The sequence below is a fragment of the Ranitomeya imitator genome, chromosome 1 (assembly GCF_032444005.1).
Source record: "Ranitomeya imitator isolate aRanImi1 chromosome 1, aRanImi1.pri, whole genome shotgun sequence".
Lineage (NCBI taxonomy): Eukaryota > Metazoa > Chordata > Amphibia > Anura > Dendrobatidae > Ranitomeya > Ranitomeya imitator.
Genome location: NC_091282.1, coordinates 527,743,241 through 528,031,598, shown reverse-complemented (window position 1 = coordinate 528,031,598; position 288,358 = coordinate 527,743,241). Strand labels below are relative to the sequence as shown.

The window sequence follows — 288,358 nt, the reverse complement described above, 5'->3', positions numbered from 1 at the left end:
TTAATGACTCTCTCTGAGAGACCTTTGGCCTTTAGAATCAAGAATTCAGAAGCCAGGCTGCTAGATGTAAGTTCTTGATGTCTGGATGGCGAATGGGCCCTTGGTGTAGGAGATCCCTGACTGGTGGAAAGATTAGAGGACCGTCCACACACAGGCTAGTTATGGTGCTGAACCATCTCCTTTTCCGCCAGAGGGGTGCTACCAGAATGACTCTGGTCTGCTCAAACCTTATTTTCTGCAGTGTTTTTGGCAAAACTGGAATTGGACGAAAGGCGTAAGCTAGATTGAACCTCCATTTATGAGGGAAGGCATCTATGCCTATACAGGCGTCGTCTGGGTTAAGTGAGAAATAGCTGGTCAGTTACCTTTGCATTCTGGTGTCCTGCGAAAAGGTCGACCTCTAGATAGCTCCAATTTTTGGTTAACATTTGGAACACCTCTGGATTGAGACTCCATTCTGCTGGGTGAATATTCCTTCTGCTTAGTGTTATGATCTGGTGGCCTTGGAGCAGCATGAGAAGTACTCTGGAGAAGGTGGCACCTGTACTGACCGCAAACCCTGAACTTAGCAGCGCAACTAGAAGTAGCCGTGGGGGGTACCTAACACTCCCTAGACCCCTCGACACAGCCTAAGAACTAACTACCCCTAAAGACAGAAACAGGAAACCTATCTTGCCTCAGAGAAAATCCCCAAAGGATAGACAGCCCCCCACAAATATTGACTGTGAGAGGGGAGGGAAAAAACATACGCAGACATGAAATCAGGATTTAGCATAGGAGGCCATACTAGCTAAATAGAAAGAATAGAACAGAGTACTATGCGGTCAGTATTAAAACACTAGAAAATATCCACCACAGAAAATACAAAACACCACATCTGACTAAAGACATGGAGGGTATATCTGCATCTCCAGAGACACAGCCAGGCTGCAAAAAATCCTTCACAGACAAAGCTGGACAAGACAAAACATGAAAGTGCACAGAACTATAAGGTCCACAGCAGGTGGACAGCAAAAACAAAGCCAGGACTTATCTTTGAAGAAAAGCACAGCGAACAGGAGAGACCAGAAGGGATGTGAATCCTCCAAAAACAATGGACAACTGGCAGGGACTATATACCCCAGTCAGTTTTGCAATTAGTAGATACACCTGTCCAATCCTGCAGTCCAGGCACAACTGCATTACCCTCTACAACCACCGAAGGGAGCCCAAAAGCTGAATTCACAACAGTACCCCCCCCCCCCTTGAGGAGGGGTCACCGTACCCTCACCAGAGCCCCCAGGCCGATCAGGATGAGCCAGATGAAAGGTACAAACCAAATCAGCGGCATGGACATCAGAGGCAGAAACCCAAGAATTATCCTCCTGGCCATAACCCTTCCATTTGACAAGGTACTGAAGCTTCCGCCTCGAAAAACGAGAATCCAAAATCTTCTCAACAACATATTCCAACTCCCCATCGACCAACACAGGGGCCGGAGGATTAACAGAGGGAATAACGGGCTCCACATATTTCCGCAACAAAGATCTATGGAAGACATTATGAATAGCAAAAGAGGCCGGAAGCGCCAGGCGAAAGGACACCGGATTAATAATCTCAGAAATCCTATAAGGACCAATAAATCGAGGCTTAAACTTAGGGGAAGAAACCTTCATAGGAACATGACGGGAGGATAACCAAACCAGATCCCCAACCCGAAGCCGGGAACTAACACACCGACGACGGTTAGCAAAATGTTGAGCCTCCTCCTGAGACAGCACCAAATTGACCACCACATGAGCCCAAATCTGCTGCAACCTGTCGACCACAGAATCCACACCAGGAAGGTCAGAAGGCTCAACCTGCCCAGAAGAAAAACGAGGATGAAAACCAAAATTACAAAAAAAAAGGCGAAACCAAAGTAGCCGAACTAGCCCGATTATTAAGGGCAAACTCGGCCAATGGCAAAAAAGCCACCCAATCATCCTGATCAGCAGACACAAAGCATCTCAAATAGGTCTCCAAGGTCTGATTAGTTCGCTCAGTCTGGCCATTTGTATGAGGATGAAATGCAGAAGAAAAAGACAAATCAATGCCCAGCTTGGCACAAAAGGTCCGCCAAAACCTAGAAACAAATTGGGAACCTCTGTCGGACACAATATTCTCCGGAATACCATGCAAACGCACCACATGCTGAAAAAACAACGGAACCAAATCAAAAGAAGAAGGCAATTTAGGCAAAGGCACCAAATGAACCATCTTAGAAAATCGGTCACAGACAACCCAGATAACCAACATTCTTTGGGAAACAGGAAGATCGGAAATAAAATCCATAGAAATATGTGTCCAGGGCCTCTCGGGGACCGGTAATGGCAAAAGCAACCCACTAGCGCGGGAACAGCAAGGCTTAGCCCGCGCACAAATCCCACAGGACTGCACAAAAGAACGCACATCCTGCGACAAAGAAGGCCACCAAAAGGACCTACCAACCAAATCTCTGGTACCAAATATCCCAGGATGGCCAGCCAACACAGAACAATGAACCTCAGAAATCACTTTACTAGTCCATCTATCAGGAACAAACAGTTTCCCCACTGGACAGCGGTCAGGTTTATTAGCCTGAAATTCCTGAAGAACCCGTCGTAAATCAGGGAAAATGGCAGAAAGGACCACCCCTTCCTTCAGAATGCCGACCGGCTCAAGAACCCCAGGGGACTCAGGAAAAAAACTCCTAGAGAGGGCATCCGCCTTAACATTCTTAGTACCAGGAATGTACGAGACCACAAACAGGGCCGGTTTTAGGCAAAGTGGGGCCCTAGGCAAATATTTAAAATGGGGCCCCAAATGCTAACATATTGCACCATCAAACAGAAACATTTTGGTTGTAGCTACATGCGATGATTTCAGGCCACTAAACGAGTGTGATTAACAATATTGAAGTCATTCGCCGCTTGTTTCCAGCCTCTTTACACTGGCTGAGGAATAATGATGGGGACAGAATGATCACTAGTAAATCAATCTGTCCCCATACAGTATCATCTTAGCAGCATATCTGAAGTTTTAACTGGGTGATGTGCTGATGAGAACAATGATTTTTGTTCCGGCATATACTGTACATACATACACCGTACATACACACAGATACACATACCGTACATACATACACAGACATATACCTTACATGCACACATACAGTTATATACACATATAGTATACACATATCGTACATTCATACACCGTACATACACACAGATACACATACCGTACATACATACACTGAGATATACCTTACATGCATACACACATACAGTTATATACACATATAGTATACACATACCGTACATACATACACCGTACATACACACAGATACACATACCGTACATACATACACAGACATATACCTTACATGCACACATACAGTTATATACACATATAGTATACACATACCGTACATACATACACCGTACATACACACAGATACACATACCGTACATACATACACTGAGATATACCTTACATGCATACACACATACAGTTATATACACATATAGTATACACATACCGTACATACATACACCGTACATACACACAGATATACATACAAATACAGTATATGCAAACACATACATGTACCTTACATGCACACAGATACACATACATATACCGTCATACATACACATACCGTACATACACACATGCATATACCGTACATTCACACAAATACCGTACATACATATACCATACATACACACAGATACACATACATATACCGTACAGACATACACATACCTTACATGCATACACACACATATACCGTACATACACAGATAGTTATATACACATATAGTACACACATACCGTACATACATATACCATACATACACCCAAATACACATACCGTACATATATACATATACCGAACATACAGATACACATACATGTACCATACATACACACATACAGTATATACACATAGTATACCCATACCGTACACACATATACATACACATATACTGTATGTACATGCACATAAACATACATATATACCATATATCCAAAGAAATTTATTGCACATACACAGATACACACAGATACTGTACATACATACACACATAGACATACACATACTGTACATGCATACACACAGCCATACAAATATACCATACATACACACATATGCCGTACATACATACACAGATATACACACAGATGCACACACACATACATACATACAAGCACATATATACACACATACTAATCTTGTATAGGTGATCAGATGAGCCCTGGATGAGGTCAGATAGTTCAGTTGCAGAGGGCTGCAGACCCCACTGTGGGGGATGGGGCACAGAGCAGACAGCACTGATATCAGCCCCCTGGTTCTACCTGCTGTCCCGTGCAGTGAGCTCCTCCCCCATCTCTTCACAGTGAGGAGACGCTGCAGCCTGCCGGGGACAGAACAGTGGAGGGAGCAGAAGACCCCCTAAGGCTCTCTTCCTCCACTGCTGTCTCTATGTGCTGTGCGGTGTAGGGGTGAGTACTCACGATTGGGACGCGCCATGCAGGAAGACAGCAACCAGTGAGCGCTCTCCTCAGTCTGGTCATGGTGAGGTAAGGAAAGCGTTCATTGGCAAACGTCTCTCCCTGCATGACACGCCACCTTTTTGATCTCCTGCACTTCGCGCCAGCTCTCTCCCTCGCACTGGGTGTTCCATCATTATAGGAGGGAGTGAGAGGGGCCCGATCCTGCATAATACCGGGCCTGCCTGCAGGGGCCCCCCTCCACCGCTGGGCCCTGGAGCAGTGCCATCAGCAGTGTGTCCGCCCCTGGCTGGGGGCCCCTAGGGCAGCGGGGGCCCTAGGCAGCTGCCTAGTCTGCCTGCCCCTAACGCCGGCCCTGACCACAAAATCAAAACGGGAGAAAAACAGGGACCATCGAGCCTGTCTAGGATTCAGCCGTTTGGCAGACTCGAGGTAAATCAGATTCTTATGATCGGTCAGGACCACAATACGGTGCTTGGCCCCCTCAAGCCAATGTCGCCACTCCTCAAATGCCCACTTCATAGCCAACAACTCCCGATTGCCGACATCATAATTGCGTTCCGCAGGCGAAAACTTCCGAGAAAAGAAGGCACACGGTTTCATCAAGGAACCATCAGAATTCCTCTGAGACAAAACGGCCCCTGCCCCAATCTCAGACGCGTCAACCTCAACCTGAAATGGAAGAGAAACATCTGGCTGACGCAACACAGGGGCAGAAGTAAATCGGCGTTTAAGCTCCTGAAAGGCAGAAACAGCCGCGGAGGACCAATTCGTCACATCAGCGCCTTTCTTTGTCAAATCGGTCAGAGGTTTAACCACACTGGAGAAGTTGGCAATGAAACGACGATAAAAATTAGCAAAGCCCAAGAATTTCTGAAGGCTCTTCACAGATGTGGGCTGAATCCAATCATGAATGGCCTGAACCTTAACCGGATCCATTTCTATAGATGAGGGAGAAAAAATGAAGCCCAAAAAAGAAACCTTCTGCACTCCAAAGAGGCACTTCGACCCCTTCACAAATAAAGCATTACTACGGAGGATCTGAAATACCATCCTGACCTGTTTCACATGAGACTCCCAATCATCGGAAAAAATCAAAATATCATCCAAATATACAACCATGAATTTATCAAGATAACTCCGAAAGATATCATGCATGAAGGATTGGAACACAGATGGGGCATTAGAGAGTCCGAATGGCATCACAAGGTATTCAAAATGGCCTTCAGGCGTATTAAATGCAGTTTTCCATTCGTCACCCTGCTTAACACGAATAAGATTATATGCCCCTCGAATGTCTATCTTGGTAAACCAGCTAGCCCCCTTAATCCTAGCAAACAAATCAGTAAGCAAAGGCAAAGGGTATTGAAATTTGACCGTGATCTTATTCAAGAGGCGATAATCAATACAGGGTCTCAAGGAGCCATCCTTCTTGGCAACAAAAAAAAACCTGCTCCCAATGGTGAAGAAGATGGCCGAATATGCCCCTTCTCCAAAGACTCCTTAATATAGCTCCGCATGGCGGCATGTTCAGGCACAGACAGGTTGAAAAGTCGGCCCTTAGGGAACTTACAACCTGGAATCAAGTCAATAGCACAATCACAGTCCCTATGCGGTGGAAGGGAACTGGATTTGGGCTCATCGAATACATCCTGGAAATCTGACAAAAACTCAGGAATTTCAGAAGAGGGGGAAGAGGAAATTGACATCAAAGGAACGTGACCATGAACCCCCTGACAACCCCAACTAGTCACAGACATAGATCTCCAATCTAACACCGGATTATGTACCTGTAACCATGGGTAACCCAGCACAATATCATCATATGCAAATTATGCAACACCAGAAAACGACAATCTTCCTGATGGGCTGGCGCCATGCGCATGGTCAGCTGTGTCCAAAACTGAGGTTTATTTTTAGCCAACGGTGTAGCATCAATGCCCCTTAAAGGAATAGGGTTCTGCAAAGGCTGCAAGGGGAAACCACAACGTCTGGCAAATTCTAAGTCCATTAAGTTCAGAGCGGCGCCTGAATCCACAAATGCCATGACAGAAAATGACGATAATGAGCAGATCAAGGTCACAGATAACAGAAATTTAGGTTGTACAGTACTGATAGTAACAGAACTAGCGATTCTCTTTGTACGCTTAGGGCAATCAGAAATAACATGAGCAGAATTGCCGCAGTAAAAACACAACCTATTCTGGCGCCTGAATCTTAGACGTTCAGCTCTAGACAAAATCCTATCACACTGCATAGGCTCCGGGCTCCGCTCGGAGGACAATGCCACAGTGTGCCCAACTCTGCGCTCGCGCAAGTGCCGATCATTCTGAATGGCCAGAGACATAGAATCATTCAGACCAGCAGGCGTGGGGAACCCCACCATAACATCTTTAACGGATTCAGAAAGACCCTTTCTGAAAATTGCCGCCAAGGCATCCTCATTCCATTTAGTCAGTACAGACCATTTTCTAAATTTCTGGCAATACGATTCTGCCGCTTCTTGACCCTGACACAGGGCCAACAAGATCTTCTCAGCTTGATCCACAGAATTAGTGGTATAGAAAATGTAAAACACAGCCTAGGAGGGAGGTGCACAGTCAATAGGTGCCCAAACCTTGATATATAGATAACAAGTGACTAGCACACTCCAAGAGATTGTGATGCAAATAAAGGGGGTTTTATTACATACAAAGATCACAAACGTTTCGGTCTACTCTTGACCTTCATCAGTGTGCTAAATACACTTGTATGCTTGAATGCGCCCCAATAAAGGATAGTATATTATTGCATCAGTATAATAGATCTGGTGGACCTGGAACCAGATAAGGTTACAGAAGGCTGTCCAAAACAAAGCTAAAGCCAAAAGAGTCTACGGCTGTACAACATAAACAGTCAATCAGCGCTTAGGAGATGATATGGGTCTACGCGGTATCCACCGCAAGAAAGTGTTTGTTTTGGACAGCCTTCTGTAACCTTATCTGGTTCCAGGTCCACCAGATCTATTATACTGATCCACAGAATTAGGCTCATCATACAATAACCCCAATGCTTGAAAGAAAGAATCAACATTAAGCAAAGCAGGATTGCCAGTTTCCAGGAAAAATGCCCAATCCTGTGGATCACCACGCAGCAGAGATATGATAATTTTAACCTGCTGAATGGGATCACCAGAAGACCGGGGTCTCAATGCAAAAAAACAGTTTACAGTTATTTTTGAAACTCAAAAATTTGGATCTGTCACCAAAGAATAAATCAGGAGTGGGAATCCTAGGTTCTAAGGCAGGAGTCTGAACAATATAATCTGAAATACCCTGTACCCTAGCAGCAAGCTGATCCACACGAGAAACTAACTCCTGAACACTCATGTTATTACTAGGTTCCGCAGCCACCCAGAGATTAAGAGGGAGGAACAGGCTAAGGAAAAAAAATGGCTCAAAACCTTTCCTCCCTTCTTCTGAGATTCAATTAACTCATTGTTGGCCAGTTGTACTGTTATGATCTGGTGGCCTTGGAGCAGCATGAGACGTACTCTGGAGAAGGTGGCACCTGTACTGACCGCAAACCCTGAACTTAGCAGCGCAACTAGAAGTAGCCGTGGGGGGTACCTAACACTCCCTAGACCCCTTGACACAGCCACAGAAAATACAAAACACCACATCTGACTAAAGACATGGAGGGTATATCTGCATCTCCAGAGACACAGCCAGGCTGCAAAAAATCCTTCACAGACAAAGCTGGACAAGACAAAACATGAAAGTGCACAGAACTATAAGGTCCACAGCAGGTGGACAGCAAAAACAAAGCCAGGACTTATCTTTGAAGAAAAGCACAGCGAACAGGAGAGACCAGAAGGGATGTGAATCCTCCAAAACAATGGACAACTGGCAGGGACTAAAGAGTCCTGCAAAGCTATATACCCCAGTCAGTTTTGCAATTAGTAGATACACCTGTCCAATCCTGCAGTCCAGGCACAACTGCATTACCCTCTACAACCACCGGAGGGAGCCCAAAAGCTGAATTCACAACAGCTTAGGAAGTCGGCTTGCTTGTTGCCTGTTCTGCTTATATGGAGGGCTGATACGGATAGAAGATTCTCTTCAGCCTAAGAAAATATTCTTGCTGAGATGCCTTTCAGGTCTTCGTGCTTCGAGCTTACGTGGTGATGGAGGTGTGCGACTGTAGTCACATTGTCCAAATAGATCTTTTCGTGGGTACATTGAATCAATTATGTTGCTGCCCTGAGGATCTCTTCCACCGCCTTCAATGCCCAGAAATTTGAGGACTGTCTGCTAGCATCCACTTCTATGATGATCATTGGGATCTGGATCCAAGGAACTTCCATGTTCAGCTTCCTTGGGTTGTTCCATCAAGATAATGATGTCCTTATAATAATAATAATTTAAATAATAATTTTATTTATATAGCGCCAACATATTCCGCAGCGCTTTACAAATTATAGAGGGGACTTGTACAGACAATAGACATTACAGCATAACAGAAATCACAGTTCAAAATAGATACCAAGAGGAATGAGGGCCCTGCTCGCAAGCTTACAAACTATGAGGAAAAGGGGAGACACGAGAGGTGGCCCTTATCCAGGCAGGTATCGAAATCTTCTTGTTCAGTTACTCGGGGATCCATCCCATTCTGCCAGAATATAGGTCTGAAGGTCTCTGGTGTGTGCCTGGGCCCAGGCTACTGTCGGGATGCAGGATGTCATCAATCCGAGGACCGACATGGCAAATCTCAGACACTGATTTTCTGCTGTGCAGGATGTGTACCTTTGACCTGAGCTGGATCTGCTTCTGTTTGGGCAAATATGATGCTTGCTCCTGAGAATTTAGAAGAACTTCTAAGAATGTCTTTTTTTGTGGAAGGAACCATATCTGACTTCTGTTGGTTTACCAGCCTCCCCAGAGATGTCAGGATCTGGGTCATTGTCTGTATATGCTCCTGTAATGATAGTATTGAAGGAGCTACTAGCAGGAAGTTGTCGAGATATGGAATAATGCAGATTTGTTGACTTCTCATGTGAGCCATGACATCCTCCATAATTTTTGTGAATAATTTTGCTCCGGAAGATATTCTGAATGGGAGTACATTGAATTGATAATGAGTTAACTGCTTCCCCTGGGCAACTACGAATCTCAGAAATGTCCAATAGTTGGGATGAATTGAGACATGATAGTACGCGTCTTGCAGGTTGATTGCAGCCATGGCAAAGTCCTTCCCTATCAAAGGAACTGTCAATTTGATGTACTCCATCTTGAATCTCCTGCATCTGATATTTTGGTTGTGGTTTCAAATTTATTATGATCCTGTAGGATCCACTCATTTTGCTTTATTAAGAACAGATGAGACTAATGACCCCTGTTCTTCTCCATCTCCAGGACTAGTGAAACCGCTCCTGAGGCCTGGAGGTTCTTTAGACCAGAATTTAGAGTGTTTTATAGTGTCTGTGCAGAGAGTTGTGTTATTCTTACTCTCTGTAGAGCATAAGAGATAAACTCTATCTTTACTCCTTCTTGGATGGATTTTAGGACCTACGGGTTGGTGCACACCTCCTGCTATTGTGGAAGATAATGTGAGATGCGACATTCTACTTTCCTTTGGGCTTCATGGTTTGTTTTGATGCTGGCCCTGGAAGAGAAATAAATTCCTGCCCTGGCAGCCTTTGAGATAGCTCCACCTCTCTGTTTTCCCTTTACCCCTGTGCTGGAGAGGTTGCCCTGAGGTGGCCGAAAGGACCTCTTCCTGGAACTTCTTGGTTTGGGCAGGGATTTTTTCTTATCCGAAGCCTTCTCTAACAAGTCATCTATGGCTGGTCCAAAAATGTATTTTCCCCTGAAGGGAGTAAAACATAGCTTCATTTTAGATGCTAAATCACCAGCTCATGACTTCAACCTAAGAGCCCATCTCACTGAGTTGTATAGGGCTGATTACCTTGCAGCTTCCCTGAGAGACTCTGCTGAGGCATGTGCTAAGAATGCTGTAGCAATCTGGAGGAGTAGTGAGGCAAGGATTTCTTCTCTGATAGTACCTGCCCCCAGGTGTTCTTCTAACTGCACCAGCTAGTGAGACATTGATCTGGCTATGGATGTAGAAATCGCATTTGTGTTTAGTAGTGCTGCTGACGTTTCCCAGGATTTCCTTTGGAGGCCCTCCATCTTGTGCTCTAGGGGATCCTTTAACTGGGAGGAATCCTCAAATGGCAAGGTAGTCTGCAAAGCAACACGTGCAACTTGAGTGTCTACCTTAGGTACCTCAGACCAGCATTCCGCAGTCTCCTCATCTTCTGGAAATCTGTCCTTTAACTCTGAGGGGGTGCTTAGCCTCTTCTCTGGAGAATCTCATTCTTCCAGAACCAACTCATGGATGTTTTTATGTATCGGGAATACCAGCTTTCTCCTTAACCGGAGACCTCTGAACATTTCCTCCTGAGCTGTTCGTGTAGTTCTTTCCTCTTCCACCTCCATAGTTCTCCTCACAGCCATGAGGAGTTCCTTCATATTTTCCAAGGAAAAATAGTACTTTCTATTCTGTATATCAGGACCGGGGTTCAGTTCACCCTCCTCCAGAAATTCTTCTGGCATGGACTCCTGGGAATCCAAATCTTCCTCTTGATAGATTTACCTTTTCTTGGCTGCTGAAGGGGCACTGGGAGCTTATATTGCTTGTGAGAAGCCAGGGAGTATTGTATTTCTAGGTGGATTACACAGATCTTCAAAAAATACATAGTTGTGGTCTACCTATGATGTCAATTACAGGCCTCTCTCATCTTTTTAAGTGAGAGAACTTGCACAATTGGTGGCTGACTAAATTCTTGTTTTCCCCACTGCATTTAAAATACATTCATAAATTCATGACAACAATTTATGACAACAACACCACAGGTATACTGTCATTGTGGAGTGAAAAAAGTTCCTTTCATGGGAAAAAAAAGCACATCATACCGTGTGTTGAGTAGTTAGGTAAAAAAAAGGGTAGGGATAAGTGAATATTCTTGGTGATACTCGAATTTCACGTCCCTATGACAACAACACCACAGGTATAATAATAATAATCTTTATTTTTATATAGCGCTAACATATTCCGCAGCGCTTTACAGTTTGCACGCATTATCATCGCTGTCCCCGACGGGGCTCACAATCTAAATTCCCTATCAGTATGTCTTTGGAATGTGGGAGGAAACCGGAGTACCCGGAGGAAACCCATGCAAACACAGAGAGAACATACAAACTCTTTGCAGATGTTGTCCTTGGTGGGGTTTGAACCTGTCATAGCTGTTTTTCATTCTGACCCAAATGTCAGCTTACAGATCACCAGTAAGACCAAATCGTGGAGTTACGCCTGTCATTTTACAGGTGCGCTTGGAGACAAAAAGACACCTCACACATATCCTGTGAGCAAGTCACTTTTATCTGAAGTAATAGAGCAAGAGGCAATATTATATACCATTTACAACAACTGTAACTCTCAATGTAATTCATGTAGCCCCCACCATCACCCAGGGTCATACTGACCTTTATTCTCTAACGTACCCAGAACATGTTGTGACTGACTATTGGGAACATACATGATAAGAAGTATGGTCTCCTTGAAGTGGAGACACTAAAACTACTGCATCAACAGATTTTAGCAATTGTAGCAATTAAAGGCAAAAGGCACTTAAAGGCAAACTATTAACCCTTCTATATCAATTTCCCCCTTTTGTAAATGGTATAACCTCTGCTACGGGGTCAGCTAATGTCCACAAAGGAGCTCCTGTCTCATGGGTCTAGTACCCACAAGGGGACTTCCTACCTGCTTCACCCATCCACCCTCAGTGTGGACACTCACCTCCCCCGTCAACAGTGGCCATACGGGGCCTATGATATACTACAGAAGGTTCAGCCTTAGGGTTTTTTTCTACACATACATTATTCCATAGCTTAGGTAATACATATATTAGCGCTTTTACGGCTACATAAAAGAATAAGTAAAGCAACAAAATTTGCATACAAGTCTGTAAAACACCAAAAATAATCCATCCCGCTAGGCCGCTAAGCCAATTGGCTGGATTTAAAAAGGAGTCTCTATATCGTATTAGTCTCATTAAGAGCCTTAAGGAACCACGAAAATCTGAGTCCAAGTCTCACTTGTGCATGCAGTGTGGTGTTAATACCTTCCTTGGGTCCGGGGGTAAGGCTAAGTACAGCATAGTCCTTGCAGATACTGGGCTGTGTGCACAGATCCAACAGTCCAGCAGTTTTTGTCCTTCCGCGTCTTTTACAAGAAAAGCAAGATGTTGAACAAGTTTGCTTATCCAGTGTCTCTGTAAGATGCAAATATCCTACCACAGCCAGCAAGGTGATTAGGACAACATTCATTCTGCTGGTGAAAAGATCTTTTGCAGTGACTGGCAAGGATCCAGGTGGGCTTTCCCTCAAGTTTCCCTGAGGTGAATGTGGTCAGCTGGACTTTAAAACAGGCCGTCAAACCGTGGATCTAGGCTCCTTCTCACGTGTCTGTGTATGACCACCAATCACCTGGATTCAGCTGATATACGTCTGCACTGGCATTAGGATCTGGAATGGATGAAAACACATGTTTATGCACCACATTAAGTCTTTTCTGTAAGGCCTGGACATGGGCTGTCATAGCACCGTGTTGCTTTTGTAGCACCTGTGGGAAGTACAGACCAGCCTCTGGCAACCTACTAAACAGGACTTCAAAAGGACACAAGCCTGTCTTTCTATTTGGAGTGTGTGTGACTGAAAAGAGTGCAAGAGACAAACACTGTACCCCGCTCTTTCCTTTGTCTGCCATGGCCTTTGATTTTCCAGTTTAAGTGTCCCGTTTAGTCTCATCACTTTCCCACTACTTTGTGGTCTACATGGTGCATGATATGCTTGCTGTACTCCCAGGACCTGCATGACTTCCCTCATTATTTCTCCCGTGAAGTGTGTGTGTCCCTATCGCTGTCTATGGTTTCTAGGACACCATACCTGCAGATCAGTTTTTTTCATCAGTTTGTCTGCAGTCGCTTTAGTATTTGCACATTTTACCAGATAGGCTTCCAGCCAACCAGAGAAGAGATCTACACATACTAGGATATTTTTCACACACTCCTACCTTGGGTAGCTGTATGTAGCCAGTCTGCAGTCTCTGAAACGGGTAGAGAGGCCTGGGTGTCGCTTTCTTAGGGATTTTTACTGTTTTACCTGGGTTGTGCTGTGCACAGATGAGGCATGACCGTACGAGCTTTGCGGCTGCGTAACTGAAACCAGGAGCGATCCTGAAGGCATCTTGTGTTGCTTGCGCCATGATTGGGAGCAGGGATCTTGGTATATACGATTTATCCTGATTCTCCCATACTCTTTCTGAGTTCAGCTCAGCTCCCATTCTCCCAGTGTTCCTTCTCTGTTTGGGCAGCTGGAGGGATTTCAGGACATCTAGGCTCAGTGTGGCTGGAATACGCTGACTCCCCGCCACCGTCCACTGCTCCCTAGGCCGCCTTGCTGCTACTTTAGCAGCCTCGTCTGTCCTCCTGTTGCCCTTTTCCTCCACAGAGTCACCGTCCGTGTGTGCTTTTACCTTGACGATGCCAACCTGGACTGATAACGTCAATGCCTCCACTAATTGTTTCACCAGCTCTACGTTTTTAATGGGCTTACCGGCTGATGTAAGAAACCCTCTGCTTCTCCAGATAGGGCAATATTTATGGGATATTCCCCATGCACAATTTGAAACTGTGTAACTGTTAGCGACTTTACCTGCAGCAACTCTACACGCCTCAGTGAGTGCCTTCAACTCTGCCTCCTGCACCGACATGTGAGGAGCGAGTGGTTCAGCTCGGATTACCTCATGTGAGGATACTACTGCATATCCAATGTAGAGTCGCTCATTCTGGTGGTATCTGGAGCCATCTACAAAAATAAAAAACCTCAAAATATGCATTAGGAACAGGTTTTTTTTTTCTTCCCACGAACATATGTAAAACCCACTGTCTCCTGACTCATCAGTTCCTATGCAGTCATGTTCGTGCGTCATGTCAACGTCATGTCATGTTCTCTTTCCCACCTGCCAATGCTGTCACCAATTCCCCCTTTTCTGAATCCACAGGCAGATGAGTGGCTGGATTCAGAACATTATGTCTTTTGAGGGTGACATATTCAGGGATTAGTATTAGAGCACATTCAAGTCTGATCTGTCTGATCTTAGACAGGTGTTTTGGTTGAACTTGTACGAGTCTGGCATTAATGTCACGTGGGGAACAAAATGTCAAAAAGAAAAAGTCAGTGTGATCTCACATGTCTTTCAGTAATACAGCAGCTCTTACAGCATGTACACATGTAGAAGACCCTCTAATCACGGGGTCTAATTGTGCTAAGTAGTAAGCTATCGGTCTCTGTTTCTTTCCATGTTGTAGTGTCAGTACTGCGGTAGCATGTCCACCCTGCTCTGTGCAAAATAAGAAAAATGGCTGATCATAGTTTGGAATGTCTGACACAATGAGCAGCTTGAGAGAGTGGAAGGAGTCAATTGCTTCTTGAGTGAGATTGTAGGAGTCTGATGGCAAACAGTCATAGAGTGGGTGCATCATTTGTGAAGCAGACCTTATCCAAGGCCTACAGTAGGTCACCAAACCTAGAAAAGTGCGTAGATGCTGGTGTGACCTGGGTAAAGGGAGATTGCCTGTTTTCTGTCTTCAGTCAGGTGTCTTGTACCTTCAGCAATACAATGTCCTAAAAATGTCACCTTTTGTTTGCAATCACGTGAGACTCTGCAACCCTTTTCTGCCAAAAACACAGCAAGGAAACTGTAGACATCTGGTCTGGGCAGCAGAGCAAGAGGTCATCCACGTACTGTAATAGTACAATCTGTGGATGAGGTGGTTGCCACTGCTCAAGAATCTCTGCCATCGCTGTTGAATAGATGGTTGGGGAGTTCTTTCCCCCTTTGTGGGAGTACCGTCCAAAAAAAAAAAATACTGACAGTCAGAGTGCAGTGGTACAGAGAAGAATGCATTTGCCAAATCAATAACTGTGAAACATTTTGACGTCGCTGGAATCTGTGACAGTAAGGTGTGTGGGTTAGGGACAATTAAGGTCATACTCTCTGTAACCTCATTAATAGCCCTTAAGTCATGAACTATTCTGTAAGTGTCAGGGGAACCCTTGGGTCCTTTTTTTTTCTCTTAATGAGATACAAAGGGGTGTTGCAGGGGGAATATCTCTGCACTAGAATCCCTGCCTTAACATACTCTTTAATATTCCTGCTCAGGGCCATTGATTTGACTAGACTTAAGGGGTATTGCCTTACCAAAGAGGAGTGATTACTTCTCTTGATTTATCATGACAGGGGGAATGGGCAGCCGACCCATAGCAGATTTTCCACTTGCCAAAATGGTGTCTGGTACCTGACTCTTTTCCCTGTCCTCAGACATTCTGGTGTCAGGTGATACTTTCACTACTCTTGCCATATACACCATTTCTGCAATATTACACAAAATGTTACCAAAAGAAAATTATATATATGAATATATATATATAATTACGAAAGATACTGAGTCATAAAACGGGGGAGCACAATGCCATAGGCCACAGCAAAGCACAAGCTTATTCTAAGAAAGTAGCAGCCCTATATAAATCCATAACTAACAGTTCCGAATACAAAAAGAAGGGATTTGAAAAATGCCAAATATCAATGCCAGTTGCTTGCGATAAGGTATAAGGACTGGAAAAGACAAATAAACAGTGACTATGGTTTGAGCCAATATAATGAATGGCTAAAAAACTATATATCATATGAAGACAACCTAGAAATACACAGTAACTATACCATCTTTGTGCAAGGAAACTACTAAAACTGGCAAATGAATGGAATTAAGTGTAACTACAATAGGGCATGATTTACCTGTGGTATAATGTGCACGTGGAAGACCCTGGCGTCCCTCTGCCACAAGTGTTTATATGAAAAGGGGACTTGTGACTGTAATACCCTCAGGAGAGTACTGTATAGTGCCTAGACAGCACTCAACTCTGCTCCCAGCAAATTCATAGGGGTATTGTCACTAACAATAAGTTTGTAAGCACCTCTTGGCTGTCTCGTGACTCTAGTATTTCATTGTTTAGTCATAGGGGCTTCAGTCGCTTGTCTCCCTACCCTCACGTATTCCACAGTCTCGTCAGTAATCATGTCTGGCAATATCAAGTCTTTGTGTACTAGTCCCAGCTGCCCCAGTGTCGGTCAAGAATTCTGTCTATTTCCCTCCCAGCATTGGAATGGTGGTCATCAAGGCAGGACCAGGTCCGGAGGGGACAAGAGCAGGGCACACATTTGTCACTGGGTTGTCAGTTTCCTAGTCTGAAGGTGAAGGAGGTGGAAGATTGGTCTGAGTGTCCATTTTCTCCACAATTCCAGCACTTCACTGTTTATAAGTCCTTAGGTCCCTTACTACGTCTCTACTGTTTTCCTCGTTTTCCAGCATACATGACACGTCGTCTTATTGTCCTAGTTTCTTCAATTCCTTTAGCAACCTTTAGGAGGTCTTTGGATCTACATTTCTCCATTTAGGTCTGGCTGTCTGTACTGCGTCTTGTAAGCCTTTTGTCATACCGTCAATGAATGTATTTACAAATATTTTAACATTGAGTGGGTTTACTGGACTGTACCCCATGTCTGCCCATTTCAGCTGTAACCGTCCAGAGTACATCCCTACTCTCTCTCCTTTAGTCACATCTGTAAAAGTCTTAATTTGCATCCTAGTGCGTCACCTGCTTTGGTGCTCACCAACTCTCTAGGTCTGCTCAGGTGCACTTATACATCCATCATATTGTCTTTGTCTGTAAAATGGGAAAGGTTTGTTCTCAGGGTCAGCCAATTATTTTAGCGTAGCTAGCTAGTCAGAGGGCTTCCAGGGATAATACTCCTGTATCTGTCTTACACTACCTGATGTGGTTGGTGCTCTGGTTATACAAAGGTATGACCGTAGCCGTAGTGTGTCGGTCATAGTCGGACTTTTGAGCATCAAAACATTCATAATACACCTTACTTCCGTCCTGCTGCACTCTCTCAGACGCCATTTATTCACATGCTATTTTCCTCATTTGTCTGTGCCTTTTTGAACATCCAAACATCCATCCACTCACTGGCACTTTGCCTGTTTCAATATTGGTCTCACATCTTTCACTGCTTCCTTTTTCCAATCTGTACAGCGGTTTTTGGATCCCATTGGGGGCCCTGACTGCACACAGAATAAGTTGCCCATGGCTTCAACTTATCCGCTCAAACACACCGAGCAGGTTCCCTACCTACCACTCAGTGGCACCGAGCAGGTGCACTACCTACCACTCGGTGGACTTAAAGGATTTTACCGAGCAGGTTCACTACCTACCACTCGGTAAATCAGCTGGCTAGCACAGCTCCATGGACGGCAAGGTTACACCACCTAATGCCGTAGACTGACTGTAGCAGGTTACTCCGTACATTACATCAGCCGTGCAGTTGGCTACCTCCTCTGTTTATCCTCAATTCGCTATATCAATCACTCAACTTGAAGCAGGAGAATCTTTTACCAATCTTTTCAATCACTTACAAGTGTCCTCTAAAATAGGCACAATTCTTTCACTTTCAAATTCCAACTTGAACTGTTCAACATTCCCTTTTTCTTCAATACCTACAGTACTTATTGCTTTAAACACAAATCTCTCAGCGTGTACTAAACCAAAGACAGAGAAACTTTAGAATGCAGCTATGTGGCCCCCCTTCCTCTGGCCCACAGCACAAAAGGGAGAAATGCCAAGAAAGTCGCGCAGGGGCTCAGCTTACCCCTCCCATCAGCTATTTCGCGCTGATAAGAGCTTGGTGAGTCTTACACACACAGAAACAGAATGCGGCAGTTTTCAGACTTAATTTCTACAAAACATTCATTCTCTCGGAATTAAAAACAGTTTCTCTATACAGGCAGATCACTGCATAACTTGAATAAGCTGATTCTGACCGCGTCCGGCCAAAACACATATAGAAACCTATCCAATGTCAAACCACACATAACACGGGTTTCACTGTATCTCAGAAGTAAATTAAATGTACATTAAATATATCCACAACTCATTCATCCTGGACAATTAACAACAGTTAGATAAGTAATTATACTTATGTGATCACTCATACATACATGCTCATTCAGGGATTGTTGTTTCTTTTCCTTTCACTTTCAGTTGATTTTTACAAGAAGAAAATCCCTTATCTCAATCACTCCACCTAATTCAGCTCAAACTGCGCTGAATAATGTCTTCTGTCACATACAGAGGACCACACCTAACGGAACCCCTAATCAATCAAGGATTTATGTTTATTCCTTATACTCATTTACTCACCTGTCATCTTATTCAGAGTTTCTCATAGAGATACATACATACAAGGCTCACACAGCCTGCCTATTTTGCACTTTGGAATTAACACAACTCTATATAACAAAAACTGCAGCAGTGTCCACTGATACTCTGAAAGCACTTTAAGGCCAAACAACAAAAACCACGGCCTTATACAAAATACAGGACTCCAGCGCTGCAAGGCTGCTGTGCTAACCACTGAGCCACCGTGCTGCCCTCGGTATACAGGTATACTGTCCGCAGGGAAGAGCGCTCCCGCTGCCAGAAGGATTAAAATCCTGTTTTAAACCTGATTTTCGGGATTTCCTACTGTGCACAGGTTGGCCCATAGTCTGGAGGACACAGCGGTGCTGAGCGGCGATACCGGCACCGGCGACGATGACCAGGAGGCGGCAGAAAGACGCGGGAGCTGGCGAAGCAGGAGCCAGCCAAGATGGCGCCGATGTCAGAGAAGACGCCGACAGGGAGAACGCCGCATGTCAGCGGCATATGGAGGTGGCGGCGAAGCTGCAGCAATATGCCAGAGTGGAAGCTGTGAAGGAGGCAGAGCAAGGATCCGGAGCTGGAGCTGACAAGGAGGAGGAGGAGGATACAAGCATGGCGGAGAAGCATGAGGTACAGAAGGAGAAGGAAGGAGGCAGCATGGCGGGTGCTAGTGGGGGACCTGAGGGCTCACAGCTGGCAGAAGAGCTGACTCTTAGAGATGTTATTGCGCTGATCTCCTCGTGCCAGCAATCCCTAAATTTCCTGGCCCTGCAAATGCAGGAGGTTAAAGGGGACACGGCACAGATTAATGCAGCCCTGCAAAAGATGGACAAACGTATGGGAGCGGTGGAGGAGAGGGTGAGCACGGCAGAAGATCACATAGTTAAATTACAAAAAGCGGAGAAGAAATTCGCCCAAGCAATAGCCGAGCTTGCTGCTAAAAATGAGGATCTGGAAAATGGATCCAGAAGGAATAACATATGTATAGTGGGGCTGCCTGAAAAGACGGAGGGGAGAAACCCCACAGAGTTTGTTGAAAGCTGGCTGCTCTGACGGCTGGAGGTCAAAAAATCGCCATTTACCCGGATTATTCCTCTGCGGTTCAGAAGCAGCGGATGAAGTTTACTGGGGTCAAGCGATGGCTGAGGGAGCTGGGAGTGCAGTACTCTGTGATGTTCCCCGCAAAGTTGAGACCCACTTTTTTCTGACACCAGAGGACGTTACCCAATGGATTGATACTAACGAGAAAAAACTTAAGGGAGAGGGTGACTGACATTTCAGCGAGATCCAGATGGGAATTGTTTTCTCTGTCGCTGGAAGAGGGATTTGTGCTTGTTAGCATTGATTAAAGAATTGAGCTGCTACTGACGGTTTTGCTGGGCCATACTGAGTGACTGGCCGGAGGAGACAGTACTGTCTCGTAAATATGGGGGAGGAGGGTTATGCTGGATACTGTAAATTGGTTTGATAATTTTCATAAATGTTTATATAAGTTGGAATGTTAGGATAAAACGAAAGTTGTGGGAAATTCTGACTGTTATGGCGGCGGGAGGCAAATGGAGAGGGCTAAGTAAGGGAGAGTGTTCGCAGTGGGCGGTGGAGCCCCACTCTGGATGAGAGGAAGAATGCGTTACATGGGGGGGGTTAGGGGGGTAAGTTGGGAGGGGGCAGGGAGGGTGGGTGGGATTGGACAGCTCATACTTGGGAAACTGGATACTATGAGGGATGATGAGCCACATGATGGATGATCGCATTAAAATATTGAGTTGGAATGTGAGAGGTCTGGCGGATAAAACCCGGCGGGCGGAAAGTCTGCAGTATGTTCGAGAACAGAGGGTCTCAATGATATGTCTGCTGGAGACACATTTGGTGCGGAAAAGGTGGATGTATTGAATAGGCGCTGGATACAGAGGGCGTATCATTCTACTTTTTCTGCGTACTCTACGGGTGTGTCAGTGCTGTTACCTGTGGGGGTGCAGTATGAAGAGGTAACGGTACAGGAGGATGTGGATAGTGAGTATGTGGTGGTGAAGTGTAAAATAAATGGAGTGTTGATGTGTATAGCGGCAATGTATATTCTGCCCCCATACTCAAGCAAGAAAATTAGAGAGGTGCTGGAGAGAGTGGAGCGATGGGGTCCGTTACCGTTTCTAATTATCGGGGATCTTAATAATATATGTGATGACTTTTGGGAAAAAAATTCTCAAAATAGGACAGTGGGACACATTACTACGTTTGGGACTTATGTTCGAGAAGTAGGTATGATTGAACTATGGAGAGTTAGACACGTTGGGGAAAGGGGGTATTCATGCTACTCACCGGCTCATGCTACTTTGTCCAGGATTGATCTGGCACTGGGTAATCGTTTGTTGGATACGATGGTGGGGGGTGTGAGATATTTACCTAGGGCTCTTTCGGACCATAGTCCAGTTGAAGTGGAGTTTCGACTGATGGGGACACGGACCGGGTGTAGGAGGGAGTGGAAGATTCACCCTAATTGGTTGCACAGTGTAGATTTGGAAAAGATAAAACAGGAGTTGGCGGAATTTTTTGAGATAAATGAGGGAAGTGCGGATGCTCTTACCGTGTGGGAAGCCATGAAGGCATACTTAAGAGGGCTGCTGTTTAGGGATATTAGCAGATTTAAGCGGAAATCGAGAGAGGCAGAGAGGTTAGCGATTGATGGGTTGAGAATAGCTGAATACGAGATGGTAATACTGGGTACTCTGGAAGCTGGGAGGAGGTTGAAGGCTGCTCAGAGTCAACTGGAAGAAGTTTTATTGGGTAAGGCTGAAAGGAAGAGGGAATTTATGAATCTGGCCTATTATCAGGAGGGTGAATCTGTGGGTCATATGTTATCGCTGGTGGCTTCTGCTCAGAGAAATTCTTCTTTTGTTCATTCTTTGATGTCCGGGAGTGGTGTGAGTGTTTCCGAGACTCCAGAGATTTTAGAGGTCTTTGCGGATTTTTACGCAGACCTATATTCCTCTCGGGTGGACGGATCAGTGGGAAACGCGGTGGCGTACCTTGAGGGATTGGAGCTCCCGAGGCTGAGTGACACAGATAGAGAGGACGGTCTTGGAGGAGGCTAGGAATGGAGGGAGTCTGCCGGCATCCATGCGAGAGGCTGTAATAGTAATGATTCCTAAGGAGGGGAAAGACCTGAAACAGCCAGATTCATACCGGCCAATCTCCTTACTCACTATAGATGTCAAACTCCTGGCTAAGGTGTTGGCGATGAGGTTGACGAGTGTCATCTCTGGCCTGGTGCACCCAGACCAATCTGGCTTTATGCCTGATAGGTCCACTGCAATTAATCTACGGAGGTTATTTATGAGTCTGCAGCTCAAATCCGACAACCGTGGCCAGAGAGTTATTGCATCCTTAGATGCCCATAAGGCGTTCGATAGTGTGGAGTGGGGATATCTCTGGCTGGTGTTGCGGAGTATGGGGTTTGGCCCGCAGTTCGTGTCTTGGATTCGGTTGATGTACTCAAAGCTGATGGCCAGGGTTAGGGTGAACGGGAAGTTATCACGGACCATACACTTAGCTAGAGGGACGAGGCAGGGATGTCCGCTCTCTCCTCTTTTGTTTGCTCTGACTGTGGAGCCACTAGCTGCTAAGCTTAGACGGTCTGATGAGATGTCTGGATTTAAATATGGGATGATTGAAGAAAGGGTGGCGTTGTATGTGGATGACATTCTGCTATTTCTAGCTGACCCGGCTACTTCCTTGGAGGGAGCCATTGCGATTATCAAACGATTTGGCTCAGTGTCAGGACTAACGATAAACTGGAGTAAGTCTATCTTGTTTAAAGTAGATGATGCTGGGGAGGAAGGGAGTGAGCCGATGAAGGAGGGGCGATTGAAGGTAGTGAGTGTTGTGAATTCTGTGGCAGAGCTCCCTCCTGTGGTCACAAGTGGTACTTCGGCTGATTCTCTCTATGAGCTTCCGTTGGTGGAGGAAAGTGGTACTGCGGCTTCTGAGTTTCCTTCCTCAGGTGATGTGGTGAAGTCGTTAGGTGCTGCTCTATTTAACTCCACCTAGTGCTTTGATCCTGGCTTCCAGTCAATGTTCTAGTATTGGACTTGCTTCCTCCTGGATCGTTCCTGTGGCCTGCTGCTCTGCATAGCTAAGTTCCGCTTTTGTTATTTTTGTTTGCTGTTTTTTCTGTCCAGCTTGCTTATTTGTTTTTTTCTTGCTTGCTGGAAGCTCTGGGACGCAGAGGGTGTACCTCCGTACCGTTAGTCGGTATGGAGGGTCTTTTTGCCCCCTTTGCGTGGTTGTTTGTAGGGTTTTGTGTTGACCGCAAAGTTACCTTTCCTATCCTCGCTCTGTTCAGAAAGTCGGGCCTCACTTTGCTAAATCTATTTCATCTCTGCGTTTGTCTTTTCATCTTACTCACAGTCATTATATGTGGGGGGGCTGCCTTTTCCTTTGGGGTATTTCTCTGAGGCAAGGTAGGCTTATTTTCTATCTTCAGGCTAGCTAGTTTCTCAGGCCGTGCCGAGTTGCATAGGGAGCGTTAGGCGCAATCCACGGCTGCCTTTAGTGTGGTTGGAGAGGATTAGGGATTGCGGTCAGCAGAGTTCCCACGTCTCAGAGCTCGTTCTATGTTTTTGGATTATTGTCAGGTCACTGTATGTGCTCTGACTTCTATGTCCATTGTGGTACTGAATTACCTAATCATAACAGTACTGGAAGCCATAAGTACTAATGATTCTCAATAGAGGGAAAAAAGAAGTTCTGAGACCATTTTTTTTTCTCTGCACTGTGTTTTGCCTTTTTTTTCCCCTAGACATTTGGGTGGTTCAGGACACAGGTGTAGCGATGGACATTAAAGGTATGTCTTCATGTGTGGATCAGCTCACGGCAAGAGTACAAAATATTCAAGACTTTGTGGTTCAGAATTCTATGTTGGAACCAATAATTCCTATTCCTGATTTGTTTTTTGGAGATAGAACTAAATTTCTGAGTTTCAAAAATAATTGTAAACTATTTCTGGCTTTGAAACCTCGCTCCTCTGGTGACCCAGTTCAACAAGTTAGGATCATAATTTCTTTATTACGTGGCGACCCTCAGGACTGGGCATTTTCTCTTGCGCCAGGAGATCCTACATTGTGTAATACTGATGCGTTTTTCCTGGCGCTCGGATTGCTGTACGATGAACCTAATTCAGTGGATCAGGCAGAGAATAATTTGCTGGCTCTGTGTCAGGGTCAGGATGAGATAGAGGTATATTGTCAGAAATTTAGAAAGTGGTCCGTACTCACTCAATGGAATGAAGGTGCGCTCGCAGCTATTTTCAGAAAGGGTCTCTCTGAAGCCCTTAAGGATGTCATGGTGGGATTTCCTATGCCTGCTGGTCTGAATGAGTCTATGTCTTTGGTCATTCAGATCGGTCGACGCTTGCGTGAGCGTAAATCTGTGCACCATTTGGCGGTATTATCTGAGCATAAACCTGAGCCTATGCAGTGCGATAGGACTTTGACCAGAGTTGAACGGCAAGAACACAGACGTCAGAATGGGCTGTGTTTCTACTGTGGTGATTCCACTCATGCTATCTCTGATTGTCCTAAGCGCACTAAGCGGTTCGCTAGGTCTGCCACCATTGGTACGGTACAGTCAAAATTTCTTTTGTCCATTACCTTGATCTGCTCTTTGTTATCTTATTCTGTCATGGCATTTGTGGATTCAGGCGCTGCCCTGAATTTGATGGACTTGGAGTATGCTAGGCGATGTGAGTTTTTCTTGGAGCCCTTGCAGTGTCCTATTCCATTGAGAGGAATTGATGCTGCGCCTTTGGCCAAGAATAAGCCTCAGTACTGGACCCAGCTGACCATGTGCATGGCTCCTGCACATCAGGAGGTTATTCGCTTTCTGGTGTTGCATAATCTGCATGATGTGGTCTTGTTGGGGTTGCCATGGCTACAAGTCCATAATCCAGTATTAGATTGGAAATCCATGTCTGTGTCCAGCTGGGGTTGTGAGGGGGTACATGCTGATGTCCCATTTCTGTCTATTTCGTCATCCACCCCTTCTGAGGTCCCAGAGTTATTGTCTGATTACCGGGATGTATTTGATGATCCCAAGTCCGATACCCTACCTCCGCATAGGGATTGTGATTGTGCTATCGATTTGATTCCTGGTAGTAAATTCCCAAAAGGTCGACTGTTTAATTTATCTGTGCCTGAGCACGCCGCTATGCGGAGTTACGTGAAGGAGTCCTTGGAGAAGGGGCACATTCGCCCGTCATCATCGCCATTAGGAGCAGGGTTCTTTTTTGTGGCCAAGAAGGATGGTTCGCTGAGACCTTGTATAGATTACTGCCTTATAAATAAGATCACGGTTAAATTTCAGTACCCCTTGCTGCTGTTATCTGATTTGTTTGCTCGGATTAAGGGGGCTAGTTGGTTCACCAAGATAGATCTTCGTGGTGCATATAATCTTGTGCGTATTAAGCGAGGCGATGAATGGAAAACTGCATTTAATGCGCCCGAGGGCCATTTTGAGTACCTAGTAATGCCATTCGGACTTGCCAATGCTCCATCAGTGTTTCAGTCCTTTATGCATGACATCTTCCGAGAGTACCTGGATAAATTCCTGATTGTGTACTTGGATGATATTTTGGTCTTCTCGGATGATTGGGAATCTCATGTGAAGCAGGTCAGAACGGTGTTTCAGGTCCTGCGTGCTAATTCTTTGTTTGTGAAGGGATCAAAGTGTCTCTTTGGTGTTCAGAAGATTTCATTTTTGGGGTTCATTTTTTCCCCTTCTACTATCGAGATGGACCCTGTTAAGGTCCAAGCCATCCATGATTGGACTCAGCCGACATCTCTGAAAAGTCTGCAAAAGTTCCTGGGCTTTGCTAATTATTATCGTCGCTTCATCTGCAATTTTTCTAGTATTGCTAAACCATTGACCGATTTGACCAAGAAGGGTGCTGATGTGGTCAATTGGTCTTCTGCTGCTGTGGAAGCTTTTCAAGAGTTGAAGCGTCGTTTTTCTTCTGCCCCTGTGTTGTGTCAACCAGATGTTTCGCTTCCATTCCAGGTCGAGGTTGATGCTTCTGAGATTGGAGCGGGGGCTGTTTTGTTGCAGAGAAGTTCTGATTGCTCGGTGATGAAACCATGCGCCTTCTTTTCCAGGAAGTTTTCGCCTGCTGAGCGAAATTATGATGTCGGCAATCGAGAGTTGCTGGCCATGAAGTGGGCATTCGAGGAGTGGCGTCATTGGCTTGAAGGAGCTAAGCATCGCGTGGTGGTCTTGACTGATCATAAGAACTTGACTTATCTCGAGTCTGCCAAGCGGTTGAATCCTAGACAGGCTCGTTGGTCGCTGTTTTTTGCCCGTTTTGACTTTGTGGTTTCGTACCTTCCGGGCTCTAAAAATGTGAAGGCGGATGCCCTGTCTAGGAGTTTTGTGCCCGACTCTCCGGGTTTATCTGAGCCGGCGGGTATTCTCAAAGAGGGAGTAATTGTGTCTGCCATCTCCCCTGATTTGCGGCGGGTGCTGCAAAAATTTCAGGCTAATAAACCTGATCGTTGCCCAGCGGAGAAACTGTTTGTCCCTGATAGATGGACAAATAAAGTTATCTCTGAGGTTCATTGTTCGGTGTTGGCTGGTCATCCTGGAATCTTTGGTACCAGAGAGTTAGTGGCTAGATCCTTTTGGTGGCCATCTCTGTCGCGGGATGTGCGTTCTTTTGTGCAGTCCTGTGGGATTTGTGCTCGGGCTAAGCCCTGCTGTTCTCGTGACAGTGGGTTGCTTTTGCCCTTGCCGGTCCCGAAGAGGCCTTGGACACATATCTCTATGGATTTTATTTCAGATCTTCCCGTCTCTCAAAAAATGTCAGTCATTTGGGTGGTTTGTGATCGCTTCTCTAAGATGGTCCATTTGGTACCCTTGTCTAAATTACCTTCCTCCTCTGATTTGGTGCCATTGTTCTTCCAGCATGTGGTTCGTTTACATGGCATTCCAGAGAATATCGTTTCTGACAGAGGTTCCCAGTTTGTTTCGAGGTTTTGGCGAGCTTTTTGTGCTAGGATGGGCATTGACTTGTCTTTTTCCTCGGCTTTCCATCCTCAGACCAATGGCCAGACCGAACGAACCAATCAGACCTTGGAAACATATCTGAGATGCTTTGTTTCTGCTGATCAGGATGACTGGGTGTCCTTTTTGCCTTTGGCTGAGTTCGCCCTTAATAATCGGGCAGCTCGGCTACCTTGGTTTCGCCGTTTTTCTGCAACTCTGGGTTCCATCCTCGTTTCTCTTCAGGGCAGGTTGAGTCTTCGGACTGTCCTGGTGTGGATACTGTGGTGGACAGGTTGCAGCAGATTTGGACTCATGTAGTGGACAATTTGACCTTGTCCCAGGAGAAGGCTCAACGTTTCGCTAATCGCAGACGCTGTGTGGGTCCCCGACTTCGTGTTGGGGATTTGGTTTGGTTGTCTTCTCGTCATATTCCTATGAAGGTTTCCTCTCCTAAGTTTAAACCTTGTTTCATTGGTCCGTATAGGATTTCTGAGGTTCTTAATCCTGTGTCTTTTCGTTTGACCCTTCCAGATTCTTTTTCCGTCCATAACGTATTCCATAGGTCATTGTTGCGGAGATACGTGGCACCTATGGTTCCATCTGTTGATCCTCCTGCTCCGGTTTTGGTGGAGGGGGAGTTGGAGTATATTGTGGAGAAGATTTTGGATTCTCGTGTTTCAAGACGGAAACTCCAGTATCTGGTTAAGTGGAAGGGATATGATCAGGAAGATAATTCCTGGGTCTTTGCCTCTGATGTCCATGCTCCCGATCTTGTTCGTGCCTTTCATATGGCTCATCCTGGTCGTCCTGGGGGCTCTGGTGAGGGTTCGGTGACCCCTCCTCAAGGGGGGGGTACTGTTATGAATTCTGTGGCAGAGTTCCCTCCTGTGGTCACAAGTGGTACTTCGGCTGATTCTCTCTATGAGCTTCCGTTGGTGGAGGAAAGTGGTACTGCGGCTTCTGAGTTTCCTTCCTCAGGTGATGTGGTGAAGTCGTTAGGTGCTGCTCTATTTAACTCCACCTAGTGCTTTGATCCTGGCTTCCAGTCAATGTTCTAGTATTGGACTTGCTTCCTCCTGGATCGTTCCTGTGGCCTGCTGCTCTGCATAGCTAAGTTCCGCTTTTGTTATTTTTGTTTGCTGTTTTTCTGTCCAGCTTGCTTATTTGGTTTTTTCTTGCTTGCTGGAAGCTCTGGGACGCAGAGGGTGTACCTCCGTACCGTTAGTCGGTATGGAGGGTCTTTTTGCCCCCTTTGCGTGGTTGTTTGTAGGGTTTTGTGTTGACCGCAAAGTTACCTTTCCTATCCTCGCTCTGTTCAGAAAGTCGGGCCTCACTTTGCTAAATCTATTTCATCTCTGCGTTTGTCTTTTCATCTTACTCACAGTCATTATATGTGGGGGGGCTGCCTTTTCCTTTGGGGTATTTCTCTGAGGCAAGGTAGGCTTATTTTCTATCTTCAGGCTAGCTAGTTTCTCAGGCCGTGCCGAGTTGCATAGGGAGCGTTAGGCGCAATCCACGGCTGCCTTTAGTGTGGTTGGAGAGGATTAGGGATTGCGGTCAGCAGAGTTTCCACGTCTCAGAGCTCGTTCTATGTTTTTGGGTTATTGTCAGGTCACTGTATGTGCTCTGACTTCTATGTCCATTGTGGTACTGAATTATCTAATCATAACAGGTGAGCTAATTTAAATATCTTGGGATATGGGTGTCTATTGTTATGACCTGGTGGTCAGGACAATAATGGACCTGGTGGTTAAGAGCACACGGAATGACCTGATAGTTACTGATAATAAGGACGAGCTCTGGGACGTGGGAACTCTGCTGACCGCAATCCCTAAACCTATCAAACACACTAGAAATAGCCGTGGATTGTGCCTAACGCTCCCTATGCAACTCGGCACAGCCTAAGAAACTAGCTAGCCCTGAAGATAGAAAAATAAGCCTACCTTGCCTCAGAGAAATTCCCAAAAGGAAAAGGCAGCCCCCCACATATAATGACTGTGAGTAAAGATGAAAATACAAACACAGAGATGAAATAGATTTAGCAAAGTGAGGCCCGACTTACTGAACAAACCGAGGATAGGAAAGGTTACTTTGCGGTCAGCACAAAAACCTACAAAAAGACCACGCAGAGGGCGCAAAAAGACCCTCCGCACCGACTCACGGTGCGGAGGCGCTCCCTCTGCGTCCCAGAGTTTCCAGCAAGCAAGACAACAAATTAAATAGCAAGCTGGACAGAAAAATAGCAAACCAAAGAAACACAAGCTGGCACTTAGCTTCTGATAGGAAGACAGGTCACAAGAACGATCCAGGAGTGAACTAGACCAATACTGGAACATTGACAGGTGGCATGGAGCAAAGATCTAAGTGGAGTTAAATAGAGCAGCAGCTAACGAATTAACCTCGTCACCTGTGAAACTCAGAAACACCCACCAGAGGAAGTCCATGGACAGAACCAGCCGAAGTACCATTCATGACCACAGGAGGGAGCCCGACAACAGAATTCACAACAGTACCCCCCCTTGAGGAGGGGTCACCGAACCCTCACCAGAGCCCCCAGGCCGACCAGGATGAGCCAAATGAAAGGCACGAACCAGATCGGCAGCATGAACATCAGAGGCAAAGACCCAGGAATTATCTTCCTGACCATAACCCTTCCACTTGACCAGGTACTGGAGTTTCCGTCTCGAAACACGAGAATCCAAAATCTTCTCCACCACATACTCCAACTCCCCCTCAACTAACACCGGGGCAGGAAGATCAACGGATGGAACCACAGGCGCCACGTATCTCCGCAATAACGACCTATGGAACACATTATGGATGGCAAAAGAAGCAGGAAGGGCCAAACGAAATGACACAGGATTGATAACCTCCGAAATCTTATACGGACCAATGAAACGAGGCTTAAACTTAGGAGAGGAAACCTTCATAGAAACATAACGAGACGACAACCAAACCAAATCCCCAACACGAAGTCGGGGACCCACACAGCGCGGGCGGTTAGCGAAACGTTGAGCCTTCTCCTGGGACAATGTCAAATTGTCCACCACATGAGTCCAAATCTGCTGCAACCTATCCACCACAGTATCTACACCAGGACAGTCTGAAGACTCAACCTGCCCTGAAGAGAAACGAGGATGGAAACCAGAATTGCAGAAAAACGGCGAAACCAAAGTAGCCGAGCTGGCCCGATTATTAAGGGCGAACTCAGCCAAAGGCAAAAAGGACACCCAATCATCCTGATCAGCAGAAACAAAGCATCTCAGATATGTTTCCAAAGTTTGATTAGTTCGTTCGGTTTGGCCATTTGTCTGAGGATGGAAAGCCGAGGAAAAAGACAAATCAATGCCCATCCTAGCACAAAAGGATCGCCTTGAAAACCTTGAAACAAACTGGGAACCTCTGTCAGAAACGATGTTCTCCGGGATACCATGTAAACGAACCACATGCTGGAAAAATAATGGCACCAAATCAGAGGAGGAAGGCAATTTAGACAAAGGTACCAAATGGACCATCTTAGAAAAGCGATCACAAACCACCCAAATGACCGACATATTTTGAGAGACGGGGAGATCCGAAATAAAATCCATAGAAATATGCGTCCAGGGCCTCTTCGGGACCGGCAAGGGCAAAAGCAACCCACTGGCACGAGAACAGCAGGGCTTAGCCCGAGCACAAGTCCCACAGGACTGCACAAAAGAACGCACATCCCGCGACAAAGACGGCCACCAGAAGGATCTAGCCACCAAATCTCTGGTACCAAAGATTCCAGGATGCCCAGCCAATACTGAACAATGAATCTCAGAGATAACTCTACTAGTCCATCTATCATGGACAAACAGTTTCTCCGCTGGGCAATGGTCAGGTCTATCAGCCTGAAATTTTTGCAGCACCCGCCGCAAATCAGGGGAGATGGCAGACAAAATTACCCCCTCTTTGAGAATACCCGCCGGCTTAGGAACACCCGGAGAGTCAGGCACAAAACTCCTTGACAGGGCATCAGCCTTCACATTCTTAGAGCCCGGAAGGTTCGAAACCACAAAATCAAAACGGGAGAAAAATAACGACCATCGAGCCTGTCTCGGATTCAGCCGTTTGGCAGACTCAAGATAAGTCAAATTCTTGTGATCTGTCAAGACCACCACGCGATGCTTGGCTCCTTCCAGCCAATGACGCCACTCCTCGAATGCCCACTTCATGGCCAACAATTCACGATTACCAACATCATAGTTACGCTCAGCAGGCGAAAACTTTCTAGAAAAGAAAGCACATGGCTTCATCACCGAGCCATCAGAACTTCTCTGCGACAAAACAGCCCCTGCTCCAATCTCAGAAGCATCAACCTCAACCTGAAACGGAAGCGAAACATCTGGCTGGCACAACACAGGGGCAGAAGAAAAACAACGCTTCAACTCCTGAAAAGCCTCAACAGCCGCAGAAGACCAATTGACCACATCAGCACCCTTCTTGGTCAAATCAGTCAACGGTTTAGCAACAGTAGAAAAATCAGCGATGAAGCGCCGATAAAAATTAGCAAAGCCCAGGAACTTTTGCAGGCTCTTCACAGATGTCGGCTGAGTCCAATCGTAAATGGCCTGGACTTTAACAGGGTCCATCTCGATAGTAGAAGGGGAAAAAATGAACCCCAAAAATGAAACCTTCTGAACTCCAAAGAGACACTTTGACCCCTTCACAAACAAGGAATTCACACGAAGGACCTGGGACACCATTCTGACCTGCTTCACATGAGACTCCCAATCATCCGAAAAGACCAAAATATCATCCAAATACACAATCAGGAATTTATCCAGGTACTCTCGGAAGATGTCATGCATAAAGGACTGAAATACTGATGGAGCATTGGAAAGCCCGAATGGCATAACCAGGTACTCAAAATGGCCCTCGGGCGTATTAAATGCTGTTTTCCATTCATCGCCTTGTTTAATACGCACAAGATTATACGCCCCTCGAAGGTCTATCTTGGTGAACCAACTAGCCCCTTTAATACGAGCAAACAAATCAGACAGCAACGGCAAAGGATACTAAAATTTGACTGTAATTTAATTAAGAAGGTGGTAATCAATACAAGGTCTCAAAGAACCATCCTTCTTGGCCACAAAAAAGAACCCTGCTCCTAACGGTGATGACGACGGGCGAATATGGCCTTTCTCCAAGGATTCCTTTATATAACTCCACATAGCGGCGTGTTCTGGCACAGATAAATTGAACAATCGGCCCTTAGGAAACTTACTACCAGGAATCAAATTAATTGCACAATCGCAATCCCTATGACGAGGTAGGGCGCTGGCTTTGGGCTCATCAAATACATCCCGATAATCCGACAAAAACTCTGGAACTTCAGAAGCAGTGGAAGACGAAATAGACAAAAATGGAACATCACCATGTACCCCCTGGCAACCCCAGCTGGACACAGACATAGATTTCCTGTCCAATACTGGATTATGAACCTGTAGCCATGGCAACCCCAAAACGACCACATCATGCAGATTATGCAACACCAGAAAGCGGATATCCTCCTGATGTGCAGGAGCCATGCACATGGTCAATTGGGTCCAATACTGAGGCTTATTCTTGGCCAAAGGCGTAGCATCAATTCCTCTCAATGGAATAGAATACTGCAAGGGCTCCAAGAAAAAACCACAGCGCCTAGCATACTCCAAGTCCATCAAATTCAGGGCAGCGCCTGAATCCACAAATGCCATAACAGAATAGGATGACAAAGAGCAAATCAGAGTAACAGACAATAGAAATTTACACTGTACCGTACCAATGGTGGCAGACCTAGCGAACCGCTTAGTGCGTTTAGGACAATCGGAGATAGCATGAGTGGAATCACCACAGTAAAAACATAGCCCATTCCGACGTCTGTGTTCTTGCCGTTCAGCTCTGGTCAAAGTCCTATCACATTGCATAGGCTCAGGCCCATGCTCAGATAGTACCGCCAAATGGTGCACAGCTTTACGCTCACGCAAGCGTCGATCGATCTGAATGGCCAAGGACATAGACTCATTCAGACCAGCAGGCATGGGAAACCCCACCATGACATCCTTAAGGGCTTCAGAGAGACCCTTTCTGAAGATTGCTGCCAGGGCACATTCATTCCACTGAGTGAGCACAGACCACTTTCTAAACTTCTGACAATATATCTCCGCTTCATCCTGACCCTGACACAGAGCCAGCAAGATTTTCTCTGCCTGATCCACTGAATTAGGTTCGTCATAAAGCAATCCAAGCGCCAGGAAAAACGCATCAACATCACACAATGCCGGATCTCCTGGCGCAAGGGAAAATGCCCAGTCTTGAGGGTCACCACGTAACAAAGAAATAATGATCTTTACTTGTTGAACAGGGTCACCTGAGGAGCGAGGTTTCAAGGCAAGAAACAATTTACAATTATTTTTGAAATTCAAGAACTTAGATCTATCACCAAAAAACAAATCAGGAATTGGAATCCTAGGCTCTGACTTCGGATTCTGAACCACAAAATCTTGAATGTTTTGTATCCTTGTAGTGAGATTATCCATCCAAGAGGACAGACCTTGAATGTCCATGTTTACACCAGTGTCCTGAACCACCCAGAGGTAAAGGGGAAAATAGAGACAAAACACACTGCAAAGAAAAAAAAATGGTCTCAGAACTTCTCTTATCCCTCTATTGAGATGCATTAGTACTTTGGGCCACCTGTACTGTTATGACCTGGTGGTCAGGACAATAATGGACCTGGTGGTTAAGAGCACACGGAATGACCTGATAGTTACTGATAATAAGGACGAACTCAGGGACGTGGGAACTCTGCTGACCGCAATCCCTAAACCTATCAAACACACTAGAAATAGCCGTGGATTGCGCCTAACGCTCCCTATGCAACTCGGCACAGCCTAAGAAACTAGCTAGCCCTGAAGATAGAAAAATAAGCCTACCTTGCCTCAGAGAAATTCCCAAAAGGAAAAGGCAGCCCCCCACATATAATGACTGTGAGTAAAGATGAAAATACAAACACAGAGATGAAATAGATTTAGCAAAGTGAGGCCCGACTTACTGAACAGACCGAGGATAGGAAAGGTTACTTTGCGGTCAGCACAAAAACCTACAAAAAGACCACGCAGAGGGCGCAAAAAGACCCTCCGCACCGACTCACGGTGAGGAGGCGATCCCTCTGCGTCCCAGAGCTTCCAGCAAGCAAGACAACAAATTAAATAGCAAGCTGGACAGAAAAATAGCAAACCAAAGAAATACAAGCTGGCACTTAGCTTCTGATAGGAAGACAGGTCACAAGAACGATCCAGGAGTGAACTAGACCAATACTGGAACATTGACAGGTGGCATGGAGCAAAGATCTAAGTGGAGTTAAATAGAGCAGCAGCTAACGAATTAACCTCGTCACCTGTGAAACTCAGAAACACCCACCAGAGGAAGTCCATGGACAGAACCAGCCGAAGTACCATTCATGACCACAGGAGGGAGCCCGACAACAGAATTCACAACAGTACCCCCCCTTGAGGAGGGGTCACCGAACCCTCACCAGAGCCCCCAGGCCGACCAGGATGAGCCAAATGAAAGGCACGAACCAGATCGGCAGCATGAACATCAGAGGCAAAGACCCAGGAATTATCTTCCTGACCATAACCCTTCCACTTGACCAGGTACTGGAGTTTCCGTCTCGAAACACGAGAATCCAAAATCTTCTCCACCACATACTCCAACTCCCCCTCAACTAACACTGGGGCAGGAAGATCAACGGATGGAACCACAGGCGCCACGTATCTCCGCAATAACGACCTATGGAACACATTATGGATGGCAAAAGAAGCAGGAAGGGCCAAACGAAATGACACAGGATTGATAACCTCCGAAATCTTATACGGACCAATGAAACGAGGCTTAAACTTAGGAGAGGAAACCTTCATAGAAACATAACGAGACGACAACCAAACCAAATCCCCAACACGAAGTCGGGGACCCACACAGCGCGGGCGGTTAGCGAAACGTTGAGCCTTCTCCTGGGACAATGTCAAATTGTCCACCACATGAGTCCAAATCTGCTGCAACCTATCCACCACAGTATCTACACCAGGACAGTCTGAAGACTCAACCTGCCCTGAAGAGAAACGAGGATGGAAACCAGAATTGCAGAAAAACGGCGAAACCAAAGTAGCCGAGCTGGCCCGATTATTAAGGGCGAACTCAGCCAAAGGCAAAAAGGACACCCAATCATCCTGATCAGCAGAAACAAAGCATCTCAGATATGTTTCCAAAGTTTGATTAGTTCGTTCGGTTTGGCCATTTGTCTGAGGATGGAAAGCCGAGGAAAAAGACAAATCAATGCCCATCCTAGCACAAAAGGATCGCCTTGAAAACCTTGAAACAAACTGGGAACCTCTGTCAGAAACGATGTTCTCCGGGATACCATGTAAACGAACCACATGCTGGAAAAATAATGGCACCAAATCAGAGGAGGAAGGCAATTTAGACAAAGGTACCAAATGGACCATCTTAGAAAAGCGATCACAAACCACCCAAATGACCGACATATTTTGAGAGACGGGGAGATCCGAAATAAAATCCATAGAAATATGCGTCCAGGGCCTCTTCGGGACCGGCAAGGGCAAAAGCAACCCACTGGCACGAGAACAGCAGGGCTTAGCCCGAGCACAAGTCCCACAGGACTGCACAAAAGAACGCACATCCCGCGACAAAGACGGCCACCAGAAGGATCTAGCCACCAAATCTCTGGTACCAAAGATTCCAGGATGCCCAGCCAATACTGAACAATGAATCTCAGAGATAACTCTACTAGTCCATCTATCAGGGACAAACAGTTTCTCCGCTGGGCAACGGTCAGGTCTATCAGCCTGAAATTTTTGCAGCACCCGCCGCAAATCAAGGGAGATGGCAGACAAAATTACCCCCTCTTTGAGAATACCCGCCGGCTTAGGAACACCCGGAGAGTCAGGCACAAAACTCCTTGACAGGGCATCAGCCTTCACATTCTTAGAGCCCGGAAGGTTCGAAACCACAAAATCAAAACGGGAGAAAAATAACGACCATCGAGCCTGTCTCGGATTCAGCCGTTTGGCAGACTCAAGATAAGTCAAATTCTTGTGATCTGTCAAGACCACCACGCGATGCTTGGCTCCTTCCAGCCAATGACGCCACTCCTCGAATGCCCACTTCATGGCCAACAATTCACGATTACCAACATCATAGTTACGCTCAGCAGGCGAAAACTTTCTAGAAAAGAAAGCACATGGCTTCATCACCGAGCCATCAGAACTTCTCTGCGACAAAACAGCCCCTGCTCCAATCTCAGAAGCATCAACCTCAACCTGAAACGGAAGCGAAACATCTGGCTGGCACAACACAGGGGCAGAAGAAAAACAACGCTTCAACTCCTGAAAAGCCTCTACAGCCGCAGAAGACCAATTGACCACATCAGCACCCTTCTTGGTCAAATCAGTCAACGGTTTAGCAACAGTAGAAAAATTAGCGATGAAGCGCCGATAAAAATTAGCAAAGCCCAGGAACTTTTGCAGGCTCTTCACAGATGTCGGCTGAGTCCAATCGTAAATGGCCTGGACTTTAACAGGGTCCATCTCGATAGTAGAAGGGGAAAAAATGAACCCCAAAAATGAAACCTTCTGAACTCCAAAGAGACACTTTGACCCCTTCACAAACAAGGAATTCACACGAAGGACCTGGGACACCATTCTGACCTGCTTCACATGAGACTCCCAATCATCCGAAAAGACCAAAATATCATCCAAATACACAATCAGGAATTTATCCAGGTACTCTCGGAAGATGTCATGCATAAAGGACTGAAATACTGATGGAGCATTGGAAAGCCCGAATGGCATAACCAGGTACTCAAAATGGCCCTCGGGCGTATTAAATGCTGTTTTCCATTCATCGCCTTGTTTAATACGCACAAGATTATACGCCCCTCGAAGGTCTATCTTGGTGAACCAACTAGCCCCTTTAATACAAGCAAACAAATCAGACAGCAACGGCAAAGGATACTAAAATTTGACTGTAATTTAATTAAGAAGGCGGTAATCAATACAAGGTCTCAAAGAACCATCCTTCTTGGCCACAAAAAAGAACCCTGCTCCTAACGGTGATGACGACGGGCGAATATGGCCTTTCTCCAAGGATTCCTTTATATAACTCCACATAGCGGCGTGTTCTGGCACAGATAAATTGAACAATCGGCCCTTAGGAAACTTACTACCAGGAATCAAATTAATTGCACAATCGCAATCCCTATGACGAGGTAGGGCGCTGGCTTTGGGCTCATCAAATACATCCCGATAATCCGACAAAAACTCTGGAACTTCAGAAGCAGTGGAAGACGAAATAGACAAAAATGGAACATCACCATGTACCCCCTGGCAACCCCAGCTGGACACAGACATAGATTTCCTGTCCAATACTGGATTATGAACCTGTAGCCATGGCAACCCCAAAACGACCACATCATGCAGATTATGCAACACCAGAAAGCGGATATCCTCCTGATGTGCAGGAGCCATGCACATGGTCAATTGGGTCCAATACTGAGGCTTATTCTTGGCCAAAGGCGTAGCATCAATTCCTCTCAATGGAATAGAATACTGCAAGGGCTCCAAGAAAAAACCACAGCGCCTAGCATACTCCAAGTCCATCAAATTCAGGGCAGCGCCTGAATCCACAAATGCCATAACAGAATAGGATGACAAAGAGCAAATCAGAGTAACAGACAATAGAAATTTACACTGTACCGTACCAATGGTGGCAGACCTAGCGAACCGCTTAGTGCGTTTAGGACAATCGGAGATAGCATGAGTGGAATCACCACAGTAAAAACATAGCCCATTCCGACGTCTGTGTTCTTGCCGTTCAGCTCTGGTCAAAGTCCTATCACATTGCATAGGCTCAGGCCCATGCTCAGATAGTACCGCCAAATGGTGCACAGCTTTACGCTCACGCAAGCGTCGATCGATCTGAATGGCCAAGGACATAGACTCATTCAGACCAGCAGGCATGGGAAACCCCACCATGACATCCTTAAGGGCTTCAGAGAGACCCTTTCTGAAGATTGCTGCCAGGGCACATTCATTCCACTGAGTGAGCACAGACCACTTTCTAAACTTCTGACAATATATCTCCGCTTCATCCTGACCCTGACACAGAGCCAGCAAGATTTTCTCTGCCTGATCCACTGAATTAGGTTCGTCATAAAGCAATCCAAGCGCCAGGAAAAACGCATCAACATCACACAATGCCGGATCTCCTGGCGCAAGGGAAAATGCCCAGTCTTGAGGGTCACCACGTAACAAAGAAATAATGATCTTTACTTGTTGAACAGGGTCACCTGAGGAGCGAGGTTTCAAGGCAAGAAACAATTTACAATTATTTTTGAAATTCAAGAACTTAGATCTATCACCAAAAAACAAATCAGGAATTGGAATCCTAGGCTCTGACTTCGGATTCTGAACCACAAAATCTTGAATGTTTTGTATCCTTGTAGTGAGATTATCCATCCAAGAGGACAGACCTTGAATGTCCATGTTTACACCAGTGTCCTGAACCACCCAGAGGTAAAGGGGAAAATAGAGACAAAACACACTGCAAAGAAAAAAAAATGGTCTCAGAACTTCTCTTATCCCTCTATTGAGATGCATTAGTACTTTGGGCCACCTGTACTGTTATGACCTGGTGGTCAGGACAATAATGGACCTGGTGGTTAAGAGCACACGGAATGACCTGATAGTTACTGATAATAAGGACGAACTCAGGGACGTGGGAACTCTGCTGACCGCAATCCCTAAACCTATCAAACACACTAGAAATAGCCGTGGATTGCGCCTAACGCTCCCTATGCAACTCGGCACAGCCTAAGAAACTAGCTAGCCCTGAAGATAGAAAAATAAGCCTACCTTGCCTCAGAGAAATTCCCAAAAGGAAAAGGCAGCCCCCCACATATAATGACTGTGAGTAAAGATGAAAATACAAACACAGAGATGAAATAGATTTAGCAAAGTGAGGCCCGACTTACTGAACAGACCGAGGATAGGAAAGGTTACTTTGCGGTCAGCACAAAAACCTACAAAAAGACCACGCAGAGGGCGCAAAAAGACCCTCCGCACCGACTCACGGTGAGGAGGCGATCCCTCTGCGTCCCAGAGCTTCCAGCAAGCAAGACAACAAATTAAATAGCAAGCTGGACAGAAAAATAGCAAACCAAAGAAATACAAGCTGGCACTTAGCTTCTGATAGGAAGACAGGTCACAAGAACGATCCAGGAGTGAACTAGACCAATACTGGAACATTGACAGGTGGCATGGAGCAAAGATCTAAGTGGAGTTAAATAGAGCAGCAGCTAACGAATTAACCTCGTCACCTGTGAAACTCAGAAACACCCACCAGAGGAAGTCCATGGACAGAACCAGCCGAAGTACCATTCATGACCACAGGAGGGAGCCCGACAACAGAATTCACAACAGTACCCCCCCTTGAGGAGGGGTCACCGAACCCTCACCAGAGCCCCCAGGCCGACCAGGATGAGCCAAATGAAAGGCACGAACCAGATCGGCAGCATGAACATCAGAGGCAAAGACCCAGGAATTATCTTCCTGACCATAACCCTTCCACTTGACCAGGTACTGGAGTTTCCGTCTCGAAACACGAGAATCCAAAATCTTCTCCACCACATACTCCAACTCCCCCTCAACTAACACTGGGGCAGGAAGATCAACGGATGGAACCACAGGCGCCACGTATCTCCGCAATAACGACCTATGGAACACATTATGGATGGCAAAAGAAGCAGGAAGGGCCAAACGAAATGACACAGGATTGATAACCTCCGAAATCTTATACGGACCAATGAAACGAGGCTTAAACTTAGGAGAGGAAACCTTCATAGAAACATAACGAGACGACAACCAAACCAAATCCCCAACACGAAGTCGGGGACCCACACAGCGCGGGCGGTTAGCGAAACGTTGAGCCTTCTCCTGGGACAATGTCAAATTGTCCACCACATGAGTCCAAATCTGCTGCAACCTATCCACCACAGTATCTACACCAGGACAGTCTGAAGACTCAACCTGCCCTGAAGAGAAACGAGGATGGAAACCAGAATTGCAGAAAAACGGCGAAACCAAAGTAGCCGAGCTGGCCCGATTATTAAGGGCGAACTCAGCCAAAGGCAAAAAGGACACCCAATCATCCTGATCAGCAGAAACAAAGCATCTCAGATATGTTTCCAAAGTTTGATTAGTTCGTTCGGTTTGGCCATTTGTCTGAGGATGGAAAGCCGAGGAAAAAGACAAATCAATGCCCATCCTAGCACAAAAGGATCGCCTTGAAAACCTTGAAACAAACTGGGAACCTCTGTCAGAAACGATGTTCTCCGGGATACCATGTAAACGAACCACATGCTGGAAAAATAATGGCACCAAATCAGAGGAGGAAGGCAATTTAGACAAAGGTACCAAATGGACCATCTTAGAAAAGCGATCACAAACCACCCAAATGACCGACATATTTTGAGAGACGGGGAGATCCGAAATAAAATCCATAGAAATATGCGTCCAGGGCCTCTTCGGGACCGGCAAGGGCAAAAGCAACCCACTGGCACGAGAACAGCAGGGCTTAGCCCGAGCACAAGTCCCACAGGACTGCACAAAAGAACGCACATCCCGCGACAAAGACGGCCACCAGAAGGATCTAGCCACCAAATCTCTGGTACCAAAGATTCCAGGATGCCCAGCCAATACTGAACAATGAATCTCAGAGATAACTCTACTAGTCCATCTATCAGGGACAAACAGTTTCTCCGCTGGGCAACGGTCAGGTCTATCAGCCTGAAATTTTTGCAGCACCCGCCGCAAATCAAGGGAGATGGCAGACAAAATTACCCCCTCTTTGAGAATACCCGCCGGCTTAGGAACACCCGGAGAGTCAGGCACAAAACTCCTTGACAGGGCATCAGCCTTCACATTCTTAGAGCCCGGAAGGTTCGAAACCACAAAATCAAAACGGGAGAAAAATAACGACCATCGAGCCTGTCTCGGATTCAGCCGTTTGGCAGACTCAAGATAAGTCAAATTCTTGTGATCTGTCAAGACCACCACGCGATGCTTGGCTCCTTCCAGCCAATGACGCCACTCCTCGAATGCCCACTTCATGGCCAACAATTCACGATTACCAACATCATAGTTACGCTCAGCAGGCGAAAACTTTCTAGAAAAGAAAGCACATGGCTTCATCACCGAGCCATCAGAACTTCTCTGCGACAAAACAGCCCCTGCTCCAATCTCAGAAGCATCAACCTCAACCTGAAACGGAAGCGAAACATCTGGCTGGCACAACACAGGGGCAGAAGAAAAACAACGCTTCAACTCCTGAAAAGCCTCTACAGCCGCAGAAGACCAATTGACCACATCAGCACCCTTCTTGGTCAAATCAGTCAACGGTTTAGCAACAGTAGAAAAATTAGCGATGAAGCGCCGATAAAAATTAGCAAAGCCCAGGAACTTTTGCAGGCTCTTCACAGATGTCGGCTGAGTCCAATCGTAAATGGCCTGGACTTTAACAGGGTCCATCTCGATAGTAGAAGGGGAAAAAATGAACCCCAAAAATGAAACCTTCTGAACTCCAAAGAGACACTTTGACCCCTTCACAAACAAGGAATTCACACGAAGGACCTGGGACACCATTCTGACCTGCTTCACATGAGACTCCCAATCATCCGAAAAGACCAAAATATCATCCAAATACACAATCAGGAATTTATCCAGGTACTCTCGGAAGATGTCATGCATAAAGGACTGAAATACTGATGGAGCATTGGAAAGCCCGAATGGCATAACCAGGTACTCAAAATGGCCCTCGGGCGTATTAAATGCTGTTTTCCATTCATCGCCTTGTTTAATACGCACAAGATTATACGCCCCTCGAAGGTCTATCTTGGTGAACCAACTAGCCCCTTTAATACAAGCAAACAAATCAGACAGCAACGGCAAAGGATACTAAAATTTGACTGTAATTTAATTAAGAAGGCGGTAATCAATACAAGGTCTCAAAGAACCATCCTTCTTGGCCACAAAAAAGAACCCTGCTCCTAACGGTGATGACGACGGGCGAATATGGCCTTTCTCCAAGGATTCCTTTATATAACTCCACATAGCGGCGTGTTCTGGCACAGATAAATTGAACAATCGGCCCTTAGGAAACTTACTACCAGGAATCAAATTAATTGCACAATCGCAATCCCTATGACGAGGTAGGGCGCTGGCTTTGGGCTCATCAAATACATCCCGATAATCCGACAAAAACTCTGGAACTTCAGAAGCAGTGGAAGACGAAATAGACAAAAATGGAACATCACCATGTACCCCCTGGCAACCCCAGCTGGACACAGACATAGATTTCCTGTCCAATACTGGATTATGAACCTGTAGCCATGGCAACCCCAAAACGACCACATCATGCAGATTATGCAACACCAGAAAGCGGATATCCTCCTGATGTGCAGGAGCCATGCACATGGTCAATTGGGTCCAATACTGAGGCTTATTCTTGGCCAAAGGCGTAGCATCAATTCCTCTCAATGGAATAGAATACTGCAAGGGCTCCAAGAAAAAACCACAGCGCCTAGCATACTCCAAGTCCATCAAATTCAGGGCAGCGCCTGAATCCACAAATGCCATAACAGAATAGGATGACAAAGAGCAAATCAGAGTAACAGACAATAGAAATTTACACTGTACCGTACCAATGGTGGCAGACCTAGCGAACCGCTTAGTGCGTTTAGGACAATCGGAGATAGCATGAGTGGAATCACCACAGTAAAAACATAGCCCATTCCGACGTCTGTGTTCTTGCCGTTCAGCTCTGGTCAAAGTCCTATCACATTGCATAGGCTCAGGCCCATGCTCAGATAGTACCGCCAAATGGTGCACAGCTTTACGCTCACGCAAGCGTCGATCGATCTGAATGGCCAAGGACATAGACTCATTCAGACCAGCAGGCATGGGAAACCCCACCATGACATCCTTAAGGGCTTCAGAGAGACCCTTTCTGAAGATTGCTGCCAGGGCACATTCATTCCACTGAGTGAGCACAGACCACTTTCTAAACTTCTGACAATATATCTCCGCTTCATCCTGACCCTGACACAGAGCCAGCAAGATTTTCTCTGCCTGATCCACTGAATTAGGTTCGTCATAAAGCAATCCAAGCGCCAGGAAAAACGCATCAACATCACACAATGCCGGATCTCCTGGCGCAAGGGAAAATGCCCAGTCTTGAGGGTCACCACGTAACAAAGAAATAATGATCTTTACTTGTTGAACAGGGTCACCTGAGGAGCGAGGTTTCAAGGCAAGAAACAATTTACAATTATTTTTGAAATTCAAGAACTTAGATCTATCACCAAAAAACAAATCAGGAATTGGAATCCTAGGCTCTGACTTCGGATTCTGAACCACAAAATCTTGAATGTTTTGTATCCTTGTAGTGAGATTATCCATCCAAGAGGACAGACCTTGAATGTCCATGTTTACACCAGTGTCCTGAACCACCCAGAGGTAAAGGGGAAAATAGAGACAAAACACACTGCAAAGAAAAAAAAATGGTCTCAGAACTTCTCTTATCCCTCTATTGAGATGCATTAGTACTTTGGGCCACCTGTACTGTTATGACCTGGTGGTCAGGACAATAATGGACCTGGTGGTTAAGAGCACACGGAATGACCTGATAGTTACTGATAATAAGGACGAACTCAGGGACGTGGGAACTCTGCTGACCGCAATCCCTAAACCTATCAAACACACTAGAAATAGCCGTGGATTGCGCCTAACGCTCCCTATGCAACTCGGCACAGCCTAAGAAACTAGCTAGCCCTGAAGATAGAAAAATAAGCCTACCTTGCCTCAGAGAAATTCCCAAAAGGAAAAGGCAGCCCCCCACATATAATGACTGTGAGTAAAGATGAAAATACAAACACAGAGATGAAATAGATTTAGCAAAGTGAGGCCCGACTTACTGAACAGACCGAGGATAGGAAAGGTTACTTTGCGGTCAGCACAAAAACCTACAAAAAGACCACGCAGAGGGCGCAAAAAGACCCTCCGCACCGACTCACGGTGAGGAGGCGATCCCTCTGCGTCCCAGAGCTTCCAGCAAGCAAGACAACAAATTAAATAGCAAGCTGGACAGAAAAATAGCAAACCAAAGAAATACAAGCTGGCACTTAGCTTCTGATAGGAAGACAGGTCACAAGAACGATCCAGGAGTGAACTAGACCAATACTGGAACATTGACAGGTGGCATGGAGCAAAGATCTAAGTGGAGTTAAATAGAGCAGCAGCTAACGAATTAACCTCGTCACCTGTGAAACTCAGAAACACCCACCAGAGGAAGTCCATGGACAGAACCAGCCGAAGTACCATTCATGACCACAGGAGGGAGCCCGACAACAGAATTCACAACAGTACCCCCCCTTGAGGAGGGGTCACCGAACCCTCACCAGAGCCCCCAGGCCGACCAGGATGAGCCAAATGAAAGGCACGAACCAGATCGGCAGCATGAACATCAGAGGCAAAGACCCAGGAATTATCTTCCTGACCATAACCCTTCCACTTGACCAGGTACTGGAGTTTCCGTCTCGAAACACGAGAATCCAAAATCTTCTCCACCACATACTCCAACTCCCCCTCAACTAACACTGGGGCAGGAAGATCAACGGATGGAACCACAGGCGCCACGTATCTCCGCAATAACGACCTATGGAACACATTATGGATGGCAAAAGAAGCAGGAAGGGCCAAACGAAATGACACAGGATTGATAACCTCCGAAATCTTATACGGACCAATGAAACGAGGCTTAAACTTAGGAGAGGAAACCTTCATAGAAACATAACGAGACGACAACCAAACCAAATCCCCAACACGAAGTCGGGGACCCACACAGCGCGGGCGGTTAGCGAAACGTTGAGCCTTCTCCTGGGACAATGTCAAATTGTCCACCACATGAGTCCAAATCTGCTGCAACCTATCCACCACAGTATCTACACCAGGACAGTCTGAAGACTCAACCTGCCCTGAAGAGAAACGAGGATGGAAAACAGAATTGCAGAAAAACGGCGAAACCAAAGTAGCCGAGCTGGCCCGATTATTAAGGGCGAACTCAGCCAAAGGCAAAAAGGACACCCAATCATCCTGATCAGCAGAAACAAAGCATCTCAGATATGTTTCCAAAGTTTGATTAGTTCGTTCGGTTTGGCCATTTGTCTGAGGATGGAAAGCCGAGGAAAAAGACAAATCAATGCCCATCCTAGCACAAAAGGATCGCCTTGAAAACCTTGAAACAAACTGGGAACCTCTGTCAGAAACGATGTTCTCCGGGATACCATGTAAACGAACCACATGCTGGAAAAATAATGGCACCAAATCAGAGGAGGAAGGCAATTTAGACAAAGGTACCAAATGGACCATCTTAGAAAAGCGATCACAAACCACCCAAATGACCGACATATTTTGAGAGACGGGGAGATCCGAAATAAAATCCATAGAAATATGCGTCCAGGGCCTCTTCGGGACCGGCAAGGGCAAAAGCAACCCACTGGCACGAGAACAGCAGGGCTTAGCCCGAGCACAAGTCCCACAGGACTGCACAAAAGAACGCACATCCCGCGACAAAGACGGCCACCAGAAGGATCTAGCCACCAAATCTCTGGTACCAAAGATTCCAGGATGCCCAGCCAATACTGAACAATGAATCTCAGAGATAACTCTACTAGTCCATCTATCAGGGACAAACAGTTTCTCTGCTGGGCAACGGTCAGGTCTATCAGCCTGAAATTTTTGCAGCACCCGCCGCAAATCAAGGGAGATGGCAGACAAAATTACCCCCTCTTTGAGAATACCCGCCGGCTTAGGAACACCCGGAGAGTCAGGCACAAAACTCCTTGACAGGGCATCAGCCTTCACATTCTTAGAGCCCGGAAGGTTCGAAACCACAAAATCAAAACGGGAGAAAAATAACGACCATCGAGCCTGTCTCGGATTCAGCCGTTTGGCAGACTCAAGATAAGTCAAATTCTTGTGATCTGTCAAGACCACCACGCGATGCTTGGCTCCTTCCAGCCAATGACGCCACTCCTCGAATGCCCACTTCATGGCCAACAATTCACGATTACCAACATCATAGTTACGCTCAGCAGGCGAAAACTTTCTAGAAAAGAAAGCACATGGCTTCATCACCGAGCCATCAGAACTTCTCTGCGACAAAACAGCCCCTGCTCCAATCTCAGAAGCATCAACCTCAACCTGAAACGGAAGCGAAACATCTGGCTGGCACAACACAGGGGCAGAAGAAAAACAACGCTTCAACTCCTGAAAAGCCTCTACAGCCGCAGAAGACCAATTGACCACATCAGCACCCTTCTTGGTCAAATCAGTCAACGGTTTAGCAACAGTAGAAAAATTAGCGATGAAGCGCCGATAAAAATTAGCAAAGCCCAGGAACTTTTGCAGGCTCTTCACAGATGTCGGCTGAGTCCAATCGTAAATGGCCTGGACTTTAACAGGGTCCATCTCGATAGTAGAAGGGGAAAAAATGAACCCCAAAAATGAAACCTTCTGAACTCCAAAGAGACACTTTGACCCCTTCACAAACAAGGAATTCACACGAAGGACCTGGGACACCATTCTGACCTGCTTCACATGAGACTCCCAATCATCCGAAAAGACCAAAATATCATCCAAATACACAATCAGGAATTTATCCAGGTACTCTCGGAAGATGTCATGCATAAAGGACTGAAATACTGATGGAGCATTGGAAAGCCCGAATGGCATAACCAGGTACTCAAAATGGCCCTCGGGCGTATTAAATGCTGTTTTCCATTCATCGCCTTGTTTAATACGCACAAGATTATACGCCCCTCGAAGGTCTATCTTGGTGAACCAACTAGCCCCTTTAATACAAGCAAACAAATCAGACAGCAACGGCAAAGGATACTAAAATTTGACTGTAATTTAATTAAGAAGGCGGTAATCAATACAAGGTCTCAAAGAACCATCCTTCTTGGCCACAAAAAAGAACCCTGCTCCTAACGGTGATGACGACGGGCGAATATGGCCTTTCTCCAAGGATTCCTTTATATAACTCCACATAGCGGCGTGTTCTGGCACAGATAAATTGAACAATCGGCCCTTAGGAAACTTACTACCAGGAATCAAATTAATTGCACAATCGCAATCCCTATGACGAGGTAGGGCGCTGGCTTTGGGCTCATCAAATACATCCCGATAATCCGACAAAAACTCTGGAACTTCAGAAGCAGTGGAAGACGAAATAGACAAAAATGGAACATCACCATGTACCCCCTGGCAACCCCAGCTGGACACAGACATAGATTTCCTGTCCAATACTGGATTATGAACCTGTAGCCATGGCAACCCCAAAACGACCACATCATGCAGATTATGCAACACCAGAAAGCGGATATCCTCCTGATGTGCAGGAGCCATGCACATGGTCAATTGGGTCCAATACTGAGGCTTATTCTTGGCCAAAGGCGTAGCATCAATTCCTCTCAATGGAATAGAATACTGCAAGGGCTCCAAGAAAAAACCACAGCGCCTAGCATACTCCAAGTCCATCAAATTCAGGGCAGCGCCTGAATCCACAAATGCCATAACAGAATAGGATGACAAAGAGCAAATCAGAGTAACAGACAATAGAAATTTACACTGTACCGTACCAATGGTGGCAGACCTAGCGAACCGCTTAGTGCGTTTAGGACAATCGGAGATAGCATGAGTGGAATCACCACAGTAAAAACATAGCCCATTCCGACGTCTGTGTTCTTGCCGTTCAGCTCTGGTCAAAGTCCTATCACATTGCATAGGCTCAGGCCCATGCTCAGATAGTACCGCCAAATGGTGCACAGCTTTACGCTCACGCAAGCGTCGATCGATCTGAATGGCCAAGGACATAGACTCATTCAGACCAGCAGGCATGGGAAACCCCACCATGACATCCTTAAGGGCTTCAGAGAGACCCTTTCTGAAGATTGCTGCCAGGGCACATTCATTCCACTGAGTGAGCACAGACCACTTTCTAAACTTCTGACAATATATCTCCGCTTCATCCTGACCCTGACACAGAGCCAGCAAGATTTTCTCTGCCTGATCCACTGAATTAGGTTCGTCATAAAGCAATCCAAGCGCCAGGAAAAACGCATCAACATCACACAATGCCGGATCTCCTGGCGCAAGGGAAAATGCCCAGTCTTGAGGGTCACCACGTAACAAAGAAATAATGATCTTTACTTGTTGAACAGGGTCACCTGAGGAGCGAGGTTTCAAGGCAAGAAACAATTTACAATTATTTTTGAAATTCAAGAACTTAGATCTATCACCAAAAAACAAATCAGGAATTGGAATCCTAGGCTCTGACTTCGGATTCTGAACCACAAAATCTTGAATGTTTTGTATCCTTGTAGTGAGATTATCCATCCAAGAGGACAGACCTTGAATGTCCATGTTTACACCAGTGTCCTGAACCACCCAGAGGTAAAGGGGAAAATAGAGACAAAACACACTGCAAAGAAAAAAAAATGGTCTCAGAACTTCTCTTATCCCTCTATTGAGATGCATTAGTACTTTGGGCCACCTGTACTGTTATGACCTGGTGGTCAGGACAATAATGGACCTGGTGGTTAAGAGCACACGGAATGACCTGATAGTTACTGATAATAAGGACGAACTCAGGGACGTGGGAACTCTGCTGACCGCAATCCCTAAACCTATCAAACACACTAGAAATAGCCGTGGATTGCGCCTAACGCTCCCTATGCAACTCGGCACAGCCTAAGAAACTAGCTAGCCCTGAAGATAGAAAAATAAGCCTACCTTGCCTCAGAGAAATTCCCAAAAGGAAAAGGCAGCCCCCCACATATAATGACTGTGAGTAAAGATGAAAATACAAACACAGAGATGAAATAGATTTAGCAAAGTGAGGCCCGACTTACTGAACAGACCGAGGATAGGAAAGGTTACTTTGCGGTCAGCACAAAAACCTACAAAAAGACCACGCAGAGGGCGCAAAAAGACCCTCCGCACCGACTCACGGTGAGGAGGCGATCCCTCTGCGTCCCAGAGCTTCCAGCAAGCAAGACAACAAATTAAATAGCAAGCTGGACAGAAAAATAGCAAACCAAAGAAATACAAGCTGGCACTTAGCTTCTGATAGGAAGACAGGTCACAAGAACGATCCAGGAGTGAACTAGACCAATACTGGAACATTGACAGGTGGCATGGAGCAAAGATCTAAGTGGAGTTAAATAGAGCAGCAGCTAACGAATTAACCTCGTCACCTGTGAAACTCAGAAACACCCACCAGAGGAAGTCCATGGACAGAACCAGCCGAAGTACCATTCATGACCACAGGAGGGAGCCCGACAACAGAATTCACAACAGTACCCCCCCTTGAGGAGGGGTCACCGAACCCTCACCAGAGCCCCCAGGCCGACCAGGATGAGCCAAATGAAAGGCACGAACCAGATCGGCAGCATGAACATCAGAGGCAAAGACCCAGGAATTATCTTCCTGACCATAACCCTTCCACTTGACCAGGTACTGGAGTTTCCGTCTCGAAACACGAGAATCCAAAATCTTCTCCACCACATACTCCAACTCCCCCTCAACTAACACTGGGGCAGGAAGATCAACGGATGGAACCACAGGCGCCACGTATCTCCGCAATAACGACCTATGGAACACATTATGGATGGCAAAAGAAGCAGGAAGGGCCAAACGAAATGACACAGGATTGATAACCTCCGAAATCTTATACGGACCAATGAAACGAGGCTTAAACTTAGGAGAGGAAACCTTCATAGAAACATAACGAGACGACAACCAAACCAAATCCCCAACACGAAGTCGGGGACCCACACAGCGCGGGCGGTTAGCGAAACGTTGAGCCTTCTCCTGGGACAATGTCAAATTGTCCACCACATGAGTCCAAATCTGCTGCAACCTATCCACCACAGTATCTACACCAGGACAGTCTGAAGACTCAACCTGCCCTGAAGAGAAACGAGGATGGAAAACAGAATTGCAGAAAAACGGCGAAACCAAAGTAGCCGAGCTGGCCCGATTATTAAGGGCGAACTCAGCCAAAGGCAAAAAGGACACCCAATCATCCTGATCAGCAGAAACAAAGCATCTCAGATATGTTTCCAAAGTTTGATTAGTTCGTTCGGTTTGGCCATTTGTCTGAGGATGGAAAGCCGAGGAAAAAGACAAATCAATGCCCATCCTAGCACAAAAGGATCGCCTTGAAAACCTTGAAACAAACTGGGAACCTCTGTCAGAAACGATGTTCTCCGGGATACCATGTAAACGAACCACATGCTGGAAAAATAATGGCACCAAATCAGAGGAGGAAGGCAATTTAGACAAAGGTACCAAATGGACCATCTTAGAAAAGCGATCACAAACCACCCAAATGACCGACATATTTTGAGAGACGGGGAGATCCGAAATAAAATCCATAGAAATATGCGTCCAGGGCCTCTTCGGGACCGGCAAGGGCAAAAGCAACCCACTGGCACGAGAACAGCAGGGCTTAGCCCGAGCACAAGTCCCACAGGACTGCACAAAAGAACGCACATCCCGCGACAAAGACGGCCACCAGAAGGATCTAGCCACCAAATCTCTGGTACCAAAGATTCCAGGATGCCCAGCCAATACTGAACAATGAATCTCAGAGATAACTCTACTAGTCCATCTATCAGGGACAAACAGTTTCTCTGCTGGGCAACGGTCAGGTCTATCAGCCTGAAATTTTTGCAGCACCCGCCGCAAATCAAGGGAGATGGCAGACAAAATTACCCCCTCTTTGAGAATACCCGCCGGCTTAGGAACACCCGGAGAGTCAGGCACAAAACTCCTTGACAGGGCATCAGCCTTCACATTCTTAGAGCCCGGAAGGTTCGAAACCACAAAATCAAAACGGGAGAAAAATAACGACCATCGAGCCTGTCTCGGATTCAGCCGTTTGGCAGACTCAAGATAAGTCAAATTCTTGTGATCTGTCAAGACCACCACGCGATGCTTGGCTCCTTCCAGCCAATGACGCCACTCCTCGAATGCCCACTTCATGGCCAACAATTCACGATTACCAACATCATAGTTACGCTCAGCAGGCGAAAACTTTCTAGAAAAGAAAGCACATGGCTTCATCACCGAGCCATCAGAACTTCTCTGCGACAAAACAGCCCCTGCTCCAATCTCAGAAGCATCAACCTCAACCTGAAACGGAAGCGAAACATCTGGCTGGCACAACACAGGGGCAGAAGAAAAACAACGCTTCAACTCCTGAAAAGCCTCTACAGCCGCAGAAGACCAATTGACCACATCAGCACCCTTCTTGGTCAAATCAGTCAACGGTTTAGCAACAGTAGAAAAATTAGCGATGAAGCGCCGATAAAAATTAGCAAAGCCCAGGAACTTTTGCAGGCTCTTCACAGATGTCGGCTGAGTCCAATCGTAAATGGCCTGGACTTTAACAGGGTCCATCTCGATAGTAGAAGGGGAAAAAATGAACCCCAAAAATGAAACCTTCTGAACTCCAAAGAGACACTTTGACCCCTTCACAAACAAGGAATTCACACGAAGGACCTGGGACACCATTCTGACCTGCTTCACATGAGACTCCCAATCATCCGAAAAGACCAAAATATCATCCAAATACACAATCAGGAATTTATCCAGGTACTCTCGGAAGATGTCATGCATAAAGGACTGAAATACTGATGGAGCATTGGAAAGCCCGAATGGCATAACCAGGTACTCAAAATGGCCCTCGGGCGTATTAAATGCTGTTTTCCATTCATCGCCTTGTTTAATACGCACAAGATTATACGCCCCTCGAAGGTCTATCTTGGTGAACCAACTAGCCCCTTTAATACAAGCAAACAAATCAGACAGCAACGGCAAAGGATACTAAAATTTGACTGTAATTTAATTAAGAAGGCGGTAATCAATACAAGGTCTCAAAGAACCATCCTTCTTGGCCACAAAAAAGAACCCTGCTCCTAACGGTGATGACGACGGGCGAATATGGCCTTTCTCCAAGGATTCCTTTATATAACTCCACATAGCGGCGTGTTCTGGCACAGATAAATTGAACAATCGGCCCTTAGGAAACTTACTACCAGGAATCAAATTAATTGCACAATCGCAATCCCTATGACGAGGTAGGGCGCTGGCTTTGGGCTCATCAAATACATCCCGATAATCCGACAAAAACTCTGGAACTTCAGAAGCAGTGGAAGACGAAATAGACAAAAATGGAACATCACCATGTACCCCCTGGCAACCCCAGCTGGACACAGACATAGATTTCCTGTCCAATACTGGATTATGAACCTGTAGCCATGGCAACCCCAAAACGACCACATCATGCAGATTATGCAACACCAGAAAGCGGATATCCTCCTGATGTGCAGGAGCCATGCACATGGTCAATTGGGTCCAATACTGAGGCTTATTCTTGGCCAAAGGCGTAGCATCAATTCCTCTCAATGGAATAGAATACTGCAAGGGCTCCAAGAAAAAACCACAGCGCCTAGCATACTCCAAGTCCATCAAATTCAGGGCAGCGCCTGAATCCACAAATGCCATAACAGAATAGGATGACAAAGAGCAAATCAGAGTAACAGACAATAGAAATTTACACTGTACCGTACCAATGGTGGCAGACCTAGCGAACCGCTTAGTGCGTTTAGGACAATCGGAGATAGCATGAGTGGAATCACCACAGTAAAAACATAGCCCATTCCGACGTCTGTGTTCTTGCCGTTCAGCTCTGGTCAAAGTCCTATCACATTGCATAGGCTCAGGCCCATGCTCAGATAGTACCGCCAAATGGTGCACAGCTTTACGCTCACGCAAGCGTCGATCGATCTGAATGGCCAAGGACATAGACTCATTCAGACCAGCAGGCATGGGAAACCCCACCATGACATCCTTAAGGGCTTCAGAGAGACCCTTTCTGAAGATTGCTGCCAGGGCACATTCATTCCACTGAGTGAGCACAGACCACTTTCTAAACTTCTGACAATATATCTCCGCTTCATCCTGACCCTGACACAGAGCCAGCAAGATTTTCTCTGCCTGATCCACTGAATTAGGTTCGTCATAAAGCAATCCAAGCGCCAGGAAAAACGCATCAACATCACACAATGCCGGATCTCCTGGCGCAAGGGAAAATGCCCAGTCTTGAGGGTCACCACGTAACAAAGAAATAATGATCTTTACTTGTTGAACAGGGTCACCTGAGGAGCGAGGTTTCAAGGCAAGAAACAATTTACAATTATTTTTGAAATTCAAGAACTTAGATCTATCACCAAAAAACAAATCAGGAATTGGAATCCTAGGCTCTGACTTCGGATTCTGAACCACAAAATCTTGAATGTTTTGTATCCTTGTAGTGAGATTATCCATCCAAGAGGACAGACCTTGAATGTCCATGTTTACACCAGTGTCCTGAACCACCCAGAGGTAAAGGGGAAAATAGAGACAAAACACACTGCAAAGAAAAAAAAATGGTCTCAGAACTTCTCTTATCCCTCTATTGAGATGCATTAGTACTTTGGGCCACCTGTACTGTTATGACCTGGTGGTCAGGACAATAATGGACCTGGTGGTTAAGAGCACACGGAATGACCTGATAGTTACTGATAATAAGGACGAACTCAGGGACGTGGGAACTCTGCTGACCGCAATCCCTAAACCTATCAAACACACTAGAAATAGCCGTGGATTGCGCCTAACGCTCCCTATGCAACTCGGCACAGCCTAAGAAACTAGCTAGCCCTGAAGATAGAAAAATAAGCCTACCTTGCCTCAGAGAAATTCCCAAAAGGAAAAGGCAGCCCCCCACATATAATGACTGTGAGTAAAGATGAAAATACAAACACAGAGATGAAATAGATTTAGCAAAGTGAGGCCCGACTTACTGAACAGACCGAGGATAGGAAAGGTTACTTTGCGGTCAGCACAAAAACCTACAAAAAGACCACGCAGAGGGCGCAAAAAGACCCTCCGCACCGACTCACGGTGCGGAGGCGCTCCCTCTGCGTCCCAGAGCTTCCAGCAAGCAAGACAACAAATTAAATAGCAAGCTGGACAGAAAAATAGCAAACCAAAGAAATACAAGCTGGCACTTAGCTTCTGATAGGAAGACAGGTCACAAGAACGATCCAGGAGTGAACTAGACCAATACTGGAACATTGACAGGTGGCATGGAGCAAAGATCTAAGTGGAGTTAAATAGAGCAGCAGCTAACGAATTAACCTCGTCACCTGTGAAACTCAGAAACACCCACCAGAGGAAGTCCATGGACAGAACCAGCCGAAGTACCATTCATGACCACAGGAGGGAGCCCGACAACAGAATTCACAACAGTCTATGCCTGTTATGGATTACATACATAGAAATCTGACCCCGGTCTTGGGTATACTTAAAGCAAAAGTAGATGCGTGGCTTAAGCTGCATTTATCTGTGGTAGGTAGGGTTAATCTTATTAAAATGGGTTTGATGCCGAAAATATTATACATTCTTCATAATGCGGCAGTTTGGATACCGCGCGGGAAGTTTAGACAGATTAACTCTTTGTTTAGGAATTTGATATGGGGGAGACAACATCCACGTATCAAACTGGAGACACTTCAGCGTCCAAAGGAAGATGGGGGCTTGGCACTGTCTAACCCAGAAATATATTTTCTTGCAGCCCAAAGTCAACATCTAAAGGGCTGGGCGCATGAAGGGTCATCTGGGGCGGTACAGACTTTAATGGAAATGGTGACAGAGAGAAGGCCGGTAGTACAATGTCTGGAGGATGGGTCTCTGGGGGCTCTGGGGAGGTTGTACCCGACTGTGTTGTTGATATGCAAGTTGTGGGGGAGGTTGAAACATATATGTGGAATTATGGGCTTGACTAGATTCTCCCCGCTATGGCATAACAATAATTTACAGGAGTTTGAGGCGTTGGGGGTACTAACAGAATGGCAAGGTAAAGGGATTCAGTATGTGTATCAGATAATTGTACGGGATGAGTTGAAATCCTTTTCCCAATTGCAGGCGGAGTTTGATCTCGGGCCGGTGGGAGAGTACCAGTATTTGCGGATAAGGCATGCTTTTGGAGCTCAGAATAGACTCGGAGGTATTAGAGTTCATAGGGATATAGTGCTAGAATATGTGTGTAATGAAGAGACTACTGGGGGGGGGGGGGTATTTCTACTCTGTATAGAGATCTGTTGCATACTTTCCTCTTAGGGTACCCAATAATGGTGAGAGATAAGTGGGAGAGGGATCTGGGCCCAATGGAGAACGAGACTTGGGAGTCGGTGCTAGAATGGGTCCCATGTCTGTCGCTGAGCAAACCGTATAGGCTGTCACAGCTTTATGTGATACACAGGGTTTATAGATCTCTGAAAGTGTTATATAAGGCAGGCTTGCGGGATGACTCTGAATGCCCGAGGTATAGGTCAGCAGATGCTGATATTTTTCATATGATGTGGACTTGTCCAAGATTGGCTGCTTTTTGGTTGGTAGTTTTGAGTCGTATGGAAAGTGCGTATGGTTGCACGGTGCCAAGAGATCCTATAGTGTGCCTACTGGGGTGTGTGGATGAAATTGGAGTGGATAACAACCTGAAGATAGCTATTGCCAGATTGCTGTACATGTCCAGAAAAGTAATAGCACGAAATTGGATCAGGGAGGAACCGCCTTCAAGAAGAGAATTCCTTCAGTATGTGAAGCAAGGCCTGGTACTGGAAAAGGGGTTTTATAAGAAAAAAGGGAAAACTGAAACGTTCAATAAATTGTGGTCTCCATGGATTGCTATGGGATAGGGGTATCATAGGCATTGAATGAATTGAAGTTCCAAATTGATGAAAATGTGACATGTGGTTTATAGTCTTAACTGAGGGAATAATCACTCTATAGCTTTAATGATAGAGGTGTTATGCATGATGAGCTGTCTTGTTGGGAGGGGGAGGGGGAAGTTGGGACTGAGGGGGGTTGTTTAAAGGGGGAAAATTTTGTATTGGAAACAAGAAAAGAAAAAGGAATGTAATATGTCAATTCCAATGTTATTCTTAATAAAAATGTATTTGAATAAAAAAATACAGGTGTACTGGGATTCAAGCTTCAGGAGGCTAATTTGCATATTCCAGGTGCCTTCTGGGAGAAGCGAAGTCTCCCTAAGCTAGAAGATCGTTGGGTACAGCCGGGACCAGCTGCTTCGAAAGCATCACCAAACCAGGGATTCAAGCTTCAGGAGGCTAATTTGCATATTCCAGGTGCCTTCTGGGAGAAGCGAAGTCTCCCTAAGCTAGAAGATCGTTGGGTACAGCCGGGACCAGCTGCTTCGAAAGCATCACCAAACCAGGGATTCAAGCTTCAGGAGGCTAATTTGCATATTCCAGGTGCCTTCTGGGAGAAGCGAAGTCTCCCTAAGCTAGAAGATCGTTGGGTACAGCCGGGACCAGCTGCTTCGAAAGCATCACCAAACCAGGGATTCAAGCTTCAGGAGGCTAATTTGCATATTCCAGGTGCCTTCTGGGAGAAGCGAAGTCTCCCTAAGCTAGAAGATCGTTGGGTACAGCCGGGACCAGCTGCTTCGAAAGCATCACCAAACCGCGCGCCTTACGGCGCGCGAATTTTTGCCTGTAGGACATTATTGCAAGAGAGCTTGGCTGAGTAGATTACACAAGAAGGAAAACACACAGCAAGTCAGCAGGATCTAGGAGCAACATGGCAGATGTGACAACCTACATGGTGAGCTGCAGCATGTGCTACATGTTCACAGATCGACCAGAAGAAGAATCCAATTTCACCTGTCAGAAGTGTAGACTAGTGGCCCTTTTAGAAGAAAAGGTGCGGGGTCTGGAAGAAAGAATAGCAACTTTGAAACTCATCAAAGAGAATGAAGACTTTCTAGACAGAACAGAAGCATCTCTACTGGTCACAGAAGGTGCAAAAAGTGTCAGAGAACCTCCAAAAGCAGATGAGTGGAAGCATGTGACCAAAAGAAGCAAGAAGACCATGGAGAAATCACCAACCACACAACTGAAGAACCGATATCAAATCTTTGTAGAGGATGAAGATGGCACACCTAAGAATGAAGCAATACCAGCAAGCAAAAAAGAAAAGGGCACACAGCAACAAGTGACAGCAAAAAGTACAGCCAAGAAGCAACGAAGAGTGGTGGTGGTGGGAGACTCACTACTGAGAGGCACCGAAGCAGCCATCTGCAGACCGGACATAACTGCAAGAGAAGTATGCTGCCTTCCAGGTGCGATGATCAAGGATGTGACCGATAGGATACCAAAGCTCTTCAGCTCTAAGGACGTCCACCCATTTCTTCTGATACATGTTGGCACCAATGACACGGCAAGGAAGGACCTACCGACAATCTGCAAGGACTTTGAAGAGTTGGGGAAGAAAGTAAAGGAACTGGATGCACAGGTAGTTTTTTCTTCTATCCTTCCAGTAGACGGGCATGGCACCAGGAGATGGAACAGGATCCTTGATGCAAACAACTGGCTAAGACGATGGTGCAGACAACAAGGATTTGGATTCCTGGACCACGGTGTGAATTACTGGTATGATGGACTCCTCGCCAGAGACGGACTACACCTCAACAAACCTGGGAAACACACATTCGCCAGAAGACTCGCTACACTCATCAGGAGGGCGTTAAACTAGAAGAAGAGGGGACGGGAAGAAAAACATTAGACTCGAACAAAAACGACCCAGGAAAACATACTCAGAAGGGAGGTAAGAACATTTCTAAAACAATCCACAGTGAGGAGATTGGAACAAAACAAAATCCTCTAAACTGCATGCTCGCAAATGCCAGAAGCCTGACAAACAAGATGGAAGAACTAGAAGCAGAAATATCTACAGGTAACTTTGACATAGTGGGAATAACCGAGACATGGTTAGATGAAAGCTATGACTGGGCAGTTAACTTACAGGGTTACAGTCTGTTTAGAAAGGATCGTAAAAATCGGAGAGGAGGAGGGGTTTGTCTCTATGTAAAATCTTGTCTAAAGTCCACTTTAAGGGAGGATATTAGCGAAGGGAATGAGGATGTCGAGTCCATATGGGTTGAAATTCATGGAGGGAAAAATGGTAACAAAATTCTCATTGGGGTCTGTTACAAACCCCCAAATATAACAGAAAGCATGGAAAGTCTACTTCTAAAGCAGATAGATGAAGCTGCAACCCATAATGAGGTCCTGGTTATGGGGGACTTTAACTACCCGGATATTAACTGGGAAACAGAAACCTGTGAAACCCATAAAGGCAACAGGTTTCTGCTAATAACCAAGAAAAATTATCTTTCACAATTGGTGCAGAATCCAACCAGAGGAGCAGCACTTTTAGACCTAATACTATCTAATAGACCTGACAGAATAACAAATCTGCAGGTGGTTGGGCATTTAGGAAATAGCGACCACAATATTGTGCAGTTTCACCTGTCTTTCACTAGGGGGACTTGTCAGGGAGTCACAAAAACATTGAACTTTAGGAAGGCAAAGTTTGAACAGCTTAGAGATGCCCTTAATCTGGTAGACTGGGACAATATCCTCAGAAATGAGAATACAGATAATAAATGGGAAATGTTTAAGAACATCCTAAATAGGCAGTGTAAGCGGTTTATACCTTGTGGGAATAAAAGGACTAGAAATAGGAAAAACCCAATGTGGCTAAACAAAGAAGTAAGACAGGCAATTAACAGTAAAAAGAAAGCATTTGCACTACTAAAGCAGGATGGCACCATTGAAGCTCTAAAAAACTATAGGGAGAAAAATACTTTATCTAAAAAACTAATTAAAGCTGCCAAAAAGGAAACAGAGAAGCACATTGCTAAGGAGAGTAAAACTAATCCCAAACTGTTCTTCAACTATATCAATAGTAAAAGAATAAAAACTGAAAATGTAGGCCCCTTAAAAAATAGTGAGGAAAGAATGGTTGTAGATGACGAGGAAAAAGCTAACATATTAAACACCTTCTTCTCCACGGTATTCACGGTGGAAAATGAAATGCTAGGTGAAATCCCAAGAAACAATGAAAACCCTATATTAAGGGTCACCAATCTAACCCAAGAAGAGGTGCGAAACCGGCTAAATAAGATTAAAATAGATAAATCTCCGGGTCCGGATGGCATACACCCACGAGTACTAAGAGAACTAAGTAATGTAATAGATAAACCATTATTTCTTATTTTTAGTGACTCTATAGCGACAGGGTCTGTTCCGCAGGACTGGCGCATAGCAAATGTGGTGCCAATATTCAAAAAGGGCTCTAAAAGTGAACCTGGAAATTATAGGCCAGTAAGTCTAACCTCTATTGTTGGTAAAATATTTGAAGGGTTTCTGAGGGATGTTATTCTGGATTATCTCAATGAGAATAACTGTTTAACTCCATATCAGCATGGGTTTATGAGAAATCGCTCCTGTCAAACCAATCTAATCAGTTTTTATGAAGAGGTAAGCTATAGACTGGACCACGGTGAGTCATTGGACGTGGTATATCTCGATTTTTCCAAAGCGTTTGATACCGTGCCGCACAAGAGGTTGGTACACAAAATGAGAATGCTTGGTCTGGGGGAAAATGTGTGTAAATGGGTTAGTAACTGGCTTAGTGATAGAAAGCAGAGGGTGGTTATAAATGGTATAGTCTCTAACTGGGTCGCTGTGACCAGTGGGGTACCGCAGGGGTCAGTATTGGGACCTGTTCTCTTCAACATATTCATTAATGATCTGGTAGAAGGTTTACACAGTAAAATATCGATATTTGCAGATGATACAAAACTATGTAAAGCAGTTAATACAATAGAAGATAGTATTCTGCTACAGATGGATCTGGATAAGTTGGAAACTTGGGCTGAAAGGTGGCAGATGAGGTTTAACAATGATAAATGTAAGGTTATACACATGGGAAGAAGGAATCAATGTCACCATTACACACTGAATGGGAAACCACTGGGTAAATCTGACAGGGAGAAGGACTTGGGGATCCTAGTTAATGATAAACTTACCTGGAGCAGCCAGTGCCAGGCAGCAGCTGCCAAGGCAAACAGGATCATGGGGTGCATTAAAAGAGGTCTGGATACACATGATGAGAGCATTATACTGCCTCTGTACAAATCCCTAGTTAGACCGCACATGGAGTACTGTGTCCAGTTTTGGGCACCGGTGCTCAGGAAGGATATAATGGAACTAGAGAGAGTACAAAGGAGGGCAACAAAATTAATAAAGGGGATGGGAGAACTACAATACCCAGATAGATTAGCGAAATTAGGATTATTTAGTCTAGAAAAAAGACGACTGAGGGGCGATCTAATAACCATGTATAAGTATATAAGGGGACAATACAAATATCTCGCTGAGGATCTGTTTATACCAAGGAAGGTGACGGGCACAAGGGGGCATTTTTTGCGTCTGGAGGAGAGAAGGTTTTTCCACCAACATAGAAGAGGATTCTTTACTGTTAGGGCAGTGAGAATCTGGAATTGCTTGCCTGAGGAGGTGGTGATGGCGAACTCAGTCGAGGGGTTCAAGAGAGGCCTGGATGTCTTCCTGGAGCAGAACAATATTGTATCATACAATTATTAGGTTCTGTAGAAGGACGTAGATCTGGGGATTTATTATGATGGAATATAGGCTGAACTGGATGGACAAATGTCTTTTTTCGGCCTTACTAACTATGTTACTATGTTACTATGTTACTGTCATTGTGGCGTGAAAAAGGTTCCTTTAATGGGAAAAAAGCACATCATACCATGTGTTGAGTAGTTAGGTAAAAAAAGGGTAGGGATAAGTGAACATTCTTGGTGATACTCGAATTTCACTCGAGTATGTGGGTGCTCCGATATGCTTAGCACTCAACTGAGCATTGACTAGTGCTCGGATTTGAAGCTTGAATCCCCGTCCTGCATTGCTTGACTCCTGTTGCACAACCAATAACCATGCAGAGATTGTCTGACAGTCACTGTAATGCCATAGGCATCTTGGTAGTGACATTATTGTGATTTGCTGGCCGCATTACCTCATCAGAGGCTCTCTTACACCATTAGGCCGTTTTCACATGTCAGTGGCTCCGGTACGTGAGGTGACAGTTTCCTCACGTACCGGAGACACTGACTCACGTAGACACATTGAAATCAATGTGTCTCTGCACATGTCAGCGTGTTTTCACGGACCGTGTGTCCGTGTGCAAAACACGGAGACATGTCAGTGTTCGTGGGAGCGCCCGGATTACACGGACCCATTAAAGTCCGGAACCGGAATTATCTGGACGTGTGAGACTGGCCTGACACAGCTCAGGGACAGTTTTGATTGGGGGGAGAGAGCAGTTATCCAGTCCTGTGTGTGAACAGTTTAACTAATCAGAGTCCTCTAGTGTTGATACTGGTGCTAATGCTGAACCATCATATTAACAGTCCTTTTAAGGGCTAATCCTGTGCTTTGCTGTTTTTACGAGATACATTCTGCATTTGGCTTAAGGACAGTTGCAGGAGTAGGGAGAGTTATAAAATACAGCCATTAGGCAGGGCCTAGCAGTCCATTGCTAAATACATAGCTGCTGCATGTGACCACATTCTCTTCTTTTTGAATAAAAAAAAAATCTCTATATTGTCATCCATCCAGGATAAAATGCTTAGTGTTACATTACGGTGGTATATAAAACTCCCAAAAAAGTTTAACCCCTTTCTGACATGTGGCGTAATAGTATGCCCATGTCAGACTCCCTCTGTTTGATGTGGGCTCTGGAGCTGGGCCAGCACCTTTCCGGGCACATTACAGCTGATCTATACAACTGACATGTGCCTGCAACAACCGCGGGTGGAATCATGATCCACCAGCTGTTGACAACTACAGTAATTAAATGCTGCTGACAGCAGCATTTAATTCGCACTTACAGGAAGAGCGTCTCTAATCCCGCCCATCGGTGACCACTTCACATGATTGCAGGTCACCGATGGGTCAGCATGACAACCAGAAGTCTGCAGCAGACCTCTATACCATGAAGACTATTGAAGCATGCAAATAGAAAAAAAAATTAAAAATACTAAAAGAATAAAAAAATAAAAATCACCCCCTTTTGCCCCATTCAAAAAAAAAATAAAAAATCAAATATACACATATTTGGTATCACCGCATTCAGAATCGCCCGATCTATCTATATAAAAAAAGAATTAACCCAATCGCTAAGGGTAATGAGAAAAAATTCAAAATGCCAGAATTACGTTGTTTTGGTCACCGCCACATTGCAATAAAATACAAATCAAAAGATCATATCTACACCAAAATGGTATAAAAAAAAACGCCAGCTCGGTGCACAAAAAATAAGCCCTCACCCAGCCCCAGATCATGAAAAATGGAGATTTTTTTTTTTTACCACTTAAATAAAAAGGAACCTAGACATGTTTGGTGTCTGTGAACTCATAATGACCTGGAGAATCATAATGGCAGGTAAGTTTTAGCATTTAATGAACATGGTTAAAAAAAACAACTGTGGAATTGCACCACTTTTTTTGCAATTTCACCGCACTTGGAATATTTTTCCCATTTTCCAGTACCCGATATGTAAAAAACAATGGTGTCTTTCAAAAGTACAACTTATTCTGCAAAAAAACAAGCCCTAACATGGCTATATTGACAGGAAAATAAAAAATTTTGGCTCTTGGAAGATGGGGGAAAAAATGGAAATTAAAAAACTGAAATACCCCTGGTCATTAACCGCTTTACCCCAAGGGTGGTTTGCACGTTAATGACCAGGCCAATTTTTACAATTCTGACCACTGTCCCTTTATGAGGTTATAACTCTAGAACGCTTCAACGGATCCCAGTGATTCTGACAATGTTTTCTCGTGACATATTGTACGTCATGATAGTGGTGAAATTTCTTTGATATTACCTGCGTTTATTTGTGAAAAAAACGGAAATTTGGCGAAAATTTTGAAAATTTAGCAATTTTCCAAATTTGAATTTTTATGCAATTAAATCACAGAGATATGTCACACAAAATACTTAATAAGTAACATTTCCCACATGTCTACTTTACATCAGCACAATTTTGGAACCAAAAATTTTTTTTGTTAGGGAGTTATAAGGGTTAAAAGTTGACCAGCAATTTCTCATTTTTACAACACCATTTTTTATTAGGGACCAAATCTCATTTGAAGTCATTTTGAGGGGTCTATATGATAGAGTATACCCAAGTGTGACACCATTCTAATAACTGCTCCTCTCAAGATGCTCAAAACCACATTCAAGAAGTTTATTAACCCTTCAGGTGCTTCACAGGAATTTTTGGAATGTTTAAATAAAAATGAACATTTAACTTTTTTTCACAAAAAATTTACTTCAGCTCCAATCTGTTTTATTTTACCAAGGGTAACAGGAGAAAATGGACCCCAAAAGTTGTTGTACAATTTGTCGTTAGTGCGCCGATACCCCATATGTGGGCGTAAACCACTGTTTGGGCGCATGACAGAGCTCGGAAGCGAAGGAGCGCCATTTGACTTTTCAATGCAAAATTGACAGGAATTGAGATGGGACACCATGTTGCGTTTGGAGAGCCACTGATGTGCCTAAACATTGAAACCCCCCACAAGTGACACTATTTTGGAAAGTAGACCCCCTAAGGAACTTATCTAGGGGTGTGGTGAGCACTTTGACCCACCAAGTGCTTCACAGAAGTTTATAATGTAGAACCGTAAAAATAAAAAATCATTTTTTTTCACAAAAATTATCTTTTCGCCCCCAATTTTTTATTTTCCCAAGGGTAAGAGAAGAAATTGGACCCCAAAAGTTGTTGTACAATTTGTCCTGAGTATGCTGATACCCCATATGTGGGGGTAAACCACTGTTTGGGCGCATGGGAGAGCTTGGAAGGGAAGGAGCGCCGTTTGAGTTTTCAATGCAAAATTGACAGGAATTGAGATGGGACGCCATGTTGCATTTGGAGAGCAACTGATGTGCCTAAACATTGAAACCCCCCACAATTGACACCATTTTGGAAAGAAGACACCCTAAGGAACTTATCTAGATGTGTGGTGAGCACTTTGACCCACCAAGGGCTTCACAGAAGTTTATAATGCAGAGCCGTAAAAATAAAACAAATTTTTTTTCCCACAAATATTATTTTTTAGCCCCCAGTTTTGTATTTTCCCAAGGGTAACAGGAGAAATTGGACCCCAAAAGTTGTTGTCAAATTTGTCCTGAGTGCGCTGATACCCCATATGTGGGGGGGAAACTCCGTTTGGGTGCATGGGAGGGCTCGGAAGGGAAGGAGCGCCATTTGGAATGCAGACTTAGATGGAATGGTCTGCAGGCGTCACATTGCGTTTGCAGAGCCCCTAATGTACCTAAACAGTAGAAACCCCCCACAAGTGACCCATTATTGGAAACTAGACCCCCCACGGAACTTATCTAGATGTGTAGTGAGAACTTTGAGCGCCCAAGTGTTTTACTACAGTTTATAACGCAGAGCCGTGAAAATAAAAAAAAAATTTCCCCAAAAAATTATGTTTTAGCTCCCAGTTTTGTATTTTCCCGAGGGTAACAGGAGAAATTGGACCCCAAAAGTTGTTGTCCAATTTGTTCTGAGTACGCTGATACCCCATATGTGTGGGGAAGCACCGTTTGGGCGCATGGGAGGGCTCGGAAGGGAAGGAGCGCCATTTGGAATGCAGACTTAGATGGAATGGTCTGCAGGTGTCACATTGCGTTTGCAGAGCCCCTAATGTACCTAAACAGTAGAAACCCCCCACAAGTGACCCATTATTGGAAACTAGACCCCCCAAGGAACTTATCTAGATGTGTTGTGAGAACTTTGAGCCCCCAAGTGTTTCACTACAGTTTATAACACAGAGCCGTGAAAATAAAAATCTTTTTTCCCACAAAAATTATTTTTTATCCCCCAGTTTTGTATTTTCCCAAGGGTAACAGGAGAAATTGGACCCCAAAAGTTGTTGTCCAATTTGTCCTGAGTACGCTGATACCCCATATGTTGGGGTAAACCCCTGTTTGGGGACACGGGGGAGCTCAGAAGTGAAGGAGCACTGTTTTACTTTTTCAACGCAGAATTGGCTGGAATTGAGATCAGACGCCATGTCGCGTTTGGAGAGCCCCTGATGTGCCTAAACAGTGGAAACCCCCCAATTATAACTGAAACCCTAATCCAAACACACCCCTAACCCTAATCCCAACGGTAACCCTAACCACACCTCTAACCCAGACACACCGCTAACCCTAATCCCAACCCTATTCCCAACCGTAAATGTAATCCAAACCCTAACTTTAGCCCCAACCCTAACTTTAGCCCCAACCCTAACTGTAGCATTAACCCTAGCCCCAACCCTAACCCTAGCCCTAACCCTAGCCCTAACCCTAACCCTAACCCTAATGGGAAAATGGAAATAAATAAATTTTTTTAAATTTTTAAATTTTTCCCTAACTAAGGGGGTGATGAAGGGGGATTTGATTTACTTTTATAGCGGGTTTTTAGCGGATTTTTATGATTGGCAGCTGTCACACACTGAAAGACGCTTTTTATTGCAAAAAATATTTTTTGCGTTACCACATTTTGAGAGCTATAATTTTTTCCATATTTGAGTCCACAGAGTCATGTGAGGTCTTGTTTTTTGCAGGACGAGTTGACGTTTTTATTGGTAACATTTTCGGGCACGTGACTTTTTTTATCGCTTTTTTTTCCGATTTTTGTGAGGCAGAATTACCAAAAACCAGCTATTCATGAATTTCTTTTGGGGGAGGCGTTTATACCGTTCCGCATTTGGTAAAATTGATAAAGCAGTTTTATTCTTCGGGTCAGTACGTTTACAGCGATACCTCATTTATATCATTTTTTATGTTTTGCCGCTTTTATACGATAAAAACTATTTTATAGAAAAAATAATTATTTTTGCATCACTTTATTCTGAGGACTATAACTTTTTTATTTTTTTGCTGATGATGCTGTGTGGCGGCTTGTTTTTTGCAGGACAAGATGACATTTTCAGCGGTACCATGTTTATTTACATCTGCCTTTTTGATCGCGTGTTATTCCACTTTTTGTTCGGCGGTATGATAATAAAGCGGTGTTTTTTGCCTCTTTTTTTTTTTCTTACGGTGTTTACTGTAGGGGTTAACTAGTGGGATAGTTTTATAGGTTGGGTCATTACGGACGCGGCGATACTAAATATGTGTACTTTTATTGTTTGTTTTTTCATTTAGATAAAGAAATGTATTTATGGGAATAATATATATATTTTTTTCATTATTTAGGAATTTTTTTTTTTTTTTTACACATGTGGATTTTTTTAAAAAACTTTTTTACTTTGTCCCAGGGGGGGGGACATCACAGATCGCTGATCTGACAGTTTGCACAGCTCTCATCAGCGATCTGACTTACAGGGCTGTAGGCTTACCAAGCGCCTGCTCTGAGCAGGCACTTGGTAAGCCACCTCCCTCCCTGCAGGACCCGGATGCCGCGGCCATTTTGGATCCGACCTGCTGCAGGGATGGTAGGTAAGAGACCCTCGCAGCAATGCGATCACATCGCGTTGCTGCGGGGGTCTCAGGGAAGCCCGCAGGAAGCCCCCTCCCTGCGCGATGCTTCCCTGTACCGCCGGCACACCGCGGTCATGTTTGATCGCGGTGTGCCGGGGGTTAATGTGCCGGATGTCAGCTGCGATAGGCTGGACGTACTATTCCGTCCGTGGGAATTAAGGCCCACCCCACATGGACGGAATAGTACATCCAATGACAGAAAGGTGTTAAAGAGCAGACCAATATTAATTTTATATTTAATCACTGAAAGGCGCACTAGAAATATACAGGTATATATTTACAAAAGCAGATATACAGGTATATAGACAAGAGTGTAGTACAACTGTAGGGTTACAGATAGATTGCAATTACCGTGTTATGTAGCATGTAACCACAGGGAGGTGCTGATGGATCACAGGTCCAAATTTTTGGTACGTGAGTCTCTGGCCACGTCAGCTAATGGGATTCCTGCTAGTAGAAAAAACTAAGTCCAAAATGAGGAGCTGCCTATTATCCCCTAGGCTGCTCCCTCCCACACGCTGTGCCAACCCCCTGGGCTGTGCAGCCTCTCTCCTCCCATATCTGAGTGCCTGGTTTTCCGGCCAGAATTGTGGATGTCCATAACTTTCTACCCGAAGCTCTAAATGGACTGCCAATGGGTTCAGCTGGATTTTATTTGGGCAGGTTGACCAAATACGGCTACCATATTTAATTCCTGGTAGCTATGGTTTATAACTCAATAATGCAGGGTTCTAGACACGGCTGTATGGGATGGGATTGTGGTGAAAGGATTGCAGATTCCGATTATGTGCTCGGCTAGGCTTAGAGATATTGCATTCTGTTATTATAGGTCATTTTCTAGATTCAATATCTCAGAGCTTGTGCTGGGATCTGTGGTGCCACAATGTGTCTGAGCCGAACAAAGGAAGCCAGTTCGGCAAAAGAGTTCAAACCATGGCGACAATTGCTGGGGGCACAGTGTCTATGCCTTTCGGGCATCCCTGGAGAGAGCTTCAAAGGCGAGTTTGCTTGGGCTAATTAAAGAAAACATTGATCTTGAGGAATTCCAAGGGTGGGGCTGAGTTTGGGAGCAAGTATTTTGGGCCAAAATGTATCTGACAGGGAATTTTATCAGAGAGCAAAATTATATCATTTTCCCATATCTCACACAGATTATAATGCAGTCCCATAATAGAATATAATGTAGCCCCCTCATAAGGTATAATGCAGCTCCCCCATAGAATGTAATGTAGCACCCCTCATATAGTATAATGCAGACCCCCATAGAATATAATGCAGCCCCTTCATATAGTATAATGCAACCCCCAAATAATATAATGTAGCATCCTCATAGAGCACGATGCAGACCCCAATAGAATATAATGTAGCCCCCTCCTTGAGTGTGGTGAAGCCCCCCTCATAGAATGTAATAAAGCCCTACAGTCCAGTACTCACTCACTGATATATTTAAAAAAAAAAACACAATCCTCGCCTTCTCCTCGTTCCCTGCTCTGCTCCAGGCTCCGCCCCGGTCTCTGCAGCTGCACTGCCCGCCACACTGTGGATACGTTATGAAACTACATCATTGTGCACCCGCAGTGTCAGAGGCAGAGGGGAATGATGGGAGAGGGAGCGTCACATGACACTCTCTCCTCCATCATTGCTTTCAACTGTATCGGCGTCTGTGATGCCGATATAGTTGAATGCGGCACATGGGGGGACGCACGGGCTGGCACCAGGTGGGACCTCCTGACTCACTTGCCCCATATCGGCCATGTGGTGTGCCACAATTAGCGGCATGCCACTGGCTGGGGGCCCCTGGGGAAGTGGGAGCCCTAGGCAGCTGCCTAGTCTGCCTGCTGCTAACGCCGGCCCTGCGGACACCAGAGAATCCTTACAGTGTGCACTATGGGGAATCAGAAGCCTGAAGTTACATAGACTTTAATATCAACTCATTTCACGATCAGTAGGGTGGTATTATTAACACTAAATGCTGGTAATATTTGGTTATGGTTTGTTGGTATTTGTCTGTAATATAGAAATATTATTATTTTGAAATTATAATTATTTAATCCTACATAGCAAACGTATTGGTATTATTAGAAATATTGGTCTTGTAATAAATCTTGCGTTCCTCCAGGGCTGAAATTCAGTCCCACTTCGTCCCTGAAGGAGACAGATTATGCACAGTCTTGTAAATCATTGTTAGGCCGGCGTCACACACAGCGTAAAACAATACGGTCCGTATATTACGGCCGTAATACGCTGAAAAGTCCCGAAAAAAGTGGTCCGTAGCTCCTCCGTAGGCAGGGTGTGTCAGCGTTTTTTGCGCATGGCATCCTCCGTATGTAATCCGTATGGCATCCGTACTGCGTGGTTTTCTCGCAGGCTAGCAAAACCAACATACCGCTATAGAAGTGATCCATGTGTCCCAAAAAGAAAAGAAAATATATATATACTGTCTATATATATATATATATATATATATATATATGTACATATATATATATATATATATATATGTGTCAGTAGACACATATATTAGAGAGAAAAGCCGGTAATTCAGTGCGGTGTACAGTAAAATCACACTGACAGCTTACAGTAGAATAGGTAGAATAAATGTGTACACATAGAATAGGTATATATATATATATATGTCAGTGAGACACATATATGTATATATATTAATATTTATTCCAGCGCTATACAGCTTGAAAGCCGGTAATTCAATTACCGGCTTTTTCCTTCTCCTTCCTAAAACCCGACATGATTTGAGACATGGTTTACATACAGTAAACCATGTCTTCTCTCCATTTTTTTTGCAGATTCCACACTACTAATGTCAGTAGTGTGTATCTGCAAAATTTGGCCGTTCTAGCTCTTAAAATAAAGGGTTAAATGGCGGAAAAAATTGGCGTGGGCTCCCGCGCAATTTTCTCCGCCAGAGTAGTAAAGCCAGTGACTGAGGGCAGATATTAATAGCCTGGAGAGGGTCCACGGTTATTGGCCCCCCCCTGGCTAAAAATATCTGCCCCCAGCCACCCCAGAACAGGCACATCTGGAAGATGCGCCTATTCTGGCACTTGGCCACTCTCTTCCCATTCCCGTGTAGCGGTGGGATATGGGGTAATGAAGGGTTAATGCCACCTTGCTATTGTAAGGTGACATTAAGCCTAATTAATAATGGAGAGGCGTCAATTATGACACCTATCCATTATTAATCCAATACTAGTAAAGGGTTAAATAAAACACAAACACATTTTTTAAAATTATTTTAATGAAATAAAAACAATGGTTGTTGCAGTATTTTATTCAACGCCCAATCCAGTCACTGAAGACCCTCGTTCTGTGAGTAAAAAAACATAATAAACCAACAATATACTTACCCTCCGCAGATCTGTAACGTCCAACGATGTAAATCCTTCTGAAGGGGTTAAAACATTTTGCAGCAAGGAGCTGTGCTAATGCAGGCTGCTCCTCGCTGCAAAACCCCAGGGAATGAGGCTAAAAATAGATCAATGATCTATATTTAGCTTCATTTGCGGTGAGGCGCCCTCTGCTGGCTGTTCATAGATCGTGGGAAATTACCTAGAAAGCTCCCTGGCTTTCTAGGTAATTTCCCACGATCTATGAACAGCCAGCAGAGGGCGCCTCACCGCAAATGAAGCTAAATATAGATCATTGATCTATTTTTAGCCTCATTCCCTGGGGTTTTGCAGCGAGGAGCAGCCTGCATTAGCACAGCTCCTTGCTGCAAAATGTTTTAACCCCTTCAGAAGGATTTACATCGTTGGACGTTACAGATCTGCGGAGGGTAAGTATATTGTTGGTTTATTATGTTTTTTTACTCACAGAACGAGGGTCTTCAGTGACTGGATTGGGCGTTGAATAAAATACTGCAACAACCATTGTTTTTATTTCATTAAAATAATTTTAAAAAATGTGTTTGTGTTTTATTTAACCCTTTACTAGTATTGGATTAATAATGGATAGGTGTCATAATTGACGCCTCTCCATTATTAATTAGGCTTAATGTCACCTTACAATAGCAAGGTGGCATTAACCCTTCATTACCCCATATCCCACCGCTACACGGGAATGGGAAGAGAGTGGCCAAGTGCCAGAATAGGCGCATCTTCCAGATGTGCCTTTTCTGGGGTGGCTGGGGGCAGATATTTTTAGCCAGGGGGGGGCCAATAACCGTGGACCCTCTCCAGGCTATTAATATCTGCCCTCAGTCACTGGCTTTACTACTCTGGCGGAGAAAATTGCGCGGGAGCCCACGCCAATTTTTTCCGCCATTTAACCCTTTATTTTAAGAGCTAGAACGGCCAAATTTTGCAGATACACACTACTGACATTAGTAGTGTGGAATCTGCAAAAAAAATGGAGAGAAGACATGGTTTACTGTATGTAAACCATGTCTCAAATCATGTCGGGTTTTAGGAAGGAGAAGGAAAAAGCCGGTAATTGAATTACCGGCTTTCAAGCTGTATAGCGCTGGAATAAATATTAATATATATACATATATGTGTCTCACTGACATATATATATATATATATATACCTATTCTATGTGTACACATTTATTCTACCTATTCTACTGTAAGCTGTCAGTGTGATTTTACTGTACACCGCACTGAATTACCGGCTTTTCTCTCTAACAGCGCTGCGTATTTCTCGCAAGTCACACTGCTTGTCCGTGTGTAATCCGTATTTTTCACGCTTCCATAGACTTTCATTGGCGTATTTCTTGCGCAGTACGGTGACAAACGCAGCATGCTGCGATTTTGTACGGCCGTAGAAAGCCGTATAATACTGATCAGTAAAATACGGCAGATAGGAGCAGGGGCATAGAGAATAATTGTGCCGTATTTTTTGCGAGTTTTACGGACGTAGATTCTGTGCTCTTACGTCCGTAAAACTCGCATGTGTGACGGCGGCCTTAGTAGTTTAAATTAGATTCTTATGGAACTGGAAGCCAGTGAATGGATTGGAAGATGGCATAGGCTGAGGAAAAGCGCAGGAAGAGGTGGATTAATCAGACAGTGAATGTAAGGGCAAGCTGGAAGACTGTTAGCCAGGAGGCACAAATGAGGATATTGCAAAAGTCTAGGTGGGAGATGATAAGAGGGTGTGTTAACATTTTAGTAGATTCAGGGTTGAGGAAAGGATGAGTTCTGGAAATATTTCTGTGTTGGAGGTGGTAGAAAATGGTAAATGCTTGGATATGCATTTTAAAGCTAAGGTGTCATCCAAAAAAGTATTGGTTTATTTTTTATTTAAAAATCATCATTTGTGTTTAATGGAGTAAAATTTTAAAAAATAATTTTAAAAGTTTTGATATTTTCCACTTTTAAACACTAGAGGGAGCAACTGCTAAAATTTGCCATGTAAACCTAGTGTACAGCTCGCTCACATTACAACTGCAGTAAATATGGGCTGAATCTGCTCACATGTGTGTGATGTCACTCCTCTCCTTCCCTTTTGGGTGTTTGCAAAAGGATAAGGGAGGATGAAATTTAGGATCATAGTGCAGAACCATTTTATTGGAGACTGCAAAGTGTTACTGATATGTGTCACCGAGGCTGGCTGGCAGAGCTGAATCTATTAGTTGGTGCTGCTCATTATATAATGCGCAGTGGTTACAAACACAGAGTGTATCCTGAGATGCAATTAGATACGCAGATTGTTACACAGACTGGGATTAGAAACAGGGCTCAGTGTAGTGTATCATATGATGGGATTGGATATAGGGCTCAACGGACTGTATCACACAGGATGGAGTTAAATATGCACTATATATAAAGTATGGAATGTGTAATACTGCTTCATCCACTTCTATGTCATGTGTGTTACAAACCATCCACTACCATGGGAGCAGCGGTGTAATGTGTGACAGCACTCCATCCTCTTTTATGGGAACAGTAGTGTAATTTCATGGCCACTAGATACACAGCTCTGTGTTTATCACATTTGAACAGCATGATATACACTCTATGAGGTATACCACACATAATGGCATTAGAGACACTCTGGGGTGTATCACGCATAATGGCATTAGATACACATCTCTGGGGCCCCTCATCATTATCATCACCCCTTTTCTCTGCACAGCCCCTCATCATAATCATCACCCTTTTCTTTGCACAGCCCTTCATCATTACATATTCACCCCTTTCTCCCCTGAGTCCCGATCATCATCACCCTTTCTCCTCACAGCCGCACATCATCATCACCCCCTTCACTGCACAGCCCCTCATCATCAGTATCATCACCAACTTCTCCGAGCAGCCCCTCATCATCACCCCCTTCTCTCCACAGCCTCTCATCATCAGCCCCCCATACGCATCCCCATACCAGTAGCAGCACCTATTTCACTGTGCAACAGTCCAACATGCAACCCCGTATAGTAACATCATCATTAATATTTTGCCCCAAAATACATCCTCAGACCACTCACACTTAGTTTATATACACTGCTCAAAAAAAGTAAAGGGAACACTAAAATCCCACATCCTAGATATTCACTGAATGAAATATTCCAGTTGTACAGTAAATCTTTATTCGTTACATAGTGGAATGTGTTGAGAACAATAAAACCTATAAATTATCAATGTAAATCACATCTAATATCCCACGGAGGTCTGGAGTTGGAATGATTCTCAAAATCAAAGTGGAAAATGAAGTTACAGGCCGATCCAACTTCAGTGGAAATGCCTCAAGACAAGGAAATGATGCTCAGCAGTGTGTGTGGCCTCCATGTGCCTGTATGATCTCCCTACAATACCTGGGCATGCTCCTGATGAGGCAGCGGGTGGTCTCTTGAGGGATCTCCTTCCAGACCTGGACTAAAGCATCCGCCAACTCCTGGACAGTCTGTGGTGCAATGTGACGTTGGTATATGGTGCGAGACATGATGTCCCAAATGTGTTCAATCTGATTCAGGTCTGGGGAACGGACGGACCAGTCTATAGCTTCAATGCCTTTATCTTGCAGGAACTGCTGACACACTCCAGCCACATGAGGTCTGGCATTGTTCTGCATTAGGAGGAACCCAGGGCCAACCGCACCAGCATATGGTCTCACAAGGGGTCTGAGAATCTCATCTCGGTACCTAATGGCAGTCAGGCTACCTCTGGCGAGCACATGGAGGGCTGTGCCGCCCTCCAAAGAAATGCCACCCCACACCATTACTGACCCACTGCCAAACCGGTCATGCTGAAGGATGTTGCAGGCAGATCGCTCTCCACGGCGTCTCCAGACTCTGTCACGTCTGTCACATGTGCTCAGTGTAAACCTGCTTTCATCTGTGAAGAGCACAGGGCGCCAGCGGCGAATTTGCCAGTCCTGGTGTTCTGTGGCAAATGCCAAGCGTCCTGCACGGTGTTGGACTGTGAGCACAACCCTAATCTCTGTGGATGTCGGGCACTCAGACCATCCTCATGGAGTCGGTTTCTACCCGTTTGTGCAGACATTTGCACATTTGTGGCCTGCTGGAGGCCATTTTGCAGGGCTCAGGCAGTGCTTCTCCTGTTCTTCCTTGTACAAAGGCTGAGTTAGTGGTTCTGCTGCTGGGTTGTTGCCCTCCTATGGCTCCCTCCATGTCTCCTGGTGTACTGGCCTGTCTCCTGGTAGCACCTCCAGCCTCTGGACACTACGCTGATAGACACAGCAAACCTTCTTGCCACAGCTCGCATTGATGTGCCATCTTGGATGAGCTGCACTACCTGAGCTACTTGTGTGGGTTGTAGAGTCCGTCTCATGTTACCACGAGTGTGAAAGCAGAACCAATATTCAAAAGTGACCAAAACATCAGCCAGAAAGCATTGGTACTGAGATGTGGTCTATGGTCCCCACCTGCAGAACCACTCCTTTATTGTGTCTTGATAATTGCCAATAATAACCGTCTGTTGTCTATTCCATTTGCACAACAGCATGTGAAATTGATTGTCAAACAGTGTTGCTTCCTAAGTGGACAGTTTGATTTCATAGAAGTTTGATTTACTTGGAGTTATATTCTGTTCCCTTTATTTTTTTGAGCAGTGTATATAAAAACGCATTCCCAACGCCATACAGCTCCTTTGTAAAGCCCTCAGTCCTCTCATGATCTCTTCCACACAAGAATTTTCTCCACTCCAGCAGTCTCAGTACAAGGCTGCTTCGTGTTATTGGGTCTGCACTGAGCTGAGGCTCACATTAAGTTATGGTGAACAGAAAGATGAGAATAGAACTGTCTGAGCACTTGAAACCCCAAATTGTTGAATAATATCAACAAGCTCATGGTTACAAGTCCATCTCCAGATAATAAATAAGTTTTCAACTCATGATTCTGTAGCTAATCTCCCTGGATGTGTAGAACAGAGAAAAATTGATGAAAGGTTTTATTGTGGACAGTCCAGATGTTGGATAAGCAGCCCCAATCATGTTCCAAAGAAATTCAATCTGTCCTTCAGGCTCAGGGTGCATCAGTGTCAGGGTGAACTATCTGTCGACATTTGAATGAAATAAAATGCTATGGGAGAACACCCAGGAGGACCCCAGTGTTGACAAAGACATACAAAGTTAGACTACAGTTTCCTAAAATGTATATGAGTAAGCCAAAACTCTTCTGGGAAAGTGTCATGTGGACAGTTGAGAGCAAGATACAGCTTTATGGTAAAGCACAACATCGTATTGTTTACGGTATGAGGTCTCAAAAGAAAAGAGGAAAGTACCTTCAGTCAAATATGGAGGAGGTTCAAAGCTGTTTTGGAGTTGTTTTGGTGCCTATGGCACTGGGTGCCTTGACTGCAAGGCATCATGAAATCTGAAGATTACCAAAGGATTTTGGATCGCAATATAGTGCCTAGTGTTTAGAAAGCTGGGTTTGCTTCTAGCAGGACAATTACCCCAAAAATACTTTAAGAAGCAACCAGAAATGGATAGAAACAAAGCACTGGAGAGTTCAGAAGTGGCCAGCAATGATTCTGGGTCTAAATCCCAATGAACACCTGTGGAGAGATCTTAACATTGCTGTTGAGACAAGGCAACCTTCAAATATGAGAGATGTGGAGCAGTTTGCAAGAGAAGAGTGGTCCAAAATTCCAGTTAAGAGGTGTAAGAAGCTTGTTGATGGTTATACGAAGCGATTGATTGCAGTAATTTATTCGAAAAGGTGTGCAACCAAATATTATGTTGAAGTTGCCAACAATTTTGTCCGGTCCGTTTTGGGGGTTTTGTGTGAACTTATCCGTAATTTGTCTTGTTCCCTGTTTTCTTTTGTGTTCTTGCTATACACACAAAGGATATAGTAACATACTAACATACGAGTAGTTAGGAAGAAAAACCAACAACAAAAAAAGACATTTGTCCATCCAGTTCAGCCTATATTCCGTCAGAATAAATCCCCAGATCTATGTTCTTCTATAGAACCTAATACTTGTAAGATACAATACTGTTATGCTCCAGGAAGGCAAATAAAAATGTGTAAAACAAAACATGTGTAATTGCAATAATTTTCTAGGAGAAATATTTTAATTTCTAGAATTATTTCAAGGGTGCCAACACTTTCAGCCAAGACTGCAGCTGCAGGCTAAAATAAAATAGCGCGTTCTCCTCCCACAGCTGTGACCTGGATAGCCCAAGTCAGAGTTAGGCTATGTTCACACATTGCGGTTTTTACCGCGGAACCGCGGCGATTTTGCAGCTGCGGGTCCGCAGCAGTTTCCATAGCGTTTACAGTAACATGTAAACCCTATGGAAACCGCAAACCGCTGTGCACATGCTGCAGGAAAAACCGCGCGGGAAGGCAGTGGTTTACAACCCGCAGCATGTCACTTCTTTGTGCAGAATCGCAGCGATTCTGCACCCATAGAAATGCATTGATCCGCTTACTTCCCGCATGGGGCTATGCCCACCATGCGGGAAGTAAGCGGATAATGTGCGGGTGGTACCCGGGGTGGAGGAGGGGAGACTCTCCTCCAGGCCCCGGGAACCATATTTGAGTAAAAAAAAGAAAAATTAAAATAAAAAATCATGATATACTCACCTCTGAAGTCTCAGCGCTGCACGCGGCCGTACGGTCTCAGGTTTGCTATGCGACCAGGACCTGCGGTGATGTCGCGGTCACATGACCGTGACGTCACGAAGGTCCTTCTCGCACAGCATCTTTGGAACCGGACCGCCGCCTACAGCGCCGAGGAGATCGGGACGTCAGAGGGTGAGTATATCATGATTTTATTATTTTTAACATTACTATTGATGCTGCATATTGCTGCATATGCAGCATCAATAGTAGGGGTAAAATCCCGCAGCGAAACCCGCAGGACAAACCGCGATAAATCTGCAGGGCTAACCGCAGCGGGTTTGCCCTGCAGATTTATCAAATCTGCTGCGGGAGAACCCGCAGGGACAGGACGCTATGTGTGAACATAGCCTTAGGCTGCCGTCACGCTAGCAGTATTTGGTCAGTATTTTACATCAGTATTTGTAAGCCAAAACCAGGAGTGGAACAATTAGAGGAAAAGTATAATCGAAACATATGCACCACTTCTGTATTTATCAACCACTCCTGGTTTTGGCTTACAGATACTGATGTAAAATACTGACCAAATACTGCTAGTGTGACAGCAGCCTTAAGGTACCTTCACACTGAGCAACTTAACAATGAGAACGATAGCGATCTGTGACGTTGCAGCGTCCTGGATAGCGATCTCGTTGTGTTTATCAAGCAGCAGCGATCAGGATCCTGCTGTGACATCGCTGGTCGGAGCTAGAAGGCCAGAACTTTATTTAGTCGCTGAATCACCCGCTGTCATCGTTGTTTTTTTTTTACATTTACAATGGTAACCAGGTAAATATCGGGTTACTAAGCGCGGCCCTGCGCTTAGTAACCCGATGTTTACCCTGGTTACCCGGGGACTTCGGCATAGTTGGTCCCTGGAGAGATGTCTGTGTGACAGCTCTCCAGCGACCACACAACGACTTACCAACGATCACGGCCAGGTCGTATCGCTGGTCGTGATCGTTGGTAAATCGTTTAGTGTAACGGTACCTTTAGAGACAGACACAGTGTAGGAGATGTGGTCGGAGAGCAACTGCAGTCTCCTTTGTACAGGGGCTGTCATATTTCAGTTGTGTAAGTGCCGTGCTCAGACACTTACACACCAGCAAATGAAAATGGCAGCCTCCAGTGGCTGAAAAATAGATTAATAAATAAAAAAACATTTAAAGCAATGCAATTTTGTATTAAAACAATTGATTATGTAATTATTAACCCCTTTCTGACATTTGGCATAATAATACGACCCTGCGCCCTGAGCCTTATTGATGAGGGATAGATTATTATGCCATCGCGATCACTCGGCACTAAGTGTGAGGAGCATTGTCAGGGCAAGTGTCAGTGCCCCGCTCCCGGCACTTTAACCCCCTAAATACTGCAATCACAGCATTCCAGGAGCTGGCAAAGGAAGCATCCACTCTGCCCTTGGATTGGAGACCCCGCAGCGTGACGCGGGGTCCTAATCGTTGCCATGGTAACCTGATGTCATCATGACGACATCCGTGTCACCAGAGCTAGAAAAGTTGCTTGATCATGCGCAGTGCATAGTCCGCAACTTTCTCTTTCAATGCAGAGCTGACAGTTTGGAAAGCATGGGGATGTTATGAGCATGCACTGATACACCACCTTCCCTGAAGGACCCCACAGCCATTTTGCAGCCAGGGGTCACCATGGAGACCATCAGCACAATGCAATCGCATCTCATTGGGCTGGTGGAAGCACACAGGAAGCCCACTCCCTGCGCTATGCTCCTCTATGTCACTGTCACTACTGACAGAGGCATCAAAGCGGTTAAACGCCCGCGATCGGTGCTAGTGTTGATCGTGGGCATTACTGCAGGGTGTCAGTTCTCACATAGAGCTGACACCCGCACCCGATAGTTGCGGCGCTCAGCGTGTGCCCGTGAAATAAATTCGCCTTATGTATACTTCTCTTTCCTCAGCTCTCACAGAGCAGTATATGTACGGCGTATGTCGGGAAGGGGGGGGGGGGTTGGTAAAGGACTGAGTAAAGTGTTATACCAAAGCAGTGAACTTATGTTACAGAGAAAATACAATAGATATGGTAACGGTTGAGTGAGATGGAGGAAACAATACAAATTCAGTTCTGTAAATATTGAGTTTTAGAAACCGAGATGAGAATAAGGAGAATATGGGTGATAGTCACTCTGGGATTCTGGACAGCAGAGAGGTGACATCTTAGCCAGTGAAAAACATTTGAGTGTCATTATCATGTAGGTGGTACTGAAAGACATGAGGCTTTATGAGTTGTCCTAGGCCATAGGTACAGATGAAGAGCAGGGGCCCCAAGACAGTGCTTTGACTGACACCAACAAAGAGAGGGCAGGATGAGGAGGTGGTCTAGGAATGGGGGACTCTACATGTGTGCTCAGAAAGCTATGAGGAGATCCATGAGATTGCAAGATATTTGACACCAAGGAAAGAGAGGATCTGTAGTAGGATGGAGTGGTCGACTGTGTTGAAAGCAGAGGAAAGGTCAAGAAGGAGGAGTATAGGGAATTGTCTGCTAAGTTTGGCTGTAAGTTGTTAGTAATATTGGTTGGGCGGTGTCAGTGGAGTAGTTGAGACCGAAGCCAGATTGTAGGTTGTTGAAGAGTGAGTTTTATGACAGGTGGAAGGTAAGTTCAGTGTGGACATGCTGTTCGAGGAGTTTGGAGGTGGATGGGAGCAGCGATATTGGATGAAAGCTGGAAGTAGAGGTTGGGTCAATGGATGGTTTCCTCAGGATAGGACTGATTGCTCCATATTTGATAGCAAAAGGGAAGGTACCAGAATATGAATATAGATGATGCATATTCGTAAATGTTTTGGTAGCGGTCAAGTCACAGAAATGCAATATCTCCTTGAATTATGGATACAGTGGGGAACAAAGGATTTAGTCAGCCACCAATTGTGCAAGTTCTCCCACTTATAAAGATGAGAGAGGCCTGCAATTGACATCATAGGAAGACCACAACTATGAGAGTCAAAATGAGAAAACAAATCCAGGAAATCACCTTGTCTGATTTGGCAAAATTTATTTTGGAAATTATGGTGGAAAAGAAGTATTTGGTCATTAACAAAAGTTCATCTCAATATTTTGTTATATATCCTTTTTTTGGTAATGACAGAGGTCAAACGTTTTCTGCAAGTCTTCACAAGGTTGGCACATGCTGTTGGTAGTATGTTGTCCCATTCCTCCATGCAGATCTCCTCTAGAGCAGTGATGTTTTGGGTCTGTCGCTGGGCATCACGGACTTTCAAATCCCGATAAAGGTTTTCTATGGGGTTGAGATCTGGAGACTGGCTAGGACACTCCAGGACCTTCATATGCTTCTTATGAAGCCACTCCTTCGTTGCCCTGGCGGTGTGCTTGGGATCATTAGCATGCTGAAAGACCCATCCATGTTCCATCTTCAATGCCCTTGCTGATGGAAGGTTTGCACTCAAAATCTCACGATACATGGCCCCATTTATTCTTTTATGTACACAGATCAGTCGTCCTGGTCCCTTTGCAGGGAAACAGCCCCAAAGCATGATGTTGCCACCCCATGCTTCACAGTAGGTATGGTGCTCTTTGGATCCAACTCAGCATTGTCTCCTTCAAACACGAGTTTTGTTTCTACCAAATAGTTATACTTTGGTTTCATCAGACCATATGACATTCTCCCAATACTCTTCTGGATATTCCAAATGCTCTCTAGCAATCTTCAGACAGGCCTGGACATGTACTGGATTAAGCAGGGGGACACGTCTGGCACTGCAGGAGCTGAGTCACTGGCGGCGTAGTGTTACTGATGGTAGCCTTTGTTACGGTGGTCCCAGCTCTATGCAGGTCGTTCACTAGGTCCCCCCGTGTGGTTCTGGGATTTTTGCTCACCGTTCTTGTGATAATTTTGACCCCACTGGGTGAGATCTTGCGTGGAGCACAAGATCGAGGGAAATTATCAGTGGTCTTGTATGTTTTCCATTTTCTTATTATTGCTCCCACAGTTGATTTCATCACACCAAGCTGCTTGCCTATTGCAAATTCAGTCTTTCCAGCCTGGTGCAGGGCTACAGTTTTTTTTTCTGGTGTCCTTCGACAGCTCTTTGGTCTTTACTATAGTGGAATTTGGAGTGTGACTGTTTTTATTTTAGGTTGTGGACAGGTGTCTTTTATACTGATAGCAAGTTCAAACAGGTGCCATTACTACAGGTAATGAGTGGAGGACAGAGGACCCTCTTAAAGAAGAAGTTACAGGTCTGTGAGAGCCAGAAATCTTGCATGTTTTTACGTGACCAAATACTTATTTTCCACCATAATTTGCAAAATAAATCTTGCCAAATCAGACAAGGTGATTTTCTGGATTTGTTTTCTCATTTTGACTCTCATACAGGTCCTTCTCAAAAAATTAGCATATAGTGTTAAATTTCATTATTTACCATAATGTAATGATAACAATTAAACTTTCATATATTATAGATTCATTATCCACCAACTGAAATTTGTCAGGTCTTTTATTGTTTTAATACTGATGATTTTGGCATACAACTCCTGATAGCCCAAAAAACCTGTCTCAATAAATTAGCATATCAAGAAAAGGTTCTCTAAACGACCTATTACCCTAATCTTCTGAATCAACTAATTAACTCTAAACACATGCAAAAGATACCTGAGGCTTTTATAAACTCCCTGCCTGGTTCATTACTCAAAACCCCCATCATGGGTAAGACTAGCGACCTGACAGATGTCAAGAAGGCCATCATTGACACCCTCAAGCAAGAGGGTAAGACCCAGAAAGAAATTTCTCAACAAAAAGGCTGTTCCCAGAGTGCTGTATCAAGGCACCTCAATGGTAAGTCTGTTGGAAGGAAACAATGTGGCAGAAAACGCTGTACAACGAGAAGAGGAGACCGGACCCTGAGGAAGATTGTGGAGAAGGACCGATTCCAGACCTTGGGGAACCTGAGGAAGCAGTGGACTGAGTCTGGTGTGGAAACATCCAGAGCCACCGTGCACAGGCGTGTGCAGGAAATGGGCTACAGGTGCCGCATTCCCCAGGTAAAGCCACTTTTTAGCTACAGAGAAGCAGCACTGGACTGTTGCTAAGTGGTCCCAAGTACTTTTTTCTGATGAAAGCAAATTTTGCATGTCATTCGGAAATCAAGGTGCCAGAGTCTGGAGGAAGACTGGGGAGAAAGAAATGCCAAAATGCCTGAAGTCCAGTGTCAAGTACCCACAGTCAGTGATGGTGTGGGGTGCCATGTCAGCTGCTGGTGTTGGTCCACTGTGTTTCATCAAGGGCAGGGTCAATGCAGCTAGCTATCAGGAGATTTTGGAGCACTTCATGCTTCCATCGGCTGAAATGCTTTATGGAGATGAAGATTTCATTTTTCAGCACGACCTGGCACCTGCTCACAGTGCCAAAACCACTGGTAAATGGTTTACTGACCATGGTATTACTGTGCTCAATTGGCCTGCCAACTCTCCTGACCTGAACCCCATAGAGAATCTGTGGGATATTGTAAAGAGAAAGTTGAGAGACGCAAGACCCAACACTCTGGATGAGCTTAAGGCCGCTATTGAAGCATCCTGGGCCTCCATAACATCTCAGCAGTGTCACAGGCTGATTGCCTCCATGCCACGCCGCATTGAAGCAGTCATTTCTGCCAAAGGATTCCCGACCAAGTATTGAGTGCATAACTGAACATTATTATTTGATGGTTTTTTTGTTTGTTATTAAAAAACACTTTTATTTGATTGGATGGGTGAAATATGCTAATTTATTGAGACAGGTTTTTTGGGTTATCAGGAGTTGTATGCCAAAATCATCAGTATTAAAACAATAAAAGACATGACAAATTTCAGTTGGTGGATAATGAATCTATAATATATGAAAGTTTAATTGTAATCATTACATTATGGTAAATAATGAAATTTAACACTATATGCTAATTTTTTGAGAAGGACCTGTAGTTGTGGTCTACCTATGATGCCAATTACAGGCATCTCTCATCTTTTTTAAGTGGGAGAACTTACACAATTGGTGGCTGACTAAATACTTTGTTCCGCACTATATATCATATGTGTTATGTATAGAATGCTTGAAGGATTTTTGGTAAGAGGAATATTGTTTTTCTAAGAGGTTTGTGAGGAAAATATGATTAACAATGGAAAAATGGCTTAAACCTGGATTAAAATCGAATCAAACATGCCATTCCCCTCTTATCTCAGCTGAGGGAGGGGTGAAGGGTCTGGCAGACCCCTTTATATCTTATTTACTGCATATCAGGGTCAGACCCCAGAAGAAGCAGCAAGCATTGCAGATCTGTTCACCTCTCACGGATCCAATTCGCAAAAAGTATATCTGTATTTTATCCTCTTTATTTTATAGTGTTGTTGTCTGTATGTATATCTTTATATTAGCGAGATGGCGTGTGTGCTAGTGTGTGACGTTGGCTTAACCAAACGGCGATTGGTGGCAGGGAAAAGCGTGATGTGGATGTGAGAACTGACTGGGATGCGCTTAGCTTATTGCAATAGTTGAGTGGAAGAGTGGATGTGGGAACCGGAGTTCACCTTTACTGTAGCATCCAAGGAATGTGTGTCGTGAATAAGGAACCCCTGACGAAGCTGCTGGCAGCAGTGACACGTATTTGGTCCTGTCAAAGCAGGCATCTCTTATTTTCCCTGGTAAATATGTCTATTTAAAATTGTGATGCATGCTATATATTCACTAGTTATTATACCGTATGTGTGGCTGCAAATTTATATATATGTATTGTTATGTGATATACTCATTTATTCCACTTTTATCACACACAGTGGTAGCTAGATCTTTCTGTATCAGGGTTTCTTCACCAATTTCCTGAAAGTTTTGCCTGTGGAAGAGGCTTTATTTGGATTATTGTATTCAAGCCAACGTATTTGTATTTTAAATGCTTTTAAATCTTTAGGTCTTTGTTGTTTTTTCTGTCTATATTGGGTGTGCACAAGCTTTTCTGCCTTGCTTTTTTTTTCTCTTTCCTAATTGCATGATTCATTTTTTGCAGGGCTGTTGCAGCACCCTCTTAGTATAATCTGCTTATACATACTTTAGGAACAAGTAATGCTATAGAAACAATTCAGGATGGCTCTGTTCTTAACAGCGCTGAACCCAGCACTACTGTAAAAAGATCTAATATAACTCTGATTTGCAACCAAGTGAAACCTAGTAAAGTAGTAACATTGGGTGATACTGATGACATTCGTTGTAATAGATTGGTACCCAATAATATTATAGTTATGTCATGACAATTACCCTCTCAACCTCGCTGAACCAGGCACTACTGCAGAAATGGCTGACGGTGACACGTATTAGTCTGGGACTCATCATACCCCAGATAGGTGTCTTGATAATGCTAATCCTCAGGGTTACTTTTTTTCCCATCAGTGTGTTCATTTTTAGCATCAGTGTGGCATCAGTGTTTTTCCAGGATGGATAAAGAAATAAATTACAAAGTTACATACCTATTCAATGTTAAACACGTACAAGCACACAGAAGCCTTCCATGTGCTGTATGTTATGTGACCTATGTTATGCACATCTTTTCAGAGAGATTTATGTGCTACGAATCAATTTTTTTTAATAAAAACAATTCCCAAAACCTGGTGAATTTATTTGAATTTCAAAAGATTTGATCATCTCTAATGACTACTATCATTACTATGATAGGGATGTCTTCCAACACCAACATTAGGCCTCCGTCACAAGTTCTGGAGAATTTGGTACTGGAAAAACCAGTACTGGTGAGATCCAAGTCCATGTATACGTATGTGACATCTGTGTGATATCTGCTTGCTGTCAATGTGTCACGCATGGAATGAAATGCAGCATAGAAATGAAAGAGTGCTTTGCTGGGTACAGATGCCGAGAAGGCGTTCGACAGGGTGGACTTTCATGCAGGAGACGCAGGGACGCTTCGGCTTTCCACCGAGCCTAATAAAAGCTATCTTTCAAATGTATAATTCACCCACTGCAAAAGTGAGAGTAAATGGTGACCTTTCTGCCCCCTTTGAAATTAAGAATGGCACGCGACAGGGTTGTCCCTTGTCTCCTACACTGTTTGTCCTATCGATTGAAACTCTAATCCAAAATATTAGACAGCACCCAGACATTGTGGGAGTTCGAGTGGAGGGATCAACCCACACAGTAGTGGCTTTTGCCGATGACTTATTATTAACTTTAACCAACCATGATAGGGAGATACCAGCAGTGTTAGATTTATTCGAGAAGTTTGGGACCCTCTCAAATTTTAAAATAAATTTAGACAAATCGGAAGCAATGAGCATTAACCCCTTTACCCCCAAGGGTGGTTTGCACGTCAATGACCAGGCCAATATTTACAATTCTGACCACTGTCCTTTATGAGGTTATAACTCTGGAACGCTTCAACAGATCCTGGTGATTCTGACATTGTTTTCTCGTGACATATTGTCCTTCATGATAGTGGTAAAATTTCTTTGATAGTACCTGCGTTTATTTGTGAAAAAAATGGAAATTTGGCGAAAATTTTGAAAATTTCGCAATTTTCAAACTTTGAATTTTTATGCAATTAAATCACAGAGATATGTCACACAAAATACTTAATAAGTAACATTTCCCACATGTCTACTTTACATCAGCAGAATTTTGGAACCAAAATTTTTTTTTGTTAGGGAGTTATAAGGGTTAAAAGTTGACCAGCAATTTCTCATTTTTACAACACCATTTTTTTTAGGGACCACATCTCATTTGAAGTCATTTTGAGGGGTCTATATGATAGAAAATACCCAAGTGTGACACCATTCTAAAAACTGCACCCCTCAAGGTGCTCAAAACCACATTCAAGAAGTTTATTAACCCTTTAGGTGTTTCATAGGAATTTTTGGAATGTTTAAATAAAAATGAACATTTAACTTTTTTTCACAAAAAATTTACTTCAGCTCCAATTTGTTTTATTTTACCAAAGGTAACAGGAGAAAATGGACCCCAAAAGTTGTTGTACAATTTGTCCTGAGTACGCCGATACCCCATATGTAGGGGTAAACCACTGTTTGGGCGCATGACAGAGCTTGGAAGCGAAGGAGGGCAATTTGACTTTTCAATGCAAAATTGACAGGAATTGAGATGGGACGCCATGTTGCGTTTGGAGAGCCACTGATGTGCCTAAACATTGAAACCCCCCACAAGTGACACCATTTTGGAAAGTAGACCCCCTAAGGAACTTATCTAGAGGTGTGGTGAGCACTTTGACCCACCAAGTGCTTCACAGAAGTTTATAATGCAGAACCGTAAAAATAAAAAATCATATTTTTTCACAAAAATTATCTTTTCGCCCCCAATTTTTTATTTTCCGAAGGGTAAGAGAAGAAATTGGACCCCATAAGTTGTTGTCCAATTTGTCCTGAGTACGCTGATACCCCATATGTGGCGGTAAACCACTGTTTGGGCGCATGGGAGAGCTCGGAAGGGAAGGAGCGCCGTTTGACTTTTCAATGCAAAATTGACAGGAATTGAGATGGGACGCCATGTTGCATTTGGAGAGCCACTGATGTGCCTAAACATTGAAACCCCCCACAAGTGACACCATTTTGGAAAGTAGACCCCCTAAGGAACTTATCTGGATGTGTGGTGAGCACTTTGACCCACCAAGGGCTTCACAGAACTTTATAATGCAGAGCCATAAAAATAAAACAAAATTTTTTTCCCACAAAAATTATTTTTTAGTTCCCAGTTTTGTATTTTCCCTAGGGTAACAGGAGAAATTGGACCCCAAAAGTTGTTGTCCAATTTGTCCTGAGTAACGCTGATACCCGATATGTGGGGGGGAACCACCGTTTGGGTGCATGGGAGGGCTCGGAAGGGAAGGAGCATCACTTGGAATGCAGACTTAGATGGATTGGTCTGCAGGTGTCACATTGCGTTTGCAGAGCCCCTAATGTACCTAAACAGTAGAAACCCCCCACAAGTGACCCCATATTGGAAACTAGACCCCTCAATGAACTTATCTAGATGTGTTGTGAGAACTTTGAACCCCCAAGTGTTTCACTACAGTTTATAATGCAGAGCCGTGAAAATAAAAAATCTTTTTGTTTTCCCACAAAAATTATTTTTTAGCCCCCAGTTTTGTATTTTCCCAAGGGTAACAGGAGAAATTGGACCCCAAAAGTTGTTGTCCTATTTGTCCTGAGTACGCTGATACCCCATATGTTGGGGTAAACCCCTGTTTGGGCACACGGGAGAGCTCGGAAGGGAAGGAGCACTGTTTTACTTTTTCAACGCAGAATTGGCTGGAATTGAGATCGGACGCCATGTCGTGTTTGGAGAGCCCCTGATGTGCCTAAACAGTGGAAACCCCCCAATTATAACTGAAACCCTAATCCAAACACACCCCTAACCCTAATTCCAACGGTAACCCTAACCACACCTCTAACCCTGACACACCCCTAACCCTAATCCCAACCCTATTCCCAACTGTAAATGTAATCTAAACCCTAACCCTAACTTTAGCCCCAACCCTAGCCCTAACCCTAATCCTAGCCCTAACTCTAGCCCTAGCCCTAACCCCAGCCCTAACCCTAGCCCTAACCCTAATGGGAAAATGGAAATAAATATTTTTTTTTTATTTTTCCCTAACTAAGGGGGAGATGAAGGGGGGTTTGATTTACTTTTATATCGGGTTTTTATGATTGGCAGCCGTCACACACTGAAAGACGCTTTTTATTGCAAAAAATATTTTTTGCGTTACCACATTTTGAGAGCTATAATTTTTCCATATTTTGGTCCACAGAGTCATGTGAGGTCTTGTTTTTTGCGGGACGAGTTGACGTTTTTATTGGTAACATTTTCGGGCATGTGACATTTTTTGATCGCTTTTTATTCCGATTTTTGTGAGGAAGAATGACCAAAAACCAGCTATTCATGAATTTATTTTGGGGGAGGCGTTTATACTGTTCCGCGTTTGGTAAAATTGATAAAGCAGTTTTATTCTTCGGTTCAGTACGATTACAGCGACACCTCATTTATATCATTTTTTTATGTTTTGGCGCTTTTATACGATAAAAACTATTTTACAGAAAAAATTATTATTTTTGCATCGCTTTATTCTCAGGACTATAACTTTTTTATTTTTTTGCTGATGATGCTGTATGGCGGTTTGTTTTTTGCGGGACAAGATGACGTTTTCAGCGGTACCATGGTTATTTATATCTGTCTTTTTGATCGCGTGTTATTCCACTTTTTGTTCGGCGGTATGATAATAAAGCGTTGTTTTTTGCCTCGTTTTTTTTTTTTTTCTTACGGTGTTTACTGAAGGGGTTAACTAGTGGGCCAGTTTTATAGGTCGGGTTGTTACGGACGCGGCGATACTAAATATGTGCACTTTTATTGGTTTTTTTTTATTTAGATGAAGAAATGTATTTATGGGAATAATATATATATATTTTTTCATTATTTAGGAATATTTTTTTTTTTACACATTTGGAAATTTTTTTTTTAACTTTTTTACTTTGTCCCAGGGGGGGACATCACAGATCAGTGATCTGACAGTTTGCCCAGCACTCTGTCAGATCACCGATCTGTCTCAGAGCACTGCAGGCTTCACAGTGCCTGCTCTGAGCAGGCTCTGTGAAGCCACCTCCCTCCCTGCAGGACCCGGATCCGTGGCCATCTTGGATCCGGGCCTGGAGCAAGCATGGAGGGAGGTAAGACCCTCGCAGCAACGTGATCACATCGCGTTGCTGCGGGGGGCTCAGGGAAGCCCGCACGGAGCCCCCTCCCTGCGCGATGCTTCCCTGTACCGCCGGCACAGCGCGATCATCTTTGATCGCGGTGTGCCGGGGGTTAATGTGCCGGGGGAGGTCCGTGACTGCTCCTGGCACATAGTGCCGGATGTCAGCTGCGATAAGCAGCTGACACCCGGCCGCGATCAGCGGCGCTCCCCCCGTGAGCGCTGCCGATCGCTATGACGTACTATCCCGTCCAGGGTCAGATAGGGCCAGGGCACCTCGACGGGATAGTACGTCTAAGGTCACAGAGGGGTTAATGTAGATCAAAAAACTATCCAAGGCATCATAACTAAACTTCCAATAAAATGGAACTCGAAATTTATCAAATACTTAGCAATTAAATTAAGTACGCATTGGCATTTACTTTTCTCACTTAACTACACCCCACTACTTAATAATACCATTGAATTGATGAAGTCGTGGAGAGCCCCTTATGTCTCATGGATAGGAAGGAAAAATCTGTTGAAGGGCTTTATACTTCCTAAGTTCAGTTACATTTCCAGAATGCTACCAATAACTGTTCTAACGCATTCTTTTCAAGGGTGCGTTCGATGTTTGGGAAGTATATTTGGAAAGACTCTAGGCCTAGAATCAACTATGCGACATTATCACTTCCCAAATCTAGGGGGGGGCATGGGAGCCCCAGACCCTCAAAGGTACCACACTGCAGCAACGTTGGGAAAAAGATCTAGGTATTGAATTACAGGATTGGGAGGTGGACCAAATATATAAAAATTCACATGGTCCATCAAGTTGCATTAGGGTACAAGAAAATTCATATAAAGTCATCACTAGGTGGTATAAATCCACATTGGTGGAGATGCTCTAAAGATACTGGGACTTTCCTGCATATGTGGTGGTCTTGTGAAAAAATATAAACCTTTTGGAAAGAAGTGTTGAAATACACAACTAACATTTGCAAATTACTACATCCTCCGTCTCTGACACTCATTTTCCTGAATTGGAAGGGAAACAAATCAAAATTTAAAAATAAATCTCTACTGGCATTTCTTCTGTCGGCGGCTAAGCTTCTAATCCCAGCTCATTGGATGACTAAAAGCTGCCCGACCCTCTCAGATTGGGTTAATAAGGTGGATCAGTTATACTATATAGGGGAAATCTCTGCATACACCTATTTCTCACAAGACAGATTCTACAAAACATGGGCTCCCTGGAAATCTTTTAGAACTAGTGATGAATACCTAGCTATCATTAACAATTAGTGATCTTCTGGATTCTTAGATCCCACTCTAACTTAAAAGCTAACACTCTGATGTCCTATATTAACTCACCCATCTTTACCTCAAGACAAGCTGGCTGTTCTCCCCATTGTAGGGGTAAACCTCAAACCTTGCACCCCTCATCCTTTTCTTTCCCTCTTTATATTTTATTTTATTTATTGTTAATAGATGTTATAACGGTGAACTACTAATTTTAATTCCAAGGGTAGTCTCCAGTTTGCTACACTCTGCAGAAAATCCGACCTTACTATATTTTTTATCCTGTTGTAACTGTATGCATAACCAATCGGTTCACCAATGATATTGCTCTATTAGGATGAATAGACTACTTCAATTACTGTGAAGGATACCACATTGTTATATCTTCATTGTTACTATTTGGTTGGTTTATGTGTTAAAATTAATAAAAAGATGTTTAAAACAAACAGAAATGAGAGTGCTATGTATTAAAGATGGTCAAAGATAGATAATCCATCTCTGCTTCACATGGATACATTGTTGAATGGTGGTTTGAGTGTGACAGTTCAGCCTGGCATCCAGGAAACGCTGCGGTTCCCAATGGGCAGCTTATTGTGAGCAGCCCGATGAACTGCAGTGACCTGAATGACATCAGCACCGTGTGAAATTTCTCCTGGTGCTAGCGGTGATGTAATGAAGGTTACCGCACGTCATCGGCCGGCTCACAGTGAACTGAGCATAGGAACAGCTGGCAGTGACCGGCGGTAACCTCAATGACATCACCGCAGATTACTGAAGCTGGGCTCTGACCCACTGCTCACTGCCTCCTGGATGCCAGGCTGAAACGTGGCTTCATGCCACCATTCAGCAATGCATCCAGATGAAACAGAGATGGATTACGGTGTTGGACAAATGGATTATCTTTGGACAGGTGAAAAACATTTTATATTTTTACAGCAATAAATGTGAAAATGAGGGTGGGATGTGTTTTTTTCAATTAAATGCCTTTATTTGTGCGGTGTCTTTTTTTTTTTTTACAATAGGACTATGGTGTTAGTAATGGGGGTGTCTTACAGACGCCTCTCCATTACTAACCTCTGGGGTTGATGTCAGCTGACAATACAAAGGTGACAACAACCCCAACCCTATTACCACACTTGCCACTGCACCAGGGCAATTAAATTAATTAAACTTGGGGATGAAAACAGTTCACATTTTCATGAGTGCATTTGCATTTACTGGTTAAGATGTATTTTAGCTCTATAGATCTAACAAAAATGCCGTCATTACCTGTCTAGTCATATGAACTTAGAATGATTAAGTCCAGAGCACAGAGACAGCACAAATTTTATTATCTCGAACATTGTATTTTTTTTTTTGTAACCTTCAGCAGTGCGTGCAGATCCAGTGTACAATGCATGGAAAACAGATTCTCCTCCAGACAACAGACAAATAACAGTTCACATAATAATTTATCAGGGTATTTACACAAAACTGAGGCACTTCTTTTCAACCTTTCATTCTCATTTATATTCCCTCAGAATTTCCAGTAAAGCTATAATGTCTACAAATAGAAGACGTTCATATCTTTATTTCAATATATCACAGTGAATCACAAAAAAAAAATCAGTTTTCTGAAAAAAGGAGGAAAATGTCATAGTTAGAGGTAAATGCCGCTATGCCATGTATCTAATGTATACTACGCAGCCTGATTTTTCTTGTTCTACAAGGGATATTTTGTGCTTCTACATTTATAGTAATATGACATTTAATATTCAAGTACAAACCTAATTCCTGCAAATGTGATTCTAAAGAACAGATATACTACTTTTATGTGTTCAACAACCATAGACAGGACAAGAGTATGAGTTATGCACACGTGGCAGATTGCTGCAGACATTTTTCGATATATTGGATAGTCATACAACAAATCTTTCCCATTTATACTTCCTTACCAGTGTTACACCTCTAGTTTCTTCGGGTATCCAAACAATAATGTTTCAAATTCAATATTACTTAGCTGATGAATACATTCATATGACCTTTTAAAATGTGTAAAATAATATGAATGTATTCATCAGCTAAGTAATATTGAATTTGAAACACTATTGTTTGGATACCCGAAGAAAGTTTACACACAAAAATTTGCAATATTATAGCTTTTAAATAAGCCACTACATTTGCTGATTTGCTGCTATTTCCCTCTCTTTGCAGTTCACCTGTCAGCCTTGCATACAAAGGATAAGTGTAATCATTTGATTATAGAATGTATGATTTAATGACAGCTCTATGGTTTTAGTCTACACCTAGATCAGGGGTCCCCAACCTGTAGCTCGCGAGCCACATGTGGCTCGCCAACGGTCACAGAAAAAAAGTCCCCAGGGAGCCGCCCCACTGCCTGTAATACCCACCCAGGGCCAGCGTCAGCACCCGGGCAAGTGCCGGGGCCACTCGCCACCGGGGATACTGGCATGCTATGGTGCCGGCCTCCGCTTACTCCGGGCCTTGGCACTTGAATACTTACCTCTCCCAATTCCAGCGCTGCAGCGTCTTCCATCCTGTGACGTTCAGGTCAGAGGGCGCGATGACGTCACCAGTGTGCGCCCTCTGCCTGAGCAGTCACAGCACAGAGAGCAGGAAGTCACTGAGCAGTCCAGAGCAAAGCAGCGACAAGCAACGAGAGGTATTTCATTTTTTTTAATATTTGGAGCAATATATGGGGACCATCAGAAGGGGCCCATATATGGAGCATTATATCGGGCTAATTCTATATGGAGCATCTTATGGGGCCAATTTAATATGGAGCATCTTATGGGGCCAATTCTATATGGAGCTTCTTATGGGGCCAATTCTATATGGAGCTTCTTAATGGGGCCAATTTAATATGGAGCATCTCATGGGGCCAATTCTATATGGGGCTTCCTAATAGGGCCAATTCTATATGGAGCTTCCTAATGGGGCCAATTCTATATGGAGCATCTTAATGGGGCCAATTCTATATGGAGCTTCTTAATGGTGCCAATTCTATATGGAGCGTCTTAATGGGGCCAATTCTATATGGAGCGTCTTAATGGGGCCAATTCTATATGGAGCGTCTTAATGGGGCCAATTCTATAGGGAGCATCTTAATGGGGCCAATTCTATAAGGAGCTTCTTAATGGGGCCAATTCTATATGGAACTTCTTATGGGGCCAAGTCTATATGGAGCATCTTATGGGGCCAATTCAATATGGAGCAGTATATGTGGCCAATTACATATGGAGCAGTATATGGGGACAATTACATATGGAGCAGTATATGGGGACAATAATATATGAAGCATCTTATGGGACTGTTAAAGGGTATTGACTTTTAAGATTGCTACTTCCAATAGGTGGCACTAGAGTTCAAGTCCTCTTTGACTAAGCAATTTACATAGCAATAATGTAGAATACATAAGGATAGAGGGAAAGTGAAAATCTGCATGTCTATTTGTGCCTTCTCTACGTTTTTCTATGACTTCATCTGCATTGTTGCTCTCGACCAACTTTCAAAGCGGAATGTGGCTCTCAAGGTAAGAAAGGTTGGGGACCCCTGACCTAGATAGTAAGTTCTACTTCAGTACATCCTCAACAGTAAAAGGGCTTTCTGACATAATGAAAAATTGGACAAAGGCAGGAAATGGTATAAAATAAGAACGTATATCCAATTTCCTGCTTTTATCCACCTTTAACCATTTTATTAGTTGTGGACTAAGTAACGTCTGTCAATTATCCGCCAAATATTACACAACAAATATTAATTCTAGATCAGAAATAACTTTGAAAAGTTGTGCTATTGTGATAAATCTTCCATTTCCTTACATTATGCTTTTTTTTGTAGTTGCTAAAAGGCACACAGAATACAAAAAAACTGCAAAATCAACAACTTGCATGATAAAGTGTAGTCAGGCTCCATGTCAATGGCAGCAATGTGAGACTCTTTAGGAATTCCTGCTGGTCAGAATTGTGCAAGTCATTAATTTAGTGTTTTATGAAAATGCTAATAGTTGTTCACGGGACCAAACTTTCTAAATGTCTGTGTGAAGGAAACGAAAGTGTAATTGTCACATTGCTCTAACTTCACACGTTTTGCCAATTTAGGGACAACACCACGTAGCGATCGAAGACCCATTCTCTGTTCCTCGTACCAGACTTTTTCCATTCCACTGACCTCTTTCCTTGCAGTCAGATAAAATGGTGAGGTTGCTTCTATCTGAGATGGTGGGCGATGCGTGTACATGTACTTATACAGAAGACAATAGGGACACCTTCTGTTTCCTTTTGAATGTTCGTGGTAAATCTGGCCGTAGCACATCTTATTAGGGTTTGCTTGTTTGTCTCTCTTAACACTGTCTGTTCTAGCAAAGAAAGACTGATTATTTCCATCCTTCAACAATTCTATATCTCCATACATTAGATCGGCATGTTCCTGTAAGGTCCTCATATTTAGAAATTGGCTATTGTATTTTACCACTGAAGACAACAGTGGCACAGGTCCGTCATCACCTAGACAGCCGATTCTCCACATCTCCTCTTCATCTGCGAGAGTGAAGTAGACAATATTACGTGACCGGGAGCCTGACATTCCAGCTTTGTTGAGCAGTCTCAGTTTTTCTTTGAGTTTCTGTGAAGATGAATTGAAGACACTGCCGGTAATCGAGAAGCCAGCTCCGGCGTTTTTAAGAATGCGGTCTAGGCCTCTGCGTATTGCATGGAGAGATGTAGCTAAAAAATCTGATCCATCTGTTTTTTTCACAGTCACGTAAAAATCTTCCAAAAGCTCATTTAGCCTTACTGCAGGGACCTTAAAGACAAAGGAAGAACAAATGCTGTAGGTATCAAAGATGAAGAATGTTTAATAATAAAAAAAATAACGTTGCTGGCTACTATCATATTAAAGGGAATCTGTCAGCATGTTATTGCTATATAATCTGAAAGTAGTATAATATAGGGCAAGTGAGGCTGATTCCAACGATGTGTCACTTAAGGTACCGTCACACTAGACGATATCGCTAGCGATCTGTGACGTTGCAGCGTCCTCGCTAGCGATATCGTCCAGTGTGACAGGCAGCAGCGATCAGGCCCCTGCTGTGCTGTCGCTGGTCGGGGAAGAAAGTCCAGAACTTTATTTCGTCGCTGGACTCCCCGCAGACATCGCTGAATCGGCGTGTGTGACACCGATTCAGCGATGTCTTCGCTGGTAACCAGGGTAAACATCGGGTAACTAAGCGCAGGGCCGCGCTTAGTAACCCGATGTTTACCCTGGTTACCATCCTAAAAGTAAAAAAACAACCGCTACATACTTACCTACCACTGTCTGTCCCCGGCGCTCTGCTTCTCTGGTCTGGCTGTGAGCACAGCGGCCGGAAAGCAGAGCGGTGACGTCACCGCTCTGCTTTCCGGCTGCCCGGCGCTCACAGCCAGACCAGAGAAGCAGAGCGCCGAGGACAGACAGCGTTAGGTAAGTATGTAGCGTTTGTTTTTTTACTTTTAGGATGGTACAAGGGTAAACATCGGGTTACTAAGCGCGGCCCTGCGCTTAGTTACCCGATGTTTACCCTGGTTACCGGGGCCTCGGGATCGTTGGTCGCTGGAGAGCTGTCTGTGTGACAGCTCTCCAGCGACCAAACAGCGACGCTGCAGCGATCCGGATCGTTGTCGGTATCGCTGTAGCGTCGCTTAGTGTGACGGTACCTTTAGTTTACTGAGTGCAGCAGTTGTGACACAAAGTTTTTAGATGTAGCATGAAGCAGAGCTCAGAAAACTAACCCCACCTACATCACAGTTTTCTATGTACATTGCCTATTGAGAGTCATTTGCTTATCACAAGTGGGGCGTGGTCAGTCTAGCAGTCCTGTGAGCTGCAGTCTGATCAGTGATAATTTCCTCGTGATAAAATCTTCATTGTAAGAAAACAACACACAGCCAAAAAAATTAACACTGATGAAATCTTTGTTTCAGCCCCTATCTCCTGCTGTATTCAGATTATATAGCACAAACCTGCTGAAAGATTCTCTTTAAGACTGAAACATAATATCAAGGCAGGCAACCTAATTGGATGTGGATTTATGGACAATCAGGTTGGACAAAAGGCAATGAATCAATCAAGGGCATAGAAAGATAAAAACTATCTGGCAAGAATTGACAGCACAAAACAAATTTGTTGAGAGTAAAAAGGTACAAATTTGTTTAGTAGATTACAATCAAACAATACATTTGAATTCTGAAACATATTTGTACATTCTAAGGCCAGGGTCGCACTTGCGTATTGCATCCGATGCGAGATCATCGGATGCGATATGCTAAGGACACTCAGCTCCTGCTCGCAGCAGCCGAGTGTCATGTGTCTGTGCTCCGAGCCTCTCGCACAGGGAAGATCGGAGCACAGCTGCGGAGGAGGCGGAGAAACGAATTTCTCCATCTCCTCCATTGCTGGGGTCCGCTTATAGCGCACATCACTTGGATGATATCCGAGTGGTGTGTGCTGTCTCACTCGCACCCATAGGCTTATATGGGTGCGAGTGAGACAAGTCTCGGCCGAGTGTCGGTGACAATCTCAGCATGCTGCGATTTCACTCGCACACTGAAAATGGCCGAGGAAAAAATTGGGGATGTGAGCTGCCCCATAGCAGAATACTGGTCCGAGTGCAATGCGATTTTCTATCGCATAGCACTCGGACCAGTATTACGGTCTAGTGTTACTCCAGCCTAATAAAACATAGTAAATACTGCAAATTTTTCTTCAAGTGTAGCAATATAACCCTAATCTTTCTTGACACTACCTTCCCTTTAATAATTTGGCTATGAGCCAGCAAACCCTTGCCCCAGGTTCAGCCATCTTTTATGTGTTCAGTTGGTAAATCGCCTTGCTAAGCTTTTTCAAAATCAAGTTTTGTTGGTGGTGCAAACTGTCGATGGATAGACTCACCTTGGTAAAGTCCATGCAGTCTTTCAGCCCCCGTGTCATACACCAGTATCTCCAGACATTTAAAGCATACAGAGTAGCTTTGGTTGTGTTTGAGCTGACAGCACTGATACAGAGATCTTTCAGGTCATCATGGAAATGAAAGATGGGGAACCTGTTGAGTTTGGTCGAGTATGCTGAAAAAGATAGACAAGCACCACTGTATCATACAGGTAGAGCAAGTGTTAATAAATACATGTTTTATCAGCATGAGAACATAATTGGTAAAATATCACCACTGAGATCTACAAAGTGAGTAGTACCTATTAGGCTGCCGTCACACTAGCAGTATGTGGTCAGTATTTTACCTCAGTATTTGTAAGCCAAAACCAGGAGTGGAACAAACAGAGGGGAAAGCTATAATAGAAACACGTCACCAAGTCTGTATTTTTGACCCACTCCTGGTTTTGGCTTACAAATACTGATGTAAAATACTGACCAAATACTGATAGCATGACCTTGGCCTTAGAATAGGTGCACTATATGGCAACATTCATGCTTCTGTCAGTCTATGGAAAAAACTTTACATAAAGGGTTATTCCGATGTCAGACATTTATAGATAAACCACAGGCTATACCATAAAATGTCTGGTATATGTTGTACGTGGATCACATCTCTGGGACTTGCAGCAATCTCAGAAAGGGATTCATATCTTGGAAATGGAGAGAAAGCTATTTTCTGACCTCCCATAGAAAGATTGTAGATAGCTGTACATGCAGTGACCTCTCAATTCACATTGGTGCAAGATAGAGCCCTGTTCTCAAGGTGGATGTGTCATCCATTTTGCAGATGGAAATGCTGTCTCAGGGCTCATTCACACATCAGTATTTGGTCAGTATTTTGCATCACTGTTTGTAGGCCAAAACCAGGAGTGGAACTCAGAGAAAAACTGTAATTGAAAGATTGACAACTATTCTGTGTTTTGGAGACACTCCTGATTTTGGCCTACAAATACGGATCAAACATAACAATATGTGAATCAACTCTTAGGCCATGTTCACACAGTGCGTTTTTTACTGCGGAACCGCAGCGGTATTGCCGCTGCGGTTCCGCAGCAGTTTTCCATGCAGGGTACATAACAATGTAACCCTATGGAAAACAGTCACTGCTGTGCACATGGTCCGTAATTTCGTTTAAAAAGCCGCGCAGAATAGCTGCGGCAAAAAAGAAGGAGCATGTCACTTCTTTTTCCTGAACCGCAGCGGTTCTGCACCCATAGACCTCCATTGTGAGGTCAAAATCGCAGTAAAACCCGCAGATCAAAAATATATCTGCGGGTTTTACTGCGATTTGATGTGCAGAACCGCTGCAGCAGGAAGTGCGGGGGAGCGGGCGGAAGTGCGTGGGCGGAGTGTGGCTGCCCCCCCGTGCTCCGATCCCGCCCCCCCGTGCTCCGATGCCCCCCCCCCCGTGCTCCGATGCCCCCCCCCCCAGTGCTCCGATGCCCCCCCCCCCGTGCCCTAATCTCCCCCCCTTATACTTACCCGGCGTCCCGGTGTCCGTCCGGCCGTCTTCTCCCTGGGCGCCGCCATCTTGCAAAATGGCGGGCGCATGCGCAGTGCGCCCGCCGAATCTGCCGGCCGGCAGATTCGCTCCAAAGTGCATTTTGATCACTGAGATATAACCTATCTCAGTGATCAAAATAAAAAAATAGTAAATGACACCCCCCCCACTTTGTCACCCCCATTGGTAGGGACAATAAAAAAAATTAAGAATTTTTTTTTTTTTTTTCACTAAGGTTAGAATAGGGGTAGGGGTAGGGTTAGGGGTAGGGTTAGGGGTAGGGTTAGGGGTAGGGTTAGGGTATTTTCAGCCATTTTAGCCCTAAAAACTTCCTAGGAAACACACAGTCTCTGCATAGAAAACTGCATAAAAAAAGGATAAAAAAACGCATCAAAAAACGCATCAAAAAACGCATCAAAAAAAGACAAAAAAAGGACCAAAAAAAGGACCTGCGTTTTCTGCCAAGAGCTGCAGTTTTTTAAAAAAACTGTCCTGAAAAAAAAAGGATGGAAATCCTGAACGTGTGAACATACCCTTAGGCCCCGTGCACACATTCAGTATTTGGTCAGTATTTCTCCTCAGTATCTGTAAGCCAAAACCAGGAGTGGGTGATAAATACAGAAGTGGTGATGTGTTTCTATTAGACTTTTCCTCTATTTGTTCGTCTCCTAGTTTGATTTGCAGATACTGAGGAAAAATACTGACCAAATACCACGTGAGCGCTCATACAGGACAAGCAGCGACACTGAAAAGATGTAAGCGCCGAGAGAGCTGGGTAAGTATTTTAATGCCAGCGGGGGGGGGGGGGGGGGGGGGGGGGGTGGGGGGGGGGGGGGCTCACAGGGGGTGGGAGAGGGCAGATTACCGGCAACTTTATTTTAAAAACAAAAATAAATTAAAAAAAAAGATTATTCATTCCTTCTTTCCAGTGAACGCTGCTGGGAAGAAGGGATGAATACCGGCTTCAGCACCGCACGCAGGGGACAGCGCTTAACTCTAGCGCTGTCTCCTGCACGGTCCGTGTGGTCCTCAGTCGGCACACGGCTGCCGCACGTGTGCCACACTGATGTTCAACGTAAGCACACGGACACGGATAATTCCGGTACCGATTTTTCCGGTACCGGAATTATCTGGACGTGTGAGACTGGCCGAAGACACAGCACTAAACAAAACCCTGCAGACTCTTCTTTCTCAGGATATGCCATCACTTTAACCCCTTCACACCACAGTACTTTTTCGTTTTTGCATTTCTATTTTTCGCTCCATTTCTTCCCAGAGCCATAACTTTTTCATTTCTCTGTCAATATGGCCATGTGAGAGCTTGTTTTTTGCAGGACAAGTTGTACTTTTGAACAACACCATTGGTTTTACCATATTGTGCACTGGAAAAAGAAAAAAAATTCCAAGTGCGGTAAAATTGCAAAACAAAAGTGCAACTCCACAACTTTTTTATGGATTTTTTTTTACAATGTTCACCAAATGCAAAAACTGACCTACCATTATGATTCTCCAGGTCATTATGAGTTCATAGACACCCAACCTGTATAGACTGAATTTTTTTCACCATTTAAATAAAAAACAAAGTTTGTAAAAAAAGATTAAAAAAATTTGCGTCATTATCCGAGACCCGTAGCGTCTCCATTTTTTATGATCTGGGGCTAGAGTTGAGCGACTTTTACTCTTTTAGGATCGAGTCGGGTTTCGCGAAACCCGACTTTGTCAAAAGTCGGGTCGGGTGAAATCAGCCGACCGAAACACGAAACCCACTGCAAGTCAATGGGGAATCAAAGTCGGCAGTGAGTGGAGAACAGGAAAACACCTACAGTGCCCATTTTAATGCCAAAAACATCAATTCTTATTTCTTAAGCTTGTCAATCTTAATTTACTTTATAATAATAGTTAGGCATTGAAAACAGGTGGTCATTTGGCTAAAGTTGTGGGTGGGTAGGGCTGGCTCAAGATTTTCGTGGGCCCAGAAAACGCGGAATACGTCACGGCGGTGGAGCAGGGAGAGGTATGTATTTCATCTTTGCAAGTGCTGTGATCCTGAGCAAGCAGGGGGGGCCCACTCGTTGGCACTTGGCACAGGGCCCCTCATAGTACGGCGGTGTGTTTGACGGCGGGTGGCGCCTCCCACTGCCAGAGACACTTTTGCGTACTATGAAGGGTGTTGTGATAGGCAATTCAGTATCACAATGGACATAGCGGTCAGAGCACATACAGTGATCTGACAATAACCCAAAATAATAGAACGAGCTCTGAGACGTGGGAACTCTGCAGACCGCAATCCCTAATCCTCTCCAAACAACACTAGAGGCAGCCGTGGATTGCGCCTAACTCTGCCTATGCAACTCGGCACAGCCTGAGAAACTAACTAGCCTGAAGATAGAAAAATAAGCCTACCTTGCCTCAGAGAAATACCCCAAAGGAAAAGGCAGCCCCCCACATATAATGACTGTGAGTAAGATGAAAAGACAAACGTAGGGATGAAATAGATTCAGCAAAGTGAGGCCCGACTTTCTTAACAGAGCGAGGATAGGAAAGATAACTTTGCGGTCTACACAAAACCCTAAAGAAAACCACGCAAAGGGGGCAAAAAGACCCTCCGTACCGAACTAACGGCACGGAGGTACACCCTTTGCGTCCCAGAGCTTCCAACAAAACAATTAGACAAGCTGGACAGAAAAAATAGCAAACAAATAGCAAAGAAGCACTTAGCTATGCAGAGCAGCAGGCCACAGGAATGATCCAGGGAAAAACAAGTCCAACACTGGAACATTGACAGGAAGCCAGGATCAAAGCATTAGGTGGAGTTAAGTAGAGAAGCACCTAACGACCTCACCAGATCACCTGAGGGAGGAAACTCAGAAGCCGCAGTACGACTTTCCTCCACAAACGGAAGCTCCCAGAGAGAATCAGCCGAAGTACCACTTGTGACCACAGGAGGGAGCTCTGCCACAGAATTCACAACAGAAGGGCCCTGTGCCAGTGACGTCACCAACGAGTATGCCCCCCCCCCACCTGATGAAGGAACCTGCACTTTCATCTGCACCTTCCTCTTTTTCCCTGTGTAAGGTGGTATAGTATGCGGGAAGGGGAATCTGACTTTCAGCAGGGTCAGATTCTGGCTGTGTAGAGTGCAAGGGGAATGTAGTGGTCTGGGTCAATGAACCAGCAGACTCATCTAGCAGTGGCTGGGCAATGGGCAGGATGAGGAGGAAACACAGATATAGGCCCAAAATAAAAAAGTGGGCTAAAAGCAGTTCAAAATTGGTAACAGGACTAAACAGGCGGCATTGCTTTGTTCAGTGGAGGACAATTGTAATGAGTGGCGCAGACACAGTTAGTAGGCCCAAAATACAAAAGTTAGCTAAATGCAGTTCAAAATTGGTAACAGGACTAAACAGGCGGCATAGCTTTGTTCTGTGGAGGACAATTGTAATGAGTGGCGCAGACACAGGTAGTAGGCCCAAAATACAAAAGTAGGCTAAATGCAGTTCAAAATTGGTAACAGGACTAAACAGGCGGCATAACTTTGTTAAGTGGAGGACAATTGTAATGAGTGGCGCAGACACAGGTAGTAAGCCCAAAATACAAAAGTAGGCTAAAAGCAGTTCTAAATTGGTAACAGGACTAAACAGGCGGCATAGCTAGGTACAGGGGTGGGCTCCTCTGCTGAGTAGCAGACAGTGGTAGTAGGCGCAAAGTATTAACTGGTCTAAATGGAGGCCAGGGCCCCTGCATATTTTAACTATTATTTCAACAAATTTGTATTGGCAGTGCCATTGAAGAATTTAACAGCACAGACTACACAGTGGTGGAGCAGGGAGAGGTAAGTATTGCAAGTGGTCGAGCACTGTTCGAGCTCGGGGGGAACACTCACTCGTGGGCAGCGGTAGTGGCACAGGGCCCCTCATATTACAACGGTGTGTCTGACGTTGGTTGTGCACCACCACCGTCAGACACTTCATTGTACTATGAGGGATCCTGTGCCAGTGCTGTCGCCCAAGAGTGGGCGCACCCACCTGCCCAGGCAAACGGCACTCGCACGGGTGCTTGCGCCAGGTGGTGACCACGGCCCTGTGGGGGGAGTCAGCCCATTTAGGGAGGTATAAAAATGGCCTATGGTGGACATTCAGCAGCTGCAAATGGCGGAATTGGAGAAGTCAGTAAGAGGAGGCCAAAAGTAAGACATTTTTCAGGCAAGCTACGTGTCAGCAGGAGAAGGTGGGACAAAATAATTTGAAATCCATGATTGGTTCTTTTTAATGAAGGCTAGATCATCAACATTCTGGGTAGCCAGACGTGTCCTTTTTTCGGTCAGTATTGAACCAGCAGCACTGAAGACTCTTTCTGATAGCACACTAGAAGCAGGGCAAGCAAGCTCCTGTAATGCATATTCTGCCAATTCAGGCCAGGTGTCTATTTTAGATGCCCAGTAATCAAAGGGGAATGACCTGGTCATAAAACCCCTCTGTCCAATGCCTCATTGGATTGGTGCACCTCAAACACCTCTGCCATGTTGCCCCCTACGGCTCGTGTGAGAACCATCACTGCCGCTGTGTGCTGGGAATGCCTGACCCAAACGGTCTACAGGAGTTGCTTGTTTGGTAGCCAATATTTGCTCAAGGTTCTCAAGTGGCATGATATTTTGTAATTTTCCTTTATATCGTGGATCCAGGAGGCAGTCCAACCAGTAATCGTCATCGGTCATCATTTTGATAATGTGGGGGTCCCTTTTTAGGATACGCAAGGCATACTCAGCCATGTAAACCAATGTTCCAGGTGTCAATTCACTGCTGGTGCTGGGTTGAGGAGCACTTTCATGCAAATCAACATCACTTGTGTCCCGCAAAAACCCTGTACCTGACAATGCCACCAGTTTCTATTGCTCCCTGTGAAGCATCCTCCTCCCATAAATATTCATCCCCATCTCCTCCCATAAATATTCATCCCCATCATCCTCCTCCTCCTCTTCGTCCACCACCTCGTCCAGAGTTCCCTGAGCAGACAATGGCTGTCATCAAGGCTTCCCTCCTCCTCGGCTGCAGACGCCAACTCCTTAATGTGCGTCAAACTTTGCATCAGCAGACGCATTAATGGGATGCTTATGCTTATGATGGCGTCGTCTGCACTTACCAGCTGTGTGCATTCCTCAAAACACTGAAGGACTTGACAGAGGTCTTGGAGCTTCAACCACTGCACACCGGACAACTCCATGTCTGCCATCCAACTGCCTGCCCGTGTATGTGTATCCTCCCACAAATTAATCACAGCACGCCTCTGTTCGCACAGCCTCTGAACCATGTGCAGTGTGGAGTTCCACCTTGTTGCAACATCGATTATTAGGCGGTGCTGGGGAAAATTCAGCGATCGCTGATGGTTCAGCATACGGCTTGAGTGTACGGGCGACAGGCGGATGTGCGAGCAAAGTCTCCGCACCTTCAGGAGCAGGGCTGGTAACTCCGGATAACTTTTGAGGAAGCACTGCACCACCAGGTTCAAGGTGTGAGCCAGGCAAGGTATGTGTTTAAGTTCTGAAAGGGCTATGGCAGGCATAAAATTCCTTCCGTTATCACTGACTACCTTGCCTGCCTCAAGATGTACACTGCCCAGCCATGACTGAGTTTGTTGCTGCAAGTACTCGGCCAGTACTTCCGCGGTGTGTCTGTTGTCGCCCAAACACTTCCTTTCTAACACAGCCTGCTGACGCTTACCACTAGTTGTTCGATAATGGGACACCTCGTGTGCAACACTGGCAGCTGCGGATGAAGTGGTCGTGCGACTGTGCTCTGTGGACGAGCTTTCGCTTCTGGAGGAGGAGGAGGAGGAGGGGTGGCGAACGCCTACAGCCAACTGTTTCCTAGACTGTGGGCTAGGCAGAACTGTCCCACTATGGCTGTCCTCTGTGGACCCTGCATCCACCACATTAACCCAGTGTGCTGTGATGGACACGTAACGTCCCTGACCATGCCTACTGGTCCATGCATCTGTTGTGAGGTGCACCTTTCTACTGACTGATTGCCTCAGTGCATGGACAATGCGGTCTTTGACATACTGGTGGAGGGCTGGGATGGCTTTTCTCGCCAAGAAGTGTCGACTGGGTAGGTCATAGCATGGTACTGCGTAGGCCATCAGGGCTTTGAAAGCTTTGCTTTCAACCAACCGGTAGGGCATCATCTCTAACGAGATTAGTCTAGCAATGTGGGGGTTCAAACCCTGCGTACGCGGATGAGAGGATGAATACTTTATTTTCCTAACGAGAGTCTCTTGTAGGGTGAGCTGGACTGGAGAGGTGCATATGGTGGAACAAGCGGTGGTGGTGGTGGACATGGCGGATTGAGAGAGGGTTGGTGATGGTATTCTCGATGTTGGCCTACATACAGTGTTTCCCACCAATAACCTTGTGATTCCCTGACTGCTTTGGCCTTGCGACGATACCTCCACATTTGCTGCCGGTGGTGTCCTAACCGGTGGGCTTACAGTGAGGGAAGCAATGTAGCGTTGCTGACTACCTTCATTCTGAGCAGGTGCACCAATGGTACGGGACATTTGGTAGTTAGTCCAGGCTTGCAAGTGCATGCTGGTTAAATGTCTAAGCATGCACGTTGTATTTAAATTCTGAAGATTCTTCCCTCTGCTAAAGGTCTTTGAGCATTTCTTACAGATAACTTTTGACTGATCATTCGAATCTTGGTTAAAAAATTCCCACACTGTACTCTTCCTACTATGGAATACCTTTTCAGGCATTGCACGCTGTGCTACTTTCACCGGATGGCCACGCTGTCCTAAAACTGTTTTTTTTTTTACAAACGTTTTTGGCCTGATATGGGCCTGCCAGATGACAGCTGTTGCGATGTAGATGGCTGCTGCGGATCATCCTCCTCCGCTTCTGAGCTACTGGCAGCGGCACCCTCTTCCCCCAATGGCTGCCAATCTGGGTCAACAACTGGATCATCTATCACCTCCTCTTCAATGTCATGTGCACCTTCCCCTGTGTCACCGTGTAAGGTGCTATAGCGTTCGGGACAGGGCACAATAGTCTCATCAGGATCAGATTCTGGCTCAGTACACTGCGAGGGCAATGTAGTGATCTGAGTCAATGGAACAGCATTATAATTTAGCTGTGGCTGTGCATCAGTGCACTCTATGTCCGATTCATCTTGTAATGGGCAGTTAACAATTTCCCGTTCTAACCCAGGCACGGTATGTGTAAAGAGCTACATGCAGTAACCTGTAGTGTCGCCTGACGCATCCTTCACTTTTGGTTTGGGTGAAGGACACAAGGAAACGTTTTGTTCCTGACCGGGAGCATCCACTGACGACTCGCTGCTTTTATATTTGGAATTTTCTTAAGAGGAGGCGAAAGAGCTAGAGGCTGAGTTAGCAATGAAAGCTAAAACTTTTTCCTGCTGCTCCGGCTTTAAAAGCCATTTTCCTACTCCCAGAAAAGGGAGCCTTCGAGGCCTTGTGTAGCCAGACGATGATGCTGGCTCATCACCTCCAGCCTTAGGTGCTATTGTGCTTTTGCCACTACCACCAGATGCACCACCACCACCACCACCATCAGTACCAGCTGGCAACCACCGCCCATGGCCTCTTCCACAAGACTTCCTCATTTTTTGGAAAATCTAACCAAAATAACAACCGTTATATGGTACTGTAAAACAAGGTAGAAGGTGTATATAAACTTGTTGAGAATTTGAATCTCCCTTTTTTGGGGGAGTCTGACCCAAAACTCAGGCCCAGTGTATATAACAACGCAATCTAAGTGGCAGAAAGTGGCTGGCTGACATACACCAAACTAACAGGACTGCAGTAGATCCACTTTGTGAGAATTTGAAACTCCCTTTTTTTGGGGGAGACTGACCCAAAACTCAGGCCCAGTGTATTTAACAACGCAATCTAAGTGGCAGAAAATGGCTGGCTGACATACACCAAACTAACAGGACTGCAGTAGATCCACTTTGTGGGAATTTGAAACTCCCCTTTTTTGGGGGGAGACTGACCCAAAACTCAGGCCCAATGTATAAAACAATGCAATCTAAGTGGCAGAAAGTGGCTGGAAGATATATGAAAAAATACAAGGACTGTAGTACAATTTCAATCTCCCTACAATGATCTCAGGAAAAGTATGGCAGCAATAAAAAGGACTGCTGCACACAAAAGTGTGGACAAATAAACAAGTTAACTGTACAGAAAGGAGCAACAGGATTTTTGCTTTTAAAAAAGCAGTTGGTTTGCACAGCGGCGTGCAACCAGCAATGCAGCTAACAGGGAGCCTTATAAGGCAGCCTAATAAGCTACAGAGCTGATGCACAAAAATATAGTCTCCACTGTCCCTGCAAACAAATGGTGGTGTTGGACAGTGGAAATCGCTACAGCACAAGGAGTTTCAGGGCTTAATCTTCCCTCCCTAACTATATCCCTTCTTCTGATGCAGCTGCGGCAACCTCTCCCTATGCTACGATTGGCAGAAGTAAGATGGCGGTCGGCGTGCACGCCCCTTTATAGCCCCTGTGACGCCACAGAAAGCAAGCCAATCACTGTCGTGCCCTTCTCTAAGACCTATGTCATCTGTTATGGCTGGCAATCAGGCAACACAGCGTGCAGTAATCAGCGCACATACAGAGATCTGGCAATAACCAAAAACAATAGGACGAGCTCTGAGACGTGGAATCTCTGTAGACTGCAGTACCTGATCTATCCTCACACAACTATAAGCAGCAGTGGATTGCGCCTATCACTACCTATGCAACTCGGCACTGCCTGAGGAGCTGACTAGCCTGAAGATAGAAATACAAGCCTGACTTACCTCAGAGAAATACCCCAAAGGAATAGGCAGCCCCCCACATATAATGACTGTTAGCAAGATGAAAAGACAAACGTAGGAATGAAATAGATTCAGCAAAGTGAGGCCCGATATTCTAGACAGAGCGAGGATAGCAAAGAGAACTATGCAGTCTACAAAAAACCCTAAAACGAAAACCACGCAAAGGGGCAAAAAGACCCACCGTGCCGAACTAACAGCACGGCGGTGCACCCCTTTGCTTCTCAGAGCTTCCAGCAAAAGTTAATAGCAAGCTGGACAGAAAAAACAGAAAACAAACTAGAAGCACTTATCTAGCAGAGCAGCAGGCCCAAGGAAAGATGCAGTAGCTCAGATCCAACACTGGAACATTGACAAGGAGCAAGGAAGACAGACTCAGGTGGAGCTAAATAGCAAGGCAGCCAACGAGCTCACCAAAACACCTGAGGGAGGAAGCCCAGAGACTGCAATACCACTTGTGACCACAGAAGTGAATTCAGCCACAGAATTCACAACAGTCATCACTCTGCGTCCTCCTTCATTGGCTGAAAGTGTCATACGAAACGCGACTTTGGCGCGAAGATCGGCGACCTCATTACCGATCCCACACTAGGATCGAGTCGGGTTTCATGAAACCTGACTTTGCCGAAAGTCGGCGATTTTTGAATTTGTCCGATCCGTTTCGCTCAACCCTATCTGGGGCTGGGTGAGGGCTTATTTTTTGTGTGCCGAGTAGTGATGAGCGAGTGTACTCATTGCTCGGGTTTTCCATAGCACGCTCGGGTGGTCTCTGAGTATTTGTCAGTGCTCAGAGATTAAGTTTTCATCGCCTCAGCTAAATGATCTACAGCTACTTTCCAGCCTGAGTACATGTGGGCGTTGCCTGGTTGCTAGGGAATCCCCACATGTACCCAACCTGTCTAGTAGCTGTAAATCATTCAACTGCTGCGATGAAAACTTAATCTCCAAACACTAAGGCTACTTTCACAGTTCTGTCTTTTTAGATCCGTCACAATGCGTCGTTTTAGGAAAAAAACGCATCCTGCATGTGCCCGCAGGATGCGTTTTTTCCCAAAGACTTGTATTGCCGACTGATCGTGACGTATGGCCAAACTTCGCGTCCGTCGTGCACAGGATGTGTCGTGTTTTGGCGGACCGTTGTCACGAAAAAACGTTCAAGGGAAGGTTTTTTCGTAAGTCGCATCCTGCACTTTGGAGTGCGCATGCCCGGGCGGAGATCTCTAGCTCCTTTCCGGGACTTTAGAATGGGCAGCGGATGCGTTGAAAAACTGCATCAGCTGCCCACGTTGTGCCGAATTTTAAAAACGTCCGTCGGTACGTCGCGAGCAGAAGCCGAGTGTCATTAGCATATTGCATCCGATGATCTCGCATCGGATGCAATTAGCCAGTGTGACGCCGGCCTAATTGTTCCACTCCTGGCTTACAAATACTGATGTAAAATACTGACCAAATACTGCTAGTGTGACGGCAGCCTTATAGTTTTGCTCCCATTTGCTTTAATGGAATGGTCACTACACAGTGTATGGAGTGCTGGATTTGGAAAAAAATTTCACAATACATACTGTATATACATACTCAACCTATGTACCCACCCACAACAACAGCACATTGGCCAAAACGGTACAACATAAAGGGAGGGCGCTATGTCCCCCAATGAAGGCTCCAAGAAAGAGATTTTACAGTAAAAAACAAAAATCCCTCTTTCTCGCTTCATTGGGGGACACAGGTAACCATGGGACATCCAAAAGCAGTCCCACGGGTGGGGAAAATATTCAGAGAGAATGAGACTTAGGTCGGCTGGTGGGAAACCGCCGCCTGCAGTATCTTCCTACCCAGGCCTGCGTCCGCAGAAGCCTAAGTATGCACCTTGTAAAACCTTACAAAGGTGTGAACGGACGACCAGGTTGCGGCCTTGCAAATCTGCAAAGCCGAAGCTTGGTGACGAACGGCCCATGAAGCTCCCACAGCCCAGGTAGAGTGAGCCCTCACTCCCGGAGGAGGCTGTCTGTTTTAGACACGGTATGCCTCCAGAACCGCCAAACGAATCCAATGAGCAATTGTGGATTTAGAGGCAGGGTGCCCCTTCGGATGACCTTCAGAGACGACAAACAGAGGATCGGACAGGCGAAAAGAAGCAATTCTGGAAAGATAGACTCGAATAACCCTGACCAAATCTAGTTTGTGTAGAGATTTCTCCAAGGGATGTACAAGAGAAGGGCACAAGGAAAGAAGGACGATGTCCTCGTTGATGTGAAAAGCCAAACCCACTTTTGGTAGAAAGGAAGGAACGGGCCAAAGGACCACTTTATCCTGGTGTAGAATCAGGAAGGGAGAACGGCAGGACAATGCCGCCAACTCAGAGAATCTCCTAATCGAGGTGATGGCGACCAGGAAAGCCACTTTCCACAAAAGAAGGGAAAAGGAAATGTCCTGAATTGGTAAAAAAGGCGCGCGCTGGAGGGTGCCAAGGACAAGGTTGAGATCCCATGGCTCAACTGGAGGATGGTAAGGAGGCGCTATGTGAGCAACACCCTGAAAGAAGGTCTTTACCTGGGGAAGGGAAGCCAGGTCTCTCTGGAAGAGGATGGACAGAGCGGAAACCTGACCCTTTAGAGTACTCAGAGAAAGGCCCGAATCGAGACCCGTTTGAAGGAAACCGAGGACTGAAGGAAGGGAAAAGACCATAGAGAACAAACTGTTGTCATCGCACCATCGGAAAAAGGCCTTCCAACATCTATGATAGAATGATAAATACGTGAAGATGCTGGTTCCCTAGCTTTTATCATGGTCTGTATGACGCTGTGGGAAAAACCTGCGTCCTTTAAGACCGCGGCTTCAGAGGGGAGGGGCCCTTGCGATAGAAGATCCAGACAGTCTGGGAGCCTCTAGGGGACGTCCGATAGCATGTTCACTAGCTCCGCATACCAGGCCCCCGAGGCCAATCTGGAGCTACTAAGAGAACGGGAACTCCCTCTGCCTTTACCTTTTTTATGACCCTTGGAATCAACAGAGGAGGCGGAAACAGATAAGGCATCTGGAACCGGGCCTACGAGATCACAAGAGTGTCACAGCCGACGGCCATCGGGTCCCGAGACCTGGATACATACTGGGGAACCATGTGGTTTGTTCGGGAAGCCATGAGGTTGACATCCGGAACACCCCACCTCTGACACATTTGGTTGAAGACGGCGGGGTGAAGAGCCCACTCGCATGACACGAGCCCCTGACGGCTGAGAAAGTCGGCTTCCCAATTGTCCACTCCTGGAATGTGGACGACTGATATGGAGGGAACATGGTTCTCTGCCCACCGTAGGATCTTTGCCACCTTCCTCATGACCTGCTTGCTGCGAGTACCTCCTTGGTGGTTTATGTAAGCCACGGCCGTGGCGTTGTCCGATTGAATGCGGACTGGTTTTCCCGTGAGGAGGGACTGCCAGCGGAGGGCCAGGAGGATTGCCCTGATTGCCAAGAGATTGATCGGGAGAAGGGTCTCTTGAACATTCCAGCGGCCGTGCGCTGTGAGATGGAGAAAGACTGCACCCCTCCCCTGAAGACTGGCGTCGGTGGTGATGACCTGCCAGCGGAGGGGGAGAAATGACCTCCCACGCAGAATGGAGGTGATAGCGTCCACCAAGTGAGAGACTGTCTCACATTGAGAGGTAGGTGAACTGGGCGATCTAGGGAAAGTGGGCTCCTGTCCCAGGCAGACATGAGGGCCAGCTGGAGAGGGCGAGAGTGAGAACCGAGCATAAGGTACTGCTTCCATGGAAGCGACCATTTTCCCTAGTACTCTCATACCAAGCGGTAGAGGCAGAGGGGCAGGGTGCTTTAGGGCTTTGATGCCCTGCTGAAGAGAATAAAACTTCTCCTTTGGGAAGAAGACCTGGGCTTGAATGGTGTCGAATTCCATGCCCAGGAATTTGAGACGTTGGGTCGGAATTAAGATGGACTTCTCTTTGTTGATTATCCAACTGAGATGGATTTGCGTGTCCAGAGTGATCTGGAGACTCTGGCTGCAATCCCGGTGAGACGGACCCTTGACCTGGAGGTCGTCGAGACAGGGGATTATGAGGATCCCCTTTGATCGAAGGATGGTCATGACCGCTGCCATTACCTTCGTGAAGACCCTGGGAGCGGAAGCAAGGCCGAACAGGAGAGCTGCGAACTAGTAATGTTGCTCCTGGATCACGAAATGAAGGAACCTCTGATGCTGTACACAAACTGGAATGTAGGTACGCATCCTGAATGTCCACAGAGCACAGATATTCTCCCGGTTCCATGGAAGCGATCACCGAGCGCAGTGACTCCATTTTGAAGTGTCGAACCCGAAGTTGGCGGTTCAACCACTTGAGATCCAAAATCGGGTGAAGAAAGCCATCTTTTTTCGCAACTACGAACAGATTTGAGTAAAAACCCGAAAACTGCTCGCGGTAAGGAACTGGGATGATTACCCGAGGCGAGGAGGGAAGCGACGGCCTGGAGAAGCCCTGGGACATGGGAGGACTGCTTGGGTGGACGAGAGAGGAAGAAACGTCTTCCTGGGGGCGAAGAAAATTCTATTTTGTAGCTCGATGTAATGATCTCCCTGACCCAGGCGTCGACGACCACCGATAACCAAGCCTCCGTGAACAGAAGAAGCCTGCCTCCCACCCTGGAAAGATTTCCAGGTGGGGGTGACCCGTCATTTTGAAGAAAATCTGTGGCCGCGAGATCTGGAAGGTTTAGAGGAGCGGCTCTTAGCCCTCCAGTGAGGGATAGGCCTGAAGGAAGGTTTTCTTTGTTCCCCTTGGGCGGAAGAACGGTCTTGTTGAGAGGAACCACCTGAGGAGGTGAAAGACCGAAAGGATTGGCGACCCTTTCTATTGAAGGGGCACCTAGGTTTAGATTGAGGTAGAGAAATGCTCTTACCTCCAGTGGCGTCCTAGATAATCTGGTCCAGCTTTGTGCCAAAGAGCCTGGAGCCCTGGAAAGTCAGACCAGTGAGGGATTTTTTAGAAGCGGTGTCTGTGTTCCACGCTTTCGGCCAAAGGACTCGGTGAATGGCAATGATGTTGCTGTTTGCCCTTGCGGAGCAAGCAGCCGCATCCAGGGAGGCATTTAAGAGGTATTTCCCTGCGTGGGCAATCTGGTCCGCTAGATCTGCTAGCTCCTCAGAAGGAGCCGAAGCTACAATGCCCCTGCGAAGGATCTTGGCCCAGGTCGATACAGCTTTCGCCACCCAAGAGGAGGCGAAATTGGGGCAGAGAGGCGCCGGACGCTTCAAACGCTGATTTGGTTAAAGCCTCAATTTGCCTGTCCGTAGCATTCTAGGGGAATGATGTAGGGGAAGTCATTATTATGGGGGACTTCAACTACCCTGAAATGTATTGGGGAACGGAAATCTGCAGTTCCAGCAAACGTAATCGGTTTTTGACAACTATGAGAGACAATTACCTTTCACAACTGGTTCAGGACCCAACAAGAAGGGGGGCACTGCTAGACCTAATATTAACCAACAGGCCAGACCGCATATCAAATATAAGGGTTGGGGGTCGCTTGGGGAATAGTGATCACAAAATAATAAGTTTTCATGTGTCCTTTAATAAGATGTGTAGTAGAGGGGTTACAAGGACACTAAACTTCAGCAGGGCAAATTGCCAATGGATGATAGAGGATCTTGGTGCAATTAACTGGGACGCTATCCTGAGACATAAAAATACACAAAGAAAATGGGAGACGTTTATTAGCATCCTGGATAGGACCTGTGCACAGTATATACCGTATGGGAATAAACATACTAGGAATAGGCGGAAACCAATATGGCTAAATAGAGCTGTAAGGGGCGCAATAAGGGACAAAAAGAAAGCATTTAGAGAATTAAAGGAAGTAGGTAGTGAGGAGGCATTAAATAAATACAGAAAATGAAGTCTGTAAAAAGCAAATCAAGGCAGCAAAGATTGAGACAGAGAGACTCATTGCCACAGAGAGTAAAAATAATCCCAAAATATTCTTTAACTACGTAAATAGTAAGAAACTAAAAAATGATAGTGTTGGCCCCCTTAAAAATAGTCTGGGTGAAATGGTGGATGAGGATGAGGAAAAAGCCAATATGCTAAATGACTTTTTTTCATCAGTATTTACACAAGAAAATCCCATGGCAGACAAAATGACTAGTGATAGAAACTTCCCATTAAATGTCACCTGCTTAACCCAGTAGGAAGTACGTCGGCGTCTAAAAATCAATAAAATTGACAAATCTCCGGGCCGGATGGGATACACCCCCGAGTACTGCAGGAACTAAGTACAGTCATTGACAGACCATTATTTTTAATCTTTAAACACTCCATAATAACAGGGTCTGTACCACAGAACTGGCGTATAGCAAATGTGGTGCCAATATTCAAAAAGGAGACAAAAACTGAACTCCGTAATTATAGGTCAGTAAGCTTAACCTCTACTGTGGGTAAAATCCTGGAGGGAATTCTAAGGGATGATATACTGGAGTATCTGAAGAGGAATAACCTCATGACCCAGTATCAGCACGGGTTTACTAGGGACCGTTCATGTCAGACTAATCTGATCAGCTTCTATGAAGAGATAAGTTCCGGACTGGACCAAGGGAACCCAGTGGATGTAGTGTATATGGACTTTTCAAAAGCTTTTGATATGGTGCCACACAAAAGGTTGATACATAAAATGAGAATAATGGGGATAGGGGAAAATATGTGTAAGTGGGTTAAGAGCTGGCACAGGGATAGGAAACAAAGGGTGGTTATTAATGGAGTACACTCGGACTGGGTCGCGGTTAGCAGTGGGGTACCACAGAGGTCAGTATTGGGCCCTCTTCTTTTTAACATATTTTTAACATATTTATTAATGACCTTGTAGAGGGCATTCAGAGCAGAATTTCAATATTTGCAGATGACACTAAACTCTGCAGGGTAATCAATACAGAGGAGGACAATTTTATATTACAGGATGATTTATGTAAACTAGAAGCTTGGGCTGATAAATGGCAAATGAGCTTTAATGGGGATAAATGTAAGGTCATGCACTTGGGGAGAAGTAATAAGATGTATAATTATGCACTTAATTCTAAAACTCTGGGCAAAACCGTCAATGAAAAAGACCTGGGTGTATGGGTGGATGACAGTGGCCAGTGTCAGGCAGCTGCTAAAAGGCAAATAAAATATTGGGATGCATTAAAGAGCATAGATGCTCATGAGGAGAACATAATTTTACCTCTGTACAAGTCACTAGTTCGACCACACTTAGAATAGTGTCCACAGTTCTGGTCTACGGTGTATAAGAAAGACATAGCTGAACTAGAGCGGGTGCAGAGAAGAGCGACCAAGGTTATTAGAGGACTGGGGGGTCTGCAATACCAAGATAGGTTATTACACTTGGGGCTATTTAGTTTGGAAAAACGAAGACTAAGGGGTGATCTTATTTTAATGTATAAATATATGAGGGGACAGTACAAATACCTTTTTGATGATCTTTTTAATCATAAACCTGAGACAGGGACAAGGGGGCATCCTCTACGTCTGGAGGAAAGAAGGTTTAGGCATAATAACAGACTTGGGTTCTTTACTGTAAGAGCAGTGAGACTATGGAACTCTCTGCCGTATGATGTTGTAATGAGTGATTCATTACTTAAATTTAAGAGGGTATTGGATACCTTTCTTGAAAAGTATAATGTTGCAGGGTATATATACTAGATTCCTTGATAGGGCGTTGATCCAGGGAACTAGTCTGATTGCCGTATGTGGAGTTGGGAAGGAATTTTTTTCCCCAAAGTGGAGCTTACTATTTGCCACATGTTTTTTTTTTTGGGTTCCTCTGGATCAACATGTTAGGGCATGTTAGGTTAGGTGGACCCGTAGAAGCGCCGGTTTGGCGTGAAACGGCCGTCGTCTTTTCCCCGCTCACCTCCTTTGCCTCCTTACTCCCCCGTGCCGTGAAGATGGTTTTATATGCATTCCAATAAAGACAAGACTTGATCACAGGTCCGGTGAGTGTTGCCGCGTTCTTTCTACTATTGTTGCATGGCATGTTAGGTTAGGCTATGGGTTGAACTAGATGGACTTAAAGTCTTCCTTCAACCTTAATAACTATGTTACTATGTAAAGAAAATAAAGCGGATCTGGTGGTTAGATCCAGGTCCGCCTCCTACAGACACTAAGCAAAAACTGAGTTGACTTGTGCCTGTTGGAGGGTGTATACTGCCGGGGAGGAGTTATTTTTTCCTTATTTGCATAGTGTTAGCCTCCTAGCGACAGCAGCATATACCCATGGTTACCCGTGAAGCGAGAAAGAAATATGACACTAATAGTGTTGTACACAATATAGCGGACAGTTTAGCACTACTTTTTATGGGGTACTATTGCTTTCAGTGGCACAATATTTTGAGGGTTGTTTTGAAAACCACATTAGTACCGAAGTACAGAATTTGGTGGACTCTGCCACAAAACATCAAAGGGGAAAAAGAGACCAACATACAGAATTGGTGGTAGCAGAAGGACATGGAGGTTGCATAGGACGGGAATAGGTAAGGATGGTGCCGCAGATGTGAGAGGTCACATGTGTGTTCCAAACTCTGCAGACAAGTTGTGGCTGGAAGAAGTTGTTATGGTGAGGCTGATGTGAGGCTGTGTGCACACATTCAGGATTTTTCGCTATAAAAACGCGATAAAACTGCGAAAAAAACCGCATACATTAAGCATCCTATTATTAGAATGCAATCCGCAATTTTTGTGCACATGTTGCGTTTTTTTCCGCGGCGGAATCGTATTCCGGAAAAAAACGCAGCATGTTCATTCTTTGTGCTGAATTGCGGGGATTTCGCACACATAGTAATGGATTGATCCGCTTACTTCCTGCATGGGGCAATGCCCACCATGCGGCAAGTAAGCCGATCATGTGCGGTTGGTACCCAGGGTGGAGGAGAGGAGACTTTTTTTGGTCGCTGATCACCCGCTGTCATCGCTGGATCCAGTGTGACGCCGATCCAGCGATGTGTTCACTTGTAACCAGGGTAAATATCGGGTTACTAAGCGCAGGGCCGCGCTTAGTAACCCGATATTTACCCTGGTTACCATTGTAAAAGTTAAAATACAGGAGAATTAAAATAATAAATCGTGATATTCTCACCTTCCAGTGTCCCTCGCAGCGTTGCCACTCCTCGCGATGCTTCCGTTCCCAGGGATGCTTTGCGGCAATGACCTGTGATGACGTAGCAGTCTCGCGAGACCGCTACGTCATCTGGGGTCATTGCCGCTAGGCATTATTGGGAACGGGAGCATCGCGAGGAGCGGTAATGCTGCGGGGTCGCCGGAAGGTGAGAATATGACGATTTATTTTTTTAAAATTATTTTTAACATTAGATCTTTTTACTATTGATGCTGCATAGGCAGCATCAATAGTAAAAAGTCGGTCACACTTGTCAAACACTATGTTTGTGATGCTACAGATCGCTTGGAAAAAGCTAGCATTCTGCAAGCTAATTACACTTGTAAAATTCTAGTGTTTAGCGGGAATATGCATGCCAATTCCGCATGCGTTTTACCCGTGGCACAGTTGCGGAATTGCCGCCGAAACTTCCGCGGCAATTCCGGACATGTTTCTGGACAGAAAAAGTGAACGCCTCCAATCAGAAAAGATGTCAGATGTGAGTCACTGTTCCAAAATCTTGTATATGAACTATGGAACTGGTTTCTACCACAACTGTTCATTGTGTGATGGCAATTAGTGATGAGTAGGGTTGAGCGACCTTGACTTTTTTAGGGTCGAGCCGGGTTTCGCGAAACCCGACCATCTCAAAAGTCGAGTCGAGTGAAATCGGCCGATTATGGCGAAAAGTCGAGGATCGACCGAAACACGAAACCCAATGGGATTTTTTTTTTTTTTCCTCTCTCTCTCTCTCACTCTCTCTCTCTCTTCCTCCGTCCGTCCGTCCGTCCCTGAACTGAAAAGCTGGTGTTACACACTGCAAATCGCTACATCGCACAAGCGACAACATGGCGATAGGTCTTAGGGGCGTGGACGCCTATGTCATCACTCTGCCCACGCCCCTTCATTGGCTGAAAAAAATGGCGCCAAGCGCGTCATACGAAACGCGACTTTGGCGCGAAAGTCGCGTACCGCATGGCCGACCCCACACAGGGATCGGGTCGGGTTTCATGAAACCCAACTTTGCTAAAAGTCGGTGACTTTTGAAAATGAACGATCCGTTTCGCTCAACCCTAGTGATGAGTGAATGTGCTTGGATGCTATACAAGTGTCTTGGGCGTGCTCAAAAAATAAGATCGAGTCCTCGCGGCTACATGGCAATCTCTGCATATGTTGCGGCTGTCTAACAAATTGGTCGCTCATCACTCGTGTTAATATTAATTTTAATCTTTAATGATTTTTATTTTTGTCAGTTAATTGTCGCCTGCTGAGTTGCCCACTATGTCACTTACCACTCTCCCACGACTTCTGTGATCCCCTTGCCATCAGACTGGTTCTATTGCTCAACACCTCCAAACGTTTGCTATGTGAAGAGCTCAGACTTTATTTAAAAGAGAGTTTTCCATCTATTCCACTTATGGCATATCATTTGGATGTTCCAGATGGAACAACCCCTTTAAGGAGCTAAGCCAGCTGGCTCCTAATTAGGTAAATAAGTCATCAAAAGATATGGAATGTCTGGAGTGGGGGGCCCCTTTCTAATCTCCCTAAACAAGGGCATTTATTAGATTTTAAATCAAATCAATTTTTTTCTTCTGCTCACTTTTTGTGACACAAACGTGCCACTTTACTAGCTGCCCTACTGCAACATAATCTAAAACAATACCAATAAATATTACCAGCACATTGTTTATGGATCTCGTGTATCTACCATCAATAAATGCTTTCCGGTCCAGTTATCTATATGATCAATTCTTCACAGCACTAGCCTGGGACAAGCAACTTACTACAAATAAATGTTTTTTCTTGGTGTGTTTTTGTAGCGTTTCCTTTAGGCCTTTACATTGTGCACCTCTAAATTAAAAAAAAAAATGCTAAAGTAAAAAAGTTTGTAAAAAAAAAAATGTGGGGCACAAAACATGTCAAAGAAGCCTGAATGAAGATAAAAATCAATCATAAGCATTAAAGGTATATTATCATCACAAGCATTTATGTCATCAAAACATATTTTTTGTTAATATGAGAGGGTTCCATTATTTGGACTCTCAAGAACATGGGAGTTAGATGGAAATTCACCTTTAAGCCTCCCTCTGACACAAAACCCTAACACAAATCTATATGAATTCTACTGTGGTGTTAGAAATCATTTGCAACTGTACCTTAGCTAAGGAATTATGAGCACTAGTGATTCGTGAGCATGCTCGTGTCCTAACCGAGTGTCTTCGGCATGCTCGAAGAAAATGCTCGAGTCCCCGTGGATGCATGTATCGAGGCTGTTTGTCAGCACAACACACGCGGGAATCTCCTATTTGTTAGGCAATCCCTGCATGTATTGCGGCTGTCAAACAGCCCAGAGACATGCAGCCGCAACGACTCGAGCATTTTTTTCGAGCATGCCGAAGACACTTGGTTAGAACACAAGCGTGTCCAGATAACACCTTATCCAGGCACGCTCGCTCATCACTAATGAGCACTATATTTCATTTGTGGTTACATTAAAAGGGTTAACGCCAAAATACAGCCAACTCTGTTCATTCTAAAACAAAAACAAACTACACTTTACCCACCCTCGCTGAGCCCAGTACTGTCTCCAGTCTAAATTGAGTAAGCTACATCCAAACAAAACAGACATAGCGCTGAACACAGGTAGGGTAAGTAGAGTGCTTTTTTTTTTCCAACAAACTGAGCTGTCAAACAAAAATGTTATGATAAGGAACAATTCCTTTAAGAAATCAAACGAAATTAAAAGTGCAAACATTAAAAAAAAAATAAAAAAGGAGAAACAGTGGTGGATTTCAATATGAGTGTTTTAGGCAGCCACCAAGGGTTCAATATTCAAAAATGCCCCCATTATTGGTGTTGAACAGTACCAATGGGTCCAGACAGCAAATCATTTTGTACTCTGTGTGGGCGATTTCTAAATCCTCATCACTGTGTATATAAGAGAAGTGGGATGCACAAAATGATGTCTTGTCTGGAGCTTGCAAGGTCTAATTTATATTGCACTGTAGGCCTTATCTTCCAGTAACCGTTCTGCAAGTCACTCTTGACTCATCACTAATACTAGCTGGATAGTCAGGGCTTGTCCACACACAGCATTTTTTAAATCTAGTGTACACGCTTTTTTTTTTTGTATCTATTTGTTTATTACAGCAGCGGCCCTCACATAGCCTCAATATATACAGCCTGATTTCCCACATAGCACCCTATATACAGTATGAGCCATCACATAGCCCCCTACATACAGTGTGAGAAATCACATATCTCTCTATATATAGTAACAAATCACATACACACATTAACCCCTTACCGGCATCGGACGTACTATACCGTCCGATGCCGGCTCCCCTGCTTTGATGCAGGGCTCCGCGGTGAGCCCGCACCAAAGCCGGGACATGTCAGCTGTTTTGAACAGCTGACATGTGCCCGTAATAGGCGCGGGCAGAATCGCGATCTGCCTGCACCTATTAACTAGTTAAATGCCGCTGTCAAACGCAGACAGCGGCACTTAACTACCGCTTCCGGCCGGGCGGCCGGAAATGACGTCATCGCCGACCCCCGTCACATGATCGGGGGTCGGCGATGCTTGTGAATGGTAACCATAGAGGTCCTTGAGACCTCTATGGTTACTGATTGCCCGTCGCTGTGAGCGCCACCCTGTGGTCGGCGCTCACAGCACACGTGCAATTCTGCTACATAGCAGCGATCAGCAGATCGCTGCTATGTAGCAGAGCCGATCGTGCTATGCCTGCTTCTAGCCTCTCATGGAGGCTATTGAAGCATGGCAAAAGTTAAAAAAAAAAGTTTAAAAAAATGTGAAAAAAATAAAAAAAACATAAAAGTTTAAATCACCCCCCTTTCGCCCCAATCAAAATAAATCAATAAAAAAAATATCAAATCTACGCATATTTGGTATCGCCGCACTCAGAATCGCCCGATCTATCAATTAAAAAAAGTATTAACCTGATCGCTAAACAGCGTAGCGGGAAAAAAATTCGAAACGCCAGAATTACGTTTTTTTGGTCGCCGCGACATTGCATTAAAATGCAATAATGGGCGATCAAAAGAACGTATCTGCACCGAAATGCTATCATTAAAAACGTCATCTCGGCACGCAAAAAATAAGCCCTCAACCGACCCCAGATGATGAAAAATGGAGACGCTACGAGTATCGGAAAATGGCGCAATTTTTTTTTTTTTTAGCAAAGTTTGGAAATTTTTTTCACCACTTAGATAAAAAATAACCTAGTCATGTTTGGTGTCTATGAACTCGTAATGACCTGGAGAATCATAATGGCAGGTCATTTTTAGCATTTAGTGAAGCTAGCAAAAAAGCCAAACAAAAAACCAATGTAGGATTGCACTTTTTTTGCAATTTCACCGCACTTGGAATTTTTTTTCCCGTTTTCTAGTACACGACATGCTAAAACCAATGATGTCGTTCAAAAGTACAACTCGTCCCGCAAAAAATAAGCCCTCACATGGCCAAATTGACAGAAAAATAAAAAAGTTATGGCTCTGGGAAGGAGGGGAGCGAAAAACGAACACGGGAAAACGAAAAAATCCCCCGGTCATGAAGGGGTTAAAAAAAAAAAAAAAAAAACACTCGCCTCGCTCCCTCGACGCTCTGCTTAGATCTTTGCGGTGTGCACTGACTCGCCACACAGCGGAAGTGATGTAGTGACGTCATCACATCTGCTGCATCAGTCATACACGCTGTGACAGGTGGAAGGAGTCGGTGGTTCTGTCCTCCATTATATTCACCGCTATGTGCATCCTGAAGATGCAGATCGCGGTAAAATCTGGACACCGGTTGGCCGTATGGTGTAGTCTGCATTTGGCTATCTCAGATAGCCCGGTTTGATTGCTTCACTTTGCCCAGGTCTGTTATATATGAGCTGTATACTGATCTGTGCACTGGGTGTAATGTACTATACTATGTGCACATATGCAGTGTTATATGCTCTGAGAACTGACCAGGCTGCAGGACCTCATATTATAATGTGTATCTGATATATAATGCAGGACGTCCTGAAGCCAGGCGCAAGGTCAGACAGTGCTGTCACTCTGAGGATCACTGTGAGTAAGGCTATATGCACACGTTCAGGAATTCATGCAGAAAATTCCTGTGGAAATCCGGACATTTCTGCCAGATTTCCGCATGAAATCCGCATGCGTTTTTGACGCGGTTTTTGCGCGTTTTTTCCCAGACACTTCCCAATGCATTAGACAGTGGGAAAACCGCGAAAAAAACGCAAAATTAATGAGCAGGTTCATTATTTTTCCGCAATGCGTTTTTCATGCGGAAAAACGCACATCATGTGCACAGAAATTGTGGATTTCATTAAAAATTATAGGATGCTTAATGTATGCAGATTATTTGCGGTTTTATAGCGTTTTTATAGCGCAAAAATGCTAAAAAAAACCGCAAATAATCTGCAACGTGTGCACATAGCCTAAGGGTATGTGCACACGTCAGGATTTCTTGCAGAAATTTTCCTGACAAAAACCGGACATTTCTGCCGGAAATCCGCATGCGTTTTTTACCGTGATTTTACTGCGTTTTCCGTGCGTTTTTTTCCCAAATGAATAGAATTGCGGGAAAAACGCAGAAAATCCGCAAAAATAATGAACATGCTCATTTTTTTACCGCGATGCGTTTTTTTCACGGAAAAAAACGCATCCATGTGCACAAAACATGCAGAATGCATTTTAAATGATAGAATGCATAATGTATACGTTTTTAATGAGTTTTGATAGCGTTTAAAAAAAACGCGAAAAAACCTGAATGTGTGCACATAGCCTTATTGCTGCAGCTTGAGTTTACATACAGATCGGGTGACACTGGAGCAAGGACCCCACTGACAGAGCGACCTGATCTGTGTGCAATTTTAAGATGGTGCAATAAATCTCACAGTGCCTCAGATAGATCCTCCGCAGAAACTAGACAAGACAGCAGGAATCAGATCAAGCCTTGTCACATACCTCCTGCCCCAGCCCCCTGGCTCTCAGCTGACCTCATCTCTTGTCTCTGGCATGGCAGAGTAAAGCAGGAGTGCAGGTGACGCAAGATCAGCAGACACACAGCCCGCAGTGTCTGTAATACTGGGTTATCGGCTGGCACTTGTACACATCTAATACAGTGCTGGCACCGGTCTACTGAAGCAGCAGAAAGCCGTGCCCCTGCCTGCAAGGGCCCCCCTCCATCTATAGACCCCGATGCAGCTGCACCGGCTGAACTGGCAGTAGGTCCACCCCTGGATTTGAGATCGTGTTGGATCACTGTTACATATTTTAAAGTAACATAAGGTAATGTAATTGCCTCTTCAGTGAAGAAGAGGACTTGAACTCTACGGCCACCTATTGGAAGTAGCAATTTTAAAAGTCACTATCGACCCTTTATCCTAAAGGTACCTTCACACATAACGATTTCGTTAACGATATCGTTGCAACCTCACACTTTTTGTGACGTAGCAACGATCCCGCTAACGATCTCGTTATGTGTGACAGCGACCAACGATCAGGCCCCTGCTGGGAGATCGTTGGTCGCTGGGGAATGATCAGGACCTTTTTTTGGTCGCTGATCACCCGCTGTCATCGCTGGATCCAGTGTGACGCCGATCCAGCGATGTGTTCACTTGTAACCAGGGTAAATATCGGGTTACTAAGCGCAGGGCCGCGCTTAGTAACCCGATATTTACCCTGGTTACCATTGTAAAAGTTAAAATACAGTATGTCTTACATAGGGACATCAAGTGCCCTGCTATAAAGCACACAATGAAAAGTGCGGGAAGCTGACGGCGGGGGACGTGACAGACATCGGAATGTGAGTATGTACTGTTTTTTTGTTTTAACTTTTACAATGGTAACCAGGGTAAATATCGGGTTACTAAGCGCGGCCCTGCACTTAGTAACCCAATGTTTACCCTGGTTACCCGGGGACTTCGGCATCGTTGAAGACAGTTTCAATGATGCCGAAGTCTTTCCCCTGATCGTTGGTCGCTGGAGAGAGCTGTCTGTGTGACAGCTCCCCAGCGAACACACAACGACTTACCAACGATCACGGCCAGGTTGTATCGCTGGTCGTGATCGTTGGTAAGTCGTTTAGTGTAACGGTACCTTAAGTCATATAGCACAGCTCATTAAATGGTCGATAGTGACTTTTAGGATTGATACTTCCAATAAATGGCCCTAGAGAACCAGTCCTCGTCCCCTCTGAAAAGGCAATTAACACTAAAGTAACATATTGCATAAACAACCGCTAAAAAGTGGAAAACGAACGCTGAAAAAAGTTATCCACCATCAAACCTTTGATGCATAATGTAGCAATGGTGTACCTGTTGGTGTTACCTGTTCCGCAGATTCCTCAGCAAGATGATTCAGTATCAAAATGGCATCATTAGGCCATATTCACACTGTCACTATTTTACATCAGTAACCAGGAGTGGAAAAACCAGAGGAAAAGTATAATAGAAACGAGTCACCACTTCTGTATTTATCACCCACTCATGGTTTTGGCTTACAGATACTGAGGTGAAATACTGACCAAATAGTGATAGTGTGAAAGCGGCATAAGGGCCAGATTCACTATTGTATTTGTGTTTGTTTTATGTCAAATTTTTTGTATTTTCTAGTTTTTTAATGTTTATACCAAATTCATCTTTCCATTTCTGCCTTTTGAAGTCTATTCTATGAGTTTGCCACTTTTTTTCCCCTGTTTTTAACCGGATTCCTCATATACAACTTTTTGAAAAGTTGCATATTTTACTTTGTGCAAATTCATAAATCGCATGCTCCATGTTGAAGAATTTGTCGCAAAAATGGCAACAAATATAAGACGTTAAGAAAAAAAAAAGTGACTGAAACCCCCCCTACAAATGAGGATTTGGAGTCTAAAAAGTTTAACAAAGCCAAGTCTGATGAAAGTGGGAAAATGCAACTTAGGAAAAAGTCATGTGTATAATTAAAGTACAGATAAAAGAAGAGTGAAAAGACAGCGAGATATTCTTAGATGTTATCGGTCACCGGACGGAAAAAAATAAAGCTTTAAAGCTGAGCTGCAACTTCTGTTACAAGCTAAAGTTACTGAGAGCACAATTATTTATGCAAGTGTTTTCCAAGCTTGTGAGCTACATGTCTGACATATCAGTTTCCTAGCAATTCATACAATGTAACCTACATGAAATCAATTAATGCGCACAACCTGCCTTTCCATATCAAAATGTGTGTGCCAAGATTGTTAAATAACAGATGGAAAATATTTTAAGTAAACGTAGATTTGTCAAATCTCCTATGTTGTCCTGAAGGTAGCAATAGGAAAGAGGCAGCAAGTATGGTGAGATATACAGCAGTTTTCTAGGATATGATACCTTTAGTTTATACCAAGCTCTGTATATGGCATCCATATACCTGGTTGGGGCTGCCGGCACAAGTGGCATAAGGCCTCACTCAGACGTCCGTGTTGTATCCATGTTTTTCACAGATACAACACTTACCTATTATAATCTATGGAGCTGTTCATATGTCTGTTTTTTTTTCCCGGCAGCACGGATGAAAAGGGCTAATACACGTCTAGGGGTCCATGAAAAACAAGTACAGCACATGGATGACATAAATGTGCCATCTGTGTTTAACACTGCAACAAATAGGAGAAGTTTTACCATTTATTTCTTTATCCACCCATGAAAACCACTAATGGTAAAAATGGACACACGGATCATACACTGATGCACAACACTGGTGACACCAGTACCATTTTTTTCATCAATGTATTTAAAAATGAAAGTGTCGACATCTATATATCTCAAAATGTAGAAAGTTTCCTATTTTGTACCATTTTCAGACATATTTGTTTAACCCCTTCAAGATAGAACCCTTTTTCGCTTTTGCGTTTGTTTTTCGCTCCCCTCCTTCCCTGAGCCATAACTTTTTTATTTTTCTGTCAATATGGCCATGTGAGGGCTTGTTTTTTGCAGGACAAGTTGTACTTTTGAACTACACCATTGGTTTTACCATGTCATGTACTAGAAAACGGGGGGAAAAATTCCAAGTGCAGAAAAATTGCAAAAGAAGTGCAATTCCACATTTTTTGGAGGTTTTTTTTTTTTACCATGTTCACCAAATGCTAAAGCTGACCTGCCCTTATGATTCTACAGGTCATTACAAGTTTATAGACACCAAATGTGTCTAAGTTCTTTTTCATTTAAGTGTTAAAAAAAATACAAAGTTTGATTAAAAAAAAAAAAAGAAAAAGCGCCTGTTTCCGAGACCTGTAGCTTTTTTTTTTTTTTTTTTCATGATCTCGGGTTGGGTGAGAGCTTATTTTTTATGTGCCGAGCTGACATTATTAAATATACTATTTTGGTGCAGATACAATCTTTTGATCGCCTGTTATTGCATTTTAATGCAATGTTGTGGCGACCAAAAAAAATGTAATTCTGGCATTTTGACTTTTTCTCGTTTAGTCGTTTAATGATTGGGTTGATTCTTGTTTTATATTGATAGATTGGGCGAATCTGAACGAGGCGATACCAAATATGTGTAGGTTTATTTTTTTCTCAGTGAATATTCATTCCTTTTAATAAATTTAATAAAAACGAAAAATTGAAATATGACATGGTCATAAGTATTCAGACCTTTGCTCAGACACTCATATTTAAGTCACATGCTGTCCATTTCCTTGTGATCCTCTTTGAGATGGTTCTACTTCATCATTGGAGTCCAGCTGTGTTTATTTAAACTGATAGGACTTGATTTGGAAAGGCACACACCTGTCTATATAAGACCTCACAGCTCACAGTGCATGTCAGACCAATGAGAATCATGAGGTCAAAGGAACTGGCCAAGGAGATCAGAGAGAGAATTGTGGCAAGGCACACACCAAGCCAAGGTTACAACAGAATTTCTGCAGTACTCAAGGTTCCCAAGAGTACAGTGGCCTCCATAATCCTCAAATGGAAGTTTGGGACCACAAGAAGTCTTCCTAGACCTGGCCATCCAGCTAAACTGAGCAATCGTGGGAGAAGAGCCTTGGTGAGAGAGGTAAAGAAAAACCCCAAGATCACTGTGGCTGAGCTCCAGAGATGCAGTAAGGAGATGGGAGAAAGTTCCACAAAGTCAACTATGACTGCAGCCCTCCACCATTCGGGCCTTTATGGCAGAGTGGCCCGACAGACGCCTCTCCTCAGTGCAAGACATATGAAAGCCCGCATAGAGTTTGCTAAAAAAAAAAAAAAAAAAAACACACGAAGTACTCCCAGACTATGATAAATTAGATTCTCAGGTCTGAGGAGATAAAGATAGACCTTTTTAATTCTAAGCGGTATGTATGGAGAAAACCAGGCACTGCTCATCACCTGCCCAATACAATCCCAACAGTGAAACATGGTGGTGGCAGCATCATGCTATGGAGGTGTTTTCCAGCTGTAGGGACAGGACAGGAAAAATGAATGCGGCCAAGTACAGAGATATCCTGGATGAAAACCTCTTCCAGAGTGCTCTGGACCTCAGACTTGGCCGAAGGTTCACCTTCCAACAAGACAATGACCCTAAGCACACAGCTAAAATAACAAAGGAGTTTCTTCAGAACAACTCTGTGACCATTCTTGATTTGCCCAGCCAGAGCCCTGACCTAAACCCAATTGAGCATCTCTGGACAGACCTGAAAATGTCTGTCCACCAACGTTCACCATCCAACCTGATGGAACTGGAGAGGATCTGCAAGGAAGAATGGCAGAGGATCCCCAAATCCAGGTGTGAAAAACTTGTTGCATCATTCCCAAGAAGACTCATGGCTGTACTAGCTCAAAAGGGTGCTTCTACCCAATAACAAAGGATCTGAATACTTATGACCATGTGATATTTCAGTTTTTCTTTTTTAATACATTTGCAAAAATTACTACATTTCTGTTTTTTCAGTCAAGATGGGGTTTAGAGTGTACATTAATGAGAAAGATATGACCTTTTTTGAATTTACCAAATTGCTGCAATGGAACAAAGTGAAAAATTTAAAAGGGTATGAATACTTTTGGTATCCACTGTATATACACCAGGATAGGGGATATTAGTACAGAAAGAATTGACCACATTTTTTGCTTCAATTTTTTTATTCTAATTTCCGCCTCTAAATATCTAGGTGTGTCTTATGGTCCGATGCATCTTATAGTCCGAAAAATACGGCACATTCGGCGGTTAATTGTGTAAGAAAGAGGGGATATTTTACATAGATGATACTTGTGATTTTTTTTTATTAAAAAAAATTTGCAATATATTTTAGGAGTTTACACCCCAGATTAAGTACTATTCATTTCTACTGGGTCACCGCTTGTTCAGTAGACCACTAGGAAATGTGAATTGATCGCTGATCTTCATTACAAAAGGGGCACAAAGTTTGAAATATAGAAGCAACTAAACCACGAGAGAGCGAGAAAAAAAAAAAAGACTAAAATCGGGAAGTGCTACACATGATCTTCAATATTAATAGTACATTTATTTACATACTAGCTGTTTCCAGCCAGCTAACGCTCGGCACGCTCATTGCTATCTAATTAACGCTGCTGGTGATTAAACTAAAGTAAATAATGACAACATTCAATAGCCTTGTGTGGTAATGTGTGAGGACGGAGCCTCGTGTGGTAATGTGTGTGGACGCAGCCTCGTGTGGTAATGTGTTAGGACGGAGCCTCGTGTGGTAATGTGTGGGGACGGAGCCTCGTGTGGTAATGTGTGGGGACGGAGCCTCGTATGGTAATGTGGGGGACGGAGCCTCGTGTGGTAATGTGTGGGGACAGCGCCTCGTGTTGTAACGGAGCCTCGTGTGGCAATGTGTGAGGACGGAGCCTCGTGTGGTAATGTGGGGGAACGGAGCCTCGTGTGGTAATGTGTGGGGACCGAGCCTCGTGTGGTAATGTGCGGGGACGGAGCCTCGTGTGGTAATGTGGGGGACGGAGCCTCATGTGGTAATGAGTGGGGACGGAGCCTCGTGTGGTAATGTGGGGGACGGAGCCTCGTGTGGTAATGTGGGGGACGGAGCCTCATGTGGTAATGAGTGGGGACGGAGCCTCGTGTGGTAATGTGTGGGGAAGGAGCCTCGTGTGGTAATGTGTGGGGAAGGAGCCTCGTGTGGTAATGTGTGAGGATGGAGCCTCGTGTGGTAATGTGGGGGTGGGATTATGTGTGGTAATGTGGTGGGGGCGCGGGATTATGTGTGGTGATATGGTAGGATTATGTGTGGTGATGTGTTGGGGGGCGGAATTATGTGTGGTGATGTGGTGTGCGGGCGGGATTATGTGTGGTGATGTGGTGGGGGGGCGAGATTGTGTGTGGTGATGTGGTGGGGGCGGGATTATGTGTGGTGATGTTTTGGGGGGCGGGATTATGTGTGGTGATGTGTTGGGGGGCGGGATTGTGTGGTGATGTGTTGGGGGGGCGGGATTATGTGTGGTGATGTGTTGGGGGGCGGAATTGTGTGTGGTGATGTGGTGGGCGGGCGGGATTATGTGTGGTGATGTGGTGGGGGGGCGGGATTGTGTGTGGTGATGTGGTGGTGGCGGAGCTACTGTGCAGGGGGCGGGTTTAGCGAGTAATCACGATGCCTCTTATATATATAGATTTGTTAGTAGGAAACATACAAAAGGGCACATATGTTCAATTTACCCACTTCCACCTTTTAACTTATTTTAGCAAGAGTCAAGTCTTTTCAGGATACTAGAACATTTTTGTTCAATTTGTTTATGCTACAGTATATTAGATTTATTCACAACAAACAACTGAACTCTGAAAATGAACGTGGATTGAAATTTCCTGTGCTTAAACATTCTGACGTCAAGCAGAGTGGAAAACAAAATACCTATATTCAAAATATTGTTAAAGGGAACCTGTCACCCCGTTTTTTCAGTAGGAGATAAAAATACCGTTAAATAGGGCCTCAGCTGTGCTTTACAATAGGGTATTTTTTGTCCCCTGATTCCCTACCTATGCTGCCGAAATACCTTACAAAAGTGGCCTTTTTCGCCTGTCAATCGGCTGGTTAGGTCGGATGGGCGTGGTCACAGCGCTGTTTCTCCCCCACATCTTGCTTATGTTCCCGTTGGTGGCGTAGTGCTTCTCGCATGCGCAAGTGCCGAATGCACTGCGCAGCTGTAGAAAAAGAGCGCGCTCGCCGCTATTCAGCGGTTTCTCGGTGGGCGCGGCCATCTTCCTGAGGCCGCGCGTGCACAGAGAGTCTCCTGCTTCCCGGGGCTTCAGGAAAATGGCCGCGGGATGCCGCGCGTGCGCACATGGACATCGCGGCGGCCATTTTCCTGAAGCCGAGTTCGAATCTCGGCTTCAGGAAAATGGCCGCCGCGATGTCCATCTGCGCACGTGCGGCATCCCGCGGCCATTTTCCTGAAGCCCCGGGAAGCAGGAGACTCCATCTGTGCATGCGCGGCCTCAGGAAGATGGCCGCGCCCACCGAGAAACCGCTGAATAACGGCGAGCACGCTCTTTTTCTACAGCTGCGCAGTGCATTCGGCACTTGCGCATGCGAGAAGCACTACGCCACCAACGGGAACATAAGATGTGGGGGAGAAACAGCGCTGTGACCACGCCCATCCGACCTGACCAGCCTGATTGACAGGCGAAAAAGGCCACTTTTGTAAGGTATTTCGGCAGCATAGGTAGGGAATCAGGGGACAAAAAATACCCTATTGTAAAGCACAGCTCAGGCCCTATTTAACGGTATTTTTATCTCCTACTGAAAAAACGGGGTGACAGGTTCCCTTTAATTAATAACTAGCAGAGTCGTCATAAATGGTACGTTCTCTAAATGGGATATAGTCAGCAGTGGGGTCCCACAGGGATCTGTGCTAGGACCGATTCTATTTAACTTCTTTATTAATGACCTTGTGGATGGGATTGATAGTAATGTGTCAGTCTTTGCTGATGACACCAAGCTATGTAGGATATTAAAATCTGATCTTGACATTACAAAATTGCCAATCAATCTGGATAAGGTGACTGAATGGGCAAACACTTGGTTTTCACGTAGATAAATGTAGAGTAATGCACCTAGGGTGGAGTAATGCTATTGCTGCATATACATTAAATGGCAGCATACTTGGGACTACAGAACAGGAGAAGGACTTGGATATTCTAGTTACAAGTAAGCTGAGCAGTAGTACTCAATGTCAAGCAGCAGCTGCAAAAGCAAACCAGATTTTAGGATATATAAAAAGAGAGATAAAATCCTGTGATCCCAACGTATCATTACCCCTTTATAAATTACTGGTAACCACATCTAGAATATAGGATCCAGTTTTGGGCTCCACATTTTAAAAAGGATATACAAAAATTAAGAGTCAGTTCAAAGGCGGGCAACTAGATTATTACAAGGGATGGAAGGCGTCATATGAGGAGAGGTTGGAAAACTTGGCCTTGTTTAGCTTAGAAAAAAGACGCCTCAGAGAGGATCTCATTTACATGTATAAATATATGTGTGGTCAGTACAAATGCCTGGCACATGACTTATACCTTCCAAAGACCGTACTAAGGACCAGAAAGGCAATTCCGACAGCTAAACAGGAAAGGGTTCTTTACAGTTAGAGCAGTCAGACTGTGGAATGCCGACCACAAGAGGTAGTAATGGCCGACACAATAATGGCTTTTAAAAAGGGGCTGGATGATCTCCTAGAAACACATAACATTGTGGGTATAGTTAAATTAGTGACAAATATACAATTGGTGGAGAAAGGTTGAACTTGATGGACCTAGGTCTTTTTTCAACCTATGTAACGTGAATATATATTTTTTTTATAAAGCTCTATTCATCAGGCAGTAATTTGGTCAGTGGTTTGCATATGTACTGGGCATAATCTAAAACTAGATTAAACATTTTAACTCCTAATTTTAAACTACAATAACTGTAAAATGTAAAACACTGATCATTATTGCCATGTGCAATGGGCCTAAGACTACATCAATATATCATATATAAAAGTATCCTTTAGGTTAATGATCACAAAAAGTACTTGTCCAACCTATTGTGACTAGCTTAAATGTTAAAGAAAATCTGTGGGATGACCTTCCAGGGAAATAATGAATTCATTATGTGGGCATCACTAGTAACTAGGTTGTCTTTCCAAAAAGTTATTGTTTATGCCAAAAACATTTAAATATCTAAAAAAAAAAATACCTTTTAGAATACAGAATCAAATTGAAAGAAAAGGTTCAGACTTAGGAAGCCCTAGCAGCCAGCTGTGATAACATTTGTGTCAGAGATTTAAATGGGGTACAAAAAAAATTGCCTGGACTACCCCTTTCATTGTCATGCAGGGTCATGATAGCTGGTGATGTCATGAAGAGATGTAAGCAATACTACACTATACTCCAGGACCTCTACACCACAGGAGTCTTGGAGTTCAGATAAGAAAATTAGAGGGGAAATAGATATTTGGGAAAGGTTTAGAAGTGACAGAACTTTCCAGCTGTGGATTTTGAATTCGAAAATCTTCAGCATGCCCTAAAATCTGTTTTTTTCCCATCTTTGTGTGAACGAGTTTTTGTAAAACTTAATTTGCTTGCCCTGTACCGTTGGTGCAGAAGTTGCACTACAAATCCACAACAAATCTACATCTTTAAAAAAAAAAAAAAGTGCCAAAGCATGTAGACAAAGCAATGAGTACCATTGTATAGCTTGCTATAGGTCAGGATTTTAAGAAAAAGAAGCATCTAAACAAAAGAGCGGAGTCTGATATTGTACCTTTTTTTAATAAATTATAATTTTCCCATTTTGTTGCATCAGGATTGTAAATACTGCAGTCATTTTAATAAGTTAAAATTAAACTTCAAAACAAAACAGTTGAACAGTGATCACTTTTCACAGAGGAGACTGGATATTACACAAAATATGATGCTTTTCATTTTCGAGGTTAAAAACATAACATTTCAGTAGTTTCCCATGCCGTGGTGATTGCAGTTTTATGAACAACATACATATATGTGGCTGTGGCCCAGCTCTGGCTCACAACAGTGCAGATGAATTGAGGAACAGTCTTCACGCCATAAACACCATTGCATATTGCTATAAATGATATCTTGCCTTGATGCTACAGTTGTACAAACCTTACATTTAAAGTCCTAACTTTGTCCAAAAAAATAAAAATATAATTAAAAAAGTTTAATTGCAACTATCTCAATGTTTTCAGTCTGTGAAAGGCAACATACAGAGTTAAGGTTGCTTCATTTCATCAAGTGCAGAAGACAAAAAGGCCGCTATACAAACTTCTAGGTCAGAACTGTCTCATTGTTTCAGGTCAGTATAGAAAGATAGGAGCCAAAAAAGCACAAATAGGGTCTTATCCTCAGGATTGTTTCCAATCAATTATGAGAGAACTGCTCACCTGGTGGTACACTGTAAAAGCGTGTAGTTGTCAGCTGCTGCAGATCCACAGGTCGGCGCTGCGACCTCTCAGAACCGTTATAATAGATGAATGTGGATAAAATGCTGCGACAAATGATGGATCCAGATATAGTTATAGGATGCTCGCTTATATACATTCAGAATTCAAATATCGGTGCCAAGCAGTCTTCTGACATATGACAAATGGCTTTCTTGAACTTTGACACTGTTTGTCACATGTCGGAAGACTGCTTGGCGCCGTTATTTGAATTCTGAATGTATATAAGCGAGGCAATAGTACCATGTGTCATATCTTTCTGTGGAAACTTCCTGAAGAAGCCATGAGCTTCGAAACGCGTTGAATAAACCACCCAAACATCCTATAACTATATCTGGATCCATCATTTGTCGCAGCAGCGCGGATTTTATCCACATTCATCTAGTATAACGATTGTTTCAGGTCAAGCAGGCATTAATGAAGTAGGAGGCTGGCTGCAGCACGAGCCTACTTCTGGCATTTCTTTGAGAATTTTCCATGAAATGTTTAGCACCCTTTCTTGACAATGTAGCCTGTTGCTGTGCTCGTCAGTCAAGGCCTATGTATTAATATTTTTTAAAAGTACCCTTTCAACAGTATTTTTTTTTTCAGGCTAAGCATGCATTTTGGTTGACCACTACAGTATATTTTCGTAGGTGCAATACAAAAACTAGATCTATTACAGACTTGTAAAGAGAAAAAACCCCAAAATATATTACAGTATTTAATTCTTTGTTTCTAAGGTGTCTTAACATTAGAAGTGGGCCGGACTCAAACATTCAATCACAGTTTAATTTTTAGTGCTAGTCTAATATTCTAAGAGAGCCCTGTTGAGATTTTTTTTACATAGATCCGCTAAATCGTGTCAGAAGAAGAGTCATAAGAGGCAGAAACGATAAAGTTTCCAGGCCCCGAGTGAGTTGCCATAGACTGGGCAGCTTGTTGGCTCAGATTGTTACAGATCAGGACTAGCTGATTACTTTGGGCTTCCGATAGAGTGCTACAGCTTTGATATACACTAAAGTTGGTTTTTCTTCCAGGTATGTTACCCTTCTCACACATTGTTTTCACCATTTTGGCCAGTTTGTTTTTACCAAGAGCCTGACAATTGTACCAGTGAAGTGCAGCTAGGTTAACAACAGGCTTGATGGACAGGTAGAAAGGAGCATCTTCATAGCGCATTGCTGGAGGTCGTCGCTGTGCATATTCTTTGTAGTCTTGCACAGGACAAGTTTGTGGAGAGTGCGGTGTGGCATATACTCTACATTCTGTCCCTGCTCTTTTGATCTTTGAGTCAGGACTTTCCTGACCCATCCACTCAAGAAATTCCAATCCAGTCTCTAATATTCGAAGCCTTACATCCCCCCATTTTAGTGTGGATCCATGAAAACCTGTACAGTGTCCAAAAGCTTTGGTGTTGTTCAACCAGACAAGATTTAGCAGACCTTCAGGATTGTAGCGACTTAGAAGACCTCTCTTGCGAAGAATAAGTTCATCAGCAAAGGTCAGCTTCATAGATTTATGGGGTTTGTTTCCTTTTCCTTTACATCGCAATTCAATTTGTTTTTGTTTTAAAGCGTCTTGTGATCTTTTAAATTCCTTGTCTCTGGTTATGCTATAACCATACCTGTGCTCCTTCAGATATCGTTCCAGGCCACACTGATAATTGGCGAGACTGTTTGGCTCATAGTCAGATCCATCTTTTTGCCTGGCATCTACGAAGAAAGAAGCCAGGAAGTCATCTAGTTCTTTGCAAGGAATCATGTAGATTTCTCTTGTCTCCATGGGGTATTTTGAGATGATAAAGTCTCTAAAGTTTCGGAGAGCTGTTTGTGTGCTACGAATGGTTTTCTCATTCTGTTCTCGGTTCAACTCAGCTGCGATATCATCTTCATCTAAACAGACTACAAAAGGGGTAAAAGGAAGAAGAGCAAAAGGAAAAAAAAGGAATGGAGAAAATATGGATATAAAGGAACAAAAAAAAAAGAAGAAAACATGCAGATGGTATAAAAATGAAAGGTATAATGTAATTGAAAAGGTAAGAAGGGAAAAAGGGGAAGGAAAGAAAAGAAAACATGGTTGTGAATTCTACTATATCTGTTTGATTTGCAAGAAAAAGAAAAATTGCATTTTAGAACATTATTACATACCTGTTTGGACAGCCAACTTCAGTAGTTTCACAAATGATGTAGTAGAGCATAGCAAAAAAGAATTCAGTAATAGTTCTTCGTGTCACTGGGCACTGATAGTGCATGTACATTGGCAGGAAAAAATAATGTGATATTGGAGATAATCCACATTTTGAGAAAAAAAAGTGAGATAAAAGCTTTTACGTTTACTCTTTATCCCACTGCTTTGTGTGTGTCAAATGAACTACTAAGCCCATTTGTATGTGCTCCATTTGTGAAACCAGAGGTTGTACTGGTTCCATTTCATTAATTTCAGCTTTCAAAATTTGTCACGTTCATAACGATTAATAAGCAAAATGTTAAAGCCAAAGATTACAGTAAAACAGCAGTATGAAATCTAAAGACATAGTAAAGCAAATATGTGTTTGTATATTAATCCAGGAGAAGTAAAGGGCTGTGACTATAAACACTTGTGCATGCAGAAAGTGAAGGGGATGGGCACGTCAATCAAACATATCAATGCTATCATTAACTATACTGCTCAGTATAGTAGAAGTCATATTTGAGGTTAAGTTTTTGTCACAGTTTTCATTGACTCTAATGAATTTCCTAATATTTTGTAGTGTAATTTATTGTAGTATTATACCCAATTTGTACCTATCATCAATCTGGGGTTGGTCTTTTCATGCAATAAAATAGTGGTCAGGCAGTTTGGTGACTTGCCTAAATATAATCTAGTAATAAAACCTCTCACATAATGTCCCTCAAAAGGGCCTGAATATTTACCAAAATCTGGTTTCAATGTTTCGTTTGTGCAATACCGGCTTTTAGAGTGGCATCCTACAACCCTCTGCAGCCTCGCTTTTTCCACTAACCCAGCTTTGCCGCACATTTTATTCAGCGGTTACAAAATAGTAACCATTATTATGTTACTGTAGTTAAAGAAGCACACCCATAAAAGTTTTTATCCTACTATATTGCAATCTTCATATTATAATGGCACTGTACTTATAATTGCTCATTTTGCCCTTCTACTCAGCTAATTTTTGTTTTCACTGCTCCATGTAGAAACCGGAATACTCTTGTCCATGCATTTATCATTCCCCTCTTCAACTCCTGACCCAGATGCTCCCCCCTTCACCAGGGAATTTTGCAGTGACTGATGAGTCATACAGAGAAAATTGACCTCCTGTTTCTATTCAGAGCTTAGAAGGATTCAGCTAGTCAGTTTTTAATTATGTTGGGTCATAGATCCAATGTATAACAGAATAATTAGCTGTGTAGAAAAGCAAAATGAGCAATTGTAAGTACACAGTGCTATATAATATGAGGACTGCAATATATTAAGAGGATAAACATTTTGATGGAGGTGCAGCTTTAATCAAGTACACAACTGCACTTGGTTTAAATAAAGGGAGAGATCCTGCGTTTTCACTGTGAAATGGCAGATTGTAGGATCTTCTCTGAATGCTGGGATCCCACAACCTGAAGTTCGGGCTCCACTATACGAGAAAGTTAGGTCCTTTCAGGGGACAATAGGGTTACCTCTGAAGGGTTTTTGTTCCTAGATTATATTTCCACAAATTACCAATCTGGGGCTGAACACTTGTATTAAATAAAAAGGGCAGACACTTACAGGTACTCTTTAAGAGCATATATGTTTCAATGTTTATACTAAACTCAACAACAGGATAAAAATAATGTGCAGGATATCATTATGAGCAGGGCATATATCACTTCATTTGTAGGCATGTTTGCCATTTGGAAGACAAATAAGGTATATCGAACAGTATCATTAGTATATCATTTATAGTTGTCCATACGATGGATCAAAAGGTGAAATACAAACTAAAGATTATTGTACTTCCACAGAGATGTTCTGTGGTATCCACCCAATTGGTTGAAGGGAAAATTTGCATCTTTATCACCATCCTTTTCTTTCCTGATGGTGGCCAGGCAAAAAACGCAAACAAAAGTTTATCCACTCAGTTGGTTGAAGGGAAAAGTGATATAATTATTTCTGGATAAATAGCTGTGGAAGGAGGTGCACAGAGGAAAACGTTTCCACAATCAGCAAGGTAGCACCACCAGGAGGAGGTACTCAGTTTAAACAAAAAAGTCCAGTGAAAGGTCCTTTTGTAGAAACCTCATCCAAAACGGAAAACTGATTTTGGTCAGATGTTCCAAACCGAGCACAAGGCACAAATGGGAAACCACTTACTGCACAGTAATAATATTATATTTAAATAAGATCCCATAGGAGGTTACTTTTGTCCGATCCTCCTGTGCTTTGTGAATTCTTTTGTGGCACAAAAAATATTTAGAATTGAGAGTCCTCAGTGGTTGATACCTTTTAATGGCTAACTGAAAAGATGGTAACAAATTGCAAGCTTTCCAGACTACTTGGGTCTCTTCACCTGTGAACTATGGCTGAATCTAATCTTAATCCAGATATGGGTGAACTGGATGGTGCCAGCAGCATTTTTTCCTATACAGATGATGATGCCGCACGGATCATTAGTGCTGCGCAGACAGATGTGACCTTCTTGAGTGTACCTTCGGGCGACATGTTAAAAAGGAAATACGAGAATGAGAAACGGAGATTGATCTCGTTGGAACTACATGTCTCAACTTTGACCGAGTATTATAAGGTACATAGAATACCACGTGGGTTACGTCCACATCTTCGACCCACACTTATGGCAGATAATGCGGTGTTTTGCTCGAGATTTGAATCTATAACGAACAAGTACTGTTTTGATTTGATGCTGTTGAATATTGAGTTCTTAAGCAAAGAAATAGAGACTCTCAAAAGAAATATCATTGAATATGAACAGCTCCTTAAAACTCATCTAACTGCTACAGATATGAGTACTTATATGACACGGTTGAATACTAATCTGGCCAAATTTCGTGCAGATAATGAAAGCACAAAAAGGTCTAAATGGTTCCGTGATAATGAGGATTATAAAGCTGGATGAGTTTTTCCATGGCATATGGGTAAACAGACATCCTCGTATAGGAACAACCGAACCTTTCAGACACGTCGACGAAGGAAAGCTCCGGAGGGCAAACAACAATTTGGTTTCACCACTGGGGAGTCTGACTCCACTGATGACTCAAACGTGGGAACTTCGGTGTCCACGCATTTTTTGGAGAAAGAGCCTCCGATGGATACCATCCCGGGAGGAAATATCGGAGGGGTGGCAGGAAACATAAGAGGAACAAAGCAAGGACCGAGAATGACACGGAACACCACAATGAGACAGAGGAACGAAGAGGAGAAACGGAGGTTCAACCATTGAATAATAGAACTCTTGTGGTGAATATTTCCTCTGTGACTTTATCTACTACTGAATTGAGTGTCTTGGAAAAGGGTCTATCGTTTTGCCCCACAAATTTACCAGACTGGTTTGAACTTGAGACTGACCTATTTGCTTTTTTTAGGAGGTGTCGTTTAACATCTTTCTTTGCAGATAGAGGACAGAACACAATAAGTCCAGTGGATGGGGCTGCCAATGATATGTTTACCTTACAGGGTGTGGGTTTGTATAACAAGAGTGTGTTTCAGCCACCTACTAAAACCCATGTAGTTGAGGCTTTTATCCAGTTGGTTGAAAGAGAGTTTGAGACACTGAGGAGGTCACATAAAAATCGTGGTCGGCATAATCTTACCAGGGAAGAAAAGAGAGCCCTGGACACCCTTTCTATGAATACATCCATTACAATCAAGGCCGCCGATAAAGGTGGGGCGGTGGTTGTGATGGATTCTGATAAATATAAAGCAGAGATTCTACGCCAATTAGCCGACACTGATGTTTACTGTAAGTTGTTGGGGGATCCTACACTACGTTTCCAGAAGGAACTGCAGCTTATGGTCAATGAGGCCTTGACCAATGGCCTGATTGACCCTAAGCTGTCTGAATATTTAATTATGGATAGTCCGGTTAGGCCTTTGATATACGTTCTGCCCAAAATCCATAAGGATTACTTTAATCCTCCGGGCCGGCCGATTGTTTCAGGCCGTGGTTCCATTTTTAATAAAGTGTCAATCTTTCTTGATAAAGTGTTGTCGAAATTTGCCTCAGGGGCGAGGTCGTATATTCGTGAAACGGATGATTTTCTGAATAAAATTGAGGACTTGAGTGTAACATCTGAAACGTATTTGGTCTCGTTCGATGTGGTCTCATTGTACACCTCTATAGATCATGATAGAGGGTTGGCAGCCGTTGATGTGGCGCTATCGGGCTCGGACGTGGGGCCGGGGCGTACACGTCTGGTCCTCCAGCTGCTTGAGTTCGTCCTCAGAAGGAATTATTTCCTGTTTGGTGATGATTACTACCTGCAGCTGAGGGGTACCGCCATGGGGTCCAATGTGGCCCCCACTTATGCTAATATCTATATGGCGGTACTCGAGGACCAGTACGTGTATGTCTCCCAGTTTTGGCCCCGGGTCCGGGCCTGGTGGCGTTACATCGATGATGTATTTGCAATATGGGAGGGGCCTCTCAGTGAACTCTTGGAGTTTCATCATGAGTTAAACAATATTTTTCCGGAACTCAGCTTTACAATTACATACTCTCAGGAGCAAGTTCAATTTTTGGATACAGTAGTATATAAGATTGGGACATCTTTGAGGACTGATTTATATGTGAAAAGCACAGACAAAAACAGCATGCTACAATTTAACAGTCATCATCCAAGGACGATGATTGAATCATTACCTTGGAGTCAGATGCTAAGAGTTAGAAAGATTGTGGCGGATGATACGCGCCTCGACTCTAGACTAGATGAAATGTGCAGTAAATTTTTAAATCGGGGTTATCCTGAAGTTGGAGTTAGGAAGTATGTTGAGAGGGCCAAGGGGACATCTAGAGCAGTTCTAAGGGAGAAGAAGATCAGGGTTAGAGACAAGCGGATCCCCTTTGTGACTACTTATAACACAGCCAGTGGGCATGTGAAAAATATGATCTTAAAACATTGGCATATTTTACATCAAGGTTTACCTGATATTGAGGAATTTACCCTACCACCGATCTTGTCGTATAAAAGAGGGCGCAACTTGAAGGACAGATTAGTTAAATCTGATATTGGCACAACGGTAGTCAGTCTGCAGAGGACTTTGGCTCCCCCGAAGTTTGGCAATTTTCCCTGCTTAGGATGTGCGTGCTGTAGTAATATGATCAAAGGAGATTTTTTTAATCATCCTCGCACGGGCCAGAGGTTCTCCATCAAGGGGAGATACACTTGTACCTCGAGCTTTGTTATCTATCTTATTGTTTGCCCGTGTGGACTTACATATGTAGGGGAGACCACCATGGAAATAAAAGCGCGTATTAGCAAGCATAAAAGTACCATCAGAACCAAGATGATTGATCTACCGATACCCAAACACTTTGAGAGTGGCCACTCGGTTAGCCAACTACGTTTTAGAGTGATTGATGGGGTGCCTCCTCTGCGCAGGGGTGGTGATAGGGTTAAATTATTAAAGAAAAAAGAACTTAGATGGATATCTGTTTTGGGCACTCGTCAGCCTGGAGGGTTGAATGTGGACTACAATCTTCTGTTATGCGTTTCTTAATCGGGCATTGTATGGTCTGTGGGTTTTCGCATCTGTATAGTGTTGTTTTTAGATGGTGATTGGTTATGCAGTTTACTTCACCCCCTGATGTCGTTTAGGGCTTTGTGGAGCAGTATAGGATGGTCCCTTATCCATTTGTTTGAGGGGCTTCTTAATATTTCTGTGCGCTTCCATTTATAATTATCTAATGTACTGCCAGGGATATGGCGATACATTATATGAGATGGTCTATGTTACCGACCCTTGTTTAAAATTGTTATCTCTTATCAGAGGTGACTTTGCTATTCTTAGCCCATTTATGATTTGGGGTATAGTTATGGGGTTAATTTGTGGTAGCTGTCCTCTCTTGTATGTTTATAGGGAGCCTAGTTGTATGCTAAATTGGCCCTTGACATGCGCGTTTGCATTTTGGTGCGATAAGGGTGGATTAGGTACTGGGGTTGCCTTTGGTGACAGTGCATATGTCATTGAGTGATGTGCGTTCCTCATTGTCATAGTCTGACGTACGCTGTTGGGGGTGGGGCTTGCAGCCGGGGGGTGGGCCTTTCGGCTGTCATGTGGCGGCACTGCGCATTATGTATGTGTCGCCTGTGAGCTGGTGGGCGTGCGCACTTGGTCTGGAGCTCCTTCCCTCAGCAGCGCGTCAGACAGGCTGTGGACGCCGGTATTGGTCGGTCAGGTGATAGGCATGGGGGCGTTGTTCTTGATGTGGACTGTGAGCCTGGATTGGTTCTCATACATGGGGCGGGTGTCTTTGCCGGTGGGCGTGTCACTCGGCGGTCCGGGGTGTAGCGGCATGTGATTTCATGCTTTGCTGCACCGCGGGGCCGTCTGATGAGTGCACTGATTCCGGGATTCGAGCCATGTTTGATAAACTTGGATATCTTGAATGATATTAACAGGAAGTATTGTGATTAGCCTGGGAGGCGGTTCTAGGTAAGAGGACATAGAGCCTGGATTGGCTCCATTGTGTAGGGCTGGTTTTGCACTGGTGTCCCGGATTGGATCTTCAACTTAGGCATCGATAGGTCAGTTGGGATTATAATAACACAAGCCCTGTGATAGGTAGTACACGGATACAATGGCCCCCTTGAGCCTTTCTGATTGGCTTTGATATGACAGATGAGATTGTTTATTTACTTTTGGACCTTCCACATGTGTTTGTTATGATGATTACGTAAGTTGTTATCTACATTAGGGGACTCAAGTAATACTGTAATGTATTTTTTAAACTATGTATGTTACACAATTTGCACAATTTTATTGTTATTATGATCACCAGTTAATGGGTATGTAAATTTTGTGGGCGGACCTGCCAGGTGGTTGTTATCTACTTCCTATATAAGGCCGCCATGTTGATCATTATGTATGCTTGACAAAGACCTTTTTGAGGTTGAAACGTTGCACCTATGGCACAATAAAGTGTTTCTTTTTCTTCACCTGGATCGGATGCTGTCCTTCACTTCTACATACTTGGGTCTCTTCATCAGACTAATAGAAATTCTGAAGAATCACATTTATGTACAACACGGCACAGAAAAATGCCATAGATAAGACAGGTGACGTGAATCAGAATTATCATTATACAGAATGAGCAATGGACGGCACTAGAGAAGCACAAATCAATATGGACATTCACTCCTTAAAGAACATCCGAAAAATACGCAGGTGGCACGTATGTTCTGGGTATACGGTGCTCAGCACTGATAAGCAATCCAGAGTAAATACGATGAAACAAGAAAAGAAAACAGTGCGGCACTCACCCTTATTTTTGAAGCTGTGAAATCGTGCTCTTTATTGGAGAAAAATGTATAAAACATCCATTAGGACATCAGGTCAGCGGGAGGGTGCGGAGGTGGAGTGTAGTCCACACTCCACCTCCGCACCCTCCCGCTGACCTGATGTCCTAATGGATGTTTTATACATTTTTCTCCAATAAAGAGCACGATTTCACAGCTTCAAAAATAAGGGTGAGTGCCGCACTGTTTTCTTTTCTTGTTTCATAGAATTATCATTATGTGACTGATAAACAGTTATGTCCATAAATATTGTGACAGTTCATAGATAAGGAGTGTGAATGTTTTATTCTCCTCTGATTGGGGTCTGGCGGCACAAGTCATTTATTGCAAAATTTCAGGAGAGCAGTAAAACAGTAAATAATCTGATAAGAATTTTGGAGTATGGGCTGCCCTCCATTTGTAATTCTACTTTTAAAACAGAAGGACTTGCAAATCTGTCATAAAGAAGTTTTCCTATGATATGCCATCACTTTATGATTCGTGGTAGTCTGACCTCTGAGATGTCACTTCATAATTCAAAGAATGATGTTTATGTTTCGATGGTTTGAAAATTATTCCCATGATCTTAATAGTGATGGCATAGCCTCATGATATATCAAACTGTCAAGGAGAGCACCACCGATAAAAGAGAGATCAACCTATTGCATATAGAAACACCAATATGAAACAAAGAAGAAATAAGGAATACCGTATGCAATATGCAGGGACCGCTTTAAAAATAAATAATTTTTATTGATACAAAACTACAGGCAAAAAGTACAATAAACTATTAGGTTACGTGTCCACGTTCAGGATGGCCAGCGCTTAGGACGGAGCGAAAAACTCACTCCGCCCCCTTCTGGAGATGCGATGATGCCGGATGTGATCATTGCACACATCCGGAATCATCCCACCCCACACATAGGGCCCTGTGTTTTACCTTGCGGCTCCACGCAGCGTTCAATCCACAGCTAGTCCGGATGTAAAACGGCCCGTCGACACATTCTTATGGGTGTCTTGTGGTCCCTACTTTTGGGCCATGGGCTTTTAAAAATGTTTTTATTGTAATTTACATGTAGTTTTGGCTCCGTAAAAATTGTTGTTTATTTTTAAAGAGGTCCCTGCATATTGCATATTCCTTTTTTTTTTCTTTGTTTCATAATAGCCTCTGTATGTTACCATACAAGATGATTAAAACAGTATTCCAGCGTTTTTTTTATTACACCGCTGTAGTGGTGCTTTAAATGCAAGTCCGTTGTCCCCTGTCTCATACTCATCTGCTGCCCCTTTCATCTGTTTCCAGCTTCCTAGGCACTGCTCCTAATAGCCAGATTCCTACTCCACACTGATGAGGGGCAAAAACCCCGAAACAGCTGTCTGTGGATGGATACCATGCTTGGCATAGGTGGCTTTCCTTCATAGGATGCTGCCCTTCCCGTGGTTGTTCCTTCCCGGGGAAAGGCCTGGCTATTCACTGCTTGCGTCGAGAAACACGTGATGGTGTCTCCGCAGCTTCTTTACATGCATCCAGCTTCCTCCAGTCGGTCTCAGGCGAAAAGTGACCTACTCGCAGCTCCAGTGTTTCAAGGAGCTGCGCATAAGTCACTTTTCAATGCAAGTCTATGAGAGCCTTGTTCTAGCTTTCATAGACTTGTATTGAGAGTGCGTGACGGAATTTATGACTTCCGGACAGTCAGAAGCTACTATCACAAGATGCCTGTGGGGGAGGAAGTGGAGTGGCACCAAAAAAACTGTGAAGACACTGGAGGGCGAGTATAGATTTAAAGCGCCACCCCAGCGCTAACCCCCCCAAATAGCTGAAGTGATGCTCTGCACTGGTATCAGAATTTGGCAAGCTGTAGTCCACTCCAGGTCTCTAAACCTTCCATAAAACTGCAATGCCAGGCATATTCTCACCAGGTCAAACATCTCTGCCAATATCCTACTGCTCCCTCTAAATACAGTTTATGTGCTTTACCCCTTTGTCCACATTATTGGCTTTATAAATCATTCTGTACACCTGCAGAACAATAAAAACAGCAAGCAATACAGGAAATTATTCCTATTAGGTTCTCTGCAGGTACAAGGGGATCATTATGCAGAGAACTGGCAGTGGGGAAAGAATTTGAGCACAGGGTGGCACCATACTATGATAGAAAATGCCATTACTTATGTGATATGTAATAATAGACAAAGTCATGGATATTGCAGCCTGAAACTTAATGCAACTAACATGCAAAAAAAATAGTTTTAGTATTCAAAAGTGGATATTGACTAATAGTCAGTACTCGCCCTTTGCTTTTATGGATTGTTTTCAATCTTATAAAGATTGCTATAAAATAACACACATAACATGTCTAGCAATATCTTTACAATGGCATGTAAAAATTTGGGCACCCTTGGTCAAAATTACTGTTATTGTGACCAGTTAAGCAAGTTGAAGATTAAATGATCTCTAAAAAGACCTAAAGATAACATCTTTCCTTGGTATTTTAGTCAAAAAATAAAACCTATGTCATTTTTTACATTCTAAAAATTACAAAAAGGAAATGGTCTGATGCAAAAGTTTGAGCAACCTGCATAGTTAGTACCTAGTAGCACCCCGTTTTGATAATTTTGAAACTATCACAGCCAGTAAATGCTTTTTGTAGCCAATCAAGACTCTTTCAATTCTTGTTTGAGGAATTTTCATCCATTCTTCTTTTGAAAATTCTCCCAATTCTGTGAGATTTTATGGTGAGGACCCAGGAGATGTCTTCTGATGACTCTTCCATGAAAGCCAAATTTGTGCAGGTGTCTGTGAACAGTAGATCAATGGACCAAATCTTTCTGAAGGTCTTTTGCAGTCAAGCGGGGGGTTCTGATTTGCCTCTCTAGCAATCCTACAAGCAGCTCTCACTCATTGTTTGGTCATCCAGACCTTATTTTGACCTCCACTGTTTCTGTTAACTGCCATTTCTTAATTACATTTCTAACTGAGGAGAGGGCAACTTGAAACATTTTGCTATCTTCTTACAGACATCTCCTTTGTGGGCCTCCATCATTTACAGAGCGCAAGGCTGCTGCTTAGAATAACTCATGGCTGCTATTTTTGGGGGAAAATCTTAGAGAAGGCTGGGTTTTTATAAAGCTGGGAAATTTGCGTCACCTGGCCTTTCTGAACGATGATAGCGAACATGCCATAATAACCCTAACCTACTAATTAAGGTCTGAAACCTTGGTCAAAGTTATCGGAGAACACAAATATCCAAGGGTGCCCAAAACTTTTTCATCAGCCCATTTTCCCTTTTATAACTTTAAAAAATGTGTCAAGTTTAACTTTAGGCCTTTTAGAGATCATTTCATCTTCAACTTGCTCAACTGTTCACAATAGCAGTAATTTTGAATAGGAGTGCCCAAACTTTTACATGCCACTTGTGAGACAGTGAGGGGAATTTTAACTATCTTCCCTGTCCCTGCTGAAGAAAAAAAATATTGCACGCCCCACTTTTCTGTTTTTAAATTGCCTCAAAAATTTAAAATAACCAATACATTTCATCAACATCACAATTGTGTTCCACTTGTTGATTCTTCACCAAAAATTTACATTTGGTATCTTTATGTTTGAAGCAGCATATGTGGAAAAAGGTTGTAAATGGCATGGAAGGCGGAAGGGGGGGAGTACTGCTGACAGATTCACTTTAAATATGTCTGAATTCCATACCGCCATTTCAAATGCCAAATTATAGCATTTTCGGTTAATAAGGGTCTTTTTTTCCTGGGACGTCTTTGATCATCCAACTTGGGCAGCTAAAAGATCTGGCTTATATGTGCATTTCACAAATGCCCCATTAATTACAGCATGCACAGTATATGGTGCCACTAAAATAAGCAGAATTAAAGGGGGGGTCATACAAAATCATATCATGTATGACTGTGCCTCCCTGTAAACATAAGGATGAATGACCTCGGGGAGATCAAAACATCCAACACCGCGGAGACACCATCACGTGTTTCTCAGCGCAGTGATCCAGAACACTGCTCCCATCTCTTATGGGAAATATGCAAATGCATTTAGACCTGGCTATTTATTGCTTGCGTTAAGAGACACGTGATGGTGTCTCCGCGGCTTTTCTACAGCTCCTAATAGCCAGTTTCCTACTCTACACTGATGAGGGGCAAATACCCCGAAACAGCTGTCTGTGGATGGATACCATGTTTTGGCATAGGTGGTATTCCTTTTTGGATGCTGCCCTTCCCGTGGTTGTTCCTTCCCAGTGAAAGACCTGGCTATTTATTGCTTGCGTTGAGAAACACGTGATGGTGTCTCCGTAACTTTTCTACATGCATTTGCATATTTCCCATAAGGGATGGGAGCAGTGTTCTGGATCACTGCGTAGAGAAACACGTGATGGTGTCTCCGCGGTGTTGGATGTTTTGATCTCCCCGAGGTCATTCATCCTTATGTTTATAGTCCTTTTACTAGGCACTGCTCCTAATAGCCAGTTTCCTACTCCACACTGATGAGGGGCAAATACCCCAAAACAGCTGTCTGTGGATGGATACCATGTTTTGGCATAGGTGGTTTTCCTTTTTGGATGCTGCCCTTCCTGTGGTTGTTCCTTCCCGGTGAAAGACCTGGCTATTTATTGCTTGCGTTGAGAAACACGTGATGGTGTCTCCGCGGCTTTTCTACATGCATGTGCCTCCCTGTAAACTTTACATTCTTTTTGTGTAAAGTTACTCCATAATACATCTTACACTAAATATTACTATTCATTGTCTGATTCCAGTATGACATGCATGACTAGTTTCTGGCCTACTGAGAAATAGAACAATGAGAATATGAGCGTTATTTAGACAAATTGCCAACTAAAAATACAAATATTAGAAATGTAAGATTATACAGACAGTATACTGAATAGACCTACGCCTGCTTTAATGAAAGCCTTAAGACATAAAAGTCATGCACTGACAAGCAAGATTAATTACATATTTTAGTTATGCAATATACTGAAAAAGAAGCTTTGCTTTTATTGTTATTGAAGCAAAATGATGAATCCGTACATTAGGAATACACACAAATTACTGAAATAAATGAATAATTCAGTGCTGTATTATTGCTTGCAGACCTATTATTTTCAGATGACTAATATTAGGTGGTACACAAATGAGAGCTGCTTGCTGCAAATCTGTCAAGGACACCAGCTAATTAGGTTACTGGGTGGAACTCATCTCAACTCTGTAACCTTATCTATACCTTTTTACATATGCCACAGAGTGCTCATTACATTAGCTGATTATTGCGACATTAGATAACCATTTATTGGGTTCATATGCCTTTTTAATGTCTACTAAAAATCCCATCTGGAATATTGACAACTTACATAAATATCAAGCCTACTCAAAGCAAAACATTTACTAAAGTATATTCATATTAAGTCTGGAGTGGTGACTGTAGTGGTAACTGGTCTAACTAGTAATATCACTGTTCCCTGCTGATGTTCTATTCAGTTTTCTTGCTAGTAAAGCATACACAAATTCTTGTTAAATTGTATAAACATAGGGCAATCCATACTGATGACCTGAAAGTGACATTCATTATACACTCCCCAGACCTACGTGAATATCTCTTCTTCCAAGCCCCCAACCATTAGTTTCGGATGAACAGCACCTTTTGCAGCCCTCTATATCCAGATTTAGCAGATTGAATACCTTTGTATATGCAGAATTATGATTCTTAAATTCTACTTAAAAAGCGTTGTGTCATCACAGACATTTGTGACATTCTGCATATATGCAATACAAAGTACAATAGATGCAGGTCTCCCACTTAGCTCTAGGACAGGGGTTCCCTAATCCCCTGTTCCAACTGGTGGTGCAGCAATCACAACAGGAGGGGTGGCCATGCAAGTGCGCTTAACTGTACCGCTGGATATGCCATAAATAGTTGTGATGAGACAAGACCTGTCAGTCCTCCTGACTTACTCCTTTACCCCATCTTCTAATAGCTGTGCATTCTGATGTTCCCTCTGTTAGTCCAGGCAATTTAAGAAGAAAAAAAATGACAACTAGGTGTTACTATTCTTAGTCGAGCTGTTTTTTCTCTTCAGTCTGGCACAGTCACCACTGATTTGACTAATGTCCAGTAGCCACTGACTTCATTGGTGAAGTCACCTCTATATTCTACATGGCTAGCTGCTACATGCAAATGTAGCCACAACAAAAAAAATATAAAAAGTAAGTAAACTAATTTACCTGAAAGTAAATTGTAATGTGACAAAATGGACCATGGAAGAACGACCCTCTGGAAAATACTTTATGAAAATTGCTATTCAAAGTCAAGTCAGGAAAGCAAAGATGGAAAAATGATCTGGGACCTTTCTAGTCTAGAACTGACACCGGCAGAGAGCTACACTAAGCATTCCACGTGGTAAATACAAGCCTACTCAGACGGCACAAGCAGCACCTATTAAAATATTGAAGTAAGCAGTCATGCAGCCCTTGACTTGTTATTAACAAACAAAAAGGGAAGCCAGCCATTAATGGAAGCTTAAAGGGTAGCCTGAAGAAACTCTGAAATAAAAGACACTCGATAAACAGCAATGAGATCTATATTATTACTTAGAGCTGTGAGAGGCTTAGGATGTGGATTCAGACGTCAGCAATGAAGCAGGATTGTTTACAAAATGTTATTTTTTGCCAGCCTTGTATGTGACAGCGGCAGTTTTATATATGGAAAAGAAAAGCATAATAAAAGAGAGGCACTCATCTTCACAGTGAGGTCATGCATCAAAGTATAAACTATGTCCATAGCTATATTGTAGTGAATTGCTACTTGAAAAAACCATGTGGGCATATTCTGACTATTGGGCCATGTTCACATGTTCAGTATTTTACCTCAGTATCTGTAAGCCAAAACTCGGAGTGGAGCAATCTGAGGAAAAGTACCGTATAATAGAAACACGTCACCACTTCTGTATTTATCACCCACTCCTGGTTTTGGCTTACAATTACTGATGTAAAAATACTGAAAATGTGAACAGGGCCATGTGCAAACATGGTTTCTGCATTCAGAGTATAGAAATTTAAAGTATTACTAGATGGTGGCCCGATTCGAACACATCGGGTATTCTAGAATATGTATGTATGTATATAGCAGCCACATAGTATATAGCACAGGCCACGTAGTATATAGCAAATATTACGTGGCCTATGCTATATACTATGTGGCTGCTATATACATTCATACATATTGTAGAATACCCGATGCGTTAATACAGGCCACGCAGTATATAACAGAGGCCACACAGTATATAACAGTGGCCACACAGTATATAACACAGCCCAAACAGTATATAACACAGGCCACGCGGTATATAGCAGCCACGCAGTATATAACACAGCCCATGTACTATATAACACAGCCCACGTACTACAGGTCCTTCTCAAAAAATTAGCATATAGTGTTAAATTTCATTATTTACCATAATGTAATGATTACAATTAAACTTTCATATATTATAGATTCATTATCCACCAACTGAAATTTGTCAGGTCTATTGTTGTTTTAATACTGATGATTTTGGCATACAACTCCTGATAACCCAAAAAACCTGTCTCAATAAATTAGCATATCAAGAAAAGGTTCTCTAAACGACCTATTACCCTAATCTTCTGAATCAACTAATTAACTCTAAACACATGCAAAAGATACCTGAGGCTTTTATAAACTCCCTGCCTGGTTCATTACTCAAAACCCCCATCATGGGTAAGACTAGCGACCTGACAGATGTCAAGAAGGCCATCATTGACACCCTCAAGCAAGAGGGTAAGACCCAGAAAGAAATTTCTCAACAAATAGGCTGTTCCCAGAGTGCTGTATCAAGGCACCTCAATGGTAAGTCTGTTGGAAGGAAACAATGTGGCAGAAAACGCTGTACAACGAGAAGAGGAGACCGGACCCTGAGGAAGATTGTGGAGAAGGACCGATTCCAGACCTTGGGGAACCTGAGGAAGCAGTGGACTGAGTCTGGTGTGGAAACATCCAGAGCCACCGTGCACAGGCGTGTGCAGGAAATGGGCTACAGGTGCCGCATTCCCCAGGTAAAGCCACTTTTGAGCTACAGAGAAGCAGCACTGGACTGTTGCTAAGTGGTCCCAAGTACTTTTTTCTGATGAAAGCAAATTTTGCATGTCATTCGGAAATCAAGGTGCCAGAGTCTGGAGGAAGACTGGGGAGAAGGAAATGCCAAAATGCCTGAAGTCCAGTGTCAAGTACCCACAGTCAGTGATGGTGTGGGGTGCCATGTCAGCTGCTGGTGTTGGTCCACTGTGTTTCATCAAGGGCAGGGTCAATGCAGCTAGCTATCAGGAGATTTTGGAGCACTTCATGCTTCCATCGGCTGAAATGCTTTATGGAGATGAAGATTTCATTTTTCAGCACGACCTGGCACCTGCTCACAGTGCCAAAACCACTGGTAAATGGTTTACTGACCATGGTATTACTGTGCTCAATTGGCCTGCCAACTCTCCTGACCTGAACCCCATAGAGAATCTGTGGGATATTGTGAAGAGAAAGTTGAGAGACGCAAGACCCAACACTCTGGATGAGCTTAAGGCCGCTATTGAAGCATCCTGGGCCTCCATAACATCTCAGCAGTGTCACAGGCTGATTGCCTCCATGCCACGCCGCATTGAAGCAGTCATTTCTGCCAAAGGATTCCCGACCAAGAATTGAGTGCATAACTGAACATTATTATTTGTTGGTTTTTTTGTTTGTTATTAAAAACACTTTTATTTGATTGGATGGGTGAAATATGCTAATTTATTGAGACAGGTTTTTTGGGTTATCAGGAGTTGTATGCCAAAATCATCAGTATTAAAACAATAAAAGACCTGACAAATTTCAGTTGGTGGATAATGAATCTATAATATATGAAAGTTTAATTGTAATCATTACATTATGGTAAATAATGAAATTTAACACTATATGCTAATTTTTTGAGAAGGACCTGTATATAACACAGCCCACGCAGTATATAGCAGCCACGCAGTATATAACACAGGCCACGCAGTATATAACACAGGCCATGCAGTATATCACACAGCCCACGGAGTATATAACACAGCCCATGTACTATATAACACAGCCCACGCAGTATATAGCAGCCACGCAGTATATAACACAGGCCATGTAGTATATAACACAGCCCACGTAGCATATCACACAGCCCACGGAGTATATAACACAGCCCACACAGTATATAACACAGTCCATGTAGTATACAACACAGCCCACGTACTATATAACACAGCCCACGCAGTATATAGCAGCCACGCAGTATATAACACAGGCGACGTAGTATATAACAGCCCACGCAGTATATAACACAGCCCACGCTGTATATAACACAGCCCACGCAGTATATAACACAGCCCACGTACTATATAACAAAGCCCATGTACTATGTAACACAGCCCATGTACTATATAACACAACCCAAGCAGTATATAGCACTGCCCACGCAGTATATAACACAGCCCATGTACTATATAACTCAGCCCACCTACTATATAACACAGACCACGCATTATATAGCAGCCACGCAGTATATAACACAGGCCACACAGTATATAACACAGGGCACGTAGTATATAGCACAGCCCACGCAGAATAACACAGCCCACATACTATATAACACAACCCATGCATTATATAGCACTGCCCACGCAGTATATAACACAATGTACTATATAACTCAGCCCACGTACTATATAACACAGCCCACGCAGTATATAGCAGCCACGCAGTATATAACACATGCCACACAGTATATAACACAGGGCACGTAGTATATAGTACAGCCCATGCAGTATATCACACAGCCCACGGAGTATATAACACTGCCCATGTAGTATATAGCAACCACGCGGTGTATAACAGCCCACGCGTATATAACACAGCCCAAGGAGTATATAACACTGCCCACGCAGTATATAACACAGGGCACGTAGTATATAGCACAGCCCATGCAGTATATCACACAGCCCATGGAGTACCGTATATAACACTGTCCATATAGTATATAGCAGCCATGTAGTATATAACGCAGCCCACGCAGTATTTAGCAGTGTGGGCACCATATCCCTGTTAAAAAAAAAAAAATTAAATAACAAATAGTTATATACTCACCCCCTGAGATCCAGCTAAGCTGTGCCGAGAAGCGCGGCTGCCGCTGCATAGGCAGCCTCAATAGTAAAAAGTCCCGCGGCAATGTCGCTGATTGGACGCGCCGCCTGGGTGCGACCAATCAGGGAAGCGGGATTTTAATCCCACGGTAATGTCGCTAATTGGGCGCGACCAATCAGCGAAGCGGGATTTAAATCCCGCGACAATGTCGGCTGGGCGCGACCAATCAGCGAAGCGGGATTTAAATCCCGCGCCAATGTCACTGATTTGGTAGCGCCCAGCCGGCGCGACCAATCAGCGAAACGGGATTTAAATCCCACGCCAATGTCGGCTGGGCGCGACCAATCAGCGAAGCGGGATTTAAATCCTGTGCCGATGTCGCTGATTGGTCGCGTGCGCCGGCTGGGCGCTACCAATCAGCGAAGCGGGATTTAAATCCCACGCCAAGGTCGGCTGGGCGAGACCAATCAGCGAAGCGAGATTTAAATCCTGTACCAATGTCGCTGATTGGTCACGCGGTGTATTGCGGTCCCGCAAGATGATGATGTAGTGGTCTCGCGAGACCGCCACGTCATCATCTCGCGAGACCGCAATGCATGGATCGGTCACCGGAGCGTCGCGAGGAGCGGTAAAGGCCGGTTCTGGATGCGGGGGCCGACGGATGGTGAGTATATAACGATTTTTTTTATTTTTTTTAATTATTTTTAACATTAGATCTTTTTACTATTGAGGCTGCAAAGGCAGCCTCAATAGTAAAAAGTTGGTCACACAGGGTTAATAGCAGCTTTAAGGGAGTGCCATTAACCCTGTGTGAGCGCTGACTGGAGGGGAGTATGGAGCGGGCACTGATTGCGGGGAGGAAGGAGTGGCCATTTTTCCGCAGCACTGTGCCCGTCGCTGATTGGTCGTGGCTGTTTTGCCGCGACCAATCAGCGACTTGGATTCTATGACAGACAGAGGCCGCGACCAATGAATATCCGTGACAGACAGAAGGACAGACAGACAGAAGTGACCCTTAGACAATTATCTACTATATAATTGTCTAAGGGTCACTTCCGTCTGTGTCTGTCCTTCTGTCTGTCACGGTTATTCATTCGCTGATTGGTTTCGGCAGCTGCCTGTCATGGCTGCCGCGACCAATCAGCGACGGGCACAGTCCGGAAGAAAATGGCCGCTCCTTCCTCTCCGCAGTCAGTGCCCGCCATCTGCATACTCCACTCCGGCCAGCGCTCACACAGGGTTATTGGCAGCGTTGACCGCGGTGTAACACACTCGGTTACCGCCGCTATTAACCCTGTGTGACCACCTTTTTACTATTCATGCTGCCCATGCAGCATGAATAGTAAAAATATCTAATGTTAAAAATAATTTAAAAAAAATAAAAAATAGTTACATACTCTGGTGACCCCCCCTCTACCCTCCCCTGATCAGGAACCGGCCTTTCCCGCTCCGTGCGACGCCCCGGTGACCGCCGCATGCATTGCGGTCTCGCGAGATGATGACGTACGGTCTCACGAGACCGTTACGTCATCATCTCGCGAGACCGCAATGTAACCAGGAGGATGGTGCCACTGCTGCTGCTCCTGTTGTTCTGTGACAACACTGCCAGGCAACATAATAGAACAACGGGGAAATTAGAGCACAAAAGTGGTGCTGTAAAACCCACAGCCAAAGCGGCAAACCAACTCCATATAAATTGAAAAAAAAGGAGTACCAACAGAGCATAAAGGTAGTGCAAAATATAACAAATTTTATTAATTTGACAAGCATAAAGTGCATAGTAAGTCAGTACATGATAAAAACGGGATGGTTAAAAAGGGAAAGTGAATCTCCACCGATGCAGACTGCCACTATATACCGCTCATACGTAATACCAAAAAAGGGGGAATGGATTTGTATAAGGGCAGTGTGGACCGGACCGGATCCAACCAGTGGGAATCCCCGACGCGCGTTTCGCCTACCGCGAGTGTCAGCTTTATCAAGGGGACACTCGCGGTAGGCGAAACGCGTGTCAGGGATTCCTGCTGGTTGGATCCGGTCCGGTCCACACTGCCCTTATACGCTGCCCTTATACAAATCCATTGGTAAGCACCGCATTTATTATGACTTAAGCTGTGATATACTCTTTACTCACAAGCTGGCTCCTATTATGTATCTATGGTTGCTTCCCCCTTTTTTGGTATTACGTATGAGCGGTATATAGTGGCAGTCTGCACTGGTGGAGATTAACTTTCCCTTTTTAACCATCCCGTTTTTATCATGTACTGACTTACTATGCACTTTATGCTTGTTAAATTAATAAAATTTGTTATATTTTGCACTACCTTTATGCTCTGTTGGTACTCCTTTCTTTCTTCCTGTTGTTCTGTGCAGGGAGCCTCCGCGCTGCCAGGTGTCCGGAGGCTGTGAGCCCGGAGTGGAGCCTGGTGTGGGGGCCAGGGCTGCAGGCGGACATCACCCTGCCCGTCCGACACTTCCACATCCAGGTTGTGAGCGGCGCCGGCCAGAACTTCACCTCCTCCCCAGGTAACCACGTGACCGCGGCTAATCATCAATGATCCCAGACAGACGGGAGCGGCGGCCACACAGCCCCGTCCTCTGACGTCACCGCCCCACCATTAACCCCTTAGACTCCTTATCTACTATATGTGACTGGGCAATATACTACGTAGCTGGGCAATATACTATGTGACTGGGCAATATAGTACGTGAACTACGTGGCTGGGCAATATACTACGTGGCTGGGCAATATACTATGTGACTGGGCAATATAGTACGTGAACTACGTGGCTGGGCAATATACTACGTGGCTGGGCAATATACTATGTGACTGGGCAATATAGTACGTGAACTACGTGGCTGGGCAATATACTACGTGGCTGGGCAATATACTACATAGCTGGGCAATATACTATTGTGACTGGGCAATATAGTACGTGAACTACGTGGCTGGGCAATATACTACGTGGCTGGGCAATATACTACGTGGACATACATATTCTAGAATACCCGATGCGTTAGAATTGGGCCACCATCTAGTATAGTAGATTAGCCCTGTACCTAATACTATTGACTTGAAAAAAGATATAGGGTCCGATTTGTCAAAACTTTTAAAGGAAAAAAAAAGTGCCATAAATTTTTTAAAAGTCCCAACATTTTTCAAATGTTGTCGTCTTCATGTCAGTTTTCCCCCAACTCCACCAAAATGGGAGGCGTTGGGAACAACGGCACTATGACTCCACAGCTCATCTAATTCATGGGACTGGAGTAAGATTTCTGGTGAAGGGCACGCCACTCGTCAGATGCTCCAGATTCATGAATGGGCGTGCACCTCTTCATGAATCAGAAGCATCTGACGCTACCATACCACTGAGAAAATCGCCAGTTTTGATGAATCAATGCCCTAGTCACAATGATTTAGAGAACATATTAGGGGAAAGCAAGAGCAGGCACCACAATCTGACGAGGGAGCAACTATATGACATAAGTAGTGTATAATAGCCAGGTTTCGTCAAACTCAATCTGACAGGTGCCCCGCCCCTATCAAAGTGTATCAAAGTGTGTAACCCCTCCCCTCCCCTTGTCTGACGGCTGGTATCCAGCTGTCCCTCCTTGTTTGATTTCCCCTTTTGATATCGTTTATATAACACATGTTTATAATTATAGCCTAGTCGTGTATTTATTTTACACGTGGTTTATAACACCTTTCTCATTTGTTTTATATTAGATTTTATACGTAGCCCGAGACTGGTGTTTCTGTATGCAATCCTACATCCTGTTATGTGAAAAGTATTCTCATATTATATCAGTATTTCTTTTTATATTTTATTCACAGTGTATCCATATAGTGAATAGGGCTGGTGTTTCTGTATGCAATCCGACATCCTGTTATGTGAAAAGTATTCTCATATTATATCAGTATTTCTTTTTATATTTTATTCACAGTGTATCCATATAGTTCTGAACTTAAAGCTGCTTATTTGTGCTCTACTGAACACTAACTAAATGGTGAACATTACCTAAATTAGGTTAACTGTGGGTCAGAGGTTTATAGCACCTAGGTCAAGCAATTGTTGTTGTATTTGCGTACCCAATAAATGTTTATTTTCACAAACAGAAGAGGCAGCTTTTTTTGTTTGTACATGTATTGTACCTGAATTGATATTTGCTTTCTCTTTTTTGTGTCCTGAAGATGGCATCTGCGAAGTTATTTGTTATCTACTGAGGGCATTGTAAGTTGTGTTTATTCACATTGTAGCAGATTTTATCCTTGTGGATGCCTTATATACACAGAAGAGATATGCACCAATGTCACAACACAAGTTATAATATGACCCAATGTTACAACACAAGTAAGAAGCGGTGTGTTTTATACGAATAAAAACCAAAGACACGATATTGTAAAAATGTAAAAAATTTTATTTCTCACAATAAAACAGCATCTCAAAGACATTTCAATACTATAAAAATTCTTACAGAATATAAAAAGTAAAAACATTAAAATAGTACAATGAACAATTACACTTCTTACAAAATAATTAATATAGAGTTACAAGGCGAGTACAGCATTTTAGCCAGTACATTCTTTACATCGTGAGCCACATGGTTTGCAGCATCGGTAGAGACCTTTTTTTAGGTAGCAGAGTTCCACGTGTGGAACCTAATGACGGGGAATGTAAAGATTGAATTGTACGGGGAGCCGCCGCTAACTTCAGCGGTGTAGATACAGAGCGTGTCTCACTGTTGGTAATTTTTAATTCATCTAAAAGCTTCCTAGTAGCGGTGTTACCCACAACTGTAGACGGCATATTTAGTTCGGCCATAGCCTGCATAAATGAATCCCAACCCGGCGGTAAATTTCTACTGTTCAGAGCATGGCTCTGCGTTGTACTACGTACCAAATCCAGTAAGTTAGACCCTGGTATTACGGATCCTTTGAAAATAAATTCAGCATTATTATTCCATGCTGTGACATTTTTATTCTGCAGCATCCTGTTTAGTAAAAATTCAGCATTCTTTTTATATCTTTGGTTTATATGGCCGACAATTTCAGCGATCTCATGATTTTTATCAGAGTCGGTATGATTTTTATCAGAGTCGGTATTTGGCAATTGCTGCTGACCAGGATCAGGAGGGCTAACGAGATTTAAAGCCGTTACTTCTTTTGAGCTGTGTCGCGTATGTACCAAGTAGCGTTGTAGCACAGAGCTATACATTTTAATTTTCACATCATCGGGAATGTCACGACGCTGTAAAATGTCGCTAATCTCACCATCAAGGCGCCGAATAACACTGTCGCGTATGTTATCTGTAGTACCGGGTCTTAGTTTGTCTAGCTCCTGTTTGGGGACTAGATACATTTTCGTTGCATGCTCCATTATCTTCCGGCGATCAGGCTTGTTATTATTGGGATTGCAAAAGCTAAAAGAGGACCGATAAACCCGCCGGCCTGTTTTAGTAGTCGCTTCTTTTTCTTTATGGGCTGAGATCTGTCGCTCAGTGTTCTTATAGCTTTACGCCACTTCTTTAATATACCTTTTTGGCGCTCTTTCAGCGGAATCCTGCCTTTTAAGATATTTAAAGCAATCTCGCCTATGGCTGTAATTAAATCATTGCTTGCATCGCGCAAAATAGACTTTCTGACAGCGGGGGTTGCTTTCACTAGGGTTTTTAAGAGAGCCCAGTTACGCCGGAGCCTCTCAGACATCTTTACAGCACAACGCCCACAGCGTAGAATGTCTGATACCGGGTAAAATTCACTTTTTAGAAGTGTTTTTCTTCTGAACATAGACAGCGGGCAACGCGGGTGGAAACAACCCAGTCCTTAAACGCAGATCCTCAGGAGTATTAGCTCTCAAATCTACAAGCAAATACCCGTAAGGCTCCCGCGTGGCATCCTCAAAAGCTTCTAGGAAAAAACGTGTTTTTCCGGGATACATCTGACGAGCTAGAGTTAAAATTTGTAATTTATCTCGGGGATTGTTAAAAAGCACCATGTACTTTGTGTTTAAATTTATCGTACGGCTTTTCTTGCCCTGACAAAATATGTTTTGCACCAGGTAGAAAATGCTGAGATTTCTGTGGTGCACATACTTGGTAAAGGCTTTTTCTATCTCACAATTCTCACTAGCACTCTCCATGAGATCATCAACAATCGCCAAATTCACCTTCTCCGGTGGGAATAATTCGTCATCTACGAATGTATTCGGCAGACCCTCCACAAATCTGGCGTGGGGAAAAGAGAGAGAGATTTCATCATATAGTTTTTGCCAACACGAATAAAACCATACAATATTATCAGGTTTCTGAGAAAAATTAGCTTCAATATTATATAGCAGCTGTTTTACAAAATAGCTCTTTCCAGAATTAGACGGGCCTGCTAGAATGCACGAGAACGGGTGTTGCAGACGCGTATCCATCACAATACTCGACTAATACCCAAAAGGTAATGTTGTGAAATTGTCTAATAGTCGCCGCTTTGTATAAACGCACTTTTGTGTTTTGCGTAATGGCCTTGTTTCAATATCCCAGTACTTTTTATTTCTCACAATGGACGCCTGCTGTACGACAATACGTTTCTGAGTTTCTGCGGCAGAATTGCGCGGGTAGTCCAGAACTAGATCTTTCAGACTGTTGAAATTAATAGATTGAGAGTTACCAACATTTAGTGTTATCCCCTTAACTTTTAAGACAGTTTTACCGGTGTTGAGTTTGTAGCCGTAAGTTTTGGGGCCCGCGGATACAAATTCTGTGATGTGTGTACCATCGGGTATTTCACTGGTCAGCTCCCCCAGGTAATCGCCTAAAGGCGGTTGCCACTCACCATCTCTCTGTACAAAAATAACTGAGTCTGTGTCGTGATAAAGGCACCTCTCCTGCAGCCGGTCCAGCAGCGAATAGAGCTCTAACCGAGCATACGCTGTTGTAAAACACGCTATAAAAATGTTTGTGTTTTTGTTGAGTGTGTGGTGGCCTTTTGCATATTTCCAGTTAATGGTTGCGGTGTCATCATCAAGGAAATGTAACATCGAAATGTCATAGTAAGGCAGGAACAAATACTTAAAAAGCTCATCTGGATCCCTAACAATGCTGGTACATGATAGATTAGATCTCTGAGCAAACTTTCCCCATAAAGAATTTAAGAAAAGCTTGGAGATCTGGCGCTTAGCAGGATTGACAGCTATATTTTCAGGCCGTAATTGGACACCTTCTTTTTCAAGAAAACAGTCAATGTACTGCCGTTTCTTGGCGTCATCAGTGCACCAGCTAGGATAACCAGAGGCTTCCTGCTTATCCCTAAGATGTAATTTAATGTAAGGCGCAAACAGATCATCAGTGGTTTTAGGAAAATGCCATATTTCATAGATGTGAGCGATCCGATACCCTTTTTCTATCGCCATCTCGAGCTCTATAGTGCACCAGGTGCCTGTCAGTGCCCGTTCTTCATCACTGTGGGCACAAATACCTGCCTGGGAATTTGCAGCGCATGTGTAGCAAAGGGGAAACATTAATTTTTTGTTGAGTTTTACCGGTAGAACTGGAAAAAATAAATCTCTCGGCGGGTAGACCTTGACTCTAGCAATGCCAAAGTATTTTTTAATGAATCCAAAATTGTCGTAGATGATGTCTGGATGGCCTACAGGGTATGTTTTAGTTTTGTTTACAAAGGGGTACAGACTGGTGAAATCGTAGTAGTGTAAAGTCTCCCCTTCTTCCAGATGGTGATAGAGCTTAATGGCGTTAGTTCGCCCGCCATAAAGCGCATCACGGGGGTCTAAAGGAACGGGGAATTCCATCTGACGAAGAAATGTTTGAAGGTTAGAATCATTTTCAACCATTTCATTCCACTCATGTTCCCACATCAGTCTTACTGTGTACCCGCAACACTGTAAGTAACGCTTTTTAGCTAAAAAGGTGTAATATAACTGGCCGTAGGACGTGCTTGTGACCTTATTTGTGTCATTTTCATTATAGCACACGGGACAACCGTGGTAAAAACACCCCTGAAATTCAAAGGCTATGTGCTGGCCGCTAACATAGGCATAGCCATCTAGAAAATACTTCCCGACCTGTTTTTCACCGCCTCTCAAAGCGTGCTGTATGTCGATGTTCTCAGAGTGGGCTACATACATGAGCCACTGTATAGCGGGTGTCGAGTAGCGCTTTTTTGCCTTGTGATAATTATCACCAGGTAAAATGGCGATTGTCTTTTTTGGAAGAAATTTAAACCGGTACATTGTCATACACACCGAGGCCAGGGTGATGAGCTGAAAAGGATCAACACATCTGCTCACTACAATCCTTTGCTTTTGACGCTTACAGTATTTTTTAACATTTTTCTGCGTCATCTGCATAATACGCTCTCTATAGATCTCGCAGGCGTGTCTCAAAATTTCAACATCTTGTTTGCAATAAGATTTTAGCTCGGCCTTGAAGTCAAAAGTTGTATTTACCTGTGTCTCATACCACTCCAGGAACTCTACCTTCTCACCAGGTGACATGTACTCCACCCCATAATATTTTACATCAGGTATGAGGCCGACATAGTTTTGGTTTTCTCTGGTATTGAAAAAGTGTGGAAAATGCCCTTTGCCTCCTGAAAAGCCCATGGCCTGTGGTAATTTACTGAGTTTCATGGGGATAAAATTTAGAGAGTCTATGAACCTTATAGACAAATCGGGTAGCGACACACACAAGAGACGGCCACCTTGGGTTATCAACTGTACTTGTAGTTTTTCAGAAATCAGTTCCTTAACAATAAAGTATGCATCATATCTTCCACCATTGTGGGCAATAAATGTATGATCTGAAAATTTACCGCTTGTAAAGAACTGTACAAAGTCATGCGTACAGGTATCACCCTCAAACTCCCAGGAGGGGTGGCCATACAGCGTTGTAGCATAAATGTAATTCGGGATGTGCGTGCCTGTCTCCTGCATACATTCAAAATCATAAAAGATATAGCAATCTGACTCATCCTGTGCTACATACTTCCGCATGTAACAAAGATGGGCATCAAATTTATTTATATGTCTGCGACATACAGGACAGCGCAAACCATTACATTTATGCTCTGTTTCGCTATTTCTGGGGACAAAAAGGTTGCATTTATCACAAAATGTTTTAAGTCTGCAGAATGCTGGGTCGCCTAATCCCAATTGTTTGTGATAATCTAAGCACACGCTCGAGCGGCAATAAACTCTGCAAACAGGACATCTGGGCTGTTGGTCGGCACCGCTTTCTACGCAATTCTCTCTCTGACAGGCTTTACAAAAATACTGACAGGAATGGTTGTTTTTGTGGTGAAACACTGAATTGCAGAGCTCACAAAAGTACTTAGAGCCGATAAAACCCTTCATATTTTTGATACCGTAGTAGTGATTATCATGGAACAATATGAATACGGTTTTGCCAATAGCTGTATTACCGCTCTCAAAGTAACGCCAATCGCCCTGACTATAGTACAGTACTTTAATGGTGACCCCCAAATATTTTTCAAATGCAGGGATGTCGCTAAAACTCACTAATTGGTCATCAGGGATGCCCAGTGCTGCGTGTATGATTTTAACAATTACACGACAAATCTGTGTTTGGCTGCTAGTGTGTGCGCCCTGATGGACGACACGAATGTCACTGATGGTGTTTTACTGAGCCGCTCTAAAAACATACACGCAGCACTGGGCATCCCTGATGACCAATTAGTGAGTTTTAGCGACATCCCTGCATTTGAAAAATATTTGGGGGTCACCATTAAAGTACTGTACTATAGTCAGGGCGATTGGCGTTACTTTGAGAGCGGTAATACAGCTATTGGCAAAACCGTATTCATATTGTTCCATGATAATCACTACTACGGTATCAAAAATATGAAGGGTTTTATCGGCTCTAAGTACTTTTGTGAGCTCTGCAATTCAGTGTTTCACCACAAAAACAACCATTCCTGTCAGTATTTTTGTAAAGCCTGTCAGAGAGAGAATTGCGTAGAAAGCGGTGCCGACCAACAGCCCAGATGTCCTGTTTGCAGAGTTTATTGCCGCTCGAGCGTGTGCTTAGATTATCACAAACAATTGGGATTAGGCGACCCAGCATTCTGCAGACTTAAAACATTTTGTGATAAATGCAACCTTTTTGTCCCCAGAAATAGCGAAACAGAGCATAAATGTAATGGTTTGCGCTGTCCTGTATGTCGCAGACATATAAATAAATTTGATGCCCATCTTTGTTACATGCGGAAGTATGTAGCACAGGATGAGTCAGATTGCTATATCTTTTATGATTTTGAATGTATGCAGGAGACAGGCACGCACATCCCGAATTACATTTATGCTACAACGCTGTATGGCCACCCCTCCTGGGAGTTTGAGGGTGATACCTGTACGCATGACTTTGTACAGTTCTTTACAAGCGGTAAATTTTCAGATCATACATTTATTGCCCACAATGGTGGAAGATATGATGCATACTTTATTGTTAAGGAACTGATTTCTGAAAAACTACAAGTACAGTTGATAACCCAAGGTGGCCGTCTCTTGTGTGTGTCGCTACCCGATTTGTCTATAAGGTTCATAGACTCTCTAAAATTTTATCCCCATGAAACTCAGTAAATTACCACAGGCCATGGGCTTTTCAGGAGGCAAAGGGCATTTTCCACACTTTTTCAATACCAGAGAAAACCAAAACTATGTCGGCCTCATACCTGATGTAAAATATTATGGGGTGGAGTACATGTCACCTGGTGAGAAGGTAGAGTTCCTGGAGTGGTATGAGACACAGGTAAATACAACTTTTGACTTCAAGGCCGAGCTAAAATCTTATTGCAAACAAGATGTTGAAATTTTGAGACACGCCTGCGAGATCTATAGAGAGCGTATTATGCAGATGACGCAGAAAAATGTTAAAAAATACTGTAAGCGTCAAAAGCAAAGGATTGTAGTGAGCAGATGTGTTGATCCTTTTCAGCTCATCACCCTGGCCTCGGTGTGTATGACAATGTACCGGTTTAAATTTCTTCCAAAAAAGACAATCGCCATTTTACCTGGTGATAATTATCACAAGGCAAAAAAGCGCTACTCGACACCCGCTATACAGTGGCTCATGTATGTAGCCCACTCTGAGAACATCGACATACAGCACGCTTTGAGAGGCGGTGAAAAACAGGTCGGGAAGTATTTTCTAGATGGCTATGCCTATGTTAGCGGCCAGCACATAGCCTTTGAATTTCAGGGGTGTTTTTACCACGGTTGTCCCGTGTGCTATAATGAAAATGACACAAATAAGGTCACAAGCACGTCCTACGGCCAGTTATATTACACCTTTTTAGCTAAAAAGCGTTACTTACAGTGTTGCGGGTACACAGTAAGACTGATGTGGGAACATGAGTGGAATGAAATGGTTGAAAATGATTCTAACCTTCAAACATTTCTTCGTCAGATGGAATTCCCCGTTCCTTTAGACCCCCGTGATGCGCTTTATGGCGGGCGAACTAACGCCATTAAGCTCTATCACCATCTGGAAGAAGGGGAGACTTTACACTACTACGATTTCACCAGTCTGTACCCCTTTGTAAACAAAACTAAAACATACCCTGTAGGCCATCCAGACATCATCTACGACAATTTTGGATTCATTAAAAAATACTTTGGCATTGCTAGAGTCAAGGTCTACCCGCCGAGAGATTTATTTTTTCCAGTTCTACCGGTAAAACTCAACAAAAAATTAATGTTTCCCCTTTGCTACACATGCGCTGCAAATTCCCAGGCAGGTATTTGTGCCCACAGTGATGAAGAACGGGCACTGACAGGCACCTGGTGCACTATAGAGCTCGAGATGGCGATAGAAAAAGGGTATCGGATCGCTCACATCTATGAAATATGGCATTTTCCTAAAACCACTGATGATCTGTTTGCGCCTTACATTAAATTACATCTTAGGGATAAGCAGGAAGCCTCTGGTTATCCTAGCTGGTGCACTGATGACGCCAAGAAACGGCAGTACATTGACTGTTTTCTTGAAAAAGAAGGTGTCCAATTACGGCCTGAAAATATAGCTGTCAATCCTGCTAAGCGCCAGATCTCCAAGCTTTTCTTAAATTCTTTATGGGGAAAGTTTGCTCAGAGATCTAATCTATCATGTACCAGCATTGTTAGGGATCCAGATGAGCTTTTTAAGTATTTGTTCCTGCCTTACTATGACATTTCGATGTTACATTTCCTTGATGATGACACCGCAACCATTAACTGGAAATATGCAAAAGGCCACCACACACTCAACAAAAACACAAACATTTTTATAGCGTGTTTTACAACAGCGTATGCTCGGTTAGAGCTCTATTCGCTGCTGGACCGGCTGCAGGAGAGGTGCCTTTATCACGACACAGACTCAGTTATTTTTGTACAGAGAGATGGTGAGTGGCAACCGCCTTTAGGCGATTACCTGGGGGAGCTGACCAGTGAAATACCCGATGGTACACACATCACAGAATTTGTATCCGCGGGCCCCAAAACTTACGGCTACAAACTCAACACCGGTAAAACTGTCTTAAAAGTTAAGGGGATAACACTAAATGTTGGTAACTCTCAATCTATTAATTTCAACAGTCTGAAAGATCTAGTTCTGGACTACCCGCGCAATTCTGCCGCAGAAACTCAGAAACGTATTGTCGTACAGCAGGCGTCCATTGTGAGAAATAAAAAGTACTGGGATATTGAAACAAGGCCATTACGCAAAACACAAAAGTGCGTTTATACAAAGCGGCGACTATTAGACAATTTCACAACATTACCTTTTGGGTATTAGTCGAGTATTGTGATGGATACGCGTCTGCAACACCCGTTCTCGTGCATTCTAGCAGGCCCGTCTAATTCTGGAAAGAGCTATTTTGTAAAACAGCTGCTATATAATATTGAAGCTAATTTTTCTCAGAAACCTGATAATATTGTATGGTTTTATTCGTGTTGGCAAAAACTATATGATGAAATCTCTCTCTCTTTTCCCCACGCCAGATTTGTGGAGGGTCTGCCGAATACATTCGTAGATGACGAATTATTCCCACCGGAGAAGGTGAATTTGGCGATTGTTGATGATCTCATGGAGAGTGCTAGTGAGAATTGTGAGATAGAAAAAGCCTTTACCAAGTATGTGCACCACAGAAATCTCAGCATTTTCTACCTGGTGCAAAACATATTTTGTCAGGGCAAGAAAAGCCGTACGATAAATTTAAACACAAAGTACATGGTGCTTTTTAACAATCCCCGAGATAAATTACAAATTTTAACTCTAGCTCGTCAGATGTATCCCGGAAAAACACGTTTTTTCCTAGAAGCTTTTGAGGATGCCACGCGGGAGCCTTACGGGTATTTGCTTGTAGATTTGAGAGCTAATACTCCTGAGGATCTGCGTTTAAGGACTGGGTTGTTTCCACCCGCGTTGCCCGCTGTCTATGTTCAGAAGAAAAACACTTCTAAAAAGTGAATTTTACCCGGTATCAGACATTCTACGCTGTGGGCGTTGTGCTGTAAAGATGTCTGAGAGGCTCCGGCGTAACTGGGCTCTCTTAAAAACCCTAGTGAAAGCAACCCCCGCTGTCAGAAAGTCTATTTTGCGCGATGCAAGCAATGATTTAATTACAGCCATAGGCGAGATTGCTTTAAATATCTTAAAAGGCAGGATTCCGCTGAAAGAGCGCCAAAAAGGTATATTAAAGAAGTGGCGTAAAGCTATAAGAACACTGAGCGACAGATCTCAGCCCATAAAGAAAAAGAAGCGACTACTAAAACAGGCCGGCGGGTTTATCGGTCCTCTTTTAGCTTTTGCAATCCCAATAATAACAAGCCTGATCGCCGGAAGATAATGGAGCATGCAACGAAAATGTATCTAGTCCCCAAACAGGAGCTAGACAAACTAAGACCCGGTACTACAGATAACATACGCGACAGTGTTATTCGGCGCCTTGATGGTGAGATTAGCGACATTTTACAGCGTCGTGACATTCCTGATGATGTGAAAATTAAAATGTATAGCTCTGTGCTACAACGCTACTTGGTACATACGCGACACAGCTCAAAAGAAGTAACGGCTTTAAATCTCGTTAGCCCTCCTGATCCTGGTCAGCAGCAATTGCCAAATACCGACTCTGATAAAAATCATACCGACTCTGATAAAAATCATGAGATCGCTGAAATTGTCGGCCATATAAACCAAAGATATAAAAAGAATGCTGAATTTTTACTAAACAGGATGCTGCAGAATAAAAATGTCACAGCATGGAATAATAATGCTGAATTTATTTTCAAAGGATCCGTAATACCAGGGTCTAACTTACTGGATTTGGTACGTAGTACAACGCAGAGCCATGCTCTGAACAGTAGAAATTTACCGCCGGGTTGGGATTCATTTATGCAGGCTATGGCCGAACTAAATATGCCGTCTACAGTTGTGGGTAACACCGCTACTAGGAAGCTTTTAGATGAATTAAAAATTACCAACAGTGAGACACGCTCTGTATCTACACCGCTGAAGTTAGCGGCGGCTCCCCGTACAATTCAATCTTTACATTCCCCGTCATTAGGTTCCACACGTGGAACTCTGCTACCTAAAAAAAGGTCTCTACCGATGCTGCAAACCATGTGGCTCACGATGTAAAGAATGTACTGGCTAAAATGCTGTACTCGCCTTGTAACTCTATATTAATTATTTTGTAAGAAGTGTAATTGTTCATTGTACTATTTTAATGTTTTTACTTTTTATATTCTGTAAGAATTTTTATAGTATTGAAATGTCTTTGAGATGCTGTTTTATTGTGAGAAATAAAATTTTTTACATTTTTACAATATCGTGTCTTTGGTTTTTATTCGTATAAAACACACCGCTTCTTACTTGTGTTGTAACATTGGGTCATATTATAACTTGTGTTGTGACATTGGTGCATATCTCTTCTGTGTATATAAGGCATCCACAAGGATAAAATCTGCTACAATGTGAATAAACACAACTTACAATGCCCTCAGTAGATAACAAATAACTTCGCAGATGCCATCTTCAGGACACAAAAAAGAGAAAGCAAATATCAATTCAGGTACAATACATGTACAAACAAAAAAAGCTGCCTCTTCTGTTTGTGAAAATAAACATTTATTGGGTACGCAAATACAACAACAATTGCTTGACCTAGGTGCTATAAACCTCTGACCCACAGTTAACCTAATTTAGGTAATGTTCACCATTTAGTTAGTGTTCAGTAGAGCACAAATAAGCAGCTTTAAGTTCAGAACTATATGGATACACTGTGAATAAAATATAAAAAGAAATACTGATATAATATGAGAATACTTTTCACATAACAGGATGTCGGATTGCATACAGAAACACCAGCCCTATTCACTATATGGATACACTGTGAATAAAATATAAAAAGAAATACTGATATAATATGAGAATACTTTTCACATAACAGGATGTAGGATTGCATACAGAAACACCAGTCTCGGGCTACGTATAAAATCTAATATAAAACAAATGAGAAAGGTGTTATAAACCACGTGTAAAATAAATACACGACTAGGCTATAATTATAAACATGTGTTATATAAACGATATCAAAAGGGGAAATCAAACAAGGAGGGACAGCTGGATACCAGCCGTCAGACAAGGGGAGGGGAGGGGTTACACACTTTGATACACTTTGATAGGGGCGGGGCACCTGTCAGATTGAGTTTGACGAAACCTGGCTATTATACACTACTGACATATTACAGTTATGTTTTCTGTTATACTGTAGTAGGTCTGTCAGAGGTCCATGGTACAGCTGTATTCTTCAGATTTCATATGAAGGCATACAGGGGTTATATCTAGTGGATTTCCTACAAATGCAAGACTAAAAGAAAACTGAGGCATCCTTCGTGACAAAATAATAACTTTGTGTGTGTGTGTGTATATGTAAGAAAGAAGGCAAACATTACAATCTATAAATACCATTGTCCTTAGCTAACTTATCATGCTCAGGGCTGCCAGTTTAATTAGGCCAATGTCCTCCAAATTCTAAACTAAAGGTACCGTCACATTTAACGACGCTGCAGCGATCTAGACAACGATGCCGATCGCTCCAGCGTCGCTGTGTGGTCGCTGGAGAGCTGTCACACAGACAGCTCTCCAGCGACCAACTATGCGAAGTCCCCTGGTAACCAGGGTAAACATCGGGTTACTAAGCGCAGGGCCGCGCTTAGTAACCCGATGTTTACCCTGGTTACCAGTGTAAATGTAAAAAAAAAAAAACACTACATACTTACATTCCGGTGTCTGTCCCCCGGCGCTCTGCTTCCTGCACTAACTGTGAGCGCCGGCTGGCCGTAAAGCAAAGCGGTGACGTCACCGCTGTGCTTTACGGCCGGCCGGCGCTGACAGTGCAGGGAAGCAGAGCGCCGGGGGACAGACACCGGAATGTAAGTATGTAGTGTTTTTTTTTTTACATTTACACTGGTAACCAGGGTAAACATCGGGTTACTAAGCGCAGCCCTGCGCTTATTAACCCGATGTTTACCCTGGTTACCAGTGAAGACATCGCTGAATCGGCGTCACACACGCCGATTCAGCGAGGTCTGCGGGAGATCCAGCGACGAAATAAAGTTCTGGCCTTTCTGCTCCGACCAACGATGTCACAGCAGGATCCAGATCGCTGCTGCGTGTCAAACACAACGATATCACTATCCAGGACGCTGCAACAACACGGATCGCTAGCGATATCGTTGTTAAATTGTTCAGTGTGAAGGTACCTTAAGTAAGTGTAGGATTAAGTGTAATGTGCTGTACTATAGAAATATATTACTGATGCCATTGCTTTAGCATATTGAATACAACAATTAGGGTATGTGCCCATGAACAGTAAACGCTGCGGGTTTTGCCAGATGTTACAGCATAGTGAATGTGATTTCAAGAAATCCCATGTCTACTTTGTGTCCAGATGCCCGTGGCTTACCCGCGGAGACGGACATGTGGCACGTCTCTCCAGAATGTATTGAACACGGTGAATCTGCACGGTTTGGTGAACACATGCGGATTCACCTGCGTTCAATAGATGGCAGCGCTTTGGACGCAGCGAGCATGTGCTGCGTCCAGAGCTGCTACTTCCGGATCGTGCGCACCCGGCCTTAGAAAGTTTTAGAATTACTATAAAAATGTACATATCACAACTACCTCAGTGTTAATAACCAGCAACATTCATACCAATGGTTATAGTTGGTAAATGAAAATCAAGTAAATAAATTTCAGCGCAAGAAGGCAATACAATCATGTTTAATAGTGATGTCTATATAACAGGAAGGGAAAGAAAACAATATTACTTATATTCAAAATGGTAAAAAATACTTCTAAGGCCCGATATACACAATCTGGAAGTGGCAGCGCTTTGGACACACCTGCGTCCAAAGTGCTGCTGTCTCTTGAATGTAGGCGAGTCCACATATGATCAATGAACCGTGCGGATTCACTGCATCCAATACATTCTATTGGTGATATTTCTCTTGCATAGATGCTAGTAGAAATTGACAAGCTGCAGTCTGGAAAGACGCGACGAATGTTCGTCTCTCCAGGTGAGCTGTGGGCGTCTGGACGCATAGTGGGCATGAGATTTCTTGAAGTCCTATCCAATATGCTGAAACATCTGGCCGCTGCCGGTTAGGACACGTACGCAGTGTTCAACCCATAGCGTTTACTGATCATGTGCACATACCCTTAAGGCTTCCTTCACATGTTCTGCTGATTCTTGTACTGTAAAAAAACAGTACTGTTGAGATCGGTAGTCCGTGTGCCATCCCTATGTATGTACAGTGGGGCAAAAAAGTATTTAGTCAGTCAGCAATAATGCAAGTTCCACCACTTAAAAAGATGAGAGGCGTCTGTAATTTACATCATAGGTAGACCTCAACTATGGGAGACAAACTGAGAAAAAAAAATCCAGAAAATCACATTGTCTGTTTTTTTAACATTTTATTTGCATATTATGGTGGAAAATAAGTATTTGGTCAGAAACAAACAATCAAGATTTCTGGCTCTCACAGACCTGTAACTTCTTCTTTAAGAGTCTCCTCTTTCCTCCACTCATTACCTGTAGTAATGGCACCTGTTTAAACTTGTTATCAGTATAAAAAGACACCTGTGCACACCCTCAAACAGTCTGACTCCAAACTCCACTATGGTGAAGACCAAAGAGCTGTCAAAGGACACCAGAAACAAAATTGTAGCCCTGCACCAGGCTGGGAAGACTGAATCTGCAATAGCCAACCAGCTTGGAGTGAAGAAATCAACAGTGGGAGCAATAATTAGAAAATGGAAGACATACAAGACCACTGATAATCTCCCTCGATCTGGGGCTCCACGCAAAATCCCACCCCATGGGGTCAGAATGATCACAAGAACGGTGAGCAAAAATCCCAGAACCACGCGGGGGGACCTAGTGAATGAACTGCAGAGAGCTGGGACCAATGTAACAAGGCCTACCATAAGTAACACACTACGCCACCATGGACTCAGATCCTGCAGTGCCAGACGTGTCCCACTGCTTAAGCCAGTACATGTCCGGGCCCGTCTGAAGTTTGCTAGAGAGCATTTGGATGATCCAGAGGAGTTTTGGGAGAATGTCCTATGGTTTGATGAAACCAAACTGGAACTGTTTGGTAGAAACACAACTTGTCGTGTTTGGAGGAAAAAGAATACTGAGTTGCATCCATCAAACACCATACCTACTGTAAAGCATGGTGGTGGAAACATCATGCTTTGGGGCTGTTTCTCTGCAAAGGGGCCAGGACGACTGATCCGGGTACATGAAAGAATGAATGGGGCCATGTATCGTGAGATTTTGAGTGCAAACCTCCTTCCATCAGCAAGGGCATTGAAGATGAAACGTGGCTGGGTCTTTCAACATGACAATGATCCACACTGCCAGGGCAACGAATGAGTGGCTTTGTAAGAAGCATTTCAAGTTCCTGGAGTGGCCTAGCCAGTCTCCAGATCTCAACCCTATAGAAAACCTTTGGAGGGAGTTGAAAGTCCGTGTTGCCAAGCGAAAAGCCAAAAACATCACTGCTCTAGAGGAGATCTGCATGGAGGAATGGGCCAACATACCAACAACAGTGTGGCAACCTTGTGAAGACTTACAGAAAACGTTTGACCTCTGTCATTGCCAACAAAGGATATATTACAAAGTATTGAGATGAAATTTTGTTTCTGACCAAATACTTATTTTCCACCATAATATGCAAATAAAATGTTAAAAAAACAGACAATGTGATTTTCTGGATTTTTTTTTCTCAGTTTGTCTCCCATAGTTGAGGTCTACCTATGATGTAAATTACAGACGCCTCTCATCTTTTTAAGTGGTGGAACTTGCACTATTGCTGACTGACTAAATACTTTTTTGCCCCACTGTATGTATGTATGTATGTATGTACAGTGGGGCAAAAAAGTATTTAGTCAGTCAGCAAAAGTGCAAGTTCCACCACTTAAAAAGATGAGAGGCGTCTGTAATTTACATCATAGGTAGACCTCAACTATGGGAGACAAACTGAGAAAAAAAAATCCAGAAAATCACATTGTCTGTTTTTTTAACATTTTATTTGCATATTATGGTGGAAAATAAGTATTTGGTCAGAAACAAAATTTCATCTCAATACTTTGTATTATATCCTTTGTTGGCAATGACAGAGGTCAAACGTTTTCTGTAAGTCTTCACAAGGTTGCCACACACTGTTGTTGGTATGTTGGCCCATTCCTCCATGCAGATCTCCTCTAGAGCAGTGATGTTTTTGGCTTTTCACTTGGCAACACGGACTTTCAACTCCCTCCAAAGGTTTTCTATAGGGTTGAGATCTGGAGACTGGCTAGGCCACTCCAGGACCTTGAAATGCTTCTTACGAAGCCACTCCTTCGTTGCCCTGGCGGTGTGCTTTGGATCATTGTCATGTTGAAAGACCCAGCCACGTTTCATCTTCAATGCCCTTGCTGATGGAAGGAGGTTTGCACTCAAAATCTCACGATACATGGCCCCATTCATTCTTTCATGTACCCGGATCAGTCGTCCTGGCCCCTTTGCAGAGAAACAGCCCCAAAGCATGATGTTTCCACCACCATGCTTTACAGTAGGTATGGTGTTTGATGGATGCAACTCAGTATTCTTTTTCCTCCAAACACGACAAGTTGTGTTTCTACCAAACAGTTCCAGTTTGGTTTCATCAGACCATAGGACATTCTCCCAAAACTCCTCTGGATCATCCAAATGCTCTCTAGCAAACTTCAGACGGGCCCGGACATGTACTGGCTTAAGCAGTGGGACACGTCTGGCACTGCAGGATCTGAGTCCATGGTGGCGTAGTGTGTTACTTATGGTAGGCCTTGTTACATTGGTCCCAACTCTCTGCAGTTCATTCACTAGGTCCCCCGCGTGGTTCTGGGATTTTTGCTCACCGTTCTTGTGATCATTCTGACCCCACGGGGTGGGATTTTGCGTGGAGCCCCAGATCGAGGGAGATTATCAGTGGTCTTGTATGTCTTCCATTTTCTAATTATTGCTCCCACTGTTGATTTCTTCACTCCAAGCTGGTTGGCTATTGCAGATTCAATCTTCCCAGCTTGGTGCAGGGCTACAATTTTGTTTCTGGTGTCCTTTGACAGCTCTTTGGTCTTCACCATAGTGGAGTTTGGAGTCAGACTGTTTGAGGGTGTGCACAGGTGTCTTTTTATACTGATAACAAGTTTAAACAGGTGCCATTACTACAGGTAATGAGTGGAGGAAAGAGGAGACTCTTAAAGAAGAAGTTACAGGTCTGTGAGAGCCAGAAATCTTGATTGTTTGTTTCTGACCAAATACTTATTTTCCACCATAATATGCAAAAAAAATGATAAAGAAACAGACAATGTGATTTTCTGGATTTTTTTTTCTCAGTTTGTCTCCCATAGTTGAGGTCTACCTATGATGTAAATTACAGACGCCTCTCATCTTTTTAAGTGGTGGAACTTGCACTATTGCTGACTGACTAAATACTTTTTTGCCCCACTGTATGTATGTATGCATGTATGTATGTGACATCTGTGTATCCATTGGCTATCTGTGTGTCACATCCATGTGCCTGTGTGACACGTACTGACGCCTGGGAAAAACAGTAGAGATAGCTGTTCCCAGGCACTGAAGGCAGCTCATATCATTGCCGCCTGGTCTCCCTGAGATTAGCACGATCAGGCTGCAATAATAATGAGCGTTGTATTCAGCACCTGCCGTGTCCCTCTTGTGTAAAATTAAGAATTAAATAAGAAATAAAATGGAGTGGACGCTCGTGTAATTTTCACAACCAGCAGAGAGAAAGCCCATGGCTGGGGGCTGATGCTAATCCGAGTGCGAACAAATGTTTTGTCGGATTGCACTTAGACCGAAAATACGCTTGTCTGCCTAACCCAAAGTATTGTTTCATCTCTACCTGCCCCTATGTGCACCCAGCTTCATATAGCTGAATAGCTGATACTATTCTTATTTGCTAAAACTACATTTCCCAGCAGCACTTTGCTTCTCAGTGCTGCAGTTCCCTCCCTTCTCCTCTTGACTAACATTTGTGTGAGGCCGGCGTCACACTGGCGTTTAAAACGGCCGAGTGCAATGCGATAAAAAAAATCGCATTGCACTCGGACCAATGTTACCACATGGGGCTGCTCCCAGCAGCCGACTTTTTGTTGGCCGTTTTTCTCGGTCCGAGACAATAGCAGCATGCTGCGATTGTCTCGGACCGAGGAAAACTCTCGGCTCACTCGCACCCATATAAGCCTATGGGTGCGAGTGAGACAGCGCACATCACTCGGATATCATCCGAGTGATGTGCACTATAAGCGGACCCCAGCAATGGAGGAGATGGAGAAATTCATTTCTCCGCCTCCTCCGCAGCTGTGCTCCGATCCTCCCTGTGCGAGAGAATCGGAGCACAGACGCATGACACTCGGCTCCTGCTCTGCTGTGAGCAGGAGCCAAGGGTCATTAGCATATCGCATCCGATGTTCTCGCATCGGATGCAATACGCTAGTGTGACGCCGGCCTAAGAGTAGTAAAACAAAGAAAACTATATAAATTGGATAGTCATTACTGTATCCACCTGTAAAATAATGATAATATGTAAATTAAAGTGGATAATACACGGTGGCTCAGTGGTTAGAACTGCAACCTTGCTGCGCTGGGTCCTGGGTTCAAATCCCACCAAGATGTGGGTTTCCCCCGGGTACTCTGGTTTCCTCCCACATTCAAAAGACATACTGATAGGGAATCTAGATTGCGAGCCCCAATGTGAACAGCGATGATAAAGTATGTAAAGTGCTGTGGAATTAATGGCACTGAGTAAAATAAATTAATAAAATAAATAACGAATGACCTAACCCCTAAGGCTGGGTTTACACTGCGTTAACAGCAGCCCGTTCAACACATACGTTAGCGGGCTGCTGTTGACGCAAGTGCCGACTTGTCACATCGCTAGCGCAGATAGAGCATCTGCTAGCTCTATCTGCACTAGCAGTGACGGACCCGGAAACGCTGCAGCCCGCGTCTCAGGGTCCGTCACTCAATGACGGCACATCCCTAGTGCACGCCCATTGTGGGCGTGCGCTAGTGATGCGTCCGACATAGGAATTAATGGCGGCCTTAGCGGACTACATTACACCGCGTTTATGCTGCGGTGTAACGTAGTCCATCTAACGGACGCCCATAACGAAGTGTGAACCCAGCCTTAGTGACCGGGTCAAATTTTTTAAAATCTGACCAGTGTCACTTTATGTGGTAATAACGCTCTAATGCTTCAAAAAATCCCAGTGATTTTGAGATTGTTTTTTTTTAGTGGCACATTATACTTTATGATAATGGTAAATTTAGGTCGATATGGTTTGTGTTTATTTATAAAAAATATCAGAAATTTGACCTTCAGGTGATTTTCAGGAATTAATGCAAAGTGATATGACCGGAAAGAAAAACCGGATTACTTACCGGTAATACTCTTATAGAGCCACGACAGCACCCACTTGAGAGAGGGGATCTACCCCTAGGAAAAGGAAACCCTATGGAGAGATAAAAGGGGCGGTCCCCCTCGCTCCCACAGTTGGGTTACAGAGAATGAGAGGAACCACCCACCAGTATTAGTAGGCAATCCAATATTCTTATTTATATCTACTTAACCTAAGTATGGCTAGTTAAATGAACCATTCACCCTATTCAGTGCTCTCATACAAAATAACTTATTAGGGAGGGAAGTGAAGGGGTGCTGTTGTGACTCTATAAAAGAGCATTACCGGTAAGTAATCTGTTTTTTTCTCTTCGCCACAACAGCACCCACTTGAGAGACTTTCAGAGATAGTAAATTGGGGGGGGGATCACCGTGTTAAGAACTGATCTACCGAAAGATAAGTCAGTGGAGGAGGACAGGCTCAATCTGTAGTGATCATAAAAGGTAGTAGGAGAAGACCAAGTTGCGGCCTTACATATTAGTTCTATTGGGACCTCCGCTCTTTCAGCCCAGGATGATGCTATCGCCCGGGTGGAGTGTGCCTTTACAGTACTGTCTCAGGCGGATTCTCCCCTTTTGATAAATAGGCCAGGCATATTGCATCCCGAATCCAACGAGATAATGTACCTTTTGTGACCCCAGATCCTTTTTTATGACCCTGGAAGGAAACAAAGAGCCCTGCTCTTCCTCCAGAGGTTAGTTCTGTCTAGATAAGCTATTATGGCCCTTCTTACATCTAGTGTATGATATTGTTCCTCTTCCTGATTTGCAGGGTTAGTATAGAAGGAAGGAAGGAAAATTTCTTGAGATCTATGGAATTTGGTACATACTTTAGGTAAGTAAGAAGGGTCTGTTTTTAGGACAATTCTATCCTGGAGTATTGACAGAAAAGGAGGATCTATTAATAGTGCCTGTATGTCACTTACTCTTCTTGCCAATACTAAGGCGACAAGAAGAGCTGTCTTAAGGGAGACGTGCTTTATGTGGGCTGAGTGTAGTGGCTCAAAAGGGTGCCCTGTTAAAGCTTCGAGGACTAAATTAACATCCCATGGTGGTATGTGGGGAATTTGGACTGATTCTGCCCTTTGGCATGCTGAAATAAATCGAGCTACCCACTTGTCTCCTGCAATATTGTGACTATATAAGGCTCCTAGGGCAGAAACCTGTACTTTTAGAGTACTGACCGATAGGCTTAAATCACGTCCCTTTTGGAGAAATTCTAAAATAGCGGAGATGGGAATTTCGTTTGACAGAGCTGTTGGGTAGAAACTTCTTCCACACCCATACATATATAGATCTGGTAGATTTTTTCCTACTTCGTAGAAGGGTATCAATTACTTTATCTGAAAAGCCTCTTTGTTTTAGAAGCTGCCTCTCAAATTCCAGGCTGTCAGCCGTAGGCCCTTCACATGAGGGTGGTTGAAGGGACCCTGGAAGAGAAGATCCTGAATCTGTAGGAGAATGCATGGATCCGAGATTTACATGGCTCTGAGCCAGGAAAACCATGGTCTCTTGGGCCAAAATGGAGCTATTAGAATTACATTTGCTCTGTCCTCCCTTATCTTCCTGATCACGGATGGAAGTATCAATGAGGGAAAGTCATATGCTTTTCGGAATGTCCATGGAACTTGGAGGGCATCGAGGATATTGGGATTGTCGGTCAAATATAGTGAAGCGAAGTTTTTTACTTGTCTGTTGCTCCTTGTAGTGAAAAGGTCTAATTCGGTTGTGCCCCATTTCTCGGTTATCATTGTGAAGATATGACGGTTGAGAACCCACTCTCCTTGCTGGAGGGTGTGACGGCTGAGAAAATCCACCTTTGAATTGTCCACTCCTTTGACATGCAGTGCTGATAAGGATAGATGTTTCTCCGCCATAGCTAGGATGTCGTTGGCTATAGACATGAGAGCTCCTGATCTTGTTCCTCCTTGATGATTTATGTATGCGGCTGACGTCATGTTGTCTGACAATATTCTTGTATGTGTTCCGTGAAGCAGGGTAAGGAATTTACACACGGCATGATAGATAGCTTTTAGCTCCCTTTCATTAGATGAATCGTTTGACTCCCTAATAGACCACTGATCTTGAACTATTTGATCTTCTAGGTGTGCTCCCCAAACACTAGGAGTAGCATCAGTAAAAATTGTTTTTGAGGGTTTAACTACCCAGGGGACCCCACTGACATGGTGATTCGGCTCAAGCCACCAGGTTAGGAATTGGATTACTTCTGTTGGTAGGGATAATCGACCATCTAAATGACCCTGTAATCTTTCTTCTTCCTGTAAAATTATATACTGTAATCGCCTAGTATGGAATTGAGCCCATGGAACAGCCGAATGCAGGATGTGAAGGAACCAAGAAGGGACATGTCTTCTCTTAGGGAAATTATGGGGTTGCTAACCACTGATTGTACTTTGTTTCTAATTGTTAACTGGCTTACAGAGTCTAATGTAAGACCTAGAAATGGCGATTTGTTGGAGACAATCTGAATTTTTCCCAATCAATTAACCACCCCAATTCTTGCAGGGATGAAATTATATCAAACAGGTGTTGCTGACACTGTGAAGGAGAATTTCCCACCACTAATAGGTCATCCAAGTATGGCACCATGAGGGTGTCTTTTATCCTTAAATATGACATTACTTCTGACATTAATTTGGTGAAGACCCTGGGAGCTATTGACAGTCTAAAGGGCATTGCTGTATATTGAAGATGACATCCTTGCCCCATCATCATGATCGCCACACGCAGATATTGCTGATGCTTGATAAAGATTGGTAGATGTTAATACGCATCTTTTAGGTCTAGGATTGCCATAAAGCAATGGGGAAACAGAACTTTTACAGTGGATCGGATAGACTCCATTTTGAAGGTTTGATTTTCTAAGAAGATATTTAATCACTTAAGGTTTATTATTGTTCTGTATGACCCGTCTGGTTTTGGGATCAGGAATAAAGGGGAATAAAATCCCTTTCCCTTCTGATGAAACGGGACTTCCACTAATACCCCTTTGGACAGCAGATTTATTATTTCCTGCTCCAAAGCCTCCTGTTGAGATTTAGACTTTAAAGAATTCAATAGAAATGAGTCCAGAGGGACTTGGGCAAATTTTAATTTTAGGCCAGAATTTATGAGGCTAGTTGCCCAAGAGTTAGAAGTTATATTTTGCCATTGTTTGGAGAAAAAAAGATAATCTACCACCTACGGGTTGATCTGTCCTAACGGGGTTTGTCTTCTGTTTTAAATGGGCGCTTTCCAAAAAATGCACCTTTCTGTTTGGTGTCTCTACTGGCCCAGCGGTCCTGGTTTTTATAATCTTTTCTATTAAATACTGGCTTCCGGAATGCTCTCCCTGGCATGGAAGGCCAAATAGTTTAGATTTTGTTTGGGGATCACCTTTCCACCCCTTTAGCCAAAGAGCTCGGCGTGCTGCGTTAGTCAGGCCTGCTGTTCCGGAATTGGCGCAATCCGGCGCTAATACAACTCTATGAGGAAAAAAAACTGATCCGGCAAAAAACAAAACGCATCCTTTTTTTTTTTTTTCAAAACTCGCCACATTATGCCTGACTGCAAAAACCTGATGTGTGAAAGTAGCCTAACTATCCATATATCTATCTACATCTATCTATCTGTCTATCGATCTGTCTATCTATCTGTCTATCTATCTATGTGTGTAATGGAGTGTGGGTTGGACAAATGTAAAAGAGGAGGTTGGACAAGACATGACATCACAAATCTTTTTTGTTCAATAATACATCTTTATTTAGCTTTCAAAAACGCATAAAAAATGCATCAAAACCGCGCAAAAAACACATCTGCGTTTTCTGCCAAGAGCTGTGGATTTAGTGCAGAAAAATCCGCAGGCAAGTCTGCAATAGCCTAATACTCTTGTTTGAGAGGTTTGTGGCAAATTCTATGATTTACATCTTATAAATATCACCATGTAAAAGTAATTATTTACACATTCGACTTTCCTCATCTGTTCCAACTGCAAATTAAATAAATTTGCAGGCACCCCTGTATGTCACTGCCTAGCTGTATTGTACAACAAACAGTCATGCACAAAAAAGTGTTGGCACCCTTGAAATTGTTCCAGAAAATGAAGTATTTCTTTCAGAAAATTATTGCAAATACTCCCGTTTTGCTATACACGTTTGATTCCTTTGTGTGTTTTAGAACCAGGTAAAAAAAAAAAGAAAAACAGATAACAAAAGCAAATTGGACATAACTAGTGATGAGCGAATATACTCATTACTTGAGATTTCCCGAGCACGCTCGGGTGACCTCTGAGTATTTTTTAGTGCTCGAAGATTTAGTTTTCATCGCCGCAGCTTAATGATTTACAGCTATTAGCCAGGCTGAGTTCATGTGGTGGTTGCCCTTCCGAGCACTAAAATACACTCAGAGGACCCTCGAGCGTGCTCGGGAAATCTCGAGTAACGAGTATATTCGCTCATCACTAGACATAACTTTACACAAATCCACAAAACTGGGCAGGACAAAGTTGTTGACACCCTTCCAAAATTGTGGGTAAATAACTTCAACTTGTGGCTAAATAAACTGGCCTGTGGCAAGTAACAGGTGTGAGCAATATGAGAATCACACCTGAAACCAGCTAAAGAGGGGAGAAGTTGACTCAATCTACAGTGGGTTCGGAAAGTATTCAGAACCCTTTAAATTTTTCACTCTTTGTTTCATTACAGCCATTCTATTTTTTTCAGTCAAGATGGGGTGCAGAGTGTACATTAATGAGAAAAAAATGAACTTTTTTGAATTTACCAAATGGCTGAAATGAAACAAAGACTGACAAATTTAAAGGGATATTCCATACCCACTGTATGCACTGTGTGCTTGTTTCATAAAAAAGAGTAGACAACTGTGAAGACTTGAGAACCAAAATTGTTGAAAAATATCAACAATCTCAAAATTACAAGTCCATCTCCAGAGATCTTGATGTTCTTTTGTCCACGGTGCGCAACATAAACAAAAAGTTTACAACACATGACTCTGTAGGTAATCTCCCTGAACGAGAAAGGTTGCAATGCAGGATAGTACGGATGTTCGATAAGCAGCCGCAAGTCCCAAAGAAATTCAAGCTGTCCTGCAGGCTCAGTGTGCATCAGTGTCAGCGCAAATTCTCTGATGACATTTGAATAAAATGAAACGCTATGGCAGGAGACCCAGGAGGAGCCCACTACTGACAGTTTGCCAAATTGTAGGCAAGTAACCCAAAATTCTTCTGGGACATTGTCTTGTGGACAGATGAGACAAAGATAGAGCTTTCTGGTAAAGCACATCATTCTACTGTTTACCGAAAATGGAATGAGGCCTACAAAGAAAAGAACACAGTACCTACAGTCAAAGATCATGGAGGTTCAAAGAGGTTTTGGAGTTGTTTTGCTGTTTCTGGCACTGGGTGCCTTAACTGTGTGCAAGGCATCATGAAATCTGAAGATTACCAATGGATTTTGCATGGCAATGCAGTGCCCGGTGTCAGAAAGCTGAGTTTGAATCCTAGGTCATGGGTTCTCCAACAGGACAATGACCCCAAACATATTTCAAGAAAAACCTAGAAATGGATCTAAATCTCATTGAACATCTGTGGAGACATCTTAGCACTGCTGTTGAGAGAAGGCAACCTTCAAATATGAGAAACCTGGAGCAGTTTGCAAAAGAAGAGTGGTCCAAAATTCCAGTTGAGAGGCGTAAGAAGCTTGTTGATGGGTATAGGAAGCGATTGACTACAGTTATTTAGTCCAAAGGGTGTGCAACTAAATATTAAGTTGAGAGTTCCCAACAATTTTGTCTGGGCCATTTTTGGGGATTTTGTGTTAAATTACGCCCAATTGCCTTTTTTCTCTGTTTTTGTGATGTTCCAATACACACAAAGCAAATAAACATGTGTATAACAAAATGTGTAGCGGCAATAATTTTCTTGGAGAAATACCGTATTTTTTGGACTACAAGACGCAATGGACCATAAGACGCACCTAGGTTTTAGAGGAGGAAATTAGGGGGGAAAAAATTGAAACAAAAAATGTGGTAAATTCTGTACTTAATATCCCCTATCCTGGTAAATATGGTCCCCTCATCCCCATCCTGATACACATGGCCCTTCATCCCTATCCTGGTATTCATTTCTCTTAAGTATCGGCACACATAACCACCGGTAGCAGCAGGAAGTCGGTGGCTGACACTGCGCGCTACTGAAGAGCAATGAATACTCACTGCTCTCTGTGATGAACAGTTCCGGTGAGTATTCCGGCAGCTGTGCTCTACTTATGAGCAGTGCATGATGTCCCTGCCATGCGCTGCTTACAAGCATTAACCCCTTCATGACCACAGCTTTTTTTGGTTTTGCATTTTCGTTTTTCGCTCCCCTTCTTCCCAGAACCATAACTTTTTTGTTTTTCTATCAATATGGCCATGTGAGAGCTTATTTTTTGCAGCACGAGTTGTACTTTGGAGCAACATCACTGGTTTTACCATGTCGTGTACTAGAAAACGGGAAACAAAATTCCAAGTGTGGTGAAATTGCAAAAAAAGTGCAATCCCACACTGGTTTTTTGTTTTGCTTTTTGGCTAGGTTCACTAAATGCTAAAACTGCTATTATGATTCTCCAGGTCATTATGAGTTCATAGACACCTAACATGTCTAGGTTCTTTTTTATCTAAGTGGTGAAAAAAAACTCCAACCTTTGCTAAAAAAAAAAAAAAATATTGCGCCATTTTTCGATACCCGTAGTGTCTCCATTTTTGGTGATCTGGGTGATTCTGGCGTTTTGAATTTTTTTCTCGCTACGCTGTTTAGCTATCAGGTCGATCCTTTTTTTTTTTTTTATTGATAGATCGGGCAATTCTGAATGCGGCGATACCAAATATGTGTGGGTTTGATTTTTTTTTATTATTGTTGCAGCAGAATTACGGGCTTGCTATGAGCGCCGACCACAGGGTGGTGCTCACAGCAATCTGCCATCAACAACCATAGAGGTCTCGAGGAGACCTCTGGTTGTGATGGCAACGCATAGATGATCCCTGATCAAATGATGGGGTCAGCGGTGCGCGTACTTCCGGCTGCGCGGCTGGCAGCGCTTGTTAAATGCCGCTGTCAGAGTTTGACATTTACTAGTTAACAGCAGTGGGTGGATCGCGATTCCAGCCGCCGCTACTGCGGGCACATGTCAGCTGTACAAAACAAAATTGCTTTGATGCGGGCTCACCTACTACGGCGGAGGTTGGGAAGGGGTTAAGCAGCTGCGGGCAACAAAGCAACGCTGCGAGGGAGCGGAGGAAGGTAAGTGTAATTGTTTTTTTAAATCTTTTCTGATGGGGCTATGCATACCAGGACCGGGATGGAGCCAATCATACCAGAATATGTATGTGACCAATCATACCAGAAACTGGATGGGACCGATCATACCAGTATGCCAGAAAAAAATGAATATTCATTGCCCTCCACGCCCATGGGCGTGGAATGCAGTGAATATTCATTTCTCTTTAGCAGCGGGCACAGGAGTGAGCCGCAGCCGCTCCTGCCTCTGTGACCCGCTGCTACGCCGAAACTGCTCCCCCACCATCCCCCCCACAGCCGATACATTTGAACTGTAAGACGCACCCCCTATTTTCCTCCACATTTTGGGAGGAAAAAAGTGCATCATATAGTCCAAAAATACGGTACTTCAATTTCTGGAACAATTTTAAGGGTGCTAACACTTTTGGCCATGACTGTACAAGTAAGCACCAGGTTTTTGATGCATATCTATATGGCCTGATGGAGAAGTAGGAAAACGTATATGAACATGAGCAGTCTTTATTATATACACCAGTAATAGAGGCCTGCCCTAGTCATACGTGCTATAAAAATACAGTGTATTATATACTTGTTGTTGGTGTGTAATGTTTATTTCACAGTAATATCACGTGATAAAGTAATCCTCGTGCAATAATACATTACCTTAGTAGATATAAAATATGTAATTGTAAAGTCTTATCACAAGCACTGTAGTACATTTCGGAGTCTGCTTCTCAGGATGATCTCCACCTGGCTTTGATAAATAACTATTAACTTGCATATTGTTTCAGGGCCTGAAGGAACTTGCATTAGAAGCAGAATCAGAAAATTGCAAGATCTAAATATTATGTTTAACATGTTCTATAGACTGCAAGATTATATCACGTCCATTGGTCAATGTGGATAAATCCTGGCAGAATGAGAGCACTTCACAAAATACAGTATGTCTTACATAGGGACATCAAGTGCCCTGCTATAAAGCACACAATGAAAACAAAATTGGATTCATTATATTATCATTATCTGATACTACTTGAAATCTTAATTATTATTATTTTTTTTTTTTACAGATTTTACTAATGAAAGTGGTTTCCATAGAAACAGCAAAGTGACTGCACCAGATACATCTTGCCAGCAATGACAGATAAGACTCAGTTACACAGGATCTGCCCACATATATTTAAATGTATCCTATATACATAATTAAAGATCTCATAATGACCTGATGACCTATTTTAGGGTTAGATGACCAATTGCATAGGACACAAACTTACAACATACCGTAATTTATTTATTTTAATCACTTATATAGCGTCATTAATTCCACTGAGCTTTACACACATTATCATCACTGTCCCCAGTAGGGCTCACAATCTAGATTCCCTTGTCAGTATGTCTTAGGACTGTGAGAAGAATCCGAAGAACCTGGAGGAAACCCACACAAGCACGGAGAGAACATACAGAGTCCTTGTAGATGTTGTCCTTGGTGGGATTTGAACCCAGGACCTCAGAGCTGCAAGGCTGCAGTGCTAACCACTGAGCCATATGTAAATTATTAGTCAGAAACCCCTCTTGGCTCACATCAAAATAAACTTAGCAAGTTTAGTTAGAACCGCTATATCATATAAAAATGTGTTGAGAGCGTATACGGAGTTACTTCATTAATGTAATTGAAATGTGCACAAGCACTCCATCTTCCCTATTTTTATGGGTCATCAGATTAGGTATAAAAATGAGACTTAAATGGCAACGTTGAAACCAATGAAGAATGCCACAGGTGGTTCAGGGAATGGAACATAGCACATAAAACTTAGATGGTAAACCAATAACTACATTACAGTAATATAACAGGTGCAGTCACAAAGATACATTATTTATTATCACCTGTCAGCCAGATTCAATGCAGGCACAGCGATTTAGTTACAGGATTGCTTTTCTATCTTATGTCTCCTGCAAGCTTTCAGTAATGTATCATCGTGCTGTTCCTTTGGGACTACAATGAAAATAATTTGCAATAAGAGGGACAAGCAATTATTCTCTATTTCAAGTAAGCTAGGAAAAAAAATATCTTACAGACATAAAAAAACCATGCAGTCTCCTGTGAATTACTGAAAATGGAATTGAAAAAAAGACAAGCAGAAATATTTGTCTGCAAACAATGGATTATATGAGAACATAGCATGATAAATTAAATGTATAATATTTTTCTATTGCACCAAACCCATATTAAAGTACATTTTAAGAAAGTAACCACCAGAGGGCACCTGAGCAGTGTCATAGTAGAAGTTTAGCTTTGCTCCTGAATATGTCACCACCTCCACCGAGTCATCGCTATGATTGGTAATTTCACTGTCTAATGGGATTCTAACCAGTCATTCCAAGCATAAATCTTCCAGTTTTAGGAAAATATCAGGTTGCGTGTTCAAACTGGACAAAGTAACATTTTTAAAGTAAAAACAACAACCACAAGCTAGAAAAAAAAAAGATTATTATGCATTTACCAAAAGCTGTGCCAGCTTTCACAACCACATGTTACACCATTTAAAAATAAGGCAATTTTATAGACGGTCTAAATTACAAGATGTCCTACTGTTTTGGGTGTGAGCGGATCCATGCATCTCTATGGTAATTGTCTACAAACAAACCCTGTATAGTCTGACCATGCATTCATGCTTCTTTTCACATCTTTTCCCTACTTCTTGTTTTACGATATATATACACAGTAGGGGAAATAAGTATTTGATCCCTTGCCGATTTTGTAAGTTTGCCCACTGACAGACATGAGCAGTCTATAATTTTAAGGGTAGGTTAATTTTAACATTGAGTGATTTATCCAAGAAGTATCGTTTCTCCTTGCGGAGAACGACATGCTAAGCATGCCGAGATGAGGAGACTTAAAGCCGCAATGCTCCTCTGGGTAATATGTTAATTAAGCAAATTGTCTCTTCAGAGAGAAAGAGAGCTAGAACACAGCCAAACCAGATCTCCGCTTTGCACTGATGAGGGGCAGTACCCCGAAACACAGTGTCTGCAAATTGAGATTCTGGTTTGGCCATTATCCTAAGTCATGTGACAAGGCTCGTTAAAGGGTCAACATTGACTTGTAGGATTGCTACCTTCCAATAGGTGGCACTAGAGTTCTAGCTCTCTTCCTCTCTGAAGAGACAATTTGTAACATTGAGAGATAGAATTTATGTCCAAAATGTAAAATGGCAGCACCCATTACATATCCAGAATACCACTGCAGGTGGATCTCTCCAGAACGTCTGCCACTGGTATATGAAGAGCTTGTGTAAACTTAAAAAAAATGACATCTCCCGACAGCTTACCATTACAGTAAATATTCTATCCAAATACAGTACTTCACTACTCATTTCATCGGTCCTCACTCTCTGATTGCTGCGATCGGTCAGTCCATCAATTTCTCTCTGAAATACCTGATTCAGACGGAACCCCCGGCAGTAGATTCCCTATAATGAGGCAGATGGAGGCACTGTGGACGCGTCTGACCTGTGATCCAGCCATACACATCTTTTTAGGTATGCATAAAAATGCAGTTTTCCACAGTTTTGTGCACCTCTTAAAAGCTGGATACTGCCGAAGGGAGGCCACAGAGATTCCAGAGTATCTCTGCTGCCTCATTAACCCCTTCCCGACCTTTGACGCCACGTAGGCGTCATGAAAGTCGGTGCCAATCCGACCTGTGACGCCTATGTGGCATCATGGAAAGATCGCGTCTCTGCAGATCGGGTGAAAGGATTTGTTAGGGTTGGCGGAACGCACCAAATATATAGTTTATTAAATGGAATTGGTGCGTTCGCAACCCGGGATCCACCGTGCAGGAAAGTACCTGCTGCTAAGTAAGACGGACTATATGGCGGTACTATAAGTATACATACAAGGGTTAACTTCACCCTGCGTGAAGGAAGCGATCCTGTTGCGTCACAGGACCGCGGTACCGCACATAGAGCGCGAGCAATAAGTCAGCGAACACAACCCCAACTAGGATTGAAGTCCGATTAGACCACTGCTGGCACAACACCGCAACTGGGTGTGTAAGGAAACTATTGAAATAGTAAATAAAGGCACGAGAGTGTGTGCGGTGCCGCACTGATGGACGCCACTAACCACCCAGGCTTGGGTAAGGAAAGCGCACGGCGCCGTACTGGCGGACACAGCAACTGGACGCTGTGATGTGTGTTACGTGCTGTTGGATAAGTCGGGCGCTAGATAGCAAACATACACCTTCCGCGAACAGACATTCAATAAGGGAGGGTTATTTAAAGAGCGACTTTCACTCACAACGCACACACATATTTACAAGACAATACTAGCGCATGGCCGTGCGGTCATGCGCAGTTTATATAGTTGCAGCACAGGAAGCTGCTACTGAAGTTTTTGCCCTTCCAGGACCTTCCAGGAGGACCAATGGAAAGTGCTGCAGTACCTGAGCATGTTTTGCCCTTTCAGGACCTTCCAGGAGGACCAATGGAATGTACTGCAGTACCTGAGCATGTGACCGAACATGTGGCCCTCGACCTCCAATGGGAGACCCTGCCCTGGGCATGCTCAGTGTGAGTAAATAAGGACTTAGTCCCAGAGAGGCTCGCTCGCCGCAGATCAGTGCAGGGTACCATAGGAAAGCCAGAAAAGGCAGTAGTGACCCTATGCACCGAATCAGCCTCAGCGAGACGCTGGGAGCGACGTCTCCGCTGAGCAGAGCCCACTGCGGCCGATACCGAATGGGAGACCGCAGCAGACACGGATCGAGATTCCCCCTGTGCAGCAGAGGAAACTCGACTCCTGACAGGATTAACTCCAATTTCACCCGATCTGTAGGGACAGGGAAAGTGGTACTTTAGCCCAGGAGGGGTGACTTCACCCCCCTGTGGCTACGATCGCTCTGATTGGCTGTTGAAAGTGAAACTGCCAATCAGAGCGATTTGTAATATTTCACCTAAAAAACTGGTGAAATATTACAATCCAGCCATGGCCGATGCTGCAATATCATCGGCCATGGCTGGAAACACTGATGTACCCCCCCTCCTCCCCAGTCCTCCGTCGGTGCTCCGCTCCCCCCCGTCCTCCTGCCCGCTCCCCCGTGCTTCGATGCCACCCCCCGTCCTCCGATCCACCCCCCATGCTCAGATCTCCCCCCCTTCCTTATACCTACCGGGCCTCCCGATGTCCGTCCGTCTTCTTCATGGGCGCCGCCATCTTCCAAAATGGCGGGCGCATGCGCAGTGCGCCTGCCGAATCTGCCGCCTGGCAGATTCGTTCCAGGTATATTTTGATCACTGTGATATAACCTATCACAGTGATCAAAATAAAAAAAATATCACCCCCATAGGTAGGGACAATAATAAAATAAAGAAAATATATATTTTTTCTTTTTCCATTAGGGTTAGAACTAGGGTTAGGGCTAGGGTTAGGGCTAGGGTATGTGCACACGGTGCGGATTTGGCTGCGGTTCCGCAGCGGATTGGCCACAGATTGGCCGCGGATCCGCAGCGGATTAGCCGCTGCGAATTCGTAGCAGTTTTCCATCAGATTTACAGTACCATGTAAACCTATGGAAAACCAAATCCGCTGTGCCCATGGTGCGGAAAATACCGTGCAGAAACGCTGCGTTGTATTTTCCGCAGCATGTCAATTTTGTGCGGGTTCCGCAGCGTTTTACACCTGTTCCTCAATAGGAATCCGCAGGTGAATTTCGCACAAAAAAACCCACTGGAAATCCGCAGGTATAAAGCAGTGCCTTTTACCTGCGGATTTTTCAAAAATCGTGTGGAAAAATCTCACACGAATCCGCAACGTGGGCACATAGCATTAGGGTTAGGGTTGGAATTAGGGCTAGGGTTGGAAATAGGGTTAAGATTAGGCTTGTGGTTAGGGTTAAGGATAGGGTTAGGGGTGTGTTGGGGTTAAAGTTGTGGTTAGGGTTGGGATTAGAGTTAGAGTTGGGGTTAGGGTTAGGATTAGGGTTGGGATTAGGGTTACGGGTGTGTTGGGGTTAGGGTTGTGGTTAGGGGTGTGTTGGGGTTAGGGTTGTGATTAGGGTTATGGCTACAGTTGGAATAAGGATTAGGGGTGTGTTGGGGTTAGTGTTGAAGTTAGAATTGAGGGGTTTCCACTGTTTAGGCACATCGGGGGTCTCCAAACGCAACATGGTGCCACCATTGATTCCAGCCAATCTTGCGTTCAAAAAGTCAAATGGTGCTCCCTCCCTTCCGAGCCCCGACGTGCGCCCAAACAGTGGTTTACCCCCACATATGGGGTACCAGCGTCACCGCACATCTAGATTAATTCCATGGGAGGTCTAGTTTCCAAAATGGGGTCACATGTGGGGGAGCTCCAATGTTTAGGCACACAGGGGCTCTCCAAACGCGACATGGTGTCCGCTAACGATTGGAGCTAATTTCTCATTCAAAAAGTCAAATGGCACTCCTTCCCTTCCGAGCCCTGCCGTGTGCCCAAACAGTGGTTTACCCCCACATGTGAGGTATCAGTGTACTCAGGAGTAATTGCCCAATAAATTTTAGGATTCAATTTATCCTGTTGCCTATGTGGAAATGAACAAATTGAGGCTAAATGAAATTTTTTTGAAAAAAAAAAAGTACTTTTTCATTTTTTCGGATCAATTTGTGAAGCACCTGGGGGTTCAAAGTGTTCACTATGCATCTAGATAAGTTCCTTGGGGGGCTAGTTTCGAAAATGGGGTCACATGTGGGGGAGCTCCAATTTTTAGGCACACAGGGGCTCTCCAAACGCGGCACGGTTTCCGCTAACGATTGGAGCTAATTTTTCATTCAAAAGTCAAATGGCGCTCCTTCCCTTCCGAGCCTTGCCGTGTGCACAAACAGTGGTTTGTGACCACATATGAGGTATCGGCGTACTCAGGAGAAATTGTCCAACACATTTTAGGATCCATTTTAGCCTGTTGCCCATGTGAAAATGAAAAAATTGAGGCTAAAATAAATTTTTTGTGAAAAAAAAGTACTTTTTCATTTTTACGGATCAATATGTGAAGCACCTGGGGGTTCAAAGTGCTCACTAATCATCTAGATAAGTTCCTTGGGGGGTCTAGTTCCCAAAATGGGGTCACTTGTGGGGGAGCTCCAATGCATAGGCACACAGGGGCTCTCCAAACGCGACATGGTATCCGCTAAAGATTGGAGCCAATTTTTCATTGAAAAAGTCAAATGGCGCTCCTTCCCTTCAGAGCCCTGTCGTGCGCCTAGACAGTGGTTCCCCCCCACATATGAGGTATCGGCGTACTCAGGACAAATTGTACAATAACGTTTGGGGTCCAGTTTCTCTTTTTACCCTTGGGAAAATAAAAAAATTGTTGCTAAAACATTTTTGTGACTAAAAAGTTAAATGTTCATTTTTTCCTTCCATGTTGCTTCTGCTGCTGTGAAGCACCTGAAGGGTTAATAAACTTCTTGAATGTGGTTTTGAGTACCTTGAGGGGTGCAGTTTTTAGAATGGTGTCACTTTTGGGTATTTTCAGCCATACAGACCCCTCAAACTGACTTCAAATGTGAGGTGGTCCCTAAAAAAATGGTTTTGTAAATTTCGTTGTAAAAATGAGAAATCGCTGGTCAAATTTTAACCCTTATAATTTCCTAACAAAAAAAAATTTTGTTTCCAAAATTGTGCTGATGTAAAGTAGACATGTGGGAAATGTTATTTATTAACTATTTTGTGTCACATAACTCTCTGGTTTAACAGAATAAAAATTCAAAATTTGAAAATTGCGAAATTTTCAAAATTTTAGCCAAATTTCAATTTTTTTCACAAATAAACGCAAAAATTATTGACCTAAATTTACCACTAACATGAAGCCCAATATGACGCGAAAAAAACAATCTCAGAACCATTACGATCCGTTGAAGCGTTCCAGAGTTATTACCTCATAAAGGGACACTGGTCAGAATTGCAAAAAACGGCCAGGTCATTAAGGTCAAAATAGGCTGGGTCATGAAGGGGTTAATGAATGGATCTCTGGGGTTTTTATCTGAATCATGTATTTTGTACATTTAGATGGAACCCAAATGTAAGTGCTCAGCGCAGAGCACAGGAAAACATGATCCAAAATGTTCTGTACCCCAAAATGGGACCAAAGAAGCTTCTATTCAAGCCCCCAAAAACAAATCCTCACTCCGGTCAGTTATCAATTTAGAGAAATATAGGGGGTGTTCACTTTTCCCGAGCCTTTGTGTTACCAGTAATGTGATGTGGCTCCTCCCAAACAAAATCTAGAGAAATCTGTGTTCTCAAATCCAAATGCCACCTCCTTCTAAGCCCCAGTGTGCCTAAACAACAGTTACCTTCCACATGCTTGACATTATGGTAGCCAGGAAAGCCCACTTAATATACGGAGTGAGTGTCTCCAGAAGCACGAGCTGGGCACAACAACGTACTGGGCACTACAATGGAATATCCACATTGTCACTTCGCAACATCCAGTGCTAGCAAAATCATCACTACTCCTGTAGATTAATTCTCAGAGGGGTGTAATTTCCAAACTGAGGTCAAGTGAGGGGGGAATTTTGCTCTTCTTGCACTTAGTGGATCTGTGCATGGAGTCCGCAAACTATTCTATGAACATGTTTTCCGACAGTCAAATAGCGCTCCGCTCATCCAGAGTCTCGCCACGTGGCCAAACAGTACTATACATCCACTTATGGGGTATTGCCACGTTCACAAAAAAATTGTGTAACTAATTATGCGGTCCTTTTCACCCATTACCCCTTGTGAAAATGTAAAATCTGGGGCTAAAACAACACTATAGTGGTAAAAATGAAATTTTACTTCTTCACCGCTCAATCGGATAAAATTTTGTGAAACACATATTGTGTCAATATGCTCACTGCACCTGTAGATGAATTCATTGAGAAGTGTAGTTTGTAAAACGGGGTCCCTTATGGGGGGTACTGCTGTACTGACACCTAAAAGGGATAATAAACTTAAATGTGGTTTTGAGAACCATGAAGAGTGCAGTTTTTAAAATGGTGTGATTTCTGAATATTTTGTGTCATATAGCCCTTAAAAGGCTCTTCAAATGTGCGATTGTCCCTAGAAAAAAAATTGGTTTTGTAAATTTTGTTAGAAAAAATGGAAAATTGTTAAAACGGTTAACTCTAACTTCCTAACAAAAAAAATATGTTTAAAAAATGATGCTGATGTAAAGTAGACATATGGGAATTATTATTTATTAACCATTGTGTGTGTTATAACTATCTGATTTAAGGGCATAACAATTCAAAAATGTAAAATTTTCTATATTTTCATAAACGCATATTCATATCGACCAAAATGTATCACTAAAAAAAACAGTCTTTTGAGGAGCTTTTGGTCTACTGCACTTTGTTAGGGAGATTGTATTTAAGCAATTTCTTGACTGAGAACAGTTGTGGCAGTATACTCCCTGACAGAAGTTATGTCGCTTATCCATGTTATGTAAATAAAAGCTTTTAACCTGACGTTAAATTCATCCATTGGTTGTATAAATTATTCTTTTGAAAGCTGAAACCCTCCAAAATGTGGTTTAGGTTAAGAAAATAAATTGGCATCGATGCAGAAATATTGATCAGTTAATGGACACAGAATGGTCAGATTTTGGCAAGACAAAGGTTTTGTCGCCTGGTCATATAATGCACCCAATCCTAGTTTACATCCTCACCTGTGCTCAGTAAATGATCGGTTAATTAGTGTGTGTGTGTGTATAAAAAGAAACCTAGCACCCCAGACCTGCACTTGAAGTGCAAATTGAGCTCTGACAACATGCCAAAAAATTCACCCTGCAACCAAAGCCTGGATTATCAAGAGGCTGAAAATCAGATCCACTGCAGAGGTGGCTGGCAACTTTAATGTGTCTCAGTGTCAAGTACAAAGAATTAAAAAAAAGATTTCAAGAGACTGTGTGTTTGACAAGCCCAGGTCCGGCAGACCCCGCAAGACAACTGCTCAGGAGGAACGTTTGTTGGTTAGAAAATCAATAATCTCCAAATAAGATATAATTAAGGTTTCAAACCAGGGTGGATAAAAATCAATGTTTAAAAAAAAAAAAAAATCGGATTTTTTTAAATTTAAATCGGATTTTTTTCAATAAACTGCTTTTTGAGGAAAATATTTTACCATCCAAAGGTTCTTCCATCATGAGATAAAGCTGAGTTGTTTAACTCAGTAGAATAAAGGCTGTATATGTGTAACATTCACAATGCCATGCTCTTCCAGAGGTTTCTGTAGGATTAGTGGGCAGTTTCTCTCCTATATTATCACAGACGCTCGCTTTACTTACGCAGTTCTCAAAACTGAATTTGACTCCGCAGAGGTCCCAGCCTCTTCTTCACGGCAAAAATGTTACAACATGAACAGAGTTGAGAAAAAGACCTTAATCCTATTGTTCTACAAACCTATGAATACAGAATCAACCCCTTCAGTGCCAAGTCCAAGAAGTTAGACAATATGTTTCTGATTGTTTGGAGTGGAATAGTTCTGCACAACACAAGAAGAATGTGAATCTAAGTGTGAGGAGGAGGAAGGGCAAGCAGACAAGAAAATTAAAGTGAAACTTTGAGCACAATACTGCAGCATAGCCACAGACAGACAAGTCTGGATCTGTTTGTGTGTACGATCTGAGGTTTATTACATTCTTTCCTTATAATGGCAGCAGGCCGTAAAAGAGACCCAGTTTGGGAATATTTTTATGAAGCTCCTTCGCCTATCGGTAAGGCAGGCATGCGTGCAAAATGCAAACGATGCAACAAAGAGATGCAAGGCCTGGTGGCACGAATGAGGCAACATCATGAGAAGTGCGGTGATGAAGATGACCAAAGAAACACTTCTGAACAGGCAGGATCTTCAGGTTGGTAAACATTTTTATTGAATCCTATTTCTAAAGACTGAACTGTCATATGTGAGAAAAATTTAATTTCTTATTATTACTGCATGAACTGTCATTTGGTACAGTTATGAAGAAAAACAAATATTCCTTTTGGGGCAGGGGCAGTGATGTGTTGTGTACAATAAGCAGAAATTGTATAAACAATAAAATAACAGCATTGACTTTTTTTGTTTAGGGGAATTAATGGATTCTGGAAACTATCCACCTCCAAGATCACCATCATCCTGTTCTACAGTTTCAGAGTTATCCATCCAGGATAGTGCTTCATTAGCAGCAGCATCATCATCAGACACCCACAGCCACATATCACCATCACCCAAAATGAAGAAAAAACCTTTACCTCCTGAAACCACCGTAGATAAGTTTGTGATAAGAACTAGCAGATTAGAAAAAGAGTTGATTGATGAAAAAATTGCCCAGTTTATTTATGCAACAAACTCTTCTTTCCGTCTGACTGAGAACCCACATTTCATTAATATGGTTCAGTCACTGAGACCAGGATACAGTCCACCCAGCAGAGCTGATGTTGCAGGGAAACTGCTGGATCAAGTGTATGACAGAGAAATGGAGCAATGTGCAACAGCTCTGGAGGGTAAAATTGTTAACCTAAGTATTGACGGGTGGAGTAATGTCCACAATGATCCTATTGTATGTGCTTGTATAACAACAGAAGAAGGTAAAGTCTTCCTTGCACAAACAACTGATACGTCAGGAAATGCACACACAGCAGAATACTTACAAGAAGTGGCAGTAAAAGCTATAACGACATGTGAACAAAAATTCAAATGTCTAGTACGCAGTTTGGTCACTGACAATGCTGCAAACGTACCCAAGATGAGAAGAGATTTAGAAGAGCAGGGAGGGAATACAAAGCTGCTAATAACATATGGTTGCAGTGCTCATTTGCTGCACCTCTTAGCCAAAGACTTAAGTGTTCCAGAAATAAAGGCTAATGTTGTTGAAATTGCTAAATACTTCCGTAATAATCATTTTGCTGCAGCAGCTCTGAAAAGGATGGGTGGAACCAAGCTAACGCTCCCACAAGATGTTAGATGGAACTCTGTGGTGGACTGTTATGAGCAGTATATCAAAAACTGGCCTATTCTGATGACACTTTGTGAAGAAAATCGAGATAAAATAGATGGCACTGTCACGGCCAAAATCCTTAACATTGGGCTTAAGAGAAATGTTGAACATATGCTGAGCTTCCTGAAACCCATCTCACAAGCTTTAAACAAAATACAGAAAAATAGCTGTTTTATTGCGGATGCTGTTGAAATTTGGAAGGAACTGAGTGAACACTTAAAAACAGAACTACACATGGACAGAATTAAATTACAAGCAGTAAACAAACGAATGGGACAAGCACTGACTCCAGCTCATTTTTTGGCAAATATTGTCAATATCCAATATCAGGGTCAAAACCTAAGTGCTGAGGAAGAGGAGTTAGCTATGACATGGGTATCCAGCAATCATCCATCTTTAATGCCAACTATAATAAACTTCAGAGCTAAGGGGGAACCATTCAAGAAATATATGTTTGCTGAAGATATTTTAAGGAAGGTCACACCAGTAAACTGGTGGAAGTCACTTAAGCGCTTGGATTTAGAGACTGTTCAAGTAATGATTTCACTTTTAACAGCAGTAGCTTCTTCTGCAGGCGTTGAAAGAATATTCTCTTCCTTTGGACTCATTCATTCTAAATTGAGAAATCGGTTGGGACCCAATAAAGCAGGAAAGCTTGTTTTTCTTTTCCAGATTATGAATAGGAACAAAGAAGAAGATGATGATGATGAAGATGACGACAAGTGAGCTACAGAGGACAGCAGGGACAGTAGTATTTAAGTTTTTCATGTATCGGCTGGGCTGACAGTCTAAGTTTCTTATAATATATATATATTTTGTTTAGCCAAATTAGTTAACAAACATGGATGCTTGTTAAGCAAATAACTTATGCTGTAATGTTGTTATTGTTTCAGTTGAATAAATCTATTTAAATTGTTATTAAGGTCAGGATTATTTTTCTCCTTCCTAAGTACAACAGAACAGTGGTGTCCAAATATGAATGATTAACCCATTAAACTGGGGAGAAAAAAGTAATATAAAAAGTGATTCTAAAAATCTTCATCTACTTGCATGTTAAAGTAGCAAGAACTAGTTTAGGTAGAAACTTTGATTTAAGTCACTGATTTAAATCAAGCCTTACTGACTAGTGATTTAAATCGTGATTTAAATCGTGATTTAAATTAGTTAGATTTAAATCAAATCCACCCTGTTTCAAACACATACTCATTTAAATACCTTATTCCAATTCCACTTTATTAATTAAAAGAACCCATAATTGGTTCACACCAAAGTGACAAAAAGCAGACACAAATCAAAAAAAGTACTCAAAAAGTCCATTTAAAATATTGGGGGGGGGGGGATCTAGATGTCCCTGGTATATTGCCTAAGCTCAACCTACCTAACCGTGGGGGGTTGGTACCCTTGGGGGAAGCATTATGGCGCCCCCGCTCCACATTGGCTAACCCTAGGGACTCTGGTAGACCCTACCGCCACTAGAGGATCCCTACCCAGTGTCTAGAGGGACCAACAACAATAGACATAGACCAATCCTATGCTGTAGACCCTAAGCCCCAACATATTAAAAACATATATACTGAACACATGCGGCAGACTAGTGGCCCAACTGGTGAAAAAGTTAATCCACAAAAAACCTTTCGCAGATACAAAACTTGATGTTGATGGAATAGTCATACACACATCAAGTTTGCTATTGAAATGGTTTAGACACACCGACCATCTGAACCTGTTATTGATACTCTAAAACAGCCGTAGATCACTGAGACGTTATTATATCAAGATAAATTTACTGGCACATCAGGGTCAATCCTGGAGATATTAATCCATATGCCCCTTGCCCATACTGATTCATTTAGCCAATCAAATTATAATGTCTCGACATCACAAAATGACATATAGAGCTCGCAGATAAGTTGTATCGATATATGAAGCAAAAAAAATGGTCAATGACCACATTAGATGGACAAATATTGATACACATCTTACTTTCACCTGCCACCTGCCAAGTAGGTATTAATGCCTTAATACCTGCAGGGCAGGTAAATAGAGGGAAATGGAAATATCAACAGCAACTCCCAGCAGCAGGCTGGGAGTCTATAAACACCCAGTCCAGGTGTGTCAATAGGAGCCAGAGAAGGGTTGCAACTGGGTCAAAGAGTCAGAAGGGTTAAGAAGATGTCTGTAAAGCTAATCGCAGAGACCTTCTGCGGCTGGATGGAGTGCAACTGTCTGCAGCTTCTGACATACCTGTGACAGGAAGGGGGCAAACACGTTTTCACACAACTGTATGTACAAATTGGTGATGTCAAACAGTATTACAGAAGACTTCAATATGAAGACTACAAAATGAGTAATGGAGCTGCCTGGATAGTTTTACTATGCCATACCTATCTGTATGTTTCCAACTGCTTGTGCTTTTTATGGAAATGTGATTACATGTTTTATTTTACAGATTAAAATTAGTTCTTATTACAAACAGCATATCCTAAAATTCTCTTCATTATCACAAAAGTGAATTGTTAACTAATACTTCAAAAATTACTAGGCAGTAAAAAGATTGACCATATGCTTGTTTCTCATGAGCTGCGTTGTACTTCAGCATGTGCATTACCGAAATGTCCCTGTCATCTGACTCTGGATCGTCAATAACAATAATAATCTGAATATACAAACAGGGATATGAAAAAAATGCAGCTATGTAATGTGTCAATTAGAGCAGATAAGGCTGGAACATGGACCTGTACATAAAATGTATATTGACTGTCATCAGGATCCCCTGAAATCTCTGGCAAACACATTGAATTACCTGAGGAAGTTGCAACAAACACACTTTATACTGCTATGCACTGTAATAATGAAATATGAAGGCCATTTCTTCGGAGACAGTTTTGATTTGAGATGTAATGAGTCACTACAGGATTTTTACTTGCCTACCATTTTTATACTATGATAACAATGGACCACTGTAGTGTGGTATTTTACTAATAGATTTTATTCTGTTAATTCAGAAGCGTCATTCTAGGAACATAGACATTAAAAAGAACCTTTCACTTGATTCATGCTAACCAAACCACATTCAGCATGAATCAGAGCCTGGCTGCACAACCGCTGCAAAGTATATTTTTCTCTAAAACTCTCCAGTGTTTCAGAGAAAATCTAATATATAATTGCCTAGAATACTACTTCCTGCAATTTGTGCCAACTTCCGTGGCTTTGTCCGGAGCTAATGTCCGGAGCTAATGTCCGGAGCTAATGTCCGGAGCTAATGTCCGGAGATTAATTGCCTAGAATACTACTTCCTGCAATTTGTGCCAACTTCCGTGGCTTTGTCCGGAGCTAATGTCCGGAGCTAATGTGCGGAGATAATGTACGGAGCTAATGTCCGGAGATAAGTGACGTCAACAGTGTCCAGTGTCTGATTGGTTGCCGCCTGCTGTGAGCGACCAATCAGAAACGTGCCGTACTGTGACACACTCCGCCCGCCATTTTGGTGTGATTTTTGAATTTTTACCTCACAGCAAGTTTCTACTGTGTGGAGGCGGGCCCAGTGACGTTGCTCTTCAAGCTCCTGCCGAATTTCGTCAAAAAAATGATAATACCATTTACCAAAACTATATATATTTAGTTGTGAAGTGGTTCAGTGACATTTTCACACCAATTTTGAACTTTTGTTTGGTGTTTTCTCCATATACTGCCTATTATTTTTGTTCTTTCTTACTATTATTTATTAATTGTATTATTCTTACATTTGAATAAATAAAGTATATATGGATTCTAGACTCCCGATTCTTTAGAATCGGGCTGCCATCTAGTATACTATAAAGATGTGGCCAGTAGTCATTGGTAGAGAAGACTAGTCTGGCTCTGCCAACTTCCACCACTAGCGCCGCTTTCTACGGTATTGTTTGGCCAGTATTATCCAGGTGACAGGTCCCATCTTATATACTACTGAAAGTTATCGGGATACGGTCACACCAAATAATTCAAAGTGTCCAATACAAAGTTCAGTTACAGCACTACACAACTATACTGTAGCTACAATTAAAAGGACTGTCACCAGGTTTTTGTTCCATCATCTAAGGGCAGCATTATATAGGGGAAGAGACTCAGACTTCAGCGATGTGTCACTTACTGGGCTGCTTGTAGTATTTTTTGGTAAAATCAATGTTAAATTTGCTGCAGCTCTACCAGTTCGCTGAATGCTGAGCTCTGTATGACCCCGCACTCATCACGGATTGACAGTTTTCTGAATACACGGTGCATAGAAAGAAAGTTGCCAGTGGTAGAGGCATGGTTATACTTAGCTCATGAATATGGAGCACTTACAGAACAGCAGGTTTACTAAACCTCTAGAGATAATATCCTGCTGATAAAACAATGGTACTAGGCAAACATGGCTGGCAAGCCACCCTGCTAGAAACATGCTTAGCTATCAGCTAGGACTAAAGGTACCGTCACACATAGCGACGCTGCAGCGATACCGACAACGATCCGGATCGCTGCAGCGTCGCTGTTTGGTCGCTGGAGAGCTGTCACACAGACAGCTCTCCAGCAACCAACGATCCCGAGGTCCCCGGTAACCAGGGTAAACATCGGGTAACTAAGCGCAGGGCCGCGCTTAGTAACCCGATGTTTACCCTGGTTACCATCCTAAAAAGTAAAAAAAACAAACGCTACATACTTACCTTCCGCTGTCTGTCCTCGGCGATCTGCTTCTCTGGTCTGGCTGTGAGCGCCGGGCAGCCAGAAAGCAGAGCGGTGACGTCACCGCTCTGCTTTCCGGCTGACCGACGCTCACAGCCAGAGCAGGAGGAGAGCAGAGCACAGCGCTGGAGGACAGACGGCTGTAGGTAAGTATGTAGTGTTTGTTTTTTTACTTTTAGGATGGTAACCAGGGTAAACATCGGGTTACTAAGCGCGGCCCTGCGCTTAGTTACCCGATGTTTACCCTGGTTACCAGCGAAGACATCGCTGAATCGGTGTCACTCACGCCGATTCAGCGATGTCAGCGGGAGATCCAGCGACAAAATAAAGTCCTGGACTTTCTTCCCCGACCAGCGATCTCCCAGCAGGGGCCTGATCGCTGCTGCCTGTCACACTGGACGATATCGCTAGCGAGGACGCTGCAACGTCACGGATCGCTAGCGATATCGTCTAGTGTGACAGTACCTTTAAAGGGGAACTCCCATATCCAAGATCCTATCCCAGTAGTAGTTGTAATAATAATGATATTACCAAATACCTCCAGTTAGAATTATAGTATAGTTCTGATATTTAACTGTCTCTTTCTTCATGTGCAAGGCATTACAGTAGCTTAGGTATCCATAGTTACAACCACTCATGTAGTGATAGTTAGCTAGTTGCTAGTGGTCAAAACCATGGGCATAACCAAGCTACTGCAATACCCTACACATGTGGTAAGCAGCATTGCAAATCAGGAGACGTACGGTATACTACACTTCTAAAGAGAGATATCTACTATATAATTGTCTAAGGGTCACTTCCGTCTGTCTGTCCTTCTGTCACGGTTATTCATTCGCTGATTGGTCTCGGCAGCTGTCTGTCATGGCTGCCGCGACCAATCAGCGACGGGCACAGTCCGGAAGAAAATGGCCGCTCCTTACTCCCCGCAGTGTCCCCGGCGATCCGCTCCATTATCACTGCTCACCCGCAGTCAGTGTCCCCGGCGCTCCGCTCCTTACTCCCCGCAGTGTCCCTGGCGCTCCGGTCCATGCTCCCCGCAGTCACTGTCCCCAGCCCCCGCTCCATGCTCCCCACAGTCACTGTCCACAGCGCCCACTCCATGCTCCCCGCAGTCACTGTCCCTGGTGCCCGCTCCATAGTCCCCTCCGGTCACCGCTAACACAGGGTTAATGCCGGCGGTAACAGACCGCGTTATGCCACGGGTAACGCACTCCGTTACCGCCGCTATTAACCCTGTGTGTCCCCAACCGTTTACTATTGATGCTGCCTATGCGGCATCAATAGTAAAAAAATTAATGTTAAAAATAGTAAAAAAAAAAAAAAAAACCTGCTATACTCACCCTCCGTTGTCCGCTCGCACCTGCCGCCATCTTCCTTTCCCAGAGATGCTTTGCGAAATTACCCAGAAGACCTAGCGGTCTCGCGAGACCGCTAAGTCATCAGGGTAATTTCGCAAAGCATCCTGGGAACGGAAGATGGCACCAGCCGCGCGCCCATCGGCACAGCGACATTGGATCCCAGGAGGCCGAGAGACGGGACCCTGAGGAGCAGCGACCAGAATGGTGAGCATGTTAAACTACAAGGGGCCCTCGGATCGTTAGGTGAGTATGTTTATTTTTTATTTTTTAAACCTGTGACATATACGTGACTGGGCAATATACTACGTCGCTGTGCAATATACTACGTGGCTCTGTGCTGTATACTACGTCACTGGGCAATATACTACGTGGCTCTGTGCTGTATACTACGTGACTGGGCAATATACTACGTGACTGGGCAATATACTACGTGACTGGGCAATATACTACGTCACTGGGCAATATACTACGTGGCTGGGCAATATACTACGTCGCTGGGCAATATACTACGTGACTGGGCAATATACTACGTGACTGGGCAATACACTACGTCGCTGTGCAATATACTACGTAACTGGGCAATATACTACGTAACTGGGCAATATACTACGTCGCTGGTCAATATACTACGTGGTTCCGTGCTGTATACTACGTCACTGGGCAATATACTTCGTGACTGGGCAATATACTACGTGGCTCTGTGCTGTATACTACGTCGCTGTGCAATATACTACGTGACTGGGCAATATACTACGTGACTGGGCAATATACTACGTGGCTGGGCAATATACTACGTGGCTGGGCAATATACTACGTGGCTGGGCAATATACTACGTGGCTGGGCAATATACTACGTGGCTGGGCAATATACTACGTGGCTCCGTGCTTTATACTACGTCACTGGGCAATATACTTCGTGACTGGGCAATATACTACGTGGCTCTGTGCTGTATACTACGTGGTTCTGTGCTGGATACTACGTGGCTGGGCAATATACTACGTAAATGGGCAATATACTACGTAACTGGGCAATATACTATGTGGCTGGGTAATATACTACGTCGCTGGGCAATATACTATGTGGCTGGGCAATATACTATGTGGACATACATATTCTAGAATTCCCGATGCGTTAGAATCGGGCCACCATCTAGTTTACTAATATTATTGTTATTATTTTACTACTACACCTACAAAATATTGGGATAGAATCATGGAGATGGAATACCCCTTTAAGCTGCAATTACGTATAAAGACTATGCTAAATGAGCACCCTAAAGAACACTCCTTTCAATGTAAACAGGCTACCGATCACCCAATGAACAAGGAAAATGCTTGCTCACTGGGTGAAATAATCTTTTGCGCAGCACAAAAATGATCGGTCTCTGTGGACCACACATTTTGATATGGTGCTCAGTGTTCCTGAAAGTAAGTATCGGAAATTCATGTTGGATGTTTTCCATCAAATCATTTACAGTGCGAGGCTTGGTCCAATAGACTTTTCCTTTTAGCATACCTGAAGGAAAAAGTCTGGTGTTGTCAGGTCTGCCTTCTCAATACTGTATACCACCAACCTAATGAGAAGTCGAGTGACTGAGTGAAAGGGTACGGGGTTCCGCACCCGGAGGATGTAAACGGTAGTTAAACGTTGCGGCATCACTGGGAATCTTGGCTTGTTCACAGCTACATATGCAGATTAGTACATTGAACATGGTTTTGTTCAGATTGCTTTGTCATGACAGTTATTACAGGATATCTGGGGTCTCTTATGAGCGAATCTCCATGTACTACAGATCGTTCAATACACATAGGTTACCGTGGGCTGCCTGTGTGAGCAAGTTTACAGATAAACAGTTGTTTAGTGCTACCGTCTGGTCCATGTCAACAGATCCTTAGTCTACACATTGTTATTTGACGCAGTTGGTGAATAAACCATTAAAATGATTTTTGTTATGAAAAGCAATTCAGTACCACAATGGACATAGCGGTCAGAGCACATACAGTGATCTGACAATAACCCAAAATCATAGAACGAGCTCTGAGACGTGGGAACTCTGCAGACCGCAATCCCTAATCCTCTCCAAACAACACTAGAGGCAGCCGTGGATTGCGCCTAACTCTGCCTATGCAACTCGGCACAGCCTGAGAAACTAACTAGCCTGAAGATAGAAAATAAGCCTACCTTGCCTCAGAGAAATACCCCAAAGGAAAAGGCAGCCCCCCACATATAATGACTGTGAGTTAAGATGAAAAGACAAACGTAGAGATGAAACAGATTCAGCAAAGTGAGGCCCGACTTTCTTAACAGAGCGAGGATAGAAAAGGTAACTTTGCGGTCTACACAAAACCCTAAAGAAAACAACGCAAAGAGGGCAAAAAGACCCTCCGTACCGAACTAACGGCACGGAGGTACACCCTTTGCGTCCCAGAGCTTCCAGCAACAAATTAGACAAGCTGGACAGAAAAAATAGCAAACAAATAGCAAAGAAGAACTTAGCTATGCAGAGCAGCAGGCCACAGGAATGATCCAGGGATAAGCAAGTCCAACACTGGAACATTGCCAGGAAGCCAGGATCAAAGCATTAGGTGGAGTTAAGTAGAGAAGCACCTAACGACCTCCCCAGATCACCTGAGGGAGGAAACTCAGAAGCCGCAGTACCACTTCCCTCCACCAACAGAAGCTCACAGAGAGAATCAGCCGAAGTACCACTTGTGACCACAGGAGGGAGCTCTGCCACAGAATTCACAACAGTACCCCCCCTTGAGGAGGGGTCACCGAACCCTCACCAGAGCCCCCAGGCCGACCAGGATGAGCCACATGAAAGGCACGAACAAGATCGGGAGCATGGACATCAGAGGCAAAAACCCAGGAATTATCTTCCTGAGCATAACCCTTCCATTTAACCAGATACTGGAGTTTCCGTCTAGAAACACGAGAATCCAAAATCTTCTCCACAATATACTCCAATTCCCCCTCCACCAAAACCGGGGCAGGAGGATCAACAGATGGAACCATAGGTGCCACGTATCTCCGCAACAATGACCTATGGAATACGTTATGTATGGAAAAAGAATCTGGAAGGGTCAGACGAAAAGACACAGGATTAAGAACCTCAGAAATCCTATACAGACCAATGAAACGAGGTTTAAACTTAGGAGAGGAAACCTTCATAGGAATATGACGAGAAGATAACCAAACCAGATCCCCAACACGAAGTCGGGGACCCACAAAGCGTCTGCGATTAGCGAAACGTTGAGCCCTCTCCTGGGACAAGGTCAAATTGTCCACTACATGAGTCCAAATCTGCTGCAACCTGTCCACCACAGTATCCACACCAGGACAGTCCGAAGACTCAACCTGTCCTGAAGAGAAACGAGGATGGAACCCAGAATTGCAGAAAAATGGCGAAACCAAGGTAGCCGAGCTGGCCCGATTATTAAGGGCGAACTCAGCCAAAGGCAAAAAGGACACCCAGTCATCCTGATCAGCAGAAACAAAGCATCTCAGATATGTTTCCAAGGTCTGATTGGTTCGTTCGGTCTGGCCATTAGTCTGAGGATGGAAAGCCGAGGAAAAAGACAAGTCAATGCCCATCCTACCACAAAAGGCTCGCCAAAACCTTGAAACAAACTGGGAACCTCTGTCAGACACGATATTCTCTGGAATGCCATGTAAACGAACCACATGCTGGAAGAACAATGGCACCAAATCAGAGGAGGAAGGCAATTTAGACAAGGGTACCAGATGGACCATCTTAGAAAAGCGATCACAGACCACCCAAATGACTGACATCTTTTGAGAAACGGGAAGATCAGAAATAAAATCCATAGAGATATGTGTCCAAGGCCTCTTCGGGACCGGCAAGGGCAAAAGCAACCCACTGGCACGAGAACAGCAGGGCTTAGCCCGAGCACAAATCCCACAGGACTGCACAAAAGCACGCACATCCCGCGACAGAGACGGCCACCAAAAGGATCTAGCCACTAACTCTCTGGTGCCAAAGATTCCAGGATGACCAGCCAACACCGAACAATGAACCTCAGAGATAACTTTATTGGTCCACCTATCAGGGACAAACAGTCTCTCCGCTGGACAACGATCAGGTTTATTAGCCTGAAATTTTTGCAGCACCCGCCGCAAATCAGGGGAGATGGCAGACACAATTACTCCTTCCTTGAGGATACCCGCCGGCTCAGACAAACCCGGAGAGTCGGGCACAAAACTCCTAGACAGAGCATCCGCCTTCACATTTTTAGAGCCCGGAAGGTACGAAATCACAAAGTCAAAACGGGCAAAAAACAGCGACCAACGAGCCTGTCTAGGATTCAACCGCTTAGCAGACTCAAGATAAGTCAAGTTCTTATGATCAGTCAATACCACCACGCGATGCTTAGCTCCTTCAAGCCAATGACGCCACTCCTCGAATGCCCACTTCATGGCCAGTAACTCTCGGTTGCCCACATCATAATTTCGCTCAGCAGGCGAAAACTTCCTGGAAAAAAAAGCGCATGGTTTCATCACTGAGCAATCAGAAGCTCTCTGCGAGAAAACAGCCCCTGCTCCAATCTCAGAAGCATCAACCTCGACCTGGAACGGAAGAGAAACATCTGGTTGACACAACACAGGGGGCAGAAGAAAAACGACGCTTCAACTCTTGAAAAGCTTCCACAGCAGCAGAAGACCAATTGACCAAATCAGCACCCTTCTTGGTCAAATCGGTCAATGGTTTGGCAATACTAGAAAAATTGCAGATGAAGCGACGATAAAAATTAGCAAAGCCCAGGAACTTTTGCAGACTTTTCAGAGATGTCGGCTGAGTCCAATCATGGATGGCTTGGACCTTAACAGGATCCATCTCGATAGTAGAAGGGGAAAAGATGAACCCCAAAAATGAAACCTTCTGAACACCAAAGAGACACTTTGATCCCTTCACAAACAAAGAATTAGCACGCAGGACCTGAAAAACTGTTCTGACCTGCTTCACATGAGACTCCCAATCATCCGAGAAGATCAAAATGTCATCCAAGTACACAATCAGGAATTTATCCAGGTACTCTCGGAAGATGTCATGCATAAAGGACTGAAACACTGATGGAGCATTGGCAAGTCCGAATGGCATCACTAGATACTCAAAATGACCCTCGGGCGTATTAAATGCAGTTTTCCATTCATCTCCTCGCCTGATTCGCACCAGATTATACGCACCACGAAGATCTATCTTGGTGAACCAACTAGCCCCCTTAATCCGAGCAAACAAATCAGATAACAATGGCAAGGGGTACTGAAATTTAACCGTGATCTTATTTAGAAGGCGGTAATCTATACAAGGTCTCAGCGAACCATCCTTCTTGGCTACAAAAAAGAACCCTGCTCCTAATGGTGACGATGACGGGCGAATATGCCCCTTCTCCAGGGATTCCTTCACATAACTGCGCATAGCGGCGTGCTCAGGCACGGATAAATTAAACAGTCGACCTTTTGGGAATTTACTACCAGGAATCAAATTGATAGCACAATCACAATCCCTATGCGGAGGTAGGGCATCGGACTTGGGCTCATCAAATACATCCCGGTAATCAGACAAGAACTCTGGAATCTCAGAAGGGGTGGATGACGAAATTGACAGAAATGGAACATCACCATGTACCCCCTGACAACCCCAGCTGGACACCGACATGGATTTCCAATCTAATACTGGATTATGGGCTTGTAGCCATGGCAACCCCAACACGACCACATCATGCAGATTATGCAACACCAGAAAGCGAATAACCTCCTGATGTGCAGGAGCCATGCACATGGTCAGCTGGGTCCAGTATTGAGGCTTATTCTTGGCCAAAGGCGTGGCATCAATTCCTCTCAATGGAATAGGACACTGCAAGGGCTCTAAGAGAAACCCACAACGCTTAGCATACTCCAAGTCCATCAAATTCAGGGCAGCGCCTGAATCCACAAATGCCATGACAGAATACGATGACAAAGAACAGATCAAGGTAACGGACAGAAGAAATTTTGACTGTACTGTACCAATGGTGGCAGACCTAGCGAACCGCTTAGTGCGCTTAGGACAATCAGAGATAGCATGAGTGGAATCACCACAGTAGAAACACAGCCCATTCAGACGTCTGTGTTCTTGCCGTTTAACCCTGGTCAAAGTCCTATCGCACTGCATAGGCTCAGGTTTATGCTCGGATAATACCGCCAAATGGTGCACAGATTTACGCTCACGCAAGCGTCGACCGATCTGAATGGCCAAAGACATAGACTTATTCAAACCAGCAGGCATAGGAAATCCCACCATGACATCCTTAAGGGCTTCAGAGAGACCCTTTCTGAACATAGCTGCCAGCGCAGATTCATTCCAATGAGTGAGCACGGACCACTTTCTAAATTTCTGACAATATACCTCTATCTCATCCTGACCCTGAAAAAGAGCCAGCAAATTTTTCTCTGCCTGATCCACTGAATTAGGTTCATCGTACAGCAATCCGAGCGCCAGGAAAAACGCATCGATATTACTCAATGCAGGATCTCCTGGCGCGAGAGAAAACGCCCAGTCCTGAGGGTCGCCGCGCAAAAAAGAAATAACAATCAAAACCTGTTGAACTGGATCACCAGAGGAGCGAGGTTTCAAGGCCAGAAATAATTTACAATTATTTTTGAAACTCAGAAACTTAGTTCTATCTCCAAAAAACAAATCAGGAATAGGAATTCTTGGTTCTAACATAGATTTCTGATCAATAGTGTCTTGAATCTTTTGTACACTTGCCGAGAGCTGATCCACAAATGAAGACAGACTTCTAATGTCCATCGCTACACCTGTGTACTGAACCACCCAAATGTCTAGGGGAAAAAAAAGGCAAAACACAGTGCAAAGAAAAAAAAATGGTCTCATAACTTCTTTTTTCCCTCTATTGAGAATCATTAGTACTTTTGGCTTCCTGTACTGTTATGAAAAGCAATTCAGTACCACAATGGACATAGCGGTCAAAGCACATACAGTGATCTGACAATAACCCAAAATCATAGAACGAGCTCTGAGACGTGGGAACTCTGCAGACCGCAATCCCTAATCCTCTCCAAACAACACTAGAGGCAGCCGTGGATTGCGCCTAACTCTGCCTATGCAACTCGGCACAGCCTGAGAAACTAACTAGCCTGAAGATAGAAAATAAGCCTACCTTGCCTCAGAGAAATACCCCAAAGGAAAAGGCAGCCCCCCACATATAATGACTGTGAGTTAAGATGAAAAGACAAACGTAGAGATGAAACAGATTCAGCAAAGTGAGGCCCGACTTTCTTAACAGAGCGAGGATAGAAAAGGTAACTTTGCGGTCTACACAAAACCCTAAAGAAAACCACGCAAAGAGGGCAAAAAGACCCTCCGTACCGAACTAACGGCACGGAGGTACACCCTTTGCGTCCCAGAGCTTCCAGCAACAAATTAGACAATCTGGACAGAAAAAATAGCAAACAAATAGCAAAGAAGAACTTAGCTATGCAGAGCAGCAGGCCACAGGAATGATCCAGGGATAAGCAAGTCCAACACTGGAACATTGCCAGGAAGCCAGGATCAAAGCATTAGGTGGAGTTAAGTAGAGAAGCACCTAACGACCTCACCAGATCACCTGAGGGAGGAAACTCAGAAGCCGCAGTACCACTTCCCTCCACCAACAGAAGCTCACAGAGAGAATCAGCCGAAGTACCACTTGTGACCACAGGAGGGAGCTCTGCCACAGAATTCACAACAGATTTTTATGTATCATATGTATAAATACATGCAAAGTCGTTGCTTTTTTTTTAACTGTACTGAAAAGCATAGGAAACACTTTTCCACACACTCCACTGTGAAAATTGGCCTTTACAAATATAGTTATCGCTAGTCGACTATGCTTTCCGATACTGAGAAAAAGCAAATGATCCAACAAACACCTGTTATGTTTGCTAATGACAGGTGTTATGAAGGCAATCCAGAAACACAGTGTGCTTAGCGATCAGAGCGCACACAGTGATCTGACAAATACCCAAAAATACAAGAACGAGCTCTGAGACGTGGAAACTCTGTAGACTGCACACCTGATCCTATCCTAAACACAACTAAAAGCGGCTGTGGATTGCGCCTAACAACTACCTAGGCAACTCGGCACAGCCTAAGAAACTAGCTAGCCTGAAGATAGAAAAATAGGCCTGACTTGCCCCAGAGAAATTCCCCAAAGGAAAAGGCAGCCCCCCACATATAATGACTGTGAGTAAGATGAAAAGACAAAACGTAGGGATGAAATAGATTCAGCAAAGTGGGGCCCGATATTCTAGGACAGAGCGAGGACAGTAAAGCGAACTTTGCAGTCTACAAAAAACCCTAAAGCAAAACCACGCAAAGGGGGCAAAAAAAACCCACCGTGCCGAACTAACGGCACGGCGGTACACCCTTTGCGTCTCAGAGCTTCCAGCAAAACAAAAGACAAGCTGGACAGAAAAAAAGCAACAAAAAAGCAAAAAGCACTTAGCTATACAGAGCAGCAGGTCACAGGAACAATCAGGAGAAGCTCAGATCCAACACTGAAACATTGACAAGGAGCAAGGATAGCAGCATCAGGCGGAGTTAAGTAATGAAGCAGTTAACGAGCTCACCAGAACACCTGAGGGAGGAAGCTCAGAAGCTGCAGTACCACTTGTGACCACAGGAGTGAATTCAGCCACAGAATTCACAACAAACACCACTCACTGTTATGATATATGCAGGGCCTAATTTATCACCTAATCCTAATTGTGCCTGTAATTTAGCATAGATGCATTTGTGAATTGCCGTCTTCTCAAGTTTCGATCATCGCTCCGGTCCTCTTCTGGGTCATGTGACCTATTCTCGTCTATGACAACTCACACAGGCCCTGCTGTGAGGGAGTACTACTTCTCCAAAATTAGCCTTTTGGGCCTCAAAGCAAAACTCCATAGACTTGGACTAAGTTCCTTCAGTTGCAAGAGAGCAGATTTACAACTGAGTATTGACTTGTGGAAAATTTGCTACATTTGACAGTGCCAGCAAAGTGCATTACATTTTATGAACACTCAGGCACATGCTGCAAAATATAATTGCAGAGTAAACTGACAGGATCAGCAAGATGGAGTTCCGCAACATGTCATATTATGCTATGGACACAGGAACACGTGTCATCCTTTGCCCCGCAGCTTCACTGCAGCTTTGTTGCATAGATATCTGCAGCAGTAAATACCACTGGGTATCAATGTGGGACATCCACTGCAGAGGTTCACAGTAAATACATTCCGTGGGAATGTAGTCTAACATCGTGAAAGTGACTTTGGTCCACACAAACCCTTATGTGATCCAACTACTCTGATTTGAGATCATGTTATCAAGAAAATGACCAGAGCGCAGCTGGAAACCAGGAAAGACTGACCATTAAAGGGGTTGTTCATTCTAAAATGAAAAAGTCTGCACTGTGTGACTGCAGACGTCTAAATCCCCCCAATGCACGCATTTTGCTCTGCGAGGATTGGCAGGTTTCTGACCCTGGATTCAAAAATCTGCAGTCACACAGAGTGACTGCAGACTTAATCAATTTAAACCGGAAAAGCCGTTTAAAGAGAACCTGTCACCCCCAAAATCGAAGATGAGCTAAACCCACCAGCATCAGGGGCTTATCTACAGAATTCTGATGTATCCTGAAAGATGAGAAAAAGAGGTTAGATAATACTCACCTGGGGGGGGGGAGGCGGTCCGGTCCGGTCCGATGGGCGTCGCGGTCCGGGGCCTCCCATCATCTTACGATGACGTCCTCTTCTTGTCTTCACTCTGTGGCTCTGGCGCAGGCGTACTTTGTCTGCCTTGTTGAAGTACTGCAGTCCGCAGGCGCTGGGCCTCTGACCTTTCCCGGCGCCTGCGCACTGCAGTACTTTGCTCTGCCCTCAATAGGGCAGACAAAGTACGCCTGCGCAAGAGCCACAGAGTGAAGACAAGAAGAGGACGTCATCCTATGAAGATAGGAGGCCCCGACCGGACCGTGATGCCCATCGGATCGAACCACCCCCCCCAGGTGAGTATAATCTAACCTCTTTTTCTCATCTTTCAGGTTACATCAGGGGTTTATCGACAGCATTACATAATGCTGTAGATAAGACCCCGATGTCGGTGGGCTTAGCTCATCTTCGATTTTGGGGGTGACAGGTTCCCTTTAAAAAGGGAATCTATGGTACCAGGTGTGTGTTTAAGGTATACACAGGAAGCAAAATGGCTATGACACAATACAATCATCCTCATCTATATTTTCCTTCCACAGTTAGAACACAGATTTGATCTACGTTTATTTATCTTATTCACTTATATAGCGCCATTCATTTAACAGCACTTTACAGACATGATCCTCATTGGAGTTCACAATCTAAATACCTTATCAGTATATCTTTGGAGAGGGGGAGGAAACCGAAGTACCTAGAGGAAACACACACACAAACACAGGGAGAACAAGCAAATTTCTTGCAGATATTATTATATTATACAATTTTGAGCTAGGCCATGTATGTGTCATTTCACATAAATATTTAGCATTTTTTTTACTTAGTCTTAACATTTATAATATTTCTTAACTCAATTAAATAGTGCAATAAAAAAAGAACAATTTCACAAAACTGGTTTATTGATTTCACAAATTAAAAAAGTAAGATTTATGATGATATGTAATAGAATATTTCAAGCATATGCTATAACTGGGAATTTAGGAGGCAGCGATCATGATATCCTCGAATTTTTGATTACAAGTGGAGGAAGACCAGCGAGGACTTAGACTTTAAGTTTGGACTTCAGAAAAGAAGATTTTAATGGACTTTGAAAGAGGTTAGGGAATATCCAAGGGCTGGATGTTCTAAAGGACACAAATATTCACAAGGATGGGAGATTTTGCTAAATTAAATTCTCACCGCTCAAATCGGTAACAATCCCAAAAAGAAAGGAAGTATTGGAAGCATTTAAAGAGACCAGGATGGATGAACACAGAACTTACTTGTTAAAAAGGAAAAAAATAAATTTATATCAAATGGAAAGAGGGGGGCACATCTAAAGAAGAATATAATGATGATGGCAGTGAATGAAGGGCAACAGTTAGAAGACCTAAAGCCAGTAATGAAATAAGGCTTGCAAGAGGAGACCAAAAGCAGCAAAAAAGATTTTGGGGGTATGCCAAAAGCAAAAGAAAAATCAAAGATGTTATAGGATTTTTAGAGGATGAAAAGGGTGAAGTGGTCAAAAATGATGTTGAGAAGGTCGAACTTTTAAATTCCTATTCTGTATCCCTGCTGTTCTGTTGGTCAAAAATGACCGACTTTGAACTTCAATATTCTTTAAAATATTCAAGATGCGGCTCTGAAACCCGTGGCCGACCGACCCATCCTCATTCAAGTCAATCAACCACAAGTTTCAGAACCGCATCTTGAACACCCCAAAAAATACCAAAGTTCAAAATAGGTCTCCCCAGACCGAACAGAACAGCAGGGGTATCTGTGTTCTCTAAGAAAGCAAATGCATCATCAACGGATCTTCATGGTGCCATCAAAGGAATAAAAGAATCCACTCTATCCATAAAGAGAGAGAGAGAGAGAGAGAGAGAGAGATATGGTGAAGGAACATTTAACTAATTTAAATGAAATTAAATATCCTGGTCCAGATGAATTACATCCTAGGGTACTGAAAGAGTCAGCAGAGGAAATTGCACAGCCACTAGCCAGAATCTTTGAAAAATCCTGGAAAACAGGAGAAGTCCTAGAAAAATGGAGAAGGGCTAATGTTGTCCCCATCTTCAAAAAAAGGAAAGAAGACAGAGCCAGGAAAATACAGGCCAGTGAGCTTTACTTCTATACCAGGAAAGATATTTGAACAAATTATTAAACAGCATGTATGTAATTACTTAGATAAGAATACAGTAATTAACCAGAGCCAGCATGGGTTTGTAGCAAAAGTCATGCCAGACTGATCTAATTTACTTCTATGATGGAATCACTGACTAGGTGGATCAGGGAAATGCGGTAGATAAAGTGTATCTATACATCAGCAAAGCATTTGATAAAGTATCTTATAGTATCCTTATTGAAAAAAAATGACCAAGTACGGGATTCACAAGGCAGTGGTAGGTGGATTCATAACTGGCTCATTCATAGTACTCAAAGAGTGGTAATAAATGGTTGCACATTCAATTGGAAAAGTGCTTCAAGTGGGGTACCACAAGGCTCTGTCTTGGCCCCAGTGTTGTTCCACATTTTTATAAGTAATCTAGAAAAGGGAACTGAAGGTAAACTAATCAAATTTGCAGACGATGCAAATTTAGGAGGGTTAACTAAGGGTACCGTCACACAGTGCCGTTTCGATCGCTACGACGGTACGATTCGTGACGTTCCAGCGATATCGTTACGATATCGCTGTGTCTGACACGCAGCAGCGATCAAGGATCCTGCTGAGAATCGTACGTCGTAGCAGATCGTATGGAACTTTCTTTCGTCGCTGGATCTCCTGCTGTCATCGCTAGATCGGTGTGTGTGACACCGATCTAGCGATGCGATCTAGCGATGCGTTCGCTTGTAACCAGGGTAAACATCGGGTTCCTAAGCGCAGGGCCGCGCTTAGTAACCCGATGTTTACCCTGGTTACCAGCGTAAATGTAAAAAAAAACAAACAGCACATACTTACATTCCGGTGTCCGTCAGGTCCCTTGCCGTCTGCTTCCCGCACTCACTGACTGCCAGCCGTAAAGTGAAAGCAGAGCACAGCGGTGACGTCACCGCTGTGCTGTGCTTTCACTTTACGGCCGGCAGTCACTGAGTGCGGGAAGCAGACGGCAAGGGACAGACACCGGAATGTAAGTATGTACTGTTTGTTTTTTTTACGCTGGTAACCAGGGTAAACATCGGGTTACTAAGCGCGGTCCTGCGCTTAGTAACCCGATGTTTACCCTGGTTACCCGGGGACCTCGGCATCGTTGGTCGCTGGAGAGCTGTCTGTGTGACAGCTCCCCAGCGACCACACTACGATTTACCTACGATCACGGCCAGGTCGTATCGCTGGTCGTGATCGTAGGTAAATCGTATAGTGTGACGGTACCCTAACACTAGAGAAGACAGAGAAAGGATTCAGACGGATCTAGATAAGCTTGAACAATGGGCAGCGACTAACATAATGGTATTTAACAGGGAGAAATTAAAAATTCTACTCCTGGGCAAGAAAAATGAAGATTACATCTATAGAATGGGAGGAATAGAACTAAGCAACAGCATGTGTGAAAAAGACTTGGGTATACTAATAAATCACAGACTGAACATGAGTAAACAGTGTGATGCAGCATCAAAATAGGCAAACAGTTCTAGGATGTACAGGTGATTCTCACAAAATTAGAATATCATCAAAAAGTTAATTTATTTCAGTTCAATACAAAATGTGAAACTCACATTATACAGAGTCATTACAGAATGATCGATTTCAAGTGTTTATTTCTGTTTATGTTAATGATTATGGCTTACAGCCAATGAAAACCCCAAAGTCATTATCTCAGTAAATTAGAATACTTTATAACACCAGCTTGAAACATGATTTTAACCCCTTAGAGACCCTGCCTTTTTCTTTTTTGCATTTTCGTTTTTCGCTCCCCTTCTTCCCAGAGCCATAACTTTTTTTTTATTTTTCCGTCAATATGGCCACGTGAGGGCTTTTTTTTTGCGGGACGAGATGTACTTTTGAACAACATCATTGGTTTTTACCATGTCATGCACTAGAAAATGGGAAAAAAATTCCAAGTGCGGTCAAAATGCAAAAAAAAGTGCAATCCTATAAAAGTTTTTTGTTTGGCTTTTTTGCTAGGTTCACTAAATGCTAAAACTGACCTTTCAGTATCATTCTCCAGGTTATTACAAGTTCGTAGACACCAAACATGTCTAGGTTCTATTTTATCTAAGTGGTAAAAAAATGCCAAAAACTTTGCTAAAATAAAAAAAAAAAATGGTGCAATTGTCCGATACCCGTAGCGTCTCCATTTTTTGTGATCTGGGGTCGGTCAGGGCTTACTTTTTGGTGCAGATACGTTCTTTTGATCACCCGTTATTGCCTTTTAGTGAAATATCGCGGCGACCAAAAACGTAATTCTGGTGTTTTAAAAAATTTTTAGCGCTACGCCGTTTAGCGATCAGGTTAATCATTTTTTTTTTTTAATTGATAGATCGGGTGATTCTGAAGGCGAAATACAAAATATGTGTAGGTTTGATTTTTTTTGTTTTATTTTGAATGGGGCGAAAGGGGGGTGATTTAAACTTTTATATTTTTTTATTTTTTTCATATTTTTTTTAAAACATTTGTTTCTTACTTCTGCCATGCTTCAATAGCCTCCATGGGAGGCAAGAAGCTGGCACAACTTGATCGGCTCAGTTACATAGAAGCACAGGGTGGCACTCACAGCAATCCGGCATCAACAACCATAGAGGTCTTCAGGTGACCTTTGGTTGTTATGCCAATACACCGATGACCCCCCGATCACGTGACAGGGGTCACCGATGCACGCATTTTCGGCCCGATGGCCGGAAGCACTTGTTAAATGCCGCTGACAGTTTGAGAGTGGCATTTAACTAGTTAATAGCAGTGGGTGGATCGCGATTCCACCCGCCGCCGACATGTCCCGGCTTTGATGTGGGCTCACTGCCGGAGCCCGCATCAAAGGAAGAGATACAACCTCCGCCGTACAAGTATAGTGGAAGTCGTGAAGGGGTTAAAATCCAAAATGTTGTTGATGTACTGAAAAAAAAAATCTTTACGCTTGCACAGCAAAAAAAAAAAAAAACTTTACATGTAAAATCCACATTATAATTTCACTTTTTAACCCCTTCAAGTCGCGGCCCTTTTTCGTTTTTGCGTTTTCATTTTTCACTTCCCTCCTTCCCAGAGCCATAACTTTTTTATTTTTCCGTCAATATGGTCATGGTAAGGGCTTATTTTTTGCGGGACGAGTTGTACCTTTGAATGACACCATTGGTTTTACCATGTCTTTTACTAGAAAACGGGAAAAAAATTCCAAGTGCGGTGAAATTGCAAAAAAAGTGCAATCCCACACTTATTTTTTGCTTGGCTTTTTTGCTAGGTTCATTAAATGCTAAAACTAACCTGCCATTGTGATTCTCTAGGTCATTACGAGTTCCTAGACATCTAACATGTCTACGTTATTTTTTATCCAAGTGGTGAAAAAAAATTCAAAACTTTGCTTAAAAAAAAAAAAAAAAAAAAAAGTGCCATTTTCCGATACCCGAAGCGTCTCCATTTTTCGTGATCTGGGGTCGGGTGAGGGCTTATTTTTTGCGTGCCGAGCTGACGTTTTTAATGATACCATTTCGGTGCAGATACGTTCTTTTGATCGCCCATTATTGCATTTTAATGCAATGTCACGGCGACCAAAAAAACGTAATTCTGGCATTTCGGATTTTTTTCTCGCTACGCTGTTTAGCGATCAGGTTAATGCTTTTTTTTTATTGATAGATCGGGCGATTCTGAACGCGGCGATACCAAATACGTGTAGGTTTATTTTTTTTTAAATGTTTTATTTAGGATGGGGCGAAAGGGGGGTGATTTAAACTTTTATATTTTTTATATTTTTTTCATATTTTTAAAAACCTTTTTTTTTTTTACTTGTGCCATGCTTCAATAGCCTCCATGGGAGGCTAGAAGCTGGCATAGCCTGATCGGCTCTGCTACATAGCAGCGATCATCAGATCGCTGCTATGTAGCTGAAATGCAGGTGTGCTGTGAGCGCCGACCACAGGGGGTCTCACAGCAGGCCGGCATCAGTAACCATAGAGGTCTCAAGGACCTCTATGGTTACCTTCCTGATGCATCGCTGACCCCCGATCATGTGACGGGGGTCGGCGATGACATTATTTCCGGCCGCCCGGCCGGAAGCGCCGGTTAAATGCCACTGTCTGCGTTTGACAGCGGCATTTAACAGGTTAATAGCAGCGGGTGAATTGCGATTTCACCCGCCGCTACTGCGCGCACATGTCAGCTGTACAAAACAGCTGACATGTCGCGACTTTGATGTGGGCTCACCGCCGGAGCCCACATCAAAGGGGGTGACACGGCATGCGCAGTACTAGTACGGCGCATGTCGTGAAGGGGTTAAAAGTGTACACAATGGGGGAGATAATAGAAAACTGTCTATTATTAAAGCTGGCTTTATTGCAAATATCAACCAATCAACACTCAGTTTTCACTTCTCTGGTAAAGCGAAAGCTGCACTCTGATTGGTTGTTATGTGCAGCTCAGCCAGTTTTGCTATTAGGCAGTCTTTTATTATCTCCCTCAGTTTTTTATTATCTCCCACAATGGATCGAAAGAAGCTTAAAATGGAAGAGAAATCCCGTGCCTTGACTCTGCTCGAGAAGGGGGATTCGGTAATTGCTGTAGCTAGAGATCTGGGAGTGTCAAGAGAACCAATTTATCAACTGAAGCAGTCAGCGGCATCATTGCCTCCTGGGATGGTACCGTAGAGGAAGTCAGGCTCTGGCGCACCTAAGAAGACTTCACCAAGGACTGATAAGCTTCTGAAGCGTGAAATGATGTCACATCCTTCTATAACTGCCGTTGAACTAAAAATAAAGTACTCTATGCTCCTCCAGAACATCGCAACTAGGACAATTCATCACCACCTGCAGAAGGACCTGGGTCTACCAAGTTGCCGTGCCGCAAAGAAGCCCCTGCTCACAGCAGCAATGAAGACGAAAAGGCTTGCCTTTTGTAAGAAATATCAAGATTGGACATCTGAAGTATGGAAGAAAGTGATGTTTAGTGATGAGAGCACTTTCAGGCTGGTAAGGAGAGGCTCAAAGGTCGTGCGTCGTCCGAGTACCGTGTCACGGTATGACCCAAAATATACAGTTAAGACTGTTAAACACCCTGACAGTGTAATGGTGTGGGGTGCTAAATCCATGCCTAAACGACTGCAGATGCTAATAAAATGTAAGGGTGACATGTCAAAATACTAATTGTAATAAAATATCCACAATAAAACACTTGAATCCACTTGAATATTAAGATTTTGTGGTTTCATTGAACTTGTAAAGATTTTTTTTGCCGCACTGTATGTTCAGTAAATGCATGCAATACTTGGTTTGGGCTCCTTTTACATAAATTACTGCATCAATGCGGCATGGCATGGAGGCGATCAGCCTGTGGCACTGCTGAGGTGTTATGGAAGCCCAGGTTGCTTTGATTGCAGCCTTCAACTCGTCTGCATTTTTGGGTCTGGTGTCTCTCATCTTCCTCTTGACAATACCCCATAGATTCTCTCAAGGGGTAAAGGTCAAGCGAGTTTGTTGGCCAATCAAGCACAGTGATACTGTTTTTAAACCAGGTATGGTACTTTCGTCAGTGTGCACTGGTGCCAAGTCCTGCTGAAGAGTGAAATTTCCATCTCCAAAAAGCTTGTCGGCAGAGGGAAGCATGAAATGCTTTAAAATGTCCTGGTAGACGGCTGCGCTGACTTTGGTCTTGATAAAACACAGTGGACCTACACCAGCAGATGACATGGCTCCCCAAACCATCACTTATTGTGGAAACCTCACATTGTGGAAACCTCTGGGATCTCGATTTCCAAATTAAATGCAAAAATTATTTGCATCTTAAAACAACACATGGACCACTGAGCCATAGTCCAGTTCTTTTTCTCCTTGGCCCAGGTAAGACACTTCTGGCGTTGTCTATTGGTCAGGAGTGGTTTGACACAAAGAATGTGACACTTGTAGCCCATGTCCTGGCTATGTCTGTGTGTGGTGGCTCTTGAAGCAAAGATCCCAGCAGCAGTCCACTCCTTGTGAATCTCCCCCAAATTTTTGAATGGCCTTTTCTTAACAATCCTTTCAAGGCTGCGGTTATCCTGGTTGCTTGTGCATCTTATTCTACCACACTCTTCTTCCACTCAACTTCCCATTAACATGCTTGGATACAGCACTCTGTGAACAGCCAGCTTCTTTAGCAATGACCTTTTGTGGCTTACCCTCCTTGTGGAGTGTGTCAATGACTTCCTTCTAGACATCTGTCAAGTTAGCAGTCTTCCCCATGATTGTGGAGCCTACTGAAACATACTAAGAGTCCTTTTTAAACCCTTAGGAAGGCTTTGCAGGTGTTTTCTGTTAATTATTATAATTTACAGAGATATTGACTTTTGGTTTTCATTGGCTGTAAGAAATCAACCATCAACATTAACAGAAATAAACACTCGTTTGTAATTACTCTAAATAATATAGGAGTTTCACTTTTTGTATTGAAGAACTGAAATAAATTAACTTTTTGATGATATTCTAATTTTGTGAGAAGCACCTGTATTAAGAGAAACACAGACAAGATCACATGAAGTAATTATCCTCCTCAACTCCTCCTTGGTCAGGCATCAGCTGGAATACGGTGTCCAGTTCTGGGAGCCACATTTTAAAAAGACATTGAAAAACTGGAGAAAGTTCATAGAAGAGCTACCAGGATAGTGAGCGAACTGCAAAGTATGTCCTACGAGGAACGGTTAAAGGATCTGGGAATGTTTGGCTTTCAAAAAAGAAAGGCTAAGAGGAGACTTATTAGCCGTCTAGAAATATCTGAAGGGAAGTCACAGTGTAGAGGGATCATCATTCTCATTTGCACATGGGAACACGAGAAGCAATGGAATGAAGCTGAAAGGTAGAAGATACAGATTAGGTATTTGATCACTCTCACTGTCAAAAAGTTTTTAATATAAATGGAACAGGCTGCCATGAGAGGTGGCGGTTTCTCCTTCAATGGAAGTGTTCAAACAGGGGCTGGAGAGACATCTATTTAAGATGGTTTAGTGAATCCTGCATTGAGCAGGGGGTTGGACACGATCACCCTTGAGTTTCTTTTCAACTCTAACATTCTATGAACTTACTGATCGACGAAGATCAATCTGACTGAACTCCCATCGGACTCCAGACTAAAGAGACAGCAGTAATGCTGCTCTATTACTGTACGATCTTAAGTATGTAGGGAAATAAGCCTAATATAACCTTATGCCCCTTGTTCTCTTGCTCAGCAGCTAGCTCAAACGCAACCAATCATAGTGTTAAGGCAGCTTGTACTAATATTTCATAATAAATAGCCCATTAATTTTTGAGTGTAAAGAGGATTTCCTACAAGGCAATGGCCATATATATCACCTACCCACAGTATAACATTTCTGTCCACTAGGAACCAAATGAATTACTAAAAGAGGTCGTCAGTTTACCATTCTTTCTTACTGAATTAAAGATGTGAAAAAGAGAGTGTGAATGGAGTGGTGGTTCAGCATGTTCCTTACCTACCATTCAATGTCAATGTCTATGATAAAAAAGTAAATTGGGGGAAAACTCCTTGCAAACATTGGTATACACTACATTTAATAGAATAAGGTCAGTTTGCTCAATATTCAATCTTTTTCATTTGGAATTAAGTAGTACATAAATGTATTACATGTTCCTGGTTATTTTGCACTATATTATGACACTTCCTTACTTATATACAGACTACAGAGATCTAGGATGGCAAAATACAAGACAGCTTTTAGGTAGGTATTCCGTAGTACTCTGCTATAAAATGCAAGACCGACTGAGGCTTATGTATGGTAGGAGCAAAGGATCGGGGGTATATTGTTATCCAACACAACCATTCCTTCTTTCTCCCGCAATTGTATTCCGTAGGGAAGCTGGAAACCATAATACATATCAGATAACTGCAATTTCAGTTAACATTTATCTAACAAGTAGGCCCACCTTTAAGATGTCACAATAGTGAGGAAAAAGGCCATATTTACCCTTGAAAATTGTGAATTGCAAGTCCTAATACAAGTAAAAATCTCAGGTATTGTTTAACGGAATTGTCCTTTTTTTCAGACTTATAGGGGTTGTCCAAGTAAATTTTTTTTTTTAATGCCTATTTTTTACGCTGTTTTTTTTTTTAACTATCTCCCTGTGGTGCCAGCGCTGCCACTTTGCTGTAGCCAACAGGCTTTGATGACCTGGTTGCAGCAGTAAGGTCGCAACTTTGCTGTGAAGTTAGACCTCAAAGCCCAATGATTACTTTATGTGACCACTGCAGTCAATCAATCGGAACATCATGCTGTAGCCAAGTCAGCAAACAGTGGGACAGCAGCGAAAAGACAGCACTGGTGCATAACTTTGGAGCAAATTATTCAAATTCTGTACTATAAAGTTACGGTCTTTGTGAGAAGGTTTTAGAGTACATCTCTACCACTTCTGGACAACTGTTCATATTAACTCATAAGTATGCTTCAAGCAGGATAGTATTCACATAGCCTTAATCACACACTACCAACATGCATTCACACGCATACACTTACATACCTGGAATAGACTGTGCCGTTCCATCACAGTTAATATTGGGAATGTTATTTGGCGGTTGTTGACTGGAGCTAACTTCAGGCTCTGCACTAACGGATGGTGAGAGTGCCACGTCACAGGGCATTGCTGGTTTCACTACTGGTGGAAGGAGTTCTTCAGAAACCTCTTTCTTTTCCTGTGCAGGCAACTGAAGTGCCGATAAAGGGATACTGATAGGTTGGCTAGGATTTCCGGTGGAGGTGCTGACTGGCATCTGAATTCCTATTTGTTGACTCACAAGTGGAGTATTAGATGGAGTTTTGTTTTGTGTCAGCAAGGGTGGCCTTACTGGTTTCTGGAGTGGGGGTCTTTGTAAAACCAATGACGAAGGTGTAATAGCCTGTATATCAAAGTCACTACTTATAGATGGAGGCAAAATACCAGGAGATTTAGTTGGTCCCGTAATAAGAGTTGTAGAAGGAGTCTGATTCTTCGGCTTGGCCATTTGTGTTAATGATAGCGTGGGCCCATCTACACCACCAGCAAGTTCGGCATTAGCAACAATGTAATAATCTTCAGGATTCTCCTGTTTGATCTTCTTCCCAATAACATCACTACTGTTCTCATCAGCAATATGTGATTGAGAGCCAGAAAGAGAGGAGCCAAGACCACCGCTATGTCTCTTTCGAGAAACACTTGGAGATTGCTGAGGTCTTTGCTCAAAATCACTGTCTTCATCAGTTACAGAAGATTCACACACCATATCAAACAATGTGGTTTCATCTTCATATTCTTCTACTGGCTCATCCAGCTCTGATGGTTCACTACAGTAGGAAAAATCACAGGAGTCTCTTGTTCTATTGCAATCAAGCTTAGACTTTCCTGGTCTCCCAGGGTATCTTTCCAATGGACTTGTCTGAGTCTCTGAGGCCACGCCAAGAATACTTGGACTGTCTGAGTTGAAGCTTCTATTGTCCTGGAAGCATACTCTCTCTTGAGGGCCTGCCCTACAAGTTGTAGTCAATGGCCAGTGGTATGCATGACCAGCACTGCATCCCCACATAGCAGTTAGAGTACCATGGGAGCCCTCAGAGAGTAAGTGTTTTAGGTTTGGAATAAGGCTACAAATGGTCCCATGACTATGGGCCCAGCTTACTAACTTAGAGAGGTTTTCTGAAGATGTATGAAGACAGTCTTCCATTGTCACTGATCAGGAGGCCTTGACCTACGAAGCAAATGGATAAGAATCAAATATGCTGGAATTTTCCCCTCAGGCAAATATCGAATTCAGACACACTACTTAAAATAATTTTTGAATACTTAAATCCCTAATGTCTGTTTACATAGAGAGCCTTATTTATATACAATGATGATGAGTTAAATTGAGCAAAGACAACCTATCATTAAAAAAATATATAATAATAATCTACTCAAACAGTGATAGTGAAAATAGTTTGTTAGCATTTTTTCCCCTTTCTGGAGGTTCTCATCCTTCACTATCATATAATCTTGATACTGCAGTATATAGAATAAGCTATTGCAGATTCTAGTCATCTAAAAGAGGAAAAAAAAAAGAATTCAAAATCACCCAGTTTTCAGACATGTTAAAAAATACGGTAAGTGAATTATTTAAAAGAAAAGAAAAAAAAGAAACCCACACCACACCCAACATGTTTGGTGTCTCCATATCTGTAAAAGTCTGATCTATGACAATTGTTTAACTCGTACAGGAAATGTCAAGAAGATCAATTATATGCAGTAATCAAAATGCTAAAATTGCTGTTTTTTTGTTCACTTCCACAAAAAAAAATGCAACAAAGAGCAATCAAAACATAGTACGCACCCTAAAATGATAGCAACAAAATCTACTGTTCCATGGCTGCAATAAAGCCTCCCACCCTCATACAGAAAAACGTTTTGGAAAATGGCGACAAACGAGTAGGACGCTGCATACTTTAGTGTAGCCCGTAGTACACACTTCAGGTAGTCCCTACTGCGGGTTATCATCATTAACTGATAATTTAGTGAGAAGAAACGTGATTATACTGCAGAGTCCTACTCTAAAACAGTTTTCTTCTGAACATGCAATGCAAGTACGTTTTCAAAGGAATCTGACAACAGATTTTTGCCACCTAATCTGAGAGCAGCATAATGCCAAGACAGAGACCCCCATTCCAGCGACTGGCACTTCTGCAGTTTCGATAAAATCAATGTTTTGTAAGGAAGCGACCATCACTAGGGAATTAGGAAACCTGCTGTGAGGTAATCCAACCATGCTCCCCCACTGATTGGCAGCTATGTACACGTTGCATAGGAAAAGCTACCAATCAGTGGTGTGAGCGGGGTTACTCAGCATTCAGAGAACTGGTAGATCTCCAGCAGAGAAAACAGTTTTTAACAAACACTGCAGAAACTAGCCCAATAAGTGATATATCATGACTAAGGGTACCGTCTCACAGTGGCATTTTGATCGCTACGACGGCACGATTCGTGACGTTCCAGCATCGCACCATTATCGCTCCAGCGTCGTAGACTGCGGTCACACTTCGCAATGCACAATGCTGGAGCGATAATTTCATGACGTGTTTGCGATGTAGAAGCTGTTGGTTACTATGCGCACATCGTATATAATATCGTGCACACCTTTGTTACACCATGCGATCATGCCGCCACAGCGGGACACTTGACGACGAAAGAAAGTTTCAAACGATCTGCTACGACGTACGATTCTCAGCAGGGTCCCTGATCGCAGTAGCGTGTCAGACACAGCGAGATCGTAAGTATATTGCTGGAACGTCACGAATCGTGCCGTCGTAGCGATCAAAATGCCACTGTGTGACGGTACCCTAAGGGCACTCTTAGCACCAGAAACACTTAGATCTTCGCATTTTAACCAATCGCTAGTTCGTATGCACACATAATAAAATATTTGCTTTTCTGTGAAGCTAGACTACCTCCTTTCTTCTTCTGATTGTGGCGTACAGGCAGATACTATGTCCGTGCTCCGTATCACAGCACTTACATGCAATGATGAGCTGGATTAGTTCCTACAAAAGCATAAATACATATCCTGGCATGACATCCCATGACAGAAAAGAAGTGAAGGAGAAGAAAATTATTTTCAATAAAGGAATAAATTTTATTACATAAATAAATAAATCTGTACACGAAACAAATAAAAAAAAAATAATGAAAAAGAACAGGGGGGATGGTGGAAAAAACACCAGACTACCACGGGATCAATAACACCAAAAATGGCAAACTCCAAGAATAAATGAGAGCAGGAAGCCCAAAATAAAGCTATGTAGCGATGTGGGCTATAACAAGCATATTAACGGCACAGCCACGGAACAGAATATAAATATAGATATACGGCTGTTACAGGTAAAAAATGCATATACCCTAGAAAGTGGACTTCCACTTGAAACAATTAAATAGCAGAACAAAAGGGATATTAGTAATGCGGCCTCATGTATATATACAGTGGGGCAAAAAAGTATTTAGTCAGTCAGCAATAGTGCAAGTTCCACCACTTAAAAAGATGAGAGGCGTCTGTAATTTACATCACAGGTAGACCTCAACTATGGGAGACAAACTGAGAAAAAAAAATCCAGAAAATCACATTGTCTGTCTTTTTAACATTTTATTTGCATATTATGGTGGAAAATAAGTATTTGGTCAGAAGCAAAATTTCATCTCAATACTTTGTAATATATCCTTTGTTGGCAATGACAGAGGTCAAACGTTTTCTGTAAGTCTTCACAAGGTTGCCACACACTGTTGTTGGTATGTTGGCCCATTCCTCCATGCAGATCTCCTCTAGAGCAGTGATGTTTTTGGCTTTTCGCTTGGCAACACGGACTTTCAACTCCCTCCAAAGGTTTTCTATAGGGTTGAGATCTGGAGACTGGCTAGGCCTCTCCAGGACCTTGAAATGCTTCTTACGAAGCCACTCCTTCGTTGCCCTGGCGGTGTGCTTTGGATCATTGTCATGTTGAAAGACCCAGCCACGTTTCATCTTCAATGCCCTTGCTGATGGAAGGAGGTTTGCACTCAAAATCTCACGTTGCATGGCCCAATTCATTCTTTCATGTACCCGGATCAGTCGTCCTGGCCCCTTTGCAGAGAAACAGCCCCAAAGCATGATGTTTCCACCACCATGCTTTACAGTAGGTATGGTGTTTGATGGATGCAACTCAGTATTCTTTTTCCTCCAAACACGACAAGTTGTGTTTCTACCAAACAGTTCCAGTTTGGTTTCATCAGACCATAAGACATTCTCCCAAAACTCCTCTGGATCATCCAAATGCTCTCTAGCAAACTTCAGACGGGCCCGTGACATGTACTGGCTTAAGCAGTGGGACACGTCTGGCACTGCAGGATCTAAGTCCATGGTGGCATAGTGTGTTACTTATGGTAGGCCTTGTTACATTGGTCCCAGCTCTCTGCAGTTCATTCACTAGGTCCCCCCGCGTGGTTCTGGGATTTTTGCTCACCGTTCTTGTGATCATTCTGACCCCACGGGGTGGGATTTTGCGTGGAGCCCCAGATTGAGGGAGATTATCAGTGGTCTTGTATGTCTTCCATTTTCTAATTATTGCTCCCACTGTTGATTTCTTCACTCCAAGCTGGTTGGGTATTGCAGATTCAGTCTTCCCAGCCTGTTGCAGGGCTACAATTTTGTTTCTGGTGTCCTTTGACAGCTCTTTGGTCTTCACCATAGTGGAGTTTGGAGTCAGACTGTTTGAGGGTGTGCACAGGTGTCTTTTTATACTGATAACAAGTTTAAACAGGTGCCATTACTACAGGTAATGAGTGGAGGAAAGAGGAGACTCTTAAAGAAGAAGTTACAGGTCTGTGAGAGCCAGAAATCTTGATTGTTTGTTTCTGACCAAATACTTATTTTCCACCATTGTTAGGACTGGCGGAACGCACCAAGACAGATGATAAAGGTGCGTTCGCAGTCCGGGGTCCACCGTGCAGGTGAGAACCTGCTGCTAGCAATTAGCAGACAATATGGCGGTACACTAAAGTATACACGCGTGGGTTAAACCTCACCCAGCGTGAAGAAAGCGATCCTGTTAATTCACAGGACCGCAGTACCGCACTAGTGCGCGAGCAAGTGGTCAGCGGACTTAACCCCAGAAGGGATTGGAGCCCGATTAGACCCTTGCTGGCGTAACACCGCAACTGGGTGTGTAGAGAACCTTAAGCAATCTATGTGCACAAGAGTGCGAGCGATGCCGCACTAACGGACGCCACTAACCACCCAGACTCGGGTATGGAAAGCGCAAGGCAGGCGCACGGCGCCGTACTGGCAGGCACAGCTACAGGACGCTGTGATGTGTGTTAGTGCTGTAGGCTAAGTCGGGCGCTAGGTAGCAGCCATACACCTTCCGCGAACAGACATTCAATAGGGTAGGGGTTTCCAAGGACGACTTGCACTCACAACATACACACATAAGCAATTGTAAAACAATACTAGCGCATGGCCGTGCGGTCATGCGCAGTTTATATAGCAGCAGCACAGGAAGTGGCCACAGCACTTTTGCCCTTCTAGGACCTGCCAAGAGGACCAATGGAATGTGCTGCAGAGCCTGAGCACATGACCCTCGATCTCCAACGGGAGACCTTACACTGGGCATGCTCAGTACATGCAGACAAGGACTTAGTCCCAGAGAAGTCCGCTCGCTGCTGACCAGCACTGACTTTAAAGGCAGAGACTGGAGAAGCAGCACTAACTCTCAGAACAGAGTGAGAATGAGCAAGACGCTGGGACCGACGTCCTTGCTGAGCAGGCTCCACTGTGGCTGGACAAGAATGGGAGACCGCAGCGGAAGTGGCTCGAGATTCCCCCTGTGCAGAAGCGGGAACTCGACCCCTAACAACCATAATATGCAAATAAAATGTTAAAAAAACAGACAATGTGATTTTCTGGGTTTTTTTTTCTCAGTTTGTCTCCCATAGTTGAATTCTACCTATGATGTAAATTACAGACGCCTCTCATCTTTTTAAGTGGTGGAACTTGCACTATTGCTGACTGACTAAATACTTTTTTGCCCCACTGTACATATATACCCCTAAGGCAGGTAAATAGTGTGGATTCCCCAGTAGCGAAAAAAGCAATACCTAAATAGCAGAGCAGAGCAAAGAGACAATGGAAACCGAAGTTGTTAGTACACCTGGTATGTGCGAACACTAACTAGCGCCTAAGACTGTCTGCCTGGTATAAGAGGCTTAGCCGAAAAAAGGGGGGGTTAATATGCCAGGTGCCGTGATCCCGAGCCTGAGTACCGTTTCGCACAAGCTTCTTCAACAGGGGCGTTGAAGAAGCTTGTGCGAAACGGCGCTCGTCGGGCTCGGGTTCATGGCACTGGGCACCTCCAAGCAGGCACAGCCCCCTCTCCTGAATAACATCAATATCGCAGGTAATATTAACCCCCCCTGGTTTTTTCTGGCAGCCGCTACTGGGGAATCCACACTATTTACCTGCCATAGGGGTATATATATATATACACACACACACACGAGGCCGCATTACTAATATCCCTTTTGTTCTGCTATTTAATTGTTTCAAGTGGCAGCCCGCTTTCTAGGGTATATGCATTTTTTACCTGTAACAGCCGTATATCTATATTTATATTCTGTTCCGTGGCTGTGCCGTTAATATGCTTGTTATAGCCCACATCGCTACATAGCTTTATTTTGGGCTTCCTGCTCTCATTTATTCTTGGAGTTTGCCATTTTTGGTGTTATTGATCCTGTGGTAGTCTGGTGTTTTTTCCACCACCCCCCCTGTTCTTTTTCATCATTTTTTTATTTGTTTCGTGTACAGATTTATTTATGTAATAAAATTTATTCCTTTATTGAAAATAATTTTCTTCTCCTTCACTTCTTTTCTGGCATGGGATGTCATGCCAGGAAATGTATTTATTCCTGTCGAAGTGACCGCAACTAATACTTTGGACTATGGGTTTACTTCCTACAAAAGCAGTAGTTCCTTCTGAGTCATGCGTGTCCGATTCACAGGATGTAATTTATGGCCGAGAAAGAAATAACTGCCTCTAGGCCCCAGCGACTTGATGCAGGGATACAATAAACAGCACAGCTGTTCTACACTGTTTGCATAACTCCCATAAAAATGAATGGGACTTATGAAAGTAGTAACTACAAACGAATAACTTGAGAGTAACGCCAACAGCTGAACAGCAGTTTTTATAACTCCACCTCTAGTGGCTGGTACCTTGAAGTAGTAATTCCGTTTTTGGCCATGAAAGGCATATATGGTAATAACCCTTTAAGGTCATACGTGATTCTTTAAAAAAATGGAGAAAAGGTTTAGTGTGGTTGTGTATGAATTTGGCTCCCTCCAATGTAGTTTATAGGAGTTGTGAAACACTCAGAGCTTTCATTAAAAATAGCCACCTGATACAGAGTGACAAACAGAAATATTCTCCAGATAGTCCCTACCGTTAAAGGTAATCTGTCACCCCAATATTCGCCTATAAGCTAAGGCCACCGGCTTCAGGGGCTTATCTACAGCATTCTGTAATGCTGTAGATAAGCCCCCGATGTAACCTGCAAGATAAGAAAATCAGGTTATATTATACTCACCCAGGGGCGGTCCCGCTGCGGTCCAGTCCGATGGGCGTCTCGGTCCTGCGCCTTCCATCTTCATTGCAAATTTATTGCAAATACTTTTGATATGGCATACATTTCTCATATGGGAACACCCCTACAAGTTGTACTGTGGTCCTTGGGCAAAAGGTAGATACTGACTTTCCAACAAAAGGTACAGGTGCTTCTCACAAGATTAGACTATCAAGTGTTAATTTATTTCAGTTCTTCAATACAAAAAGTGAAACTCGTATATTATATAGAGTGAATACGAACAGAGTGGTCTATTTCAAGTGTTCATTTCTGTTAATGTTGATGATTATGGCTTACAGCCAATGAAAACCCCAAAAAGTCATTATCTTATTAAATTAGAATACTAAAATCATTTTTCAAGCTGGTGTTATAAAATCCGAAATGTTGACCTACTTAAATGTATGTTCAGTAAATGCACTCAATACTTGGTCGGGGCTCCTTTTGCATCAATTACTGCATCAATGAAGTGTGGCATGGAGGCGATCAACCTTTGGCACTGCGGAGGGGTCATAGAAGCACAGGTTGCTTTGATAACAGCCTTCAGCTGGTCTGCATTGTTGGGTCTGGTGTCTCATCTTCCTCTTGACAAGTTAGCCAATCAAGGACAGTGATATTGTTGTTTTTAAACCTGGTATTGGTACTTTTGGCAGTGTGGACAGATGTCAAGTCCTGCTGGAGATTGAAATTTCCATCTCCAAAAAGCTTGTCGGCAGAGGGAAGCATGAAGTGCTCTAAAATTTCCTGGTAGACGACTGCGCTGACTTTGGTCTTGATAAAACACAGTGGACCCACACCAGCAGATGACATGGCTCCCCAAACCATCACTGACTGTAGAAATTGCACACTAGACCTCAAGCAGCTTGGATTGTGGCCTCTCCACTCTTCCTCCAGACTCTGGGACCTTGATTTGCAAATGAAATGCCACATTTACTTTCATCTGAAAACACCTTGGACCTCTGAGCAACAGTCCAGTTCTTTTTCTCCTTGGCCTAGGTAAGATGCTTTTGGTGTTGTCTATTGGTCATGAGTGGCTTGACACAAGGCTTGACAGTTATATGGGACTATAGCCCATATATATTATGATATAGCCGATACCAGCGGTTCTGTCTGCAATTGATACACTTTGTATGACAGGGCACCGTCATTTCTTTGCACTAGACACTTTTTCAGCTACTTTTTGTATGTGGAGGTACCGTTTTGGGAAATAAAAGATTTGATAGTCTAGGTTTTCATAATGCATACATATGCTTTTTTTAGTAACTTGCATAGACTATTCCCTTAATTAACTTATACACACTATATTATTATGAGAAATTGTCTGTCTAGCAGTATACCCAGCATGCATAGACTAACACATAAGTCATTATGCGGGTTTTGATATTTACTTGGAATCACTGAAATGTGGTGCGTTTTTTTGTGGCTTTATTTGTTCATTAGCAGATTTTTTCTGCTCTGCCTGCCATCAGCCTTTTATAAATTTCCTTGTCTTGTTTTTTTATTAGTGTTCAATAAAGTATATACGGTTTTTATATTTGCCTATGCCTCTTTTTCACCTGCAATTTGTGTGTTGTTTGTTTACCAGTATTGTCTTTTGAGGTGGCGAGTCCACAAGTGGATTTTGGTTATGTATGGAGTGTGTCAATGTCTGCCTTCTGGACATCTGTCAAGTCAGCAGTTTTCCTCATGATTGTGGAGACTGCTGAAACAGACTAAAGGACCTTTTTAAACACTTAGGAAGACTTTGCAGGTGTTTTTTCTTAACCCCTTCATGACCATGGGATTTTTCGTTTTCCCGTGTTCGTTTTTCACTCCCCTCCTTCCCAGAGCCATAACTTTTTTATTTTTCCGTCAATTTGGCCATGTGAGGGCTTATTTTTTGCGGGACGAGTTGTACTTTTGAACGACATCATTGGTTTTAGCATGTCGTGTACTAGAAAACGGGAAAAAAATTCCAAGTGCGGTGAAATTGCAAAAAAAGTGCAGTCCCACACTTGTTTTTTGTTTGGCTTTTTTGCTAGGTTCACTAAATGCTAAAACTGACTTGACATTATGATTCTCCAGGTCAGTACGAGTTCGTAGACACCTAACATGACTAGGTTATTCTTTATCTAAGTGGTGAAAAAGAATTCCAAACTTTGCTAAAAAAAAAACAAAAAAAAACCCAAAATTGCGCCATTTTCCGATACTCGTAGCGTCTCCACTTTTCGTGATCTGGGGTCGGTTGAGAGCTTATTTTTTGCGTGCCGAGATGACGTTTTTAATGATAGCATTTCGGTGCAGATACGTTCTTTTGATCGCCCGTTATTGCATTTTAATGCAATGTCGTGGCAACCAAAAAAACGTAATTCTGGTGTTTCGAATTTTTTTCCCGCTACGCTGTTTAGTGATCAGGTTAATGCTTTTCGCGATTCTGAGCGCGGCGATACCAAATATGTGTAGATTTGATATATTTTTTATTGATTTATTTTGATTGGGGCGAAAGGGGGGTGATTTAAACTTATATATATATATATTTTTACATTTTTTTCAACTTTTTTTTTTTACTTTTGCCATGCTTCAATAGCCTCCATGGGAGGCTAGAAGCAGGCACAACGCGATCGCCTCTGCTACATAGCAGCGATCTGCTGATCGCTGCTATGTAGCAGAAATGGAGGTGTGCTGTGAGCGCCGACCACAGGGTGGCGCTCACAGCCACCGGCGATCAGTAACCATAGAGGTCTCAAGGACCTCTATGGTTACAATGGAGACGCATCGCCGACCCCCGATCATGTGACGGGGGTCGGCGATGACGTCATTTCCGGCCGCCCGGCCGGAAGCGGTAGTTAAATGCCGCTGTCTGCGTTTGACAGCGGCATTTAACTAGTTAATAGGTGCGGGCAGATCGCGATTCTGCCCGCGCCTATTACGGGCACATGTCAGCTGTTCAAAACAGCTGACATGTCCCGGCTTTGATGCGGGCTCACCGCGGAGCCCTGCATCAAAGCAGGGGATCTGACCTCGGACATACTATCCCGTCCAAGGTCAGATAGGGGTTAATTATTCTAATTTACTGAGATAATTTGGGGGTTTTCATTGGCTGTAAGCTGTAGTCATCAACATTAACGGAAATAAACACTTGAAATAGATCACTCTGTTTGTATTGACTACATAATATACGAGTTTCACTTTTTGTATTGAATAACTGAAATAAATTAACACTTTGATGATATTCTAATTTTGTAAGAAGCACCTGTGGTAGAAACTAGGACTATCCACAACATAGGCGCTCCCTAAAAACACATCTGTTTAGGGAGGCCTATCACATTCCCTAATCGAAGTCCTTTTTTGCTTGCGTGTGTATAGCCCATTCACTATCTGAGAATAACCCTCCATCAAACTCCACCGCACTCAATAGCATCACAAATACTGTCTGGTAACTAGCTCATGCAGCCTTTATATTTCCCCCACTCCCTCAAGATGGCTGGACCATGATTGTAAATAAGCCTCTGTATGTTATCTCCCCCCACCTCATTGTAGATTGTAAGCTCTCACGAGCAGGGTTGTCTAATATTGCTTTAATTTTTGTTTTATTTTTAACGTTGTTACTTATGACGTGTGTATAAACTGTTAAGCCCTACGGAATATGTTTGCGCTATATAAAGATTATTATTATTATTTATTAGCACCCCCTTTTGAAAGTATTTCTGCCAGTAAATGATTTTTGTAGCCAGCCAGTTATCTTTCAATTCTTGTTTGAGGGATTGTCTTGCATGCACTGCTATTTTGAGGTCTAGAAAATCCACCCCCCCCCCCCCAAAAAATAAATAAATAAATAAATAAAAAAACATGGAAGCCAAAGCGACTAAACGTAAAAATAATCCAATATAACCTATTAAAAAGGGATAAGAAGAAGAAAGTGTCAAGGAACACACCATCACTGCATAAAAGGTAAAGGCTATGTCAAAAATAATATACAGAGAAAAAAAATGTCTACAAGGCCACACATAGACACCAATGTATAAATGGTCAAAATAACATAATGGAATTTATTGAGACACAAAGTTCTACATAAAAGGTGATAAAATACACATATTGGATTATTTTCTCTTTTTTTTTAGTGGGGGGCTATTTGTTTAGAAAAGCACATGTCATTGGACCGGTTCTTTTCTTGGGTACCTATTTTGAGGTTTAATTTAGCCACAGATTTTCAATGAAGTTCAGATCAGGGGACTCTGAGGGCCATTGTAAAAGCTTCAGCTTACGCCTTTGAGGCTGTGTGCACACGCTCCGGATTTTTCGCGTTTTTTTCGCTATACAAAACGTGATAAAACCGCGAAAAAAAACGCTCACATTAAGCATCCTATTAAAAGAATGCAATCCGCATTTTGTATGCACATGCTGCGTTTCTTTCCTGAGCGGAAACGCATTCTGGAAAAAAATGCAGCATGTTCATTAATTTGCGGAAACGCGGGGATTCCGCACACATGGGAATGCATTGATCCGCTTACTTCCCGCATGGGGCTATGCCCACCATGCGGGAAGTAAGCGGATCATGCGCGGATGGTACCCAGGGTGGAGGAGAGGGGACTCTCCTCCACGGACTGGGCACCATATCACTGTTAAAAAAAAAAAAAATTAAAATAAAAAAATAGTGATATACTTACCTTCTCATGGCCCCCAGAGTCCTCCCGCCGCTCAGCAGTGCACACGGCGGCTTCCATTCCCAGGGATGCTGTGTGCGAAGGACCCGGGATGACGTCGAGGTCACGTGACCGTGACGTCATACCAGGTCCTTCGTACACAGCATCGCTGGGAATGGAAGCCGCCGCGTGCACCGCTGAGGAGATCGGCGGCCATCGGAAGGTGAAAATAACCATTTCTTAAATTATTTTTAACATTAGACCTTTTTACTATTGATAATGCATAGGCAGCATCAATAGTAAAAAGTTGGTCACACTTGTAAACACTATGTTTGACAAGTGTGACCAACCTGTCAAACAGTTTTCCAAGTAATGCTACAGATCGCTTGGAAAACGCTAGCATTCTGCAAGCTAATTGCTAGTGTTTAGCGGGAATACGCATGCCAATTCCGCATGCGATATACCAGCGGCAGGAGTTGCGGAATTGCCGCAGAAATTTTCACGGCAATTCTGCAGCGTGTGCACTTAGCCTGAAGGTAGTCTATTGTTTTCGAATTATTATCCATTTGTAGAAGCCATGCTCTTTTCAACTTCAGCCTTTTGCAGATAGGTGTTATGTTTGCATCAATAATTTGTTACAATTTCATTGAATCCATTCTTTCTTCCCTCTACCTGTGAAATGTTCCTTGTGACATTGGCTGCAACACAACCCCAAAGCATGATTGATCCACCCCCTTGTTTAATGGTTGGTGAGATGTTCTTTTCCTGAAATTCTGTGCCCTATTTTCTCCACACATACCTTTGATTATTGTGCCCAAAGAATTCTATTTTAACCTTATTGGTCCACAGGACATTTCTCCAAAATGCATCATGCTTGTTTAGATGTTCGATTGCATTTTTCTGATAATGAATTTTATGGCGAGGACACAGGAGAGGTTTTTTTCCGGTGACTGTTCCATGAAGGCCATATTTGTGCAGGTGTCTCTGAACAGTAGAACAATGTACCAGAACACTAGAGTCTGCAAAATCTTTCTGAAGGTCTTTTGCAGTCATGCGGGGGTTCCGTTTTGCCTCTCTAGCAATCCTACGAGCAGCTCTCTCTGAAGTTTTGCTTGGTTTTCCAGATATCATTTTGACCTCCACTGTTCCTGTTAACTGCCATTTAATTAGATTTCAAACTTAGGAAAGGGCAACTTGAAAACGCTCCTGCTTTGTGGACCTCCGGCATTTTCAGAGTGCTAGGCAGCAGCTGTTTTTTGGCACAAGGTTAGAAAAGGCTGGGTTTTTATAAAGCTGGGAAATTTGCACCACCTGGCCTTTCCTAACGATGATAGTGAACAAGCCATAACCCTAACAGGCTAATTAAGATTTGAAACCTTTGACAAAGATATCTGAGCACACAAGTCTCCAAGAGTGCCCAAACTTTAAAATCAGCCCATTTTGCTTTTTTCTAATTTTTTTAAAATTACTATTTTTTTTTGCATAAAATACAAAGGAAATGTGTTATCTTTAACTTTACGCCTTTAAGGCTGCGTGCCCACAATCAGTAATAGCAGTGTTTTGGACAAAGCACATTTGCGCTGTGCTCTACATTACCAACACAGTGGATGGGATTTATAGAAATCTCATGCCCATTGTGCTTCTATTTAACCCTGCGTAAACTCACAGAACGGATTTATGATCTGCAGCATGTCAATTTCTGTAGCAGAGACTGTCTCCTCTGCATATTTGGCCAACAGAATGTTATTACATGTGGTAAATCCGCATGCACTAATAAACAAGTGTGGTAATTAGACCGTAGTGTTTTGGATGCAGCAAAAATACGTTGCATCTAAAATGCTACCATTTGTGATAGTAGGCATGGAGCCTTAGGCCAGTTTCACATTAGCGTTTTGAGGCGCTGCGGACGATCAGCAATGCGGCGACCAGCGTAGGACGCAGCTGGTAGCAATTTTTTTTCTTTCTCCGCATCGTCAAAACGACGCATGCGGAAGCATCCGCATACAGCCGCACGACCTGCGTACCTAATGTTAAAGATAGGTATGCAGGCCACATGCAGAAGTAGGCGGAGCTAGTGGCCGAGGGCGGGGCTTCACAGAGGAAGTCCGCAGCCCTCCGCAGCTCCTCAAAACGCTAAGTGTAAAACTAGCCTTAGAGATTATTTCACCTTCAACTTGCTTAACTGCTCACAATAACAGTCATTTTGACCAGGTATGCCCAAACTTTTGCATGCCACTGTATACCTTTTTGTCAGCATTTTTTTTTTTAAGCTACGTTCACATGTTGCATTTTTGCAGCTTTTGTTTTTTTTTTTGGCTGTGTTTTTACGAAAATGTTAAGCTGCGTTTTACAGCACCAAGTGAAAGAACCAACACTATGGCTGACCATAAAATACCAGACAAGGTAATACTGATAAAAAAAAATATACCTTTACTAATACATACAGTGGGGCAAAAAAGTATTTAGTCAGTCAGCAATAGTGCAAGTTCCACCACTTAAAAAGATGAGAGGCGTCTGTAATTTACATCATAGGTAGACCTCAACTATGGGAGACAAACTGAGAAAAAAAAATCCAGAAAATCACATTGCCTGTTTTTTTAACATTTTATTTGCATATTATGGTGGAAAATAAGTATTTGGTCAGAAACAAAATTTCATCTCAATACTTTGTAATATATCCTTTGTTGGCAATGACAGAGGTCAAACGTTTTCTGTAAGTCTTCACAAGGTTGCCACACACTGTTGTTGGTATGTTGGCCCATTCCTCCATGCAGATCTCCTCTAGAGCAGTGAGGTTTTGGGCTTTTCGCTTGGCAACACGGACTTTCAACTCCCTCCAAAGGTTTTCTATAGGGTTGAGATCTGGAGACTGGCTAGGCCACTCCAGGACCTTGAAATGCTTCTTACGAAGCCACTCCTTCGTTGCCCTGGCGGTGTGCTTTGGATCATTGTCATGTTGAAAGACCCAGCCACGTTTCATCTTCAATGCCCTTGCTGATGGAAGGAGGTTTGCACTCAAAATCTCACGATACATGGCCCCATTCATTCTTTCATGTACCCGGATCAGTCGTCCTGGCCCCTTTGCAGAGAAACAGCCCCAAAGCATGATGTTTCCACCACCATGCTTTACAGTAGGTATGGTGTTTGATGGATGCAACTCAGTATTCTTTTTCCTCCAAACACGACAAGTTGTGTTTCTACCAAACAGTTCCAGTTTGGTTTCATCAGACCATAGGACATTCTCCCAAAACTCCTCTGGATCATCCAAATGCTCTCTAGCAAACTTCAGACGGGCCCGGACATGTACTGGCTTAAGCAGTGGGACACGTCTGGCACTGCAGGATCTGAGTCCATGGTGGCGTAGTGTGTTACTTATGGTAGGCCTTGTTACATTGGTCCCAGCTCTCTGCAGTTCATTCACTAGGTCCCCCCGCATGGTTATGGGATTTTTGCTCACCGTTCTTGTGATCAGTCTGACCCCACGGGGTGGGATTTTGCGTGGAGCCCCAGATCGAAGGAGATTATCAGTGGTCTTGTATGTCTTCCATTTTCTAATTATTGCTCCCACTGTTGATTTCTTCACTCCAAGCTGGTTGGCTATTGCAGATTCAGTCTTCCCAGCCTGGTGCAGGGCTACAATTTTGTTTCTGGTGTCCTTTGACAGCTCTTTGGTCTTCACCATAGTGGAGTTTGGAGTCAGACTGTTTGAGGGTGTGCACAGGTGTCTTTTTATACTGATAACAAGTTTAAACAGGTGCCATTACTACAGGTAATGAGTGGAGGAAAGAGGAGACTCTTAAAGAAGAAGATACAGGTCTGTGAGAGCCAGAAATCTTGATTGTTTGTTTCTGACCAAATACTTATTTTCCACCATAATATGCAAATAAAATGTTAAAAAAACAGACAATGTGATTTTCTGGATTTTTTTTTCTCAGTTTGTCTCCCATAGTTGAGGTCTACCTATGATGTAAATTACAGACGCCTCTCATCTTTTTAAGTGGTGGAACTTGCACTATTGCTGACTGACTAAATACTTTTTTGCCCCACTGTATACCAGTAGGGATAATAAATTAAAATGTGCACACAACATAGAACATATTAAGTGTATATACTTTAATCAGTCAGAAGGCTAAAGAATACAAATTTCAAAAAACTGACCGTTACATCCAAACAGAGTAAGTGTGAACAGGTGCTGAACCTAGAGTCTCCAACTCGTATAAAGTCAATTAAATAAGGCAGCACACTGCAGCGCAAAAACATGCAAACATGAAAATTGAACTGCATTACTGCACTAGAAATATGAAAAAATGAGAGCGTTTAGCGCATAAATTGGCTCAGGACCTGTTCACACTTACTCTATGTTTGGATGTGATGGTTAGTTTTTTGAAATTTGTATTCTTCAGCCTTCTGACTAAGCACTCCGCCTCCTAGCCACAGGTGTTTTAATTGTAGCAGGTCCATTAGCCCTCCACAGAGAGAGAAATTTAGTCTAAGAAGAGGTTTCGCAGGTACCCATTCAGATGAAGACGTTTATTCTCAGCGAGGAAAGGCAAGTGTAGGACCTGGTATAAGAGAGATGCCCTAATGTGGCTACCAGGTACACATAAATTGGCCAATTTATGCGCTAAACGCTCTAATTTTTTCATATTTCTAGTGCAGTAATGCAGTTCAATTTTCATGTTTCATGTTTTAGCGCCGCAGTGAGCTGCCTTATTTAATTGTCAATAATTTAATTGTGACCTCATAATACGGTATGTATGAAATTATATATATATATATATATATATATATATATATATATATTATATTTATATTTAAAAAAATATATGGAGGAACATAAAAAAATTCTTATAAATGTGCCAAGATAAAGTGCAAAAAGCATCACATTCAGAAAGAGAAAAAAAATCACTGCCTCACCGACACCGGAGCTCCTGCAACCCTCAACCTACTGTCTCTTTTCCATAATCCTGTAGAATGTAAGCCCGCAAGGGCAGGGTCCTCGCCCCTCTGTATCAGTCTGTCATTATTAGCTTACTGTAAGTGATATCTGTAATTTGTATGTAACCCCTTCTCATGTACAGCACCATGGAATCAATGGTGCTATATAAATAAATAAATAATAATAATCTCCATATAAGAGTAAACTGCAATGTGACAAAAATCAGGTAAAGATACAAATTAGGGGTCTATACCTTTAAGGTCCGCCTGGTCTCTATGGTGTATGCACTATACATATTATGAGGTCAGAACTAATATATCTGGTAGGAGACACCTTATAAGGATCCAGCGGGTCATTTTGGTCTAATTATATATTGTAATTTCTATTGGTCTATTTGCTCGATTTATTTTAATTCAAGTATATAGTTAATATGTTCTATGTTGTGTGCACATTTTAATTTATTAACCCTACTGGTATATGTATTAATAAAGGTATATTTTTTATCACCATTACCTTGTCTGGTATTTTATGGTCATCCATAGTGTTGGTTCTTTCACTCTTTATGAGTATTATTTTACTCGTTTTTTTAGTACACCGGGGGTTGTATACTTTACTATTATCATATTTTCTTTTTATTGTTTAATTTTTGCTGTTATTCCGTGGGTGTTACTATTGTGGTTTTACAGCACCAGCAAAGTCTGAGATTTCAGAAGTTACATACACACAGTTTCTTTTTCCTGGATGATTTGGAAAACTACTGTGTTTTTGCAAACTGCAGCATGTCACTTTTTTCAGCATATATGCAGCATTTTTTCACTCATAGAAAACAATGGGCAAGTTCAAAAACGCAAGTATGTTTGCTGCAAAAATTTAAGGGAGTTAAATAATGCTTTTTGGAGGGGCCACTAAACTTTATCATCATGCAAAAAAAAACAACAAAAATGCATCAATTAAAAATGCAAAAAAAAAAAAAAATCATTTGTGTAAGCAGCTTCTTTATTGCGCAGAGAGCACATTTTGATTGCGGGAAAAAAACAGCAAAAATGCAATATGTGAACATAGCCTTATATATTCACTTTTTTTTTTTTTTTTTTTTTTTTTAGAGTTTTTCTACAATTTTTTTAATGTGTTTAGGAACTTCTGTTTTTTATAGGGGTGGTCACTTCATGGCCAGTGTCCTTAGCTCTCTGCCTTAACTGCTCCTCTGCCCAAAGCCAATCTCAGCATTGGATTCTATAGTAAGTTTGTCCCAGTATGCCTTTTTTCCCCACATGGTTCAACAGTGCTCAAAATTAAGTTAGATATGTGATATTTTCACTGGAAGGGCACAAGATCCATAGTCTACATTTTTTAAGTACTAACTTGAAGGTCCCATACTGACTTTTTGGAATTGTAGACTGCCTTGTTTAGTGTACTAAAGTGGGGTTCACACGACTGTATTTCATGGTCCATATACGTACTGCAATGCCTCGACTCACCCATAGGTCTCCTGATCCAAACTTAGAGCCTCATGTGTGTCTGAGTCTTTAAAATCGGATTTGGCGACCCGGATCAGTCTGGGCATTGCGGTTGGTATACAGACTGTGAAATACAGTTGGGTGAGGCTGGCTCTACTGCTCCATTATCATAAGGAAAAGCTTGTTGGGCACTAGCCATTTGGGGAATCAGGAGAAATCCAAAGGGAAAAATGTTGCTGTTGTTGTTAAACTGTAGCTCACTCAAAGCTGAAAATTGTATGTGTTTACCAGACATGGTCATCTAATAAAATACTTCAACATTAAGTTTTCAGTTCAGCTTGTGTCTGCTCTTCAAGCAATGTTTATTCAGCAGAGGATATGAAGGGTAATCAGACACAGCCTGACATCTCCATGTTTCTCTTATGAGGATTATGCCCCACTGCAGCTCTCTCCTGACCTTTGCAAGTAGGCCAGATAAACAATATCAGCAGTGTTTAGATTTCAGGCCGCTTTGCCTAGCAACTAATTTTATGCAAGAAAATGCTGGTGTAAATAATATGTGTGCAGGCTAGCCTGTCTGCCTATTTTTCTTTGCAGTCTCCTCTGAAAGACAACCGTTTAAAAACTACATGTAGTAAAATATGGGTAAATAACCATGTTACTAATGTGAACCTCATAAGGCTGCCGTCACACTAGTAGTATTTGGTCAGTATTTTACATCAGTATTCGTAAGCCAAAACCAGGAGTGGGTGATAAATGCAGAAGTGGTGCATATGTTTCTATTATACTTTTCCTCTAATTGTTCCACTCCTGGTTTTGGCTTACAAATACTGATGTAAAATACTGACCACATACTGCTAGTGTGACGGCAGCCTACAGAGGTATTCTCACAATCACATCCATTGGTTATTAAATTAGTCACACAATACATTTGAGTCTGTGCATTAGGGCTTAAACTCACATGCAAGAAACTCGGATGAGTCTCGCACGTCAATACGCCACAAGGCACACAGGAGCGGAGCGTGCGGCCGCATAGCGTGCTAACATAACTTGCATGAGCAGGCTGGCCATCATAGCCAGCTCATGCAAATCTCACGCATGCGCGTCACTCATTGCGGCAGCGTCACTGCGTCTCTATAGCCAGGTGTGTGGGTGAAGGGTTTATTTTTTGTGTGACGAGTTGGAGACTTTTTTGGTACCATTTTGGATCACATAACTTTTTTGATCTCTTTTTATTCATATTTTTTAAATGCAGAATGAACAAAAAACAGCAATTCAATTAATGTTTTTTTATTTTTTGCGCTGTTCATCATGCGATAAAAGTGATAAGATAGATTTATTCTTCAGGTCAGTACGATTACAGCAATACCATATTTATAGATTTTTTTTATACTTTATTACTTTTACACACTAAAAACAATATTTTACAAAATATTAATTTGTTTTTGCGTCGTTATATTCTGAGAGCTGTAACTTTTTATTGTTTTGCAAAACGAGCCATATTACAGCTTGTTTTTGAGGGACAATTTGGTGGTTTCATTTATATCTTTTTTTTTTTTTACATAGTGCAACATCCCTGCTGTCATCACTGCATGGCTTCCCATCTTACTTACCCCTCAGGGCCATGCTGTGAGTTCTGCCCTCTGCCTGCTCTATGCTGTGAACCTCATGTCTCCTGCCTGCTGTTTGCATAATTCCTGGCTGTGTGCTTAGGGGGCGGCATTACCTGATTCTTACAGAGACAGTGTGCACCTTCCTAGGGTACTGTCACACTGAAACGACGCTGCAGCGATACGACAACGATGTCGATTGCTGCAGCGTCGCTGTGTGGTCGCTGGAGAGCTGTCACACAGACCGCTCTCCAGCGACCAACAATCCCGAAGTCACCGGGTAACCAGGGCAAACATCGGGTTACTAAGCGCAGGGCCGCGCTTAGTAACCCGATGTTTACCCTGGTTACCAGCGTAAACGTAAAAAAAACAAACACTACATACTTACATTCCGTGTCTGTCCTCTGGCGCTGTGCTTTCCTCTGCACTGTCAGCGCCGGTCAGCCGTAAAGCAGAGCGGTGACGTCACGGCTGTGCTTTCCGGCTGGCCGGCGCTCACAGCCAGTCACACACGCCGATTCAGCGATGTCAGCGGGAGATCCAGCGACGAAAGAAAGTTTCAAACGATCTGCTACAACGTATGATTCTCAGTGGGGTCCCTGATCGCAGTAGCGTGTCAGACACAGCGAGATCGTAACGATATCGCTGGAACATCACGAATCGTGCCGTCGTAGCGATCAAAATGCCACTGTGTGACGGTACCCTAAGGTGTTCCCAGCCAACTGCCAAGAGGCATCAGGTACTTAAGGCATCCTTAAGTACATGGGTTAAGGCATGGGTTTCAATGTTTAGGCACATCAGTGGCTCTCCAAACGCAACATGGCGTCCCATCTCAATTCCAGTCAATTTTGCATTGAAAAGTCAAACGGCGCTCCTTCCCTTCCGAGCTCTCCCATGCACCCAAACAGTGGTTTACCCACACATGTGGGGTATCGGCGTACTCAGAACAAATGGCACAACTTTTGGGGTCCAATTTCTTCTCTAACCCTTGGGAAAATAAAACAAATTGGAGCTGAAATTAATTTTTTGTGAAAAAAAGTTAAATGTTAATTTTTTTTAAACATTCCAAAAATTCCTGTAAAACACCTGAAGGGTTAATAAACTTCTTGAATGTGGTTTTGAGCACCTTGAGGGGGTGCAGTTTTAGAATGGTGTCACGCTTGGTTATTTTCTATCATATAGACCCCTCAAAATGACTTCAAATGTGATGTGGTCCCTAAAAAATATTGGTGTTGTAAAAATGAGAAATTGCTGGTCAAATTTTAACCCTTATAACTCCCTAACAAAAAAAATTTTTGGTTCCAAAATTGTGCTGATGTAAAGTAGACATGTGGGAAATGTTACTAATTAATTATTTTACCTGACATATCTCTGTGATTTAAGGGCATAGAAATTCAAAGTTGGAAAATTGCAAAATTTTCAACATTTTCCCCAAATTTCCATTTTTTTCACAAATAAACGCAAGTTATATCGAAGAAATTTTACCACTATCATGAAGTACAATATGTCACAAGAAAACTATGTCAGAATCGCCAAGATCCGTTGAAGCGTTCCAGAGTTATAACCTCATAAAGGGACAGTGGTCAGAATTGTAAAAATTGGCCTGGTCATTAACGTGCAAACCACCCTTGGGGGTAAAGGGGTTAAATTTGATGGGAAGATGGATGGAGCCAAATACAGGACCATTCTTGAAGAAAACCTGTTGGAGTCTGCAAAAGATCTGAGACTGGTACAGAGATTTGTCTTCCAACAAGACAATGATCTCAAACATAAAGCAAAATCTACAGTGGAATGGTTCACAAATAAATGTATCCAGGTGATAGAATGGCCAAGTCAAAGTCCAGACCTCAATCCAATCGAGAATCTGTGGAAAGAGCTGAGAACTGCTGCTGTTCACAAACGATGTCCATCAAACCTCACTGAGCTCGAGCTGTTTTCCAAGGAAGAATGGGCAAGAATTTCAGTCTCTCGATGTACAAAACTGATAAGAGACATGCCTCAAGCGACTTGCAGCTGTAATCGCAGCAAAAGGTGGGGCAACAAAGTATTAGGTTAAAGGGGCCGAGTAATATTGCACGCCCCACTTTTCAGTTTTTGATTTTCCACAAAAATTTAAAATAAGCAATACATTTCGTTCAACTTCACAATTGTGTTCCACTTGTTGTTGATTCTTCACCAAAAATTTACATTTAGTATCTTTATGTTTGAAGCATGATATGTGGGAAAAGGTTGAAAAGTTCGAGGGAGCCGAATACTTTCGCAAGGCACTGTATATTGGTCAGCCTTGATGCTGATAAAGCTTTTCATCGAGTGTCCTGGTCTCACCTCATTCGAACACTTAAGTATAGATTGTTTGGCTTTATTTTCTTTGACTTTGTAAGGACAATTTATATCAATCTCCAATCTTCGTTATGGCTTAATGGTATTCAGTCAACTTCTTTTTCCATCTTTGGGGGTACGAGGCAGGGATGTCTCCTGTCACCCCACAGTTATTATTTAATATTGCCCTAGACCCTTTACTAAGATACCTGGAGATGATCCCTTCCTTTGGGGGGTATTGAGACCGGCCACCATACACTTAAAACATTGGCATTTGCTGATGATATCTTACTCATGCTAGCCAATCCTAAGAAATCCATTCCTTATATAATGGATGCATTTAATGAGTTTGGAGCAGTTTCAGGATTTCGCATAAATTACGATAAATCTCATGCTTTGCGAATCTTCAAAAACTGATCAGAAACGGTGGTCGTTTCCTTTCCCCTTTCAGTGGAGGAGAGATTCCTTGTGTTATCTTGGGGTATATTTACCCTCAAATCCTCATGACATTTATAAAACTAAATGTTCGACCCCTCATTTCTTAAATGATCTTTTGCAGGCAAGGCCCATCTGAATAAAATGATCTCTTTCCCAAAATACTTTTTCCCTTACAGACGCTACCAGTTTTACTATCTAAAACTAACGACAGGCTTCTGACAAAAGTCTTCCGTAAATTTATCTTGGGCTCAAATTGGGGCTCTAGAATTTGTATTTTTAAGTTGCAACAAACTTAATCCCTAGGTGGCCTTTATCTCCCTAATCTACGCCTATATAGTATATGCAAACATTTTATTTCACAATTATACATGTATATTTAATATTTTAGGATCATAGTGACCTATCATCACAAATTAGATGAGCATACTACCAGAACAGATGATACATAGGTCTATAATTATATCAAAGTACAAAATTTATTGATAAAATAATTGATAATTGTCCCCTTGGGTGTTTTGCCTATATAGTATAGCGGCTATTTTCCGCCACTCTGTGGACTGGATCTATGCCTTTACCCACTTTACTAATACTCCAGTAGATGAGGCGATGTGTAAACCTTTTAGTCTTCCTGCTATGATTCATTTATGTCAAGCTGAGGTCCCAGTGTTAGCTAGGGATAACCCCCTACTATGGTCAGTGATCTCGGGATGGCGTCATGCTAGACGAATTAGTAGACTAGACCTCCCTATCTCCCAAGCAATCCCTCTTTTCTACGGGGCAGGCCACCTCCAATGTATCGTGTGCTTGAGAATAATGGTTGTCGATTGGTTACGGACATGTTAACAGACAATCCGTGTCCTCTTACTTTGGAAGACATTGTCTTTAACCCCTTTACCCCCAAGGGTGGTTTGCAGGTTAATGACCGGGCCAATTTTTACAATTCTGACCACTGTCCCTTTATGAGGTTATAACTCTGGAACGCTTCAATGGATCCTGGTGATTCTGACATTGTTTTCTCGTGACATATTGTACTTCATGACAATGGTAAAAATTATTTGATAGTACCTGCGTTTATTTGTGAAAAAAACGGAAATTTGGCGAAAATTATGAAAATTTCGCAATTTTCCAACTTTGAATTTTTATGCAATTAAATCACAGAGATATGTCACACAAAATACTTAATAAGTAACATTTCCCACACGTCTACTTTACATCAGCACAATTTTGGAACCAAAATTTTTTTTTGTTAGGGAGTTATAAGGGTTAAAAGTTGACCAGCAATTTCTCATTTCTACAACACCATTTTATTTTAGGGACCACATCTCATTTGAAGTCATTTTGAGGGGTCTATATGATAGAAAATACCCAAGTGTGACACCATTCTAAAAACTACACCCCTCAAGGTGCTCAAAACCATATTCAAGAAGTTTATTAACCCTTCTGGTGCTTCACAGGAATTTTTTTAATGTTTAAATAAAAATGAACATTTAACTTTTTTTCACAAAAAATTTAATTCAGCTCCAATTTGTTTTATTTTACCAAGGGTAACAGGAGAAAATGGACCCCAAACATTGTTGTACAATTTGTCCTGAGTATGCCAATACCCCACATGTGGGGGTAAACCACTGTTTGGGCGCATGGCAGAGCTCGGAAGCGAAGGAGTGCCATTTGACTTTTCAATGCAAAATTGACTGAAATTGAGATGGGACGCCATGTTTCGTTTGGAGAGCCCCTGATGTGGCTAAACATTGAAACCCCCCACAAGTGACACCATTTTGGAAAGTAGACCCCCTAAGGAACTTATCTAGAGGTGTGGTGAGCACTTTGACCCAACAAGTGCTTCACAGAAGTTTATAATGTAGAACCGTAAAAATAAAAAATCATATTTTTTCACAAAAATTATCTTTTCGCCCCCAATTTTTTATTTTCCCAAGGGTAAGAGAATAAATTGGACCCCAAAAGTTGTTGTACAATTTGTCCTGAGTACGCTGATACCCCATATGTGGGGGTAAACCACTGTTTGGGTGGATGGGAGAGCTCGGAAGGGAAGGAGCGCCGTTTGACTTTTCAAAGCAAAATTGACAGGAATTGAGATGGGACGCCATGTTGCGTTTGAAGAGCCACTGATGTGCCTAAACATTGAAACCCCCCACAAATGACACCATTTTGGAAAGTAGACCCCCTAAGGAACTTATCTAGAGGTGTGGTGAGCACTTTGACCCACCAAGTGCTTCACAGAAGTTTATAATGCAGAGCCGTAAAAATAAAACAAAATTTTTTTCCCACAAAAATTATTTTTTTAGCCCCCAGTTTTGTATTTTCCCAAGGGTAGCAGGAGAAATTGGACCCCAAAAGTTGTTGTCCTATTTGTCCTAAGTACGCTGATACCCCATATGTTGGGGTAAACCCCTGTTTGGGCACACGGGAGAGCTCGGAAGGGAAGAAGCACTGTTTTACTTTTTCAACGCAGAATTGGCTGGAATTGAGATCGGACGCCATGTCGCGTTTGGAGAGCCCCTGATGTGCCTAAACAGTGGAAACCCCCCAATTATAACTGAAACCCTAATCCAAACACATCCCTAACTATAATCCCAACAGTAACCCTAACCACACCTCTAACCCTGACACACCCCTAACCCTAATCCCAACCCTATTCCCAACCGTAAATGTAATCTAAACCCTAACTGTAACTTTAGCCCCAACCCAAACTGTAGCCCTAGCCCTAACCCTAGCCCTAACCCTAATCCTAACCCTAGCCCTAACCCTAGCCCTAACCCTAGCCCTAACCCTAGCCCTAACCCTAGCCCTAACCCTAGCCCTAACCCTAGCCCTAACCCTAGCCCTAATGGGAAAATGGAAATAAATACATTTTTTTTAATTTTTCCCTAACTAAGGGGGTGATGATGGGGGGTTTGATTTACTTTTATAGCGGGTTTTTTAGCGGATTTTTATGATTGGCAGCCGTCACACACTGAAAGACGCTTTTTATTGCAAAAAATATTTTTTGCGTTACCACATTTTGAGAGCTATAATTTTTCTATATTTTGGTCCACAGAGTCATGTGAGGTCTTGTTTTTTGCGGGACGAGTTGATGTTTTTATTGGTAACATTTTCGGGCACGTGACATTTTTTGATCGCTTTTTATTCCGATTTTTGTGAGGCAGAATGACCAAAAACCAGCTATTCATGAATTTCTTTTGGGGGAGGCGTTTATACCGTTCCGCGTTTGGTAAAATTGATGAAGCAGTTTTATTCTTCGGGTCAGTACGATTACAGCGACACCTCATTTATATCATTTTTTTATGTTTTGGCGCTTTTATACGATAAAAACTATTTTATAGAAAAAATAATTATTTTTGCATCGCTTTATTCTCAGAACTATAACTTTTTTATTTTTTTGCTGATGATGCTGTATGGCGGCTCGTTTTTTGCGGGACAAGATGACGTTTTCAGCGGTACCATGGTTAGTTATATCTGTCTTTTTGATCGCGTGTTATTCCACTTTTTGTTCGGCGGTATGATAATAAAGCGTTGTTTTTTGCCTCGTTTTTTTTTTTTTTTTTTCTTACGGTGCTTACTGAAGGGGTTAACTAGTGGGCCAGTTTTATAGGTCGGGCCGTTACGGACGCGGCGATACTAAATATGTGTACTTTTATTGTTTTGTTTTTTTTATTTAAAGAAATGTATTTATGGGAATAATATTTTTATTTTTTTTTTCATTATTTTGGAATATTTTTTTTTATTTTTTTTTTTACACATTTGAAATTTTTTTTTTTTACTTTTTTACTTTGTCCCAGGGGGGGACATCACAGATCAGTGATCTGACAGTTTGCACAGCACTCTGTCAGATCACTGATCTGACATGCAGCGCTGCAGCCTTCACAGTGCCTGCTCTGAGCAGGCTCTGTGAAGCCACCTCCCTCCCTGCAGGACCCGGATCCGCGGCCATCTTGGATCCGGGGCTGGAGGGAGCAGGGAGGGAGGTGAGACCCTCGCAGCAACGCGATCACATCGCGTTGCTGCGGGGGGCTCAGGGAAGCCCGCAGGGAGCCCCCTCCCTGCGGGAGGCTTCCCTGTACCGCCGGCACATCGCGATCATCTTTGATCGCGGTGTGCCGGGGGTTAATGTGCCGGGGGCGGTCCGTGACCGCTCCTGGCACATAGTGCCGGATGTCAGCTGCGATAAACAGCTGACACCCGGCCGCGATCGGCGGCGCTCCCCCCGTGAGCGCTGCCGATCGCATATGACGTACTATTGCGTCCTTGGGAAGTAAAGCCCACCCCACATGGACGCAATAGTACGTCTAATGGCAGAAAGGGGTTAAATACCCAATCCTGATGGGAGATATCTTTACAATTATCCAAATTAGACACTATGTAGGCTCGGTACTGCGGGAAAAACTGGATGACGCTAGAATACACCTTTAAATTTTATCTCCATTAAAGCTCACGTGGGGAATTATTCTTTGAGTCTTAAATACAACCCAATAAAACCTTCCATACAGTGGTAAGACTCTTCACCGAGCCCAGGGAAGTGGGTATCATCTAATTGACTGTCAGGTAAAAGACTTCTTGAAAACTATATTACGTATTAACTCTTATGTTACCGTATGATAGTTACACAACCATGTCTCTTATGATATTTCATAGAGCATATATCACCCCAGAGACTAAATCTAAAATGTTCCCCTTAGGTGAATTTCCCTGCCCTAAATGTTTACATTCTCCAGCTGATATTTTTTCATTGTCTCTGGGACTGTCCAAAAATATGGGAGGTCTGGGATACACTCTTGCAACATCTCAGTAATACCTTTGGTGTATCTATCTTTCTCCGAAGTGGACCATATTCAACATTCTCCCACAAGATCAGTTGGTGAGGTTTTCTGTTCAGCAGCGCCGTATTCTATATGTCTGGGTGGCAGCCACTCGTAAAAGTATTCTACATTTATGGGCACAGGGTAGTACTCCCTCTTTGAGCTTAATTAATACGAAGGTAGCCTATGTCTTTAAGATGGACTGGATAGAGTCCATAATGAATAAAGAAAAATACACTGAAAGGTTTTTCCTTACATGGTCCTCCTTTATTAATACCCAGACATTATCTATACGCCAGGCGATTTATGGTTGCTTCCAATTTACAGACTGGTACATGAGAGAGCAAATGGGTAGCAGAACTCCTGTTAGGCTGGATTGATATTATTCTATGAAGGTACAAGTGTGTGCCCGGAGGAGGGGGAATAGGGAGGGGAAGTTGGTTATAGTTTTGATATACTGTCTAATGTTCAAAAGTACTGTCAAATTTTATTTGTCGGATCTTCTCTGACGCCTTTGAACAATTTTTGTACTCTCTGTTTATTGTTCAATAACGACGGTTTAAAAAAGAAAAAAGTATATGTAGTACACATATCAGCACTAAAGATCTGCGCAAAATAAGTATGTTTTAGAAGATTTTTTTCCCCATACATTTTAATAAGAGAAGGATGCTGCAAAGCAGCTGAAATAATTGACAGTCTGTAGATTTGAAACGGTTTCTGCAAAAAAGGAAAAAAATAAGCACCATGTGAATAAGATTTTAGAAATATTATTCCCTTTGCTAGTACAGTAAAACTGCATTTTTATGGAAAATTGCAATGTGTGAACAAGACCTTAGACATTTTTAGAAGATTTCTGATTTATAATAATTAGTGATTAACAATCAGAGAAAATATACATAGATCTAATAGCAAGAAAAGGCAGCATAACCCAAAAGTTACAAAAGCAACAATATATTGTAATATTCTACTTACAGCTCATTTTTATAATGTTTTATACCTGCCACAATTCTGCTACTCAATCCAAGATTATACCAACAGCATCAAAAAATTCAAACTGGGTGAACTCTGACAACTCAACAGAAGAAGGCATACTGACAACGTGATTTATTAAAATATACAATAACGTTCAGATTCCAGCTTTAAAAGAGTTAATAAGTAAACGGAAAGCAACTTTGCAATTTACATGTTATTAAAAATCCTCTTCGTTCTTGAGAACAGAGTGATTTTTAATCCTATTACTTACTGCTTGTTTCCTAGCTAACTTGCCACGGCTGCACTCTATCCGAAAAGACTGGTCCTCTCGGCAAGGAGTGCAGTGCTTACACGCTCTTTTCTATAGAGCTTGCAAGTGCTGCTCTTAAGCTCGCTGGATCGATTCACCTTCAGTCCCCCTGCTCTTATCCCATGCTGCAGAGGCTAATATGCCTCTGCTTGCACCACCCAACAGCTCTAAGTTCGAGTATCAAAATGACAATGTTTCTGGCCAAATTGTCAATCATGCCTTTTGAAGATAGATCATGAGAAAAACCCTTTAATATTTCAGAGTTTATTATATCTTATTTGATGTTAAAGACCTAATTTGATGCTACAGACAAATCTATCACTAGTTTTGATTGAGCTACACTCAAGATGTTTCCGTGAACAAGCATCGGTGAATCGTTACATAATAATATGACTGTCAATGATGTCATAAAACCACAGTGATTCTGCTGACTAGAAGCTGTGTACACATTTAGATCTGTCATGAAGACAATTTAATAGACATCAATATATTCCCTAGAATGTTGGCTTCTACTTTGAGAAAATTTTACAACCTAGTGTGACAATCCCAATTTCAGTCATATATAATATTGTAACAGCCAAATTCTACTTTAACGCAAAATGAAAAATTCAAGGGTACCAGTTACTCTGGCTCACTTGCCCCATAATACAGCAAGCAAGTACCCATGATATGCTTTTATCACTGGAAGTTACAGTTAGGTCCATATATATTTGGACAGAGACAACATTTTTCTAATTTTGGTTATAGACATCACCACAATGAATTTTAAACAAAACAATTCAGATGCAGTTGAAGTTCAGACTTTCAGCTTTCATTTGAGGGTATCCACATTAAAATTGGATGAAGGGTTTAGGAGTTTCAGCTCCTTAACATGTGCCACCCTGTTTTTAAAGAGACCAAAAGTAATTGGACAGATTAAATAATTTTAAATAAAATATTCATTTTTAGTACTTGGTTGAAAACCCTTAGTTGGCAATGACTGCCTGAAGTCTTGAACTCATGGACATCACCAGACGCTGTGTTTCCTCCTTTTTGATGCTCTGCCAGGCCTTCACTGCGGTGGTTTTCAGTTCCTGTTTGTTTGTGGGCCTTTCTGTCTGAAGTTTAGTCTTTAACAAGTGAAATGCATGCTCAATTGGGTTGAGATCAGGTGACTGACTTGGCCATTCAAGAATATTCCACTTCTTTGCTTTAAGAAACTCCTGGGTTGCTTTGGCTTTATGTTTTGGGTCATTGTCCATCTGAAGTATGAAACGACGACCAATCAGTTTGGCTGCATTCGGCTGGATCTGAGCACACAGTATGTCTCTGAATATCTCAGAATTCATTCGGCTGCTTCTGTCCTGTGTCACATCATCAATAAACACTGGTGACCCAGTGCCACTGGCAGCCATGCATGCCCAAGCCATCACACTGCCTCCGCCGTGTTTTACAGATGATGTGGTATGCTTTGGAACATGAGCTGTACCACGCCTTCGCCATACTTTTCTCTTTATATCATTCTGGTAGAGATTGATCTTGGTTTCATCTGTCCAAAGAATGTTCTTCCAGAACTGTGCTGGCTTTTTTAGATGTTTTTTTAGCAAACTCCAGTCTAGCCTTTTTATACTTGGTGCTTATGAGTGGCTTGCACCGTGCAGTGATGGCTCTGTATTTACTTTCATGCAGTCTTCTCTTTATGGTAGATTTGGATATTGATACGTCTACCTCCTGGAGAGTGTTGTTCACTTGGTTGGCTGTTGTGAAGGGGTTTCTCTTCACCATGGAGATTATTCTGCGATCATCCACCACTGTTGTCTTCCGTGGGAGCCCAGGTCTTTTTGCATTGATGAGTTCACCAGTGCTTTCTTTCTTTCTCAGGATGTACTAAACTATTTTGCCACTCATAATATTGTAGCAATTTCTCAGATGGGTTTTCTCTGTTTTCGCAGCTTAAGGATGGCTTGTTTCACCTGCATGGAGAGCTCCTTTGACCGCATATTTACTTCACAGCAAAACCTTCCAAATGCAAGCACCACACCTCAAATCAACTCCAGGCCTTTTATCTGCTTAATTGAGAATGACATTGTAACAGAGTACCACCCCCGCCCTGATTTCATAGACCATACTTCATTAACATTTCCTACCCTGCTTCTGGTGGGGGGCATTGTGTTCCTTTGTTGCTCTCTGCAGGGGGCTTCTCAGACTGGCTGGGACTTGACATCTGGAGCCTTCTTTTGTACTTTCAGCTCCAGGTAACAAATGTTTGAGGGTGGGTGTGAGCCCCCCCACTCATCCAAGGGGCTGATCCCTAGAGGGTGGAACAATAAGCCCATAGATATACTATCATTCTTCTGGAACCTGTGTGGTGTGAGGAGCTAGGATCTACTGCTGCGGCCAGATCCTGGTGCCTGTCTATGAACTAGTGTTTTGTTTTCCCTGGAGTCGGATTATCAGGTGTCGCCCTGGATTTGTTATTTTGTTGCGGCCTTATTGTAAATTGAAGAACCTGATCACTGTTTGCCGGAATATTCTCTCAGTTGCAATAAAGGTCTCTTGGATTATTCATCGGTCTGCCGTTCCTGCTTGCTCTGTGGCACACCCCGTCATAGACATAACAAAGGGATTGCCCACACCTGTCCATGAAATAGCCTTGGAGTCAATTGTCCAATTACTTTTGGTCCCTTTAAAAACAGGGTGGCATATGTTAAGGAGCTGAAACTCCTAAACCCTTCATCCAATTTTAATGTGGATACCCTCAAATGAAAGCTGAAAGTCTGAACTTCAACTGCATCTGAATTGTTTTGTTTATAATTCATTGTGGTAATGTCTATAACCAAAATTAGAAAAATGTTGTCTCTGTCCAAATATATATATGGACCTAACTGTAGCTTGCAGTGTATACCCATTCTATTCTTGCTGTGATAAAAAAATCAGAACTATGAACCGATTTGTGCTTGTTAGCTTGTGCTTTTACAACATAGTCAAACTGAACAGGACAAAGCAAAAATGGCCAGCATCCAGAGATTCTTGAGTCAGAAGGTGGATTTATTTCTACCTTTTTAACAACACAGACAAAAGTAATGCTACAATATCTTAAACTACCATGATTGGTAGTTTGGAAAGTGGTTTACAAGAATCTGATTGAGTGCTGTGCTTTTATCAGTGGCATGATCAAATTTAAGAAAACCTTTATAATTTATTAATAATTGGATAATCATAGCTATGGTCACTTAAAAACTATCAACTGGTGAAAGTTTGCTTCTCTCAGATAAAGATATTGACATCATGCTTAGTTACAGTTCCTGGTCCTGTGTGGACTGCTGGCAAAGCAAGAGGATGGCGGCATATCACAATGTAATCCTACAGTTGTGCTCAAAAGTTTACATACCCTGGCAGAATTTTTGCTTTCTTGGCCTTTTTTCAGAGAATTTGAATGGTAACACCAAAACTTTTCTCCACTCATGGTTAGTGGTTGGGTGAAGCCATTTATTGTCAAACTATTGTGTTTTCTCTTTTTAAAACATAATGACAACCCAAAACATCCAAATGACCCTGATCAAAAGTTCACATACCCTGGTGATTTTGGCCTGATAACGTGCACAGAAGTTGACACAAATGGGTTTGAATGGCTACTAATGGTAACATCCTCACCTGTGACCTGTTTGCTTGTAATCAGTGTGTGTTCATAAAAGCTGAGTGGGTTTCTGGCCAAAAAAGCAAAAATACTGATGGGTCTGTAAACTTTTGAGCACAACTGTATATGCCTCCTTTGTACCCGAATCTCTGCTTTGAATAGCTTTGTTATTGATACTTATTTTATACAAGTTTTTGCCTTTGTACATATAATAAAGAATTAAAGTTTTTTAACCTCATATTGGACTATATAGTCCATTTCTTTAGTATTTATCCTTGGTAGGGAGTCCATGTTTATTCTCAGTATTGGTCCTGCTATGGAGGCATAAAACCATGTAAACATCTACAATAGTTATTATGATTTCTGTTTTGAAGATGTGTTATGTAGAATTAACCCATATGTGGCTGTAAAGTACTGCTTAGCCACAAGGCGAGACTTGGGAGGAATGGAGCTCTATTTGCCTCCTCACTTGTTCCAAAAAAAATTGAGTTGAACACCTTATAAAAATCCCCGAGCTCCACTGATTTGAGGCACTTTTCCGTTTGATGCTGTTCACTCCATAACAGAGATATTCATATTCATTGTTTTTGGAGTGCACTATGTGAAATTTCTGCTTGCAAACCAACAAGGCGTGTCTTCTGAGTCTTTCTTTAAGGGCTCATACTCACTTGCGCGAGACTCGGATGAGTCTCGCACGGCAATACCCGGCACTGCACCTAGCACAGAGGAGCAGAGCGTGCGGCTACATGTATTCCTATGCGGCCGCACGCTCCGATCTGAGTGTCGGCAGCAGCGCCGGGTATTGCCGTGTGAGACTCATCCGAGTCTCGCGCAAGTGAGCATGAGCCCTAAGGGGGTGCACTTTCACCCCTTTCTCCCAAACGCTGCCAATCACAGCTCCGCAGCTGATCTAGCGGACTAGCAGGATCAGATCACTGCTTAGTTTTGATTGTCAGTGTCTGGGAGGAAGGAGTAAAGGCATTTGCAATTAGAGAAGACTGAAGAAATGCCCAGGACTGTAGGCTGAGATTTCACATATTGCGATCCAAAAGCGACAAATGTGAATATATCCCAAATGGACTGATGCAGCGCAAAAAGGAAAAAAAGAAAAGGAGCATCAGGGAAATATAGGGATGTTTACAAGGTATTTAACTACGGTATATTTTTGAGCAAGTGAAAGGTCCTCTTTAACACAACAAATTGGAGTGTATTTATTGTTATTTTGGTTTAAGGGACAAATTCTAAGGTAAATTGAGGTTATTTTAACCCCTTTCTGCCAGCTGACGGAATAGTACGTCAGCTGGCAGATCCCCTGCTTTGAGGTGGGCTCCGGCCGTGAGCACACCTCAAAGCCGCGACATGTCAGCTGTTTTTTACAGCTGACATGTGCGCGCAATGAGCGCGAGCGGAATCGCGATCCGCCCGCACCCATTAACTAGTTAAATGCCGCCGTCAAGCGCTGACAGCGGCATTTAACTAGCGCTCCCGGCCACGCGGCCGGAAGTACTCGCACTGCGGACCCCCGTCACATGATCGGGGGTCAGCAGTGCATCGCCATAACAACCAGAGGTCACCTTGAGACCTCTATGGTTGTTGATGGCCGATTGCTTTGAGCGCCACCCTGTGGTCGGATTTCAAAGCAACCCTGCATTTCTGCTACATAGAGGTGATCTGTACTTCACTTCTATGTAGCAGAGCCGATCGAGTTATGCATGCTTCTAGCCTCCTATGGAGGCTATTGAAGCATGCCAAAATTTAAAAAAAAAAAGTGATTAAAAATATAAAAAAAATAAAAAATATATAAAAGTTCAAATCACCCCCCTTTCGCCCCAATCAAAATAAAACAATTAAAAAAAAAAATCAAACATACACATTTGGTATCGCCGCGTTCAGAATCGCCCGATCTACCTATAAAAACAAAGGATTAACCTGACCGCTAAATGACATAGCGAGAAAAAAAATCAAAACGCCAAAATTACGTTTTTTTGGTCGCCGCGACATTGCATTAAAATGCAATAACGGGCGATCAAAAGAACGTATCTACACCACAATGGTATCATTAAAAACGCCAGCTCGGCACGCAAAAATTAAGCCATCACCTGACCCCAGATCACGAAAATTGGAGACGCTACGGGTATCGGAAAATCGCGCATTTTTTTTTTTTTTTTAGCAAAATTTGGAATTTTTTTTCACCACTTAGGTAAAAAATAACCTAGACATGTTTGGTGTCTATGAACTCGCAATGACCTGGAGAATCATAATGGCAGGTTAGTTTTAGCATTTAGTGAACCTAATAAAAAGCCAAACAAAAAACAAGTGTGAGATTGCACTTTTTTTGCAATTTCATCACACTTGGAATTTTTTTCCCGTTTTCTGTTACATGGCATGGTAAAAGCAATGGTATCGTTCAAAAGTACATCTCGTCCCGCAAAAAATAAGCCCTCACATGGCTATATTGATGGAAAAACAAAAAAGTTATGGCTCTGGGAAGGAGGGGAGCAAAAAACGAAAATGAAAAAGCTCCGGGGGTGAAGGGGTTAATACTTTTGTTATGCACTCTGACCAATGATAAGGCCTAGTTCTTAAGAAAAACTACCTTATTTTTACGCAGTTTTTTAACAGCATGCTTCGTGCTAAAACACTGTGGGTATGTAACTTTGAAGTCTATATTAAAATATAAAACCACATTACATACAATGCGTGACTTTCTTCTGGGGATAGCGTTTTTACTGGCATTTTCCCCCCATACACTTAAATATAAAAAAAATAGTGTAAAAAAAACTGTTAGATTTTTTTTCTGTTTATTGTGTTGGTGCGGTTTTTACATTTGTTATACTTTACATTTATTTGAAACTTTGCAAAAAGGATAATGCAGTCACTTTTTTCTCTTCCTCTATTGCACTATTCCATAAAACCTATACAAACTGTGTCTACATTTGTACATATGAAAACCATAAAGATTACCTCTTGTTCTTAGATTAGTGAATGTGTGTTTACATCATAAAACATTTTGTGATCTGCTTCCTCTCCTCCCTCACTGTGTCAGTAAAGACTAGTAATATGTCTGAAGGAGGCTGGCTGCATCAGCTAAATAGATAAACCAGTCTTCTTCCCCTTCTCTGCAGAATCAAAGACAGAGAAGAGAGATGGCTTAGCTGTTTAATTCAACCAGGCAGCCCCCTTCACACACATCTGAGGCTATGTTCACATTTGCGTTGTGCGGGGTTGCGTCGGCGATGCACAACGCAAACAAAAACACAACAAAACGCACGCTAAAACGCAGCGTTTTGCGACGCATGCGTCCTTTTTTGCCGAAATTTGGATGCAAAAAAGAAAAGCAACTTGCTGCGTTTTCTGCGCCCAACGCTTGCGGCAAAAAAAAAACCGCATGGATCGCAAAACGCAGCACAACGCATGTCCATGCGCCCCCCATGTTAAATATAGGGACGCATGCGTCGCCGCTGCTGCGCCCGACGCAACCACGCAAAACGCTAATGTGAACGTAGCCTTAGGCTACTTTCACACTAGCGTTTTTATGATCTGCGAAGGGCTGCAGACTTTCTCCGTGAAGCCCCGCCCTCAGCCGCACCTCCGCTGCTATCTCCGCTTACTTCTGCATGCGGCCCGCATACCTATCTTTAACATTAGGTACGCAGGTCGTGCAGCTGTATGCGGATGCTTCTGCATGCGTCGTTTTGATGATGCGGTGACCAGCGTAGGAATTTTCAAAATTGCTTGCAGGATGCGTTTTTTCTCCATAGGCTAACATTAACGACACATTGCGACGCTTTGCCACACGTTGCAACCGTCGTGCGACGGCTGCGTCGTGTTGTGGCGGACCGTCGGCACCAAAAAACGTTGCATGTAAAGTTTTTTGGTGCGTTGTGTCCGCCATTTCCATCTGCGCATGCGCGGCCGGAACTCCGCCCCCTCCTCACCGCAGCTCAGAACGGGGCAGCGGATGCATTGGAAAAATGCATCCGCTGCCCACGTTGTGCGGTGCTTCCACAGTATGCGTCGGTACGTCGGCCCGATGCACTGCGACGGGCCGAGTACGACGCTAGTGTGAAAGTAGCCTTAATCATGTGCTTATGAAGAGAGCAGAAAAGTATAAGGCTATGTGCACACGTTGCGGATTGGGGTGCAGAATTTTCCACGCAAAATCCACATCTCCTGGCAGAAACCGCAGGTGCGGATTTGCCACGGATTTCGTGCGGTTTTTATGCGGAACTGATACGGATTTTGTGTGGATTTTCTGCAGATTTTACCCCTGCGGATTTCTATTATGGAAGGGGTCAGAAACGCTGCAGTTCCGCACAAAAGAAGTAGCATGCTACTTCTGTTGTTCCACAGCGGTTTTCATGCAGATTTTTCCGTACCATTAGCACAGCCTTTTTTTTTTTTGCAAATTGATTTACATTGTACTGTAAATCACAGTGCAGAACTGCAGCGTTTCTGAACGGAAAAATCCGCTGCGGATCCGCACCAATTTCGCATCGTGTGCACACAGCTTAATAAAGAGGGGCTGCTATGACCCAAGACAAGCAGTGAAATGGAGGAGCTTTCAGAAATAAACTAATTTGAGAAATTCTTAATTTTAGTTTGAAACATATCCAAATAATGTACAAACATTAAAGAGAGACAGTGACATGTGAGCGCTGGTGTCACTGTCTCCAGAAAAACTAAACAAGAGGAAGTCCGGGCTGCAGTTTGTCCTGGACTTCCTCTTCATGTTGTTTGTCCGAAGGCGGAGACAGTGACACCAGCACTGATTGGGCACCACTTGTCATTCCACTACATCACAGCCCCTGGCAGAGCGAGTGTCAACACTGCTGGAATGGGACAAGAGTATAGGCTTTATTATTTTATCGGGGTCAAACATTTAGTTTAAGGAGGGATTGTCCTAGTAGTGGATAACCCCTTTAAGGGGAAATTGACAGCTAACACATGCTGTCTGATCCACAGGCAGTAGTTTTCAGACACTGGCTGTATGATTTCAGCCATGTATGTTTGACTGTGAAATTTGAAATGCTGCGGCGTGCAAAAGAAAACTATACTTTAAGGGTATGTGCACACGTTGTGGATTCTTTGCAGATCCGCAGGGTTTTTTGCAGTGCAGAAACGCTGCAGTTCCGCAATTGATTTACAGTACAATGTAAATCAATGAGAAAAAAAATGCTGTGCACACTTTGCGGAAAATCCGCTGCGTAAACGCTGCGGTTTAAAAGTAGCATGTCACTTCTTTTTTGTGAATCTGCAGCGTTTTTGTACCCTTTCCATTATAGAAAACCGCAGGGGTTAAAAATGCAGCAAATCCGCAAGAAAACTGCAGCAAAAAACGCACAAAAAACACGAGAAATCCGCAGGTGCGTTTTCTGCCAGGAGAGGCAGAATCCGCACCAGAAATTCCTAAGCCTAATCCGCAACGTGTGCACATAGCCTCAAAGCTGGCTGAGGAACAGGCCACATGGGAGACTAGTAGAAAAAGCCAGTCCCATGCAGCTTCCCCCTGCCTGACAGGTCTCTCTATACATATACACAGGGAGAGACCTATCACCCAAAGATAGCAGATGAGGAGAAGCCACCAAGGAAGCGCCTTTTCTGACAAGTCACCTGTGTAGGTTGGTCCCAGGTCAGCTAATAAAAGTATGTTATCTGAAATGCTTCAGCGTTTCCAAATCAATCTGAAATCATACAGCCAGCGGTGTCTTATACATGCTACTGCTATCAGGTTCCCTCTCTCCTTTGAATTCAGTTATTTTCAAAGATAAAATCAAGGAGAGCAAAAATTAAAAAGCGGATCTAAGGCTACTTTCATACATCAGTTTTTTGCCGTCAGGTTCAATCGACAAATGGTCTCACGTTTCATCCGTTTTTTTGCTGGATCCGTCGAAAATTGTTTTTCCAGCAGCCGGAGAAAACAGACATAGTAACTTTTTTGTGTCCGTCGAAAAAACGGACAGTGACGGATCCGTTGTTTGCTATAATGGAACCCTATGGCGAAGGATTCTGTTTTTTAACTAAGCATGCGTTTTCCATTCTGGGGTCTCTCTATCTCTCTGATCCGTCGCATCAGTTTTTCACAATTTGTGACGGATCCGTTTTTGGTTTTTTTCAAAACTCGCCGGATTGAGCCTGACGGCAAAAAAACTGATGTGTGGAAGTAGCCGAACAGATACCCTTTTTTTTATTTTTGACTATATTCTTCTGCAATGTTTAATTTACAGATTAATTTAAAAAAATATGCATACAACTGCAGAAATTCATAAAATAATCTGTAGTTTAATATGCAGTACTAGATCGACACTTTCTGAATCAATATAGAAAATATGCTGCCCCAAATCTATTGATAATTTAAAAAAATAGAAATCTTTCAGGAGTGACGCGGGGCAGAGAAAAATGGGGACTGCCTTCTCCTTAACAAAAAAAAAGGCCTGGATGGATGTTCTCATTTGAGCCAAGTTTAATTATTACTACATCTATGGTAAGGCCAATTTCACACTTTACAATTTTGAGTATGGACTATGATGTACAGACTGGCTGTGGAGCTGCAAATTCAGCAGCCTTGTACGCATATGTGATGCTGTCGAGTTCTGTTTAGAAGACCAGCGGGGAGTCCGGACATAGTGATCCATATTCGGACTGTGAATGATAAAATATTGAAACGGGCCTAAAGAGGAACGATATACATAAAATGTCCAAAAGACTAATAACAAAGGTATTCTTCTGTAAGTTGTGTAAAGAATATATTGACACGATGGGAGACCTTCTTTAGCTATTCTACATGCATAATATATTATACTATAGGCCAAGCACTATCACTACTACTACATAAAACCTTGTTTACAGAATTTTGCATCATGCAAGCCAACACCATGTGTGTTTTATCAAAAGAAGCGTGACTGTGGCAAGCAGAAGAAAGTACAGGGCACTATCATTCCTATCTATGCTGTACACAGCCTTTACTTCCAACTTCATAAATGGAATGTTATAGAAAATTCATATTTTATTGCAAGCCTTGGTTATATCGTGAACTACATGCAAGTATCTTCCCCTAGTCTAAAAATGGAAACAAAAAAATTGGAAAAGATACTGCATAACAAAACACCTGGTTATCTGGTAATCTCCTGGATTCTTCCCTCTGTACAATGTATCCTTGAAATGGCCCTTCTGCATGAGGAGAATAATTAAACAGTTCTTTATTGCATTGCCTTGTGCAGTGTCGGTGTGCGCCTTTAATATGACTGCATGATCATATAAGACTGAATGAATAAGTATTAGCACCCCAGGACAGGCTGGCTGTACTGGAGCCTTTGTTACAGGGAGTCTGAGGAGACAAGTGAGACATAAAGGGATAAATTAATTACAGGCAGATAAAGGAAGATGGGGAATGCTGAGCAGAAGACTTGTCTGAGCTAAGTTCAAGGCTCAGAGACATCCTCGTGTGGTTTGGGAGAAATCACTTAATAAAATATTGTAATATCCGGCCCTTTTCTTAATTTGGTGGACAGGAGTCTCAGGCTACACATGGATGGGGCAGCCAGCACACAAACAACTACCAGGAAGGCTCCTCACCATTCTAATAGGCTGAGATCAGAGGCTGGTGCTGGAAACATGACGTCAGAGCGATCAGTGACATCACACTAGCACTGGAAGACCCAGAGAAGTGGCTGAGGTCAGAGGTGATTCCTCAGCTCATGTGATAACACACTTCCAGTCAGGATGACCTTTCTGCAGACACAAGCCTCCCCCCAGCGGGAGCACTTACCTGCAGGTGGGTCCCCATAGGAATGCTCTGCAGGAACTATAGGAGAAGTTGAGGTGTTATTGAATGGCCCGCCCGGCAGCTAAGCAGGTCTCTCTCCAGTCGTTCTCTTTTAGGGGGACTTCTCTCCCCCATCCACCACCGCTGTGTGTCTGTGGGGAGGGGTATAATAACCTAGACAGTATCCCCTTTCACCGCAGCTCCGCCCAGTCGATGATCTTATAGTGGCCAGTCAGGGGCGGCGATAAGCGCTGGGGGGGGATACAAATAGAACACAAGGAGGAGGGGAACAAGTCCGGAGCTGCTGCCGGAAATTGAACTCGCGCTCATAAATATACCACAGGAAGTATGTAATAACACAGACAGTCGGGCTTCGCCTCGCCACCTCCCATCCACTATGAGGGAAGGCGGGAAATCCAGGGCGTTGGCTCCGCCCCTCGCTCCCTCCCCACTTGGGACAGTTCTGTCAGGCGCGTTCACAATCAGGTTGTCCCATTGTTGTGAGGAGAATACTGGTGCGCCCCAAAAGCGGTCACTGCAGCGTGTGACACATGGCCAACACACAGTGTCTGACACACGGCCTCACAGCTCCTAACAGACGGCCTCTGACATAGCTGACACACGGCTCCTAAAACACGGACCCTGACACACGGTCACACAGCTCCTAAGATACGGCTCCTAACAGACGGCCTCTGACACACGGCTCCTGAGACACGAACACACAGCTCCTAAGATATGGCTCCTAACAGCCGGCCTCTGACATATCTCTGACACACGGCTCCTGAGACACGGACCCTGACACACGGTCACACAGCTCCTAAGATACGACTCCTAACAGACGTCCTCTGGCATATCTCTGACACACGGCTCCTGAGACACGGACCCTGACACACGGTCACACAGCTCCTAAGATACGACTCCTAACAGACGTCCTCTGGCATATCTCTGAGGCCGATTTCACACGTCAGTGGCTCCAGTACGTGTGGTGACAGTTTCCTCACGTACCGGAGATACTGACACACGTAGACACATTAAAATAAATGAGTCTCTGCACATGTCAGCGTTTTTTCACGGACCGTGTGTCCGTTTGCAAAACACGGAGACATGTCAGTGTTCGTGGGAGCGCACGGATCACACGGACCCATTAAAGTCAATGGGTCCGTGTAAACACGTACCGCACTCAGATGCGGTCTGTGTGCTGTCCATGTGTTTTTCTTGTCATAGAGTGAATATTGTTGCAATACACGGACACACGTGCAGCAAACGGACAGCACACGAACCCTAAAAACGTACTCACGGACATCACACGGATCCCACACAGATGGCCTACGTGAGCACACGTATCCATTACAGTGCATGGCTGTCCACTCTCCCCAGTCCCACAAGCTCGCTGCCTCGGGGTAATCCTTGACGCTGATCTATCCTTCAAACCACATTTCCAAGCCCTTTCCACTTCCTGCCGACTTCAACTCAAAAATATTTCACGAATCCGTACATTCCTCAACCAAGAATCTGCAAAAACCCTAGTCCATACCCTCATCATTTCTCGCCTTGACTACTGCAACCTCCTGCTCTGTGGCCTCCCCTCTAACACTCTCGCACCCCTCCAATCTATTCTAAAATCTGCTGCCTGACTAATCCACCTGTCCCCCCGCTATTCCCCAGCTTCTCCCCTCTGTCAGTCCCTTCACTGGCTCCCCATTGCCCAGAGACTCCACTACAAAACCCTAACCATGACGTACAAAGCCATCCACAACCTGTCTCCTCCATACATCTGTGACCTCGTCTTCCGGTACTTGCCTACACTCAACCTCCGATCCTCACAAGATCTCCTTCTCTATTCCCCTCTTATCTCCTCTTCCCACAATTGTATACAAGATTTCTCTCGCGTATCACCCCTACTCTGGAACCCTCTACCACAACACATCAGACTCTCGCCTACCATCGAAACCTTCAAAAAGAACCTTAAGACCCACCTCTTCTGACAAGCCTACAACCTGCAGTAACCACCGATCGACCAAACCGCTGCATGACCATCTCTATCCTCACCTACTGTATTCTCACCCATCCCTTGTAGATTGTGAGCCTTCGTGGGCAGGGTCCTCACTCCTCCTGTACCAGTTATGACTTGTATTGTTTAAGATTATTGTACTTGTTTTTATTATGTATACCCCTCCTCACATGTAAAGCGCCATGGAATAAATGGCGCTATAATAATAAATAATAATAATAGGAGGTGGATGTGCAGTACTCTGTGGCGGCCACTATCAGAAGACGGCCAGCTCCGTAAGAGAATACTTTCAGTAGCTGGCCACCGACACCAGTAACAACTGATCGGTGGAGGTATCAAGAGTCGGATCCCAGCCGATTAGACATTGATGACCTATGCTGAGATACAACTTGTGGAGTTGGTGGTGTAAGTGGAAGAGGCAGAGGAGGTAGCCAGCACTGTTTTAAATTTGGGGAGGTTTCAAAACATTGTGAATGGCAAATAGAACAAACAAACTACAACTGGCGGAGCTGGTTTACTTCTCTTGTCAGCTAAAAATACAGACAAGTCCCGTGGGATCCACGCCTGGTTCATTTTAGTGAATGTGAGCCTCCCCACGTTGGCTGTGGACAGGCGGATGCGCCTGTCTGTAATCACCCACCTGCTGTGCTAAATTCAAACAGTATACTTGCCGCAGGGCAGGCCACGTCCTCCAAGACGTAAAGAGCAAGCTCAGACTGTGTGTCCAATTTGGAGACCCAGAAGTTAAATGGGGCAGAGCCAACACTTAGTACGTGGAGACGTGTGGACAGGTACTCTTCCACCATATTGTTGAAACGCTGCCTCCTGCTAATACGGTTCATATCAGATGGTGGTGCCAAATATGGCGTGCTGAGGAAGGTTTTCTACATTTTGACCATGCTAACCCTTCCTTCCAAGGTGGTGCCGGTGCCCCAGCTACTTTGGCAACTTCCTCCTCTGCCTTGTTCTTCCATGGAACCTCGCTATCAGGTGGGAATCCAGTCAGTAGTGCGTCTACCGGGTCGCGCTTGTATTCCCTAATTTTTTTATCCCACTCCAGTGACGGAAATAAGGGTGGCATGTTGTCCTTGTAGTAGTGATCCTTCAGAGTGGCCACCCAGTAATCAGCGCTGGTAACAATCTGGGCAACTTGGCAGTTGTTGCGCAGGCACAGCTCATGTTTGCCAGGCTGCCCAGAGGCAACAACAACCTTGGTGGGAGGTGTATAGTCTGGGTCCTCTCTATCCTGCAAGCCACGTTCCAGTGATGCGCGTGAGCTGCTTTGAGTGCCACCCTGCTGTGAAAACGGTTCCTCATCCTCCAAAACTGTCCCCTGGATGGAAAGTTGCGTAGTTGTGTACCTGGCCACTGTTGGTACAGGAATCCACTCTCCTAGCCACGTGTGGATAACTGGCTTGATAATGGTGTGATGGTTCCTGTTCCATCTCCTCTTCCTCCTGTACCACACCTCATCAATCATCGCCTGAAGCGTTTTTCAATCAGGATTAGAAGTGGGATAGGAACGCTGATGATTGTGTCATCAGTGCTGGCCATTAGTGATGAGCGAGAACTAAAATGCTCGTTGCTCAGGTTGAGCAAATTTGAATCCTCGAGCCCAATGTAAGTCTATGGGAAACCTGAGTATTTTTACCGTGATCCCCCTTGGGGGTCCTTTTAAGGTCTAAAAACGTCTGAAAATAATGGAAACACTGAAGAAATGACACAGGAACATCATGGCCATCGCCCCTGGAAGCATTTCTGACTCCTAGGTCACAGTTGTAAGCAATGTTGTCAGAGTTTCACACCATTTTTACAGGTGCACCAAAAAGCATAGAAAAACGAAACCAAAATGGATTTTGCTGGGAAATATGTCAAGGTACATCCTTTTCAGGGTAATGACTTGTATATAAGGCAAAATAATTTACCCCAGACCGAAATGTTCCTCCACCACTTTTGCTGTGTTCACATACAGCGTTTTTGATGCGTTTTTCAACCTTAACATTGCTTTTAACCAATACAAATGCTTTCACTGGGAAATGTGATTGTAACATTTAACAACCCTAGCTGGCCATGTGGTGTGTGACACATAAGGAGACACATCTTGTTTCATTTCTCAAGGAGGGACTCAAAGTCACAAAGCCTATTTTTAGAGGGGCATCAAGCGGCATTAATATTCTTAAAGGGACATTATTAAACATTGGGTCTCCTATGCTGTTATTGCCTATGCAGTGAGTAGCTGGGCTGCCAAGATTTACAATGCACCCCAACACCCCTTTCACGAGAGGTACATGAGGGCCTCCTGAAAAAAGTTGCATTGAATGCAAGGCCTGCCCTGCAATCAAGTCATATGCACCCCAATAAGCCTTTGAACCCAGATACTGGATGGACACAGGAAAATACACTTCACGTTATTAATTTTGTAATCCCATACTGTTTTCTTATGTATTAACTGCAAGGCCTGCCCTGTTACCCAGTCATAAGCACCCCAATAAGCCTTTGAACCAGGTATTGGATGGCCACAGGAAAACCCACTTCACATTCTTCAGTTGGTCCTGCCATACTGTTTCCTTATGCATTGAACGCAAGGGCTGCCGCCTTGACCCAAATTTGCACGCAACACAATTCCCCATGGAAGAATCATGGATGAGAGCCTCATAAAATTTTTTTTCCCATAACAAAGGAGCGGGTCTTCTAGACTCATAATGCCCATACACTAAGTGCACGGGCTGACAAACATGTCCCTGTTGGAGGTACATTATAAAAAAATTATTTATGAGGATCATAGATGCCCTTGCCCAAAAATTGAATGGCTGTAGCAGCATACAACACGTTCATCATGCTGTTCTAGTGGTGGAGAAAGATGAGATGTGGAGGAAGGCATTATGAAAAACTAGGCCCAATGTTAAGGAGCGGGTTTCCTAGACTTGTAATGCCCATACACTAAGTGCATGGGCTGACAAACATTTCCCCATGGGGAGTACATTATAAAAATAATTATTTATGGGGATCATAGACGCCCTTGCCCAAAAACTGAATGGCTGTAGCAGCACAGAACCAGTTAACCCTGGTGATCCAGTGGCAGAGAATGAGGAGACGTAATGAATGATCATTCATACTGAAATCCAAAAAATGAATAAAGGATCTGAATCCACCTATGAAAGTAAATAAGAAAAGGGAGGGGAGAACACAGGTTCATACATATGAAACCAGTATGTATCCAAAGAGATATGTTGGTCCCTAGCAACAGCTCAGAGACAGGGATATAAATAAAAATATAATATAATAGTATTTCAATATTTTTAGATTGGAGAGGCATACACTAGGTCATAAGAGGATGGTCCAGAGATAGGAAAAATGGAAAGACCGTATAGAATACATGTTGGTGGTGGTGGCTAAGTGACTGGATGCATTATCCGCTATCCAACCAACAACCATTTCACACTGCTCTGGTTTCAATAGTGGTGTGCTGCAGTCCCCAAGAAACTGGGACAGGAAGGTTGAGCATGAACATGTGGGTCTTTGTTGTGACCCACTTTCAGCTTTGCCAAGGCCTCGTCTTCTGCATGCACCATCACGTCCACTTCCCCGTCCCTTGCCTTGCCCATTTTAAATGGATAACTGAAATATTTTAAAAGCTCAATACAAATGGATTAATTTGAAGAAAAATTATATGTGATCAATATGCCTGCAAAGCGAAGATTTGGACACCAAAGATACACCGAGTGTCTGCCGGAGATAACAGACAGTAAAAATTTTAGTTTTTTAAAAATATTTTTAACCCCTTTCTGACATATGACGTACTATCCCATCGAGGTGGGGTGGGCCCGTATGACCACCTATGGGATAGCACGTCATAGCGATCGGCCGCGCTCACGGGGGGAGCGTGGCCGGGTGTCAGCTATCGCAGCTGACATCCAGCACTGTGTGCCAGAAGCGGTCACGGACCGCCCCCCGGCACATTAACCACCGGCACACCGTGATCAAACATGATCGCGGTGTGCCAGCGGTATATGGAAGCATCGCGCAGGGAGGGGGCTCCCTGCGGGCTTCCCTGAAACCCCCGGAGCAACACGATGTGATCGCGTTGCTGCGAGGGTCTCTTACCTCCTCCTCCTCCTTGCAGGCCCGGATCCAAGATGGCCACGGCATCCGGGTCCTGCAGGGAGGTGGCTTCACTGTGCCTGCTCAGCAGGCGCTGGGAAGCCTCACTGCTCTGTGCACGTCAGATCGCTGATCTGACACAGTGCACAGCAAAGTGTCAGATCAGCGATCTTACACTATAACATGATGACCCCCCCTTCCCTTCCCCCTTGGGGCAATGTTATAGTGTAAAAAAAAAATATTGACATGTGTAAAAAGATTTTTTTTTTAAATTCCCCCCAAAAATAAATATTCTTCCTATAAATACGTTTATTTATCTAAATTAAAAAAAAAGTTCACATATTTAGTATCGCCGCGTCTGTAATGACCCCACCTATAAAACTATATCACTAGTTAATCCCTTCAGTGAACACCGTAAAAAAAAAAAAAAAAAACGAGACAAAAAACCGCTTTATTCTCATACCGCCAAACAAAACGTGGAATAACACACGATCAAAAAGACTGATATCAATAAACATGGCACCGCAGAAAACGTCATCTTGTCCTGCAAAAAACGAGCCGCCATACAGTATCATTAGCAAAAAAATAAAAAAGTTATAGTCCTCAGAATAAAGCGATGCAAAAATAATTATTTTTTCTATAAAATAGTTTTTACCGTATAAAAGCACCAAAACATTTTAAAAAATGATATAAATGAGGCATCGCTGTAATCGTACTGACCCGAAGAATAAAACTGCTTTATCAATTTTACCACACGCGGAACGGAATAAACGCCTCCCCCAAAAGAAATTCATGAATAGCTGGTTTTTGGTCATTCTGCCTCACAAAAATCGGAATAAAAAGCGATCAAAAAATGTCATGTGCCCGAAAATGTTACCAATAAGAACGTCAACTCGTCCCGCAAAAAACAAGACCTCACATGACTCTGTGGACCCAAATATGGAAAAAGTATAGCTCTCAAAATGTGGTAACACAAAAAATATTTTTTGCAATAAAAAGCGTCTTTCAGTGTGTGACGGCTGGCAATCATAAAAATCCACTAAAAAACCCGCTATAAATAGTAAATCAAACCCCCCTTCATGACCCCCTTAGTTAGGGAAAAATAAAAAAAATTAAATAAATGTATTAATTTCCATTTTCCCATTAGGGCTAGGGTTGGGGCTAGGGTTAAGGCTACAGTTAGGGTTGGGGCTAAAGTTAGGGTTGGGGCTACATTTACGGTTGGGAATAGGGTTGGGATTAGGGTTAGGGGTGTGTCAGGGTTAGAGGTGTGGTTAGGGGTACCGTTGGGATTAGGGTTAGGGGTGTGTTATGATTAAGGTTTCAGTTATAATTGGGGGGTTTCCACTGTTTAGGCACATAAGGGGCTCTCCAAACGCGACATGGCGTCCGATCTCAATTCCAGCCAATTCTGCGTTGAAAAAGTAAAACAGTGCTCCTTCCCTTCCGAGGTCTCCCGTGCGTCCAAACAGGGGTTTACCCCAACATATGGGGTATCAGCGTACTCAGGACAAATTGGACAACAACTTTTGGGGTCCACTTTCTCCTGTTACCCTTGGGAAAATACAAAACTGGGGGCTAAAAAATAATTTTTGTGGGAAAATTTTTTATTTTTTATTTTCATGGCTCTGCATTATAAATTGTAGTGAAACACTTGGGGGTTCAAAGTTCTCACAACACATCTAGATAAGTTCATTGGGGGGTCTAGTTTCCAAAATGGTGTCACTTGTGGGGGGTTTCTACTGTTTAGGTACATTAGGGGCTCTGCAAACGCAATGTGACACCTGCAGACCAATCCATTTAAGTCTGCATTCCAAATGATGCTCCTTCCCTTCAGAGCTCTGCCATGCGCTCAAACGGTGGTTCCCCCCCACATATCGGGTATCAGCGTACTCAGGACAAATTGGACAACAACTTTTAGGGTCCAATTTCAACTGTTACCCTTGGAAAAATACAAAACTGGGAGCTAAAAAATATAATTTTTGTGGGAAAATTTTTATTTTTTATTTTTACGGCTCTGCATTATAAACTTCTGTGAAGCCCTAGGTGGGTGAAAGTGCTCACCACACATCTAGATAAGTTCCTTAGGGGGTCTACTTTCCAAAATGGTGTCACATGTGGGGGGTTTCAATGTTTAGGCACATCAGTGGCTCTCCAAACGCAACATGGCATCCCATCTCAATTCCTGTCAATTTTGCATTGAAAAGTCAGACGGCGCTCCTTCCCTTCCGAGCTCTCCCATGCGCCCAAACAGTGGTTTACCCCCACATATGGGGCATCAGCGTACTTAGGACAAATTGTACAACAACTTTTGGAATCCAATTTCTTCTCTTACACTTGGGAAAATAAATTGGGGGCGGAAAAATCATTTTTGTGAAAAAATAAGATTTATTTTTACGGCTCTGCATTATAAACTTCTGTAAAGCACTTGGTGGGTCAACGTGCTCACCACACATCTAGATAAGTTCCTTTAGGGGGTCTACTTTCCAAAATGGTGTCACTTCTGGGGGGTTTCAATGTTTAGGCACATCAGTGGCTCTCCAAACGCAACATGGCGTCCCATCTCAATTCCTGTCAAATTTGCATTGAAAAGTCAGATGGCGCTCCTTCGCTTCCGAGCTCTGCCATGCGCCCAAACAGTGGTTTACCCCCACATATGGGGTATCGGTGTACTCAGGACAAATTGTACAACAACTTTTGGGGTCCATTTTCTCCTGTTACCCTTGGTAAAATAAAACAAATTGGAGCTGAAGTAAATTTTTTGTGAAAAAAAGTGAAATGTTCATTTTTATTTAAACATTCAAAAAATTCCTGTGAAAAACCTGAAGGGTTAATAAACTTCTTGAATGTGGTTTTGAGCACCTTGAGGGGTGCAGTTTTTAGAATGGTGTCACACTTGGTTATTTTCTATCATATAGACCCCTCAAAATGACTTCAGATGAGATGTGGTCCCTAAAAAAAAAATAGTGTTGTAAAAATGAGAAATTGCTGGTCAACTTTTAACCCTTATAACTCCCTAACCAAAAAAATTTTTGGTTCCAAAATTGTGCTGATGTAAAGTAGACATGTGGAAAATGTTACTTATTAAATATTTTGTGTGACATACCTCTGTGATTTAATTGCATAAAAATTCAAAGTTGTAAAATAGCAAAGTTTTCAAAATTTTCGCCAAATTTTTTCACAAATAAACACAGGTAATATCAAAGAAATTTTACCACTATCATGAAGTACAATATGTCACGAGAAAACAGTGTTAGAATCGCCAAGATCCGTTGAAGCGTTCCAGAGTTAGAACCTCATAAAGGGACAGTGGTCAGAATTGTAAAAAATGACCTGGTCATTAACGTGCAAACCACCCTTGGGGGTAAAGGGGTTAAAGAAAAAATAACGAGTAGACCAAGGCTAGCAGACCCAAAAATACAACATATGCCTGAAAAGCGAAGTTTTGGACACCACAGAAACACCAGCCGTCTGACGGAGATAACAGAGTGAATAATTTTTATTTTTTTTATTTTTGAAAACAATAAATACTGAGTAGACCAAGGCTAGCATACAGAGCAATGCAATACATGCCTGCGAACCGAAGATTTTGACACCACAGATACGCCAGGCGTGTGACGGAGATAACAGACTATGTTTTTTTTTGTTAATTTTTGAAAACAATAAAAATACAGAATAGACCAAGGCTATCAGACAGAACAATGCAATGTATGCCTGCAAAGATTTTTACACCGCTGATATAACAGGCGTCAGCCAGAGATCACAGACTGATCAAAATTTGGCGTTGATTTTTTTGGGCACACCACAATTGTGTCCAAAAGTTGGCAATTACACCCAAAAAAAAATTTGGAGTCCTAAAATTGTAAGATATTGAGTGCAATGATATGCGATGCGTGTGGCGTACAACTCACAGTGATAAATATAACAACTGTAGTTAAATATTTTTGGGCAAGCTACAGATTTTTGGTTAAGCAAAATGGTATCCAAAAATGTTGTAATACACAACTAAATAATAGATAGTGCCCAAAAAAAGCCAGATGTTTTGGCGCACTCACATCTGATGCCTGGGCCCCCCAAAAAAGTTAAAAAAAATTATATTTTCATGCTCTTGTACTGCAATGACCTGGCTGTAGTCTGCAGCGTGACCAAGCAAATAAATGTAGAAAAAAGGGGGCTATGGATTGCTTTCTAATAAAATGAGCAGGTATAACAAAAAAAAAATGCCATGGATTACTGCAACTATGTATATATAAAATACGCAGTAGTAGACAGTAATGGAGCGTTTTGATGAATGCTGGGAGATCTATAGATTTGCATACAGTGCCTGCAAGCCTTGCAGTGATGTGGATATGTGCACATAGACTCCCCTGCCTAACTAGCGGTGCACTCTCGGGATCCCCGAATTAGCCCTAAAAAGGACTGTTGGCTCCTTTGGATTTGTGGACGGAACACAAGCAGACCCACACTAACTATTAAAAGGACGATTCTGACCCTATCTCAACAGCAGCTCTCCCTACACTACCTAAGTCCGGAGCAGAATGCGGTGAGCAGGGCGGCATCAGGTCTCTTATAGACCTGATGACGCTATGCGGCCAGCCAATCACTAATAACACAACAAAGATGGCTGCAGCATTACAGTGCATGGCAGCCAATTCCTGCATTTTCACTGGTGCTCTAAAGAGCGCCAGAATTGCAGGGCAGAGACCTGAGGTCCCGCCGAATAATAACGGAAATACTCGGTGCTCGCCGAGTACAGTGATACTCGGGCGAGTACTGAGTAGTGGCAAGCACGTTCGCTCATCACCACTGGCCATGTTGGTGGAGTACTTGAAGCAGCGCAACATGGTACACACGTCTCACATGGAGGCCCACTCTGTAGTGAAGTGCTGTTGTTCCACAGAACAACTCACACTTGTGTGCGCTGAAACGCCACTGTTGCCTGCTGCTGCTCCTAGTCTCTCCAGCACATGCAAGGTGGAGTTCTACCTTGTGGGTACGTCACATATGATGTGGTGAGCAGGAAGGCAGACGTGACGCTGCAGCGCAGACAGACGAGCAGCAGTAGGGTGAGTGAAAGCGCTTTCTTTCAGCAACAGCTCTTACATATCAGAGAAATTTTTAAGGGAGCTCTCCAACACCAAATTCAGCACATGTGCCAGAAAAGGGATGTGCGTCAAACTGGCTATGCCCAGAGCTGTTACAAGATTTCACCCTTTATCGTACACCACCAGACAAGGCGTGAGGTTCAGCGGAACCAACCGTTCATCGCTCTCTTGTTTGATCCCCGCCCAGAGCTCCTCCGTGGTGTTACATAGTTATTAAGGTTGAAGGAAGACTAAGTCCATCTAGTTCAACCCATAGCGTAACCTAACATGCCCTAACATGTTGATCCAGAGGAAGGCAAAAAAAAAACATGTGGCAAAGAGTAAGCTCCACATTGGGGAAAAAAATTCCTTCCCGACTCCACATACAGCAATCAGACTAGTTCCCTGGATCAACACCCCATCAAGGAATCTAGTGTATATACCCTGTAACATTATACTTTTCCAGAAAGGTATCCAGTCCCCTCTTAAATTTAAGTAATGAATCACTCATTACAACATCATACGGCAGAGAGTTCCATAGTCTCACTGCTCTTACAGTAAAGAACCCACGTCTGTTATTATGCCTAAACCTTCTTTCCTCCAGACGTAGAGGATGCCCCCTTGTCCCTGTCTCAGGTCTATGATTAAAAAGATCATCAAAAAGGTCTTTGTACTGTCCTCTCATATATTTATACATTAAAATAAGATCACCCCTTAGTCTTCATTTTTCCAAACTAAATAGCCCCAAGTGTAATAACCTATCTTGGTATTGCAGTTCCCCCCCCCCAGTCCTCCAATAACCTTGGTCGCTCTTCTCTGCACCCGCTCCAGTTCAGCTATGTCTTTCTTATACACCGGAGACCAGAACTGTGCACAGTATTCTAAGTGTGGTCGAACTAGTGACTCGTATAGAGGTAAAATTATGTTCTCCTCATGAGCATCTATGCCTCTTTTCATGCATCCCATTATTTTATTTGCCTTTGTAGCAGCTGCCTGACACTGGCCACTGAATATGAGTTTGTCATCCACCCATACACCCAGGTCTTTTTCATTGACGGTTTTGCCCAGAGTTTTAGAATTAAGCACATAATTATACATCTTATTACTTCTACCCAAGTGCATGACCTTACATTTATCCCCATTAAAGCTCATTTGCCATTTATCAGCCCAAGCTTCTAGTTTACATAAATCATCCTGTAATATAAAATTGTCCTCCTCTGTATTGATTACCCTGCAGAGTTTAGGGTCATCTGCAAATATTGAAATTCTACTCTGAATGCCCCATACAAGGTCATTAATAAATGTTAAAAAGAAGAGGGCCCAATACTGACCCCTGTGGTACCCCACTGCTAACCGCTACCCAGTCCGAGTGTGCTCCATTAATAACCACCCTTTGTTTCCTATCCCTGAGCCAGCTCTCAACCCACTTACACATATTTTCCCCTATCCCCATTATTCTCATTTTATGTATCAACCTTTTGTGTGGCACCGTATCAAAAGCTTTTGAAAAGTCCATATACACTACATCCACTGGGTTCCCTTGGTCCAGTTCGGAACTTACCTCTTCATAGAAACTGATCAAATTAGTCTGACATGAACGGTCCCTAGTAAACCCGTGCTGATACTGGGTCATGAGGTTATTCCTCTTCAGATACTCCAGTATAGCGTCCCTTCGAATGCTCTCCAGGATTTTACCCACAGTAGAGGTTAAGCTTACTGGCCTATAATTTCAGAGTTCAGTTTTGGTCCCCTTTTTGAATATTTGCACCACATTTGCTGTACGCCAGTCCTGTGGTACAGACCCTGTTATTATGGAGTCTTTAAAGATTAAAAATAATGGTCTATCGATGACTGTACTTAATTCCTGCAGTACTCGAGGGTGTATCCCATCCGGTCCCGGAGATTTGTAAATTTTAGTGATTTTTACACGCCGCCGCAAATCCTGCTGGGTTAAGCAGGTGACATTTAATTGGGAATTTTTATCACTAGTCATTTTGTCTGCCATGGGATTTTCTTGTGTAAATACTGATGAAAAAAAGTCATTTAGCATATTGGCTTTTTCCTCATCCTCATCCACCATTTCACCCAGACTATTTTTAGGAGGGCCAACACTATCATTTTTTAGTTTCTTACTATTTATGTAGTTAAAGAATATTTTAGGATTATTTTTACTCTCTCTGGCAGTGAGTCTCTCTGTCTCAATCTTTGCTGCCTTGATTTGCTTTTTACAGAATTTATTTAATTTTTTGTATTTATTTAATGCCTCCTCACTACCTACTTCCTTTAATTCTCTAAATTCTTTCTTTTTGTCACTTATTGCGCCCCTTACAGCTCTATTTAGCCATATTGGTTTCCTCCTATTTCTAGTATGTTTATTCCCATACGGTATATACTGTGCACAGGTCCTATCCAGGATGCTAATAAACGTCTCCCATTTTCTTTGTGTATTTTTATGTCTCAGGATATCGTCCCAGTTAATTGCACCAAGATCCTCTCTCATCCATTGGAAATTTGCCTTCCTGAAGTTTAGTGTCCTTGTAACCACTCTATTACACATCTTTTTAAAGGATACATGAAAACTTCTTATTTTGTGATCGCTATTTCCCAAGTGACCCCCAACCCTTATATTTGCTATGCGGTCTGGCCTGTTGGTTAATATTAGGTCTAGCAGTGCCCCCCTTCTCGTTGGGTCCTGAGCCAGTTGTGAAAGGTAAATGTTTCTCATACAGTTATATGAAAAAGTTTAGGCACCCCTATTAATCTTAAGCTTAATGTTTTATAAAAATACTTTTTTTGCAACAGCTATTTCAGTTTCATATATCTAATAACTGTTGGACACAGTAATGTTTCTCCCTTGAAATGAAGTTTATTGTACTAACAGAAAATGTGCAATCTGCATTCAAACAAAAATTGACAGGTGCATAAGTATGGGCACCCCACCAGAAAAGTGACATTAATATTTAGTAGATCCTCCTTTTGCAAAAATAACAGCCTCTAGTCGCTTCCTGTAGCTTTTAATGAGTTTCTGGATCCTGGATGAAGGTATTTTTGACCATTCCTCTTTACAAAGCAATTCCAGTTCAGTTAAGTTTGATGGTCGCCGAGCATGGACAGCCCTCTTCAAATGATCCCACAGATGTTCAATGATATTCAGGTCTGGGGACTGGGATGGCCATTCCAGAATAGTGTAATTGTTCCTCTGCATGAATGCCTGAGAAGATTTGGAGCGGTGTTTTGGATCATTGCCTTGCTGAAAGATCCATCCCCTGCGCAACTTCAACTTTGTCACTGATTCATGAACATTATTGTCAAGAATCTGCTGATACTGAGAGGAATCCATGCGTCCCTCAACTTTAACAAGATTCCCGGTGGCGGCATTGGCCACACAGCCCCAAAGCATGATGGAACCTCCATCAAATTTTAATGTGGGTAGCAAGTGTTTTTCTTGGAATGCTGTGTTTTTGGCCGCCATGCATGACGCCTTTTTGTATGACCAAACAACTCAATCTTGGTTTCATCAGTCCACAGGACCTTCTTCCAAAAAGAAATTGGCTTCTCCAAATGTGCTTTTGCATACCTCAGCCGACTGTTTGTGGCGTGCTTGCAGAAACGGCTTCTTTCGCATCACTCTCCCATACAGCTTCTCCTTGTGCAAAGTGCGTTGTATAGTTGACCGATGCACAGTGACACCATCTGCAGCAAGTTGATGCTGCAGCTCTCTGGAGGTGGTCTGAGGATTGTCCTTGACTGATCTCATCATTCTTCTTCTCTGCCTTTCTGATGTTTTTCTTGGCCTGCCACTTCTGGCCTTAACAAGAACTGTACCTGTGTTTTTCCATTTCCTTACTATGTTCCTCACAGTGGAAATTGACAGGTTAAATCTCTGAGACAGCTTTTAGTATCCTTCCCCTGAACAACTATGTTGAATAATCTTTGTTTTTAGATCAGTAAACAGTTGTTTTGAGGAGCCCATGATGCCACTCTTCAGAGCAGATTCAAACAGGAAAACAACTTGCAAGTGGCCACTTTAAGTATCTTTTCTCATGATTGCATACACCTGGCTATGAAGTTCAAAGCTCAATGAGGTTAGAAAACCAAAAAAGTGCTTTAGTAAGTCAGTAAAAAGTAGGTAGGAGCATTTAAAACAAGAAAATGATAAGGGTGCCCATACTTATGCATCTGTCAAATTTTGTTTGAATGCAGATTGCACATTTTCTGTTAGTACAATAAACCTCATTTCAAGGCAGAAACATTACTGTGTCCAACAGTTATTAGATATATGAAACTGAAATAGCTGTTGCAAAAAAACAATTTTTATAAAACATTAAGCTTAAGATTAATAGGGGTGCCCAAACTTTTTCATATAACTGTAGTTGTCAAAAACCGATTAGCTTTGCTGGAACTGCAGATTTCCATTCCCCAATCTATTTCAGGGTAGTTGAAGTCCCCCATAACAATGACTTCTCCTTGAGTCGCAGCTTGATCTATTTGCTTTACGAGGATATTTTCCATTGCTTCCATTATTTTTGGAGATTTAGAACCAACCCCTTATCAGTAATTTATTACCGTATTTTTTCCCCCTCCCCTTATCTCCACCCACAGGGATTCTACATTTTCATTAAATTCACCTATATTATCACGCAGGATGGGTTTTAAGGACGATTTTACATATAGACACACCCCACCCCTTCGTGCGTGTACCCTGATGGTTAAAACAATTGTGTTCTTTGAATTTATTTGCACTTCAGCACTTTTTTGCATATATTGCACATCAATTTTGGAGTTTTTGTTATTTTTTATTATTGTTTCCACATTGTGTCACTCAATTTGTCAGGGAACTAATATACCCCGATTGTGGGTAATACTTACCTTGCACGGATAGATAAATAATTATTATTGTGCGGTTGGGTATCCCTATATTCATTTTTATATGCCTTCCCGTGCTGCACACTTTTTTGTATGATTGTTTTGTATTTTTATCGTATATTTTTTAACGGTAGTTTTTTATATATTGTATCGCTGCTTGATAATTAAATAATAAAAGAATATATCTTGATCCTGTCTGGTCTTCCTGGTGCATCCTTTGGTTTGGTGATTGGTTTTGGTTCTTGGTTTAAGTGGTCCCCACTTTCTTTTTACTCAAAAGACACCCGGGTGAGCAAATATCACTATATTTTAGATTGTGATACGGATTTATATATAGCCTTTATTTTATTTGAGTTGTTCTTTTGTAATTTTCCCCTTATCTGTACGGTCATTTCTGAACAGGCTATAGCCCTGCAAGTTAACAGCCCAGTCATGGCTCTCATCCAGCCATGTTTCAGATATCCCCACTGTTCTGTCCTCACTAAATGAGGCAGGCTCATACTTAGTTATACAGTCAGCTAAACCGCTATACCGGAGGTCCAATAAGGAGACTGTGGTTGAGTCTGTGCTTTATTAAACGTAGTGGTATATTGATGCGGTGAAACTGTGAACAATGATATACATAGAATCAGTGCATGGCATAGAACAGATACATAATACACATGATATACATTATGCATAACATTTAGAAAGCTAGTGACTAAACTAGGAGTACAACTGGTTAAACTAAGCTAATATAGAGCAGAAATATCTATAGGAAGCATAAAGACATACCGGCAATGCAATCGCAAGGGGGATGAAGTGAAGCGTCTTTCCTTGAAGGCAAACCGAAGAAAGTGAAAGGAAAAATGGAGGGAAATGGAGGCTGAGCTACCATAATGCATTGCAAAGGAGGAGGAGAATCAGACATGGATAATACAAAAAGAAGATTGAACTGCCAACATAACTGACCGCTAGAGGGAGCCAAAGCACTAAAAACAAATAAAGATATGAACATCCATACTGAGAAACCTGCAATTACGCAAACAGATAATCAGGGTAACAATATTAGATGGCGGAGACAGAACACTCCCCGTCTGGCATCAACGGATGTCACTACTCCTTTCTTCCGAAGGCAACAATAGGACCAGTTCAGATACCGGTCTGGAAAATGTCTTAGGTTCATTCCCTTTGGTCATCCTTAGCTCAACTTTGCGGACGTTGCCGTCCTTGCTCGGGAACGTTGTGGTAACTAGACCAAGTGGCCACTGGTTCCGGTGAATCTGACAGTCTTTCACAAGAACAAGGTCACCTATGTTCAGATTAGGTTTAGTAGATTGCCACTTCGTCCGTGGCTGCAGGGTAGACAAATATTGTTTGCGCCACCTGTCCCAGAAAGTATTTGCAAGACTTTGTACCTGTCTCCATTGGCGCTTGTAGAGGTCCTTCGCGTCGAATCCTCCTGGAGGGGCACTGGACAGTCCTGTTTTCTGGGTAAGTAAAGTAGCTGGAGTCAATAACAAAGGCTCCTCAGGGTCGTTAGGAACTGGAACCAGGGGTCTTGCGTTAATTATAGCTGCAGCTTCAGCCATGAAGGTGATGAGACTTTCGTGGGTGAGTCTCGCTGCTCCTTCTTGAAGAAGAGTGGAGTCAAGAATTCTCCGTACTAGACCAATCATTCGTTCCCAAGATCCTCCCATATGTGAAGAGTGAGGTGGGTTGAATGACCATGTGCAGCCTTGGTCACTGAAGAACCTCTCGAGGGTCTTATAGTTTAGATTTGAGGGTATTCCTAATTCCTTTGCTGCACCAACGAAGTTAGTACCTCTGTCTGAACGTATGTGCTTGATAGGACCACGGATGGCCATAAAACGTCTTAAGGCATTGATGAAGCTTGACGTGTCAAGGGACTCGATGACCTCTATGTGGACGGCTCTGATTGACATGCAAGTGAACATGACTGCCCAACGTTTACTATTGGCTTGGCCGCCTCTCGTACGACGTGTAACAACTGACCAAGGCCCAAACACATCGAGACCAACGCTAGTAAAGGGAGGGTCTGGGCTGAGTCTATCTGCTGGTAGGTCAGCCATCTTTTGGGTTTGAGTTGAACCACGAAGCTTACGGCAGGTAACACATTTGTAGAGGACACTACTGATGAGTCTTTTTGCACCGATGATCCACAAGCCAGCAGATCTGATGGCTCCTTCTGTAAATAGTCTTCCTTGGTGCTTGACCAGATTGTGGTAATGTGACATTTTCCGGGAAGTATAAGAGGGAATTTCTCCACAAACTCCATCTCAGCTTCTTTGAGTCGGCCTCCTACTCTCAGCAGGCCGCTGTTGTCGATGAATGGGTCGAGTTTTCTCAATACGCTGCTCGCTGGTATTGGAGCTTTGTTAGTAAGACATTGGATTTCTGCAAAATAGGTTTCTCTTTGAACAGTGAGGATGATGTGATTTCTAGAGAACTCTAAGTCGGAGGTAACGTAGGTATTTTTACAAAGATGCCAACCTTTACATTTTTCTGTGCCACAAGTTCTGGTAGCCATGAATGAGCGAGCTATATGTGTCAGGCAGGTAATGGCTCGAGTAAGTGACTTCCAACTTGAGAATCTGTCGAACCTGCAAGATCCAAGCTGGATAACAGAGGTCATTGTATGTAGTGTAGACACCTGAGGGCGGATTTCAGCATCTGAGTCCTCTCCTACAAGTTCAAAGGTGTCTGGAAAACATTCCTCAATGTACAATAGTTTTGGTCCAGAGAGCCACGTTGTGCTTCCTAGTCGACTTGCGTCAACTGCTCTAGTTGCATGATCTGCAGGATTCTGGTCTGTGGGTATGTAATGCCACTGCTGTGGGTGAACTGATCTCCTGATTCGTAGCACTCTGTTATTGACATAAACGTAGAATCGCCTGGTTTCGTTGTGGATATATCCCAGGACTACTTTGCTGTCTGAGTAGAACTTGGCCTGTGTCAGGTCGATATCCATTTCGGATGCGATGAACTCCGCTAACTCAACGGCTAAGACTGCGGCACAAAGCTCTAACCTGGGTATAGTGTGCTCTGGTTTGTGGTGCGAGTTTGGCCTTTCCCATGATGAAACCAATGTGGCACTGACATTTGGAGTCTACAGTTTTGAGGTAGGCAACAGCGGCAATGGCTTTGACAGAAGCATCTGCAAATACGTACAGTCTTTGGCTCTGTATCTCAGTAGATGGCACAGGGGTGTATGGTCTTGGCATATGCAAGTTGGAGAGTGCCGCTAACTAGTTCTTCCACTCTTCCCACTGGATCCTCTTATCAGGTGGCAGAGGTGCATCCCAGTCAGATGTTTCCCTAGTTGAGTCTCTTAGTAGGGCCTTGCCTTGTATAGTAACAGGAGCTGCGAAACCTAAGGGGTCGTACAGACTGTTGATGGTAGACAGGACGCCTCTACGTGTGAAAGGCCTTTCTTCCTGGCTGACCTGAAAGGTGAAAGTGTCTGATTGTAGATTCCAGAGAAGCCCGAGGCTGCGTTGCATTGGTGCGGGGTCTGACCCCAGGTCCAGGTCTCTGAGACCATTACATAGGTCCTGAGAAGGGAACGCTTCCATGAGTTCTTGGCTGTTTGAGGCTATTTTATGAAGCCTAAGGTTCGAGCAGGCAAGCATGTCCTGAGCTCTCCTGAGAAGACTGATGGCAGTCTCATTTGAAGGCATGGCTTTTAGACAGTCGTCGACATAAAAGTCCTTTTCTATAAATTGTCTGACATCTGCTCCGTATTCTGCTTCTCCTTCCTGAGCCGACCTTTTGAGTCCGTAAATGGCGACTGCAGGTGAAGGACTGTTGCCAAAGATGTGCACTCTCATGCGATACTCTGTGACTTCTTTAGTAGGATCATTGTCTCTGTACCAGAAGAATCTTAGGAAGTTCCTGTCTCTCTCTCTCACAAGGAAACAATGGAACATTTGCTGGATGTCAGCGATGAAGGCAATGGAATCCTTACGGAAGCGCATAAGTACACCCAGTAGTTTGTTATTGAGGTCTGGTCCTGTCAGCAGAACGTCATTCAGGGAGACATCATTAAATTTAGCACTGGAATCAAACATGACTCTGATCTGGCCTGGTTTCTTAGGGTGGTATACTCCGAACATGGGTAGGAACCAGCATTCTTCAGAGTCTTTGAGAGTGGGAGCTAGTTCTGCGTGACGGTTTTCAAAAATCTTTGACATGAAGGAGAAAAAGTGATCTTTCATCTCTGGTTTCTTTTGCAGATTACGTTTGAGAGAGGAGAAACGTTGTAATGCCTGATTTCTGTTGTTCGGTAGACGTGGTCTGTGGGTTTTGAAGGGAAGAGGTGCGACCCAGCTGTTGGTCTCATCTTTAACGAGTCCCTTGTCCATTACCTCTAAGAACAACTTGTCCTCTACCGACATTGCCACTTGGTTGTCCTGCTTAGTTCTCTGGAAGACTGTGCACCCTAACTGATCCTCATAGCTTCCCGACACTATACTGCTGTCGTGAGTAAAGTTTATTAAATGGTTGGGCAGTTGGATGCTGTGTGGCAGTTCCCTGACATGGAACTCATTGTTACAAGGTTGAAACAGAGATGGACGTCCTTTCTCCAATGTATTTGTCAGCATGCTTGTCACAGAAGATGGGGCATGCATGCGTCCCAAGCATACGTTGCCAATTATGACCCATCCTAGGTCTAGCCTTTGGGCATAGGGAGCATTGTGGAGTCCATTGATATGACGTCTCACTTTATGAACCTGCAGGATATCTCTCCCCAACAGCAAAATTATCTGGGCCTGATGGTCGAGTTCTGGTATAAGGTGTGCTATTCGTTTTAAGTGAGCGTGATGGATTGCTACATCTGGTGTAGGGATTTCAGATCTATTGTCTGGGATCTGGTTACATTCGATGATCGTAGGTAGTGGTAGGCAGAATTGTCCGTCTAAAGACTCGATCTGGTAGTCAGTAGCTTTCCTGCCTGCTGTTGTCACAGTACCTGCAAATAGCTATGGAGGATATCCACTAAGTTAAAACATAACCTTTAATGAACATGGGTAAAAACTCGAATCTAAACAATAACACATACACGAACAATACAAACGTGCTCAAGTGAACCAGTGCTCAAGATAAAAAATTGGATCAGTCTTACCAATTTGGACGGACACATGAGAGGATCCCTCAAAGTTCACAAGGGTAGTAGTTCCAAGTGCTAAAGGCCAAGGGTAGGGAAGGATACAATACCACTGTCTTCCCTGTAAACCCTTAGAAGAGCTCCTGTCCTAACAAGGACAGTCCCCAAGTGTGCCCTGCTATGGGGATCCACCAACCAAACAATGTAGCCCTAAATGTATATCTTCTTCCTACGCGTTTCAACTCCGATGGGGGAGCATCATCAGGGGAGGTGCCAATGGGTCCTCTTGATAGTCCTAAACAGGGCAATTCAGAAAAAGTCCGTATCAGTCCATATTCAGATGGGTCCCGCAGTGGCTGGGAGATCCCACGAGTACAAAGAATACTGGCTGTGTCTGTAACTTAAGTAACAGTAAGTACTTAAGTAAGTAAGTACTTAAGTAAGTACTTAAGTACTTACTTAAGTTACAGACACAGCCAGTATTCTTTGTACTCGTGGGATCTCCCAGCCACTGCGGGACCCATCTGAATATGGACTGATACGGACTTTTTCTGAATTGTCCTGTTTAGGACTATCAAGAGGACCCATTGACACCTTTTGAACTATACAACTCCCCTGATGATGCTCCCCCATCGGAGTTGAAACGCGTAGGGAGAAGATATACATTTAGGGCTACATTGTTTGGTTGGTGGATCCCCATAGCACGGCACACTTGGGGACTGTCCTTGTTAGGACAGGAGCTCTTCTAAGGGTTTACAGGGAAGACAGTGGTATTGTATCCTTCCCTACCCTTGGCCTTTAGCACTTGCAACTACTACCCTTGTGAACTTTGAGGGATCCTCTCATGTGTCCGTCCAAATTGGTAAGACTGATCCAATTTTTTATCTTGAGCACTGGTTCACTTGAGCACGTTTGTATTGTTCGTGTATGTGTTATTGTTTAGATTCGAGTTTTTACCCATGTTCATTAAAGGTTATGTTTTAACTTAGTGGATATCCTCCATAGCTATTTGCAATATTTGTCCTGAGGGTACAGACAGGGCTGTTTTTTATATACAGGCCTTTGCTTGTCTTGTTGTCACAGTACCTGCACACGTCTTTAAGGAGTAGGGAGTGCTTGGCCCTTTGATGTTGAATAGGTCAAAGAACGTTGATCTAGCCAAGGATCGATTACTTTGATCATCCAAGATAGCATACAGTCTTACAGCTTGGTCTCTATGGCCCTTCGGGTATACTTTGACGAGGCATATTTTTGAACAGGACCTACTGTCTATTGTACCTTTGCAGATCTCGGTGCATTGTGAAGTGATCTCTGGCGTAGCTGTATCAGTGTTCCTTTCCTCCCCGCCATGCTCACTGTCAGCAGGCGTGTTTTGTGTACTCCATGGAGCTGGGCCAGGGTGTAGAGCGGTGTTATGGTCTGTGGTGCCACATTCTGTGCATTTTACACTGACCTTGCAATCCTTGGCGAGATGAGCTGTGGACGAGCAGCACGTGTAGCAGATACCGTTTTCTTTCAGGAAGCTTCTGCGATCTGGCATAGATTTTCCTCTGAAGGCTTTGCATTTCAGGAGAGGATGAGGCTTCTGATGAAGTGGGCACTGCTTGTCAGGGTCCTGCACCTTTGTCTCTGATTGGGAGCAGCCAGCAGACCTGTAATTAGAACCTGAAGAAGAAACATAAGTCTTGTGTACTGCCACAGATGTTCTGTGTGGATTTGCAGGTGGTGACGGTGTGGCATATGGTATTGCAAAGTCAAAGGTGGGATCGTTTCTAATTCTCACTTGTTGGTGTATGAAGTCTACGAAAACGGAGAAGGGAGGGAATGGAACGCTGTGTTTGTATGTGTACGTGGAACCATGTGTGAGCCACCTCTCCTGTAGATTGTAGGGCAACTTCTGGACTATAGGGTTAACACCTCTGGCTGTGTCGAGAAATGCAAGTCCCTGTAGGTCGTCCTCGTATTTGGCAACTTGGACTTCCTTTAGCAAGTCGCTTAGCTCTCTAAGTTTCTGGAGACTTTTGTTAGATATTTTAGGAAAGTCATCGATTCTTTTGAACAAGGCTCTTTCTATTACTTCTGCTGAGCCGTAACACTCATCCAGCCTTTTCCAGATCTCTTTGAGGCCAGTCTCAGGGCGGTTTATATTAATGTCTCTGATCCTTACTGCGTGTTTGACTGACTCTTCTCCCATGTATTTGACTAACAGGTCTATCTCTTCCCTGTGTTGTAGCCCCAAGTCTCTAATGACATTTTGGAAGGAAGCTTTCCAAGCTCTGTAACCTTCAGCTCGGTCAGTGAATTTCATGAGTCTCTTGGCAACCAGTTCACGTCGTGTGAAGAACTTGGCAAATTCTGTCTTGAACCGGTTGTCAGCAGAGTATACTGGTGATGGGTCGCCCTGATAGTGATGTGAGGTGCGTTCGTACCTGTTAGTGTCCTCATGGTGGCGCCAGCCGGTGTCGTATTGCTTTGGCCTGATGTACGGTGCGTCAGCAGGGTGATCCACGTTGGTTACCTGATGAGGGGCAAGGTAGTCATTAGCAGAGTTGTTTTGCCTCACATTTTCGAGTTTGTTTCTGTCCTGAGCCTCGTGACGACTCTCGCTCACTTCGCTGGAGGTGTCGTATTCTGGTTTTGGTACTGGTTCAGAGTTATAGTTTGGATCAGGAAGGTCATTAACATACTGAGATGTGCGTTGTGGTGAGTCTTGCAGTGGAAACTCCAGACTCGACGTACTGCTTTGGCTATGCAGCTTGGGATTTTGCGCGGCTTCTAGCGATTCTGCTTCGGCGAGGGCTGCGGCAGCTTCCCTTTTTGCTGCTAGGCTTTCTAAGGCGGCATCCACACGTGCCTTCTCTAACTGCGACCTTCTCTCTTGATCGGCTCTCTCATCATCTATGCGTGCTTTTTCTAACTGCAACCTTTTCTCTTGATCGGCTCTCTCATCATCTATGCGTGCTTTTTCTAACTGCAACCTTCTCTCTTGATTGGCTCTCTCTAAGCGCGACCTTCTCTCTTCGTCATCTAGGCGTGCCTGTTCTAATTTAAGATGCATCTCTTGGTCAGCAAAGCTCGCTCGTATCTTGGCAGCTTCAGCATTTGCGCGGGCAATGGCGACAGCGCTGCTGATGGATGTTGTCTTTGAGGAGACGGAAGTAACAGATCTTGTCCTATTCGATTTGTGAGACATGGTGTCTTGGGAAAGTGCTTGGCTGTGCAGAGATTGCTGTAGCTGTATTTAGTCTCTGAGTAGCCGGTGACTTGAACCCCACTAGTTGGATGGCTGCCGTTTCACTGTTCTGTCCTCACTAAATGAGGCAGGCTCATACTTAGTTATACAGTCAGCTAAACCGCTATACCGGAGGTCCAATAAGGAGACTGTGGTTGAGTCTGTGCTTTATTAAACGTAGTGGTATATTGATGCGGTGAAACTGTGAACAATGATATACATAGAATCAGTGCATGGCATAGAACAGATACATAATACACATGATATACATTATGCATAACATTTAGAAAGCTAGTGACTAAACTAGGAGTACAACTGGTTAAACTAAGCTAATATAGAGCAGAAATATCTATAGGAAGCATAAAGACATACCGGCAATGCAATCGCAAGGGGGATGAAGTGAAGCGTCTTTCCTTGAAGGCAAACCAAAGAAAGTGAAAGGAAAAATGGAGGGAAATGGAGGCTGAGCTACCATAATGCATTGCAAAGGTGGAGGAGAATCAGACATGGATAATACAAAAACAAGATTGAACTGCCAACATAACTCTGACCGCTAGAGGGAGCCAAAGCACTAAAAACAAATAAAGATATGAACATCCATACTGAGAAACCTGCAATTACGCAAACAGATAATCAGGGTAACAATATTAGATGGCGGAGACAGAACACCCACCATGTCATAATTATGCTCCAACAACATTAATTCTAATTCGTCCATTTTGTTGGCGAGGCTTCTGGCATTAGTATACATGCACTTGATCTTCCTCTCTGTACCTCTATTCTTTCTTAAATTATTAACTGTTCTAACCCCACCCCCCATGCCACCGCCACCCCCATCTTCCTTATTTGTGCCCAGGTCTCTAGCTGCACTATCTTCCCCTCCTATAAATTGAATACCCTCCCCCCCAATTCCTAGTTTAAACACTCCTCCAACCTTCTAGCCATTTCTCCCCCAGCACAGCTGCACCTTCCCCATTGAGATGCAGCCCGTCCCTAGCGTAGAGCCTGTAGCCAACTGAGAAGTCGGCCCAGTTCTGCAGGAACCCAAACCCCTCCTTCCTACCAATTCTTGAGCCACTTATTAACCTCCCTAAACTCCTGTTACCTCTCTGGCGTGGCACGTGGTACAGGCAGTATTTCGGAAAATACCATGTTGGAGGTCCTTGCTTTCAGCTTGCAGCCTAATTCCCTGAAATCATCTTTAAGGACCTTCCACCTACCTCTAACTGTCATTTGTGCCAATGTGCACCATGACCGCTGGGTCCTCACCAGGCCCTCCCAGTAATCTGTCCACCCGATCAGTGATGTCGGACTCGAGCGCCAGGTAGGCAGCACACCGTTCGACGATCCCTGTCTTTGTGACAGATTGCCCTATCTGTTCCCCTAATAATTGAGTCCCCCACTACCAGCACCTGTCTGGCCTGCCTTGCTCTCCTATTTCCCTCCTTACTGGAGCAGTCACTCCTCCGGTTTTCAGAGGACATGCCTGGCTGCAGTAGTGCTACCCCTGTACTGGCATCCCCCTCATCTGCCAACTTAGCAAACTTATTGGGGTGTTCCAGATCTGGACTAGACTCCCTGGCACTCTTCCCTCTACCCCACTTCCTAACTGTCACCCAGCTTGCCACTTCATCGTCCTGCAGCTCCATCCTACCATCCACCCCCTCATCTATCCCATTGAGCGTCTGCTCAGTGAGCAGAAGACTCCTCTCCATATGGTCTATGGATCTCATTGTTGCCAGCTGCACATTTAGATTCAGAATCTGGGTTTCCAAATGCACAACGTGGTGTGGGATCTTGCCCCCAAAGAGATGAGTTTCAGAACATCCTGCTGTCATTAACACCTGGCTGTGCTGAAGTTGGTGGTGCAGGTGACCAGATAAGGCGGCAGTAGAGGAAGTGGAGGAGGCAATGTGGACAGAGAAACATCCAGCAATCCTCGGTGGCGGTACATGTGCCAAAATGCCTTCTGCCTCAGGCCCAGCTGCTACATTTACCCAGTGGACAGTTAGGGAGATCTAACATCCCTGCCCGTGCTAACTGGTCCACTTAACAGTGGTTATGTGGACCTTGCCACTGATTGAATTGCGCAATTTTTAAAATTGTTCATCTCCAGCAGGCGGAATGTCAGCATTTCAAAGGCCAGGAATTTTGAAATGGTGCCATTCAGGATGGGGGTTCGTGGGTGGGAAGGGGATATTTTCACTATCTATCCAGTGTTTGGGGGATGGACAACTGAACACTTTTATGGGATGGTGTGGAGATGCTAAGTGACACTGCTGGTGGTGCTGTCACATCCTCTCTTTGCGGTGAGCAAGGTGGCCCTGTTGATTGGAAGTGGGAGGAAGAGGCCGAGACCGCAGGAGGAGCCTCAGATCTTCCCTGGTTTTTCAGGTGGTGCTCAAGTTCATAACATTTATGCCTCGCTTCAGGCTCTGACTTCAAAGCATGCAAACCACTCGTCTCCTTTCGTTAGCCCATTGCCTGAAGAAATGCCATGCCAGGGAGCTCCTTTGAGCTAGCTTTGTTGTGTTCAGTTCGTCGGCGCAGTAGAGAAGGAGCCTCAGACCTTCCCTG

General features: G+C 43.5%; 1 protein-coding gene across 2 annotated transcripts; it reads right to left on the bottom strand.

Annotated features, from left to right (window-relative positions):
• Positions 1 to 90,942: 90,942 nt before the first annotated feature.
• On the bottom strand, positions 90,943 to 262,339 carry KIAA1958 (KIAA1958 ortholog). Of its 2 annotated transcripts, XM_069767072.1 has the most exons (4): positions 261,384 to 261,732; positions 220,896 to 222,096; positions 96,562 to 96,734; positions 90,943 to 94,437 (listed from the first exon to the last, which is right to left on the bottom strand). In XM_069767072.1, the coding sequence occupies exons 2-4, from the start codon at positions 222,070 to 222,072 to the stop codon at positions 93,634 to 93,636; spliced, it is 2,154 nt and encodes a 717-aa protein (XP_069623173.1). In that variant the 5' UTR covers positions 222,073 to 222,096; positions 261,384 to 261,732; the 3' UTR covers positions 90,943 to 93,633. The 2 variants fall into 2 exon arrangements, with proteins under 2 accessions (XP_069623173.1, XP_069623165.1); XM_069767064.1 differs by lacking the exons at positions 90,943 to 94,437; positions 96,562 to 96,734 and adding an exon at positions 131,810 to 134,400 and having other exon boundaries at positions 261,384 to 262,339.
• Between the last annotated feature and the right edge of the window lie 26,019 nt (positions 262,340 to 288,358).

Bases quoted from the DNA above. Each gene is read 5' to 3' on its own strand.
- KIAA1958 (XM_069767064.1), bottom strand. From the start codon at position 222,072: ATGGAAGACTGTCTTCATACATCTTCAGAAAACCTCTCTAAGTTAGTA. The intron at 134,401-220,895 runs GTATGTAAGTGT...CCCCTTTTGTAG, and splicing joins AACGGCACAGTCTATTCCAG to TCTGTTTAGATGAAGATGAT.